The 288358-nt window shown below is 35.4% G+C and overlaps 2 pseudogenes; one reads left to right on the top strand and one right to left on the bottom strand.

The window, feature by feature from the left end:
• Positions 1-76159: 76159 nt before the first annotated feature.
• LOC114219556 (large ribosomal subunit protein eL27 pseudogene) lies at positions 76160-76491 on the bottom strand (annotated as a pseudogene).
• Positions 76492-120858: 44367 nt separating this feature from the next.
• LOC114219560 (large ribosomal subunit protein eL30 pseudogene) lies at positions 120859-121203 on the top strand (annotated as a pseudogene).
• Positions 121204-288358: the final 167155 nt, after the last annotated feature.

Here is a 288358-nt window from a genome sequence, read left to right as displayed (position 1 = left end):
AAGTGATATTTTCAGGTTTGAACTTGATCCGCAGTAAGGCAAATATAAAATGTAATTATCAATTTAGATTTTCTTTTCAAATTTGAAACAGCTAAATAAACACTCAAAGATATCCCTTCAGACTAGGTCTTCAGATTCTTGGGGCAGAACCTCTCTACAAATTTTATTGAGTTCAATTTACCAGAGTGAATAAGCATGACCACAGGATTTAATGGGAACATAGAAGTACCGGTTTTTTTTCTCCATTAAGGCCATGTGGATGGGCTCCATTGAATACTTCCCTCAGTCAAACCCTGCGAAGCATTAAAATAACAACTCAAGTCAGTTTGGGCCATTCAGTTATGTCACATAAAATTGACAAACGTCTGGACAATTGATCAAATATCTGGATGATTGAAAACATCTGTGACTAACCTGATGGAACACTTGAGCATCCTAAAAACAACCTAAAAGATATCTTTGTCTGACTCTCTAAGACAGGCGTGAGAAAATATGTAGTTGTCTTTAAGACCTTTCTTCACCTGCCTAATATTCTAAACGTGTCTCATAAGGAGATGAACTTTGTGTGTGTGTGTGTGTGTGTGTGTGTGTGTGTGTGTGTGTGTTTGCATGAGCATGTTTTACATTCCTATCATCCCTAGAGGGGTTTTGTTTATTTAGTTTCTGTGGCTGAATATTAAAACAAAAATGAAAAGAACAACTTGGAAAGATTTTTATAAAAACAATAGATTCACTCCACCCTTATTACAGCATTATTTTTACTTAGCCAGTTTTCTAAACAGTTCTGCAATAGAAGCAATAAAGAAAAGGTGTAAAAATCTAGAACCTAATAAATGATAAGAATTCAAAAAGAAAAACTTCAGTAATATTTAAAATATCAATATAAAATATACTCACATAAAAAAGTGAGATGACAAAGCCCATGAAATAAACACATAAAAAGAGAAACAGTATAATACCTTTGAGTGTCTCACATAAAACCCATCACCTCAATTACTACACTAATACACACCAAAAAGCTCACAATATAAGAATTAGCAATTGTCTTGAACTTAATTTTCCTCATGCTTATTAAAATAATTTATATTTTGTTTTCCCAAAATACTGCTTTTGTAAGTTCATTTCATTTGCCTTTTCAAATTTTTATTCACTTTTGAAGATGTTCTTTCTTGTATAAAGAAGGCCATCATATCTTCCCTATGTGGGGCATACATGAAAAGTATTCATTGGGTTTGTTGGAGACAGATAGAAATAAGCATAAATGAAGGGAGGGAATCAGAGGGGGAGATGAACCATGAAAGACTATGGACTCTGAGAAATAAACTGAGGGTTCTAGAGGGGAGAGGGTAGGGGGATGGGTTAGCCAGGCGATGGGTATTAAAGAGGCACGTATTGCATGGAGCACTGGGTGTTATATGCAAACAATGAATCATGAAACATTACATCAAAAACTAATGCTGTAATGTGTGGTGACTAACATAACATAATAAAATTAAATTAAAAAAAAGAAATAAGCATAAAATGGTCATTAGGATCCTGGGTGTGCAGCTATACTACTTACCCATTTAAATCACACACACAAAAGACATATAATCCATGTATAAAAGATTGCCTCTAATTTCTACTTGGAGAGTTCTTTCTATCAGAAAAGTTAGTTAATCTATCTGTGCCTCAGTGTGCCTCACTGACAAATGAAAATAACAATATAACAATAACCTAATAAGGTCATTTTGAAATTACATTAGGTAGTATACACAAAGCAATAGTACCTGACACTGAGAAAATGCTCAAAACCATTAGGAAGGAAAACAATTTACTGGTGTATTTCTAGTATCAGTTTTGTAAATGGGGTTCTATGAATATTTAATAAAAGAACCAGGGTGCCTAGAGCCATCTTTTTCACAGAAACAAGAATGGAAGAAAATTAGACAAAAGACCACAAGAAAGAAAATCAAAGAAATAAAGTACAGGGAAAACCGTATTGTTTTCTGTAGTGCTGAGCGGTTATTAAGGAAAAGACACTAGTCTTTGTCTTGTGCTACCCTGAACATTTTACAAACTTGTTCTTCGTGTCTTGATAGTTTTTGTCCCCCACTTTATATCATGAAACTCAAACATCATTACAAATCAACCCTTTTTCTGGCTTCATCTTCAGTGTTCCCTTCCCCTTGCCTCCCATTCAGTATTTGATAAAATAGTTCAAACTCCCCTCTCTCCATTCCTTTTGCTTAGAGAATATGACAATGTATGGATTTTTTTCCTTTATCCCACTCTCCTTTCTCCTTCCATGACTTTTTTTCTTTCTTCCACACCCCTTCTTGGACATTTTCCAAGATTTTTTACACTAGATCAATGAGATACTGTATGTGAAACACCAAACCCAGTGTCTGATATATGAAAAGTGATCAACAAATGTAAGTTCCCTTTGTTCTCTGACACTCTTTTCCCGATGATGTCATCAGCGACACTTTTCCCAGTGATGTCATAAGCCTCATCTTCCACATAGATGAGGCTTAAATTCTGTTTCCTACTGACTTCTCTCCTCAGATTCACTTCTTTGCTTCTGCCTGCTTACTAGATGAGCAGCTGTCTTAATTCTTCCTTTCCCTGCTCTTGTCCCCATACCACTACCCCCAACTTCTGTGCAAGTCCTTCAACTTTTTATGGTGTTGGTAATTTATTTTGATCATTCTCAAAATATCAGAGATGATTTTCTTTGTTCTCACCTTTAAAAGTCAGGTCTTAGAGGATCTACCTTCAAAATATCTATCACATTTGTATCCTCCTTTAAATTCTCAACATGACCTTACTAGTTCAGACTAAGCATTCAAACTTGGGCAATTTAACATCGACTGAAGAACTTCTCATTCCAAATCTATGCTTTCAATATTTTATTGTCACTGATGCTATATTAATCTTTCTATAAATGTGCCTGGAGCATTTCTTTGATTATGCCAATTCTTTTTAAAAAACGTTTTGGGGTTGCCTGGGTGGCTCAGTCGGTAAAGTGTATGCCTTCAGCTCAGGTCACGATCCCAGAGTCCTGGGATGGAGCCCCACATTGTGCTCCCTGCTCAGTGGGGAGCCTGCTTCTCCCTCTGCCTGCTAATGCTCTCTCTCTCTCTGACAAATAAATAAATAAAATCTTTAAAAAAATTTTAAACATTCTCCCAAATACAAACTTAATACCTTTTGTAATATTTATCAACTTATGTTTGTAGACTTATCTCTAATGATTTTAATTCTTACTCTGTGTTATAACAAAGCTAGATGATTAAGAGTTCCTTTCTTCTGCCATGTTCTTTCTTACCCTGTGTCCCTCCATATGAGATTTTACCCCCATAATCATTGCTGATTGGCGTTGAACTTACAATTTAAGACTCAGAGTATGTACCATTTTCTTAAGTGAGAATTCAATTCTCAGGCTTAGAGAGCAGGAAACATATATAACACAGTTTTTTGTTGTTCACAGCCTCTACCATAATGCCCTGCATCTGGTAAGTAAAACATATTTAATGAATGTACGGACATACCTGTCTTTAGGCATACACTTGTGTTATCACTATGTGCTTTAGAATAAAGCCCTTTGGGAGAAGGGGCATTGTCCTATATTTCATGTTTCATTTCTCAGCAGTTCCCGGAATATTCCAAAAACACCTAAAAAAAGGAAAATAAATTTAATTTTATTTTGATTGTTGGTTTTGAATAGAGCAGATAGTTATAGCTCATAGATTGAAATATGAAATGACAACTAGTATGATCAGAATGAACCATTTCCAGAGGCTTAATTTGAGTTATCAGAAATGCAATTTCAGCAACAAGAGTAAGAACCACTGTAACCACAACCAGATTTGAGCAAAATATGATAGGTCTTACACTCAAAAAAGCTCAGCCCTTGTGATTTAAAAAAAAAAAAAAAAAAATCTAAGCAGGCCAATAAGGGAAATGGTCAGAGAGGAGAAAAGAGTCACTTAGTGCTGTGATGAGTTCTTCAGCAGCAGTGGAAGCTGGGGTCTCTGAACTGCAGCTGGTGCTGAGGAGCTTAAATATTCATGTCAGCCTTTCAAGAAGGGATCCACTAATATCTCCCTCCCACACAAACACACAGTTTTAGAGATGAATGCAACAAAGTAGACAGGGGAAAGAAGATTTCCCTTTACTGGCACACTGAATACAAATGCTATCACTATGTTCTGATAGCAACCTAGGGAAAAGTCGCCACCTGCTCTTATCTTGGTGGTAAGAATCTTTTATGAGGTGACTGACATTTTTTTTTAGGATTAATTTTAGATTCACCAAACCTCCAGTCATATGAGCGAGGTCCTTAAAATTACCGCCTATCTCTCCATCCTTTCCTTCCACCCTCCCTTCCTCTTGTTGGTTCTATTTCTCTGAAGAACACTGACTAATACATTCTGTTGAAGTAACATCATTTATACTTGAGGAAAAGTTTCATCGCTATTTTGAAATTTTGAAATCTCTTTGCATTGCCGTCAAAATGTTGAGATGATACTGGTCAATGAAAGAACAGAAAGAAAGAAAGAGATAGAGAGCTGTTAGATCTAGGAAGAATTGCATTTTTTAAGGACCATTTAAGTAGTTCAAGTTAGTCAAATTCTGGTTGACAGTGAGAAAGGAGTTTCCATCAAATATAAAAAGAGTGATTAATACACTTCTGCCATTTGCTACTTTTTGTGAGACCAGAGTTTTTTATAGATGGGTGACTCCCAAGATTTCAGAAAGGTGATTAAAACATCTTGACTAGAAATTTGGTGAAGCTACTTAAAAAATAAGTTCTAAAATAAAAGTTATAGCCACATTTACAAATTCAACTTTCTTAGTAGAAAAAAACTGAAAATGTTTTACTTGAAAGTTATACACAAAAGTATTTAGTTTCTTTCCTAACACTTTGTATTTTTTTATAATTTATTGTAATTATATGACCGAAATAAAATGCAATTTTTTAAAAAATCAAGATCAATGTAGACTCTCTAAACCCTTCCACCCCAATTTATCCCTGTAAGCCACACAAATATTATGATTTGTGATGTGTCATAACATGAAAAATGTTGGAAGCACTGTTGAAAAGAAAAAAAAAACTGGACTTCTTTTCTAATAGCAATAAAGAATCATTAAACTTTATAGAACCAAAAGGACATTAGAGATTTGCATATAATTTTGCTCACCACATTGTACCTGGGTGGCTTTGTATTTCATAGCAGGAAGTACTTTAGATATGCTTCAGATTTCAAAAGTTTCAGATACAATTGCCTCATTGTAATGGACAAGAATAGACAAGACTAGATAGATGGAGATTCCGTGGAAGGTTGTTGCAATAATCCAGGTGAGAGATGATGTACTATGAATAAAGATAGTGATCATGGTGATAGAGAAAAGCAGGAAGCTTTGGTTTATATTTATTAATTAGAATCAATAGAATTTTTTATTGATTTGATGTGAGGAGTCATGAAGAAGGAGGAGGGAATTAAGGTTTCTGGCTTGAGTAATACAAATTGGCAACAGTCCCTGTAAAGAGCACTGTTACCTGAATTTGGTGTAGAACTACATTCAGACTAGTCCTTACCCTCTTCATCCTCAGTGCCTGATGGTGGCCATTACGTCTTGTTCTCAAAGAGTCTAAGGAACACAAAAAGACCATCAGGGTTTTTTTGTTTTGTTTTGTTTTGTTTTAAATGATTTGAGAAAGAGAGAGAGAGAGAAAACGAGCTAGGGAGAGGAACTGAGGGAGAGGGTCAGAGGGAAGGGAGAAGCAGACCCCACCGAGCAGGGAGCCCAACACGGGGACTCGATGCCAGGTCCCCAGGATCATGACCTGGGCCAAAGGTAGACGCTTAACCGACTGAGCCGCCCAGGTGCCCCAAGACTATCAGTTCTTTGACATTTTCTCCATTGATAAGAAAAAAAAAAGAATGAAATAGCTTTCACTTCCTTCACAAAGTCCCACAGATCTTCCCAGAATTCTGGATCATGTAAAGACTTTTAAACTATCTGACCTATCTTTAGGCAATTATATTATGCCTCCTGACCCAAACTTTTTTTCACTTGAGTTGAGAGCTTACTCTTTAATTATTCCTGCTAACCCCCATTACAAATTGTATCCTTATCTTTTGTTTTTATTCAGTTAAGGAAGTGGAGGGATCCACTGTACCCTTGAGTGATTTCATCTTCAGGAAAGGCAAAGATATCAGCTAGGCAATAAGAAGCAAATCAGAACACATTCAAGATGGGAGGGGCCTTGAAAATCACTCGATGCATCTCCTTTAATTTATAGGCAGGAAAACTGTGGTCCAGAGGTGAGGTACAACGGGCTGAGACCAGGGGAAGATACAGAGAAGACTATGAAGGAAGATTAGTAGAAACATAAATGTAAATGGATTAATGAGTCAGATTAATTTGTCCATCTTAAGTACAATATTTCACCAAAATTAGGATGCCGTCAGTTGTAAGGCATGGGGAAAAAACCTACCAATTAAACTATGACAAAATGCTAAGTAGCATCATTGTAAGATACATCCTTTCAGATTTGTTAGTATTAAAAATATATAGGTATCGGGTGCCTGGGTGGCTCAGATGGTTAGGCGTCTGCCTTCGGCTCAGGTCATGATCCCAGGGTCCTGGGATCGAGTCCCGCATCGGGCTCCCTTCTCCTTGAGACCCTGCTTCTCCCTCTGCCGATCTCTCTCTCTCTCTCTCTGTCTTTCATGAATAAATAAATAAAATCTTTGAAAATATATATACATAGGTGTCTTAGAATTGATGAGCTCTGAAAGCAAATCTGTAAACCCCAAATTCCTACAATAGGGAGTGGCATTTCCAACCTACTTTTAAAAGCAAGAATCTTTGAAACACTAAGATACACAATCAGAAATTATACACACGACCAGCCCCCTCTCCAGGACTTAGTCCTGCACAGCTGAATCAAGAAAGAAAGAAAGAGAGAAGGAGAAAGGGAGAGGAAGAGGGGAAAGAGAACACTGGAGAGAAGGAAGGGGGAAGGAGGGAAAGGGAGGGAAGGAGGAAGGAAAAAATTATATACAACCTAATTCTCTGAAAATTCTTATTTGTCTTGTATTATAGAGAAATGGACTAATTCTGTGTTTGGGCTCATTCAGAATTTTGTTACAAGAAAAAATTATAATAATGTGTGGTTAGTTATTAACATGCAATGACTACAAACTGACATATTTTGGAAAGGGTCACAAACCACAGAACTTCTGCCTTCTGCTTTATTTCAGAGCTTACAGCATCATTTGGGACAAGACTAAGTAACTCTGGAAACACTTATAAGGTACAAAATGCACACTTTTATTTTGTAAGCATCCCTTAGACATGAGTCATTAGATAAATTTCTTCTTCTAAGTAAATTTATCAAATTATTATTAAGTCATAAAATTTTAAGCCAAGAATGGACAAAGAAAACACATGCTCTAAATTAGAGGAAGGAGGAAATAAGAAGGTACGGGGTGTGGTGAAATGCATAAACATGTAAATGTTATCCAGCTTTCTTAAATTGGAATTTTTTTTTCTTTTGAGGTTAGATTCTTGCATAATATGTATGGAATAACTTTTTCAGTAGTATAATTAGAAATGCAATATGAAAACCTACCTTCTTGCAACACGGTATGACTTACTCCTAAGAAAAATAGCATAATATTAAAGCATATGTTTCACTTTAAGCTTCCAGATCACTTGAAATTTTTTTCCAACAGACTTCATATGGTTAGGAAAAGCATATTTCAGATTTGACATAAGAGATTATCATATGTCTACTCATCACACTGTATCTAGGTGGCTTTTGGGTTTCAAAACTGAGAAGTACTCTTCTTATATTTCAGAGTTTAAGAGCTTTTCGAAAAGCAACCTCATTGAATTCTTGAAAGAATATTTTATACAAACACTTAGAAAATTATATAGATTTTCTAAAAATTTTTATTTTAAATTTTTATGCAGTTGATTTAATTTAAATGTATTTATTAAATTAAATTTATTTATTAAAAAAATAGTTCACTCGTTTCTTCCATCCCCACCCCACCTTTTGCAACCACCAGTCTGGTTTCTGTATCTGTAAGTTTGGTTGGTTTCTTTTGTTTTTGGTTGTTGTTGTTGTTTTTAGATTCCACATATAGGGGATACTATACAGTATTTGTCTTCATCAGACTTATTTCACTTAACATAATGTCCTTAAGGTCCATCCACGTTGTCACAAATGGCAAGATTTCATTCTTTTTTATGGCTGAATAATATTCCATTGTATAATATACACCACATCTTCTTTATCCATTCATCCACCGATGAACACTTAGATTGTTTCTATATCTTGACTTCGCAAATAATGCTGCATTGAACATGGATGCATTTATCTTTTCAAATTAATGTTTTTGTTATTTTTGAATAATTATCCAGAAGTGGAATTGCTGGATAATATGGTGGCTTATTCTTCATTTCTTGAGAAAGTGTCATACTTTTTCCATACTAAATTGGCTGCACCAATTTCCAGTCCTACCAACAGTGCACAAGGGCTCCCTTTTCTCCACATTCTCACCAAAACTTGCCATTTCTTGTCTTTTGATAATAACCATTCTAATGGGTGTGGTGTGATATTTCATTGTGGTTTTGATTTGCACTACCCTGATGATTACTAATGTTGAGCATCTTTTCATGTGCCTATTGGCCATCTGTATGTCTTCTTAGGAACACTGTCTATTTAGATTTTCTATCCATTTTTAAATCAGATTATTGGGGTTTTTTGCTATTGAATTGTATGAGTTCTTTATATTTTGGATATTAACCCCTTATCAGATATATGATTTGCAATTATTTTCTCTCATTCATTAGGTTGCCTTTTTATTTTGTTGATGGTTCCCTTTGCTGCTCAGAAGTCTTTTAGTTTGATATAGCCCCACTTGTTTATTTTTACTTTTACTAGGTTTTGTTTTTGGCATCAGATCCAAAAATATCACTGCCAAGACCTACGTCAAAGGAGCTTACCACCTATATTTTCTTCTAGGACTTTTATGGTTTCAGGTCTTATATTCACATTTTTAATACATTTTGAGCTAATTTTTGAAACAGATGATGGTCCAATTTCATTCTTTTTCATGTGGCTGTCCAATTGCCCAACATCATTTATTGAGGAGACTGTCCTTTCACCATTGTATATTCTTGCCTCTGTTGTCATAAATTAATTGACCATATATACATTAATGTACACCTGGGCTTTCTATTCTGTCCCATTGATCTATGTGCCTGTTTTTATGCCAATATAGGGCTTTTTTTATTATAATGGGTTGCAATATAGTTTGACATCAGGGAGCATGATGTCTCCTGCTTTGTTCTTTTCTCTTAAAATTGCTTTGGCTATTAAGACTCTTTTGTGGTTTCATACAAATTTTAAGATTATTTGATCTATTTCTATGAGAAATAACACTGGAATTCTGCTAGGAATTGCATTAAATCTGTAGATTGCTTGGGGTGGTATGTCAGTTTAATAATATTAATTCTTCTAATCCATGACCATGGAATATGTTTCCCTTTATTTGTGTGTTCCTCATTGCCTTTCACTTGTCTTGTAATTTTCAATATACAGGTTTTTCACTTTGTTAGTTAATCTTATTCACAGGTATTTTCTTCTTGTTAAAGCAATTGTACATGAAATTGTTTTCTTAATTTCTTTTTCTGGTGGTTTTTTATTAGTATAAAGAAATGTGATAGATTTTTGTGTATTGGTTTTATATCCTGCAACTTTACTGAATTTATTAGTTCTAACAGCTTTCTGTTGGGAGTCGGTAGGGTTTTTTATATATGATATAATGTCATCTGTAAATAGTGATACTGCTACTTCTTCCTTTGCAATTTGGATAACTTTTAATTCTTTTTCTTGCCTAACTGCTCGGGATAGAATTTCCAATACTATGCTGTAAAAAAGTAGGAAAAGTGGACATCATTTTCTTGTTTCTGATTTTAGAGAAAAAGCTTTCAGCTTTTCATCATTTACTATATTAGCTCCGGGCTTGTTTTATATGGCCTTTATTATGTTGAGGTACATCATACCCATTTAATTGTGAGTTGTTACAGAAATGGATGTTGAATTTTGTCAAATACTTTTTCGGCATCTATTGAGATGATCACATGATTTTGAAACTTCATTTTGTTAATGTAGTATATTACATTGGTTAATTTGTGGACATTGAACCATTCTTGCATCCCTGAAATAAACCCTACTTGATCATGATGTATGATCCCTTTAATGTAAGGTTAAATTTGGTTTTCTGCTATTTTGTTGAGGATTTTTGCCTTTATGTTTATCAAGCTATTGGCCGGTAATTTTTGTGTGTGTGTGGCATCCTTGTTTGGTTTTGTTATCAGGGTAATGCTGGCCCCATAAAATGTGTATGGAAGAGTTCACCTCTTTTTTATTTTCAGAAGAGTTTGCGAAGGATTGGTATTAATTTTTGTTTGAATGTTTGGTAGAGTTCACTAGTAAAGCCATCTGGTCCTGGACTTTTGTTTGTTGAAAGATTTTTGATTACCGATTCAATCTCCTTGCTAGTAATTCGTTCAGATTTTTAATGTCATCATGATTCAGACTTGGTAGGTTGTATGTTTCTAGGAATTCATTTCTTTTAGGTTGTCGAATTTATTGGCATATAATTGTTTATAGTAGTCTTTTATCCTTTGTATTTCTGTGGTATCATTTATAACATCTCCTCTCATTTCTGATTTTATTTATGTGAATCCTCTCTCTTTTTTCTTGGTGAATCTAGCTAAAACTTTATCAATTTTGTTTATCTTTTCAAAGAACCAGCTCTAAGTTTCATTGATCTTTTCTATTGCCTTTTTAGTCTCTATTTCAGTTGTTTCTGCTCTAGTCTTTGTTATTTCCTTCCTTTTACTAAATTTGAGTTTCATTTGTTCTTCTCTTTCTAGTCTCCTGATATGTAAAGTTAGATTATTTAAGACTTTTCTTGTTTTTTGAGGTAGGCATTTATCACTATAAACGTCCCTCTTAGAATTGCTTTTTCTGCATCCTTCAACCTTGGTATGTTACATTTCCATTTTCATTTGTCTCAAGGTATTTTTTTTTAATTTTTCTTTTGATTTCTTCTTTGACCCATTGATTATTCAGTAGAATGTTGTTTAATCTCCACATATCTGTGAATTATCCAGTTTTCTTCATATAATTAATTTCCAGTTGCATGCCATTGTGGTTGGAAAGGATTCTTGAGATGATTTCAGTCATCTTAAATTTATTAAGAGTTGCTTTATGGCCTAACATATGACCTATCTTGGAAAATATTGGATATATCATTGCATTCTTGAGGAAAGTGTGTTATACAAATGCTCAGAAAATTACATATGTTAATAGACTCAAGATATATGTTAAGACAAGAGGTTTAATGTAAAAAAGATCAAAATGGTCACAGAAGATTTTATACTCCCAGAATTCTTACACAAATGGTGTATTGCAAACAAAACAGCCCCTAAAGAAGTATTCTACTTTCAGTTTCTTTGACTTTCAAATTTTCTTTCATTGAAGTTTCATAGATCTTGAGTTTTTTAGCCTTTTTATACTAAATCTTTATTTGACATATGCTGGTAATGTCTATTATGTTTTATTTGATCTGATATTGTAAAGTCTACATAATTGAAATATCATTCAAGAAAACTTATTACAAATCTTTATGAATTTATAGGAATGTAGAGGCCATCAAATGATAGCAGAAGTGGAGCTCTCGTTCATGCCTATAATAACACTTTTAGTCTGTGAGTTTGAGGGGGAAAATGAGGATGATATGCTTAGGGTAAGAAATACTAGACTTAACAAAAATAAGCAGAGTACTGAAACTTTGCTATTTGTTTCCCTATTTGAAAAACTTTTATTTAGGACAAGCAGAATACATTGAGACCAAAATCCCACAAACTGACTGAAGACATCAATAGTTAGCCAGAGTCCACAAAAAAAATAAGACAGGAGTGGTGCTATATGGATGTTCCCTGCAGTTCAAGAATGTCACCTGACATTTTATTTCTTTCCTCCCACTTCAGGCATCATCCTGAAATAAGTGATTTTCACAATTGCAAAGTAACTGAATCTTCAGGTAAGTTTATGCTTACTGTAATTTGCCTTTCTCTATTCAAGATTTCTTTTTATGAATATATCTATTTCTTTTAAAAAATCTTGTAAATCATCTGGTGTTTTTTTAACCTAAGCAATTTAAATTTACCATGCAGTCATTATCTTCAGACCCCAGTAACTCAATTTCATAATGAGTTTCAACTAGAGTTTTAAACACAAACTGATGCATCATGCATGATATGACTGTCCTAATGAAGGGTATGTGCATGTTTATATTTGTATATGTGTTTGTGTGTATACATAAGATTGTGTGTGTGTATCTTCAGATTTATAAAGAATTTCAAAAAATTCCTGTGTTGAATCTGCTACAATCTAATCTCACATGTGCTAATATTTTGTTGTAGTGTAAGTACTAAAAATAACACTTTAATTAATTTCTGACACACTAACCAACTTCATTTTCAGCCTAGTATAATATGGTTTCTTTTAGATACTGAGAATTTATAATAATAAGCTAAAAGGACTAGGGCAACTCTGCGGAGAATTCAGTTAAGTAACTGTTTGGAAATGACTGTGTTTTCTTTTCCCTGGTTGAGCAAGAGAAAGGGGTTCAACGGTTGCTATCCTAGGGACCTAGATGGGATTTAGGAATGGGATGGTTTCTGACTTACTTCTCTAGAGGTCATGCTGGGAACTTCCAAATCATTCATAGGTGAACAGACCAAAACTAAGCTCTACGGTGCAGACAGAATAAGACAAGTCAGAAAAATCAAAATAATCCGGGAGTGCCAGTGGTAGGAAAGTAGGCTGTGGGAGGGAGAGAGGAGCACCCTGGAGAAGTTTCTCCCAACAAGCTAATAAAGGAGTATTTTATTAAATTCTTTGATCCATGATTGTTGGTAAATGCTGTGGGTTTTAGCATATAGCCTAGGAGATGGCAATGAGAAAGTTGACGACTTGCAAAACTAGTTGGATCTCTTTTTTTTATACTATTTTTTATTATTATGTTAATCACCATACATTACATCATTAATTTTTGATGTAGTGTTCCATGATTCATTGTTTTCATATAACACCCAGTACTCCATGCAGAACGTGCCTTCTTTAATACCCAGCACCAGGCCAACCCACCCCCCTACCCCCCTCCCCTCTAGAACTCTCAGTTTGTTTCTCAGAGTCCACAGTCTCTCATGGTTCATCTCCCCCTCTGATTCCCCCCTTCATTCTTCCTCTGCTATCTTCTTCTTTTTTTTTTTCAACATATAATGTATTATTTGTTTCAGAGGTACGGGTCTATAATTCAACAGTCTTACACAATTCACAGCGTTCACCATAGCACATACCCTCCCCAATGTCTATCACCCAGGTACCCCAACCCTCCCACCCCCCCACCACTCCAGCAACCCTCAGTTCGTTTCCTGAGATTAAGAATTCCTCATATCAGTGAGGTCATATGATACTTGTCTTTCTCTGACTGACTTATTTCGCTCAGCATAATACCCTCCAGTTCCATCCACGTTGTTGCAAATGGCAAGATCTCATTCCTTTTGATGGCTGCATAATATTGCATTGTGTATGTATGTATGTATGTGTATATATATATATATATATATACATATACATACACACACCACATCTTCTTTATCCATTCATCTGTCAATGGACATCTTGGCTTGACTGATGGGACTCAAAACCAAACAGGTTTCACTTTCACATTCACAAATAAAAGTTTCTTGACTCATTCTGTCTCTTTTTTGGAGCCCTGGAGCATTTGCCAAATAACAATATTTGAATGTGTATTTACCATTGACATTTTAAGAAATTCTGGAAAACACCAAAGCAATTGGACTTCAAACAAACACTCCAACCCAAAAACGTGCTCCCAGTCTCTGATGACAGTGAGGGTTGGTTTTATGGAGATGTGAGCTAAGAGTCTTTATACCAATGTATATATATGAGAATCAAAGAGTAGTGGAGAAGGACAAGTCTGAAACATCATGTTCAGTAGTTTAATGACTTACGAGAGAGAGAACGAGTGATTATACTTAATTTATTCAGCTATTTCAATTAATTTCAAAAAAGGGGATGAGATTTTTCATGTCTATTGAAAGGGGACATGAGCTGAAAAGTTGAGGAACACATCTCCTATTTTATATAGACATCGTGCCAGTGCGGTTATTTCCTAGCCTACAGTGGTGAGTGAAGGTGGAACACAGATTGTTGCAGTGTACAGATATGATAACTGGGAGTCACAGTGAAGAAGGTGGAGCTACACTAGTCTCTTGTTTGTACTTCTTAGGTACAGTAGAGTATTGTTGGACATTGTTACACTGTTTCTCCTTTCATGTATGGGACTAACACTTCTAAAAGAATTTTTTTTAAGTAAACTCTATCCCCAACATGGGGCTCAAACTCACAACCCCAAGATCAAGAGTCCCATGCTCTACCAACTGAGCCAGCCAGGCATCCCAAAAAGAATTTCATTAAAATAAATTCAATTCCTTTACAAGCATTGAAATAAATTCAAATCTTAAGTGCAGAATTTTAACTATAAAATTCATATCGAGTACACACCGTACAGGGCCACTTCATACTCGGGGCTATGGACAATGCTCCTGAGCTTTGTCCTCATGGAGCTTAATTAAAAACACAGGATATAATGGAAATAAAGACTAAGGTCTAGACATGTACAAATGCAATACAGCAGCTTTATTCCCATGCAAAGTACATAACAGACCTGAAGCTGGAAGAAGAAATATTTGTTGAAATATAGACATACTTCTGGAATTATATATTGGTAATTAGAAGATAAAAGTGGAAATACACAGAGTTACTTCAGTGTACAGAAAAGGATATCAACAGGTTTTGCAAAAGCCTTGTAAGACATGGTTTTATACATTGTAGCTCATGAAGTTATTTTGTACATGTTTACAGAGAAATATAAAAATACTCTTAGGCCAAATGCTCATGGACATAAATGTTTGATAAATCAGGTATTAGAATTTGGGCTGGAGATATTAATGATATTTTAGTTTTTGTGAGTGATTTCAGTGACCACTTTGACAAGCTAAGGGATGATAGTAAGGAATAATCACCAATTATTACAGATTTTATGACATATAATTGGTAGTGTTTTCCAAACTTATAGCCTAAGCTATGTATCTATGAGTGATAGATAAATGCCTCACTTTTTTTTTTTATTTCAAAAGCCCTTCATATTAATGCTTTCAAGGATCCTATAGCAATAGACTCAGTAGTTAAAATTCATACCCTCTGTGTCACACTAAAAGGCAGAAAATAATTTATGGCTAGACATCCTGAATTTCAAGTCAGGTTCTTTCCAGACACATCTGTGCACCAAATGAAAATGCAAAGCATTTCATTGCATAGTACATCATTTGATTGGGGAATAAATGGAAGATTTATTCTTAATAGTTTCTTTTACTGTTTGCATTTAAATATATAACATAAAATGGAAAGGAAATTCTGGTTTGGTAGTGTCTTCATTACAATCACCAAAAGCAATGATCTATATTAAAAAAAAAAAAAAGGACAGTCATCACTCCTTCAACTAATAGTAGATAAAACATCTAAAATTTTTATCTTAAAAATAAACACTCCTACATGACTATGTTTCTTTCCCAATTAACTTTGGCTTACTCTGTATATTGACCATCCTTGCTGTTGAATAGAAATATTGCCAAACTTCTCCTATATACCCTTAATCTTTACCACTATTTAAAAAGCAGAAGAGAGGGGCACCTGGGTGGTTCAGTTAGATAAGCATCTGCCTTTGGCTCAGGCCATGATCTCAGAGTCCCAGAATCAAGCCCCACTTTGGGCTCCTTGCTCAGCAAGGAGTCTGTTTCTTCCTCTCCCTGCTTCTCCCTCTCCTTCTGCCCCTCTCCCCTGGCTCATGCTCTCTCGTGCACTTCCTCTCTCTCTCCAGTAAATAAATAAAATCTAAAACAATAAAAATGAATTAAAACACAAAAAGCAGAAGAGATTGTGGAGACAGCTTCATCTAGTAAGTTTGAAACAAATCCACCAGAAGAGAAAAACCTTAAAGTATAAGATAATTAAAGATTATATTGAATAAAGGAAAAATATTTTATTTTCTGTTTTGAAATTTAAGACAAGATGGTAAATGAGTTTTTAAAGCTTTTTATTTTGAAAAATTATAAGTCATAGGAAGTTGCAAAGAGAGTAGAGAGAAATACCATGTATCTTTCACTCAGTTTCCCCAATGCTTATAATTACATAACTATAGTATAATATGAAAACCAGAAAAATTGACATGAGTACAATATGTTTGTAGTTCTGTGACATTTAATCACATGTGTAGATTTGTGTAATGACCACCATAATCAAGATACAGAACTATGCCCTTACCACAAAGATCTCTTTCCTCTTGCTACCCTTTTATAGCACCCTTCTGCCACCATCCATAATCTCTGACAACCACTAATTTGTATTCCACCTCTATAATTTTGTCATCTCAAGAATGTTATATAAATGGAATCATAGAGTATGTGATGCTTAGGGATTGGGTTTGTTCCCCCCCTTTTTTTTCACTCAGCCGTGATGCCCTTGAGATTCATCCAAATTACAGCATTGCAAATAGTTCATTCCTTCTTATTAGAATAAATGTCCAGGACTGTCAGTGCTGGGTTGTATGATAAGTGTATGTTTCGTTTTTAAGAAAACTAAGCTGTTTTCCAGACTGGCTGTATATTCTCACCAGTAATGTGTGAGAGATCCAGTTTCTCCATACCCCAGCCTGCATTTGGTATTGTCACTATTTTTTACTTTAACTGTATTATTAGATGTGTGGTTAAAGCTCATCAAAATCTGAATTTGCATTTTCCTAATGCTAACGATTTTTAACACCTTTTCATGCATTTATTGCCATCTGTATATTTCCTCAAAAAGGCTATTTATTTTAATAGAGTCATAGGATCCCAAATGATATCACAGGATACCAAGTGATTTCTTCAAGTAGTAAGTGTATTTATTAATCAAATATGTTAAGTTTTTGACTGAGGTTCCTTTGTGACATAACCCTAGGGATTGTAGAGAATAAAATTACAGTGCATACACCATCTACAATTAATAATCATTAATTAAAGTTTAAGAAATACTTTCAAAACAACAAAAAAGTACAAATAATATAAAATACCCAAACAAAATGAATCAAAGTAAAAAATCAAAACTTCAATGTTTTTCAAATAATTTAAAAACAGTACATAAGCTTATAGTTGTAAGAGGACAAAGGAAAAGCTTATAATGATTTCTCTGAAAAAAGCATTTGTACAGAATAATATGATGATATAATGAATATATTCATAACAATCAGAGGTGAGAAAAGATAATTATTTAACCTAATTATATTTCTAAATAGGAGTATTTTTCAAGTAGCTTTCTTTATACTTGTTTTTACTTTTTATTAACAACACAAGGAAAGCTTCTGAAAGGTCTTGGGATAGTAAGAAGAGTCGACTTATCATCACAGGGGAACCAAATGTTGACATGATAGTCATTGAAGCTATATTTTGAATGCAGGTGATAATTCTCCTGAATAATTGAATTTACTTGAGTGAAAATATTCATTCAATCAATATTTTTTAAGCAACTACTATATATTTTTATTAAGCAAGTACTGTGTAAGGCTCTCAGAATTCATGGACAAATAAAATATTCCCTGATTTTAAGAGGCTTAAAATATAGTAGAGAGAAACAGAATTGTAAAAAGCTTAAGTGCACTGACATTTCCTAGAAATATTAAAAAAAAAGAAAAAAAGGAATGAGATCTTATAAGTCCATAAGATCTCTTGGATTACCATAAGATTGCCCAAGGTAGTTAACTCTCTGAACTTACAATAGAACTATACTGAATATCTATTTGATAGACTTTACTTATATGGCACTTTATTTTTTAATGTATTTTCATTTAGAAATTTTAAATTCATGGAAAATACGTATCAGAATGAGGAAAGATGAAAAGAGATGGTAGTTAACAGCAATATTTTATTCCTAATAGTTATGAGTTATATTCTGTTTATTTTTGCTCTATTAATTTCTCCAAAAGATTTGATTTTGTTCTGGCTAATGGAAATGCTACGTATATATGTGTGTACAATAAATATTTACATATTTCAATTATTTAATGACTAAATACTGTATAAATTCTAGATTATACATGTGAGCTAATATAGTCACATATTAGAATGTGAAATAATCTTCTAATAATAGAATTCATGTATTAGAATGTGAATAGTCATTTCCCATAAATTTGATGTGTTTCTCAGAGTGAAGACCCCAAGAAAGGAAAAAGTACATGCATAAAGTAATAGTACTCTCTATAGACCTGGAGGGATTTTACAGAGATAGAATGGGAAGAATTGTTCCTAATTCCACTCAGGACTGACTCCAGAGACATGAAAGAAAAGATGCTATTTGGATAGAAGATTTCTTGAATATTTCAAATTTGAAAGGGATAGATGAAGTGTGTTAAAAATATCCACCACTCTGAAAAATATCTGACATAGAGTTTTCCTTTTAAACGTCTCATGAGCAAGGAAGATGGGCTGGATTCCTTCTCAAGGTCACCCTAACCTCTCTTCTTTAAGAACAGATCTCCTTCTCCCTTACCCCCATCCTGATCAGGTGAGGTAACGCATTCAGATTGCTTTCTTAATGCTGATACCGCAATAAACAGTGCCATCTACTGACTAAAGTCTATAATTGACTACCTCTCTAAGTGTAAATATTACATATGTTTACAAGTCACGTGTTATATTATACTTATTTAAAGCTACAAGAAATAGATATATCGTCTATTTTGATCTTATTTTTGTCTTTGTTTTTGTTTTACAGATGAGAAGATTGAGATCCAAAAAGATCAATCAATTTGCCCAAAATTTTGACATCGTATTTTTCAGTGAGCACCACTGTGAACTGAACCCTGGAAATAGAAGGAAATTTAACACTTTGAAGATGGAAATTAATCTGCAAAGTTGTCCAGCCATTGGGAAAAAAAATCTGACAAATATGATTAATGACAGAAGTATGAAATCCATACAGCAAGGCAAGTTGAGAAACTGCTGATGTAAAGTTTTAGGAGAAGGAAATGCTCACATGCAGGTTTAAGTTAAAAAGAATGAATGAGGAAATACTAAGTCATGGTTATTTTGTTCCACTCTCTTTAACATCAGAGGGTTGAAACTATTTGTTGATTGTTACAGAAGCTTGATTTGTCGTCACAGATGTATGATATACAAAATCAACCCATTTGCTTTAAGATATTTCCCATTAATACCAACTTTTGGCCTAAGAACTAAAATAAGTATAGCCATACTATATGTAATCTTTAGATTTACAACAATTAGGATGAAATAAAGCCATTCCAATGACCTGCTCCCATTTCTTCATTATTAAGAATTAAACCTTGTTTGGTTTGTATTTGTGCCCAAGACATAAGTTATATCTACAACTATTAGATCACATCTAAATATTACTTTCAAATGAGCTCAGAATTGTATTCTTATGGCATTTCAGTGCAGTGTGTCTTACTCAAGCAAGGTATTTAAGTATTTATGGAATGGAATATGATGGAGAAGTATTCTACCTTCTTATTTAAGGTAGTAAGTTGACAGGCTGATTATTTTGATTATTACAATAGACCCAGGTATTTTGTTGTTGTTATTGTTTTTAGGCTCATAAAATTTTATGCAAAATGTATGAGAATATTAGAAAGTATACGCCAAATTAAGAAACCTCCTAGTGTTAACCAGGAGCAACATTAATCATTTTAGAAAATATTTCCAATCATACTCAAATTTTGTCCTGATATCTCCCACCTTTTAAACTTGGAAAAAAACTTTTAGAAGCACTGAAAACCCAATTTTGACTTTGAGACCATGTGAGCATATAGGGTTTCAGAACACGTCTTTTTCTCTCTGCTATTCATACCCCAAACACTTTTCCATGAGTCAAACACTTTCCGTGAGTTTTCTAAGGAACCAGAATCCACCAGAACTAAGATGTCAATGGCAATAACATAACAAAAACACCAGAGAAAAGTGCCTTCGTAAGTGTTGTGCTATGCTGATGGATGTACATGGCACTGAAATTGATTCAGGGACTAAAGACAGAGACCTGTGCTGAGGGCATCGTGCGAGTCTTCACAAAGATGTCCTCTTGGCACAGAGTCAGGATAGATCCCAGAGATGCTGACTGCAGCAACTGGAGCAAATCCTGAAACCACACAACCATTCAACAGAACACACAGATACTTGTTCTCTGTACATGTATATTGGGGTTTGGATAGGATTTCAAAATAGTTCACACTCAGCATCTTCTGTTTCCAAGATCTTATTTGATGACCCTTCTCGTTCCATTATTTGATGAGAAGACTTGGAAAGCATGACTCTTTCTGCTTCATTTTTCTATTCACCTCAGAATTAAGTTTAATGCTCTATTTGCCATTTATGTGGTTGCATTTATGTTCTGTTGCTTTTTTTTTTTTAACCACATACTGGCAGAAGTTTTAGACCCACTTAGATTATGTTCATCTGCAGGTGACAGATGAACTCAGAATAATCCATTATATGAACATGTTCCTGCTTCTTCCCGCTTTCTCTGTATTATGGTGAACTTCTCCAATCCTCAGGCATCCTAAACTGAGACATTACTATGTGATCAACCAATATCTGTGGGCTACTTATAAGCTGCTTCCTTTAAGTTTGGTAGTTAACAAATTGACTTTGGATTTGATCAGTTCTAAATTTAAGGGAAAGAGAGAGAGAAAGGGAGAGTAAAAGAGAGAAAAAGAAAGAGAAAGAGATTGAATCATGCATACATTTATAGAGAACAGTAACAACCAATGCAAAATACTCCCTCTGAGAAGGTAAGACATTCCACATCTTAGCTTGTTGTTTTATTTTTAAGCACAAATGGGTTGTCAAGGAATTTTAAAATTTAGAATGCAATATACAATTTTCCCTAAAAGCAAAGTATTTGCCATTTTCTAGGACATGACACCAGGGTGATAGAAGTCCATTTTCACATTTAGACAACAGCTCCCTAAAAAATAGGCAGAAGAGTTTTTCCACCATTAATACTCCAACTTTTTTTTAAATAACAGGTGAAAACTCGGTATATATTTGGAAAATCTTGCCCCTTTAGTGAAAAAATCTCATCAAAGAGTGTGCCTATGTCTTTCCAGAGAGAGTAGTAATACCAACTGTCCATTTCATGCAGATCACAATCGCTCACAGTTCTAACATCACATTGACTTAGAAAAGTCATTTTTTTCCTATTTCAAATTACTCCTAAAAGGTGATTTTTACTAAATCCAAACTCAAATATATGGAGGACTTTGTTTAACTTTACACAGGTGAAAATTCTGAGACAGATGGAATTCTTAATATGCTTGTTTTTCCTTATGGAATAACTTCGTTACCAGACAAATTCTCTGTAATCATTCAAGGTCATGCCTCAAATTTGTAAATGCAATTCATGAAGGTAATACAAAGTGAAGTTAAAATACGTACAACAATTATTTCCGGCTTGTATACAAGGTGACTAAATTTGTGACATATAATAGAATCTAGTCAGTTATCTAAGCAGCAGACAGGAATCTAAAGAGTAAATTCTCTACTTGATTTCATGTCCTTCAACTACCACTTTTCAGAAGAAATATTAAAAATTATTAAAAATTATAACGAAGAACTTGCCAATAAACATAATCAAAAAGTAGGGCTGCGGATCCATTAGTTCTAATCCCCACTGATTTGGGAAAAGAAAAATCAATGTGCTGCTTACCCACACCTCCTTTTATTAAGCACTTTTCTAAAGTGTCCCAAGGAGGAAAGAACAAGGTCTGCTGCTACTTCAACCATTCTAGTTCTTTAGAGACCAAACCACTGAACTACCCATATGCCCAGGTCCAGCCATTGTTTTGAGCAGATCTTGATAAAGATAGGTAGATATTAACAACCTCTTCCAATTCTGGCAAGTAGAGCTTGGAAGTAAGTTTCAATATACAAAATTCAGTGATCCAGTCAGGATGGTTGTGCTCCCGTGTACCACCTCCATGGTACCCCTCAAATAGATACACTGGTGTTTCCAAGTACACCTGGAATAATGAGTCAGAGACATGAAAGGGAAGCCCATTCAGAGAGAATCTGACACCATTCAGAACAGGGCATTAGTTGAAGTTTTTCTCTCCTTAGTTCTTTAGTTTTCCCATTTAAAATAGAGCCCCGTTTGAAGACCTGCCTAATTCTTGACATTTTCTCTGCCCAGGGGCTGTGTCTCCTTCATATTTCTCCCATCGCAATAGGAGGTCCTTTATAAGTAGGGTGAAAATATAATTTAGTATCTTTCTTTTGAAACTTTTGAGATTGAAAAGGAAAGATATTAATGATAACATCAGGATAATAGGCATAAAGAAGGACTGCATGAGCAAATCAAGATATATGGGCATCCTACTATAAGCCTCTAGGATTTTAGGAAAGAAATGAAAAGTCTATGGTTGGGTTCCGTACTACTTAGCAGACACCTTACCATTACTCAGAGCTCATTCCTTTGTGATTGTTCCTTGTCTTTCACTTCAAATGCTCCCTGGCAAAGAGATCATCTGCTCTATCGGGTTTTCGGCTTTGCAATTGATCTATCTTACATTTACCACACGTACACTCTCTCATACAGAGTAGGAAGACATAGTAGGAATAAATGAATAATCAAGTGATATTGCTGATTTGCCAGAGTAATATAAATTCAAACACTGACCAAGGTCTTCAGAAATAGATTATCTAAATATCTCATGCAAACGAATAAATGATTAGCATATTGTTCATTCAGAAAATCATCATCATTATCACCCCATTTTACTATGTGGGATTTGTTTCTTTGGGCTTGAGTGTATTTCAGATATAAATTTTCTACTCTAATATTTTCCATTCTAATTTTTACAAGGTAGGTTTGAAAATATTTTCCACTGTGCAATTTTTTCTTTACCGTGTTTAGTTGCCACATATCCTTTGGAGATATTTTGAACTTCTTTTAATAAGTACCTTTACCATTTTAGGAGGTTATGTTTAAAAAAAAGAAATGAAAATCAAAACCACAATGAGATACCACTTCACACCCATTAAGATGGCTATAATCAAAAAGACAGATAATAACAAGTATTGACAAGAATGTAGAGAAATTAAAAACCTCATACACTGCTGGTGGGAAAGTAAAACGTTGCATCCACTCTGGAAAACAGTCTGGTAGTCACTCAAAAAGTAAACATAGAGTTACTATTTGATCTAGCAATTCCACTCCTAAGTATATAACTAAGACAAATGAAACCAAATGGACACACAAAAACTTATACACAAATGTTCACAACAGCATTATTTCTAAGAGCCAAAAAGTAAAAATAACCCAAATGTCCATTGCCTAATGAATGGATAAATAAAATGTTGAATATACATAGAGCAGAATATTATTTGGCAATAAAAGAAAACAAAGTATTGATATATGCTACAATACTGATGAACCTTGAAAGCATTGGGTTAAGTGAAAGAAGTCAGTCACCAAAAAACACATATTGTGTGATGCCATTTATGTGAAATGTCCAGAATAAGCAAATATATACAAACAAAAAGCAGATTCATGGTTGGCTTGTGGGGAAGTTCGGGAATGACTGTGAAGGAGTGCAGATTACTTTTTGGGGTAAAGAAAATGTTCTAAAATTGATTGTGGTGATAGACGCATGACTTTGTGAATATACTAAGACCCAGTGAATTGTATACTTTAAAAGCCAGTAAATTATATACTAAAAGCCAGTGGTATAAAGTTGTTTTAAAATAAGGTAGCTAAAATATTTTGTCTTGCAGAATCATATGTCAAGGATGCATTCACAATTAAGATGTGTACCAAAAATGACATAAAATTAAATTAGGAGCGCATAGACAATTAAGCCAATTACTAATTAAATCATGAAACACACAACTCAGTAAGGGGTGATTTCTAAAAAACCCACATATAGAAAGAATGGCCCAGTTCTTAGAATTTAAAATCCCACTTGAGTAGTGATATGAAGATAAACCACCAGAACTCTGATGCATTATTATAACTGGGCAAACCCTACTAGATTTATTCTTTTTTTTTTTTTAAAGATTTTATTTATTTATTTGAGAGACAGAGAATGAGAGATAGAGAACATGAGAGGGAAGAGGGTCAGAGAGAGAAGCAGATTCCCTGCTGAGCAGGGAGCCCGACATGGGACTCGATCCCAGGACTCCAGGATCATGACCTGAGCTGAAGGCAGTCGCTTAACCAACTGAGCCACCCAGGCACCCTACTAGATTTATTCTTGTCAGAAAATCTGTCCATTAAGCCAAAAGGTAGAAATAATGGTTGAAAAATATAATAGCTGCTAATGAGTATTGACACATGCACTTAATTTTTTCTTCAATTTAAGTTAGTATTTATGAGCGCAAGATATGGGATTTAAAGCAGCTAGGATTTGAATCCTCCGTAATTTAATAGCTGTGTGACCCAAGGCATGTACTTCACCTCTCCAAACTCCAGTGTCATCATTTCTAAAATAATATGTACTTTATAAGTTGTTGTAAAATAAACAGAAATGCTCTTGGCATATAATAAGCACCAAATTTGCTGTTTTTATTACCCCTACTTATAAAAACGACTCAGGCTGTTATAGCTTGATGCATCTTTCCTCTAGCAATAGATTTCAGGCAGATGTAGGGAAGCAAGCAAATGTCTGCTAACGAGACTGAAACTTTAGTGTCCAATCGGTGATAAATGAGGATGGAAATCTAAAAAACACTCTTTAAATTGCAAATGATACAGTATCTCATCCAGTGGAAAATTATGCCAGTCACTCTGACACTGGAGAACCATGAACCAAGGCCATGAGAACATTTCACTTCTCTGTGGATTAAGTGAACATTTGTACATATGTCTCACTATTTGCTGTGTACTCTAATTTACCTTTAAATTTTAGAATGGTTCATTTTATGTTTTCTTGTACTTAGGTTTTATCTTGGCAAATACTGGTTAATTTTTTCATCCTCAAATTTTAGTGTTGGAAGAAAATCTAGAAAAATGTCCATTGTCTCCTCAGGAATAACTGATTATGATGCTTTCAAATTTCTGAGATTAATAAATAGAAACAATGTGCAAAAACATGGTGTCAATGAGTTATAAATTATTTTAATAATGATTATACTACTTTCCATTTTGCAAAACAGTTGAACTGAATATTGGCATAGAAAAATACTTATTGCTACAAAATGAAAATATCCACTTTTTTTAACATAAGCATGTTTGGAACTCCATATAGTAAGGAATATCTACTAATACAACATGGGACAGTTTCAGTATAATATAAAAGATCAAAAGTGCTAGATCTGACATCAGATTATTGGGGTTTTATTTCTGCCTCTCCTGCCTCCTAACTGTGATTTGGGGAAATTATTTATTCTGTGCCTTGGTTTTAACTGAATAATAATAATAAATGATGATGTTGATGATGATGATATACCAGCCTACCAGGGCTTCTGCAAGTGAAAACTGGTTAGAAGAAGACTTGGAATATCAGAGCTCATTAATCTGTTATCTGTTAATAATTACTTAATAATTAGTCAGATCAAGAGGGCAATAAATATCCAGATTCCCTTCCCTGAAAACATTACAACTATTTATGACTATGAATTAGAAAATGACCTTCTCTGAGGCACGCACTGCTCCACATCAGTCTTTGTAACCCCATTATCTATACTATGCCTGGCGTGTAGACCACGCATGATGAACATGTGTGGAACGATCCTCCCAAAGCCTTAGGCATGGCTGATTCCTCTCACCATTCAATCTCAGCTTCAAGTCCTTACCCCAGAGACCCCTCCTGGCACCACTCAGGTAAAAGCAATTCGTCACTTAACCACTCTCAGCTCAGTATCTACTTTACTTTCCTCACATCTCTTATCAATATTGCAAATTATCTTTTCCTTTGTTTACTTATTTACTATTTTCTATTCTTCCCACTAGAATACAAGGTTCCTGGAACTCATGAAACTAGTACATGTTTTATTTGCAATATCATCCCAGAACAGTGTTAGGAATATGCTAGTTTCTCCACAAATACCTGCCAAATGAAGGAATTTATTTTGGGGTAGAAATGAAGTGTTTGTGAAATAAGGCAATTACTTGTAAAGAGATATTTCCCATCTTCCCAGCTAACAAGATGCACTTTGGGTTTTCCAGGAGGTGGATTTTGTGTTTGGGATGTTTTTCAGGGAATCAATACCTATGGCAGTGGAGGGGGAGACAAAGGATTGACCAAGGGAGAAATGCAGCTGTGATGTGGGTTGGCAGCCCCAGCCAACTCCGCAGGTTAGCTTTCGAACTGAAATGTCTCATCCGTTTTCCCATGTTGTATTGAAACAGCCATGAATTTATACATCCGTCTCAATCAGCCCTTGTCTGTGCATCACTCACAAAAGGGTGTGACCTTGGCGAGGGGACCGTCTGCAGCTGAGAGGATCCTGGACAGGCTCAAGGCTGAACGGGAAATCTGGATGGTGCATCTTTACTTCCACCGCTCATTCTGTATTTCTCATTCTTTCTTTTAGACTTTTCACTCTATCATTCAAAAATTTTACTGTGTGTTTTCTATGTGACGCACCGTCTCAGGTTCTGGGAATTTAACAATGAACAAAACAGATCCCTTAACCTCAAGGGGCCAACATTCTAGAAAGGGAAGATAAAGAGGTATAACTTAAGAAATTGTAAGTGTTATAAAGAAAAATACTTCAGGTTAAGGTGAGGAAGTGATATTTTAGCCGACATCTGAAGGAAGTCATGGAGAAAGTCACGTTTATATTTGGACAAAGAGCATACCAGTAGAAGGAGCATCAAATGGGAAGCTCTGGTGTATTCATACAGCAGCAGGAGGGTTGTAGGGTATGAGATCAGTGAGGTAAGTGGGGATTGATTTATGAGTTGTATTCTAAAGTTCAAATTTTGGAAACTTATAGTTTTTTCAGTACTTTTCTGACTCTCTGCCCAAAAGTTAGTCTTTTATCCTGACAAGGGATACTTAGTTTGGGATTTGATGAAATTCTCCTATTTATATGTTGTTCCATGGACTTATTTGGCTGTTTACAGGCAAGGGGCAAGAAAAGTCTCTGTATCCAATGATTGTAATTTTACTTCAACAGCTGAAGTCTCCCAGATGTTTGCTGTTTTCCACTTTCCTGAGAGAGGTTTTAGATGCATCTGCTTGCTGAATTAATATTTTACATCACATTTTCCTTCTGTTGAAGGATTTCTGTTCTTTTAAGAGGTTTTTTTTTTGAATTTTTATTTACTTTTCTTTATATTCTTAGTATTGGTTATCTGAGATAGGTGTACCATCTAACCTGGTACACCCTACCCCAAAGGCTTTGTTACGATAGTAGAACTATGGCTAAACAAAATCAAAACAAAAAAGGCTATGCTATGAACTTTCATTAGGGGGGGAAATGAGGCATTCCTCCCAGTATTCTTAGAGAAACCAGGTGGCTTTATATTCATAAATATTCTACATTAACATATGTAAGTCATCATGCATCACAAAAGAGACAGGCAAACAAGATCAAATTTGTCAGAAGACAGGGTGGGATCAGGTAGCCTCGGGGCCCAGAAAAAGATAACCCACAGAATTGCAGAGTCAAACACCTAGCCCTCAATAGCTATAGCAGCACAATAAGAACAAACATGAGCCAACCTCAGTTGGGAACAGCTTCTTCAGCATCTAAGTTCACAACTGAGTATTTAATTCTCCTGATAGCTCCCAGAAGGATGGTGAATCCTCACGCTTTGCTTTCAAAATTTACACCAATGCCAATGGAAGCTTAGAATCACTTTCATTTAACCAGAGATAAGGAAAGCAAAAGAAAATGAGGGGAAATAGTACATGAGGTTGAACTTAATTAAAAACTGGGAAATAATTTCTTACCAACCAATATATTCTTCTCCCTGAAAGTTGGGAAAGTGTACACTGGAACACTGTTCTCTCCCCACCTCTCTTTCATTAAGGGAAGAACAGAAAACTTATCTTCCTTTGAGGGCAGAGTAAGCACTCTTTGATATACTCTCAAGGGCCCTGATAGGAGCTGGAGAATAGTTGGGGTTCATGTAAAGGCAACAGAGTCTTCAACAGCTGCCCTGCAAGCAGTCTACTAGCTGCTGACATTTGACATCTTATTTTTATTCTCCTTTGAGGAAGAAGAATATAGGGCTTAGAATGACACTCCACCCATCCACAGCCAAGAAATGAATGACTAGGGCCAAAAGAGCTTTGCAAGGCACTCAAATGGAATTAAAATTTCAGAGCATGTAACCAAGACAATGGGGTCTCAGAAATCTTAAATTTCTATTTCTCTAGCTTTCCTTGTGTTCCTTATTTGATTTTGCACTTGCATCTTACTCCTAAATTTTTACTTGCCTCTGATCTTCTTTGTTAGCCAAGATGCTAACAGGTTAGTGCAAATAAATGAGACCATGACATGACCTGCTGTGTTAAGAAGAACTTTATTGGAATGTAGGACCCAAAGATGATGTGAATTTGATAGATAGAAAGAGAGTAGATGTGCCGATCGGAAGAAATAAGAAGAGCATGCAGTACACAATAAATAGTTTTTGCTGGGAAACAGTGTGTGTGTGGTGGGGGTTGGGAATATGGTGAAAGAAGGGGAGGTTTAGGTGGTCTAGGGCAGAAGTAAGAAGCCTTGGTGTGGATGACATTTTATATATTTTTCTCTTTTCAACACGGATGCATTGTAATTCCCCTCCTTAGTCCCAACTGCTAAGTTCAGTCATCTTCTCCTGCTTTGAGATGAGCTGAGTTCTTATGCTAAAAGTTTTGGATGGCAGTGGAGAAATAAATGAGAATCTTCTTTCAGTCCCTGGTCTATAAAATATGAAACTCAGGCGTCATCAAGAATTCTTTGCGAACAACTGAAATGGTTCTATTAAGTAAAGATCAAGATTTTCTAGAAAGATACTGAGGACATAGCAGAGGCATAGGGACAGATGAACAAACTTTGGGAAACCTAGGAACCTGAATCTTTGGCTCTAATTTCAAGATCTCAGGGGCCATCTCTTGGAGTGCTGTGATGGGAAGACTCTGATCCAATCATTTTCCTTCTTCATTCATCTCTCCTAAGAATACAAATTTCACCTTGAAAGTGTGATCAGCCTAGCCTGAAGAACACATCAACCACTGTAGGGTAGGTTGAGGGATGGGAAGGAAGGGGGAGGGGGTCCTATGATTGCCATCCCAGCAAAATCATGTGGAATGAGAGATGGTCAGACATACATCCAAAGAAGGGATACCAAGAAGATCAAAACCAGATGAACATGTTATAATTTGAGAGCTGACAGTGCTCACGTTCTCTATCATGATAACAAAAGAAATGCGGCAGAAGAAGGGAGGTTTTGAAGCAGGGGGAGGAAAGAAGAGAAAGAGAAAATGAATAATTTGAAATGTCAGGAATTTCGAAAGATGCTTGTATTGTAGCTCAAGGTACTACTTCAAATTCCTGGCACACAACTATTTGAAACAAAAAAAGTAACAAATAATATATCTATTGTTTTTGAAAGAAAACATTGAGTATGACTTTGTGTCATGGAAAATTCTCTTGAAACTTATTTTGGTAACTCTCTTTCATTATGTAGTCTGTATCTATTTTTTCCCATTTACATGTTTTACAATCTAAACTTAATACTTAAAGTGGGTTAATGGCAAAAATAAAGATTTTTCTCCATCACGTCAGAGTTAATTGAAAGGGCCCATCTTCAGTTCTTTTCAAACAACGCATGGGATACATTTGCAAGCTCCTCATTGAAAGCCACTAGTGAACTCAAGTGCCATCAGTCACTCCACCCTGACCTAGAACTTTTTAAAAAGTTCTGTTTTTATTAGCTTTGTGCCAGTTAAAATAATGGACTCATGCAACTTTATTAAAAGAGTTGCTTTATATTAATTTAAGAAAAATTGTTAAACCTAATTTGATGTTTTCATTTAACTTTTTCCATTGTTCCTATTTTTACATGCAAAATATGTTAACACTTTGACCAGCCTTATTGCTATCTTTTCCTAAGCATTACAATCCATGGTAACAAACAGAAATGTTCATCCATAAGACACTGATTAAATAAACTATAGCTTATGCATATATGGAATACTAGGTGGAAGTTAAAAAAGGGTAGCAGCTCCACCTGTACTATCAATGGCATGATGAAAAAAGCAAGTTACACAACATACCCTATATTTTGTAACTTATATAAAAATTAAACAAAAGCAAAATTACATACATATGTATACAAATGCATTGAAGAGGGTCTAGAAGAGCATAGAAGGGTATGCATTTGGGGAGGAGACTAGATTGGACATAGGGAAAAGTGTACAATTGCTTTTTGGTATTATTTGACTTGTAATGGGAATATTTTACTAACACAATTAAAAATAAATTTAAAAATCTTAAAAGAATCATTATCTAAAGGGTTTTTAAAAAAAACTAGTGAAAACAGGGGCCCTTGGGTGGCTCAGTAGACTGAGCTCTAGATTTCGGCTCAGGTTATGACTTAGGGTTGTGAGATCAAACCCTGTGTCAGGCTCCATGCTCAGTGGGGTGTCTGCCTGAGATTCTCTCTCTCTCCCTTTCCCTCTGCCCCTCCCCCTGCTCACTCTCTCTCAAATAAATAAATAAATCTTAAAAAAAAAACCTAGTGAAAATAACATGAATAGTTATCTTCATTACTACAAATCCTCAGTTAATTCAAGCTCACTTTAATCAAAATGCACTGTTCTGTCTTCCTAAATGATAACAAGTTTTTAAAAGTCAAAGGTCAAGTCCATAATTCCAACTGTTTGACCCCTCTAGCATTGTGTATACTGCCATGATTGAGGTGCAGTGAGTGCTCTAAGAATCAATGCTCGTTTGAGTTCTACCTATTTGTGTAGTAATTGTGTCTTGTATGCCAGAAACTTGGTTACAGTTTTCATTGAGATAATACAGGCATTCTCAACAAACATACCATAAAATTCAATACAGAACTCTTACTGAGCAACTACTATGTGCTGGACACTACAATAAGTGCTTTGAATATAAATAATAATTACTCAATAGTCTTAACAAGCTATTGAGGCATGTCAGGTGTTCCCAATCCTTTCAAAATCTCAGAATCACCTTAGAATCTTTCTAACAAGAGATGCTCATTCAATTAATAAAAGAATAGGCCCCAATCATCACTTTTGTTTAAAGGCCCCCTATTGATTCTGCACATAAATATTTCATTAGCAAATAGAATATTATTATAATTCACATGCCACTTACCCTAACCTGGGACCTTGAAATACCTCTTTGAATTCTGAATATTTAAGTATCGAATCAAAAGCATTATATTGAGAACATGGTTTTAAACAAAGGCTGAGATGAAAGCTGCAGCCTATCATGTGCAAAGTGTCTTCTGGAAACAGTATGTGTTCTATGACACATGTACTACATTATTCACTGAGGTAATTGGTATTTCCTTGCTTTTATTAGTTTCAGTCTGTCCTTTCATAAAGCTCTTCCGTATTCCTTAATTTACATGGAAGATAATGTGGTCTGAGGGCCAGACCTGGAGCCAAGATATGCTATAGTTCTAATCCCAGCTCTACAGTTGACTCTCACTGTGGTCCTTGACAATTAATAATTCTAAGATTTTTACCTACAGAATGAGTCAAATTAGATAGCAGTCCTAGTAACATTTTGAGAAATGAAATGTAAAAATATGAAGACCACACATGAATGATTACATATGTTTACTTTGGGCACCATAAATCCAAAACGGCAATGGCAACTTGGAAGAACAGCTATTTCAAAAGAACTATCCAGTCTTCCTGCCAATAAGAAAAGAAAAGAAAAGGAAAGAAAAGAAAAGAAAAGAAAAGAAAAGAAAAGAAAAGAAAAGAAAAGAAAAGAAATCTTTGTTTATTAAGAAAAAAATTCTACTCCAGATGTGTATTAAAATAGAAAGGTAGAATATATGTGATTGACATTATATGATAAGAACAGTTATAAAACAGAGCAGGACACATCAAGATATCCAATAGTCTTACTTTAACTGAAATACTAATTCATTGAGTAGTTTGAGCGTTTTTAACTGCAGTGTCCTGTTTAGTTTCAGTAAAGTTTTTTAAAAAATTAGACCATGAAAATGATGTTCTTGATTTTGTAGGCAGGATAAAAACATAACTATATATGTTGATAGGCCAGTATCACATCTCTGCAGTTGTTAGACACATAGACATTGCTGTTGATCTGGTAAATAAAAATGAGGAACGAAGAAAATAGTCATCAATGTAGCTCAAATCCACCAAAAATTAAAGTTTTTATACCAAGTCAATGTGTCTTTATCACTGATTCCAAAGTAATTAAGAGACACATAAAAACTAATTCCTTTATATTATTCTAAATATTTAGCATTTTATCATCAATGTACAGAAAGGGAGAACATATTTTAAAAGTTTTCACCTAGATAATAAATGTATACTTTGTGAAATAAGGTAGTGTAAAATGTAGTTAATGTATTTGACTTTATTTAATAAAGGAATTATATTAAGAATAGTACCAAATTTTTGGGGGGGTGTTCATTTGTTAAACTGATATTAAACATTATTTTTTTAAAGATTTTATTTATTTATTTGACAGAGAGAGACACAGTGAGAGAGGGAACAGAAGCAGGGGGAGTGGGAGAGGGAGAAGCAGGCTTCCCGCGGAGCAGGGAGGCCGATGCGGGGCTCGATCCCAAGACCCTGAGATCATAACCTGAGTGGAAGGCAGACGCTTAATGACTGAGCCACCCAGGCGCCCCTAGATAAACATTATTTTAAAAATTTCAATATTTTCTTTCCTTTCATCCTTTTTTCCTTTCCCCATACTGTAACCCAAATTGCTTCAAGAACATGAAGTAGCTTTGTAAAATAATGTTTTGCTGACACAAATGACAATAATTCAAACATAGATTAAATTTCACCTTCTAATCTTAAGGGCTTTTTTTAAAAATAGAAATTTGTTTGGAAAGTAATAATTTGGTGTTTACTGAACCTCAAACATTCAGAAGGAATCTTTGATCTCTTGTTCGCTCTCATAAATCTCTCAGGAACAAACCATATTTTAGTAACATAAAAAATCAGGTCATAACCCTCCCCTTTACTGCTCAGAGAATTTTCTCTATGTTAGACCTTTTTAAAAGAGCATCTCATCTAAAACCCCGCAATATCTTCCTGGAGTTAATTATCATAATGCTTCGGTATTTAGGATAAGCAAGAATGGAAAATTAAAAGAAAAACTAAAAAAAGAAAAAGGAAAATGGCATTTTAAGAGACTTTTTGTAATTTTATTTATTCAATTCATACATAAAAATAAAAATAATTTTTATTCATCTTTGGTAATTTTTTTGAGATTGTATGAAGGATCAGCTAATTTTTATCACATCTTTCTCTGCCATGAATCTAGGTTTTTCTTTGCCAAGACAGTGAAATACAATTAAAGACTATCTCAATGTTTCCTGATAATTTTGGAGAAAAGCAAGACAAAAGCAAACAAATTCTGTCTATGTTATACAAATAAAAACAATATAATTGTATTAGTTTCTTTCTTTTGCTCTTTTAGGGTCCTTTGGGCAACTCTGTCCATTTATCTTCCTCTAAACTGAGAGACTCATGACAGAGCTCCCTGGTGTACCACAGCTGTCCAGGGTTAGTAGAGCACACAAAATACATTGAGAGAGGGAGGACCGTAACACAAGAATCATGTTTATTATGTGTCTACTTTAATTTGTCTCATTACTTTTGAGTTAACTAGATATAGGAAATCAAATTTTTTGACAAGTTTATACATTATGTTATGGTCACCACAAAGATAGCTACTATCTGTCCCACTACATTGCTATTACAATATCATTGACTGTATTCCTTATTCTCTGCTTTTTATTCCCCTGACTTACTCATTCCATAACTGGAGGCCTGTATTTCTCACTCCCCTTCACCCATTTTACCCACCCCCCTGCCGCAACCATCAGTTTGGTCTCTGTATTTATAGTTCTAATTCTGCTTTTTGTTTATTCGTTTTTTAATATTCCATTTATGAAAGGAATCATATGGTATTTGTCCTTTTCCATCTCACTTATTTCACTTAGCATAATATCCTCTAAATCCATCCATGTTGTCTCAAATGGTACGATCTCACCCTTTTCTATGACTGTGTAATATTCCATTTTTTATATATGTATATATATATATACCACACACCACATTTTCCTTCTCCATTTGTTTGCTGATGGACACTTAGGAAACTGGACTACTTTCTAATACCATACATAGAAATAAACTCAAAATGGATTAAGGACCTAAACATGAGACCTAAAACCATAAAAATCCTAGAAGACAACACAGGCAGTGATTTATCTGACATCAGCCACAGAAACATTGTTCTAGGTATGGTTCCTAAGGCAAGGGAAATGAAAGCAAAAATAAACTCTTGGAACTACCTCAAAATAAAAAGTTTTTGCACATCAAAGGAAACCATCGACAAAACAAAACGAAACAAAAAAACCTACTGAATGGGAGAAGATATTTGCAAATGACATATCTGATAAGGGGTTAGTACCAAAATATATAAATAACTTATACAACTTGACACCAAAAAATCTAAAAAATGAGCAGAGGACCTGAATAGACATTTTTCCAAAGAAGACATACAGATGGCCAACAGACACATGAAAAGATGCTCAACATCACTCATCATCAGGGAAATGCGAATCAAAACCACAATGAGATTTCACCTCATACCTGTCAGAATCGCTAAAATAAAAAAGACAAGAAATAACAAGTGTTGGCGAGGATGTAGAGAGAAAGAAACATTTGTGAACTGTTGGTGGGAATGTAAGTCGGTACAACTACTGTGGGAAACAGTGTAGAGGTTCCTCAAAAAATTAAAAATAGAAATACCATATGATCCAATAATCCTCTTCCTGGGCATTTGCCCAGGGAAAATGAAAACAGTAACTCAAAAGATTTTTTTCTTTACTCTTCAGTTGCTTTCATTAAGTAGTTAAGTAATATCACTTACTCAACTACATACTTGCATCAAATTTGAGCATTTCTCTTATGATGTTTTTGAGGAATTAAGAGCCATTAGATAAGAATTTTATTTAGACTTTCATGGTTAAAGGCAATGAAAGGTTAGTTATTCAGATAATAAATTCGAATCAATTCAAATCAACATTTGTTCTGTGAAGAAGACCATTATTCATCAAACTTTTTTAACTTTGTGTTATAATGAAGTAACACCTATGTGTACACTGTGAAAAATATTAGATTATTATAGTATTTCATTACAGGACTGTCTCAGGGGTATAGAAATAAAAAAAACTGAAATAATGATAAGGGTACACATTAAAAGTGGTATTGTTCTATTCCAGCATTTTTAAAAAATGCTATGTCTCCTGGTCTGTATCTTATCAATCGCCTTTTTTTTTATGTATCAGTGTCAGTGTGTCCATTCCAGAAAAAAAAAAAACAAAATCACATGAAAGATATATTTCCCAGGCCAGTGTATATTTGGCCCTAACTTAAAAAAATAAAATGGGGGAGGAAGTGCGTAGGTTTTGCATAAATATACAAGGAACAAATGAAACAGTTCTGTGATGAAGCAAATTGTTTGCATGTGTGCCTTTATCTTTATAGCCAAAATGGCTTACTCAGTCAAACATGTGAGCTGAATCTGGCTCTTGCTCTAGAAATTATCCCAAGCCATGTCATATTGCCGACAACAGCTCCCAACTTTGCTAGAACAATTTAACTCTGCACACTTACATGTGGCATGTAACGTGCTAGGCTCTGTTCTAGAAACTGCATGTGATGATGCCAAAGAAAGATTCTCCAGAGGGCTCACAGGGCCACAGGCATAAGTAGTTACCAAACAAAATAGAGTAAAGCATCATTTATGAAATCCATGGGGATTCAAAGATCAGAGACATTCTGCCAAACTGAAGGGGGTGAGACAATAATAACAAAGGGTTTCGTGAAAGATTCTCTCAGGAATATAGAGGATTTCAAGCGGTGGAGATAATACAGGAGAAGTAGAGAGGCAGGAAACTCAGGAAGAAGAGGTAAGGGCTGAGAATTTAACGGTAGGCCAGGGATAAGGAATAGGATTAGAGACTTGTACTTTAATTTCTCAAGCAAGACGTGAGCCAATTAAACGAGGCGCAAGCTTGGTTTGCCATGGTTGGAACTGCTCATTAACAATTAAAAATGAAAATCTCTTTCACATGACTGGATACAGCTCCTTAACTCAGTTCAACGAAGCATTCAACATCAGTGTAACTTAACGGCCTCACTTAGAACTGATTTTATTGCTTTATATACTTTTGAAACTGAATACTTTCTTTTCTATAAATGCAATATTTTAAAAGATAACCTAACTGAGCAAGCAATATTCCAATGGGTCATTACTGCTTCATTCATGAAATGCACACAAGTTACGTCTGTACTCTACTAAACAACTTCCTTATTCAGAGAGGTAAACTTCTTGGCATTTTAGGGACCCAAAAATCCCAATTTTCTCATCAGCATTTTCATTTTTCTATCAGCATTTTTGTTATCAACTAGGAATCAAAACTAATATTATTTCATATAGTATTTCATATGTGTGACTCTCCTGCTCTTAAATATATCTGGATTGTATCTGAACTTATATCTATTCCATTTACTCATGGAGGACGAGTAACTTTCACCACTATAAAAGGAAGCCACAGATTAATATGGGGCTGCCACAATAATTCACAGATTTTTAATTTAATTTTTACTATAGTTTTATAGAGTCATATTATTAATCTTATTATTTATGAAAAAACCGATGATCATTAAGGTGAAATGATTTGCCCACAAGCTAGTTGCCCACAAGCATGGCTGCCATTCAAATGCAGGCCTATTAAATTCCAAACCACATATTCTTTCCATTATATTACAGTGTCTTTCTTTTTTTAAATAATTTATTTATTTTTAAAAGATTTTATTTATTTATTTGACAGAGAGAGAGACAGCGAGAGAGGGAATACAAGCAGGAGGAGCGGGAGAGGGAGAAGCAGGCTCCCCGCTGAGCAGGGAGCCCGATGCGGGGCTCGATCCCAGGACCCTGGGACCATGACCTGAGCGGAAGGCAGACGCTTAACGACTGAGCCACCCAGGCGCCCCTATTACAGTGTCTTTCTAAAAGAAAAGAAAGACTTGTGAAATGAGACACTGTCAAATTGTAGTGTTTCATATATATATATGCATATATATATGAGATACACACACATATATATGTATATATAAATTATTTCTGGGATTCATTTATTATTGGTGTTCTGTCTATTCCTTTTAAATCAGGCATAACATTAGATTTTAAAGTATCAAACAGGCATTACCTATTTCATAAATCAAAAAAAGCAGTTCATGGACATTCCCTCATTATTATTTGTATCCTGAAATTGATAGAGCACCAACTATTTCATGTCAACAGTGATATAAACTCAGCAGTGTTCAGAATTGGAACATTCAACACTTTTTCCCAAATCTGAAATTTATTTTTCCAAGGAATTTTTCCCATAATTTAAAAACCATGTTTTGTTTAAAAGATAATAGGGCGATGTAATCCAAATATTTCTGACTCACACTCAGACTCATAAAAAAAAATTATTTGGTAACGGTTATGGTGAATAAACATATTTGGAAGACTGAAAAAAATTTTTTTATTTCTCTTGTAAATACAAGAATTAATAGAGTATAAATTAATTCAATACTTGGAACATTTAGGGTTAATTTAAAATGAAGGAAGTATAGGTAACACACATGTATAGCAGAAACATAGAAGGAAGGAAGAAAGGGAAAAAGGGAATATGGAATGAAAGAATGGAGAAAGGAAGGAAGAGAGAGAAGTGGAAGAAAAAGAGGGAAAAAGAAGGAAGAAAAGAGAGACGCTAGGAAGGAAATATTTATCTGATATTTTCATATTGCTTTTCAGTGTCAAATAGTCTTTTCACGTATATTACCTGACATTTCCTCACAGCCCTGCACCTGATATCATGAGCCTACTGTGTAGCTAAATAAAGAGATTCAGACTGTGAACTAAAGTAATTCAAAATGAGGATAGTCACCTTAAAATCTTTCTAAAACAACTTGGGGCATAAATTGTGGTGCAGCTGTGAGTTTCATCATATCTTCCTATGCAAAGTGCAGGTCTTTACCTCTCCATCACTGGTTCTCAAATTTTAGCCTGTACCAGACTAACCTGGAAGTCTTATCAAAACACAGGTTGCTGGGCCCCATCCCCAGAGTTTCTGCTACAAGAGGTCTGAGGCAAGGCCCAAGAATTTGAATTTCTCACCTTCCCAGGTGATGCTGCTGCAGCTGATCTGGGACCACCTTTGACCATTATAGCCGTCCTCTGGAGGGTTGGTTTCTGAGCATGAGACTTCTGCGTGGGAGGTCTATTAGCCGCTACTTCTCACATCATATGTGGGCTAGGACTACAAGTTAGGAAGTTAAATTTGATTTGTTTCCTTCTTCATTTGTTTCCAGGGAGAGCTCCCTTTAACATTGGCCTAAGAGGCACAGGCCAGAACATGCACAATCCAACAGCCAACATGCACCACCAACCTCCTGTTCCCTGCTCTGGCAGCCCTTCCGGCCTTCATGGGTACCCAAAAGTTGCATTTCAAGGACTCAATATCTCTCTTAACTCTCAAACTGCCTGCAATTCTTCTGAGCAAGGTTTATTCCTACATATTAAGGAGCTTTTTCCTAACATTTCCTTTGTCCAGCTGTAAAAAATTATCCACTATTTTTTTCAGTAATGGCTGAAAAGCAATGATTGACTTTTCTGTTTACTGAGCAGGGGAGCACACAGGGGTGGAAGGTGGTCTGGTAACCCTTGATGGGGAGGACAAGGCAAGTCCAGAGCCCAGGGTAGAAAAAGACAGGAGGAACAGGAGTGAGGAGACAGCCAGAGTAATATGACTATTAGTTCTGGGAGGTGTGGGAGAAGATGGCCCAGAAAGATGAGCTCTCTCTTCCACCTGCATCTTTAACCTGCTAAGATCCCAAGATGCAATAGTCAGTGAAGTGTGTTGGCAGCAAGGTAGGGAGCAGGGGGGCAGGGATGCTAACTATAGCAAGACAGCTGCAATAAACCAGATGGGTGATTTTTTTTCATATTTCAGTTTGGATATTTGGATTAACTATCAGCCAAACCCATTTCTGAAAAGACTGAGGAAAGACACAAAGACGGGTGAGACTAGCTTGCCTCATTCTGCGTCCACACCACCAGAAGAGAGCTTCCATGATCCCGCTGCTCCCTGCCCTCCCTACCACAGAGAGGGTGACTGCTGTGGCTTTCAGGGGGTCGGACCCGTTTTTTCAGGGCAAGAGAAAACTCAAGAAAAGAGTTTAGCGGATGCTCTTAAGACGTCTTTGGAAAAGTATTACCAATAGGAAATGAGAGTATTGACAACACTTTAAAGCCATTTGCACAAAAAAAACATATAACACTTCAGGACTGCATGCATATCTCTGGGTCTTGGGCTTGTTCAAGAAGTCCTGCAAGAAAGAAGCGTCAGTTTCACCTTTGAAAACCTTCTTATACTATTTTCTTAATCCGTAAAGTTTAAATACTAAAGACTCAAGTCCCTCCCAATCCAGACTAAAGCCAAGCAGCTCTTACTGGGGATCTCATTGTCATTGACTTTCCTTCACTGTCATCTATTGTTCTGAGTATTTCTCCATGAGAAATATTTAAATGAATGAAAGGAAGTGTCATGAACATTGCATCTGCAAGAAATATGTCACATATTCCTCTTTGGACATTTTGTTATTTTTCTCTGAACCGATATCCTTTCCTTTTTATGCAGGAAAGATCATTAAGCATTCCAGAGCATAAACATTTCACCTTCAAAACTTTCGGTACTTCAGTTATAATATTGTTATTATGGGACTATAAATCTAAAATGGGATTAATTTTCTTTCCAATACCTATCAGTTGCAAGTTAGGGGAAGTACTTTTATATTTCTATCCTGGGGGCCCAATCTCATGGCAAAGGAAAATTATTCTTTCTTTTGAGCAATGCCTCCAAGTTTTTTCGGCCACACATCACAGAAAGGCAATGTCATGTCATTGCATTTTTCTGAGGAGTTGAGACATATCCTCAAAGTACTTTTACCAAATGCATTAAAGTCATCAATGTGAATCCTTCCTAATGTGTTATTATTATAATTATAAGTAGTCAATGCTTTTTGGATTGTGAACCTTTGTTATAAATAATATAGTACTTGATCATCTCAATAAATCTGTAGTTATCCCACTTTGTGGGTTAAAAAAACTGAGGTTCAGGAAGATGAATGGACTTGTCTTCATCAGCTAATGAGGGGCTAATGGCAGAGGATTTTGGAGGCACTCCAGATGCCAAGGTTGGGCCTGTGCTTGTCTTCTAACAGAGCATAACTCTGAGATGCTTACCTCAATAGTCACCAGGACACAGAGGATGGGAAGTCACCTTGAGGTTGGCCTTGTTGCATAGCACCAACTTCTGGAATCCTCTCCTTTTCCTCTTCTCTCTCCCTCCACCTCCCTTCCCCCTCCTCCTCCTCCTCCTCACTAGCATCATCTTTCTCCTTCTTTTTCTAGACCAAGTCTAAATTGAACAGCTTAGCTCCTAGTTAAGAATACGTTCTTTAGGGCCCAGTGTTACAGGACATTATTGAGTGATGGATCCTCACATACACCCAGCCCATTGTGTCATGTCAGTTCTTCCTTCAGACAAGACCGGGTATGGGAACTCTTTCTGAGCTACGTGTCTGACCTGGGACAGAGTGTTTGCAAGTTCCCACTGATGAGACACAGAGAGTGTTTTATCAGTGACAGTCAAAAAAGCTGGTTCTGCTTCTTCTAGGTACAGATGCAGGAACCTAGATGTTGTTGTCAATCATTTCCATTCATAAAACTCTCTGTGCTCTAAATAAAAATGTTCAAATATTTAAGAACAAGTCCTACCCCAAAAATAGATGTGTTACAGGCTGTAACAGGAACATTTTATATAATTAACCATATAATAGCCCAGAAAGATGAGTTCCCTCTTCCCCCTGCATCCTTGACCCTCTCAGGTCCTAGGGGTGCCACAGTCAATGGAGTGCATTGGCAGCAAGGTCAAAACAGAGGGGTGAGACGCTACCACATCAAGACAGCGGAAATGATCCAGAAGGGTGATTTTTTTTTCATACTTTAGATTGGATATTTGGATTACCTATCAGCCAGAGCCACTTGTCTTTAAACAGAACATTTTGTCTCTTTCACATTTGATAAGTAAAAGCCTTAGATTTAGAGTCGTGATTTCACTGTTCCCTTCACTCATGAAATCCAGGATAGGATGAAGAAAATCATAGTATAGCCCCTTTCCAACAATCTCCTCCTCAATGTCTAACCCTATATAATCATTTAGGGAAGATGATATGAACCTAATGCAGAGATTTTTGGCAGGGGAAAAAAAATCTGCCCGCATTTTCACTGCATGACTCTGAGCTAGAAACCCCTGTGCCTTTTGCACGACAAAGGGAAGAGAGCGCATGTCCTAAAACACTACTCCAAAAGAACAGCTTAGGCAACTGGTAGGAAAGCAGTCTGAGGCAAAAGAACACCACCACCACCAAAAAATAAAGACCACCACCACCACAGGAATAAATTTCTATGTAAGACCCTTGGCTTGTGTCTGGAAAGTAAACTAAAACCATTTGAGGGTAGACCAAGTCTTAACTTCTTTTAATCTCCTGTGCTTCTATAGCTCCTTATCTAGGACGAATCTGCAATATTTGTGTTTGTTACTGTATTGGCTTTTTTTGTTTTTCTCTAGCTGACAATATAGCTCCCTTCCCTGGAGGAAACTTCCTTGTTTGTTGTTTGGAAAAGAAAAAGGTCCTTCTACATTCAGGTAGCTGGCTTATAATACACACCTCAAAGGAGAGGCAGAAAAGAAATGAAAATGTAGGGCTCTCATATTAGGACCGAGATGCCACTGAGTAGCTGGTTGGATTCCTCTTTATAATATTCTTCCTTCTTGGAACCCTATAGGCTATTATAACTTTCCTATATTATGATTTTGTATGTACTTATGTCAAGCTATGCTACTTTCCAACCTGATTATCTTGTCCTTAAGAGGAGAGATTATGCCTCATTCATGTTATACCCCTTACAGCACTTCAAAAACTACCTAGTTCCCAGTAATTGTTGAATAAATATTCATTCAGGATCTTAGCCTGGATTCCCTAGGAAACAAAAGTAGCCAGTTACAAAATATTATGTGTTAACACATTAGTGGAGAGGGAGGGCATTCCCCGGGCAGTAGGGATGCAGGAAAAGAGTGAGGCCGGAAGAAAAGAGAACAAATATAAAGTGTGCATCATCTAGCTGACCACTGCTTGATGTCAAACAGCACTAACTGATCTTACAGGACTGTCTTCACAGAGACTTGTCTGCATATGATCTACCATATCACAGGACTTTTTCAATATCTCTTATCTCTCATTGGTCAAGGTGAATGGCCTCATAGGCCATTAATCTCCCTGCACTTCCAAGTTGTTTGTGCCCAGGCTCTATGTCTGCAGCACCTCATACCTGACAGCCATAGTTAAATAGGAAGTTGACTGGTGCCCACACAGAACTAGTCACCATAACGTCAGCTAGGGAGAAATAGGTAGCCAAGGACACCGAAGACATAGAGACCAAGAGAACCTTAGGTGGGGTTGAAGAGGTATCTGATAACTGTGGTCAAAGTTGCTAGAGTTCTTAGATGAAGGACTGGCTAAAAAGCAAGATTCCATTAAACTGTTTCTGAGTTTTACTGGGATGAATGTCACTCAATCATATTTGTGCTATACTGTTAAGGTACTGCTTTGGAGCCTTATTATCACAAAATGTTCTTAATATTTAGAACATTGCCATATATACTCTATATGAACCATATATGTATGTGTGAAATGTATGTGGTTAAAAAATGGCACAACATAGTGCTAGGGTCAAGTTTATCAACTGAACACCATAGTGGAACCATACTGCCAATGATACGAATGTTCATTCTTCCTCCAGATTGTTCATCTCTGAAAAATCATGGGAATTTGTATATAAACACAGATGAGCAGGGCAGGTGGGCACATTTATTCCATAGAGGTAAATACAACTAACAAGTTATCAAGTGAGCTTCTACTCTGACCCAGACAGGTACTGAAGACAGGTACCACTTTCAAGTCGCTCACACTTTAGGAGAACAGGTATAAATCTATACAACTGAATCAGAATGTTAGAGCTTCCACATTGTGAATACAAACTCAATGGAGGAAATGGTTAACTAGGCCTTGGAAAATAAGGGAAGGTTTCAGAAAAAGGGTACATTTAAGTGAGGGGGGCTTTAAAGAATAAATAGAAATTTAATAGGAGAAAGAGAAAAGGAGAAACATTCTAGACAGAAGCAACAGAAAGAGAGAAAGGCTCCAGCCCAGTAACCATGATCCCACCTGAACAAGAAACACATACCCTTCTAGGAACTTTTCCATGAGAAAATTCTACAAAAAATAAAGCATGTATTTTGAAAGTACTTATTTAGATATTGCCTTTTCCATTTAAAAATGTCCTGCTTTAACTTAGAAAAACTTGACACTTCTGTTTTGATGAAAACAATATATTGTGTGGTGAGGAACTAGAATCCTAAAATAGGTTGCATTTTATTTTTAAGTGATTTCTGAACACCCACACAGTGTGCTGGCAGTATCTACTAAAACAGTAATAATTTATTTTGTATTAGCTTAGAAATGCCATAATATTTAAACTGTGCAACTAAATTTCTGTGGTGAGTATCAACTACCTCTGGAATATATTGTTTGTCTTTAATATACCAAATGTCAAAAATGAAGCTCAAGAAAGAAATGCAGTTTCTTTGACTGTGAACCATTCTTTGGTGCATTAACACATATCTACCATGCATCACAGTGTTTAATGTTAAATCCTGTGATGCCTGCAAATCAATACAATAACAAAAACCCAGAATATCTCTATTTTCACTGATTAACAACTTCCCTTTTTATGCAGAATGTCTCACCCATAATTTTTGTATTTTCCAGCCCATTATAAGAATGTGATAGAGAGGAGGCTATCATGAGAGCCCCTGGATCATTTCTACTACTATAAAATAAAATGCAGCAGCAGCTTGCTCTCTTAAGGGTCTCAGCCAGATGGATTGTATTAACATCCATGCACCAGGGCTCGCACTGGCTACCAGGGTGTTTCTGGATGCATTTCACAGGGGTTGCCTTTGATCTATGAAGCTATATACATTTTAAGCCAGAAACTATTTATCTTAAAATCACCCATAGTGGGCAAGATGAAATGGGGAACCACTGTGGAAGCTGCATCATAACTCAAAGCTAGCACCTTTCCAGGTCAAGTCCACCACATCGCCATTACCTGAGAAACTCAGCTGAACTTTAGTCCACTCTAGACTATGTGGCCTAATGTAGAAAATAAAGGCATAACTCTTCCATAACATTTCATGTATTCGAAGATAAAGTGAGATACTTTGGTATTTTTACTGTGCATTTTAATATCTTATATATCTTGATGAAGGTATGTCATTTTTTTAAGAGGAAACAGAACATCTTTCTTAATTCAGGATATTGTTTTTATATGCATAAGGTTTTATTATTATTGTCTTAAATCCCCCAAATTTTAAAAATTAATCTAAATAATCCATGTTTTCTTTTTATTCAGAAAAAGTATGATTGCATGCAGATAAGCAAGCAAGCAAGTGGAAAAAAGAAAGAAAGAAAGAAAGAAAGAAAGAAAGAAAGAAAGAAAGAAAGAAAGAAAGAAAGAAAGAAAGAAAGAAAGAAAAAGAAAGAAAGAAAGAAAGAAAGAAAGAAAGAAAGAAAGAAAGAAAAAGAAAGAAAGAAAGAAAGAAAGAAAGAAAGAAAGAAAGAAAGAAAGAAAGAAAGAAAAGTAAAGAAAAGAAAGGAAAGAAAAGAAAAGAAAGGAAAGAAAGAAGGAAAGAAAGAAGGAAGGAAGGAAGGAAAGAAAGAAAGAAAGAAAGAAAGAAAGAAAGAAAAGTAAAGAAAGGAAAGAAAAGAAAAGAAAGGAAAGAAAGAAGGAAAGAAAGAAGGAAGGAAGGAAGGAAAGAAAGAAAGAAAGAAAGAAAGAAAGAAAGAAAGAAAGAAAGAAAGAAAGAAAAAGAAAGAAAGAATTAAAATCACCTATCATTCCATCACCCAGCTATCCTAGCATGTTTATAACGACATTTAATTCAGCAAAGGGCTATGTACCAACCATTAACTAAATTAAAAGATGTCCCGGGTGCCTAGCCATCTCAGTTGGTAGAGCATGCAGCTCTTAATCTCAGGGTCATGAGTTCGAGTCCCATGTTGGGTGTAGAGATTGCTTAAGTAAATAAACTTTAAAAAGAAGATGTTCATTTAACTATTTATTCACAAATAAAACACAGTGCTTCACACTGAGTTAAAAAAAAAACAAAATCATAAGATTTGGAACCTGATCTGAATTAAGAGGAATCATGTCAATAATTAATTGCAATATATGTATTATAGTCTTACAACTGTATTTTTCAAGAATATTTAAAGAACAGTAGTGGCCCAGAGGATAATAATTCACTCAGCCTGGGGTGGGGGGGGTCAAATAAAATTTAAGAAAACAATGAAACTAAAAGTTAGACCTTGAAGAATGAATTGAACTGTGTCAGGCAAACATGGGTGGAAAGAAGAGGAAAAACACTAACTCTGGTACTAGAATGGCTGGGTTCAAATCCTGACTCTAGCTTGACACATACTGAGTGACCGTCTATTCGGTACTCAATATTCTGTGCCTCGGTTCTTTCATTTCTACAAAATGGAAATAATAGTATCTACTTCAAAGAGTTGCTTGGGGATTAAATAACTTGATCTGCATACAGTACTTAGAACAGCATTAGCTATTATTATAAAGATATAGGAAATACAAACATACCTCATTTTGTTGCACTTTACTGCACTTTCCGGGTACTGTGTTTCTTACGAATTCAAGGTTTGTGGCAACCCTGCATCAAGCAAACCCACTGGCACCATTTTTCCAACCCTATTGCTTGCTTAGGGTCTCTGTGTCACATTTAGGTAATTCTCGCAATAGTTCCAACTTTTTCATTGTTATTCCATTTGTTACAGTGATCTGTGATCAGTGATTATAACTCACTGAAATCTCAGATGATGGTTAGAATTTTTTAGCAATAGCGTATTTTTTATTAAGGTATGTACATTATTTTTTAGACATAATGCAAACAATAGACTACAGTATAGTATAACTATAACTTTTATATGCACTGAGAAACCAAAAAATTCATTTGACTAGCTTTCTTGTGATACTCACTTTATTGCAGTGGTCTGGAACCGAACCTGCAGTATAGCTGAGGTACGCTGTATCAGGATGTGTTTGAGGACCTGCAAGTATTTGGGTCCTTGAGTGCAGAGAAAGAGTGGGGGAGATGCAGAAAATGTGGCTGTAGAGAGAGTGGGGGGTCAAATCATGAACAAGCTTAATTACATGCCATGATAAGGAGTTTGGACTTTCTGCTATAGGCAAAGTAGAGCCAATAAAATCTTTAAGGTAGAGGAGTGATGTAATATAATCTGCATATCAGCAAAAGAATTTTAGTAGCAATGGAGAATGAATCTTTAGAAGGGAAGAGATTGGAGGTGGGGATAATAATTCACAAACAAATTGCTACAACAATCATATATTAACAGCACTAAGAAAGACCTGACTGCATTTTCCAAGTTTTTTAAAAATTTTATTCATTTATTTATTTGAAAAAGAGAGAGAGAGTCAGGGGGAGAGGGAGAAGCAGACTCTGTGCTGAGCACAGAGCCCGAGGTGGGGCTCGATTTCATGACCCTGAGATCATGACCTGAGCCCAAATCAGGAATAGGACGCTTAACTGACTGAGCCACCCACGTGCTCCTGCATTTTCCAAGTTTTTAATGAAAAGCTTAAAACGTTCAAAATTGATGTTACCAGTACAAGGGGGAAGGAGAAGACAAACAACGTAAGAAACAGACACATCAATGCCTTTTATAGTCTTCCTTTCCTATGAAATATCCCACATATCTTTGAAGTCCTATTTGCATCTCACCTTCTTCAGGTCTCCTCTGATGATTCCAGGCTTAAGGCCAGGGCTGCACCTAATTAAAAACTCCAGAGAACTGAGCAAAGATGTAGATCTAAATATATTTTGAAACTGACAGAAATAGCTTTTGATTAATTAATATCAGGAGAGTTGTAGAGGACAAATTGAAAAGGGTGAGTGGAATGCCTCTGGAAAGGAAAAGTAGGAAGGCATGGGGAGAGAAAGAAAGGTGGCATTTTAATGAAATAAGAAGACCAACTTCGGGGCGCCTGGGTGGCTCAGTCGTTAAGCATCTGCCTTCAGCTCAGGTCATGATCCCAGGGTCCTGGGATCGAGCCCCACGTCGGGCTCCCTGCTCAGCAGGAAGCCTGCTTCTCCCTCTGCCACTCCCCCAGCTTGTGTTCCCTCTCTCGCTGTCTCTCTCTGTCAAATAAATAAAATAAAATTTAAAAAAAAAAAAGAAGAAGAAGACCAACTTCACTAGAATCAGGGACTGTGGCAGGGGCTCACGGGAATAAGTATAAGAATACTTCAAACGTGAACGATTAAACTTTCAGTGTAGTATTTTCTTTCCTTAGTTCAGGAAAGCACTACTTGTTTGGGTTTGTTTTTTAGTTTTTGGTTCTCTGTGTATTTGCACATTTGTCAATCTACTTCATCTAAATAATTTTTTTACATTTTTTGGATAAAATTAAAAACTAATTTCTCTACATACTTTTTCAGTACTTTTTAAACACAGATGATGTATATAAGAAAAGTAATCCATATTTTTCTAATTCATCTCTCCTGCAAATATTGGTAGAGGTTAGAGCATTTCATATGTACAATATATGGAACTTTTTTTTATAAAACATGAATTCCCCTTCTCAGACCTAACAAATATGAACACTGATTCAAGTGCTCCAGTCTTTTCAAAACTAAATAATACTTCTCGTCTATATTAAAAGTTAACTGCAAACTTTCTCCAAAAGAAATTCTATACCAGGAAAATGTAGAAAGGAAAATCTCTGGTGAGTAGCAAAGGGTGGGAATACTGAATGGTGATATGTTTCTGAATTAGAAGTTATAATAAACCAGCTGCCCGATCTGGTATAGGGCTTTTCATGCTAAGGTTGGGTAGTGGAAAATGTTAAGGCGAAATTTTCCATTCATCTCACACACTTCACTGCTTAGAAATATGAACCACCTGTAACAGAAGCCCCAGGGGATTAACAAAAGTCATGCAGATTACCCATTAATAGCTCAAACCCCCTCCTGTTTCAAATTCAGCCCCTTTTTTCCCTCTGAACATTTCATGATCTCCTCCACTAATTATTTGGAATTCATTTGTAATAAATGCCTTATGTTCCTCTATTGAGGCATGCTTGTTCACTAACATTTCACTTTTTCTGTGTGATATGAGCAGCACAACAGAATTCCAAATAAAGAAAAGATAAACTTGTAGTTGACTTTTGTTTGTTTTAGAAAAGGAGAGGAAATAAAAGTGTTTATTTGGGCTGGGCTGAATGGTTCAGTCATTGCATTTTCTCTGGTGATTCTTCATTTTGCACTTCACTGCAGACAGGAAATACATTTTTTAATTCTTGGGGAGACTCTAACTTATCATTGGACTGAGTGTACAAAGTTTTAAATAATTTGTTTAAAGATTTCATTCTATTGTTTAGTCAACACACAACACAGTTGGATCCAGGACTTCAGCAAAGTTATTGAGCATTGGTCTTTGGATTATAGAACCATGCCATTATTTTCAGAGACCTGTATCACTGGAGTGTTGCTAAGAAATACTCAGTCTTTGTATCCATATGTTTAAACACATCAAATTTCTTTCATGTTCAGGAAATAATTTTTATAAGACACATTTCAGTCCCTACTAATAAATAAAGATCATTTTGGTTATTGCTATATCAGCTTCTAGACCAGTGGTTGTCAACTGGGGGCAATTTAGCCCCTCAGAAGATATTTGGTAATGACCAACACATTTTTGCTTGTCACAGATGGGAGAGTAGTGTGCCATTAGTGAGTATAGGCCAGGGAATCTGCTAAACATCCTGCAGTGCACTGGAAAGCTCCCTAAAGCAAAAAATCATCTGCCCCCAAATGTCAATAGTGCTGAGAATGAGAAGGGCTCTTCCAGACAAAGTCACCTGCTTCCATGTCATCACTTGTAAAAAAGAGATTATTATTTCTTGTAAGCTATTCATGCTACATAAATGTATGTGTATTTCTTTTCCTATGTTAGGACTTACGGACTATAGATTACATTGGAAATTCCTCAACATCTTTAAAGAGGCACAACTTTCGAGACCTCAGAAACGCAGAAAGCCATCTCACAGATATTGCAATGTTGCTTTCAGAATGGGCTGTAGCAGAACAGTTTATGCCCTATCTGGATGCAGGAGAGCTTTTTAAAGTGACATTGAGGAAACACATTCAGTGGATGTTGCATTTGGCATCGATCAAATCCTGGCTCAGATCCATGAGGTGAGGTACTGAAGGGATTATTGTCATAAGTTATTAAAATGACCAAGAATTAAAATAGTAATAGTATTTAGGGAAAGTAGCAATGAATCAGGGACTAAAAACCAATGGCAACTGATCCAGGCATTAGTAGATGGCAGAAATGATAAGGGTGAGTGGTATTATAATCATTATTCTACTTATATACAGTAAAATCATTATGTTTTTATAGCCATTCATCTATTTTGGGGGCAGTGTAGGTTTGCTTGCTTGTATGTGTGTTGGTTTGTATCCCCAATTACTTACTATGATAAATAAAACAGATTATTTTATTATGGTTCACCCTCATCTATCTCAGTAATGGATAAGGGAAGTAAGCTTTCTTTTTCAGTTCTATTCACTAGAGAACAAAGATGCTCTTTTGTCTGACTCCTGAACAAACCACTCAATTTCAAACTGATACTGCTCAAACTTGATCTTTGTAGTCTTCTACACTTTCCCACGGAAGTTCCTTAATTATAGATCTTGGAACGCGTGTTGGTTTTGCCAACCAAACATGTCTCTCCCCTTTCCTTCAATAACACCAGTCCCTTTGTAGGGCATGGGGTGGGGGATGCACTCCCCCACTTCTTGTGGCTCTGAGAGTCTACCAATCCCTGTATCTAGCCTGCTGGACAAAAGAGTGAATATGTGGCCCAGGAATGGCCACTGTAATTGCCAAAGGTTAGGTACCTGACCTAAGAAAAGTTAATCAGAAAATTTTTCTAGCACTTCTTTATTTTTTTTTTCTTTTGGTATGGACATACAAAAAAAGCTATGTTTCACTTTAGGAAAGAGAGAAAAGAGGGACACAAATATTCAGCATCATCACCCTGTGATGGACGCCCTTCTGCAATAGGAGAAAATGAAGCCAAAACCAAAGAATATATCTGAGTCAGCTTTGGTATCTTTTACCATTTAGGGAAATTCCCCTTTTTATCTAATTTGTCAACTCTATGGTCATAAACTTGGCAATAATATTGCCTTACTAACCTTTTAATGTCTGTAAGATCTGAAATGATGTTCATTCTCTGATTCCTGACATTGGTACTTTGTTATCTTCTCTCTCTCTTTCACTTTTCCTGATTAGTCTGGCCTGAGATGTATCAGTTTTATTGATCATCTCAAAGAACCACATTTTGTCTCATTAATTTTTATTGATTGTTTTACTGTTCCTTAAATTTTATTTTATTGATCTCTGCTATTATCTTTTTACTTCCCCCTTTCTGTTTAATTTGGGTTAAATTTTCTCATTTTTCTAGATTCTTCAGGAAGAAGCTAAGATCATTGATTTTAATCATCTTTTATCTCTAATATAAAGTTTAAAGCTATAAAGTTCCTTCCCAAACACTAATTTAGCTACATCTCACAATATTTTTTAAAATTTTCATTTAATTCAGAGTGTTTCCTCATTTCCTTTGTAATATATTCCTTGACTATGTGTTATTAACAATGTGTTGTTTAATTTACAAATATTTAGGGATTTACAATATATATTTGTTACTGATTTCTTATTTAATTCAGTGGTGATCAGAGAACATAGTTTATATGACTTGAATCTTTTAGAGTCTATTAAAACGTGTTATGGCCCAGAATATGGTTTACCTTAGTAAATGTCCTCACTTGCACTTGAAAAAAAAAATGTGTATTTTGCTGTTGTTGGGCAGATTATGTCAATTAGGTAAAATTAGTAGTGTTTTTCAGGTCTTCTCTAACCTAGCTGGTTTTCTGTCTATGTGTTCATCTATTACTGAGAAAGAGGAATTGGAATTTCCCACTGCAATTGTAGATTTATTTGTTCCTCCTTTTAGTTGTATTATTATTACTTTTATTATTTTTTTTATTTCATTTATTTTGAATGTTTTCTATTAGGTGCCTACACACTTAGGATTATTGATTTCCTCTTGATGAATGACCCTTTATGTAAAATGACTTTATCTTAGAAATATTTTTTGCTCAGAAATCTATATTGACTGATATTAAAAGAAACCCTTCAGGGGTGCTTAGCTGGCTCAGTTGGTAGAGCATGCAACTCTTGATCTCAGGGTCATGAATTCAAGCTACCCATTGGCTGTGGAGCCTATGTTAAAAAAAAAAAAAAGAATCCTTTCAGTTTTCCTTTTATCCTAAAACAAATCAAGTTTATTCTCCCATTAGCATTTTTTACTCATTGTTCCTCTGGCTGAAAGACTCTTCTCCAGGAAGTTGATATAATTGGTTTCTTCTTGCCATTGAGGTTTAAACTCAAAGGGCACCTTCCCAGAGAGGTTTCCTTGACCCTAAAAATTCCTTGCCCCAGTCGTTTTTTTTTTCCTCCTCTAGCCCATTTTATTTATTTATTTATTTCCTATGCTCAACACTTAATCACTAGCTGACATTATTTTTTAACATTTCTAGTCTCTCCTTCACTAGAATGTAGGAGGGTTTGTCTTAATCACAGCTATGTTTTTACCACTAAAAATAGTACCTAGTAAATAGTAGGCACTTAATAAGTATTTGTTGGATAAATATATGAAGAAAGGAGGAAGGGAGAAGGAAGGAAGGAAGGAAGGAAGGAAGGAAGGAAGGAAGGAAGGAAGGAAGGAAGGAAAGAAGGAAGGAATCTTAAAAATCTACTATGTTCCAGAGATGTTAGAGGTCCTGAAGAGTACACGAGTAATACAAGCTGTGTATTTGTCATCTCACATTAGATTACAAAACCTCTGAGAATGAAAATTAAGTATAAGTGCTATAATAGAGATATAGGAAAGGACTCTGGGAATATCAGAGAGGGAACAACTAATCATCACATTATATATATGTTGGGAGGAAGATCAGAAAAATCTCCATAGAGAAGGTGAAAATTGAATTGGATCTTGGGGTATTTATATAGTTTTGCCAAAAAGGGTAGGACATCCCCCCCCAAAAAAGACAATAGCCTAAGCAAATGTTGGGAGGCCAACATATTTATGCTTGATTTTGAATAATGAACTATTTGGGGAAAAAATGTTCAAATTTTCCCCTAAAATCCTTCCAATGAAAGTAAAATTATTAACATAAATTCTTAGATGTAATAATATACTGAGTAATGTGTAGAAGCTTAACAAATAATTTGCTATAAAATTATGTTTAAGATTTATGCATATTTACATATATTTAAGTCTTTTTGATGTATAATAAAAGTAATTTTCTCCTTAATTCCTGGAATTATGGAACATGATTTTGTTAAGTGTAGAGATTTTTTTTAGTTAGCTTAAATAGAATATCACTTGAAAGATATTATCACTGATGCTAATGCCTGTTAAGTTATACAACCTTAGCTTTATAGATAAATTTGCGTAGATTATTGAAGAAAGATTTTAAATGTTCTCTTATAAGAAATAAAGCAGTATTCCCCCCACACCTTTGCCTATATTTCTATGCATACCCATCACTGTGACTTGCACTTATTTCCTCTAATTTTTGTGCCAGAAATGATACATCTTAAATTGAAAAATACTGTCATGATGTGTGAAAGTACATTCCTTCTCAATGTGGTTTTACTTTCATTTGTATTCCTAAGTTATTCTAATGAAATGTGCTCTTTCTTTTTTTTAATTCCACCCTATTCAGTTTTTCCCTTTCTTTCTCATCTAAGTCGCTATATACATGGGTAGGAAAATTCTTGTGTTTTTAGAAGAAAGACTTCTTACTTCAGTTTATTATGAAATCAGAGAATTATTTCATTGATTTAATCAGTATTTCCCAAATCTCCTATCAGCTAGGTTTGGGGGATATAGTAGTGAAAAATACAATTGAAGTCTCTGCCCTCATGGAACTTCTATTTAAAAGGGGGAAGTGTTGTTTTTTTATATAAAAAAGATACTAATAAATTACAATAATTTTAACTAAATATATGAGAAGTGAATAAAATAACACCTCAAAAATAACAAAGAACTAGGAAGAGACAAATAAGTTAGGTGGGAGGGAAAGAATTTTTCTCTGAAGAGAGAATATTTGAACTGAGCCCTTGATCTAAGATAGAACCAGATGTACAAGGATATGCTAGAAGAACTTTCTAGGAAGAAGAAGTAACCTTGGCGATATGTAAGGGATGTCAAGAAAACCCAGTGTGGCCACAATATGAGAAATGGAAAGCAATGTAGCAAATACTTGAGGGATAATCAAAAGACTAATTTTTTAAGGGCATATAGTCCATAACATGCATTTAAAATTTTTGCTAGTGCAATGGGAGGCCATTGAAGAGTATTTAAAGGGAGAAATGGCATAATCTGATTTAGGATTAAAAAATCTTTATAGTTGTTCTGTAAATAATTGACTATAAGGGGCAATAGTGCCAACAGAAAGATCAGATGGGATACTACTCTAGGACCCAGGGAAGAGATGATCATCCCCCAGGACCAGAATATTGTGGAGATAAAAGGAAAGATTGAATTTGGGAAATAGATATTGGAGGTGGGACTTGCTGCTGATGGATTGGATGGAAGAATTAAACAAAGAGAAGAATTAAGGATAGACTTGGCATTGCATTAGCTGGATCCTAGGTTGGAAGCCTGGTCCTGACACTTGCCAGCTGTGAAGTCTCTGGTAAGTATCTTATCATTCTGGGACTTTGTTTCTCACCTTTAAAATAATAATGTCTGGACAATAATAATGTCCAGAACTGATAGTATTCAAAAAGGTTAAGTTGTGTTCCAGGTCTAGAGAGAGCCTCAAACTTAAAAGGTATTTAATAAATATGTTACTTTCAAGGACTTTAATAAATAGGTATTCAAAAAACTATAATTATTATGGAGTTCATTGTGACTTCTGTTAAGACATTTAATAAAATCTCTTCTGATATTTGGTGAAGGAGTGAAAAATTCCTAAACCTGGTGATAGTAATTATACATGGTCATATCTGATTGACTGTACCAAATAAGGACTGAGGACTGGACGGCTGCCATCTGGAAGGATATCTCTGTCTGCTAGCATGCCCGTGCTTGCACCCTGGCCAGGCAAGTTTTCAACATTTGGTTAACAGTTGGATGAAGAAAGAGAAGGCATGATTACCAATGTTTTAGATGATATAAGACTAGATGAGAGAGCTAATAAGAGAGATGTTGGAATCAGGACTCAAAATATGCTCAACAGGCTGACAGCATCAGCCAGAAAAAACAAGGAGAAATTTAAGAACTAAAAACATAAAGTTCTACATTTCTGGAAAAAAAAATTAACCTCATACTTACAGGATTAGCAGCAATTCATGTGAAAGGATTTGGCAGTTGGAGTTGACTGCAAGGTCAGAATGAACTTGCAGCATGACTTAGCTGTTAAAATAGTAGAGGCAACTTTAGGCTGCATTAATAGAAGTTGAGTTTGTCAAGGACAAGAGAAGGGATAGTTCTATTGTTTTCTGTTCTATCAAAACCATCTGGAGCATGTCCATTTTCTGAGGACATGATTTATTCTTTTATTACTGAAGAGCTACAGCGTCACATGTAAAATTGAGATTGTAGGAATACAAAATTATATCAAACAGAGATCCTACTCTTAAGGATGTCGCAGTGGCATAGAAGGAAGCTGACATATATATAAATAACATACAAGGGAGAAAGAGATAAATGCCTCCACGAAGATAGCAATAAAAAATAATGCAGATGTTTGGGATAAATATTGGTCACTATCACTTGTAGAAATCAAAGAAATTGGACTTCATTCTTTTGGCAGTGGGGCAGCCATTGGAAGTGTTCCTATTGGGGAATGATGTAATAAAATCTGTGCTTCAAGAAAGAAAGAAAAGAGAAACAAACACCCAGCAATTTGCACATTAGTCCATGTGATCCTCACTGTGGTGTGGCTGTGAGATTTAGTTACTTGAGGCAGAATCAGGAAAAACTGATGGAAATTGCAAGAAGACAGATTTTTATTTAACATAATGAATTTCCATCATCGTGTTGTTCAATATGAAAGAACTGCTCTACGCAAGTAACCAACCTTTTCACTGGAAGAGTTCAAGCAAAAACTCGATGACCATGTCCTAAAGCCCTGCACGAGTTGACAGAGTGATCGACCTTGGGGTTTCTTTCCAGTCCTAGAGATCTTGGAAGCCTATGCTTCCATGGCATATCAATATGCTGATTACTTAATATGATGGGCAAATTGTTTCTATATTTTGTTAGCTTCATGTCTGTTCTTTCTATTGTCCAAAAAATACCAGTATGTACTTTTAAAACTTGTTATTATTTTTCTGTGACAAAATCATATGGAGGAGTTTTTCTAACTGCTTTTGTCACATTGTTTTGTGTAAATACATTATTCATTATATGTTTTGATCAGATCACATTGATTTTATTTTTAGTTCCAATAGCCTATCTTACCAAACTTAAAATGAGCTCCAGAATTTTCATCTTAAAATAGAAATCTCAGAAGATAAAAATTATTAACTACAAGTATATGTGCTTTGAGTCAATTAATTCAACCAACGGGATAAATCTGTATCTAATATTCCTTCTACGTTAAACATACACATAGCAGAAGTATAGAAATGGTGATTTGGCTTTCTAATTGATGACTTTAATTTCAAGGACAATGATGACATATATTAATAATTTATATCACAAATTGTTGCTTTGATTTCATAACATTTTTAATAAAACAATGCTTTCTTCAATTGTTAGTTTTACATTCATCCTCAGTATGGTCCCTAAAATGCCAAAGCACAGGCAACAGCAACATGTGTCTACTACTTTTACACGAGAAAAAGTGAAAAAAAAAAAAATCAATCACCATGCTGACACAGGCAAGGAAATATCCAGGAAACAAGAAAGGGGACCGCAGCACAGGCTTGTAGTGATAAATTACGCTGTGGCCAGTGCATGTAACTAAATCAACATAGCCTGATTAATGGCTCCTCCACATAACATTGCAGAATGAAAAGAAAACTTTGCAAGTTTTCATTAGGGAGTGCTTTTAGTACCCCCAGAGGCACAGTGAGAGAAAGAACATGTATGAGAAGTTTTTTTTCTTTAAAAAATTGTTGACTACACTGGATTTAATATTTGTTAACAGAAAACGTACTCTAAGAAAATTAGACTTCTATTTGTGCTTTATTTATAAAGAAAAAAATTGCCAGCTTAAGTAAAATTTGTATTGTCTTCCAGAATCACATAGTACCAGAAAATACAATTTTGCTAGAAAATAAAAAGTATTACTGACAACACTTGTGATGTTTAAAGACATCTTCTATAGACAAATAAAAATTAGGATTAGATCATATTAGTTATTAAAAAAGGCAAACACAACTCTGAAATTGCTAGCAATTTCCTATTTATAGGAGTCACTCTGAGTTTTATTTTATTTTTTTTCCTATTTTTCAAAATTTGATTTTTAACAGTTAGCCCTCTGTTTCAGCAGCAAGACTGCCAATCCCCAAAGGTGGGAGATCCAACTACCTGTTTCCTTGTTTTTGATGACCTTGACCATTTTGAAGAGGTCAGGTATTTTTTAGAAAGTCCTTCAATTGAGTTTTTTGTTTTTTTTTTCATACTTAGACCAAGATCAGGAGGAAGAATGCAGAGGTAAAGTGGATTTTTTACCATATCATATCAAGAGTATATACTTGATATGACTTACCACCTTTGATGTTAACCTTAATTTTATAGCTGAGATAGTCTACCGAGTTTCTCCACTGTAAAGTTACTCTTTTTCTCCCTCTTTATATTGTTTTGAAAAGAAGTCACTATGTGTAGTCCACACTTAAAAGAATGAGGAGTTATGCTTTGTTGTCCAAATCATTTTAAAAATCTCACCACAAATTTCCTAGGAAGCTGCAGCAACATAATGGTAGCACCTCAGCACTAGCCATGACCTTTGACACAGAGGTAACAACACGTCAGCCAACGCTGTCATATTTGGGTACTCTCCCAGCTCCCACCCACATGGCTTCTAAGAACAGCTGTGACCTCAGGATCTGGGCCCAAAGAGACATGAATGTGCTGAATGAGTCCATAAAACAGAATAGATGCCAAAACCGTACAACTCATTAGTTATACTTTTTCAGCTTTAGTTCTTTCCTTTTGCTTAGTTTGCTAAATTTCCCCCCACTTTTAAATTAATTTCTGGTCATTCTCCCTCTTTCCACCATTCTTCTCTTATTCTGCCTTATTTCATGATTGTCTTCTTGCCAAAACTCCTTTTATAGGTCACTTATAATGACTCGGCAAAAAATTTAATATGATAAACTTAACCAGCATCATGTTGACTGTGCCTAGTCCCATATATTGATAATCACACCCCATGCCTCATAAGCTGAAGCTGAGATATTAAATTCCCTTGAGCAAAGAGTAAAACAGCAACTATTTCCATGGTGATACCATTACTTAATAATTTTAGAAAATGCACGCTTTAATTGATATAATGCTAATAAAAGGAGAGATTTTAAAAACCTTGATGACATTAGGCTTTCTTTCAAAAATTGGCATTGGACATATATTATCCCCGTGCTGTGAACCAGATGCTGAAGACAAAAAGAAATGGTTCCTGACATCAAGAAACTCGCAGACTAGGAGGCAGCATAAGCTACTCACGTGTGATAATTGAAAATTATCACCAAAACATAGTTTCTCTGAATTTACTCTGAAATTCCAATCATTACTGCAGCCCTTTTTGTAAAGGTTATATTAAAAGTGGGTTAGTACTAATTATTAGAGAATTACAAATGAAATAACAGTGCATATTTTTTAAGCCTGATACACAGTGATTTAAAAGATTGAAAATATGTAATGTTGAGTGTTGTTCAATTATGAATTGGTTGCCTATGTTCTGTGATTGTTTTTAATTAGGTTGTTCATCTTTATTTGTGGGAGCTCTTCATCTATTGGTTTATAGTTCTTTTTATCTTTCATAGATTTCAGATGTTTTCTGATGTTTACTTGTTTTTACATAACATTTTTTCTATTTGAAGAATTTTAATTTTACATGGCCAAACATTAATATTTTCCTTCAGGATTCTTCCTTTTATATTCTTTTAACATGTTTAACAAAAACATCAAGTAGAAAATATTAAGTTTAACACTATATAAACAATTTGGATCTTAATTTTATAAAAATAAAATAAGCACAAAGATAAGACGGAAGGAAATTATACTTCCCCCATTTTCCAAACTTTCTTTAGTTAACATGTATTATTCTTATAATCGGAAGAAGTTACAAACGTAACATGTTTTAACATACAGGTGTATCTCAAAAAGAAAAATGCCTGCACCCTCTAACACCATCATTTCAGTATGGAAAGGCCAATATCCTAGGAAACAGAGCTTAGGGTAGGTATATTTAAAACTAATGACAGGAGAGAGCTCAGTTCTCCTCTTGGGACAGACATCCCTTCTCTGCCAAGATCAGTAAGGTTGGCATGGTCTGGATGTAAGAGAAAGGACACTGTGAACAGCTGGGAAGTAAAAGGAACCAACAAGAAAAAATGAAATGTTGAGTAAATGCCAGATTGCTCCCTTTATTCATATTTGAATGAAGTCCTTCTGTTCAGTTAGTAACTGAAATCTGTAAATAATTTGGGAAAGGCAATAGGGATTTGGAGATTATTCCCATTTTCCTTAACAGACATTAAATGCCTCTGAGTCTATAAAATGCAGCCATTTAGACCACAGGGATCAAAGAAAATGTGAGAGTTTTAAAGCAGTCATTCAACAAAAGATTGGAGCTAGCAAAATGGGGGAAAAAAAGTACAGCAAGTCAGGAAAAAAAAAAAAAAAGATTCAAGAGAACTCTGACCAAGAACAGATTGTACCTAGGAGGCTTAGGAATTATCTGCAGACCGAGGGACACCTATGTGTACTAAGCATATGACTATTCAGCCCCAGTGGGGTAACCGTGGCAGTGAAGAGTTTGGCAATGGGACAGCAGATTAGCAGTGCTTAGGCTCTGAAGCTAGTCTCCGCGTCTCCACTCATTTGCTCACCGTGTGACCTTAAGCAAGTTGCTTAGCCTCTCCAAGCCACAATGTCCGCATTTGCAAGCTGTGGATAACACCAATGTTCGCACACAGATGACTGGGAGGAGTGTTTGAGATGATGCCTGTAAGGAGCACAGCTCAGCTCTTGCCTCACTGCCTAGACCAATGCCAGACCTGGTGGGTTCTCCATGAGTTATTGAACAAATGAACAGAAAGCACCCAACAACTAGCTAAGATAAGCTACTATTTTAGGAAGGAAAGTAGCAGGTAAATGGTACAGACATAAGTTTTACATTTGCTAAAGGGAAGGACTACTGCTCTGAGCGAGCCTAGGATGGGATATTGTAGTGGAAGAGCTAGGATTTGATGTGGCCCTTGATGAATAGGATCAATTTAAACAGATAAAGAACAAGAAAGAGAAGAAATAAAAAAAATAGGATGAGTAGAAGCATTTGAATGAGTCCACACAAATCATTTGTGCCCCAAGCAAATGGAGAGTGGCAAGAGATAAGGTGGAAAATGGTGGAAAACTTGTGTGGAGCACAGGGACCTAACACAGAATTAATAATACTCTTATCATTTACCTTTAGGTGGTAGATTCAGTGTATTTATCATTATCATTATTATTCTGCTTTATAACTTACATATATGGTATGTGTATTTATTTGTATATTAAATATTTTTTTAAAAAATTTATTTATTTATTCGAGAGAGAGAGAGCATGTGTGTGTGAATCCAGGGGAGGGCAGGAGAAGAGGGAGAGAATCTTAAGCAGACTCCGCACTGAGCACAGAGCCTGGTACAGGGCATGATCTCATAATCCTGGGATCATGACCTGAGCCAAAACCAAGAGCCAGATGCTTAACCAACTGAGCCATCCAAGAGCCCCAATTTCTATATATTCAGTATTAACATAACTGGTCAAGGGCTGGAGAGGAAGGATTGACACCTCAAACTGCCATATGGAAGATGCTTAAATTTATGTTTGATGGAAAGAATTCTTATCTCTGAGACTGCTATCTCCTCTATTTCTCTGATAATATTTTGCAACTGTCCTTGTGGACTTAAAAAGTAGCATAAATTTATTTTCAAGTAGGTTATTAATAAAGCTGCAAAAGAAGGGTATTGCTATATTTTTTTATAGTTTCCTTCATCTTAGAAATTCAAGATTTCTTCTTAACCAGTTCCTTAGCATATTTCTGGACATTATTGCTTACCACATGACTGAGTGTAATATGCAGCTCACAACTAACGTTGTCGAAAGTTAATTCAGTGCACAATAGCCTCTTCTGGTTTCCTGCCGTTTCACTGACATAATGCATTTTTGTTGGGAAACAACTTAAACTCGGCCTATCAGCATTTCCTTTTGACAATTTTAACATGTTAACTAATTAAAATGATATGATGCATAACACCTAATCTCAAAATAATTTTGCATAGAGTTTCTCCAGAAGAATTAGGAGCTTGCTTAAGATGGAATGGGGGCTCTCCTGGCCCCCCGGGGCAAGAGTTGGAGGAAGGATAAATTGTGTTGGTGGGCAGCAGGGCAGGGCGTGGGGAGGGGTGAAGGAAGTCAACAAGGTAGAGGAGTTCATGCTGAGACCAGCAGTTTTGGACAAAAGTGAAGAGAGAAACCTTTGAGTGGGCCTGGGGCCAATATTTGGGGAGGGGAAGGAAGAGTACTGGAGAGGCAGTTACAGGAAAGGCCAGACAAATTATTTAAACAAGAAACAGATTCACACTGAAGCAAAATGTGAACATTTGTGCCCTCACTAAGTGAAGGAAATTTGGATATGAGAGCTGACACAGATCCACCCTTCCCAAGTGCTGGCAAATCCACAGCAAATTGATATCAGGGCCATTAGTGCCTGGTCATTAAAACGTAACAATAACAAGAATATCAGTAAAAAAATACTAGCTATGGTTTCTTTATTGAGAGGTTTCTGTGACCAAGACTGTGCTAACTGCATTATATAAACTCCCTTCTTCTTCTAACCACCTGTATGGTGGACGTGATTATACCCACATTGTAGGTGAGGAAAGGGAGACCCAGAAAAGTAAAGTAACTTGTCCAAATTCATAGGATTAGTGAGTCCTCTGCGAAGGCAGAAGCTGCCAGGGACTCTGGAGATTTCTGTATATATTTAGGGCACTCCCTACCACATCCTATAACTTTTACAAAGTTGTCTTCGAAAATTTTGGCTCTCATGTCTCCGAAAGGAATTCTGAAAACACTTCTAACCCCTGGAACATTTATAAGTGAACAAAGTTTCCAAAGTTTAAGTAGTCATAAATGTGGTGATTTCTGATGCAGTTTAAATTATATATTTAAAAATAAAACTCCTCTGGGATGCCTGGGTGGCTCAATCTGTTGGGCGTCTGCCTTCAGTTCAGGTCGTGATCTCAGGATCCTGGGATCGAGTCCCCTGTCAGGCTCCCTGCTCGGTGGGGAGCCTGCTTCTCCCTCTCCCTCTGCTTGTGCTCTGTCAAATAAATAAAATCTTTAAAAAAAAAAAAAAATGATGTACTGTATGGTGACTAAAATAACATAATAAAATTTTAAAAAATAAAAAATAAAATTCCTTCATCACTTTAATTTATCCAGTGTAACATATATTGTAGTGTTTTAGTACCAATCATTATTCATTTTTAAAAGACATGAGCAGGGGTGTCTGGGTGGCTCAGTGGGTTAAGCATCTCTTGGTTTTGGCTCCAGTCATGATCTCAGGGTCGTGAGATCGAGCCCTGTGTCAAGCTCCGCTCAGTGTGGAGTCAGCTTGAGATTCTCCACCTCTCCAGCTTCCTTTGCCCCTCCCCGCAACTCGTGCGTGTACTCTCTCCCTTTCTCTAAAATAAATAAATAAATAAATAAATAAATAAATAAATAAATAAATAAAATACATGAGCAAATTGTTTTAAGTTACTGTCTGACTTCTTCCCTTTCTCTTTGAATTTATATTTCCATTCTATTTCCCCTACATAGTTATATCCTATTTTGATATATTGTTACCCTTAAAATCACCCTAACATACTTTGCTATAACTAATATATATAAATATATTTGAATGCTTTTTTTTTAACTTTCTGTCACTTCAGGGTCTAAGCATTAAAACAGTTTCTTCAAATAGTATTTGTATGTAATTGACCAAAACAATATAAATATACTCCAAATGTTGATAGTTATTACAATAAAAGTATATTTTGAGGAATACATTTTTTAGTAATGTGCTTGGAGCTTTATTCCAACTGGTTGATGCACTCATGAATAGATATTACTTGGTGCTTGAATGGGTAAGGACTTTGTGAAAATAGAAAAAAAAGAAGAGAAAGTATTCAGCCACTTCAGGGTGTGGCTTACCAAAGGTGTTAATCACTGTTAACTGAGTCTTACATGGCACACACTATATTAAATTAATCAAAATGTAATCTGAATAAACAAAAAAAGTGTTGAGGAGTGACAGTGGCAGAAGAATTTTGCCCGTGTTAAGAAAAAATGCCTACAAGTGGGAAAAATATTGAAGAAAATATAGAATATTATTTTATGTTACAAACTTTAACTTTTATAAATTATTAATTTAATTTGTTTTTCTTTTACTTATAGATTTAACACTGGCTCATCAGAATTAAATTTGAAACTTTTTAACTCCTCTTCCATGAAAAAGATGTAACTGAGATACACATGGTACCCTGGTAAAGAACACTTCCCAGAATGATATTTTCAACTGTTTTTTGGTCACCATGAAGTTTCTTCTTTTTTTTTTTTTTAACTCTCTGAGACAATCTTCCAAGGCAACATTAAGGATTAAGATATCTTTTTTTTAAAGTGGAAGAATGGTAGATGTGAAAGGTAGAAAGTAGAACCCATATTAATACCCTGACTAGAAATTGAGTAGCTAAAAGTCTCCATGACAGTGAATCCCTTGGAAAGTCTTTGGAGACCCCAGGAGTACTCATGCTCAAGTTGGAAGGCTGCTGACATGATATTAAACATGCTTGAAAAAAGAGTAGAAAGAACACCAACTTTAGATAATCAGTGAAATGTGGGATTGAATCCTACTGTGACTGCTCACAACTTGTACAATCTTAAGCACATTAAACTGTGTCTTAAGTTTCTAATGGTAAAAATGAAAATCATAATTTTGAGTACCTGGGATTGTTGAGAGGATAAATGAGACTGTGTATGTTAATCCCATAATGTAATGCCTACAAAAATGCACTCAAGAAATATTAATTTATTCTTAATAAGATTCTTCACTCCCTAACTAAATGGAGATAATGGTACTTACTCCACAGGATCTGTTGAGGATTTTAAAAAGATCATTTCAGTTTTGTTTTTCTTTCCAGGGTGTCAGAATTTTTTTTACCAAGAAGTTTGAATATTTAATTCAATAAATATTTATTAAGTGTTTATCACTTACCAAATACTGTTCTAGGTGTCTGAGCTGTAAAACTAAGAAAAGACACAGTTCCTGGACTCAAGTAGTTCACAACTGGCCACAGAGATGAATGCACCTACTAAATATATTATAAGGAGTTAACTAATTATTATATTTAGGATATCTTACTGACCTCTGAGAGAACAATTTCAGTAAAAAGATGAGAAAAGATATTAAATTCTAATGGTGTGAGGTATAAATGAGAAGTAAAAAAGTGGAGACAGAGTTTATGTACTGCTTTACCAAGGTATTTAAACCAAAATGGAAGAGATGAAGGTGGTTGAGCAGTGAAGGTGAATGATGTGTGGATCCCAGAGGTAGTTGGAAACAAGGGCATTAAAGCAGAATTGGAAGACATGAAGGAGGCAAAGAGGGAGAAAGGGAAAAAGTAAATTTTGGATGTTGGTACTGGATTCCTGATACCAACACACAGCTGATACCCATTTTTCGACGAAGAAACATCCTGCTTCTACCACCCTTATGCCAGATGCATCTGCAACATGACCACTCACAGTGCTGAGTTTGAAAGTAAAACTTTAATGATTAACATAAACAAATGATAAAAACAAGAAATTAGTCAAAATAATAAAATTCTCAAAGAGCTTTTTGTATTGATTTTATTTAGACTTCCCCTCCTGAATGCAATCCACAAACCAGGGTCTTACAGGTTATAATTCTTGGGATCTCCCTGCCTCTAGAAGGACTTCTTTATAGATTATAAATTCCTCACCCACAGTTCCTTATTATGTTTTCTTCTCCAAACAGGACTAAGGATATGTAATCCCCAAATCTTAACCCATGTCTTCATGATTTTCTAGAAGCATAAAAGGGTAAACTTGTTTGGGGTAGGGGTGGGAATCCTAATGAAAAACAAAGGCCTAGTGTTTTTTTTTTTTTTTATTCCATTATGTACATTATTATTCACTTACTCTGTCCTTAATGCAATGGATTTTAAGAAAGTTACTGATATGTTATGCATGAAATATAGGAAGGTTGAGGGTGTGTGACAATTTTATAGTTCCCTGTAGGAAAATAAAAGTTTATATGTTTGTAGGCATATAATTTTACCAGATGTTCAGCCATTATTTTGTTCTTTCTTTATAAGAAATTCTTTTTAAAATCTACCAAAAGTAATCATTGTCTAGCTGTTCATTTTAAATGAAACATATATGCCTGAATCTGGAATAAAAGTTAAATGAGAATTAAATGTATTTCTAAGTCAAGTTGAATAGTTTTCAAGTAACAACATACCATTTAACAATAATAACCAAAATTGGGGCACCTGGGTGGTTCAGTAGATTAAGCATCTGCCTTTTGGCTCAGGTCATGATCCCAGAGTCTTGGGATTCACCCTGGCATCCTGCTCTCTGCTGAGCAGGGAGCTTGCCTCTCCCTCCCCCCCCCCCCGCCTTGTGTGCTCTCTCTCTCTCTGTCAAATAAATAAATAAAATATATTTTAAAAATAACAATAATAACCAACATAACCTCAATTTAGATGGTGATGTCTGGATCTCAAGAAAAATGGAGATAACCTTGTCAATTGAATTCTCACTTTTGATGTTGTGCATTAGTTAAGTATGTAAGGTAAGTTAAGTGAGGGAAAATGATTTTATATTTAATAATAAAACAATAGTTTGTTATTAATTGCTGATCACTCTGTAACTTGCACTGGACTAAATATTTAATATGAACCATATTATTTAATCTTCCCAACTATCCTGTTATGATCTCTATTTTATATAATGGGAAATGGATTCTTAAAAAATAAAAGTGATTTGTGTGCAGTCAAAAGCTAGTAAGTGGCAGAACGGAATTTTGACTCTCTGCAGTCTGAACTAGAGTCCAAACTCCATCACTCTAAGCATTATTTTTTAAATGTTCATCATCCATGATGTTCACCAAAAAGCAATAATAATGATAACAACAACAAAAACATGAATGTAGCAGCAACCACTTGATGAACTGATAGTACCTATTACATGGCTTGTGTTGTGTAAGAACTCAGTAAAAACATTCTCACTGTGAGCCATAAAAACACTTTAGGTTGTATCTGCAGCCAAATGGATTAAAATCAGCCTGTTTACAAAGAGCAGCCTCAGATTTGATGTAGCCTTATTAGGTTTCAGTAAATAAAGAGGTCAGGAAGAGATCGTTTCCATATGAGCAAAGAGGATTTGTTCCCTAGGGTATGATGTTAATAGCTTTCTTGGGAGTCTATAGGGTTTTTCACAAACTTTCAATAATTTAAGGGGGAGAATGAATTAAATGCTAAAAGAATACTCAAAAATCTCCAACTCTACACAGAACCCTTGATTCACACATTCTTTGCAAAAGTACCTAGTATTTACCAAAAGAAGGTATTTGCCTAGGGTTCCAGTGACCTGAATTGGACAATTACATGCAAATTTTAGAGATTAGAAAACTAACATTCCATATTAATAGTAGAAATAGTATTCAATCCCCAAACTGACTGTGCTCATCTGCTACACCAATTCCAGCCTATGAGGCACTCAGGAGACACTTATAGAAGAAGGGACTCTCTGGGTAAGATTAAAAGACAAGTAAACAAGGAAAACCAGAACAGTGACAAGGCAGAGCAGAGCAGAGTTTAAAAAAAAATATTTCATATATATATATCATTCAGAGACTTGCAAAAGGTGTAAAAGAGTTAATGCTCACCAAACATGGTAAAATGAAAGAAATGAGTGGAGTGAGAAGTGGGGGCCTGGTCCTGAAGCGCTTTCCTTGTTGTCATATGCAGTTGCGATCTTGTCCTAGGGACAATGGGAAGCCATTGAAAGATTTCAAAGCAAATGAGCAGCATTATTAAATTTGTATTTTAGAAAGACTACTCTAAAAGCAAATAGGGTTTCCCATGGCATGTAGAGAGGAAGTGAATCATAGTGAACATTCCAGGTTACAAATATCCCTCTCTTCCCCAAATTATCTCAAATGTATTCCAATCATATTTACAGAACTGATTTTTAAATATCGTTTTTCTTCATATTCTTTTGCACTGAAAAACTGTAGTCATAAATTGTCTTCAAGATTAAAATAACGAATATGAATGCTTTTGTCCACCATTTCATGACTGACACAATCTTGTACTGAATTCTTGTACAACATGAGCCATGTAATAGAGACTATCAGTTTATCAGGGGGTTGCTGTTTCCATTCTCAATGCTCTGCCTAAGGACATGATAGAAAGATGTTATAATTGGGAAATTATATTGGAGGATGGGAAGGGGAGGGCATTAAGTTGATATATTCTGCTGCTTACTCCACCATGTAGGGATTAGATAAAGGAGAAACTAAAGATAGGAGACATATAAGGAGTCCACTGAAGAAATTCAGGTGAGAAATAATGAGGTCCTGAACCAAGGCAGAAGAGGAAATGGAGATGAAGTATTGGCAAATGTGATGAAAAGTTAAGAAGTTATATATGTGGTTCTTGGATTTCTTATTTGTGTGTCAAGGACAATATACAATATAGGAGAAAGAACAGGTGTGTGGGAGTAGAGGTCTCAAGGAGCAATGAGAAATGACCTTTGAGCAGTATATTTTCAAGTATCCTGTGCACTGTTGTGGGAGTGTAAAATGGTACAGCCACTGTGGAAAACGGTATGGTGGTTCTTCAAAAAATTAAAAACAGAATTACCATATGATCCAGCAATTCTACTTCTGAGTATATATCCAAAAGAACAACAAGCAGAGTCTTGAAGAGATATTTGTATACATGTGTTCATAGCAGCATTATTCACAATAGCTAAAACATGGAAGCAATGCCAAGTGTCCCTTGACAGAATGGATAAGTAAAATGTGATATATACACACAATGGAATATTCTTCAGCCTTAGAAAGATAGGAAATTGAAATAAGTCAGTTACAAAAAGACAAATACTGTACAATTCCACTTATATGAGTTACTTAAAATAGTCAAAATTATGAAGACAGAAAGTAAGATGGTGGTTGTTACGGGCTGTAGGGAGAGGAAAATCATAGTTGTAAAATATCTGTATGTCAAGAGTATTATAAAGTAGTAAAAAAAAATAAGAAAACATTTCCAACAAATATTGCAGACCAAGTTAAAGGTCACCTACAAATATTTAGATGTGAGACTATGGAGAATACATGGCCATAATAAATTAAAAGACAAATGTATATTATAGCACATCTCCCTGTTGAGAGAGACAGAAAAAAAGAAATACAGAGACAAAGACAGAGACAGAAAGAGATAGAGACAGAGAGACAGAGACAGGGATAGTTGTAGCTAAAGCTGAGGAAAAGCATTACAAATTTAAAAAGAAAAATCCTTATGTACAAAACTCTTAACATCTTTCTGGAGGATGTATATAAATGAGATTTCTATGTGCCAAATGAATGGTACTTATATTTTGTTTCAATATATTACAATAAGCATAAGCAAAAAAAAAAAATCTATTCTTAATGGCACTTTTGATGTGTTACAACTGTTTTAAGGGTTTTACATATATTAACCATTGAATCTTCATGACCACCTTCTAGTACAGGTCATGTGGTTATCCCATATACAGAGAGGTTTAATAACTTACCCAAAATCCTCAGCTGGTACCTGGCAGAGCCAGAACTAGAATCTAAGAAGTCTGGCTCCAGCACCTGGGCCTTAGCCACTAGACTGTACTGACTCTGTTTATGATTAAATTCATAACACAGCCTATTACTCTGTCCTAGTGAAATTATTAATCTGTTTTGTCATTCTACAACATAAAAACACATTTTAAAACAATTCATTGAACATTTTTTATTTTGCGTTTTCTGCAAAAAACAAAGCCATGGTATTTTGCCATGGGGAAAGTACATACTTAAAGCCCACCCACTCTAAGGAGATTATGTTCTATTGTATTTATACAGAGTCTACTTATTTTGTTATTTTGAAAGATTTTTCACTTCTATAACTTTCTAAGTCATGCTTCATATGAAGATAAATTATTATATTCTAGAATTGCTTCAAAGAAAGCTTTAAAAGCCATAAAAATAAAGCATTTTCCCTTATATTTGGGTTTTCCATTTCTTGACCATTTTAATATGGTATGAGTTAAAATAAAAGTACTTCACTAATATACTGAGCTTAATCAGCATAAGGCTAAAATCTTATAATCTAAGTTTTTTGTGGTAACATTTTCACTTCTTATGGTATGTCATAAAGAATTATTTTTAATAAACCTTAATGATTATATCATTCATTTACTTATTTTTAGCTATAATGAAATACTTTATTTTTAAATATTTATTTATTTATTTATTTTAGATAGAGAGAGAATGTGTGTGTGCGTGCATGTGGGGGGAGGGGGAGAGGGAGAGAGAGAATCCCAAGCAGACTCCCTGCTGAGCATGAAGCCGGAGGCAGGGCTCCATCCCAGGACCCATGAGATCATGACCTGAACCAAATCATCAGTCTGTCACTTAACCGACTGAGCCATCCGGGCAGCACCCCCCCCTTTTTTAAGATTTATTTATTGAAATAGATACTTTTTAAAAAAAGATTTCATTTGTATGAAAATATAAAATACATAAGGTATTTATCATCCAATAGCTACATATATTTGTATGGAGGAAGTGAATTATCTTTGCATAAGTTTATAAAGTTGATTTAGAAGAAATCTTTGCCTGTCCCTCTTAAGAGATTTTTTTTTTGGTAAGAAAACTATATTGTCATGAATTGTTGAAATAATGTTAAGAAAAGAGTTGAAAGAGATAAAAAAAATCAGTCCAGAAAAATACAAAATACCCAAAATAGATTCAACAGAAAGAATAGGATGTTTTGATGCAGTCTACTAAAATGCATTTTCTCTTGGGCACCTGGGTGGCTCAGTCATTAAGCGTCTGCCTTTGACTTAGGTCACGGTCCCAGGGTCCTATATTGAGCCCCACATTGGGCTCCCTGCTCCACGGGAAGCCTGCTTCTCCCTCTCCCACTCCCCCTGCTTGTGTTCCCTCTCTCGCTGTGTCTCTCTCTGTTAAATAAATAAATAAAATCTTAAAAAAAAAAAGTTTAAAATGCATTTTCTCATGGATAATAATCATTGGCTATTTAAGGGTATAATCCTAGCACCTAGGAGAGCACCTGTCAATGTTCTAGTGAGGTTCATTCATCCTTCCATCAACATTTATTTATTTGTGTGCTTATTGGGAGGTTGGGTTAGCACTAAAGAAAAAATAGATGGTATAAGCTGGGGAAAAAAGGTGCTGAGGAGGCTCAAAATAGAGGCTCAATTTAGAGGGAGAGGAAAATGATTCTGTTACCTACCCTGAAGGAAAACACCTGTAAGCCTCTGGTCTTGGGCTGTGTAATTTGCATTACCATTGAATAACTGAATTCAAGTATATTTATTGGCCCATTATTCTTATTCATGATATTGAAATCCCATAACTGCTTATGTAATAAAGTACTCACATACATTGAAAATATCGGGTACTATATATTCTTTCTTTATGATAATGCCCCCTAAATATACTATGCTTGGTCTACTTTCTAAACTTTCTTCACAAAAACAATTCATTTTTCATGTCAGTAGGGTATTCTTTCTCATTTCTCTCCCTGTGGCCTAAGCTTGCGCACAGCATGGTAATACAAGAGTAAGTATTCCAACAGGAACTATGAAGAAGACTTATCAGACTTTATGACATGACCATGGAAGTCACATAGTTTTCTTCAACGAGAGTCCAAGACCTACCCAGATTAAACGAGTAATAATGTAGACCCCTCCTCCTCAATCTTGATGGGAAGAATATCAGTATCACTCCACAAGAAGGTCTTGTGTGATAGGATATAATATAACATCACATCACAGTATAACACAATATGATATAATATCACATCTCATCACAATGTAGTGATTATAATATAATATGATATAATATATGATATACAATACAACACAATACATAATACAATTGGCCAATAATGGCCATTTGGAGAAAATACAACTTGCCACAGTACACTCTCTAGCCACAGTTTACATCCCTCCCACATGGAAAAAATACTCACTCATCCCTTTCCCAAGACCCAGAAACATCATCTTATTACAACACGCTCAAAATCCAGGGTCTTGTCAAATAAATCAAGCTGAAGCATGAATGAGGCTCAAATATAGTTCCTCAGGTACAACTCCTCAAGTACACTTCCACTCAATTAAGGATTTTTTTAAAGGTTTTAGTTGTTTTTTTTTTAAAGATTTTATTTATTTATTCATTTGAGAGAGAGAGCATGAGAGGGGGGAGGGTCAGAGGGAGAAGCAGACTCCCCACTGAGCAGGGAGCCCAATGTGGGACTCAATCCCGGGACTCCAGGATCATGACCTGAGCCAAAGGCAGTCGCTTAACCAACTGAGCCACCCAGGCGCCCTCAATTAAGGATTTTTGAAATAAAGAGACAAATTATCTACCCTACCCACACATCCAACATGTAATGGTAAGACAGGCATAAGATAATCATTAGTCACACTTCCACTCAAAAAGGTTAAAAGTCTGAGCCTCAGAGGAATCGATGACCCATAGCAATTCTGAAATTCAGCCTGCACATATTGCCAAGTCCCTGACTGGAGTTCCTACTGTCTGGGAGTTATTTACTGTGGCTCTTGACTTTGCCATCAAGGCTTTTGTATTTACCCTTTCTTTTCCATTTAATTTAGCCCACATATGCAGTAGAATAGGGTTTTAGGTCCATTTCCTGCCCATAGAAGTTAAGGAACCCAAAGCTTTCCCCTTTTGTACTATCCCTGTTCCTTTCAGCCTAAGCTAGCATAATTTAAAAAAAAAAAAAAAAAAACCTTCACAGGTTTTTGTGTGTGTATTTGTAATGGACTCCATTATAATCCACTAACAATCTCTTTGAAATAAATAATCTTTTTCAGGGATCTCTGTGAACCTGCAGGAAGAACAACATCTCTAACACTCTCAGAAGCCCTAATGTTTACCAGCAAGGGTGTACAAGGTGTTTCCTTAAGACACTTACAGGACCTTGTACCTATTTGGAAGGATCTGTGAGATAGTATCTCAAATCTTATTGGGGTCTTCACAAAGGCTTTGTCTTTACAACATGTTTTCTCTTTGATGCTTTGATTTTGATCTTTGAACAGAAGCCCATTTGCTAATTTTGGAATCATTCACTATCTGAAGACACTGAGAAATAGAAACCAGTTTTAATTTTTCTTTTAATTTACAAGACTTGGCACCTTCTTATTAAATCATTTGTTTCTTATATTTTCTTTCCTTCTAGCTCTCTATTATGGGCAACAAGGAGTCAGATAATATTTTTAATGTTCCTCCTATTACTATGATATTTTCATTTATGTTAATTTCCATAGTCTCCTTTCTTTGATTAAACAGACTTTCAAAAGTGATTCCTTTTTTCTATTTCATTTATCTTTTTGAAAGCACACATTGGTTATTGAGCAAACCTAATTTCTCTGATTTTCTAATTATTTAATGAATATTTACTTATTTATTAATGACTATTTTACTTCTAATTTACTATTATATATATTTAATTTGTTATTTTTCTAGCTGATTAAATTCTTTACCTTTGAGCAGTTAGAGTTATAAAATTTCAATTGAGAACCATGTTGGCCACATTCATTTTTATTTATTTTTAAATGGTTTATAAATAGTGTTTTTAATTTTTAAATTGTTAGTGGCAAGCTTGAACTTTTATTTTTTTATTTTTTTATTTGAGTATAGTTGACATACAATGTTACATTAGTTTCAATGACCAACTTGGTGATTTGACAGGTTTAGACATTATGCTATGTTCACCACAAGTGTAGCTACCATCTGCCGTCTTATATCACTGTTACAGTATCATTCACTGTATTCCTTATGCTGTGCCTTTTAATCCCACGATTTATTCATTCCATAATTTAATCCCATGATTTATTCATTTCATAACTGAAGGCCTCTATCTCCCTCCCTCCTTTACTTGTTTTGACCAAGACCCTACTCCCCTCCCCTCTGGCAACCACCAGTTTGTTCTCTATATTTATAGGTTTGATTCTACTTTTTGTTTATTCATTTTTTTTTAGATTCCACTTATGAATGGAATCATCTGGTATTTGTCTTTCTCACTCACACTTATTTCACTTAGTATAATACCCTCTACCCTCCATGTTGTTCTCAAATAGCAGAATCTCATCCTTATTATGGCTGCATAATATTCCATTATGTAATATGTATACATATCACATTTTTTTCATTCAAGTATTGATGGACATTTAGGTTGCTTCTATATCTCGGCTACTGTAAATAATGCTAAAATAAACAGAGAGGTGTATATATCTTTTCAAATTAGTGTTTTCATTGTCTTTGGGAAAATACCCAGTAGTGGAATTCTTTTTTTTTTTTAAAGATTTTATTTATTTATTTGACAGAGAGAGATACAGCGAGAGAGGGAACACAGGCAGGGGGAGTGGGAGAGGGAGAAGCAGGCTTCCTGTGAGCAAGGAGCCTGATGCGGGGCTCGATCCCAGGGCCCTGGGACCATGACCTGAGCCAAAGGTAGATGCTTAACAACTGAGCTACCCAGGCGCCCCCAGTAGTGGAATTCTTAATGTAGTATTTCTATTTTTAATTTTTTGAGGAAACTCCATACTGTTTTCCACAGTGTCTGTACCAATTTACATTCCCACCAACAGAGCATAAGGGTTCCCTTTTCTCTACATCATTGTCAACACTTGTTATTTCTTGTCATTTTGAATTTAGCCTTTCTAACTGGTGTAAGATGATATATCATTGTGGCTTAATTTCCATTTCCTTGATGATGAGTGATGTTGAGCATCTTTTCATGTGTCTGTTGGCCATCTGGATGTCTTCTTTGGAAAAATGTCTATTCAGGTCCTCCACCCATTTTTTAATTGGGTTGTTGGGTTTTTTGGTGTTGTATAAATTCTTTGTATATTTTGGTATTAATCCCTTATTGGATGTATCATTTGCAAATATCTTCTCCCATTTAGTAGGTTTTCTTTTTGTTTTGTTGATGGTTTCCTTTGATGTGGCAAAAGTTTTTTATTTTCATGTAGTCCCAATAGTTTATTTTTGCTTTCATCTCCCTTGCCTTAGGAACCATATCTAGAACAATGTTGCTATGGTTGATGTCAGAGAAATCACTGCCTGTGTTGTCTTCTAGGATTTTTACGGTTTCAGGTCCCATGTTTAGGTCTTTAATCTATTTTGAGTTTATTTTTGTATATGGTGCTAGAAAGTAGTCCCATTTCCTAAGTGTCCATCAGCAGACAAATGGATTTCCCTTACCTTAGAGCCCATATCTAGAAAAATTTTGCTACTTTTATCATTTTTTATTGCATTGTTGTCAGAAACTGTGATCTGTATAAAATCTTTCTTTTTCTCCTTAGAACTTTTTAAATTGTCTTTTTAGTCTAATACTTTCAAAGACTATTCTATGTGTCTTTGAAAAAAAAAGTGTATTTAATGTAGGGATCCAAAGGGGTATGTGCACCCCAATGTTTATAGCAGCAATCCACAATAGCCAAACTGTGGAAAGAGTCAAGATGTCCACTGACAGATGAATGGATAAAGAAGATGTGGTATGTATACACAATGGAATATTATGCAGCCATCAAAAGGAATGAGATCTTGCCATTTGCAATGACATGGATGGAACTGGAGGGTGTTATGCTGAGTGAAATAAGTCAATCAGAGAAAGACATATATCATATGACCTCACTGATATGAGGAATTCTTAATCTCAGGAAACAAACTGAGGGTTGCTGGAGTGGTGGGGGGGTGGGAGGGATGGGGTGGTTGGGTGATAGACATTGGGGAGGGTATGTGCCATGGTGAGCGCTGTGAATTGTGCAAGACTGTTGAATCACAGATCTGTACCTCTGAAACAAATAATGCAATATATGTTAAGAAAAAAAAAAAGATAGCAGGAGGGGAAGAATGAAGGGGAATAAATCGGAGGGGGAGACGAACCATGAGAGACAATGGACTCTGAAAAACAAACTGAGGGTTCTAGAGGTGAGGGGGGCGGGGAATGTGTTAGTCTGGTGATGGGTATTAAAGAGGGCATGTTCTGCATGGAGCACTGGGTGTTATGCACAAACAATGAATCATGGAACACTACATCAAAAACTAATGATGTAATGTATGGTGATTAACATAACAATAAAAAATTTAAAGAAAAAAAAGACAGAAGTTGTGACATTGTTAAAACACATTGTTTTTAGTAGTACTAAATGCATCTGCAGTGACTCTCATAATTAGGAAAAGCATCTCAGTTTGAGTTGAAGCATGGAATTTGTTTGCCAAATGGAAAAAAATTTTTTTCAATAAAAGATAACCCTTACAAACTAAAAAAAAAAAGTGTATTTACTATTTATTGTATATATTTATATACATACAGTATATTACATCAAACTTCTTAAGTGTACTATGCAATATCTCTTGTGTTTTGTTTTTTATTTATTATTTAGTCTATTTAGTGTGTCTTTATTAGATATTTTTCTTTTTTTAAGTTCCCCCAACATGGGGCTTGAACTCACAACCCTGAGATCAAGACCAGAGCTGAAATCAGGAGTCAGACGCTTAACCAACTGAGGCACCCAGGAGCCCCTTTACTGACTATTTTTAAATCCAATCTAAGATTTTGGTTTTTTCCAAAAGGAGAACTTATTTCTTCAAACTTGTCTGCTACCACCCTCCCTGTGATCAAATATATTAATTTTCTCTTTAAATTTACATAGTAACTTTTTTTATTATGTACCATTATTCATTTTATTTTTTTATTTTTATTTTTTTGGAATTTTTAATGACTGAAACAAAACATATCTAAAACTGCAACTTTTGGAAGAACCACTTGCTCTTGCCAGTCTTGTACCTGTCCTCAAACTTGACTTTGGCCTCTCGTCAGGCCTTGCATTTAAGAGCAAGGTCTATGAAGACATCCTTGTTGATGACAGTTTTGTCCAAGGGGATATCCACAGACTACCTTGTGGACATGTGGTGATTATAGTTATAAATTTTCACAAAAGACTTGATCTTTGACCTCTTGGTGATTTTCTTCTTGCCCATGGCAACTGTCACTTTGTGGGGACAGTGGTCAATTCCAGCCACCAGAGCATGGCTGTAGGGATGGTCTGAAGGGTTATCATCAATATTCTTCACAATACCACTTTGCATCTGGAGCAGTGTCCAGCCAGGACCAGCACCACCTTCCTGGGTTTCATGAACTTGCCCATCTTGACATCAGCCACTAGAGCCTACAGCAGAAAGGAAGAAACCACCATTACTCATTTTAACTTGACACATTCCACCGATACCTTTGCTCTGCACTGTTTCTTATTTCTTTCATCTTTTTCTCTTTTAGATTTGTATTTTCCTTTGCTGGATTATAACCTTGAGTACCTCCCTTATCCTCCAATCTAACTACTCATCTAATTCTAAATTCCTGTTTATTTCTTAGGGTAGTTTAGCTACTTATTTGCCCCATACCAAATAAGACAAGCAAATCAACAAGGGCCTTATATTATTTAACATACATGCCCATTTGAGTTCATTTCTAAACAAAGGCTTTTCTCTACTTGAGAAAAATTCAGTGGACAACACTACAGTTACATTTTTTCCTTGTTTCATTTCTTTTCAAGCAAAATTATTAAATACATCAAATAGCCAAAACAATCTTGAGAAAGAACAAAGTTGGAGGCATCATGCATCCTGATTTCAAACTATATTACAAAGCTATAGTAATTAAAACATTATGTTATTGGCATAAAAAGAGACATATAGATCAATGGAACAGAATAGAACCCAGAAATAAAGCCATGCATATATGATCAATTAATTTATGACAAAACAGCCAAGAATATACAATGGGGGTAAGGGCAGTCTCTTCAGTAAATGGTGCTGGGAAAAATTGGACAGCCACATGCAAAACAAACAAACAAAAATGAAAAGAAAAAAAAGAAATAAGAAAGAAAGTGGATCTTACACCATACACAAAAACTAACTCAGAATGGATTAAAGACTTGAACATCAGGCTTGAAACCATAAATCTCCTAGCAGAAACCAGGCAGTGAGTTGCTTGACATCATTCTTGGTGATGATTTTTTGGATCTGACTCCAAAAGCAAAGGCAATAAAAGCAAAAATAAACAAGTGAGACTACATCAAACTAAAAGACTTCTGCACAGCAAACATCAACAAAATGAAAACGCAACATTGTGAATAGGAGAAAATATTTGCAACTCATATATACAATAAGGGGTTAGTATCCAAAATATTCAAAGAACTCATATAATTCATGAGTTTTAAGTTTTAGCAAAAACTAAAAAACAAAAACAAACAAACAATTCCATTAAGCAATGGGGAGAGGATCTGAATAGGTATTTTTCCAAAGAAGATATACAAATAGCAAACAGGTACATGAAAAGGTGCTGGACATCACTAATCATCACTTAATGTAAATCAAAACCACAAAGAAATATCACTTCACACCTTTCAGAATGACTATTATCAAAAGACAAGGAAAAAAAGAAGACAAGAAATAACAAGGAAGTATTGACAAGGAAAACTCTGTGCTCACCTGCCATGAGAGGTAAGGGCTGTAAACTGGTGCAGCCAGTATGGAAAACAGTTATGGAGATTCCTTAAAAAATTAAAATAGAATGGTCATATGATTCAGCAATTTCACTTCTAGATATATATCCAAAGGAAGACAAAAACACTAACTCAAAAAGATATATGCACTCTCATTTTCTATGCAGCATTTTTAATGATAGCCAAGACATAGAAGCAAGTGTCTAATAATGCATGAATGGATAAAGACAATGTGGTATGTAAATACAATGGAATATTATTCAGCCACACAAAAGAAGAAAATCTTACCATTTGTGACAACATGGATGGACCCTGAAGGCATTATACTAAATGAAGTAAGTCAGACAGAGAAAGACAAATACCACATGATTTTATATGGTATTATGAAAAATATGTAGAGTGCATGTAAAATCTGAAAACAAACTACCAAACTCATAGATACAGAGAATAGATTGGTGGTTGTCAGAAGCATGGGGTAGGGGGTGGGCCGGATGCATGAAGTAGTCAAAAGGTACAAACTTCCAGGTATAAAATAAATGTCAGGGGGATAAAATGGGTGACTGTAGTTAATAATACTATATTATACATTTGAGAGTTGCTAAGAGAGTAGATCTTAAATGTTTTCATCACAAGAAAAAAACTAGTATGGTGAACAATGTTAACTAGACTTACTGTGATAAGCATTTTAAAATATATACAAATACTGAATTGTGTTGTACACCTGAAATTAACCTCATGTTATATGTTAATTCTATTTCAATAAAAAAAATTAAACCATAGAAGATACTGTATGGTTCTATTTCTTTGAATAATTTAAAATACACAGAAAAAATGCTAGACACATAGTAGACACTTAAATTGATAGATTTGTTAATGTGTTGCACTGAATTAAATTCTAGATAATGTCTCTTTAAAAAGCATGCAAATTTGACTTCAGCCAGTAGTATTTAAATTTCATTTGAACTTTTTCTTAAATGAAAGCCTACATTAAAAATAAATATGTAAGAGATAAAGGTGGAATTGTTCTGATTGAAGCAGAGGATCCATACCATGAATGCCCACTGTGTCTCCACCTCTTAACCCAAATACCCCTCCACCACAAGAATCATTGGAGAAGTTCTATGAATCCCCTGAGGTTTATAAACATGAGCTTAGTCTCATTATGTACCTGAATAATTCTTTGTAAGTGAAAGTCTTTGTGGCTTCTTAATTAACCGATATTTTAACGGCTCTTCTCTTTGGACTTTTATAAAGGAAAAATATGAATAATTCAATCTTTAGATTCTAAAATCAAAAGCCATCTGATAGGGGCACCTGGATGGCTCAGTCGTTAAGCATCTGCCTGCAGCTCAGGTCATGATCCCAGGGTCCTGGGATGGAGCCCCACATCGGGCTCCCTGCTCAGCGGGAAGCCTGCTTCTCCCTCTCCCTCTCCCCCTGCTTGTGTTCCCTCTCTTGCTGTGTCTCTCTCTCTCTGTCAAATAAATAAACAAAATCTTAAAAAAAAAAAGCCATCTGATAGCCCAAAAAGATTTCTCAATATCTGATGAAAAATGCACTCATCATGATCGAAATGAATCAAAATCAAAACAACAAATAAAACCAAGAAAATTCTCTTCTCATCCAGACTTCTTAGGAGTCACGTAAATAGCCAGCTATATACCCAAAGAGAAAAATCACCTTTGATTACAGTTTGGCATAATCACATGTCCCCTAATAATCTCTGCTCACTGACTCCATCACTAGGAATGTTTGTGTCCTAATCCCATGTGGATATTCATTTTCTTCAGAAGCCAAGTTATGTGTCTCTGAATCAGACACACACCCACACTTTACACTAAATTGCCATGAAGCAATTCTGTCTGCACTTACTCAGAATGTGACCTGAACAAAAAGGTATTCAGGACTTGATTATAAATAGATTCTTTTGTTAGTTAAAAATCTGATTCCTTTCCTAACAGCTAAAATGCCTTTTGGAGATTCTAAATACTTATTTTAAAAAGTCACCTAATCCCTAAAATAGTAGATTTGCCTTTTATAAATCATAAATGAAAGAATGGTCTAAAATCTAAATGTAATTATTTTATAAAACAAAGTGCTGTGGAGCTTATTTAAACCCAAACTTTAAAATATTGATTTTTTACTTTCAATAATATATAACCATTCTAAATAATACTTATTTTCTCTATTGGTATATCCACATTGTGATTTAAGTAACAGTAAGAAGAATTTTATATAGCTGTCAAATTTCTAGATTTGAAACTAGATTTTAGAGATATACTTTCTTGGTTGTTTGAATAGCCTTTATAATAAGGTATGTAAAATTTGTAAGTAAAGCTAAAATAAATTGTGAAAAATTTTAGATTATTTCTTAATAGCCAACGTAAAGCTTATGAAATACCAAGAGGTGCTTTGATATTCCATCTTCAAAATTCATTTTATGCTTCTTTTATTTTTGTATTTACATTTGGTTTAAATGTACATATGTTGAATCACAGACCTGTACCTCTGAAACAAATAATACATTATATGTTTTAAAAAAAAGAAGATAGTAGGAAGGGAGAAATGAAAGGGGGGAAATTGGAGGGGGAGACGAACCATGAGAGACTATGGACTCTGAGAAACAAACTGAGGGTTCTAGAGGGGAGGGGGGTGGGGGGATGGGTTAGCCTGGTGATGGGTATTAAAGAGGGCATGTTCTGCATGGAGCACTGGGTGTTATACGCAAACAATGAATCATGGAACACTACATCAAAAACTAATGATGTATGGTGATTAACACAACATAATAAAAAAATTTAAAAAAATAAATGTACATATGTTTCTGGGGGGAAAAAAACAGTATGTCCAAAGGAATATATAACAACATGTGATGCAGCATTTTGAACATTATTTTGACATCTCTAATAAAAATCAGGACATACTTCAAAGTATACATCAAGAACTATTACTCATAAACCCAGAGCAAATGAAATGGAAAATAATATTCTCAGCAATTTTATTTGGATTACAATTTATCCATGTTTACTCACCTCTGTACACTTAGACACACTAATACTAAAAAAAATTGTTGGCAAGAGGAGCTATGCTAAAAACTTTTCCTAAGACATTAATTCCCTCTTATTTTTTGGAATGCATAATCTTTAAATTTTACTGACATTGTAAATCAATCAAAAGTGTTTAGAATACCAATGAGTATATGCTTCAGAGTTAAGTGTATGATAATGGAAAAGATGAAAAACACTACTGCACCACTGGTATTGGAGGGAATGTTTATCTAATTACACAGTTCATCAGCTCCTGCCAACTAAAAGGGCAACAGCCAGGTGGAGCATCTTGATTTGCCATGTAGTTCTTTAGCAGGAATGTTCAAAGATATTTTATTAAATTTGAAAGACGTAAGCATCAAAGATCAGTTATTAAACCACCCAGAAAAATGTACTCTTCCAGCCTTGTTTTTGGAGCAGTAACTTCAGCCATCAAATATGAATACTTTTTTATGACGGACTGTTACTTCTCAAGGGTAAACTTCAGCTGTCATCTTCTTTGACATTTGCAATAATTCTGAGTCTTTTCCTGTATGGCATAGTTTTTTAGTAAACCCAACTCTTAAACAATTGTATAATCAGTGGCACACCCAACAGGCTACAGGTCCTCTTCACAGAGAAAACAACGAATAAAGCTCTCAAAATAAAAATAAAATAAACACAACATCTCTCCTTTATCGGGAACTGCCATTTATCAAGATCTGGGAACAATAAGGCTACCCAATAAGGTTATCCTCACAAAGAATAGTCACCTATAGATTTAATTAAGGTAAGCTTATGCAGTTCTAGAATAAAGTACCAATTTTTCTTCATTAGAGTAAACCTTAGATAGAAGTCACTAGGAAATATGCCCTGTTGTTCCAACTGTCTCCTGTTTTTGCTCATTTAGTTACCAGTTGGTCCTTTTCTTGTCCCATGTTTCCTCACCCTCCATGTTAGATTGTTCCACACTCTGTAAGAAATACCTGCCTCTGCAGATGTTCAGCATATATATTTTAAAATACAGTACCCTGTCTCAAACAAACATGTCCACATCAATAGCTGTTTGTGTTTGTACTTTTTACTGAACAAATGATAGTAATTATCGAAGCATCACGTAGTATTTCTGTCCTCATTTCACATGATGCCATGTACCTTCTATAAAATGCTACCTTCTCTGTTCCTTAGTACCACAATAGGTTTTGTGGAACACTTTGGGTAAGCAGAACAATGGAGAAGAAGGAAAATAAAACTGTTACTGAATACCTGCCACATGCCAGACTGTTATACCATATAAATATTATACTTTTGTCTGATCTAAATCTTAACTCCTTAAGGTAGATATTTTTATCCTTAAATTAAAATTAAAGACATCAAGAAAGACTTCAGGAGGCAAAGATACATGCCCAGGTCATATACTAGTTACTGATAAAGCCAAATGTGAATAATTTCTGGGCCTCAGTCTGCTTTATATTATAGTTTCTAGACTCCATGGAACCTAAAAAAATTTCCTGTCATTACTAGTGAGACCTCTGCTCTGTGGTTATTCTCTGCTTTGTACTATCACATTTCTTCCCATTCTCTTCTCCTGCCTCACCTTGTAAAGTAGTTGAGGTAGAAACAATCGCTTGTAGGTTCCATTGGAATTTTCTCGTTTGACTCTTTTATTAACAGCTGTATCCATAGAAAAGATTTAGCATTGTCTATGCCAAGGCAAGGATATTTACAATTGGTGATTCTCAAGTCATATTGTTCTAATAATGTTTAATATTGTCTTTAGGAACTCAAAGATAGGAATAGAAGGCATGTTTGTTCATTTTAAAAGTGGGCAGCCTTGAATGCTTGTTAACACACAAATGTAATAGAGATCACTGGTCAGAACTCTTATAGATTAAAAACAACTTGAAGTTTGAAGTGAACTCAATAAACTAAAAAGAGAAATAGAATTAAATTCAATAAAAGATATCTGCTCTCATGGCTTTTATTCTGCATAGTGCTGGAAGTTCTAGCCATTCAATATTGCAAGAAAAGGAAATAAAAATCAGACAACTTGGAAAGAAAGAAATAAAACAGACTGTATAGGCTGATGACATTATTTACATAGAAAATTCCAAGAACACACAAAACACCTTCTAGAACTAACAAATGAGTTGTGTGCTTGAATTTGATGAAGCCCAATTTATCACTTTTTGCTTTTAGGAACTGGTGTGACACTTAGGTAGAGGTTTTCGGAAGAAAACCTCTAGTGCAAGATTTCGAGATACAAGATAAGCACACAAAAATCAATTGTATTTCTATATAGTAGTAATAAACATGTGGATGCTAAAATTTTAAATGCATACCATTTATAATCATTTAAAAATTTAAACGCTTAAGTGTAAATCTAACAAAAAATATAGGATGTATATGTTTAAAACTAAAACCAAAGATGAAATAAAATCAAAGAAGTTTATACCTTTTGATCACCTTCATCCATTTCATCCATTGATAAAAGGATAACTTTTTCAATAAATGGTGCCAGACAAGCAGAAACAAAACCAAAACCTCTACCTATGTGTCACACCAATTCCAAAAAGCAAAAAGTGATAAATTGGTCTTCATCAAATCAAAGATATTTAATCTGTGAAATACCCTGTTAAGATTATAAAAAGCTAAGCTACCAAGTGGGGCAAAATATTTGCAAACCACATATCTAACAGGACTAATATCTGTAATATACAACGAGTCTTCAAAATCCAGCAGATAAAATATAGATAATCCAAAAAGAAATTGGACAAAAAAAATTAAACAGACATTTCACTAAAAAAGATATTTAGTGAATAAATACATTAAAAGATGTTCAGTATCATTACCCATTAGGGAAATGCAAATTAAAACTACAAAAAGATATCACTATACACTTAGCAAAATGGCTAAAATTTAAAAATAGTGGTAACACCAAATGCTGACAAATACGTGGAGAAACTGAATTACTCTACATTCCTGTTAGAAATGTCAAACAGTGCGACTACTCTGAAAAGCAGTTTGACAGGTTTTTTAAAAAAAGTTTTTAAGAACTAAATATGCAACTACTAATCAACCTAGTAATTGTACTCCTGGTTATTTATCTTAGAAATATGAAAACTCAGTGTCACACAAAAACCTGCACATGCATGTTCTTAGAAACTTAATATGTAAAAACCAACAACTTGAAACTGTCCAAATATCCTTCAACAGATTAATGGTTAAAGAAGCTATCGTACATGAAAAATGGATTACTACTCAGCTATAAAAAGAACTTTTTTAAAAATTCCAGAATAGCTAACATACGGTGTTATATTAGTTTCAGGTGTACCATATACTGATTCAGCAATTCCATATATTACTCAGTGCTCACCAAGATAAGTGTACTCTTAATCCCCTTCACCTGTTTCACCCACCCCCTCTGGTAACAATCAGTTTGTTCTCTACAGTTAAGAGGCTGTTTTTTGTTTTATCTATTTTATTCTGTTTGTTTTGTTTCTTAAATTTCATGTATGAGTGAAATCATATGGTATTTATCTTTCTCTGATTTATTTCACATAGCATTATACTCTCTAGATCCATCCATGTTGTTGCAAATGACAAGATTTCATTCTTTTTTAATGGCTGAGTAACATTCCATTGTACATATACACCACATCTTCTTTATCCATTCATCTATTGATGGACACTTGGGCTGCTCCCATAATTTGGCTTTTGTAAATAAGGCTGCAATAACCACAGGAGTTTTTCCACAGTGGCTACACCAGTTTGCATTCCTACCAACAGTGCATGAGGGTTCTTTTTTCTCCACATCCTCACCAACACTTACTGTTTCTTTTGTTTGGGATTTTAGCCATTCTAACAGGTGTGAGGTGATATCTCACTGCAGTTTTAATTTTCAGAAAAAGAACTTCTGCTATATACAAGAACCTGGATGAATACTCAGAGAATTTAATGAATGGGAAAAGCCAATTTCAAAAAAGTAACATTTATGAGACAACAAAATTGTAGATTTGGAGAGGAATTAGTGGGTACAGGGATTAAGGAACAAAAAGAGAAGTGAGTGTGGCTATAAAAGGGCAACATAAGAAATCCTTTTGATGCCATGTTTTGTATCTGGACTATATTAATGTCAATATCTTGGTTATGATATGGTACTATAGTTTTGTAGTATGCTACCATTGGAAAACACAGTAAAGAGTACGTGGGATCTCTCTCTTTTTTTAAGATTTATTGATTTATTTAAGAGAGAGAGAGAGCAAGGAGAAGGGCAGAGGGAAAGGGAGAGAAGCAGACTCTCCACTGAGCAGAGAGCCCGACACGCGGCTCCATCCCAGGACCCTGAGATTATGACCTGAGCCAAAATCAAGAGTGGGAAGCTTAACTGACTGAGCCACCGAGGCGCCCCCCCTCCCCGGGATCTCTTTGTACAACTTCTTGCGACTGCATATGAATCTATAATTATCTCAAAACAAACAGTTAAAAATATTTGAAGATTGAAGTAAATTTAATAAACTACAGAGAGAAACAATTAAATAAAATAAAGTATAAATGAATCCTTGAAAATCACAATAAGAAATTGGACCAGAAACAATTTAAAACTGTTTTTTGCATTAGTTTATTAAAAGCATTTAAAGAAGTATCATTCATTCCTGTATTTGTTCAATACTTCATTCAACTGAATATTTTCAAATATTAACTAAGAACTTTGAAGACAATGTCCTTTTCAAAACACTTAAAATTGTGTACTGCATTGATTATGTGGTTTTTCATGGACCTTAAACATTGACTTAAAATATCTCTATAACATTAGTTTATTGTATACAAACATGTAACTACAGATTAGGTTCTCATGCTTATAGTTCTCATTTAGCAAAAAAATAAGTGCTGAAATTTGTAGCAGTACCTCGCTGTAATCAGATCTAGATGATCCTAATGATCCACAATGTGCCTAACATATATATGAAAATACAAAATATTCAAATATTAAAACACAAACATAACATTTTTAGGAGTAATATGTAGACTCTTCAGGGTCCATAGACCTTGTGTGGGAAAGACTTTAGGAGTTTATATACAAATAAATAAAAACTAAAATCTAATAGGGTAATATCCAAAACCAAAATGAGTTGATTTCATAGTTTAAAAGGGATCACACAATGATGCACATACATATTCACTATGTTAAATATATAACATATTATTTTTATTATATATAATATTATATATATTTTTTTTAATCTGGTCCACAAAGAAGTGTTTGTGACAGCAAATGATGTGGGAAATATCTGACCCAAAAGTAAACTAAAAATAGAATTTAAAACCGAAAAATAAATGCAAAAAAGAAAGGCTGAACTGCACTAAACTACTTGGGTTGAAAACAGAAGATCCTGAATAGTGACTCAGTAAGTTTCTAAGGGCAGATTTTATACTTAAACAGAAGCATAGGGAGTTTAAATTTCAGTATAAAATAATGCAAGAATGATGATTATGACCTGTCATTGTGTTATAAGATTTTCTAGGTATGCTTTTAAACCTTTACAAATTGCTCACTTTAACAAAGGGTTAAGAGAGTGATTATTTCAGTTAAATTTGAAGTCAGTTAGTGTAATTTTGTATTTCCATGCATGTTAATTCATAGGATAGTACAAAAGAGGAACTTCAGTACTTCCCAAAGGAGAGTAAAAAGAGTTTGGGCACTGTGATTTTGAAGAAATCTAAGTTTAGTGAGCTCTCTCCACGAATTCATATTTAGAAACATGTGTAAATAATCTACCAAGATAGATTTTAATATGCAATTAATTTGAAGATATTTAGCAAGATATAAAACAAAAATGTCAGTGACTGAGGCACTTGTTTTCTAGTAATTGTTTAGAAACAAAGACATATCAAAATTTTTCCACTTCTTGTTTCATTTTGAATATTAGAACAAGACTTGGACATGGTTAAGAAGAAAAGCACGTGACATCAATTCTTGCAAAAGCCATCATAAAGGTTTTACTGGGTAAAGGGCTTGAATAAAAATTTCAGGTGCTGATAAACTACCTATTATCATTTTTAAAGGACTATATTTCTCTTGGACTATTCTGATGAAATATTTGTGTATTTCTTCTCAAGTTAACTTTTTAAATATCCTTCAAGTCTTTGTGGAAATTCAACCATCTCAAGAAATATTTACCTAAAAGGGAACCTTGGTGTTTGAAAATAATAAAATTTTAGTGTGAATTCTAAATGTAAATCTAAATATGTTCTTTAAAGGACAAGTAATTTGGCAATAAATACATTTGAGCAAAATATCATGAACATTCCTACTATTGGTAATCAAACTAATTTTTCCTTTACTTGAATGTGTTGATGTTCTTAATTAAGCAACCAAATGGATCTGGCCCAGTTACTTAAAGCAAGATGGAGCATACTGGGGACTATTAGGGCCGTTCAAGGCCTACTTCACATGGCTGGGGCAAGCAAGAGCAAAGGAAGAGGGTAGACATAACTACAGATGCAACATAAGGAACCAAAGTCCAATGTGATAGCCTTGGTGACCAGAAATCAAGTAATAGGTTTTGGTTCTGGCAAGTGGGCAAGACAGAGGTTGTAGTTTTTCTAAACAGGTAAGAGGTAGTAGCAATGCGGAATTTAATTGAGACAGGGGATTACATCACCTAAGTCCAAGCAGGATGTAAAATGTTGACGTCAGGAAGTCTGGCAAATGGTAACAAGAGCTTAATCACTTAGCTGAGGTTCTAGAGCTGAGGTTCTAGAGCAGACTAGTAACATCATCTGACACACATTTTAATAGGGAACTCCAGACACTGGCAAGGCCCTAGATAACAGATGATGTTGTCTTGAATCAGTGTGGTAACAATGGACACATGAGGAGTGGGTTTAATTCTGTATATTTTTTACAGTGAGGCCCACACGATGTGCTGATAAACTACAGGTGAGATATGGAAGAAAGAAAGGCAGTATATATATATATCCCTTGGGAGTCTAAGCAACATGGGAAACCATTATCATCAACTAATGTGAGCATATAATATATCATGACTTCTGAAACTTAAAGCGGGTATTTTGAAAGTTAAAGAGGATGCTATTAATAATTATTCTGAGAAAGTGAAAATGGGTATCTGGATATAATGAGTTGGAAGACTGTAGGAGGAGCTGAATTAGAGGTGAGAAGTGTTGAATATTAGGAACTAAGTTCTGGATATATTAAGTTTAATAGGCCTATGAGATAGCTTAAGGAGCAATTGCATACAGGTCACTGGATATATGTTTCTGGGTTCAGAAGGGAGTTCTGGGTAGGAGATAAAAATGTTGGTGTCATCAGTACATTGATACTATTTAATGTCGAGACTGGATAAGCAAAAAAAGGAACGTGTATAACTAAATAAGAGAAGAGACCACTGGACTGAGTCTTGAGCCACTGATATTTTGAAGACAGAAGCATGGAGGCAAGCCAAGAAAAAAAAAATGTAGGAAGAACTTTGACCCACTTCAGGATAAATCCCTGCCTTAATGTAGGTATAACCCATAAGAATTTACCTCTAACTTGTTTTTAAAAGTTAACACCTGAGGTTTTTTTTTTAATACTAAAATATTGGTTACCTTCTCAAATACATAAGAAGGTGGTGAATCTTAAACCACTTTTTGAAATCTAATCAAATTCCATTTATTCACACAGCTAAAGGAACTCCTACCTTCCATTAAACAGTATTAAAATACTCTCATAAACTTTCCGCTAATGCCTCACAAATGGATTTTTAAATAGAATACATCACAGCCTGTGTGCTGATTCAACTCAAGCTAAATATTATAATCACTAATAGAGGGCTGCCAAACCCAAGTTCCCATGGGAGGTGGTAAGAAACAAAATAAACCTTTGTAAAATTATTTGTATAAAATTCACCAGGACAATGTTGAGACAGATCACTAACCAAAGTATGGACAATATCATCATCCATCAGGCAGCTTCTTAGTAAAGCAAAAATAGAATTCTTTTGGCACAAAATCAAAGGCCATATTTTGAAATAAAAAAGATCAACAGAAGAATAATAAAGCCTTTACATTTTAAATTCCCAACTTAAAATCTCCTTCAAAAGAAATTTCTTTGTTTCTTTAACTTTTCCTTTTTTACAGTTAAGAATAAGTATTACTCCCACTAAAAATCCATCAGATTTTTATCACTTTGTCCTGTGATAGAAAGCATTTCACAACAGACAAGGGATAAGCTAAACTGAAAGTGTTTAAAACTTAGTTTTGAAGGAATTGGGAGAGATTCATTTTTCCTAAAGTCACTAGTGTCCAAATGTTTTTATAAGGTGCATAAAATAAAAAAAATTTTAAATGCTACCATTAAACTTGAGAATTTTTTATAACTAATATGAGAATAACCAAAAGTGAAAAGTTTTTCAATCTAAAACCAAACTGCATCTCTAAAATCAAATTGCTTACATTTTGTTTTAAATACCTAAAAAGACAATTTTTCCAAAATATTTTGCCATCTTCTAACTCAAAGTGACAACTATTGCCAGTATTTCCAGCTTTATCAGTAAACCCCTTTGCTCCAGTTTAAAATATTCAACCTTTTTTCGTCATCCTTTATCTAACCAAACAGTATTTTTTGAAAATACTTTTTCAGTGCAACTCTGCATAAGAAACTCTATTTAAAATACTGTGTTCTCGGGCACCTGGGTGGCTCAGTTGGTCAAGCGACTGACTGCCTTTGGCTCAGGTCATGATCCTGGAGTCCCAGAATCGAGTCCTGCATCAGATTCCCAGCTCAGCAGGGAGTCTGCCTCTCCCTCTGACCCTCTCCCCTCTCATGCTCTCTCTCTCTCAAAGAAATAAATAAAATCTTTAAAAAAAATACTATGCTTTCAAGAATCCTAGAGAACCATGTCATTAAGAACAATAGGGACAAACCCATCAAGTTTTTTCTCTTTTTAATCCCATTAGCAGTGAACAAAACATACAAAAGTCACACCCACATGGAGTTTGTATTCTGTTTGGGGAAATAAGAAACACATCAGTAAATTATAGTAGATTAGAATGACTAACTTCTGAAAAGAAAAATAAAGAGCAAGGGCTACTAAGTGTTGGGGAGGGGGAGCAATTTTAAACAGGATGGCTCTCAAAGGGGTTGATATGTCAGCTAAGATCTGAAAAAGGTGAGAGAGAAGCTGTGAGGATACCCGGGGGAGGAGATTCCAGGTAAAAAAAAAATAGCTAATCTAAAGACCCAGAGCTCTGAAGAACAGAGAGGAGACCAGAATGCCTATAGCAGAGGCAGTAAGGGAACAAGGAGGAGATGAGAAAGTAAGGGGGCAGGAGGGAGGGGCAGGGGCGCAGAACTAGCCAAACCTTGTGGCAACTTTTAAGCACTTTGGATTTTACTCTGAGTGAGATGCGCAGGCATGGAAGATTCTGAGCAAAGAATGACAAGATCTGGTTTGCTACTGACCACTATGTTGAATACAGTCTATATGGCTCAAGGGTGGAAGCCAGGATACCAGTAATCTAGGAGAGGCATGATGATAAGGGCTCAGAATATAGTGAGAGCAATAAAGGTGGTAAGAAGTGGTACAATTTTAGATCCTTCCTGAGAGTAGAGCCAACTGGATTTAACAATAACAGATGACACGGATGTGACAAAAAGAGGAAGGGTAGAACCATTAACTGAGATGGGGATGTTTGTGCGTGAAACAAACGGGAATAAGATCTGATTCAGTTGTGGACATATTAAATTTGAGATTTCTATTAAATATTCAAATTCAGGCATTGAAGGAATCTGATGTTTAGGTTAGAGAGATTGTTAAGACCATGAGGTGTCAGATCTGAAACCGTAAAACTCCTAAAAGAAAACACAGGCAGTAAACTCTCGGGCATCAACCTTAACATTTTCCTATGTATGTGTCCTCAGGCAAGAGAAACAAAAACAAATTGGAAATACACCAAAATAAAAAGGGTTTTCACGGCAAAGGAAACCATCAACAAAACAAAAATCAACCTACTGAATGGGAAAAGATATTTGCAAGCTACATATATAATATGGAGTCAATACCCAAAATATATAAAGAACTTACACAGCTCAACACCAAAAAACCCCTAAATAATCTGATTAAAGATGGGCAGAGGACCTGAACAGACACTTTTCCAAAGACATACAGATGAAAAACAGACATATGGAAAGGTGCTCAACATCACTCATCATCAGGGAAATGCAAATCAAAACTACAATGAGATATCACCTCACACCTGTCAGAATGGCAAGTATCAAAAAGACAAGAAATAACAAATGTTGGAGAGAATGCAGAGAAAAGGGAACCCTTGTGCACTGTTGGTGGGAATGTAAATTGGCACAGCCACTGTGGAAAACTGTATGGAGTTTCCTCAAAAAATAAAAAATAGAAATACCATACGATCCAGTAATTCCACTACTAGGTATTTACCCAAAGAAAATGAAAAGACTAATTTGAAAAGATATATGCACCCCTATGTTTATTACATTATTTACAGTAGTCAAGATATAGAAGCAACCTAAGTGTCCATCAATATATGAATGAATAAAGATGTGGTATATATGTACGCAGGATATTACTCAGCCATAAAAAAAGAATGAAGTCTTGTCATTTATGACAACATGGATGTACATAGAGGGTTATGTACTAAATGAGATAAGTCAGAGAAAGACAATTACCATATGATTTCACTCATATGTGGAATAAAAAAAATTCAAATGAGCAAACAACAAAACCAGAAAGATTCATAAATACAGAGGACAAACTGGTGGATGAGCAAAATTGGTAAAGGGGATAAAAAGATACAAAATTCCAGTTAAATAAATAAGTTATGGAGATAAAAAGTACAGCATAGGGAATATAGTCAATAATACTTTAATAACATTGTATGGTGACAGACACTTATTGCGGTATTTTTTAATGTATAGAATTGTTGAATCACTTTGTTGTACACCTGAAACTAATATAACATTGCGTGTCAACTACAGTAATATTTTTTTAAAAAAAGAGCATAGGGATTACAGAAGAGAACTGAGGGCTAAGCCTTGATGGTCTCTAATATTAAGAGGTCTCTGGGAAACAAAAGAAACATTTCTAGAATTTCCATTTTGTTCTTTGTCAAATGAGTGTATTCTTTTTCATTGTTAGCTATTGTTCACTCTTTATGTTTTGATACTTTATTCTGATATTTAGTCACTCTAAACATACATTTTTGTATTATCTTGCTCCTCATCTTCCTAATATCAAAAGTTCTTGATAACAGCTCTACAATGGCAGAGTCCTTCCAAAATGGGTAGGATATTTGTTTCTGCCAAATGACCCAAACAAATATTATTTTTTTTAGTGGATTTATCTTTTGGGGGATCTCAAACCTCAAATTCACGGGTAAAATAGCCCAGGATTTTTATTTTCCTCAGGGGAGGCTCCTGAGCCCAGACAGAAACATACCAGTTTCCTATGAAATTGTTCTATTTTTAAATTTGGTCTGTCAACAAAAAACCTTTGGAGAAACTAGGCTTTTCTCCCCAGTTTTATTGAGGCATGATTGACATAAATTGTATACATTCAAGGTGAACAACATAAGGTTCTTATGTGTATACACTGTGAAATGATTACCACAATCAATGTAATTAACATACTCATATACCCATCTCCTCACATAGTTATGCTTCCCCCCACCCCCACCCCCACAATGAGAACTCTCTTGGCAAACTTCAAGTATACAACACATTACTATTTTTTTCTTTTTTCCAAGATTTTATTTTTTTAATTTTTTTTCTTTAAATTTTTTTATTGTTATGTTAATCACCATACATTACATCATTAGTTTTTGATGTAGTGTTCCATGATTCTTTGTTTGTGCATAACAGCCAGTGCTCCACGCAGAACGTGCCCTCTTTAATACCCATCACCAGGCTAACCCATCCCCCCACCCCCTCCTCTCTAGAACCCTCAGTTTGTTTTTCAGAGTCCATCGTGTCTCATGGTTCGTCTCCCCCTCTGATTTCCTCCCCTTCATTCTTCCCCTCCTGCTATCTTCTTTTTTTTTTTCTTAACATATATTGCATTATTTGTTTCAGAGGTACAGATCTGTGATTCAACAGTCTTGCACAATTCACAGCGCTCACCATAGCACATACCCTCCCCAATGTCTATCACCCAGCCACCCCATTCCTCCCACCTCACCCCCACTCCAGCAACCCTCAGTTTGTTTCCTGAGATTAAGAATTCCTCATATCAGTGAGGTCATATGATACATGTCTTTCTCTGATTGACTTATTTCACTCAGCATAACACCCTCCAGTTCCATCCATGTCGTTGCAAATGGCAAGATCTCATTCCTTTTGATGGCTGCATAATATTCCATTGTGTGTGTGTGTGTGTGTGTGTGTGTGTGTGTGTGTGTGTATACACACACACACACACACACACACACCACATCTTCTTTATCCATTCATCTGTCGATGGACATCTTGGCTCTTTCCACAGTTTGGCTATTGTACAACACTTTACTATTAACTGTAGCTACTATGCTGTATATTAGGTCTCCAGAACTTACTCATCTTATACTAAAAGTTTGTACTCTTTGACCAATATCTCTCCAAATCCCCTACCCCCAGCCCATGTAACCAGAATTCTACTCTGGTTCTATGAATTTGGCTTTTTATAGATTCTACATGTAAGTGAGATCATATGGTATATGTCTCTCTTATCTAGCTTATTTCACTTGATGTATTTCCTCCAAGTTCATCCATGTTCTTGCAAATGGCATAATATCCTTCTTTTTAAAGGCTGAATATTTCATTACATATATATATGTATACAATATATACATTATATACACACACATACACCCCATATTCTTTAACCACTCACCCATTGTCACTTAGGTTGTTTCTGAATCTTGGCTGATATGGATAATGCTGCAATGAACTCTGAGATAGTGATTTTATTTCCTTTGGATGTATACCCAGAAGTGGGCTTACTGGATCATATGGTAGTTTTACTTTCTTGAGGAAGCTCCATGCTGTTTTCCATAATGCCTGTACTAATTTACATTTCCACCAACAGTATATAAAAATTCCCATTTCTTCACATCTTTGCCAAAACCTGCTGTTTTTTGACTTTTTGATAACAGCCATCCTAACACACTTGAGGTGATATTTCATTGTGGCTTTGATTTGAAGTTCCCTCATGATTCGTGATGTCGAGCACCTTTTCAGTGTCTTCTTTGGAAAAGTATCCATTCAAGTCTTTTGCCCATTTTTTAATCGGGTTATTTGGTTTTTTACTATTGAGTTGAATGAGTCCCTTTTATATTTGGATATTAATCCCTTATTGGATTGTGATTTGCAAATATTTTCTCCCATTCTATGGTTTGCCTTTTCATTTTGTTCATTGTTTCCTTTGCTGTGCAGAATTTTTTTTAGTTTCATGTATATAATCTACACCTCAGTAGATTTTTATTCAAATATCCTGTCTCCTAGGAAAATTCAAGGCCTGCTCTCCTATACTCCCATGGACATTTAATACAGTCCCCACATCAGTGGAATCTCCCACCACTCCAGGGCAACAGCAGATGACTATCTCTGAATGGTGGAGAAAAGGGGCTTCTAAGTGATTTTTAATTTCTTCTTTTCTGTATCTTTGTGTACTGTTTTTTATGATAAAAATAAATTTTTATAATTATAAGACAAAGTAAATATGAATTTGTAAGTATTCCCTGCAAATAAGATGCCAACAATATGCATGTTTTACTCTACATGACACAGAACCACCCATATGTCTGAACAAAATAAAAGATGTATTTTCTGTTTAGATAAGAGTTGGAAATATGGACATGGCTTGTCCTTTATGGTATAGAAAGTTCATTGGGGGGCGCCTGGGTGGCTCAGATGGTTAAGCATCTGCCTTCGGCTCAGGTCATGATCCCAGGGTCCTGGGATCGAGTCCCGCATCGGGCTCCCTGCTCCTTGGGAGCCTGCTTCTCCCTCTGCCTCTCTCTCTCTCTCTCTCTCTCATGAATAAATAAATAAAATCTTTAAAAAAAAAAAAGAAAGTTCATTGGGAATGTTAAACCTAAAGCATCTTTCAATTTTACCTTTCTACCCAATTGTCTGAACAATAAGCTATGTGCCAATTTTATTTCAATATGGTGCCAAATATCTTAATAACAATGGAGTATTTCTTAGTCATCTGCATCTTTGGTCTACATGACACAAACTTGCAGATTTTTAAAAAGTAGCTGTGTTGACTATATTTTCTCAGTCTGCTTGTTGAATGCAGCCATAATCTAAATTGCCTACAAAGAGTATTTCCTTTCTTCCATTCCATTTTTAAGGTGTCTGAGAAAATTTATTAGATAAAAAGATGGAAATAAAGGAAGCTGTTGTAGGAATGTTTCCACTTAAAGAGTTCTTCCTAGTCGATATATATTTCTGTGTAAAGTTGGGGGTCTTTCATCTCTGTCAAATCTTTGATCCTAACAAAAAGAAACATGCCAGATGAGGGCCATGAAAGGAATGTTTTTAGGAAGTTCTCTTTTTTGAAGATGGTTAAATGTTGATAACTTGCACCTCCATTATACCTGTCCTTGAATCTTAATATGGTTTACTTCACACTTACCAAAATGATAATACAGATAAATAAGACCTATGTAGGATGCCTGGGTGGCTCAGTTGGTTAAGCATCTGCCCTGGGCTCAGGTCATGATCCCAGGGTCCTGGGATTGAGTCCTGCATCAGGCTCCCTGCTCAGCCGGGATCTGCTTCTCCCTCTCTCTCTGTCCCTCCCTCCTACTCTCTCTCTCAAATAAGTAAAATATTTTTAAAAAATAAGACCTATGTAATAAGTTGAGTAAACTGAATATAAAATAAATTTTCAAATTGTTACATTCAGAAATGCAGCTACAGAAAAATGAGAACTTAATTCCAGAAGGGAGAAAGAGTAGAAAGGAGAAAAAGAAAAGCTTGCTGAGGCTATATTTACATAGGCAAAATAAAGTAGAAAGTTAAGATACTGTCTGGGGAAACTGGTTTCTCTGAAATGGTACATCAGCCATGCAATTCCTTCCTCCCTACCCTCCACCCTACCTCCAGGGTGCTTTCTCCTAATTATCTTTTTTGTATCAGTGACATGTTAAAGGGAATTTTCATGCAGAAATGCCCAATATCCAATTTACAGTTTCCAAAGAAACTTGAACAGAATTATGTGAGTGTTATTAATTCCCAACTACAATTTCTCTATATGTACTCAGAGAAAGGGTGTGAAAGCCATTCCTTCAGCTTCTGTCAGCAGATAAGTTCTATTCTTTTCAGAAAAGACTAGTCTGCTGGGAGTTCATTTTGGTAAATGTGTAGAAAAGTCTAGAAAAATAAGTTTAGATGGTCTTAATTCTCCCAAGATTTGTTTAAAAACTACCTTAATTTCTTGAAGCACTATAGACATGGAAGGAGGTGGTATGATTCAAACTTTTCTTCCCAGAGTTATATTCTCGAAGGGTCAGGGATGTGTATATCTACAGATGGTGTGAGAAACAGCACATCGCGTTTGCGTCTTCTCTCAGGGCTCCTCTACCAGAAAGATTAGTAAAGAAAAGTCTTTCAAAATTTCTTAAAAAGTAACATACACAAAAGTTTCCAATTGGACCTTAATTAGTACTCATCTGCTCCTGAGTTTGCTTTTCTTTGGAGTCATTATTGATAAACAGAGTTTCTTAGTAACACTAATGTAACCCTGCAATTAGGAAGTGCATGAAATATTTCCATTTTTTCCATATTTCTATTTTCCCTCTTTATGCTGTATTTTCCAGGAAAGAGACATGGCATTTGTATGTGGGGGCAAAGGGAAGATAGACAGTATTTCATGTATGCATCAGTAATTGGGTTTAGAAGTTCCTTGGTAAAAAATTGCTTTTAGTTTCCACAATAAATAAAATTATGTTGAGGGATTAAAATATGCTCCCTATTAAACTACAAAAAAGGCAAAAGTTTCTTGCCCATTTCTGATTAATGATCTCTATTGTTCTTTTATAATTTCAACAGATATACTTTAAGAAGAAAAGTGATTAGTAGTGGAAATTGTCAAGACATTTTTTTAAATGAAGCACTTTAGAAACTTACATTTCTAAAGATCTAATTTAAACATAGGAAAAAAGTTAACTGATAGAATTGACAAATTATAAGTAAATTAGTGGGAAGATACCATGCATTTGTAGAGAACTTTTTCCTAATAGGCTTAAGATTCATTAAAAATTTTTTAATAATGATTCCCTGTGAAGAAAGTAGGAGTTATGCATTCTATTTTACAGATTACAGTCCAGAATTCTAAAGCAAAGGGAGATTTAATAACTTGATAAAAGTCATTGGTAAGTTCTTTACACCATGGAAACTGACACAAGTTCTCTGGTATTCTACAGTTTTGTATTCATTAGAGTATGTATGATTAATTTTGATATGGACAAATCTTGGACTCAAACTATATTTATAGAAACAATTAATAGACTTGACCTCAAATGTTCACAAAGTAAGAAAAATAGCCTCAGTTAGACAAATATGGTAGTGGCTAGGTGGGTATGCTACTGATTTTACCAACAGACTCTTCCCCGAAATATTGCATCATCATTCTGGAACACATGCTTTTGCCCTCTTTAATTATGTGTTTGGATGGCAAGCTACTTCTGGAATTAGAGAAATAGCAGTTCAGCATGCAGCCTCTGAATTGAACTGGATGACCTTACCTTATAAAGGGAAGGCAAAAAAGGCACTGACCACAGGCCTGTCTGCTGGATCCAAAGATATGTTTGTGGGCAGCAGTGCTGGATACTCTTGAGAAATATGTGTCCTTTATAATCATCTTTTTAAAGTTCAGAAAATGGAAGAGGAAAGAAGAAATAAAAGGCATGGAGTTGATGTTGTTAATTGTTGAGAATGACCATTTTATCTTTGGAAATTCATCAAGCTAAAATCAGGGCTTGGTAATGAATGAAGATAAGAGAGGCAAGATGGCTCTCAGGAGAGATTCAGAAAATGCAGATTAGCCAGACACTCCTATTGATGTCAGCCTAATCAAGCCTGCAATTTGTCAATTATGTAAATTTTAAAATGTACTAGTTAAATACATTCAAATAGCATGCACCTGTGTCCCACGTTGAGCGAGTCTTTAATAGATTAAATTGCAACCATATTGTTTTTTATTTTGTGCCAACATAAGTGAATCCCAAAACAATGCAATAGGAAATAACTAATATGATCAAAAGTCATTAATATGGCATAGAGTTATCTTTCTTGTCAAGTTTGATATAGAGTTTCTATATTTTTCCCAAACCAGTTTCAGCCTGACTTCCCTTAGTGGTTTTGAAAATGCAAACAGAGCAAGCTGAGATGGTGTATTGCCTCCAACTCTATTCCCACAGGTGGATTTAAGTTAGTGCTACACAGTCCAAACTGTTAAAAAAATTTGCAGCTGTAATATTGCAATCTGAAGTTCATTCCAGCAATTTTAAGAGAGAGCAACATAGCAAGACTTTTTTTAAGAATGTGGATTCCTTTACTAATATTTCAGAGTTGTATGTCTAGGAGGGATCTTATATGATCATTTCATCTGATAAGGAAGCTGAGAGCAGATGGGTTGTCTGATTTGTCCAAGGACACACAGTTATTATGCAGAATTAGAGGGCCAAAAACTCTAGTTTCTTGGCTAACAGGTGTTTGTAATGGTAGCTTTGTATAGCTGCTGTTTCCCTTTTTGATGTGTTTAGTTTTCGTGATATTCTTTCCCTGTTAACTACATAAAGTTCATCATCTCAAAGTTCTCGGTGGAAAGTAAAAAGAGGACATGGACTTTGGAGATATTCGAGTGCAAAGGTTGACAGGCTTAAAACAGAGAAGTGAATTAACTAGGCTGTCTCAGAACACTTGAGATTTTGTCCTTGTTTCAGCTCTTTCTTAATAGTTGTGGACTGTATGAGTATACCTCTTAGAGTTTATTTTCTCCTTTAGAAAGTAAGAACCACAATCTTTGCCTTGTCTACCTTAATGAGTGGTCGGAAACCTGAAAATCAATCATTTCAATTAAAACATTTTATAAACTGTAAAGTGCCTGAGTGTAGGGCATCATCACAGAATACCATTCAATTTTTTGAAGATCTCCAAACTGGTTCTTAACTGATGAGAAATAGTAACACTAGTACAGAAAGAGGCTTACCATGAAGCCATTGGTTAGAAGAAGCAAATCTGACCCAAAGTGCTCTACTGCCCAGGAGTTTCAGGAATCCAAATGGTTAACATACCCAGGCAGGACCTTCAAGCAAGCATATTCTTTCACAAATGGAGAACTTTTACCCTTTTCAACCTAGAGTGAATTGTTGATTGATATAACTGTTATTATTCACTTGACCACCAATTTCCAAAGTAGTGAAGGCATTATTTCTGGTGACCTTCATCACCTGAGAGAAAAAGAGCTGGTGCTACATCTTATGCAAAAATATTGTTTGGGCCTCAAGCATTGTTACATAAGAAATATTCTTCTAATGTAAAATTTTAAAATAGCATTTATTTTATACTTTTTACAAGCTCTATACTGTTGTATAAACAATGAAAATATTTAGTGTTTAAAATCCTTTGAAGGGAATAATAATTTTCAGTTGTTATTCTACTTCAAATTATATACTTTTTCCTGATATAACTTTTTATATTATGAAGGTATTTTTCAAAGTCTGGTATGAGACTTAAATTCAGTTTATCTATGCCAGATGAGTTCTTTTTGGAGTGACAGATTAAATTAATTATAAGAAAGATGAAAGAAGAAAGGAAGGAAGGAAGGAAGGAAGGAAGGAAGGAAGGAAGAAAGGAAGAAAAAGAAAGAAAGAAAGAAAGAAAGAAAGAAAGAAAGAAAGAAAGAAAGAAAGAAAGAAAGAAAGAAAGAAAGAAAGAAAGAAAAGAAAGAAAGAAAGAAAGGGGTAGGGAGGGAGAAAGGAAAGAAGGAAGGAAGGAAGGAAGGAAGGAAGGAAGGAAGGAAGGAAGGAAAAAGAAAGAAAAGAAACTCATAGAATGAAGTATTCAATAACTTTATTTGTTCATGTGTTTTTAAATTATTTTAAATATACTTTCAATGTTTTGTAGTTTTTTGGATACAACTTATGCTGATTTATCAGTACTGTTTTAAAATCAAAATATTTAGAGAGGAAATAATATTTATATATAATGAAAATAACACTTATTATCTTTTATTCCAAAGTATCTGCACCTTCTAAAGGCATCAATATCTTCCTCATTGCCTAGTAAATATTACTGTTTATTCTATTCCTACATTATTTTCCATCTCTCAAAATGGTTTGTATCTAGTAGAGTGCAACTTATTTATAAGCTTTTACAAACTTACAATTCAAAAGAACTTTGCCTAATTTACCTAATTACTCCCATTTTATTGCTTTAGAACAGAGGCCAATAAAGTATTGCCTGAGGGTCTAATCCAGCCCTCCACTTTTTATTTGTAAATAAAGTTTTATTGGAACACAACTATGCTCATTTCTGTATATTTCGCCTATGGCTACTTTTGCTCTGCACTGGCAGAACCAAGTGGTTGTGACAGAAACTGCATGCATGGCACACAAATCCTAAAGTATTCACTATCTGTCCCTTCACAGAAAAAAGTTTGGTAATCTCTGCTTTATAGGATCATTGTCCACTCAGTCTTATTAATTGTGGGGGCCTGAGTCCTTCCTTTCCCAGCTTTTTCTTCTTCTAGATACCTAGCAAATAACATGCCCCTCAGAAATTCAACAATAAGAAATCTAAGCATATCCATGTCCACACTGCTCTTTCCTTCTCAGTGGGATTCTACATGGCACCCTGGTGATTAGAAAGTGGCTATTCATCCTTATACCACTGCACATCATTAATATTGAGTTACTGATTTATGATGTACAAAACTACCATAAAAATGTCACTATCTTCCTCTCTAGACATCTCATCTTCCATACTATTACCTCCTGAGTCAATCTTCAAGATAAGTGCCAAAGTGTCTTCTTGGTCCATTATTTAATGAGATCACCCTATTTTTAGAGTTCTGCTCTAAAACTTTTTCCTAAAATGGATCATAATCTCTTACTTCCCTTTCTCTTTCTTTTCATACACTCCTTTATATCCAAATACTCCTATATCATATTGTCCCAGTCTTTATTCCCACTCTCACCTCCATGTGTTTGTTCTCTTAGACCACACATTCTTGTCTAGAACGCACTTAGCCATGAGCCAGCTTCTACCATATGGATAAGGTCAACATCTTAGAAAGTGATAGAGCAAGATAAAAAAAACCTGGGTTCCTGGATGATCCATTGGAGCAGAGCCTCCTACCTACTGTGATTCTTCAATCTACCTTTTAACTATTATGTGAGGATGAAATAAACTCCCCTTGAGTCTGAGCCACTATATTATTGGCATATTTGTTATATCAGATTAGTCTGATCTTTAACTAATACAAAACTAATTTCATTTATTTAATCCTAGATTCCAATTAAGTCTTTTTTTTTTTTGAGTAGTTTTACCGACAATAGCAAGTTAGGTGTAGAAGTCGGAATAAGCAAATAACTCTATTGTCTTTTCCCATTTATCTCCTTAGTCCTCATGTAACTTTAAAACATAAAATTAAAATGTTTCTTCCATTTTGGATTAGTTTAAGTTTTGTTTAGAATAGCAATACATATTATATTTTTGGTAAAAATCCAGAGGTCTTCCTGTCCAGTGAAACCAATCTTTGATGCATTTTCTAAGGCAAGTGAAAGCTCTGTATCTTAATGATTTTGATTCACTAACTAGAGATCAGGGGACTCTCTGTGTCCCAATGGTTGCTTAACTTCAGACAAAAAGATGCTACTAAAATAACTTTGGTTATATTTAAGTTTAGCCACATTACATATCTTGGTGAATGTTGATAAACAAATATCCTCCAGGCTAACTATGCATTTTTTTCCATTTATTTTACACATGCTTGCTTTCACACTACACTAGCTATCATTGACTTCTTATGCCTAATTATCGAAGTGAAATGCAGAATGAGGGTGTTTACTTTTTTTACACAGTAGAGAAAAATTGACTAGGGTAGCATCAATTAAATGGTTATAAACTTTTAAATTCTGGCCAGGTATTTTTAACCTTCTGGTTTAAAAAAATATATTTATATTGAAGTATATACAGGAAAAAATCTTAACATAATTATAAAATTCTAGGAAGTATATATGTCAAACATGCAAATCTTTTGAGAAAACAGGCCCTGTCAAAAATATAAACATATTACAAAATATAAAAATAAAGCCCCTCCCACAAAGGCCCACTGATGACCTTAGAAGAAATGAAATAGTGACCAGTAGGGAGTGCAAGATCAGCATGAGCGATTTTGACAAACAGATTGAAAATCTGTAAATTAGAGTTGTTTTAATTCATCATTAAACCAATGTCCTTTAAAAAACTAATACTCCTGAAAAAGCAAACTTGTTTAAAATGCTTGGGTTTGATTTATGTTCACATTGATTTTACTTATAGGCTTTAAATTTTCCAACAGGATGACAACTGTAAGATAAATCTCATATACATCAGGGATATTTTTGGCTGACAAGTGAAAACAATATACCTTTTCAATGGCGAATAAGAATGTGATCAATCACAAGGAAGGAAACACAATTCTTCATATTCAAAGTGCTAAAGATTTTAATGCCTTCTTGGTGAAGAATATTTGGAATAAGCTGTGCCATAAATTTCAGAATCTTGTCAGCCCTTAATACCCCCATGGCATGAGGATTGCAAACTGTTTTAAGACAGGTAATGTCTGCAATAATCTGTTTCAGAAGGGGAAAAAAGAGTAAAGGAAAATGCCTTAAAAAATAATGGGGTCAAAATAATAAGAAACAGACTTAAGCTACCAGAAGTTTTCATGGGGTAGTAAAAAATGTCACGTTTTCTCTGATGGGCTCAAAAGTACCACATTTTTCAGACTTCAAACAACTTTTATGTGACTTTTTCCTAGTTTATTTCCCAACAATGAACTATATTTTTAGCTTGTTAAATATCATAGTAAAGATGTGCAGGAAATACACTTAAACCTTAAGTCTTTGTGAAGCCTCGATCAAGGAAATTGAACTCTTATTTTTTTTTTATTGAAATTAGGCACCAGCCAAATGCCAAAGTTAGGTATTCAGGAATGTTGGAGTATCACTAGTTTTAGTAAGTTGAATTTTCAGTCACATTATCATATTATGTTTCAAATAAATTTCAGTCTACTGAGATATATAAGGATCTCAAGCTTTATGTTCTCTTCTTTGAGAATTGTGCTCTTTTATTTGGGGAGGAGTATTTGTGTGTAATTGTCTTGGACTTTGATCAGAAGAAAGAAGAAAAGATAAAGTATTTATTACAGTGTGTGGGGTTTTTTTTTCCCCATATGGAAAAGGAGAAGAGAAAAAAATATATTACTGAAGGGTTTTCAGGTATTTTAGGATAAAACCTTATTTTTATTTGCATGTTTTGAGTAATTCTCCCTATGAACCCTTAAGTACTTCAAAAGTCAAAACAATTTTAATGACATTTCCCCCTAACACTGGCAAGTATGTTTAGGTCTCTGACAAAAATGTTTTCTAAATCTATTCTGAATGTCCTTCAGTGGTGTTCACAGTATCTGGGAAAGTTTCAAAATGCCTAGTGCAAAGTATGGATAAACTAATAGAAGGAAAAAAAAAAAGAAAGATTAATAAAAAATTTTGAAATGAACTTCTAGTTACAAAAATACAACTTTAAAAATCCTTAATCATTTTTATTAAACATATTTACTAAGCCACATAATCAGTTGGCATGATTAGAGAAGTAAGCTGGAAGGTGAGCTGATATAGTTACTAAAGGAAGTTTCTTTCTATCTGGGGTTATGATGTCATGGATACAGTGTTGGCCTACATTGGTTTGGGACCCTTACAGAGGAATGGATTTTTCAGATGACAACTACTCAGATAGCTTTCTCTACCTCAAAAAAATCCCCCAAAAAACAAAAATAAAAAAACCCACCCCCCCCACACACAAAAAAACAAAACAAAAATTAAATTCCAGAACTAATTAGCTAAGTTAAGGATGTAAATATAGAACATTTGTTCTATCAGGATACCTAAGAGTATTCCGTAAGTAGCAAGAGTAGGCTTCATAGAGAACCATGTTTGAGTCTTGTTTCTGTTTATGGAGTGGTGGTAGGGGAGGTGTTTGTAGGAGAGAGGAACCTTAGACAAGCGCGTTCATGCCTTCAGCACATTTTTGCTGAGAAGTTATCATGCATTCATCTATCTGAGAGAGATAAAAATTCCCACATCATAACATTATTGTGAGGGTCAAATGAAAATGCTTAGTAGAGTAGCAGGCATATACTAATAGCTTAATGTAGGGCAGTGACTATCATTATAATAAGTGCAAATAGCTAATAAAAAGCTTACCTTTGGGGATCTATTGTTCAAAAGCACATATGTAAAGAACAATGGACAAAAAGTTAGTTTACATAGAGATTAGCCATTAAGGCTTATAAGAAAAGGTTCTTAAATTCTCTCTAAATAATTGTTGCTTGCTCATATTGTATCCCCCAAATTAATATCCAATAAATAAAATAATATCTTATTTATTAAAGAATAAATTTTTAGTAGGAAAAGCATTATTGAATGTGTATACAAGTACCTATTCTTATTGCTGTAGGCCAGAGACTGTCAAACTATGGTCCATGGAAACCTGGGATCATCCAAGACACTTTAAGAAAACTACTTTCATAATAATCTTATGCTATTATTTGTCTTTTTTCAATTTGTTGACATTTGCATCGATGGTGCAAAAGCAATAGTGGGTAAAATTGCTGGTGTCTTAGCATAAATCAAGGCAATGGCATCAAACTCTAGTAGTGGCCATTATATTCTGCACCATAATCAGCAGTAAGGGGGAAAAATGCCAGTTTCATTTAAGAATATCATTAATAAAGCAGTAGAAATATTAATTTTATTAAATCTAAACCCTGCTATACACAGCTTTTCACTGTTCTCTGGGACAGATAAGGCAGTTCAGCTACATACCTAAGTATAATGATAGTCTAGAGGAAAAGCACCTGTGCAGTTGTTTGAGTTGTAAGATGACCTAGCCACATTTTTCATGGGACTGTTCATATTTGAAATAATGACTGACAGACAGGGAATGGTTAATCAAACTTGGGTGTTTGGAAGGCATGTTGTCAAATATAAATGAAGTGAGCTTGTCATTTTAAGGAAAACAAGTGAACTGTTACCAGTAATAAAGAATTTGAGCTTTCATACAAAATTTAGAATGTTGGGAAACCAGTTATGTGCCACAGCAAATTTCATGAATTCCAAATAGCAGATGTTGAAAGACTTATCTGAAATCAGTGGTAATATTAATAAATGGATTTTTTGCTATAAATAGATTTTTTTACATTATATAATGAAATGTATTAATTTTTGGAAGATGTGCATAACTCCATGAATTGAATCTTCTGATTATCAATGCATGATGTTACTACTATATACATATATATACTATATATGTATACACACACATACACACACACACACAAAAGATCTAAAGATCCATTCAAATTCAAGGTAGGTCAGCAGCTTTTAATATGAGACAATATGAAAAATTCATAGACATGGTTTCAGATTCCACACTACAACTAACTTTTGAAAAACTACCACTTGTTGAGTTTTGGGGTAGTATTAAAGCAGAATATCCACATTTATTTGAAGAAGGTTTTAAAATAAATCCTCCCTTTTCCAACTATATAATTTGTGTGAAGCTGAATTTTCTTCATAAATTCCAACCAAAACAGTATATTTCAATAGATGGAATACAAAAACAGGAATGAGAATTCAGCTGTCTTCTATAAAGCTAGACTGTATATATATATAAAAAAGAGTTTTGCAGAAATTTAAAGCAATGCCACTTCTCATTAATATTTTTTATTTGAAAATAGTTATTTTTCATAAATCTTACTTTGTTAACATGTAATAGATTTATTATTACCATTTTAACACATAACATTTGTTTTAATTTTTATATGATACATAATATTAATAGTTATAATTCACAAAAGTTCTTTGAGGTTTTCCAGTTTTTAAAAAATGCAAATTAGTCTTGAGACCAAAAGGTTTGAGAACCTCTAAAAATCAATGATCTGAGAATCCTTAAGTCAGAAAAAAAAAAAAAGAACAAGGTAAACCCCAAATAGGTTGACATAAGGTGATAACATAGATAATAAAAACAAACAGCAGAAAAATTAAATAAGGCCAAAAGATAGTTCTTTGTAAAGGTCAACAAAATTGATAAGCCCCTAGCTCAACTGTTCAACAAAAAGACGAAAGAACATAAATTACCAAAATCAAGGATGCAAGGGATTCATCACAACAGATTCTACGAACCCTAAAAGACAGGGAAATTTCATAGAACTCTAAGGCAGTATTGAGTGTCCTTTTGAAAGATATTGTGAATTTAAAGTGAAACCAGTTACCTACGTTGTGTATTTCTTTTCCAGTAATGTTCAATTACTTTGATTTACCTAGGAGTAACTGGATAATTAATCAGGGTTGTAGAGTGTCAAAACAAACAAATTGGAGACAGTGAGAGAGAGCAGGGGGGCTATGAGGGTTTGTACAACCATCCATCTCCCTAACATCATCAGAGTGAAACAATTACTAGGGACCTATCGCTTCAAATCTACTGCTAAATATGGTATGAAAGAGACACATTTTTCTGGCAGTCCTGGCCATTTGTCCATGACCTCCATGGTTTTCAGTGGAAGAAGGAAATGGTAGAGGCCCACTGCCCTGATAATTCTACCTGGCGTTTGTTTTTTTGTTTGTTTGTTTTTATTCAAGTATAATTAACAGACAGTCTTATATTAGCTTCAGGCATACACTATTCAACAATTCCATACATTTCTCAGTGCTCATCAAGATAAGTATACTCTTAATCCCCTTCACCTATTTCACCCATTCCCCTACCTACCTCCCCTCTGGTAGCCACCAGTTTGTTCTCTGTATTTAAGCAAAATTAAACTACTGGGACTACATCAAAATAAAAAGCTTTTGCACAATGAAGGAAACCATCAACAAAACAAAAAGAAAACCTACTGAATAAGATATTTGCAAATGATATCTCTGATAAGGAGTTAATATCCAAAATATATAAAGAACTTATACAACTCAATGCCAATAAGACAAATAATCCATTTAAAAATCAGCAGAGGGCCTGAATAGACATTTTTCATAGCAAACACAGATGAAAAACAGACACATGAAAACATGTTCAACATCAATAATCATCAGGGAAATGCAATTTAAAGCCACAGTGAGATATTACTTTACATCTGCTTGGCTTTTGGCTTTTGCCTCCCTCTATTTTCAGCAGTCATTCAACCATGAATACTGCTAGTTCAGGTATCTCATCCCTTAGTGGGATATTGAGAACTTCTCTCTCACCCTGCTCAAATGAAAACTTGGTTGTTATGTACTTCTTGAGCCTCACAGAGTTCTTAAATGAGAGAGTAGGCCCCTTTTTCCTGGTGACAGGAATCAATGTGACAAAATTTCAGACACCAAAGATTTGATAGAAGTTAGAACATCATGACCAACAAAGTCAATAACATTGTCCTCATGCAATTTTACTTATCTTCTAAAAGGCTCGCTGTAGGGTCATTATACTTTTGATCTGTAAGCCAGCAAGATAGCAATTCTACACAGGCTGATGATCTATCTTTAGAGCTATGTTGGCGTTCTTGGCTCTTCTAAAGTTCATCATGTGAAATGTTTCAGTATCTTTGACAATGTTATCATCCAACAAGCACATGAGCTTACTCAACACTACTGGTCTCTACTAAAATATAGTACTGGGCTCTGTTGCTCTAGACAGAAAATCTACCTCAAAAAAACATAAATCTGCATATCTAATTCATTTCTTTCATAGTGTCATTTGGTATTGGTAATTATAAGTAACCATATTTATAATAGCTAACATTGGTTGAGTGCCATCCAAAATGTATTATGTGTACTAACTCATTTAATCCTCCCAGCATTTTTATGAGATGGGTTCCTGTTTTAAAAGTAAGGCAATTGAGTCACAGATGGAGTAAGTACCCTGTTCAAGGTGAAGATAATGTGTATCAGAGCTGCAATTTGAATCCTTCCATCCTGGCTCTAAATGTTAGTTATAACCACATGATATTGCCCCAATAATTAACTGGCCTTAAATAAGACAGATGATTTTTTTTTAAGATTTTCTTTTTATTTATTTGACAGAGAGAGAGAGAGACAGCGAGAGAGGGAACACGAGCAGGGGGAGTGGGGGAGGGGAGAAGCAGGCCTCCCCGCTGAGCAGGGAGCCCGATGCGGGGCTCGATCCCACAACTGCGGGATCATGACTTGAGCCAAAGGCAGACGCTTAACGACTGAGCCACCCAGGCACCACAAGACAGATGATTTTTTTAATAGATTTTTCATCCTGTTTCTCCTAAAATTTTATTTTACATTACCTTGTATTTAAAATGTTATAGATCTGATCATTTAGCTTAAGGAAGTTATGTTTGCATGAAAAAGAACCCAGCTGGCTGACTAATGGAATTCTCTAAATCCTCCTTCCTGTATTATAGTCAGAAAAAAAAAGTAAATTTAATCCATATGAAATTGCTGTCATTTTACCTTTTTGACTAACAAAATGGCAATTTTGTGTGGTTCAACTTAATATAATGGGGAAGCTACAAGTCCACATTTAGTCTAGCTCTCTGCTTTATTTTATTATGAGAATTTTTCACCATCACTCATAATCTCTTTTATGGCTTCCCTTCTGTCGGGAACAAACACTATTTCTTGGTGAGAGAGCAAGTCAGGGCCAGAGGCATGGACTGTAACTGAGGGAGAGAATAATTTCTTACAAGATGGCACTTGGCCCATGATGTCTGAAGCCTCCTGACCTTGGCCTTATTTGCCCTATGAGCTCCTCAGTCCAAGTGCCCAGTAATGTGAGATGTGATTTGCCTCAGAAAGTAGATTCAATCCAAGCTTTTATTATTTTACTGTTTTTTCAAAAAACCCCCTCTTGATATCCAACAGCAAAAGTCAGTTTTTCTGATTGAAAAGTTAATTATAATGCTTCTGAGAATACTGTCAGACACTCAGGAATCATAATACCTACAATGTGCTAAATGCCTCAATTCTTCCACAGGATTTTTCAATGCTAAAAACAGCACTGATGCCAGTTTTCCTGGCAAAGGCACTGCGAATTGACAATCAGACGAATCCAGCTAATGTGTTTACTGAGTGTGAACAAGAAAGGTTGTCATATCCAGAAGTTCCAAAATAGTTTTCTTTCTTTAGAAAATGCCTATCTTCCCAGGACAAGCAGCAGTTCTCACGTGTTTTAGTCTGTGTCATTGACCACCGCTGAGTCAGAACAGAGGTGACTTCTGGGCTATTCCAAGTGCCATTTTCTGTACTTGACAAGTATAGCAGTCTGGATATCCTCACCACATGAGAAAATTGACACAATGGTCATTTTAAAATTTCCCCAGCAAGCCTACAGAAGGTATGAGGGTATGAGAGGTGGCACCCAGAAGATAAATGGTAGGGTCAGGGAAGAGGAACGTGGTTGTTACTGCTGACACAGACCATTCTTCTTGTCAGCAAGATATCACCAACATGTCTTTCACTGTGAGGTGATATGTTTCAGAGATACAAATAAGAGACTATAATTTCTGTCCACTTTAGAAAGAGATAAGTATGAACACCTAAAAATGACACATCAGTATGAAGCAGACTGTAGAACACTTGGTTTTAAATTTCCCTCCCCCCAAATTTCTAACAACAGTTAAAATGAGTGTCATTAGATAGGAAGATGTATAATCTTATAGGTCTTTTGGAAGCCGTTTCTATCAGCCATCACATATTAATGTATCATGCTGGAAAATTGTCTATAATCAGAGTGATGAAAAGAAAGTAGAAAACAAGCTACTAATAGCTGGGGAAAAAATATAAGAACTTTCTTCATAATAGTGAAATAATCCTGTTCTTGGCAGGAATTTAGATACCATATAATCCAATTGTCTTCCCTTTACAAATAAGGAAACTAAGCCCAGAAAAGCTAAGCAATATGTATTTTTAAAAAGCATTTCATTAAAACTCAGTACAACCTTCAATTTTCTTTTAAGAATTTTTTTTTATTTTGTTTCTGTCAAGATTACAGAATGTCTGAGCTACCAAAAATTGACTGAAAATTGAAGATTGCCTGCTCTGTATCATACTTGGAAACCAGTGAGATATATTCTGTGTGATTCTTAGGAAAAGAGAGAATATGCTTATCCTTTATGTCTCCTTCTTCAGATATCCCAATTAGCAAAGCTCTCAACAAAAAGATAGGCATTAAGATAGTTTGTTATGGGAAAATAAGTGATTCTGCAGTTAAAAGAATTAGATTCCAAACAGTTAAGGCTGTTTGTTCTGGGGTACAATTCTGCCTAAGCCCCACTTTGCTACATTATGAAATATATTTAATACTTCCTGACCTGCTACAAAGTCCTTTTTTTTTTTAAAGATTTTATTTATTTATTTGAGAGAGAGAGAGAGAATGAGAGATAGAGAGCACGAGAGGGAAGAGGGTCAGAGGGAGAAGCAGACTCCCTGCTGAACAGGGAGCCTGATGTGGGACTTGATCCCCGGACTCCAGGATCATGACCTGAGCCGAAGGCAGTCGCTTAACCAACTGAGCCACCCAGGCGCCCCTACAAAGTCCTTTGAGACCAGATTTAAGCCTTGAACTGAATTATTCCCAATTCATGACTGCGCACATTTACTTTATTTTGGTCAAATTCTATTTTATTTTTTAATGCAGATTCTGACTCAGTGGGTCTGGGCTAAGCCTGGGATTCTGCATTTCTTTTTTTTTTTAAGATTTTTACTCATTTATTTGAGAGAGTGAGAGAGAGAAAGAGAGCACGAGCGGGGTGAGGGGCAGAGGAAGAAGCAGACTCCCCACAGAGCAGGGAGCCCAATGTAGGGCTCAATCCCAGGACTCTGGGATCATGACCTGAGCCAAAGGCAGACACTTATCCAACTGAGCCACCCAGGCAGCCCCAAAATTCTATTTTAAACAGCAAAATTAAATTATACAAAGATTAAATATAAAGAATAATAATTCACAGGGTTATTTAGGACATTAGATGAGACACTATACATTAAAGCACAAAATAATACATAACAAATATGCTAAATATTTGGTATCCTTTATTCATTAATTAATGTATTCAATAAATATTGAGTATTCTATGTAAAGCACTACTCTGGTGGGCTTTTTTTTTTTTTTTTTTTTAGTAACAGAGCAATGAACTTTACCTAAATCCTATCTTGAGGATATATTACTACAAATGTCTTTAATAAGATGGAAAAGAGGTGTTATTACAAATGAACGGCCAACCTACCCTCAGTTGGAGTTTATGGAAAATAGTTCATGACAGCTGGTGTATAAGAAAAGACTAATGAGAACTATTATTTTCCCAACTGGACATAGGTCAAAATAGAAAGAGAAGGGGAGAGGGAAAAGGAAAAAAAGAGAAAGAGAGAAGGAGGAAGGGAGAGAGGAAAGAATAAATTGGCTAATGTTTTTGTAACATTTCTTTCTTATCAAATCCCTCCCAAATCACCCGCACTTCTCATCCATCTACCTCAACACATTATTGTTCTCCTTTCTATTGACTTATCACTGTGGCCTTCTTCTAGATACCATGAGTACACAAGCTATATCTGGACTCCTTCCAAGCTTGCTGTCATCACAGTGTTTTCACATAATGGGCACTCCAAAAATACTGTTATATTGATGAAGTGGTGAATGAGTGAATAAATAAATGGAATGCACTGAAAGTCAGGTTTTAATTTTTCTTGTTATCTATATAAATCTGATCATCAAATTGCTCCCTATCAGCAACAATTCCCCTGGAAAATAAGTGAGGTCTCTCCCATTGGCTGGAAGACAATTGTGTGCCCACACTGTTTAAATCATACTTGCACCATGTTCTGGTCCTTTCTGGGACAACAGTAGGATTATTAACAGTCATTTGATACAACCAAATCTCTCCAGTTAAGAAATTCCTCCCAGAACACTTCTGAGAAATTACCAACTAGCCTCTTCTTGAACACATGTGATAAAACTTGCCTTCTGTCAATGCATTACCATCCATTGCTGGTCAACTCTGATTAACAGAATACAGCTCTTCTTATATTGAGCCCAAACCTTCTTTTCTCTTTAACATAGTCTGATAGAACTAATTCTGTAGCCTTGAGCAGCATATAGCAAATCAGCTCTTCCTCCTTCAGAATATTATTTACAATTAACTATCATTTCTCATCTTAGTCTTTGCTTCTATATACTAAGCATCCCAATGCATCTAAATTCTATCTCAAATGTGACACTTATTTAAATACCAAAGGAAAAGTTGACCCCATCAATGCTGAGCTCTTAGCGGTCATAGAGGAAAGTTATTTGCTAAACTAATTTCACTGCAGAAATGTAAATAGTAACAATTCATTACATTTTTCAGTCCAAATATTTTTAAGAAATATATCTTTTTTTATTTCAGAAAACCCTATGCAGGCATGTCTGACATTATTTCAAATCATAGTGATATTACTTGAGAAAGTTTGGACTTTGAGAGTGATAAAGAAGGATAATGTCTGATTTCCAGGTTGTGTGACTGATGGAGACAGGGGTGTGTTGTGGGGTGGAGGTATATCTTTTTTATCAAATTTTTGGTAAAAAATATATTTATGTGCTCCTCAAATCTTTCCCATAGGTAGCATATTATCATGAAGCTAGATTTTATAACCTGGACTTGTGAGTCTTTTATTTATTGAAAATTGAAATAGCTAGTTGCTAAGAGATCAGTTAAATAGTCCCTTTAGACACCTACAAGCATCACTGGGGAACATGGTACAAGATAGCTAAAAATTTTACGTTATTTCCATGTGTATACTATATAGCCAGAAATAACTGGAGTCTTGGGAAACTGACTTTACTCATTGCAGAATGATCCAAATTATATTGAATTGTAAAAGTAACAATGAAACTTAGAACACTCTTTTGCTTTTACTATCGGGTAAGCATTAAAAATAGTATTTGATTAGTCTTTGAATTTTTAGTACATCATATACAAATGTTACATTTTTATAAGTTTTACCAAGGCATTTAATGTCATGAAGTCCTATTCTAATAATGGCACTCCTGTTCAGCAAAGGCATTTTTTACATGTTTGATGATTTTTTTAAAAAAACTTTGTTCTCTTAGGGAAAAGGATTTATTAAAATCTTGGATCTTCCCATAAAATTCATTATCAAATCTATTGAATTCTATGTCACTTCATTTTTTAATGCCTTTAGCATACAATTTGCTAATTTATTCTTGGGACCATGAAAAACACTGTAATCTTTGTGAATTCAGATTATTCTGACTAGACAATAAATATTTTAGGAAAGATTATCTCTTTCATCATTTGAATTGCCTTGATTTTCCATTGTCTTGTGATTTTTACCTTTATAACATCGTAATCTTGAAGACTGGCTCTGTCACTTACCAAATTGGTAACTTTGGTTAAGTTATTTAATGTACCTGAACGTGGGTATCATCTGTACAATGGGGATGAGATCAAAGGTTCTTTAGAAAAATTAAATGCAGTCATGTATGTCGATGGCTCAGCACAGTTCCTGGAGTCTCTTACACACTCAATGATAGTTTTTATTGTTTTATTAATTATTCATTTTGGTATCATATTTGATGAGATCATTGTTGTTATCCTCTTTAAAACTCTTTTTCTCAGTAATTTTGGGTATAATAAAAGGAGAAATATACTGTCAGAGTAGCATCCTGATGATTTTCATATTCATTAAAATGAGTCCAGCTATAATTCAACTATAAGAACCCCACACACCTTTCCATAGTAACTTTATAAATCATTCTTAATAACCTGTTTTGGCTTTTTAAGTATGAGAAACCTTGCTTATTCAATGCTGTCATAACCAAGACACTTCTTCATGGGCACAAGCTTGTCTAAGCTGAAGTATTACAACAATGCATACAAGACAGCCCAAATTTGGAAAAGTTTTTCAAAAGACAGCAAGGTCCCTTCAAATTACATGATCTTTAGCAAAGTTGTTATTTTAGATATGGTTAAGATACTCATCAAGATGTCACTAAGAATGTAGTTCCATATGTATTGAAACTTGTACCAGGTTTAGCCTTCAGCCTCAAATGTGATCATCTGTCTTGGTTCCTAACCTGCTAGAAAGACTAAATGATCAATAACTGAGAAAATTCCATTCAGTTCTTTTATCCAAATATGTCATTCTACCTTCCCAAGTTACAAAGGGACCTGGAGAGACTAGTCCATTTATTCAGCAAATCAACAAGTATGTGAGAGCCAGAATAAACAAAGAGCAAGAACACAGGAATGAACAAGACAGAGATCATTCTTACCTCTTGAATTTATATTCTAGCAGTAATTGAAAACCAAACACCAGCTTAAAAAAGGCAAAATTGTGGCACCTGTAATGAGTAGAATGAATGATGCAACAAACATTGAGCTGAAATAGAGAATAATGTTGAAGGGTGGTGGGGATGAATGATAATGGTAAGGAATCTCCTTCAGGTAGAAGAAATGCTGAGAATGGGATGTGAAACCCTATACTTAAGAGTTGAAAAAAAGGTCAGTCATATAGGGTCTTATGTAGAAGTTTTAGAACTTATTCTAAGTGTAACCAGAAGTCACTGAAATGTTTTATATTTGGAGTGGTGTTATTTATGTTTTGAGATCACTTTAAGATTTTCTCTATATAGGGCACCTGGGTGGCTCAGTTGGTTAAGTGACTGCCTTCGGCTCAGGTCATGATTCTGGAGTCCCGGGATCCAGCCCCACATCGGGCTCCCTGCTCGGCAGGGAGTCTGCTTCTCACTCTGACCCTCTTCCCTCTCGTTCTCTCTATCTCTCATTCTCTCTCTCTCAAATAAATAAATAAAATAAAATAAAAAAGATTTTCTCTATATAAAAACTTGTTTAAACAAAAATGCCTTTTTTGATAAATTTTATTTTTTTCATTTTGGAAATAATGACACTGCTGAGTCAGTTTGATAAATATATATTGGACTTCTGTCCTGTAACATGTCATGTGTCATTTACACATGGGTGGTGTAAAGATGAGTGAAAAATGGTCCATGTGTTTGTCTATCAGCTTATTCTAATTGTTGAACACTTACATGAGTAGCTTTTTTGCTGTCCATAAAATCATTTAAATTTCAAAACCAAATAGCATACTAGAATTATACTACTTCTTCACAGGTCCAGTACTGTAACCCCTGTGCCATTCAAAGAGGAATGTTGCTAGCATCAAAATCAAGTGTATTTTCTTTTCTAATACTCTGTCATATTCCAGTTTACTTTGTATTTTATCCATGACAGACTCATACAATATTCTTCTCCCAGAATTTCAGCTCTTTTCCCTCTTGGTGAAAAAATAATCTGTCTTCACAATATTCTAGAGTTTTCCATTATTTCAAAATCTGGTAACACACTGCATGGAAACTCTTTTTATTCTTTTTTTTTTTTTTTTCTGGAGACAGACTGTCCCTGAGCTCACCAGTCCCCTTCTCCAACCTGAATCAGCTGTGCTCTAGATTGGCTGCCCAGCTTACATGCAAACACTTCCCCTTCCCTGGTTCCTGAGTTCAATTCTTTTGGATCTTAGATCTTCCACTTTCATGGTTTTCTCCCACAACTTACTAGAATAACATCTTAAAAAATTTCTCAAGGGCGCCTGGGTGGCTCAGTTGGTTAAGCGACTGCCTTCGGCTCAGGTCATGATCCTGGAGTCCCTGGATCGAGTCAGCAGGGAGTCTGCTTCTCCCTCTGACCCTCTTCCTTCTCGTGCTTTCTATCTCTCATTCTCTCTCTCAAATAAATAAATAAAATCTTTAAAAAAAAAAAAATTTCTCAAGAAGTGCATAGACAGTAAGCCTTCTCAATCTTTTTATGTCTGAAAATATTTGTTTTTTTTTAAAGATTTTATTTATTTGAGAGAGAGAGAATGAGAGATAGCACAAGAGGGAAGAAGGTCAGAGGGAGAAGAAGACTACTTCCTCAGCAGGGAGCCCGATGCGGGACTTGATCCCGGGACTCCAGGATTATGACCTGAGCTGAAGGCAGTAGCTTAACCAACTGAGCCACCCAGGCACCCTGTCTGAAAATATTTCTATTTAGCTTTCACACTGAGTTGACAATTTTGGCTGAGTATAGAATCATAAACTCAAAATCTTTTCCCCTCAGAACTTTAGAAGCATCCCTCCACCACCCCCGCTGACTCAAGGCAGAGTTCCTCATTCTCCTTTTTTAGCCTCTATTTTCTCCTTCTATTCTTTCTCCTCATCATCTATCTGGTAAATTTCAGAATCTTGTATTTATTCTTTCTGTGTGGAATGTTCATGATGATGTAATTTTCATGTATCCTGGCCAGGCTAGGGTTAGAATTTCCAGTCAGAAGACATTCTGTTTGTTCAGCTCAGGGAAATTTCATTATATTATTTTTGGATCATTTTCTCCCTTTCACATTTTTTGTTCTCTTCTGGGACTCCTATCTAGTAAGATGTTCAGACACTGGACCTTTTGGAGTAATCCTCTATTTCTCTTATCTTTTTTTTTAATTTCCTCTTTGTTTTCTTCATATATATTGGAAGACTTCACCAATTTTGTCTTCTAGCTCTTCATTAAACCATATTTTGGCAATCTTTCTGTTTTTTAAATTTCCAGAAGCTCCTTCTGTTTTCTCTAATCATTCTTTTTTATTATTTTTCTCCTGGTTATATAAATATAACTTCTGAATTTCTCTAAAAATAAAAATTATAAATTTTAATATTCTCTTCTGTTCTCCAAATTATCTCTGCTTGCTCTGGGTCTTGTTTTGCTAATTATGATCTTTCTCTTACATGCTCCTAGTTTTACTCACATGCCTAATGATCTCTACATGTCTCTTTATTTTAAAAAATGAGTGAATAGACTAATGATTCAAAGCAGCTGAATGGCTTCCTTTGCTGCTCAATGTATACATCTATTTTTGAAAGGGAAGGAAGAAAGAGCTCTCAGTCACTAGGCAGAGCCTGTCAAAGGGGACATTTCAAATTGGAGAGTACAGATGAGAAGTCTGCCTGGAGGTTTGGGTCCCCAGATATCAACATAAACAGGGTTTTAATCTAGATACCAAAATCTACCTCAGGCAACCTCAGTGGTTCCTCAGAAAATCTGTTCAATTGCTCTAGAGAAAGCCCTTTGCTGTATTTTTTTTGCATGTGGGTAAATCCCAACTTACTGTCATTAGCACAGAGACATGGGCAGGTGGAAGGGGCAGGACCAGAAGAACAGCTCCAGGAAAATATCCTCAATGGCTCTGATTTCAACTCCACTCCTCACCCCCAAGTTTTTCACTAGAAGATTAGTTTCTTCCTCCCTTGCAGCCCTGACATAAAGTGCTCTGGACCATAGTTTTTTTGTTGTTGTTGTTGTTCTGTTTAGTCATCCCTTCATGTCCATCGGCCTTCTGCTGCCCAGAAATGTGTTCCACTTTTGCCTTGCTAAAGAGCGTATGTGATGGGAAATAATGTTGCGGCCATCTTTCGAAAATACAATCTGCCACACTAATAAATACTACAGAAATAGCTACTAGTCAATTTCAGGAGAGCATGAAATGGGGCAGGTGCTGGGTAAGGTGAGGGGTACAGACAGAAACAACTCATTTTACCTCTGTATTCCCAACTCGGGAATTGAGTTAAAACATACTTATTCAGAAGACACTTATTCAGAACATAAGGTTTCCTAATGTTTAATTTTTGTCTATGTATTTTCTACCCTTTATTATCTGCTCTTTATATTCATTAAGACATTTAAGATCTTGGGGAAAAAATGCTAGCTCCTCTATTCAATTCAACTTAAAGAATATTTACTGATATTGACTCTGTTCCAAATGTGCTCATAAATTTTACATTATCTCCTCTTCCACTCAAAAATGAGTATTCCCTGATTTAAACACACAACCATTTTGTAGCTTTTTATCTGCGTATAATATTTATGTTGTATGACTTGATGATAAGGTCTATGAAGTAAGGTCTCCCATTTTTATATGCCACCTAATGCCAAACACTTAATAAGTATTTGTTGGATTAATAAGTTTGTCTCAGAAGCTCAGAACCTAAATATTACGACTTTTAGTGAGAGAAAAATTCCTCAGGCATATTTACCTTTGTTTTACCAAAATTCTTAAAAATGTGGTTATATGATTTCTCAACCTACAGAATATAAGTGCAGTGAAATGAAAGAACTCTCCTGAACTATGAAGGGAAAAATGACTTAAGGAGCCAATCAATAAAATCATAAGACCAAAAAATTATCAAGAACAATAGCCTGAACTTGTAAATGCACAACAGTATGCATCTATTTAGAATATTCAGTGTACGACAAACAAGCAATATGAGACTTGAAATACATAACCATGGCATTATGGCATTAGGACTAAGTATGGGAATTAGGTGGTCCAAATGCTTAGGTTCAAACCCCAGCTCCTCCATTTAATGACCACATGGCTTTGCAGATGCTGTTTTTCCTATTTGAGCTTTTGTTTCCCCATATTTAAGAATAGAATAATAATGACTATGAGTCTTATAACATGGTAAAACTCAATAAATGTTATTATCATATGCTTTACTCTTCTACATAAAAATTACTTTAGCTACTTTCAATTTAAGAAAAGTGTGAATAGCAGTCTAGAAAGATTTCCATCTAAAATGAATCAAAAAGGAAAAAACATCAGGAAGTGTGAGAAGCAATTGATGTTCATATAACCCCTACCATTTTTAAGCAGCTGTTGTATTCCAGGCACTACTGTAAGAATTATGTATAAATTTCCTCATTAAAAACACTACTATCATAGCTATTTTTACCTTCCTTCTATATAAGAGAAAACTATGATTCAGAGATAATGCTCATGTATTTGTTAATCATTCAAATAACATTTTTGAGATTATACTGTCTGCCAAATGCTAGCATGAGAAGCAGAGCCTACAGACATAAATCATCTTCTAGCCACCATCATTTATTTCACAGACTTATTTAACTGAAATTAGTTATTTTCTACACTAGATAAGTGATTTATTATTTTATATAAACATCAAACATAAATTTTCAATGTGACAAACTGATGTACTTAATAGTTACTAAAACATGGCAAATCAATATTCAATAACATCTACAGATAAAAAACATGGAAAAGGGAAAAAATAAAAAGTATGAAATAAATCTAAACCTTTCAAATACAAGTGTTTTATTTTTTTTATTTATTTTTGAGAGAGTAAGATCTCAAGCAGAGGGTAGGGGCAGAGGGAGAGGGAGAGAGAGAATCTTAAGCAGGCTCCATATTCAGTGCAGAGCCCAATTCAGGGCTCGCTCTCACAACCCTGAGATCAAGACCTGAGCTGAAACCAACAGTCAGACGTTTACCCAACTAAGCCACTCATGCGCCTCTTGAATACAAGTATTTTAATATGCAGGTCAAAGCACATACAACACTGCTCAAATTATTCTGTTAAACCATGATTTTATGGCATTAAATATTTCCTAAAATAGAAAACTTGAAATCTGTCATTATCTAAAAATTTTCTTCATAATATTTCCCTAACAGGATTTAACAATGTAAATATAGCACAGTTTTTTCAGGGAAAGAATGGCCCACCCCTTTTCCTGTTCTTCCTAGATGTTCTGGGTATTTGGCTATTTGTTACCCTCTTTATCATTTTTTAAATTTGGCAACTCTGGAATCATTTAGGCAAAGGGCTAGATCTCAACGTCGTTTTAATGGGACATTTAATAAATACCATGATATATTGGCTTACTTGCATGGACTCTCAAAACGTGGTTACTTGTCAGCTCTTGAAGGTTGCTTTCATTGGGCTGAATGTTTGAGATGTGATTCAAGTGCTTTCTTCCTCTAATTCCCAGTGTGGGAGAAGTTTCCTGACTTCAGTGCTCTCTTGGCAGAAAATGATATATTCAAAAAAGAGATACTTGGTCCAGGCATTTTAAATATTTTTCCATATTCATTACTTTATCATCCAATATCCAAATCATTACTGACAATGTGGCAAAAACCACACTACCTTAGAAGATACAATCTAAGGATCTGATGCTAGCTCTGACATTTCTTAGCTTTGTAGCCTTGGCTAAGGCATTTAACCACTGGGTCTCTCAGTCTCTCCACCTGTCATTTGGGTTATAACAGATCTACCCTGCAAAGACTGAGCAAATTAAATTAAATCATGTTCATGCAAGCAATCTGCAATATTTAAGGTACATGATTATGCTGGTATAAATCAAGGACTAACCCTACAAAATGGTATCCCATTATACCCAACCCTGTCTTAGCTGAACAGGTCCCTCATTCTTTCACCATATCCTCTTCATAGTACTTCAAAAGCTTTAGAGTCATGATTCTCTTTACCAGAGATTACAGTCCAAACCTATAGTCTGTGTGCTCTCTCACCAATCCTCAGTTACCTTTTTTTGTTGCTAAAAATAGTATTTGTTTATTGCTTTACAGTTTATAAAGCTCTATACTGTTAAACTTGATTCATTCAACAATCCAGTAAGCTATCTATGGAAAAGGTTATCTTGTTATTATGGCTGTTGCACTGTAGCTTATGTACTACCTCTTTATAAAAACACTTGAAGTAACAGAAATTCTAAGCCACATTTTGTAGATAGGAAAACTGAGACTCGGAGAGGCTAATTGAAAAAAAGATATTACCTTTCTCTCTCCCGGCCATTTTGGCGGCTGGTTTTGGTTGGGGCTGTCCCACATCTAAGGCAGGAAGATGGTGGAAGCAAAGAAGATGAAAAAGTTGCTGGAGTCGATCAACTCCAGGCTCCAGCTTGTTATGAAAAGTGTAAGGATGTACTGGGGTACAAGCAGACTCTGAAAATGATCAGACATGGCAAAGCGAAACGTCATCCTCGCCAACAACTGTCCAGCCTTGAGGAAATCTGAAACAGAATACTATGCCATGTTGGCCAAAACTGGTGTCCATCGCTACAGTGGCAATAATATTGAATTGGGCACAGCATGTGGGAAATACTACAGAGTATGCACACTGGCTATCATTGATCCAGGTGATTCTGATATCATTCAAAGCATGCCAGAACAGACTGGTGAAAAGTAAATCATGCAAAATTTTTCTTTACTAAAACTGGCCACAGCTTGTTTTAAAAAAAAAAGAAAAAAAGATTATTAGTTGTAAATCCATGGGTAAATCCAGGTCTCTTCGCTATATATTCTAAGTTTTTCCTGCTAGGTAATCACCTCTCTTCTTTGTAATGGTTCTTATTGAACCATTATCCTCAACTGTATTTACTTGTCTACATTTAGCCAGCCGTTCAGTTGCTAAACTACATGTTTTAAAAATTATAATATCTCACTTATTCATTTATTTTTCCAGTCCCAGAGAAACACAATATGATATGAGATGAGATGAGAAAGCAAATAACCAATGTTTTATATTAATTAAGGTGACAAGGGCAACCAATTTGAGCATTCCCCATAAAATTATAGATAATAAGATACTGAATTAAAAATTAAGTTGCTTTCTAATACATCTTGAGACAATCTTCTGTGTCTCACCCATTATTTTGTTGGAATTACTTTAGTTCATAGAATATCAATTATGATGTTGTTCAACTCTAAGCATAGGACATAATCCAAAACTAAATGTATTTTTTCTTTTTTTAATGTAATTTTTTCTATATTACTGTGTCATTGCTTCTCTGTATTTTACTATTATTTCTATTCATGTGTAATCTTACCTCAAGTTTTCAAATGTTCATAGTATTTCAAAAACACAATCTTCTTTGAGAAGAAATAAGTCAGATTTCTATAAAAAATAGTTCTCAAGCTATGTAGCAATTATTAAATGCCAGAAATGTAGCATGCATATTTCAAGACAGTACAAAAACCAGTCAAACGTGAGGAAAAATTTTTTATCCTCACTTGTACCTTGGTGAATAAAATTCAGGTTTAAGCATTGCATCAGCTAAGTAGTAAATAAAGTTGCATCCAAAAAAGTGTAATTTTAATATTTAGTAAAATGCAAGAAAGACTGAAGACCTTAGAAATTCCTTTAATTATAAAGCTTTAACATGAAAAAAATCCTAACACTCAAGTAAATGACAAAATGTATTTAACATTATTATTAATAATAGATGAAGATGCAATAATTTACATATGTGTGAAACATTTTTCATAACTTCTCATATCAGTTCATTGTTTACTGCCTGTAATTTCTGGTACTCAAATCTTGTTGCCATTGATAATTCTTAGTATCAAAAATTTTAACTATAATACTCATAGCTACAAAGAAATCCAGAGCAAAAATATATATATATATAGAGAGAGAGAGATTTCCTTGAAAAAAACACCCAAAAGGAAATAACAGAAGATAACATTTGGACAAAATGAGAAGACCCCTCTTCCTTTATCATTTCATATAGAGAATGAAATTAGTTTGTTTCATTACTTTCTGTTTTCATCTCATTTTTTGACATACTTTTGGCATATTATATTCTTTCTCTCCTCACAATTTCCACAAAGAAAGGAAAATAATTGAAAACCCCAGCTTTCAGGATGTGGTAAATCACCACCATAAAGAATTTAAGTGATTATCACCTATTGTCCTTTCTTTTGATATTTTTTCCTTTCTCTATAGGCATGTCCTTCAACACCTAGTACATTTCCCCACACCTGCTAGGATCTCTTAGTTGGACAAATGGTAGGTGAGTCAAACAAAACCAAAACTGCAAACTCATCAGCCATTTGCTAATACATTATGTACTAAATCCGCTGATAATTAAAATGTGGGTAGAGATTTTTTTTCCCACATTTTTAAAAGAACAAATATATTACTGCCAAGTAGACATTTTGCTAACAAGGGAACTGGCTCAGAAAAGAAGGAAATTATAAAGAAATTATATCATTGGGTAGAAAATTATATGGAAAGTCAAATCTCACCAAGTGTGGTATTTTGTGGTTCTACTATAATGGAACAAGACAAAATGACTTTCAATTGAGTTTCCACTAAACATTTTATTTCTTATTACTAAGACATTGGATCTGTATATAGGAAAATGCAGAACTAGAAAACAAAGAACTAGATCAGTATCCAAATGTAACTACTGATTTGGATTATCCTCACTAATCCAAATGTGGATAAGAAAGGGAAAGCCTGAAAAACTATTTAATTGTATGACATTAAACACTGGGAGGCTCAAAAAAGACCATAAAAAAGAATATACGAATTCTTCACAATTTAAAATTTTATATCATTCATTCTATTTTAAATATTGAATCATGTCTCCTTGTTACTTAGGATTTATACCAAAATTGTTCTTTTTTCTCCATAGAGAAAAGAAAGTTTCTTTTATTTAATAAGACCTTGAATCAGGAAAGAGCCAATTCTTCCTGGCATTTCTTATTACTTGGACAAGAATATTGCTGTAAAGAGTCAAATAATAATTTCACTTTATTGATATCACCAGGTTCCCTACAGAAAATGGAATCTTCAAAGTGAAGTCTAAACCTGAAGAGACCCATTTTGGTGGAGAAGAATTTGACAAATCAAAGTTCAACCATTTGATTGCCAAGTTCAAGCTCAGTCAGGTTTCAAGTTCAGCACCCAAAGGACATCAGGAACAACAAGAGTAACTTTACCTCCACAAAGTTTATACATTTTGCATGCAAATTAGTCTTTCCCAACATTCATTCCAATGTAAATTGACTTGTTTCATGTAGGAATTGTCTTGTATACCTCCATCCATCCTGGAACCAATGGAAAAGGTCTTTGGACATGCCAAATGAGAGGAGACACAGCTCTGACATCAACGTTTTGGTGGTACTGACTTTATCCTCTGAATTCAGAAATACACAGGATTTTTCTTAATGGCAATAAATCAACCTAGATCATAAATTCCTTGCAATCTCTTTATTATAGCATACAGATTCCTGTCTGGTTTGTATGACTATAAATCGGAAAATATCCAGGATTTGTTCCTCTTGGATGTCACACTTACTTAATGTTCTCTGACACTGAAGTCAATGGCAAAGTAATAACTGCCACGATTAAGCATAAAATACCAATCCCCTACCAGCCCCAATATACACAAATATATATTACTTACTAAGTTAACCAGCCTAATGTCTTTGTTCAAATTTATGAATGGAAGAAGGTAATAAGGACAGATAAGAACTTGTTGACAAGCTTGAGTTCATGGACATGCAAATTAATTTGATATTAATCCTAATAGCATTCTTAAAATGTGAAAAGTACATTTCACATGTACTGCTGTGAAAAGTACAGACAAAATGACAATATTAAAATAATCTTTAACAAAAGAAGATATTAACACACGGTTCAAGAAGCTAAGAAATACAAAGCAGCGAGTTCAAGGTGTCTTCAAGAACTTACACAGATCCTTCTACAATAAGACCATGTTAGAAATGAGAAACTGCTGTTATGATCAGTAACAAAGACAAAAAAAGAACACACTAATCCAATTGGCTGGTGAAGAATCACACTGCTGAGTAAGAAGAGGAGAGCACCAACAGAAAGAGATGAAGGATATATGTAATACTACCATTATTATGCTGTAAGAAGGCAGGAGTGAGCTAAGTAATGACCTGTAGCCTCTCATGGGTGAAGTACCCCGCCTGGAGGTGTCTCTTCTAGACCCAAGATCGATGGCTAAGCAGATCATAAATACATATTCTATTAAGCTTGTCACAGAATATGAAGGACCTACATTTGTAGCAAAGTTGGTATAGAGACAGTTTAAGAATCCTGTTTAAGATCCATTTCTAAGTATTCTGAAGTCTTGAATATAAGTTTTATCAGCACCCTAAATTAGCAGAAAATATACTACATGTTCTTTAAAATAAAGACATTTAAAACTGGCACTATTAAATACTTCATGATACAAACTACTTATTTTTAGAGGACTTTTATTTAAGTTCAGTGTTCTTATGACAGAGGTAATGAATCCTTTTTTCTTTTTTTCATCCCATAGACTACCCTGTTGCCCAGTATCCAGGAAGAAGCACAAAGCATGCTTTGGCTGAGTTTGGGGCTCTCTAACTTGGTGAAAATTGGGGCGTTTCCTAGGGAGAAGGATAAGTGGCAATACATAATTAAATGTACGAAATTTTCTGCTTAGCAACAAATTCGTGTAAGCAAAAAAAATGTATTCAGCTTGAGTTACTCTGATGATTTCTATAGAGGCCCTTGGAAGCCTGGAAAAATCTTTTAGCCACTTAGGGATGCTAATTTACAAGGGACAAAAAAGCAATATGCTAATTTTTGTAAACAGCTATTCTTCGGACAAACATTCTGGAATACTACGAAAGGACAAGAAGAGGGAGTACATCTCCATTATTCTCAGAGGAAAAAAATCGCCTGATCCTAATATTCTAATTAAATGGGGTTCTACGGAAATTTTATTTCATTGACAGGGTTGAGATTTCTGAAAATGCTTGTTTGGCTACAAAGTCCTTGTGCCTCCTTAGTCTGACAGAGATTTAAAGTTTTCTATCTCCAAGGTAGTGTTTTCTCCATTCTAAAAATACTTTTGGTGACCTACTTCAATAGGGCTTTTTCAGAGAAAAAAAAAAAAAGCAAAACCTTAGAAATCACTTTTTCACAAACCCTAACCAGTTTAGAAATTTTACTGAAAATATCCCTGATATATGTCCCTTCTATCTCTGTTTGACACTATCAATAAGAGGGAGTTCATTACCTAAAAAAGTGGGATATTCTATTTTTGAACAGCTGTAATTGTTTTAAAGTTCTTCCTTACGCTGGGTTTCTAACTCTTCCTTTCTTAATAATTCTGCCCATTAGTCTTAGTTTTGCCATTTGAATATAATAAAATTAATGTACTCTTTATCCTAGGCAGCAATCCTCTCAATATTTAAAAACAATCATTAGGAAAAAAATGACCCAGGGGGCGGAACAAGATGGTGGAGGAGGAGGAGACCTAAATTTCATCTGGTCCCAGGAATTCAGCTAGATACGGATCAAACCATTCTGAACACCTATGAACTCAAAAGGAGATCGAAGAAAAGAATAGCAGCAACTCTCTGACAGCGACTACTTTCTGGAAGGTAGGATGTGTGGAGAAGTGAATCCTAGGCGATATTTGGGAAAATAGACGGCGGAGGAGGGGGCCACCATCAGCCAAAGCAGCAAGTGATAGAGCAGCAGAGCCCAAAATCGGAAATTTTATAAGTCTGCTCCGCTGAGGGATGTCACTCCAGTGGCTAAGCAGGGGGTGGAACCCTCGCTGGGACAGTTTGGTCTCAGGACCCTCGGGGTCACAGAACGACCAGAGATGCCTGAGTGCCGCAGATCTCCCAGGGATCGGAGCAGGGAAGCCGGCTGCAGAGACAGAGCCGAGGAGTGGCCTCTCAGCTGAGGGTTGCCATAAACCGTGATCCGTGGCACAGTCAGGCCACTGCTCCTCCAGCAGGGACCCAACAAGGGGCAGATCCGGGGAGAGTCACCTTCCTCCCCCGAGAGGAGCGGCACGGGAGCCCACTGCAGGGATCTGCTGGGTTTGGAGACTTCACACGGGGTTGGGTTCCAGAGATAGAAATGCTCGGTCACAGGCCAGGTGAGCATGGAGTGCGGCCGGAGACCGGGGAGACGGGAATGACTGACTACTTTTCTCTGGGGGCTCGCGGAGGAGTGGAGCCCCGAGTTCTCGGCTCCTCCAGGGCAGACATTGGGAGGCTGCCATTTTCACTCTCGTCCTCCAAAGCCGAAGGGAAAGCTTGCAGGGAACAAAAGCTCCCAGAAGCAAAACCAAGCAGATTACTTAACCCAGCCCTGGCAAGGACGGGACAATACTGCCTCAGGCAAAGACATCTGCGAACCATAGCAACAGGCCCCTCCACCAGAAGATCAGCAAGCACAGCCAGCCAAGACCAAGTTTACCCATCAAGGAGAACAGGAGAACTCCAGTGCTAGGGGAATACTGCACATAGAATTCACGGATTTTCCCCATGATTCTTTAGTCTTTCAAAGTTAATTTTTTTAACTTTTTTTCTTTTCTTTTCTTTTTTAATTTTTCTTTTTCCCTTTGCCAACCAACATCTTATCAATTCCTTTTTTTAAAAAAAAAAATCTTCTTTATTTTTCATTTTAGAGTCATATTCTATCCCTTCATGGTAGTTAACCTTATTTTTGGTCTATATATATATATATATATATGTTGTTCTCTCTTTAAAATTTTGGGATACAGTTTCTTCTAACAGACCAAAATATACCCTAAATCTATACTGTATAGCTTTGTTCCAGTCTCCTGCCTGATCACATTCTCTCCCTTTTTTTTTAATCCTCTTCTTTCTTTTTTCAACCTTCTTATCAATTCCTTTTATAAAATCTTATATAATTTTCATCTTTACAGTCATATTCCATCCCTTCATCGTATTTACCCTTACTGTAAAATAGAATGCATAACTCCTACTTTCTTCACAGGAAATCATTATTAAAAAATTTTTAATGAATCTTAAGCCTATTAGGAAAAAGTTCTCTACAAATGCATGGTATCTTCCCACTAATTCACCTATAATTTGTCAATTCTAGCAGTTAACTTTTTTCCTATGTTTAAATTAGATCTTTAGAAATGTAAGTTTCTAAAGTGCTTCATTTAAAAAAATGTCTTGACAATTTCTATCTGGTCTAGTGTGTCATTCAAAGCCACCATTTCCTTGTTGATTTTCTGTTTGGATGATCTGTTCCTTGATGTAAGTGAGGTGTTAAAGTCCCCTACTATTGTTGTATTACTATTGATCGTTTCTTTTATGTTTGTTATTAACTATTTTATGTATTTGGCTGCTCCCATGTTCGGTTCATCATAAATATTTACAATTGTTATATCCTCTTGTTAGATTGTCCCCTTTATTGTTATGTAGTGTCCTTCTTTGTCTCTTGTTACAGTCTGTTCTAAAGTCTATTTTGTCCAATATAAGCATTGCCATCCCACCTTTCATTTGACATCCATTTGCATGATAAACGTTTCTCCATACGCTCACTTTCAATCTGCAGGTGTCATCCAGCCTGAGAAGAGTATTTTGTAGGCAGCATATAGATGAGTCTTGCATCTGTAGCAATACAGACCTACCTCAAGAAGGAAAAAAAAATCTCAAATAAACAACATAACCTTACACCTAAAGGAGCTAGGAAAAGAAGAACAAACAAAACCTAAAACCAGCAAAAGGAAGGAAATAAAGATTAGAGCAGAAATAAACAATATAGAAACTAAAATAAATAATAGAACAGATCTATGAAACCAGGAGCTATTTCTTTGAAAAGATCAACAAAAACTGATAAACCTCTAGCATGACTCATTTTAAAAAAGAAAGATAAAGAGTGAGAGAGGAACCAAATAAACAAAAGCACTAATGAATGAGGAGAAGTAACAAACAACACTATAGAAATACAAACAATTGTAACAGAATATAATGAAAACCTCTGTGCCAACAAATTGGACAACATAGAAGAAATAGATAAATTCCTAGAAACATACAACTTACCAAAACTAAAGTAGAAGAAATAGAAAATGTGAACAGACTAATTGCCAGCTTCAAATGAAACTGAATCTAATAAAAAAAAAAAAAAAAAAAACTCCCAAAAAACAAAGTTCAGGATCAGATGGCTACACAGGTGAATACTAAAAACATTTAAAGAAGAGTTAATATCTATTCTCAAACTACTCAAAAAAAATACAAGGGGAAGGAAAATTTCCAAATTCATTCTATGAAACCAGTATTGCCCTGATACCAAAACCAGATAAAGACACCACAAAAAAAGAGAACTACAGGTCAATATTTTTCATGAATATAGATGCAAAAATCCTCAACAAAATATTAGCAAACCAAATCTCAACAAAATCAAGCAAACCCACAGCTAACATCATCCTCAATAGGGAAAAATTGAGAGTTTTTCCTGTAAGGTAAGGAATAAGACAAGGATGTCCATTCCTACCATTTTTTTCCAACACAGTCCTGGAAGTCCTAGCTACAGTTGTCTAATTGACAGCATAAAGAAATAAAAGGCATTCAAATTGGTAAGAAAGAAGTAACCCTCATATTTGCAGATGACATGATACTACATATAGAAAACCCAAAAGACTGCACCAAAAAAACTCCTAGAGCTGATAAATGAATTTGGTAAAGTTGCAGGATACAAAAATCAACATATAGAAATCTGTTGCATTCCTATAAGCTAATAATGAAACAGCAGAAAGTGAAATTAAGAAAACGATCCCATTTACAACTGTACCAAAGACAACAAAATATCTAGGAAAAAACTTAACCAAAGTGGTGAAAGACCTATACTCTGAAAACTGTAAAACAGTGATGAAAGAAATTCAAGCCAACCCAAGGAAATGGAAAGACATTCCAGGTCCATGAGTTGAATGAACAAATATTGTTAAAATGTCTATACTACCCAGAGCAATCTACAAACTTAAGGCAATACCTACCAAAATATCAACAACACTTTCACAGAACTAGAACAAACAATCCTAAAATTTTATAGAATCGTAAAGACCTTGAATAGCCAATGCAATCTTGAAAAAGAAAAAACAAAATTGGAGGTATCACAATTCCAGATTTTAAGTTATATTATAGAGTGGTAGTAATTAAAACAGTATTGTACTGGCATAAAAATAGACACATAGATTAATATAATACAATAAAAACTCTAAAATAAGCTCAAAATTATATGGCCAATTAATCTTCAACAAAGGAGGAATGAATATACAATGGGAAAAAGATAATCTCTTCAACAAATGGTGTTCAACATGAAAGAAATGATGAGATTCTAAGTCAAACAGTGGTTGAAGAGAAAGAATGATGGGGATGAAAGCATATATATATATATATATGTTAAAGCAATAAGTTATAGGATATGGAAATTGCTTAGATATAGATGGGAAAAACTAAAACATGAAATACAAAGATCCTCTATACACCTACAGTTTTGATAAAGCATTTATTTTTCTTTCAAAGTAGAAAGTGGTTTTAACTAATTTTCTAATGGGTATAATCTGTATTTTTTTAAAGTACTCAGATTACAGCAAAAATAAATAATTTATCCAGATAGTTGTCCAACAATTTCATTCCTCAATATAAAAAAATCAGCTATTGTAAAAAAAAAATAAAAATAAATTTTAAAAAATTCTGCTTTTTAAAAAGATATTGAGAAGAATGTATTTAGGAAACTAATCCAGAAATTATGGTTAGTAAACTAAATTCCAAATCTCATTTAAAATAAAAACCAACCCCAGGACCCTTACAAAAAATTTTCATTATTAACTTGATCTGAAAATAGCACTAAAATTTGGAAAAATTATAGGATTAGAGCAAATTTATAGACTAGAATTGACTTCTGGAACTGTATTGCCCATGTAAAAGCCACAGAATTAGTCCCTAAAGTAATATATTATTTAACCTGGAAGGAGCAAAGTGTTTGTGGTAAACATATTGAAAAATCTAGAAGTGAATGCTCATTTAGCAATAAGATGTACTTAAATTATTTATGCAAATAAAGGCAATTTTCTCTAGCAAGGGTGTAGAAAAAACTATGATGTTGCTGTTAAAATTCTAGAATGGGGATACCTGAGTCAGCATTTCCTTACCTTGGTCACAGTGTTGCTTTACCATGAGGGAGAGGTTGTGAAACAAAGTGCATTCTTTCCCATTTTGCTATGATGCTATGTGGATATGCTGGCACTTGTTTGTTACTCTACAGAGAATTGCATCACAAGACTTAACAGAACAAGGAGGAATGTTGAGCAAATAAAAATTCTACTTGATCTAATTTATTGTAGTTACAGTTCTGAGTGTGTATTTCTCTCCACATTTTAAGTTGAATTATTAGTCATAGGAGAAGAAAGTATACATAATTCCCTTCAAATGTTTCAGTTAATTTTCATAAAGTCATAAACCTAGAAGACACACTGGGAGTTGATCTCCCTAAATGTAGACTTTGAGACATTCTTGAACAGTGCCAGGTAAAAGAGAATCCATAGAGAAATATCATGGTAGAATAGCCTACATTCCTTTTTTACTATCCATCAACTTTCTCTTTGTCTTCTAGAGGATATTGTTTTTATATTCAGAAAAATCACAGATTTTAGATTTAATGAAGTATAAAACCCCACATTTCAAAACTAATTTTTCTTCAAACTTTTAGTTGCTTTCTTAATTTTACAATGATGTAGAATACTTATGGAGATATTCAGACTACAAGAACTGGAAGATTTGTATTATATTTCCAGTTCAGCCATTGGTCTTATATCAGATAAAAAATTTTTCCATGTTTCAACACCCTTACCTACTAAACAGATAAAATAAATTTATTTCCCCAAACAAATCCGAAAAAAATTTTTCCATTGGAAAATGTGTAAGCAACTTGTCCTTCTGAGTGTAGAAAACCAAAAATCTCCTTTCAATCCAACTCCTGTAGTTTTCTTTATATAGAACTTAAAGTAAGAGTAAATGGACTTTCCCAAATATATCTAAAATATTAGGAAAAGCATTATTTTCAGATTTCAGATTGTTCCTATTGGTAACTCCTAACAATCTTTTAAAGTGGACAGAAATGACATTACTTTCCTATTTTACAGACAAAAGGACTGAGGGTTAAGTTAAGCAATATTTCCTAAGACCACAACATTATTCTGATGATTGGCCCAGAGCTCATTCTGCTGTATTATATATTTACCAAGAAACCATATTTTTTAAATGTCATCTACCCATCAAATACTATGCTAGCTCTTTTAGGGCATACAAAGAATTCTAAGATATGGTCACCAATCTTAATAAGTATTAATGTATTAGGGAGCCAAAACATCTGAATCCAAGGAGAAACAAACATAGCAGGGGGCATATTGAAGGAAAAGTTACACAAAATGAAGTCTACCTACTATATATAGAAATTGAGAAAGGCTTTATATGACCTGGAGCATTCCAGAAATATTTCGTGGAAGAGGGTAATATTTAAAACTGATTATTTGGGCAGGCAAGTGAAGTTAGGAGGCTTTCTGGTTAAGAGAGAGGAAGTATTTGTTAAACCACAGAAACAGGACCAGGTATGTGTTTCTGAGACAATGAGACATAGTTATGCTTGAAGTAAAGCTTGTGCATGGGAGAAGGCTAAAAAAATAAGTTTGGATAGGTAGGGTAAAACAGCACCTTTGAGGCCTTGAAAGTGTTGTTGCAGTTTGTGTGTGAGGTAAATATTGAAAGAGGGTAATGTTTTGAAGTAGGTAAAAACTCTTGTGGAAGTTCTGCTTAAATTAAATTAGCCAGACTAGTCTGACAAATACATGCAATGTGTATTGGAATCAAACTGTAGGATGTTGTTGCAGTTCAGGTTTGCAGGGATTAGCCTACAATGGCAAGCCATGACAGTGAAGAAGAAGGGATATCCGTTTTTCATTAAAGAGTGGGTAAATGAGGAAAATTTAAAGAGAGTTTGGAAGGTATTACAACTGGGTCCTCAAAACAATGAAAGCAGTGTCATGGAGAATGTGGTTAATAACAATTAGTGCTAGATGTGGAGGAGACTGTGGACTGATGGGAAAAAAGTCAGAGCCATGAAAAAAGAAAGAGAGAAAAGAAAGAGAAAGAAAAAGGAAAGGAAGGAAGGAGGGAAGAAAGAAAGAAAGAAAGAAAAAGAAAGAAAGAAAGAAAGAAAGAAAGAAAGAAAGAAAGAAAGAAAGAAAGAAAGAAAGAAAGAAAGAAAGAAAGAAAGAAAGAAAGAAAGAAAGAAAGAAAGAAAGAAAGAAAGAAAGAGAAAGAAAGAAAGAAAGAAAGAAAGAAAGAAAGAAAGAGAAAAGAAAAAAAAGAAAGAGAGAGAGAGTGAGAGAGGAAGGACAACACATCCCTGGATAATCTCTAAAAAAGTTTACAATCATTTTTTCACTAACAATATGGAAGTACAAGTGAACATAAGCATAACCACTCATAGGTATACTTATAATGCCTTATGTATATAAAGCTATAGTATAAAGGGATTAGGCTATAAGTGCAGCAACATGATGAATGGGATGTTTTTGTTGCCTTGGAATTAGTGGCTAAGATCCAAGTCTAAGATCTAAAGAGATATCCTATACTAACCAACCTAAAGAGAACTTCAAATAATTGGGATCCTTCCTCCATGGGGTTATTAAGTGGTGGCTGACCCCAGTACTCTCCTTAGTAAACACCACAAGTCGTTCCCTTTACCTACATGGGCAGGGATGGAGAGAGAAGGGGAATAAAATTGTTGGAGTTGTAGGAAAGGATTATTGTTTTTCCCTCCCTTTCCCAATGCCAATTTGAGGAAAGGATAGGAGTCAAGACAATTATTCAGAGAGGAGCCTGGAAAAAAAGACAAGAGAAAGAGAAAGAAGAAAGAAAAGAGAGGAAGGAAGGAAGGAAGGAAGGAAGGAAGGAAGGAAGGAAGGAAGGAAGGGAAGGAGGAATGGAAGGAAGGCAGGAAGAAACTGGTACTTCATTCCTACTTGTGATGTGGTTTGAAGTAGGGTCCTGAGCCAATAGTCAAAAAAGAATTCTTGAGATGTTCTCAGTGCAAAAAGATGTTTTTATCAAAGCACAGAGACTGACCCTGGGCAGAAAGAGCTGCATTGGGATTGTGAGGAGCAATTGATTACATACTTTGGAGGTGGGGAAGGTAAAGACACGGAAAGTTTCCAAAAGGATTTTCATATGTTAAAGAAGACTAATAGGATCCTGTAGGCCTAGCTATTATCAAGCTAAGTGTTTCTTCCCTCTAGCAAAGCATTAAGACAGTTGGGAGTTACTCGAGGAATGTCATCCTCTGCCTGGTTCAAATATTTGTCAAAGGGCTGCAGATTATAAGGAAATTTAATTTTATCTACATTTCTTTTGCCTTTGCTCTCCACATCACTTGGACATTAGCTTATGAAATAGACTTGCTAATCTTCTTCAGTGTTGTTTTGAACAAGAGGAAAATAGAGTGGGAAAAAAGAGGATAGAAGAGAAAAAAGAGAAAGGTGTGGAAAGTCTAAACTACCACTATGAGGAACAGAAAGGAAGTAAGTGAAGTGGACCCCATGGAATCCCATAGAGCTTGCCTGTTCTAAGCCCAAAATGGCCATTTAGGTACGTCAACAGTAAGAGACTCTGCAGTAAATATTCAGGAACAATCTCTGAGAAGGGATTAGGAAGAAATCAAATCAGACTTGGTCCCTCACATCAGGGAAACTTGAAATGGGATTACCACCATCAAATTAATTAACATATCCATCACCTCACATAGTTACCTTGTGTGTGTGTGTGTGTGTGTGTGTGTGTGTGTGTGTGTGTGTGGACATTATTTAGGGGGTGGAGAGGACATTATTATTGTATGTATTAGCTAGACTAGTCTGGCTAATTAATTTAAACAGAACAAAATTCCAGGCAACATATTATGCCCTAGGTCTCTATTTAAGTAAGCCATGATTCCCATTTTGAATCTGCATGAGCCTTGTTTCTGAGTGATAACTTGGAAATTAAATTCTAATATAATAGATGGATTTAAAGTCTGACTGTCTTAAGCACACAAAGCAGTAAGAGGTTTGAACATAAAGTCCATAAGCCAGATCAGAATATGACATTACTTCCTAGTCATATCTCTTATTTGTTATTTCTGTAATACATAGCTTTTACTCTAAGCATTTACTCAACCCAACATCATTGTCCTTATAGGCAGGAGAATGTTTGGCATTTACTTGCTGTAAGATGAGAACTCTGTGCACTAAGTTCTCACAGCGGCAGTCCAGGCAGGCCTCCTCCTCTTCTTAATGTACCCTGAAAATGTTCCAATTGATTGTAAACACTTGCCAGCAAGTTCTGAAGTGCGTCCAGTTGTTTTTTCAGCTTGCTGTTAAGAGCCTTCACACCATGGCCCTGAGCTTTAATTTCTTCCATTTGAGAGAAATGGTCATCCAGTCATCTTTCAGCTCACAAGGCCTAAAGAGGTCATCTTTCATTGCAGATAACCCTGGGTTCTGGCATGTTCTTCATTAATGAAATCAATCCCCAGGAATATAAAACTGAGATAGCTCAACATGGTCTGACAGATAGTGGCCAGAAACATAAGCCAATTGACATCTGAAGAGCCTTGAGGGATTAGAATGCATTCTGTGTATCTGTTCAGCTTCCCAGCATAGGTTTTCCCCCAATACCTCCCAAGTTTCATTCTATCTTTTAGTCTGACATCCTGCTCTATAATATCTATGTGTTCAAAAAAAAAAAAAACAGAGCTATATAGAATATGATGACATAAAACACAATGCACTTAAAATCACAATCCAATGACAAGTCTTTGAAATAAGAACATAATGAGTAAGGTTTCCTTTATGTTTTCCCTAATCAATGAGACACTGTGAGTGATGAATAACTTACTGATTTAAAATTCTACTATCGTGGTACTAAGATTAAAGCTATAGTCTGATTAACCAAACACATATTTCTGGATGATAAAATTTCAAGTTTCTGTATTATAGCCTGAGAAATGACATTTTACCTCTCCATTGTGTTACCACCCCCATGTTATAACAAAGTTCTATAAACTCCATTCGCAAAGACCCAACTCTCCAGTTTAAGGACAGCTTTAAGACCCAAAATGATATTGGAAAGTATTTTCATAATGCTGGAAACTCAGGTGCAATTAAAAAGTATACTATTGAGCATTATTAATGCAAAAAGCACACACTTCATATTTATTAATGCATTTAATGATATATTTTAAATGGCTAAAACCATATGATACAAATTGCTAATTCTGACTGAGTCTAATTATGACTGAGATAAGTTATAAAGAGCATGAAGATTCCTGAAAGATTATAACAATTCTAAACAGATAAAGTAAGGTTAGCACACATCTTCATACCAATTCTCCAGTTCTAAGAAACAGAAAAGTTCCTTTGAATTCATTTCAGAGGCAAGATTAGAGTCTGTGTGATGTCAATAGGCCTCCTCCCCAGCAGTCTTTGTGTGCCTTCAATATGTCCAAGGAGATAAGTAGATCTTGTGTTCCTGACAATTAGACAGGAAGCAATAACTATGCTCTGTTTGGTATTTCAGGCAGCTCCCCTCCTACCCTGCATCTCCAGGCTTAGCTCCAAAGAGATAAGAATTTTCCCTCTGACAAGAGAACCTCTCCCACATCAGGAGTTCAAGTCTCTCCCTACAATGATTTTCTCTAGTCACAGAGCATTTTGTCCAGCGTTATGGATCTTATTTATAGTACTGGTATTTGAAAGTAAATTCCACGTGACATTAAATTGCAGTCAACTCCTCCAACAGTCTTGCTAAAATTCCATTAAGTCTTGTTTCCAAAAATTCCAGTCAGTCCATGACATTATTAGGTTTTCAAATTGTACCACCCATCTTTTTCATAATGATATTAAGCTTAATCAGCTCTCTTCTATGAACTGTAGTTAGTGATGTTTGTTTTAATCTCCCAAGAAGTTTCTTCCAGATTTTCAATGTGTTTGTCATTTTCCATAATTTAGAAATCCAACTTTGCTATTTAGGCAAGAGTACTTCAAGTTCCCCCCCACACCCCCAGGAAGGTCATGGAGTTATATAGTTTCTTGATTCTGGAAATAATTTCCCAAAACAAGCCTTTCATGTGGAATCCAGAGTTCTTGACAGAGTCATTTTCCCTCTAACTTGCCTTGTTGTTTAGATATTGTAGAAAATTAATCATTAAAGCACCTAATGTCAGTGCTAAACATGTGTCTCATGTGAACCATATACTCTAAATGTACTTTCATAATAAAAAGCTGAATGAAAAGTGGAAAATCTACTCAATCATTCAATGAGTGCCTATTGTTAGAATCAAAGTTTTAAATGTAATTTTAGAGAAATTGGGCTTGGATTTCTCTACATCAAATGATGAGTTAGAGAATTAGTCTCCTGTATAGTAGTAATCCATCTGCTGAATTTGTAAAACCAGAAAATGATAGTAAATTTGGAGGAGTATTCATGGTTGAGTAATCAATCAACCCCCATTTAAAAATATATATGAGCTGGGGCACCTGGGTGGCCCAGTCATTAAACATCTGCCTTTGGCTCAGGTCATGATCCCAGGGTCCTGGGATCGAGTCCCTCATCGGGCTCCCTGCTTGCTGGGAAGCCTGCTTCTCCCTCTCCCACTCCCCCTGCTTGTGTTCCTGTTCTCGCTGTCTCTCTCTCTGTCAAATAAATAAATAAAATCTTTAAATAAATAAATAAATAAATAAATAAATATAAATATATATGAACATATGTGAATATTTTATTTTATTTGATTTGGTCAATATTATTGAGTTATAATTTAAATAAAATATAATTCATCAATTTTAAATGTGCTATTAAGTTTTGACAAATATATGCAGTTATGCAACTACCATGATTGTGATACAGAATGTTTTCATCACCCTAAAAAATTTTCCTTGCACCCCTTTGCAGTAATCCTCTTCCCCACTACCCCAAACCCCAGCCACTGGAAATCACTGATCAACTTTCTATCACTATTGTTTTGTCTTTTCTAGAATTTTATATAAATGGAATCAAACAGTACATATTCTTGTGTCTACCATCTTTCACTCAGCATAATACATTGAGATTTCATCCATGTTTCTGCAAGTATAAGGAGTTTGTTCCGTAGCGCTGATTAGTATTCTACTAGTTTGCCTTTCCAGTTCTTCACTTCTTAAATCAGGATTAACCTAATTCCAGAAGAGCTGGTAGTAGGAGTAGTAACCCAACTATGGGAAACCCTACTCCTGCCCACAATGATATGGCCTGATGTCATAATCTCCTACAGATGAAAATACCATTGGCTTCAAATCCTTCCTGTGCTCTGGATTGACTGCAAGTGGTGTTTCCTTGGCTTAATTTCAACGGACTTCTGGCCAATGAGAGGCAAGATATTTGAGAGTAGGAAAAATAGAATAAGCCTAGTATTTCTCTCTCCACTCTGCCTTTGTCAGCTCTTCTGAAAAAAGCTACATTTCTTCTTTGGCTTCAGCTCCCACCACACAAGTCCACCATGGTTCCAGTTTCCATCAGGTCAACCCAACTCCTGGGTTCTAATAACATCAATTTATCTCATTCCTTTGTCTTTCAAGCCTAGTAGTAATGTACCCTTTTCTGCTGCCAATTTCTGGATGCTCAATGTTCTTTGTTTGGTTCTCATCTCTACCACCACCTATATAACCAATTCTCTGCATTACATTTCCTCTGCTGTGTTTCTGGTTAGATCCTGCTGTGGACTGATGTTTGTGTGTATTCTGTGTTTCTGGTTAGATCCTGCTGTGGACTGATTGTGACCTCCAAAATTCGTATGTTGAAACCCTAATCCCAATGGAATGGTAGTTGAAGGTGGGCCTTTGGAAGGTAATTAGATCATGAGAGTAGAGCCCTCATGAATGCAATTAGTGCCCTAATAAGAAGAGGGCAGAGAGCTAGCTTGTTCTTTTTTCTGCCAGGTGAGGATACAAGAAGTTGGCAATCGCAATCCAAAAGAGGGCCCTCACCAAAACCCAACCATGCTGGCACCATGATCTTGAACTTCTAGCCTCCAGAACTATGAAAAATAAATCTCTGTCGTGCTAAGTCACTTAATATATGGCATTTTGTTATAGCAGCCCAAGCTAAAACAGACCCTGATTATATTTTACAAAGTCTGAATCATGTGGTCTTATCCATCTTCACCTAACTTTTAATACAAGATTTATCCCATTTAATCCTCATACTAATACTGGAGCATAATTATTATTCCCATTTATAAATGAAGAAATGAAGCCTAGAGAAGTTATATATCTATCATACAGAAGGTCACAGTGCTAATAAGTAACAGAGGTTAAGATGCTAAAATGTTGAGAATAAATTTAAGGGGCTGATAATGGGCAATGAGAAGTGCTGAGTAAGCTAAGTGTGGTTAGCAGACAGTAGGAGAGTTTACATATCCTTGGGCAAAAATGTAAAAGTATTCTGTAATTTGTTCCATGTGAATACAAACTATTTCTAATCCTCTTTTCTGATCAGAATGGAAAGAATACTTTTCCCAGATTAATAATCACAAACAATGCATCCAAGGTTGTGTTAATCTAGCAACAAGATCACATCTGACACAGAAGCTAAACTTGGCTACACTTGGTTGAGTTTGTGGCAATCTGTTATCATCTTACAGGATCCACCAGGTTTTCTTCGGGGGCCAGACTAGTAAATAGAAATACAATGACAACCTGGATTTTTTGTCTGTAAGGTTGGTGTTAATCACTGCCATTCCCCCTCAGATACAATATTGTGATTTACTACTTGGTCAGGGGCTGGCAGGCAGAGTTAGATAATTCTATTTAATCTTTCCTACTACAATAGCTCTTATCCCAAAGACCAAAGAGTGGGGAATGTGCCAAATATAAAGCATGCCTATTCCAATTATATAACCAGAAACTGGGCAAATGACCACTTTGGAGCCAGGCCCAAGCTCCCATTATGTCCTCACTCTAACAGGGCATGGTGATGGCAACCTGGACCCTATACCTAATAGCTCTCAAAATGTTTGGGCATTCCTCTTTCCATGTTCTATAGTTACCTTACTAAATGGCCACAGGTCCCTTTGGGGAAACAACTGGGGACACATTACTAAGTACACTGCCATGGTGTTGCACTGTCCTTCCTCTAGGGGATCTGGCATCCGGCCTCTCTTTCAGTCAATGGAATCCCACTGTGAAACTGCTTGAAGGCCAGGGATCAAGCCTTTTAATTAAGGCAACTGCTCTCAATCTCTTGATCATCCATTCTTGAACTCTTTGTAGAAAAGAAACAAATTCTTGGTTATCTATTTATTTTACTGCTAGACATACCATGTTCTATTAAGCAACTCCACACTCAGAATTTCATGAGAAGATTGACTATTTCTTTCCTACTGTATCTCTTCTCCTCAGGAGAGACCAGTAGTCTTTAATTTGATATAAAGAATTTCAGAACCCTAAAACAATTCTCGTTACTAATAGTACCAACATGTTAATATTGATGAGACATCAAAGTCAGATATAAATGTTAACTTTCACATATAATCCAGTCTATAAGGTGGTCACTGTAACCATCCTGCATCAGGAAGGGCTTCCACTAAACTTAAAAGAACTGACTTTGTTTACATTTGGATATTTAAAATTGTGCCAATACCATGCTTACCTTTAAAATAGGAATAGAAAATATAAACACTACTTCAATTCCTTCCTCCATAGGTATTTTTTTTCTCTCACAACATAACTGCTGCTATTTTCTTTCCTGTCTTGTTGCATAAGAGTATAAAGAAACATAAAAGTTAGAGAGAGAATACTCTCTATACTCAACAGGGAATGACTTCACTGTTGAAATATCACTATTAGGTGGTGGAAAAGATTAAGAAAAAGAAACTGTGGTTTCACTGCAAGGTTTCTAACTATAAGTATTTGGACACATCTTATCCAGACCCAACAGAGCTGAAAGAAGGAACATTTTTATTTCTTCAAGCTTTCAAAGATACCATGGAAGAAAATAAAAAGTCCATAATTATATATTAAGGTGGCATACAATATAGGATATAAGTAAACTGGGCAAATAGTGACTTTTGACATTTTTAGACCTGAACTTGAAAGAATTCAACTGCTGTATAAAAATACTGATGATGGGGGGAAATTGTATGTATAATAATCAAAAAAGAAAATGGGTTCTTAAACATAATGTGAGCAAGGAGAGAAATGGGGTCATTTGGAAAGGTGGCAGAGAGTGAGTGATTTTAATTATAAAGAGAAAAATGGAAGAGGCAACTGTGTAGCATAAAGCAGATAGAATTGGGCGGGAAAGTGGTGTCAGTCTTGTCAGATTCCTTATGCATAGGTTCTGTGATAGCAGAAGTAAGAAGGAGAGCTATGTACACTCTAATGGAGTATGTAAATCATGCAATAAAGACATCTTACATGCTCTTTGTCTCCTCATTATTTATAATATACACAAAAGGGGAAATTACACATGTACATATACTCCTCCCCAAAGCTGTTAAGGGATTTTATTGTATCATATCATAAGTCTCAGTTTCTCTAAAATACTGCCAGTTGGACCCGAACTTGTATCGACCTTTGGAATATATTTTTTTGGATGTACAGTTTTTGGGTATCTCTAAGCCTTGGAAATTCTTTGTTTCAGGTAAACAAACAAAAAGTACAAAATATATTCATGTTATAACTCTTGTTTTCCTCTGCAATCTAAGTACGAGGACAGAACTTCATACTCTTAAATTCAGATTCAGCCCAAACCAGAACTCACCAGTTAAACAATATATATATTTGATATATATATATATATCAATTTGATATAACTGTTTCCAAACTAGAACACTAAACTTCATAATCCAAACAAACAAACAAACAACAACAACAACAACAACAAAACAGCAGATCCCAGAGAACAAAAACTGTATCAGGGCAGGTAAAGGCAAAAAATAGCCAATTCTTTGGAGGTTTGTGTAAAGGTCTACAGCCAGCTTTTATCTCTAGAAACAGGCAAAAGTGCATTGCTTTTCTCAAAGTGTTCAGAAATCTAACTGATGATTGAAATGTAAAAAAATGGAGACTCTAAGGTGGAGATGGGAAAATGAAGTCAGGCTGTAAACTGACCATCTGCCAAAAGGTGATGGAATGCACAAAAGGAAAAAAAAAAAAAGCTTTGAAATTCACCAGTAGCAACCATACAAAGAAAAAAATCCAACTTCATTCCATGAACTTTGAAAAGTGATAGCCAAGGAAAGAAATAAGATTCTGGCTAGCAGAGAAGGACTCCTAACCAGGGCCTCAAAAGCTATCCCGGGGGAAGAAGGAAAATCTGTCAAATTCTAACAAATCTCACCAATACCACATAATCTGTAGAGACATATGAAACTAGAAAAAGTCAGTAAAATCCTCAAGAGTAGGTGCCCAAATTATTAGAGACTGGGTCTTGGGCCCTTAGCAAATGCAGAAGAAACTTCAGGGCTCTCCATTTTACAGGCCTTTCTCTGAATTGAGAAAATGATATGAAACCCCAGATTATATTGCCGCAAGACTAAGGGTACAACTTCAACTAGATACGGACGGAATCTAAGAAGAGAAAACAGGGGTCAGGTCATCCAATATACACTGCATTCAGGCCTTAACAAGATCACTACTTTCCCATCCTATCCCTATCAGCAGGCTCTGAAAAAGTGCCTGGAACTCACATAACACAGCCCTAAAACTAAGATCACAGGAAAGAATAGTTCTCAAGTATGGTAAAGGCAAATTGCAACCACCCACTCTCCAAATCAGTTCCAATTTTACGTCAGTGTACAGCTGCTCTTATTTAGCATAAGCTAAATAAAAAATAACTATGGGAGCCTGCCTGGCTCAGTTGGCGGAGCATGTGACTCTTGATCTCAGGGTTATGAGTTCAAGTGTGCAGCCTACTTTAAAAAACAAATCAAAAAATAAATAAATAAATAAATAAGTGCTTACTACAGAGCCCCCAAAAGGAACCTTTAAAAAAATAAATGAAAAGTAACTACACATACACACACACTACACCAAAAGAAAATAAAGGGAAAAAAAGGGAGATTATGGCATGCAAAAGCCAGATGAAGAATTTATTTTCGGAAAACGAAATAAACAAACCCAATGAAAAGAGTATCATTCCCTACAAAAACATCATGCTGTGAAAAAAACTTAATAAATTTAATAATATAAAAGCTTAAAGCTAAGATAAATAACCAAATAAAATAAAAAGAGAAACTCCAGAGCTAAAGAAACAGAGATCTCAAACACCATTTGCAAATCAATAAATAAATTATAAACATCAAGCCAGAGACATACTGAAAAGCATGAGATTATTAAGTGCCTATAAAGGACACAAACCAACAGTTTAATCAAGTGGAGAAACTTGGTACATGTAGAAGGAAAAGGTGATCCAAGTCACAGAAATAAGTATATGTGGTGTGTCATACGCCACAAATGGCACAGAGAATATGTCCAAAGACATAATATAAAAATTTCCTAAAGTAATGAAAGAACTAAAATGGTGGATTGAAACGTTTAATAAGTTCTGGAATATAACACATATGAGCCTTTCCAGAGAACCAAAAAGTCCTATCAACCAGAAGATAAACCAAAGAAAGATCTCAATTGAAACAATGTTAAAAAAAAAAATTGTGCTGTCTGAAGGGTACTGAATCCACCTACATGCAGGAAAAAATAAAACTAAACATCAGTGACATTTATGTTATAAATAGAGAATGCTATTCTAATATTTGACAAAGTAAAAAGAATCATATAGGTAATAAAAACACTGAAGGTCAAGTAAGGAAGTTGGAAGCAATATAAGGACTTTCTTACTTTCACATAAATAAGAAGTCATATAATACTACATAAAAATTAAACTTGGAAACCAAAAGCACAGTAGAACAGATCAATGGAACTAGGAGCTGGTTCTTTGAAAGAATTAACAAGATTGATAAACCCCTGGCCAGACTGATCAAAAAGAAAAGAGAAATGACCCAAATCAACAAAATCATGAATGAAGAGGAGAGATCACAACCAACACCAAAGAAATACAAACAATTATAAGAACATATTATGAGCAACTCTATGCCAGCAAATTAGATAACCTGGAAGAAATGGGTGCATTCCTAGAGATGTATCAACTACCAAAATTGAAGCAGGAAGAAATAGAAAACCTGAACAGACCTATAACCACTAAGGAAATTGAAGCAGTCATCAAAAATCTCCCAAGAAACAAAAGCCCAGGGCCAGATGGCTTCCCAGGGGAAATCTATCAGACATTTAAAGAAGAATTAATACCTATTCTCCTAAAACTGTTCCAAAAAATAGAAATGGAAGGAAAACTTCCGAACTCATTTTATGAGACCAGCATTACCTTGATCCCAAAACCAGACAAAGACCCCATCAAAAAGGAGAATTACAGACCAATATCCTTGATGAACATGGAGGCAAAAATTCTCACCAAAATACTAGCCAATAGGATCCAACAGTACATTAAAAGGATTATTCACCACGACCAAATAGGATTTATCCCTGGGCTGCAAGGCTGGTTCAACATCCACAAATCAATCAACGTGATACAATACATTAACAAAAGAGAGAACAAGAATCATATGATCCTCTCAATAGATGCAGAAAAAGCATTTGACAAAGTACAGCATCCTTTCTTGATCAAAACTCTTCAGAGTATAGGGATAGAGGGTACATACCACAATATCATAAGAGCCATCTATGAAAAACCTACAGCGAATATCATTCTCAGTGGGGAAAAGCTGAGAGCTTTTCCCCTAAGGTCAGGAACGCGGCAGGGATGTCCACTCTCACCACTGCTATTCAACATAGTATTAGAAGTCCTAGCCACAGCAATCAGACAACAAAAAGAAATCAAAGGCATCCAAATCGGCAAAGAGGAAGTCAAACTCTCACTCTTTGCAGATGATATGATACTGTATGTGGAAAACCCAAAAGACTCCACCCCAAAACTGCTAGAAATCATACAGGAATTCAGTAAAGTAGCAGGATATAAAATCAATGCACAGAAATCAATGGCATTCCTATACACCAACAACAAGACAGAAGAGAGACAAACCAAGGAGTCGATCCCATTTACAATTGCACCCAAAACCATAAGATACCTAGGAATAAATTTAACCAAAGAGGCAAAGGATCTGTACTCAGAAAACTATAAAATACTCAGGAAAGAAATTGAAGAAGACACAAAGAAATGGAAAAACGTTCCATGCTCATGGATTGGGAGAACAAACATTGTGAAGATGTCAATGCTACCTAGAGCAATCTACACATTCAGTGCAAAATCCATCAAAATGCCATCCACTTTTTTCAAAGAAATGGAACAAATAATCCTAAAATTTGTATGGAACCAGAAGAGACCCCGAATAGCCAGAGGAGTATTGAAAAAGAAAAGCAAAGCTGGCGGCATCACAATTCCGGACTTCCAGCTCTATTACAAAGCTGTCATCATCAAGACAATATGGTACTGGCACAAAAACAGACACATAGATCAATGGAACAGAATCGAGAGCCCAGAAATGGACCCTCAACTCTATGGTCAACTAATCTTTGACAAAGCAGGAAAGAATGTCCAATGGCAAAAAGTCTCTTCAACAAATGGTGTTGGGAAAATTGGACAGCCACATGCAGAAGAATGAAACTGGACCGTTTCTTTACACCACACACAAAAATAGACTCCAAATGGTTGAAAGACCTAAACGTGAGACAGGAGTCCTTCAAAATCCTAAAGGAGAACACAGGTAGCAACCTCTTTGACCTCAGCCGCAGCAATTTCTTCCTAGAAACATCGCCAAAGGCACGGGAAGCCAGGGCAAAAATGAACTATTGGGATTTCATCAAGATAAAAAGCTTTTGCACAGCAAAAGAAACAGTCCACAAAACCAAAAGACAACCGACAGAATGGGAGAAAATATTTGCAAATGACATATCAGATAAAGGGCTAGTATCCAAAATCTATAAAGAACTTATCAAACTCAACACCCAAAGAACAAATGATCCAATCAAGAAATGGGCAGAAGACATGAACAGACATTTTTCCAAAGAAGACATCCAAATGGCCAACAGACACATGAAAAAGTGCTCAACATCGCTCGGCATCAGGGAAATCCAAATCAAAACCTCAATGAGATACCACCTCACAGCAGTCAGAATGGCTAAAATTAACAAGTCAGGAAACGACAGATGTTGGCGGGGATGTGGAGAAAGGGGAACCCTCCTACACTGTTGGTGGGAATGCAAGCTGGTGCAACCCCTCTGGAAAACAGTATGGAGGTTCCTCAAACAGTTGAAATTAGAGCTACCATTCGATCCAGCAATTGCACTACTGGGTATTTACCCCAAAGATACAAATGTAGGGACCCGAAGGGGTACGTGCACTCCAATGTTTATAGCAGCAATGTCCACAATAGTCAAACTGTGGAAAGAGCCAAGATGTCCATCGACAGATGAGTGGATAAAGAAGATGTGGTATATATACACAATGGAATATTATTGCAGCCATCAAAAGGAATGAGATCTTGCCATTTGCAACGACGTGGATGGAACTGGAGGGTGTTATGCTGAGTGAAATAAGTCAATCAGAGAAAGACATGTATCATATGACCTCACTGATATGAGGAATTCTTAATCTCAGGAAACAAACTGAGTGTTGCTGGAGTGGTTGGGGGTGGGAGGGATGGGGTGGCTGGGTGATAGACATTGGGGAGGGTATGTGCTGCGGTGAGCCCTGGGAATTCTGCAAGACTGTTGAATCACAGATCTGTACTTCTGAAACAAAAAAGAAAAAGAAGAAGATAGCAGGAGAGGAAGAATGAACGGGAGTAAGTCAGAGGGGGAGACGAACCATGAGAGATGATGGACTCTGAAAAACAAACTGAGGGTTCTAGAGGGGAGGAGGGTAGGGGGATGGGTTAGCCTGGTGATGGGTATTAAAGAGGGCACATTCTGCATGGAGCACTGGGTGTTATGCACAAACAATGAATCATGGAACACTACATCAAAAACTAATGATGTAATATATGGTGATTAACATAACAATAAAAAATTTAAAAAATTAAACTTGGAATTTTTTATCTCATATTGATGATTTTATAATCTTTTTTCTTAATATTTGTAGGATTTTTATGAACTTTTGTGGTAAAAATTATTTTTCAAACTACAAAATCCACTTAATTTTTCTTTGTGTTAAGTCATTACTTAATAGTGCTAAACTTGAATTATTGTAAAACCTCATTTTATAAAAATTATTGCTATCTGTGTGTATGTGTGTTGATGAGTATACATCTCTCTATGGGAACTGGAGTATAGCAAATTGCCTGAAATAATATTTACCTGAAGCTAATGATGGATTTTTGAGATTATAAAATTTATGGTGATATTTTATCTTCACTGTTCTATATTTTGCTTGTATTTTTCATATACCATTATTATATCAATAATGAAATCTTTTTTTTCTAGAATTTGTGAAGAATTAATGGCTAAGATAGTGACAAGTCACACACTTGGAAATATTTCGCTTTTCACAGTTTTCTTGGCTGAGACTTTGTTGAGCTAAACAATTTTATCCTAAAGGACAAAAAGCTGTTACACAGCTAAAAATAATGGGTTTTCAGAAAGGGAACTGGACAACGGAAGTGTAATAAATGTTTTTTTTTTTTTGAGTCCAGCAAAACACTTGGGAAAAGCATTGTTGACAGTCAAAGAATAATAATAAAATTTTGCATTGCATAGTGCTTTCCAACTTCAAAGTTCTCTTCAGAGAATTTTTAACTATTTCTTATTGAATACTCTGAGGATACTAGGAACAATTTTGTTTTTTATTACTGAAAAGGAGAAACGATTACAAAAACATGTCTGCTTCCCTCTAAGTTTATGAATGCTTGTTGGTTTTCTAACATTGAAGACATTGAGAGTGGAGCAGGCAAATTAGTGATTTAAGAAAAAGCTCACAATTTAAAACACGAACAATACTCAATTTTTACATGTGTGCTAGACCAGTACGTTTATATTTTAACCTAAATGTATGTCATTGATCATCCATCATTTGCAGAAGTGTATTAATGAGTTCAAATACCTACTTAGAAATATAGAAAATTAAACTAGAAGAGTCTCTGGCCCAATCTCTCTAATTTTACAGATGAGAAAACTGAAATCCTGAAGCTAAAGAGTCATATAATTTGCCAAAATTCATTTAGCTTGAGTTCAAACTCACATCTTCTCTCAGGCCTTTTTTCTTCCTATACCACCTAGCAATACTTCTCTTGAGTCCTGCTTTTGTTTGTTTTTGTTTTTTTAAAAAGGAAGAGGCCCAACTAGATCACCTTTGTGTCACATAAAGAAATAGTTGTACAAGATTTCTCTTTAAATTCTTATAAATCCAATTTCTGTATAAAAACATGGTAGATAAAAAAATTGAATATCTACACATGAGAAAACTAACTATATGATTCTTCCATGATTTACAAGGCTCCTAACACTAGGAAACCAGTTTTTCCTTTCCTACATGTTTACAGTGTTATTTAAATTTTTTTAAATTAATTTTTAGATCTGCATAGTTGCAAGATAATCTGCCACCCTCAAGTACTAGTATTCCCAGTGAAAGCAGAGGTGCTCTCCATTATGTCCCCAAGATGTAAGCAATCAATGCCACCCAAAAACGGTCATCAGATCCTTTGAACAAGCTTTCCTTCAAACAGTTATACTTTCACATAAGTGATTTTTGTTTTTCTAGAAAATTCAAAGCAATAGGAAAATAACACAGAAGCAACCGTATGATTAAGAGAAAGATGATTAGAAAGCAGAAGACTAAGATTCAAAATAATTCCTAGGTTCCTGCACAGAATTTTCCCAAAGTCCTAATTAGAAATAAAAGTCCTCATTTTACCTCATGGTGAGGAAGAGTGCTGTAAAATAATTATAACCAAAATCAAAGGATTTTGTCATGATTACACATAAATACATAGCTTACGGTCAGTGTTCCATTTAATTTTCATCAAAAAGTGGCAAAAAAATAACTAAAATGTGAAGCCTACCAAAAAAACATTTACAATCTAACTGAAGGACAAATTATACCATTTTCTCTGGATTTTTTTTTTTAATAGAAATCTTTACAAATGCATAGTGAAATAGTGAAGGCATAGGAGATGTATAATTTAGACTTTGGACAAGTAACCTTAGGAGTCCAGGTATTCTGTGCTGCTGGCTAAAGACTTGGTACAGAATATGGACATTTTTACAGAGTGCAAGCCCAGAAGATACAACCAATAACCAAAAGGTAAGCCCAGGGCAGGAGGAGCAGGACGAACATGAGATACTTTTTCTGGGACCCATACATGTTTGAATGATTTGTGCATGATATCAGACTGATCGTGGGTAGAGGCACAAGTAATAGGAAACCCACACAGAAAATAGGGAACTCGTAAGAAGGAAGCTCGGCACTTGGAAACCTGGCACTGAGGGTAGGACAGATACACATGTACCAAAGTACTAGTTGCAGAGAAAACAAAGAAAACCAAACTTTTAATTCCTCCCTGTTTCAAGACATAAACCTGAAGTGGGGCTGGAACTATAGAGAAGGATCATTAATTCCAGGGACAGAGGGTATGGAGAGCCAACAAGGACACTGTACCTAATTCAGTGTCTGGCAACAAGGTTGATGCTCCAGATTGATTTGTTGACTTTAACTGATATAAGACAACATTTGGTGTGGTCTGCTCCTTGCAAAATAGTATACATGGCAACCTCTAAAGAGAACAAAAATGTAGATGGAAAAAGAAGAAGGTAATAAAGATTTTCCTCTTTCACAGCCTAGGAACTGACTCTCTTAAATTTAAATTTCTGGAAGCTTGCTTGCTAACCTCAGTAATAGAATATCTGTACCCAAGCAGTGGAGGGTTCTAAACTTTACAGGGCCACTGAGAGCAAAAGATAAGCAATGCTATAATGCAATCCAACAAGAATCCATCATTTCTTTTAGATAATCTTTTCCCTACATCTTTGCTAGATATTCAAATATGAAATTCAGTCATATCTCAGAAGCTCCCATGAGTAAGGCTCTCTTCCTCCGTTAATTAGGTACATCAAAAACAAATGCAAAAAAGGCTAGATGTACCTCTATACACTATAGTTTCACAATACACTATACACTTTTCACTTCATACTTTTAAATTTACAGAATGAATATTCAGAATGACTTGGTTAAACTGGCATCAGTGCCAAAACCAAACCCTTCTTACATCTTCTGTCCTGAAAAGACATTATGATAATGTACCTTCTGTGACCATAAAAGCACTAAGGATAATAAAGAAAAAGACATCACATGAAAGCAACAGATACTATTTCCAATAAAAAACAGACTATTTTTAAATGATACTATGAGTATTAGGAGAAATATTTTGGTCATTTTTAGTTTATTAAAAATATAATTTAACTCAGGGTGCCTGGGTGGCTCAGTCGGCTAAGTGTCTGCCTTTGGCTTGGGTCATGACCCCAGGGTCCTGGGATCGAGACCCACATGGACATCAGGCTCTCTGCTCCATAGGGAGCCTGCTTTTCCCTCTCCACGCTCTCTGTCAAATAAATAAATAAAATCTTTAAAATATATATATATATAATCTAACTCATTATAAGACAAAAATTATCAATACTGTTATTCTGTCAAGCCTATCACCAGTCAGATTTGGGCCATTGTAACACATGGAAAACAAGAGAAGCTGACACTAAGCCAAATGTTTTAGAAGTTTTGAAAATTCACATAGCAGCAAACATTTAAATCTATAACTCATGTGAAGTTTTAGGAATTTCAATCTTTCAATTACTATAGTTCATCATGCAATCAATTTAGGTAAATTTAAGTAATATAACATAGGGGCAAAAGCACAGTTTTTGGAATAAGAGACTTGAAATGGAAGCCTCAGTCGGCCTCTTGTTAGTAACTTGGGATAAATTGTTAAACCTGTCTAAATCTGTTTCTTCTATTAAAAAATAAGAATAATATTATTTGTTACTTTGTGGAATGTCGTGAAGATTAAGTAAGATTATATATGTAAAGAAACGAGCATTGCTTGGCACAGAATAGCTACTCATTGCTCTAAAATTTCATTACCCTTATTCCTATTCTTATTAAGTGGGATAGCTCATAGGAAGCTTTCAGATGAGTATTGGAGATGTGATTCTGATCATTAGCTTTAGCAGTTAACAATTCCAGCCACTGCTCGAAGGGGCAGGCAACCACTGATCTTTACCAGAAAGCCCCTGTGGTTGGCTGAATGTTAGCTCCCCACACTACCCACATTCAAGCTAATACAAAAAGCTCCCTCTAATAAATGCTTCTAGTGTTTCTAACATGCCCACTAAGTACTGAAAGAGAAATTCAGAGGGCTTTTCCAAATCTAAACAAAATTATTGGATTTGATTCAAGCAAAAAGTCTGCCCATTCCTAAATTGTCTGAATCAATCCACAGAACACAGAGCAAAATGGTTTTTGCTTGTTTTAATTAGGAGTCTCTTTTAGATGCTGTGTCATCTAGCAACAGGAGCCTACGGAATACTTCCCTTGTTAGTCATTAAAGCTGAGACCTACAAAGCATTTGTAAAACTCAGACTCCCACTTTCAACCATCATCAATCTCTAAATTTAATAAACTTTCTAGACAGAGCCTCCATTGCCACTGTAAAGAGTGACCAGTATACACAAAATGAACCATGGTCCTTTGTCTAGCAACATATTGATTCTGATAGATGGCAAAGGCCAACACAGAAGAGACCCTTAGGGGAGTTGTTGAGAAGTAAGCAGTATTGCCTATTAAAATTAACACCATCCATCTACATGTACACCGTGAAAGGTCTGAAAAATCATGTTATTCTTTTCACATGCCCATTCCGGTGAACACATTTGTTTTAATGTAGGAGGTCTTCAGGGATCTGCATGTCTGGTCCTTTTTAACATTTCATGTGCCACACAGACAAAATGGAGTATGAGGAAGAATGACTCTTCCTTTCTGTGTTCCTAAAGGAGAATGCAAAAAACATTTATTCATATCAGCTCTTGTGTGCACAACATTTGAATTGCAAAATAGAATTATTTTCTACTTCCTTATTTATTTTCTTGAATGTAGTGTACGGAGTGGAAAGCAAGGGCAACAGAAGTCAAATAACTGACTTGCCAGTAGATAGAATTAACTTGCTTGCAGCACACCTTCACTACTAGTATAATTTACCTCTTGCCATTTCAGTGCTATTTTTACCCTACACTGTGACAGTTGACAACAATCATCATCCAGGCATCAGACTGTCCCCAACCAGGAGAAATCATTCCTCAAAGAAAGTGCAAAATTGTTTAATTCTGTTAACTCTTGCACACTAGCATAAGTAACTTTGCAGTCACGTCAAGTGACTGCCACCATCCTCGGTCCCCCTGAGCATTAATAGAAATGCAGTGTGAGCAGGTAGGAGGCCCATCCACGTGTCCTCCACTCTCAGCCTACTCCAGCCACACCATGACGAGCCACTACTCCCACTGGGTCTAGATGCTGTTCTTTACTGCTCCCATGGGAAAGGAAAGAGAAGCATCCTGCCTGGAAAGTCCACTGCTCCTGTAGCTCTTGGTCAAGGATACTGAGAACGGCTTTCTTCTGCCTGGAGACAGAGTTGAGGGATGGGGAATTCTTGACAGGGGACTAAATGGGTTGTGGGCATTTTTTCAACATGTGGGTTTCAATATATTTTACTTCAAAGGAGGAAGGATGATAATATGCAAGGTGGGGGAGGAAACAACACAAATACAGTGTTTTGTATTTGCATATAGTACCTACTGGTTTATGAGCACCACAGGTAATGCCAACTTCTATAGGTGAGATATAACCTGAGCCAATTTTTCAGAAAACACCAACATAGGTAGAAACCAATTTTGAAATAAAAGGGAAGAAAAAAAAAAGAATTAAATGCTCCAAGTGCAAAACTTTTCCAAATTTTTAATGACTATATTTTATATGACTAAGTAAAGAATATTTCCTCAATAAAAACCTTATTTTCATCAAGCTTTTGAGTAACCACTAGATTAAGTATTCTTAAAATACTCTGAGATCTGAACAAAAAATGTATTCAAAAGAAGTGTTAACTTCAGATCAAATTTATTAATAGTAAAAAACAAGGAACATTTAAATGTTCAAAGCACTGCTAAGAAAATTATGTATTCCAACATAACAGAATATGGACACACTAAAAATATTGTTCACAAAGTTTTTATTTATATGAGAAAATACCCATAACATAAAGTTAAATAGAAAAAGTAATGCAAAATAGAAAAATCAATATGTTTGATGAGACCAGAGAAAGTGGGGGGATTTGTTTTTGTTCTCTCCTAGCAGAAATGAAACTGAGAAGAAAGGGGAGGAAGGACAGTAAGAGAGACAGCCAAATAACATGAGGAAATCACCCAGGATATTTAAAGAATTCCCAATATTCCATTTTAAAATTGCATCTGCCAAAGTAAACTCTTTTTGACCCTCTTAGACCTTCACTCAGAGTTACAAGCAAAGTCCTTGTGAGAGAAGGGTATTTGGGAGGAATTCAAAGACAGATGCTGATTTTACCTATGGATGCATGCTTGTATAGATATAAAGAACTTCATATAAAAATGTGCCAGAGGCAGTAAGCTGGTGCCTGAAGTGGCCATGAGGCTTGGGAAGGAGCCCAGGCTTGAAAAAGAGCATGCGATCCAAAGTCCCATAGTGAGCAAGTGGCAGAGCAACATCTACACATTCAAAATAATGGTTGCCCTTTTTTCTACTCTGTTGCCCATCAGTGAGCTTTCCAAATCATTCTCTAATGGAAATAGTTACTTTGATAATTAGGAAAAACAGCAATAAATACTGAAGGGAAGACATTTTAGTACCCACATGGTTTAGTACCATTCAGAAGCTGTCCAAGGACACTTGGGAAACATCCGTACCTGTAGTTCAAGTGGTGACTAGCATATCATTTGGTTGGAAAGGGAGCCCAAAAGTGGGCAACCAAAGAAAAAACAATTTAGACTCCAGGAAAGAAAAGTCAGCATCAGAGAACATGGCTGAATATTTTAAAGGAGACAGGAGGGGCACCTGGGTGGCTCAGTTCCTTAAGTGATTGACTCTTGACTTTGGCTCAGGTTCTGATTTCAGGGTCGTGAGATCAAGCCCGCTGAAGAGCCATACCCACCCCTGCCCACAGAGCCACCACCCCCAGGCCCATGTAGAGCCCCAGCTCCAGCTCAGGGGGGAGTCTGCTTGAGATTCTCTCCCTTTGCTCCTCCACCGGCTGTGCTCACTCATTCTCTCTCTCAAATAAATAAATAAATCTTTAAAAAAAAATGGAACACAGGAAAATCTTAGAAAGCTAGAAGATGCTGTAGTTCATCAAATGGTATAGCCCTTTGGTAATAACAATCATGGAGTATTTACTGAGAAAGGCCCTGTGATAAATGTTCTATGTGTATTAGTTCATTTAAATTCATTGGTTCAACAAATCTGTGAGGTAAATGTTATGGTTATCACCATTTTAAATATGAGAAAACCAAGGCACAGAGTGATTAAATAACTTAGCCAATGTTACTCAGATAGTGATGTAGCCAGGATTTGAAACCAGATAGTCCAAATCCAGATCTCCAAAAACTAATAATAATAAAAAGAGCTTACTCTGTACTAGGAACTGTGTTAGGGGGTCTCACGTGAATTACCTATATAATCCACCTCTTAAAATAGGTATTACCATTACCTATATTTACAAACAGTAAAACCAGGTCATCCTGGCTTACATGGAATAGTAGCTTATTAGTTTGTACTTTATCATAACTTATGGTGCCAAGATCTTTTTATTCTCCTATTTGAATATAGACTTTTAATCCCTTGGGCAAAAGGCATACTATCATTATAAATGTTAATTATTTATGTAATCATACATTTATTCATTCAGAGGGCATTGTATAATAACCAGGTGTTAGTGTTTTCCATGACAAAACACGAAAGTAACTTTTAGGCAGGACATGTATTTCAGTATATCAACCGTGGCTTACATATACCTGCATCATTTTTGTGAACTACCTTATGTGTTCATGATTCATGGTTGCTATCAACAGTTATGGCTCAAGTGATCTCAACTGATTTAATTTTAGTTGGTATAATATAACATTCAAGTTTGGTGGAGTTGTTGAAGGTAATATGAAGAGAATGGAAAGGAAAGGAGAAATCAAAGAAAGGAGAACATTTTCAAAACTGTTACCCAAAGCAAAAGTCTAAGCTCTTGAGAGTACCTGAAGATTGTCTATGCTGCTCTTTGTTTCAGATGGCTATAGCACCCTCTGGTGAATATGCTTACATTTTACAATTTTCTCCAAAATAATATAGGTAATATGCTCCCAAATCTGTAAGGGGCTTTTAGAAGTAGCTCCTCTATTTTTTGTTTGTTTGCTTTTATAAGTAAGAATATGCCCTAATTGATTTACTTCGTCTCAGAAGCTGTTCCAACACCAAAGTGAATATTATAGAACATGCAAATTCTACTTATAGAAACAAATAAGAAAAAGGAGGACTGGGGTATTTTGGATTAATCAATTTAGTTGTGGAGCATACTAGTTTAGAAGAAGCAGAAGCCTGTAAATTTTATATACATAGTAATACACACCAACAATTTTTTTCTCATTTTTGTGTTTAAATTTCAAAATTTCACTGAAGCACATAAATATAATCATACACCTTGCTTTCCTACTTCTTTTACATCTTTACTTGGGTCACTTTCTCAGTGATATTTTTACTGATCATCTTACTTATATACATAGGCCCAACACCCTACACTCCCTATGCCCTTCTCTGCTTCATTTTCCACCAGTTAACGATGGCCAAGTAAGTTTTTGTTCTAACCAAGACATTTTTTGTGAGGGAAAAGGATGCTGTTAGTATTTACACTGGGACAAACAGGCAGGCAATGGGAATACTGCAACAGGGTCACCTCACTCATAATGTCCTATCATCTTCTAATGTACTATATATTTACTTTTTATTTCTTTTCTTTTCCCAGTAAAATGAAAGCTTCACAATGAGCAGGAGATTTACCTGTTGCTTTTTTTTTTTCCCTCATGGCTATAACTCCAGTGCCTAAAATAATGATCATAATAGGTGCTCCATAATATGGGTTGAATAAATGAGCATGTTTCTCTGCTGTGATTACTCAATATGGCTATAAATTCTTGTTCACTTACCTCTTGACAGGTAGCACTTATTTCCCCTTTCCTTGAATCTAGGCTGGCTCTCTACCTTGACCAATAGAATGTAGCACAAATGTGCTATGACAATTCCAGGTCTAGCCTTTAAGAAGACCAGCAGTTTGGGGCACCTGGGTGGCTCAGTCGGTTAAGTGTCTGACTCTTGATTTTGGCTCAGGTCATGATCTCAGGGTCGTGAAACCGAGCCCCGTGTGGGGCTCCCCGCTCAGTGAGGAGTCTGCTTGAAATTCTCTCTCTCCTTCTCCCTCAGCCCCTCCCCCTTCGCTCTCTTGCTCACACTCTCTCTCTCTGTCTCTCTCTCAAATTAATTAACTAATTAATTACATTTTTTAAAAAAAGAAGATCGGCAGTTTTTACTTCCTGACTCTGAGAACTCTTATTCTTGGCATGCTTCCTCTTGCAACCCAGCCACTAGGCTGTGAAGGGTCCAGACTACTCTGATAGACCAGTCCAGCTGAGTTTCCAGCTGATTGCCAGGATGAATGACCAAGATTTTGAATGAGTCATCTTGTCTGTTCCCATCCATTTGAATCCTCAAGTGACTACAGTCCCAGCCAACATCATATGGAATAGAATAACTGCCCAGGTAAGTCCCAGAGGAAAAAATGAAATAGTTGTCGTGTTAAGTCACTAGGTTTGGGGTGGTTTGTTATACGGCAATAAATAACAGAAACATCTGCCATATCTATGCTAGGCACTGCAAAGGACACAAAGTGAGTAGGAAAGATTGGTCTTAAGGGACTATGAGTTGAAAGGGAGAAAAAAGCTCGTTTACATGAAAAATGTTTTCTTGTCAGGTGATTACTGCCATAAAAAGCCAAAAGGAATTTAGGAATCTATAGGAAGGATGTGTTCAAGGAGAATTTGGGGAAGTAAAAACAACTACATTAAATTGGTGGACAATGGGGAACACATCAGTAGATGGAATTTGACAATTAGAGGTGGAAGGCTAGAGTTACTGGTGGAAGCAAAGCTAACAGCAGGAGCAGAGGTAAAGAAGCATGAATACCTATTCATCTAATAGCAAGAAGCTCAGTCTGGCCAGGGTGTGGGCTTTATGAAGATAAAGGAAAGCCAGAAAGGAGGATTAGAAATAGATCATGGATGAAAACAAAGAGAGAGACACCATAAGAGACTCTTAACTATAGGGAACAAACTGAGGGTTGCTGGAGGGGAGGTGGGGGGGGGAATGCAGTAACTGAGTGATGGGCATTAAGGAGGGCACTTGTTGTAATGAGCACTGGGTGTTATATGCAACTGATGAGTCACTAAATTACCTCTGAAACTAAAAAAGAAAAAAAATGAAAAACAAAACACAAAACAAACAAACAAAAAAAAACAAACACAAAAAAAAGAAAAGAAAAAAAATAGGTCATGGTGTCCTGAATGTTGTGCCAGTAGTTGGATTACTTTCACAGTCAGAAGTAATTCTTTGAGTAGCTGCACCTTCTAACTCTTTCTTTTGCACCCTCTAGAAGCCCTAATGTCATGATTGGCACCATGGTCTGAGTTGTTTGTTTTGTTTTGTTTTGTTTTGTTTATAGAGCAATGACTTCTTGAATATTTATTTATATGGAACAATTCCTGAGAATCAAGAAGTGAAAATATGTTTATGCCTATGCTTTAGTTCTCCAATTTACTTCATTATTTCTTTACAAGTTGAGTGTTTTAAAAAATAAATGCTAAACACTTAGCTAATAGACTGAATGATGACAGCTGTAGAATTTATTTAACTAAAAACCTGTTATGACCCTTGAAATTATAAAACCCACTGATCAAAACAGATGCTCAAATCTTTTTTTTTTTAAGATTTTATTTATTTATTTGACAGAGAGACACAGCGAGAAAGGGGACACAAGCAGGGGCAGACAGAGAGGGAGAAGCAGGCCTCCCCCGTGGAGCAGGAAGCTCGATGCGGGGCTCGATCCCAGGACCCTGGGATCATGACCTGAGCTGAAGGCAGACGCTTAATGACTGAGCCACCCAGGCGTCCCAGATGCTCAAATCTTGACCAAAAGTGAGTAATTAATCCAGTGCTCAAACTGGTGCAAAAAACAGAAGGAGGTGCAAATGCTGGAGCTCAGAAGTATGTCTACAGGTGAGACGCCACCACCTCCTACACCTTGGACATCATGCCTTGGGCTTGGTCCCACAGCTCCATGGCTGGACTGCTGAGAGGTGGACTTCATCCAGCCCATCTGCTAAGCGTAGAGTTCGCATTAGGGCATATGTGTTAGCCAGAGAGTAATCCTGGGAAACACCACACACTTGGATCACCTGGTCAATAAATCTCCCAGATTTTATTTTTAACATCCACTGATTTTCCATCAGTGATTATTATAAACATTATGTATAATCACTGTAACTGGAAAGTTTTTAAAATGTAAGAAAATAGGGACACCTGGGTGGCTCAGTCGGTTAAGCGACTGCCTTCGGGCTCAGGTCATGATCCTGGACTCCCGGGATCGAGTCCCGCATCCGGCTCCCCACTCGGGGAGGAACCTGCTTCTCCCTCTAACCCTCCCCCCTCTCATGTACTCTCTCTCTCTCTCATTCTCACTCTCTCAAAATAAATAAATAAATCTTTAAACAAAAAAAAAAAATAAGAAAATAAAATCACTCTAAGTTCCTCTTCCCAGAGTTAATCACTGTTAATCTTTTCTTCTTGCATTTCCTCGACAGACACATTATTATAATTGGAATATAGAAATTCATATCCTCACTCTTTCACTAAAATTTATTTCATGCCTATCCACTAATAAATGATGCTTTGAGGACAGTTTTAATATTGACATAAGATTTATCATATGAAAATACCAAAATTTCTTTAATAAATATTTCACTTGTAAATACTTACATTGTTTCCAAATTTAAATGTAGCTATTATGGAAAGGAGGACCCGTTGTGCCTTTACCCAAATGTACTTGGGATAGTGCCATCGGCTTTTACTGAAGGATTTTGTAAAAAAAAAACAATCCTTTGAAATATCGTTATAACTATTATGGAATAAATGTGCCCCCCTCATTCATATGTTAAAGCTCTAACTCCCAGGGTGTATATATTTGAAGAAAGAGCCTGAAAGGAATCGATATAGGTTATATGAGGTCTAAGGTCAGGGTCCTAATCAAATAGGGCTGGTGCCCCTATTAAAAGAGGAAGAAAGGAGGACACAGCTCTCTGTAAGCCAAAAAGAGAAACCTCACCAAGAACAAAATTGACCAACACCTTTATCTTGGACTTCCCACGGGGGACTGGGAAGAAACTGTAAGAAATAAATACTGTTGTTTAAGCCACACCAGTCCGTGGTATTTTGTTATGGCAGCCAGAGCAGACTAACATAGTTGCCATAAAGATTTGGCTGAGAACATTGTTAATTACATTGTAAAGCTCATATTAATGAAGAAAAATTTAATTTTGCAACAGGAAAATAATTTTATTATCTTATGGACATCAAACTGAACATGAATCTTCATGTTCTATTTGTTTTGCTTGCTTGAAATCTTATAGGTAAATATGTAGCTCTTTTGTCTTTGTCCCAATTTCCTCATTTATTATTTCATATTTATTTATTTATTTATTTATTTATTTATTTATTTAAGATTTTATTTATTTAATTGACAGAGGGAAGAGAGCACAAGCAAGGGCAGAGGCAGGCAGAGGGAGAAGCAGGCTCCACACTGAGCAGGGAGTCTGATACAGGGCTCAATCCCAGGACCACGGGATCATGACCTGAGCCAAAGGCAGATGCTTAACCGACTGAGCCACCCAGGCATCCCTATTATTTCATATTTAATTAGAGCATGTGTATCTTTATAATGAATATTAATCCTTTTTTGGAACAGACAGTTTGTAAATAAATAAATGAAAAGTGAAATTAAATGAACATTATTTTAGCCACTTAAGAATAATTAACACAACAGGGTAGTGATATAATGGAGCAAAGCATTATACAAACTATTGAACCAGAATCATTATATGAATTGATAGACAAATATATCACTATTATTCACATATAAATGATATGGTCAATAGTAACAGAAGTCATGGAAATTGCACATTTAGTCAGAGGCAAATCTAAGGAAATATACTTACTTTCCCAAGTCATAGCCAGACAAAGAAATGAGATTTCAAAATTCCTTGAATAAAGAAAGAAGGTTTAAAAAAAAAAAAAAGAAGGTTTAATAATTTAAGGAAAGGAAAGCATTACCTTCAGAATTTTCATTAAGAGAGAAGACTCAGAGGCAGGTAGGGTAATAACAACAGGAGTCTAAAGGAGATCCAAGCTAAATAAAGTAGATGCTATAAATATTTTCCAATTTGGTCTTCATTATAGACATAATGTGCTTTAATGTTGGATGAATAATGTAATTAATTTTTTCACATGTCTCTAAAATGGCATCATACTAATAATATGCAACTCTATGGATCACATGGCTTCCCGAATGTGCAAAACAGTTTTCTCTGAAAGCATTACTAAGTTTTAAGAGGTTCAATTAGGCAAACAATGTATGTGGTAGTTTGCTCTGTAGTTTTGAGGAAGGTTTTAGGGCTAAGTGTATGATTGCAGAGTGGGAATATTTTGGCAGGAAATGAACAGTACTTTGAGAATTTAAGCCAGTGAAAGTTAAGTGCAAAATCTGTCCAGATATCTACTGTAATTAAAAAAAAAAAAGGAAAGGGTGAAGTTTTTAAAGGAGGACAGTTCTTTAAATTTTGAAGGGAAATGTGTAACATATACAAAATGTTATATTTTCCAAGAGGTAAGATCTTCATTCAATCAATACTCCTAACTAGTATAATACCCCTTTCTTTTCTAAAAATATTTAGGGAAAAATTAACTAGAGACACCAAAAGTTTATTTATAATAGTTATGTCTGAAATTAGTGAAACAAGAGAAAGAAGAACAAGCTAGACAATATATCAAATGGCATTTCCTATCAGATCCATGTGGTACAGTGTGAAGAACATGGCTTTGAGGACCAGATGTCCTGGCTTAAAACATTCTTATTATCCATGAACTATGCAAACCTAGTCTATATACATTCATTTTTTTAATCTTCAACATTAGCCCATGTTATGACTGAGGAGACTGAAACAGAGGCTATTAATTTGTATGCGATCACAAAGCAAGTAAGTGAGTGAATTGGAATTCTGATACAAGTTACTCTAAAGTCTGTATTCTTTCTGCTTCACGAAAACAGGGTGGACTAGTTGCAAGAACTGTGGAGGATTTGAGATTTAAGCCTGTCACACTTTCATACATGCTAGCAGAAGACACGAGACTCCTGGGTCAGAGACAAAGGGCTTTATTACTCATTGCAGAGCAAATAGCATGAGCTTCATGTTTAAGTCTGTTCTCCCCTACTCCTAAACCCTATGGGGGCCATGTAGAAAGGCCCCAGTGGATGCTGGGCACACAGTGGGTTTGGTCACTTTTATAAGGCCTGAGTTTAGGAAACCCCTCAACTATAAAGGGTGAAGCTAGCTAACATTGTCATTCTTTGTCCAAGATGGAGATAATACTTGTACTATCCTGGTCAGTAATCAAATCTGCCCTTTACCTCTATAGGGGGTATGGAGATTAAGACTGTATGATATACAAACATCCTTTAAAAGATAGCTAGGGACAAAAACTGTCATAGTCATAAAAATGCCACCCCTCACCCCCACAAAAGTATCTAAGGAAACATCTAAATGAAGTAGATTGTGAGGTCCACTAGACAGTTTGACAAAGGCCCAAAGAGGTGTGATCAAGTTGTGCTTAGTTCATGTTTGCATATATTAATATTTAAATCTGATTCAAATTCAGGCCCTTGGGGTCTGGGGTCTACATCATTAGCTCATTCACAAAAGGACACAAGGCAGAGATGATTGTGAACAAGGAAAAGATATGTATCTTGGTGAAAGAGATTAGCAAAATCAAGTAAAATGTAATGGCTTCAGACAAGGAGACTATGCTTGAGGCAGAAATTCATCCTAGACAGAAAAATCTAAGCAGAAAATCAGTTGTATAAATTAAGTCCATCTGTAAGGACAAGCTCCATTCAATTTATTGAGCACTCAGGAAGTTAGTATCTCACTCCAGGGCAGGGGAGATTTGTTTCCTGACCGGAATAATAAAGATAATATCTCCCTCTGGGGCAAATATTGTGTGGTTTAGCTTGCAACACCAGATAATAGCTAGAATAATTCCAGACTTGGTAGATTTAAAAGCTTTAATACTCTTGTCACTTAGATTACAATTAGCTTGTTAGCTGGGCAGGGCTGCATTTGTTGATAAAAGAATTTCCAAGGGAAAGAGGCCAAGGGAGGCAGAAATTGACAGAGAGAAGAGATAAAGAGCAAAGTTGAGAGGTCACTTCTCAAAAAGAAGATGACCAAGTGAAATGTCAACAGAAAAAAAAAAAAGCATGTGCCTTTCTACACAAGCTAAACTGCAGCAATCTTTGTCTAGGAATTAGAAGTGAAATTTCAAGCCAACTCAAAAGCAGAGCTACTTGACAGCAGAGCCAAAGAATCAGAATTAGAATTTGCAGAGAAAATGTCCCCTCCTAGTTATTTAAAGAAAACATTATTAAAGAGTTCAGTTAAATTAGGTCCAAACTGGTTTGAAATTCAAGCTATCACCTTTTTTCATGTTAAATCCCTAGTCACTAGATAACTAAACACTTGCAAGGTTTGGGGAACGCTTCTTTAAGGCACTGTATTGTTTGGGAGAATACAATCTTTTTGCATAATTTTGACTGGTGAGCAATCTCACAGTCTGTTATATTCAAATACTATTATCATTTCTTATAAAAAGGTAATATCATCTGCCATATTCTATTGCAGTCATTTCAATAATAAAAGTTATAGTTAATGCTGATAACATCATTAATTAAAAGAAAGGTGTATATATATATATATATAAAATATACATATAAAATTCCAACAAATATCTAAATAACAAAATGACTCTGAGAATAAGCTAAGGGACATGATTTTTATCTACTTAAGAGTCACTGTATTCTCTTGGTTTAATTTAAAGTTTTGATCATAATAAACTTTTCCTAGGTCTGAGAGAGCAGGAGCAATAATCATTCATCTTCAAACTGTGTGGAATGAAGAATAATTCTCATTTAGCTTCATAAAATTGATAAAAGAAATGATAAAAGATAATTTTTGATTCAAGGAACTTTAACTTCCTCGGGTATAATAACCATGCTTGCATAGAAAAACATTTATAAAAAATGTAAAAATGAGAAATCTGATTCATTTTCTCAGTTATGATTTATTGCCTAAAAAATGAAATTATTTTACATACGCTAATATAGTTTGGAAAGGAATCTAAAACCTAAACATATTTTGTTTCCAACCTTATAGAGGAATTAAAAATGCTTCCTATAAAATATCATGTATAATGTACAGCACGGTAACTATAGTTAATAACATTATAGTTAATAGAACATATATGATCAGTAACAATGTAGATAATAATATTATATACTTGAAAGTTACTGAGAGTAGACCTTAAGCATTCTCCTAGAAAAAAAAATAGTTATCAGTGTGAGGTAATGGATGTGTTAATTATGTTGGTCTTACTAATCATTCTAATATACATATTATATATCTATATACATATATACATATATATACATACACGCAAATTATCACACTGTATACTTTAACATATACAATTATATTTGTCATTTATTCCTCAGTAAAACTGGGGCAAAAATTCTGTAATTCCTAAAAGTAATGTGATCTTTGCTTTCCAGGTTGTTTCTTGAAAAATCTTGACAGACTAAAAAGTATTTTATTATCTCAGTATTATATTTATTATTTATTCTTAACATAACTGCAGTAAGAAAGTTAATATAAGGGATAAAGAAAAAGATCTACTGAAAATATTAATATGCCACAGCTCTCAGTTTAACACAATTTAAATTATGAACTTATGGTGCCAAAAATGTAATGAGATTACCTGGGAAAATTAACTCAGGTCAAAGAAAAATATCTTTAATGATCTATAAGAAAAAGAATTTCTCTGCAACTATGTAAGGTCCTTAAATCTAAACCAAATGTTCTAAACCATCAAATCTCAAAATGCTGGAAATGTTGGACCTAGAAGTTATTACTGCTCTTCCAAGTTGTGAGAATATAAACATGTCAAGGGGAGACAAGTGCCTCTGAGGCTCTAAGTTAGAATGTTAGACTAGAACAGCCTGGTCACAGACAGATGATTCCTGGGCTTGACTTTTCCTAGCTGAAAAGATTAGAAAAGTAGGGGGGGGAAAAGAATGAAAGAAAATCCTCAAATTCAAACCTATTATTTTATTGTTAATAAAACATGATAAAGAGCTAGATTTTAGCTATAAAACTAATGAATACTTACCTCCTCTCACAAACTAAGAACTTTACCTTGAGCAGGTAACCACTAATTTTTAACATTTTAAAACATTATTAAACAATTTCATCCACCAAGTTAATAAAGAAAATGTTTATATTCAATATAGAAGAAGAAAGTCATGCAATGTGTTATAAAGGAAACTGGACTTTACCATTTAAAATCTTGATATGAAAATATCCTAGCTACCCAATACTCTAAAATCATAGGTAGAAAACCAGAACAAGGGAAGGACTATTTTTAAATTTTGCTGAACAGAAGGTCTCCAATTTTAGGGGAAAAAAAATCCAATTCTACTCTCAAAAATAGATTAAAAGCAGTAGGGTTTGAAGGTGACATAACTTACATAAGAAAACACCTTTTATCCTCAGGAGTGAGAAGTGACTGCTGTGTCAAATCCTCACCACCCACCCCGAGCTGAAGCTGGGTTCTTCACCACCTTGTAATGCTTTTCACCGGCTCTGCTGAAACCAAGCCTAGTTACCTCTGAGGGCCCTAAACCAGAATGACTGACTTCAGAGTTGGGATATTGCAGGTCATCAATTCTGGCCATGCATCTTACCTTGAATTCTTTGTTACCGCCTTTTCCTGAACTTAGACTTTTTCTCTTTTACTTTCATCACCTAACAACCTTATGCTTTCTTCACAACTTCTACACAATCAATTGCCTCTCTCCCCACTGCTCTTCTCTTGCAACCCAAATTCATGCCACAGGGCCTTCTGGAATCTGTTTGACTATAAACATTCCTCATCCCCTTCTGAAAGTGCTTTCTCTACTGTCATAAATAAACCTGTTCCTCACACAGTGCCCCTGCATCCAGTCCCCTACCCACCTTCAACTCTATGCAACAACCCATTGTTCCTTGAGTCTTCCATCCCCTGGCCACTATCATCTGCTGACCTCTAGGTAATTTCTCCAATTCCTTGGGGATTTGCTATTTGACGCATGCTCTTGTCTCCAACCTCAAGTGCTTTTGTCATCTTCAGTCTAATGATCTACCCCACCTGGTAGCATTATAATTTCTGAAACTTTTTAACTTCAGCTACCTTCAACCTACTTTCTGCATCAATCACCCCCTCCCAGAGCAAGTCCTTGTCACCCCAACAATTGTCCCATGTTTGTTTTTTTTCATTCAAACAATTCTACTTCCACCACTATTTCCTTTCCTTTCAGTTTCTCATGCCCTTGCTGACAACATCTTTTCTACCAAGAAGGACAAAGGCCATTGAGGCCTCCATTCCCTTCCAACCTATCAATCCCTTCCTATCCACTTTTCACTCCCAGGAGCCCATGGTGTCACCAGAACTGCTCTAGCCAGCATCTCCAAGTCCCTAACACCCAAATTATTCCACTAAAACTAATCAGACAAAACTCGAATTTGGAGGAATGCTACAAACCCATCTTGTTCGTAACTACACCCTGGGTGGCTAGACTCTGCTAGAGAAAACTCACATGACTCTGCAGCTTGAATCTACCATAAATTCCCATCTCCAACCCCAGCTAGGCCCTTAGCACTGCCTGGCAATCCAGTTATGACATCCCCATCAATTATTTATAGTTCCCTTATTAATAAAGCTCATTCATACTCTTCCAAGTCTAGATGCAATCTGTTAATTAAGGGGCATTTTTACCAAAACTGATGTCAAAAATATAGTTGATATGTCTTTTTTACCAGGTTTCCTGGAGGACAGAATTAGAAAGTTAACCAAATGTCAACTTCTTATACATAAAGCAGAAAGGTTTGGTTAACCCTTTAGCCACACAACAGTCACATATTTTATTGGTCTAGTTCTGCTTCCATATCTATTTTTCACACTAATCAATAATTTCTTTGAAAAAGGAACTGAATCTTATTTGTATGTATAGCTCTGTTCAATAACTACTGCAGTCTAAACATATTTAGAGAGCAGTGAAAGAGCTCTCTTAAACTCTCTAGGAGCCTAAAATTAATCTATGACTGAAAGTACAGTTTAATTTTGAAAAATCAGAAAACACTGATGTTAAGGAAATATGAAATTATGGCCTGAATACCATACTCTAATTAAGGAAGCAATTAAGTATGAGATATGGCTTAGTAATATTTTCTTCAAATATGTTTTAATATTTTGAAAGTTTTAGTATTTGAATAGGTAATTCAGTTTTAAAAATACATTAAATATCTGCAATAGACTGATAATGGCTCCCAAAGAAGTTTCCATGGTCTAATGCCTAGCCATATAAGATGTTACCTTATATGGGAAAATACATGATTCAGTTAAGGATCCTGAGAGGAGGGCGCCTGGGTGGCTCAGTTGGTTAAGCGACTGCCTTCGGCTCAGGTCACGATCCTGGAGTCCTGGGATCAAGTCCTGCATCGGGCTCCCTGCTCAGCAGGGAGTCTGCTTCTCCCTCTGACCCTCCCCCCTCTCATGCTCTCTCTCTCTCTTATTCTCTCTCTCAAATAAATAAATAAATAAAATCTTTAAAAAAAAAAAAAAGAGAGGATCCTGAGAGGAGAAACTTGTCCTGTATTATCGAGGTAGGCCCTAAATGCAATAACATATATCTTTATTAGGGAAAGTAGATAGAGTTTTGAAACAGGAATAGGAGAAGCAATGTAAAGAGGATGGCAAAGATTGAGTGATGTGGCTACAAACCAAGAAATACCAAAGATTGTTGGCAGGCACCCAGAAGCTAGAAGAAGCATGGAACAGATGCACCCTCAGAGTCTCTAAAGAGTATGGCCCTACTAAACCCTTAATTTCAGGTTTCTGGAACCAAAACTATGAGAAAATAAATTTCTACCATCTTAAGCCACCTGGTTTTTGGCAATTTGTTACAGCACCCACAGGAAACAAGTATAATATCACCATGTGTCAGGCACGATATGCGTCTCTAAAGACATGAAGATTCAAAAAATAAAAGTAGAGGGAGGCATGTTTCCTGACCACAATTAGCCCTCAGTGTCGCGAGGGAGGCCAACACAAAAATTTTAAAATCACCTTACAGTATGGTTTCCATGTTGGAAACATGCATTGCAGCTGGGAAAACACAGAGAAGAGATTTAATAAACTGATGTGGAGTTGTAACCCCATGGAGTGGCATCTGGGAATCAAAGAGTTAAAAGAGCATGCTAGCTCTAGAGAATGGCAGGTAAATTGAGGTGGATCATTGGCAATAGGGGAATTGGGTGGAGATGAAACTGAAATGGTAGATTATAAAGCAATGCATTGTTCTTTAGACAATGGGAAGTCACCGAAGGTTTACAGCAAGAAACCAACCTTCCCTGATTTCTGTTTTCAAAAGATAACTCTGAGGCATTTATGTGGAAAATTCACTTAAGTGGAATAACTCATTCCCCTGATGATGCTGAAAAATGAAGTGTTACCTAACTAAATTGGTTCCAATAGCAGGCAATGAATTTTCATTTGTTTTGGCAACATAGTTGCAAGCTAGTATGCTTAAATTCAACTTCTAGACAGGTCATTAACATTTCTTTACTCTGCCAAGATAGAATTTTCAGTACCTTCCATTCCTAAAAGACTAGGTAGATTCAAGGAGAGAACCTCAATTTATTACATGGAGGATTATTTAAAAGTATCCAAATGGGTTTTTTAAGGCAAGAATCTGGGAATTATACCCTCCCAGAAAAGATTTCTTATAACCTGATTTTTCCCCTCTAAATACTGAGTAATTTTCTCCAGAGGCTATTGAGTGGAGAATAAATTCATTATGGCATCATTGGTAAGAAATTATTGACCTAATTGAGTCCATGACTTATTCTTCAAGAAAAAAATCCCTAAGAAAGAAAGCTGTTAAGGACTTCTTAAGGGATAATAAATACTGGTCTTAAAAAATACAGGAAGTAACATAAACAAGCTGCTTCTGTTAAGCAGGGGCCAAGTTGTACCAACAACAATCTTACAGTTCTCACTGTGGAAGGAAAGAAAAGAAAAACTACTTCCTAAAGTAGCCACAACTGAATGAACAGAAGTTAGAGATAAAAATCTACATTATGTGGGTTTAACAAATAATGCAGAAAATGCCAGACCAAATACATATTCTGAAGCTGTTCTGTTCATCCAACTTAGAAGTATCTGTTATTTAAAGAGCCCACATTTTAGTACTTCAGTGCCCAAGCCAAGCATTGACCATTGACCAAGAATTACAAAAGCCATAGTCTTGAATTTTCAGCATTAGCAGCAGTCCGCAAACTATGAGACCATGACCCAAGTTATATTTCAAAGACAAACATTTTTATTTCCAATGATCAAATCAACCATAGATCTCTGGTTCACTTTTATCCTTGATCAATATAGCCCAGAGTAAAGTAAGGGGCCAATAAATATCTGAGAGTATGGGCAATGAACATAGCCAAACAAGACTTTTATTTTTGCCTAAATATTCTAGATTCACCCATTAATTGCTAACCCTGCATTTCATGTTTTATTTTTCTGACACTAGTAAGTCTTTTTTCTCTTGTTATTTAACTGACCCTGATTGTACATATGGGAAATTCAGTGACTGGAAGAGAAAATAAAATAATCATTAATGAATATATCACCATATTTTGTTTTGTGGTTTTTTTGGAGTTTTTTTTAATGTTTTATTTATTTATTCATGAGAGTCAGAGAGAGAGAGAGAGAGAGAGGCAGAGGCAGAGGGAGAAGCAGGCTACCCGCCTAGCAGGGAGCCCGATGTGGAACTCGATCCCAGGACCCTGGGATCATGACCTGAGCCGAAGGCAGACGCTTAACCATCTGAGCCACCCAGGCGTCCCTATATCACCATATTTTGTACTAGTGATAAATCTACTTGTAAAATTCATGACTCCCAGTGAATGTGTGACTGGAAAAATACTGGTCTTCAAAAAATAACATATATCTACTGCCCTCCTCTACTACATACACTATAGACTTGGTACAGAGCAGAGAAAAAAGTAGTCCTTGCTGTCTGCATCAGTAAATCTAACTTTACTGCTGAATCAAAATTTTATAGCCAAAAGAAAACATTTATGATACAACAGTAATTATTTAAGATGAAGGTGTTGATTTTATATGCATTGAAAATAATGTTGGACTTGAAAATCAATGCAACAGAATCACTACTTCTCAACAAGGGCACACACACCTAATCTTGATCATACCTCTCCTTAATTCACACAGTTGTGCTAATTCTTCTGAAATCCAGTTGTTTATTATGAACAAAGCATATTTGTACATTACTATTATGTATGGTGAGAGACATCAGATAGGTATGTCGAGGATAGAGACCACGTGGTATGCGGACAGTGGTGGGAATCTCTGGGAATCCTATGCAATGTTTCATTAATACCTATCACTATTATTGATAAATGCCTCTGTGTGTGTGTGCATGCCACATATGTGTGTAGGTATGTGTGTGCATGCACATATGTTTTGTACGCATATGTGTGCATGAAGGAGAGGGGGATGTGAATGATCCCCTAATAGTTTTACAAATATTTTCAGCTAACAAACAAATGTATGTGTGAATATGTGTGTATCTGTGTATGTGTGTGTCTGTTTTCAATTCTTTCATATTGAGATCTAAGGAGCTTATACATTAAGAATAATCTTATAAGATTATCATATCCACAGTTAGATATAAGATTGGAAAATCTTCAGGACCATCAGTTCTCAGCATCTCTATTTTGTGCTTCCAGAGTCATAGAAAGATGCTTCTGAGTTAATACTGGACTAAAAAAATCTCAAAAGAAGAACATCCAATTCAACACTGGTTGGATTAGGAAAGATTTACAAAAGAAATAAATTTTGAACTGCATTTTCAAGGTTAAAAAGGTGTTTTCCAGGAAAAGAAGAGTAAACAGATATTCTAGCCAGAGGAAAATACATGCTTAAAGGTATAGAAGCATGGAATAGCATGTAAAGTTCAGGGAATAGAAAGTAGTTTTGCAATGCAGTAGAAGTCTAGAAGTTTGGGAGAAGATGTAACCTAAGTCAAGCTCCCTAGCTCCCACACCAAGAGCTCAATCTTGGATTCTCATCTCTGCTCCCACCCTCCCTTCCTCAACATCCATTCCAAACACATTCCCCAATTCTTTATACCCAAGTGTTGACTTCCCATTCTTGTTGATCCTGTACTTTCAGCCAATATGTTGTACTAGAAAAAGCATGAGTTTGGCACTGGACAGAATTGGATTTGAATCACCACTTGCTAAATTAATAGCTGTGTGACCTTAAAAAGGTTACTTAATCTCTGAGTCTCAGTTACTTTCATGTAAAATGAAAAAGATAATGCCTTTTTTATAGTGTTATCCTGAAAATTAAATGAGAGAATACCTCTTGAGGATATATGGCATATGTTTATGAGTTTTTATTTTTTTTATTTTAAAGATTTTATTTATTTATTTGACAGAGATAGAGAGAGAGCACAAGTAGGCAGAGAGGCAGGCAGAGGGAGAGGGAGAAGCAGGCTCTCCACCGAGCAGGGAGCCCAATGCGGGATCATGACCTGAGCCGAAGGCAGTCGCTTAACCAACTGAGCCACCCAGGCACCCTGTTTATGAGTTTTTAAAGAAGCTAGCTCTCCCCTTCCACTACTTCAGGAAACTCTAGAAAAAGGCATTTTTGAAAGGCAAAAAAAAGAGGAACATCTTTCAAAAGCAGATTATCCTAGTGTGAATTCCAGCTTCTTCATATACTACTAGCTATATAGCCATGGGCTTAACTCTCTAATATTCTGTCTTCTCATTAATAAAATAAAGATAATAAATTTAATCTAGAAAGTTGTATGGATCAGATAAAATGCACCATTCCCATTGTCTGCAGTTATAGGTTCTCCCCTGAATATTCTCTCAACACCTATGAGAATACACTGACAACTGCACTTAACTTCTCCATCCAAGCCTGACCAACCTCTTCACTACTGGTAACTCTGTCACCATCTTCAACTCACACTCAACACCCTTCATTTCTAGGCAGTCTTTAGCTATTTTCACCTATTTCACCCATCCCCCCCACCTATCTCCCCTTTGGTAACCATCAGCTTGTTCTTTACAGTTAAGAGTCTTTTCTTGGTTTGTCTCTCTCTCTTTCTTTTCCTTTGCTCACTTGTTTCATTTCTTAAATGCCACATATGAGTGAGATCATATGGTATTTGCCTTTCTCTGACTTATTTCACTAAGCATTATACTCTCTAGCTCCATCCATGTTGTTGGATGGCAAATGGCAAGATTTTGTTCTTTTTATGGCTGAACAGTTTTCCATATCTATATAGATATATAGATATACGGAAGATATATATATATATATATATATATATATATACCACATCTTCTTTTTCCATTCATCTATCAATGAACTCTGGGCTGTTTCCACAGTTTGGTTACTGTAAATAATGTCACAATAAACATAGGAATGCATGTATTTTTGAATTAGTGTTTTTGTATTTTTGGGTAAAGGCAGCAGAAAGTGAAATTAAGAAAATGATCCCATTAACTGCACCAAAAACAATAAAATATCTAGGAATAAACTTAACCGAAGAGATAAAAGACCTATACTCCAAAAATTACAAAACACTGATGAAATTGAAGACAATGCAAAGAAAGGGAAAGACATTTCTCGCTCATGGGTTGGAAGAACAAATACTGTTAAAATATCTACACTACCCAAAGCCATCTACAGATTTAATGTAATACCTATCAAAATACCAGCATTTTTCACAGAACTAGAACAAACAATCCTAAAATCTTATAGAACCACAAAAGACCTTGAACAGGCAAAGCAATCTCGAAAAAGAAAAACAAAACTAGAGGTATCATAATTCCAGACTTCAAGTTACGTTACAAAGTGGTAGTAATTAAAATAGCATGGTACTGGCATAAAAGCAGACATGTAGATCAATAGAACAGAACAGAAAACCCAGAAATAAACCTATAATTATATGGTCAATTAATCTTCAACAAAGAAGGAATGAATATAAAATGGGCAAGACTGTCTCTTCAACAAATGGTATTGGGAAAACTGGACAGCCACATGTAAAAGAATGAAACTGGACCATTGCCTTTCACCATACACAAAAATAAACTCAAAATGGATCAAAATCCTACTCTTAAGGTTACAGTCTAGTGCGAGGAAAGGAAGCATCCCATGTACCAAGTGCAATATATAGTACATAATTTATTTTATTTTTATAACAACCTTGGAAATTGAGTAGTTATCAGTATCCCCATTTAAGATACACATCCAACTGGGTTTCACAGTAGTTAATAACTTGTCCAAGGTCACCAAAAAATAGAGGTGAATTATTTTCAAATAATTTTTATGGTTACTTTTGAAAATCAATTGCCTATTTCATCAGTCTGCAGCTCTTTCCTATGTAATAGCATTGCACATTTATATATGCTGTACTGAATTGCCCCCAGCTTTAAGAATTTTTCATATTTCACTAAGGAAAATATCCCATTATCTCCTGAATTTCATGGTTTAGCAACACAGCACATAGTGTCAAGCTACTCCATAATGGAAAATATTGTGTCTAGTTCCTGAAACCAATTTAGGAGTATATTCAATGTATCTATTTATAATGGTCAAAATAGCCTATGAAGCAATTTTCAACCCCATAAAATGGAATCAGAGCTCATTCCAGCCTTGGGTCCATCACACCATTAATATGTCTGAATTTTAGTAAACACTGAGAATTCCAAGACTTTAATAAAGGCCAACAAACTCTTTTGAAACCTTATGGCAATAATGAAATAATCTACTTTACAAAAGAAACAAGCTTTAATCTTATATCTGAACAACAAGAAAAGCAAATCTATGAGTTAACAACAAAGTCTTAAGATAGCATACTTAATCGCTATTGCAAAATAGAATGCTATTCTTGGCCATCAAAGTTTAAAAAGAAGATTCTATATGCTATGATTTATATTAGAAATGTTGATAAGCAGCATTTTATAGTATTGTTTTTAGACAGAATAAATTCATAAATATGGTATCAACTGAGAAATAACTAGTCATAAACCTATTTCTGAGCAGTGAGTAATTAAGAAAATCATATGAAATAAGTGAAATTATCCTCTTGCATCTTGTTTTTTCTATGAAACTTCCAAATATGGTTCCAATCAATGGGAAGATCTTTGTGAACTCTACCTTTGCAAGTTTGATTAGAATTTTTTTTTAATCCCACAAAACAACAACAAAAGTCAAATCCGTTGAATAATATATTTTTTTCTCCAAATTATTTTTCCAAATTCTCTGCCAAAGCAAACACATGGTATGTGTTAGTCAGCTGGGTCTGCATCAATTCATCAGTTGTATGAACTACTCTGATTTTGTTGCCAAACCTATTACACTAAATCCCACTGTTCTTAAAACTTAACTCCAAACATCTTTTTAAGTTTGCAGAATATTCTAAACTAGCTTAAATACACGTATTTTTAAATTACTTTTTTTGTTTTTTAGCAAATTTTGGGAATATTTCTCTTGGATAGATCCCACATTATAAGTTCTTTTGGTACCTGCTAAGAGAAAGGTAAAATACAGCCCTTTTTTCTTTTTTGGAACAAAGTATAGAGAAAGGGGAAACCTTACTTTACTTTTAAGATTTTACTTAAACATTCTCAAAGCAATAAGAGCTGTTAGCATAGTTTGACAAGAAATGTTATCAGATGATTTGAATCCAGAATTTTAACGCACAAATGTGCATTTCGTTCTTTATCCCACAGACTCATGTCACTGAAAAAGTCACTTATTTTACCATAAAACAAAATCACTCATTCACCCTATGATGATTCTAACCGTCACTCAAAGAATATTATATTTATTGCTGTCTTTGGTCTTCAATGATAAGGTTGATAGTGATGATTACTGTTTCCTTGTTTCTAAAGAAAAAAGACCTAAAAGAGAACACCAGCTCTTTCTATAAATAAGCATACATTTTTATGATAGCAATAAAAAACAGCTATCTAACAGCCATGATGTGAATATGCTATAATCTTCAAAGGTTTTATTCTCAATTTATACCACACTCTAGCCTTTAATTTTAAATTAAATTAATTTCAATTCAATAAACCTAAGATGTACCTTACCTAATTTAGATATTGTATAATTCCCAATTTAACATTTTATACCAACATCTCACTATAAGTCAACGACTGAGAATTGCAGAAGACAACATTCACAAGCTATCACAACCATATCTCCCATTGACTTGGATCTGTTCCCAACTACTATGTCTTCCCTCTGGTGAAAATGGGTGAACTCTCAGCAAGGACCAGCCTCTCCACCTGCATTCTAATCTCATCTGCTTTCTCCAATACAAGAACACTGTTTCAGCAATTCTCACTTCTCTTTCCTTCAACATCAAGTTTTTTACCTCTTCTGAATTGTTCCACCAGCATATAAAAATGTTATTCTCCCACCTGAAAAAAAATCCTCTCATCATCTCATTTCTCGTTTCTTTACCTCTAGTAAATACTCCAAACACCTCCTTCCCTTTAGAGGAAGCACCACAAAAGATTGTCTCTGCGAATTCTTAAATCCACTAACTCAAGACTGTCTCCCACCACATCACTGGAACTGCTCTCATGGAGGTCACCAATGACCTTCATGCTGATAAACCCAATGGCGGCCTTTCAGTTCTTAAATAACTTGGTCCCTCAGCAGCTTGCAACACAACTGGTCATTCCGTCTGCCTATAAACATTTTCTTTGCGTTGTTACTGCGGTCCCAGTTATCCTTCTTTACTGGCCATACTATGGTAGGTAAAAAGCACAGCTTTCAGTGTCAGGGAAATCTACGTATGAATCCTTGCTCTGCCTCTTACTAAATAAGTAATTTACCTTGGAGAAGTAATTTTTCTGAGCCCCAGGTTCCTCATTATAAAAAGGATATAATAGTACTTAGCTCTCAAAATCATTTTTATAAAAATGGGTAAGATCTTGCTATTTGTGATAACATGGATGGACCTAGAGAGTATTCCCTAATGTTAAGTGAAATAAGTCAGAAAGAGGATAAATACCATATGATTGCACTTTTATGTGGAATCTAAAAAGCAGATGAATAAACAAATAAAAAGCAGAATCAGACCTATAAATACAGAGAACAAACAGATGATTGCTAGAGAGGAGGGGCGTGGGGAATATGCAAAATGGGTGAAAGGGAGTGGGAGACACAGGCTTTCAGTTATGGAATAAATAAATCACAGGAATAATAGGTACAGCATAGGGAATATAGTCAATGGTATTGTAATAGCATTTTATGGTGATACATGGTAGTTACACTTGTGGTGGGTATAACATAATGTATAGAGTTGTTGAATCACTACGTTATGAACCTGAAACTAATGTAACACTGTATGTCAACTATACTCCAAAATTATTTTTATAAACTTTAAAGGAAAGTATAAAATTTAAACAAAATAAAATTGTCATTTTTGCAGTGATTCATATTACCATTAATAAAGAACAATATTGTCCAAATATATATGATAAATTGTAATCGCTTTAATTGACCACTAAGTTAATTATTTTTCACTAAATATTTCACTATATATAAATTTCAAAAATTATTTTTCACTAGTATCTTTTGATATTAAAAGTTTAAGAAAATTACAATATGTTTTCCTCACCAGTTTTTAATTATAAGATGTAATTTTATAAATAAAATTTTAAGTATACTTTCCATGAAGAGTTTCATGTTCAATTTTAAAATATAATTATAGTATTCAACAAAGGCATTTTAAAATAAAACATTTAGATGGTCTTTTTTATCTGATGGCCCTAAGCTGTTCATCTTACAGAAATCTCTTCCACCATTCTTATCCACAGGATATCTCCAACCACCTATCTCCATTTCCAAGGTAAAGAGATTGCACCTGACAAAACCCAATATTGGCTCCATTCCCAAATCCATAGATTTCTATTTTCCATAGATTTCTCCCAGTATCCACAATGACTATCACCAACTCAAGCTCTAGAAAAATAAAAAGAAAACAAAACTATTTTCCACAAAAATTCTGAAGCCCCCTGTCTAATCTACTCTTCTTATTAGAGAATAGGAGAAGTGAAGTACTAACATACCAAGCAGTTCAAGTTCACAAAGTTAGTTTATGAAAAAGTTGGACCTCGAATCCATTTTGGCAAATGCCCCACCCCCATTTTGTTTGGAGTTTTGGGGTTTTTTCTTTCTTTTTTTTTTTACTTTACTATATGGCCTCAATTATCTTCTCAGTTTTACTATAGAGCTACACACCTTAACTGTGTTGTTCCCTTTTCTTATCTTAACACATATATGTATAGTTCTAATAAACATTATAGTGTTGTTGAATATTGTGATTGGAACATTAAATCATTGGTATGGTAACAGCCTGGAAGAAATGCAAATGCACTTCAGTTAACTGTTTTTACTTACTTTTTAAATTGTAATGTAAAAATAAATTGGGTGTATAACAATTTGTTTGAATTTTTATTAATAATTATTTTTATGGAATATCTTATATTTGTCAGCTGATGTAACAAGAATTCATGCTCTGCATCAGATCCCAACAACAGAACATGAACTTGAGTGGAGATCTAACTCCTAAGCTCTTTTCATTTACTGCAATAACACTTGACTTGGGGGTCCTGGGTGTCTCAGTCGGTTAAGCAACTGCTTTCGGCTCAGGTCATGATCCCAGGATCCAGAAATGATTAGGTGGACATTATAAACAGCAGTAATCTCTTTCTGATTCTCAATTTTTATAATATGCAACCAAATAATATATTATTACATTTTGATATGGATAGGGTAATCCTCTGATAGCAGCATCAAAAGGTTTTTAAAGTCCTCATATTCAAAATTTTAGCAGAAACTTCAATATTTCTACTGGAATAATAACTCAGAAATGTATATTTCAGAAATGTATATATTCAGTCAGTGAGGAAGGCCTTTCAATGGGCATGCAGCTCTTAACTCAAAATGGAATGTAATATTTAATGTATTAGTATATACCTACTTAGGCAACATTGGAATAGATTAAAATAATCAGAGGAGAATCTTAATAATGGAAAATAATGTCTTAGGAGCTTAAATTTCTGAAATCTATCCTTCCTTGCCTGTATCAGAAATGTTCTACATGCTTTTGGCTCACAATTTAAGGGTGCATTAACAGAGTTCTGAGTTGTTCAGCATTTACCATGAGTCATGAATTGATTTTGCCTTTGCTTCTATCTTACCAACTGTGTGAAATGACTTTTTCATTGTATTTTAAGAATCTTATGGTCTCTTTGATGATAACTCAATAGCATTCCTATTGTTAAAACATCTTGATTTAATATTAATATTTTATATGCAAAGCTTAAGATTTTATCATTTAATGAAAATTTTATTGTATATATATTACTACTAGGTCTCTTAAAAATGGTAAATGTGCTTGCATTAGTAGAACTTTTCAATAGTGAATCAGTCACTAGAACCAATACTACCTACACAATAGATGAGACTAAATGCACACAGTACGTTTACAGCCAGAGAGTATATAGAGAAGACAGTAAATTCACTAAATCTTATGAATCACGCCATTTCCTGAAAGTTTTTGGTACACACATGAGTTATTTACATATATTTTACTTTTATGCTTTGTGGGTTATAAGACCACACAAAAAGGAAAAAAATATTATCTCACAGAATATTTTTTAGGTTATATAATATTACTTATTTAATATGGAAGAAAATTTAATTAAAATATATTTATATCTTACACTACATATATGTGTGTGTGTATATATATATACATATATATATGCAAATATAATTAAAATCCACCACATCCTGAGGTACCACCTACTTTTATGGAAAGGTAGTTATTCAACAAATATACTTAGGTTTATGTTATATTCTAGAGATGTTAGATTTCAAGGATCCTAAAAGGATGATGTATCATTTAGGCAAGAGATGGACACGTAAATGAATATATTACATTGTCTGTAAAAGACTATAAGAGTAAACATTTCTATGAAAGCAAATAAGTAGTGTCTAATTACCTGGAGAATTAAATAAATGTTAGAAGATATAAAATTGGTGCTGAGTCTTAGGGTCCAAGTAAAGGTTTGTCAAATAGTTAATATAGAATACGATTAATATAGGACATTTGAGTTTTTTTACCTTGTAACACATGATGGAGTTATGCATTCACATAGCAGAGATAATTAGATTGAGATTTTAGAATGAAAAAATCTAGAAATAGATTGGACGATAGATTTAAGGGAGTAGAGGCTGAAAGGCCAATAATTAGATGGCTACTATAAAAGAAGTTAGAATGAACTTTACTGAAAATGTATACAGCCTAAATTAAGGCAAGTCCTGTTAGGATGTAGAGAAGGAGACATATGCATTATGCACTTGAAGATATATTTTGGCAGCACAGGATGTTAAGAGAAATTCACACAGTCAAATACTGGAGAATATCCTGATACACGGTGTGTAAAAAAGAAGACTCAGAAAAGACTGAAGAGTAATGTCCAAATGAAGTGAACAGGAAAGAGTAATGTCATAGACACTAAAAAAGAACATCTAAAGTAGTTCCACATTGGTCAACAGTGTTAAATACCGTAGAATGATTGATTACATGGAATGATGTCTGGAAATGTGCCACTGGGTTTGAAAATCAGGAGGTCAGGGTGGACCAGTTGTAATATAGCAGTGGGAATAGCAGTCAGATTGTACTGGATTGAAGAATGAAGAATAGATGGAGAATTAGAATTGGGGAACAGAATGAGAATACGATTTCATAAAGTGTAGCAGTGAAAGAACAGATGGTAAAAGTATAATAGATCAGATTGAGGGAAAATTTTCTTGGGTTGTGAGTGCACAGGTAGTTTAAGAAGAAGGACCAGTGGAGGAAAAGTGACTAAAGACTTAGGACAGAGGAAAGAATTTGTGAACTGAGACCTTGATGAGGCAGGAAGTGATAATAACTCATAGTAAGAGTAATTGCTCACGCTGTGTACCAGGCAGTGCCCTTCACATTTTTAGTGTTAATTAATACAATCGGCTTCAGAACCTTATGAGATACATGTCTTCATTATATCCATCTTAGAGATGGAAAAACTGAAATATTGAACTGGCCCAAGTTGGGGAAGGAAAATTAAAGCCCAGGCAGCTGGGAATCAAAGACTGTTCTCTTAACCCACTGTGTTCCACTGTCTCTGAGGCCTTTGGAAAGAACCTGAAACATAGATTCTTCTAAAATAGAAAAGAAGGAACTCATGAGTGACATCAAAGATACATATAGAGATGGAGGGGAGGAAAAAAACAAGAAGTGGAGGGGAGAGAAACTGAGTAGGTACTTACCTGATAATTTGTATTTTCCCTATAAAGTAAAAGACAAACATCACCTGTTGATGATTAGGTATTTGGAGAAAGGGTAAAAAGTTTGAGAGACAAACAATCATTTTAACCCCATATCCCAAAATGTTGCATCCAAACAAGCACTTTTGAGATCATTGTTCTAATATCCACCTCAATGTACCAACAAATTAATGAGCAAAGTTCATTGTAGTTAACTGAAACTGTCAAGACCTGAGCAGCTGCTCAGCTACAAATTCTGTCTTGACCACTTAAAGTCTCTGAAGCAATAGAAGACCTTGGCATTACTGCTTGACTGACCCCCTGATCAGTTTACAGAACAACCTGTCTTAATTGGACTCAAAGAAACATAAATACTGGGCGTAGCAGTTTATGGTGGGTATAAAATAGGACAGTTCACTAGTAGGATTTTCCACTGAATATATATTTATAATGATATTCTAAAATGATGTATCTATTCCAGCAAACCTTGTGTTGTATAAGCATATGTCATTGATGATTATCAGAAACACACTCCTATACAACGAGAAAGTGGTTCTATATGCTGTAGCTCCATTGTAAGAGACAAACTTTTATACTGAAAAATATTTTGAGATATAGTTCTTTCTCCTTTTTTTTCCTACAAGCATAATAAGCAGTAAAACTTGGCGAAGGCTGAAATAGGTAGCTTAGGTTTTACGTTCCATATCCCTAAGTATACCAGATTATCTTCTAACACTGATTTTGTAATGTTCTGCCTTGCCTGGTTTTCAAATATTACAAAGAAATATGTTTCTACTGCTCTTCTTGGAAGATTAATTCTTCTCCTTTAATGCCATATTCAATATTTAAAACATCCACGTAAATTCTTTCTCACAGTGAAAGTTTTACTTGTTGAACTTTTTTAATTACAATATAATAGAACTTTATATCCTAAAATAAGAATATATACCCTCCACAACAGGGTAGTTATCTAATTCGTTAATATTTTACATATGTGAGTAATGAGATGACTAGCTATTCAAAAAAGAATAGTAATTCATTACCACACCCAGGAGAAATCATTCCCTCCCTAAAGAGAGAAGTGATGAAGCAAAATGATCTTTAAAAGTAAAATCACAAGTTTAAAAGATAGCAACTGGTTTTGGGGTTGTATTACATAGAGGGAAATGTGACCTATTTAGAAATTTTTTTTTACAAAAACAGATCCTCAAAAATATTAAGCTATCATTTATTCTTTAATATGGTTCATTTTTGTTTTTTTTCTTTGTTCTTGTTTTTCATTCATTTTATTCATTATTTGGCACCAGACTCAATGACCAGTTTTCTGGGACCTAGAATTGACTGAGTACATCGTACAAATGCAAATCAATATTTTATATTGGGATAGAATCCAGAAATACATAAAGAGGTGTGTGTGTGTACTCCTTATTTTATCTAAAACTTAGGAAAGTTATGGTTGTCACATTTCCAAGACAGAGTGTTCACAATAAATTTGATAAGATATAATATCTTTTAAACTGATCCTTTAAGACTAAATCTAATTTAGGGGCACGTGGGTGGCTCAGTGGTTAAGCGTCTGCCTTTGGCTCAGGTCATGATCCCAGGGTCCTGGGATGGAGCCCCACATCGGGCTCCCTGCTCAGCGGGAAGCCTGATTCTCCCTCTCCCACTCCCCCTGCTTGTGTTCCCTCTCTCACTGTGTCTCTCTCTGTCAAATAAATAAATAAAATCTTAAAAAAAAAAAAGACTAAATCTAATTTATAGATGATAATGCCCACTGGTGAATAAGCATCAGCACCAACAACCATAACACTGCCCTTATGCTTTATAAAAGGTAAATGGAACTACCTTTATTGTGAAACTATTTTGACAATATTAACTGTTAGGAAAATAGAGGAGAATTTTTTCACTAAAGTGATTTATTTGCTGTTAAAACTTGCCATGCAATAACTTGACAAAGCAGTGTGTTGGGGAAAAGGAGGGTTTATCAAATGGGATAGTTTGGCCCTGAGATCAAAGAGTAGTAAATAGAAGTAAGAGACACAACAAAAACTGCTATGAGCAAGAAAAGGACATACCACTGGTTATTTCTTCATTCAGAATTTTATTATTAAGATCTAAATAAACTTGAACATAAATTTTGGTAGGTCTTCAGGGTGAGGAGAACAGAAGACAAAGCCTAGAATCTCCCTAAGTTGGAGAACTCAATAGTGCTAATAGAAATACTAGGTAATCCATGCACATACTTTTAAATTTTCCAACAGCCACATTTTCAAAAGTAAAAACAGGTGAAAGTAATTTTAATAACATATTTACTTAACTCAAAGTTTTCAAAATATTTCAATGTGTAATCAATAGAAAAATTTATTAGTGACTACATTACAATTTTTTTGTACTAAGAAGTGAAGGTCTGGTCTGTATTTCATACTGTCAGCATGTATCAGGTCTGACCAGATACATTTCAAGTGGGTGAATAGTCACATGTGGCCAATGGATGTAGTATTTGACAGCACAAGCATAAACACTCAAATTAAAAGGCACAAATAATCAGGCTGGATTGAAAAAAAAAAAAAAGACCCAACTAAATCCTATACACAACAAATAAACTTTAAACAAATAAACTCAGCTAGAGTAAAGGTAAAAGAATAGGACTTCCACTTGTATCACATGGAATAACATCCCCCCACATGGGTAAACTTTGTGAAAAATAGTTATAAAGACACTGGACTCAAGCAGTGAAGGACAGTAAGGAGAAAAGTTCTCTGGCTCTGATGGGAAGAATCTAATGGCCCTTTATAACTATATATGAGGTGGAGTGGGGGGTAATACATTTCAGACTATTTTCTTGAAAACAATTTCTGTACTCTGAAGAACTCACTCTTTTTTTTTCCCCTCACTCTTAATTTCCAGTTTTCCACCACTAAAACATTGTCTCTCAAATTACTGGCTATTTTTTTTGAAATCATAAACACAGTTACATCACGATAATGCCTGATAAATTTTTCTGACTAGTGGCAATCCGTAAATTGCTATTAAGCAAGACGGTCCCATGATCACAACATGGTCATAAAACATTAACACTGGAACAGGTCTTAAGGAAGGGTGCAGGTAGTAGGATGAGAAAGGAGATCAGGCATTAAGAATGACTCCCACCTGAGGAAAGAAACCTTGATGATCTCTTCTAAGAATAAGTTTTATCTTCTCTAAAAAATGTTTTTAAAATGTATTATGTTGCAATGTACTGACAGCGATACTCTACAACATGAAAAAAATAAATGTACCTTAATTTTAAACATTTTATCTTAAAGTTTAAATTTCACAGTATTATCATTCATTACCTAAATTTTTCTCATGCTTAATGCTTATTATATATAAATACAAAGAAAACAAATAGGCGTGACATGCTGAAATATGAACATACAAGAAAATAAAACACAAATAAAAAAATGCAAAGTTTCAATGAATTTTGCCTTTTATACTTAAATGGCTTGTCTTATGACAAGGAATACAACACATTGGTAAGTTACATATTTCTATTTCCTCTCTATCAGTCAACAAACGAAGTACAAACATGTCAAGCCATATTCAGTAAGTATAAAACTCAGACCATTGTTTATTAAAAGTATCCAGTGGGGAGTATTTTGATAGGAAGTAAGGAAACACTTTTCAGATGGAAAGTCTAGATCTCCTTAAGGTAATTGAGACTGCCTGCATTCATCTGACGTCTCTGTGGTATCAAAGCAGAGTTTTTACTTAACCACTTGATAGCTTACATTTTCATCCAGCTCAAAACACAGGGTTCTAAGTTCTGAGTGTACACACAGAATCACAGGCAAAATTTTGCCTTTGGAACAGAAAAACAAGTAACTAGAGGCATTCATTCATTCTCCTTAATTTATTTTACTCATTAAATCAATTTTTTTAAAAAGTTTTATTCATTTATTTTAGAGAGAGCACACTCGTGAGTGGGGGGAGGGGCAGAGGGAGAGAGAATCTTTAAGCAGACTCCTCACTGAGCATGGAGCCCAGTGCGGGAATCGATCCCAGGACCCTGAGATCATGACCTGAGCCAAAAGCAAAAGTCAGACACTCAACCAACCGAGCCACCCAGGCACCCCAAATAAATCAACTTTTTGAATATTGACTACTATCTAGTTTCTCTGAAATATTTTAGGAAATACAAAGATGCATACAATAAGGCTCTTGCCTTCAGAGACCTAACCAAACAGCTGAGGAGACTAATAGATATAAAACAGAGAATAACACAACAAAGTAGTAAATTAAGTTCACTTAGTAGAATTTAAGTGAATTCTTATTTGAGGATAAAAACCAAATGTCATATAAAATTTTACCATTGATTTCAGAGAGGTATTACTTTCTAGATTAGAAAAGCTGTTAATGTTTTACTCTTATGATGAACTGATGGTCTCTCAGTGACAAGGTATGTTTCATCAAGTAGTCTTTTTCTCCTATGAGATGAATCTGTCTGAATCTTCAACCTATATAATGATGACTTTTTGTTTTTCTTTTTTTAAAAAGATTTTATTTATTCATTTGAGAGAGAGAGAGGGGGCACTGGGAGAGACGGACAAACATCAGACTCTACGCTAAGCACAGAGCCTGACACAGGGCTCGATCCCATGACCCTGAGATCATGACCTGAGCTGAAAGCAAGAGTTGCAGGCTCAACTGACTGAGCCACCCAGGCACCCCTGAGGCATGTCTTTCAATCATTGTGGGCTTTTTGCCTTAAATTCTGTAATTAGTATCATATTTCTTGATCAGTATAAAAATATCACTGAATGACTTCAGGCATGTTGAATTTTTTATCACCCTCTTCCAAATCAGATTAAAAAGGAAAAAAAAATTCAAATAAATCTTTTATCACTTCAAGGTTTCTATTTAATATAATAAATTACATTCCACATCTTGCTATTAAAATGGTTTTCTCAAGTTTTTTTAAACTCAATTCATGGATCCTCAAGCCATTTTAGAAAGGATGCAGGATTTAAACAAACATAAATAAAAATAAGCTCATTTCAAATAGAGAATCTATAGAATAATAAATTTTAATCTTTCTTTACCATTGAGAGAAATAAAAGAACTAATATCTCCAGTTTTCAAAGGAAGGGAAGACCACACAATAAGATGGAGCTCTAATATTTGGACAGATGTTGAAGAATATGACCCCAAGACAGCAAAGTCTGGTGACATGTGACTGGTGATTGTGAGAATGTTGTCACACACACACGGACACACACTTACTTTCTGTGCATAACTGAAACTGATTCGTTATAAACAACATCAACAGCTCTGCATAATTACTTTGAAAGTGAAAAGAAGTCCAAAACCACTGAATGAGAGAGAGAAAGAGAGAATTAGCTGTCTGATCCCAAAAGCATCCATCTTCTGACCCCACTGCAAATAGCATACTATTTGGGCTAAAATACATGAAGGATTTTGAAAATGTGTATCATTAAAGAAAACCAAAATGTGTTCTTATTAAATTATTTGAGGGTTAACATTCCAAGATATCCCATTTCTCTCATATTACAAGTGTCTTTATAAAAACAAAAAAGAAGATACATGCAAGTCATATTTGGGGTTTGAGGGAACCCCAAATTCTTTGCAAACCACTATGAAACTTCAAATCAAAGCACAATCAGCCAAGCTAGGAACAAAGACACATCTCTAAAAGAGCCACTATTGTCAAAATCCCTCAGATGTATCTTGAAAATCAAGTCAAAGGAGACTAAAATAAAGAAAAAGATGCAAAAAAAAAAAAAATGATTAAAATTAAGATCCAGCTCCTGGGCGCCTGGGTGGTTCAGTTGGTTAAGCGACTGCCTTCATCTCAGGTCATGATCCCGGGGTCCTGGGATGGCGCCCTCCATCAGGCTCCCTGCTCAGCGGGAAGCCTGCTTCTCCCTCTTCCACTCTCTTTGCTTGTGTTCCCTCTCTCACTGTGTCTCTCTCTGTCAAATAAATAAATAAAGTCTTTAAAAAAATAAAATAAAATAAAATAAATAAAAAAGATCCAGCTCTTGAGATGATCTTTGGCAAGCAACAAAAATCCTTTTTTAAAAAATCAAACCAGAATTTGAGCAGCCTAATCATTAGAATACTTTAGTTCACTCTGGAAAAAAAAAATATCTTGCCCAGCAACTGTGTAACAGGAGGGTATGATGATTTAAAGATACCAGAAATTAGTTAAAATGATGGTGAGAGAAAAAAAAAGGGATGATGATGATGATGATGATTTTATAATAAATTGGTTACATAAGCCAGTGAACATGAATTCCTTTAATAAAAAATTGAAATAGAGCAGAAAGAGATCAGCAGGCCAAACAGAAACCCACTAAAAAGACATCTGCAATTGTCTTTAAAATCTCTTACAGGCAAGAAAAAGAGAAACCTACTCCTATTTTCTGGGCAATAAAACATAGAAAGTTTCATCTGAAATAAGTGGGGGGGGGGGACAGAATATTTAAGATAGTTCCCATCCTAATTGTCTTTAAGTATCCTCTGTTATTATAGGAAAACCTGAAATCATTAGTGGTTGGCCTACATATATAAACACCCAATAACACCTGAAATTATCCCACTAATTGAGCTAGCCCCCAATCTAGGTATAGAAAATTACATTACTTTCTCATTTTACAAAGAGAAATTCAAGGATTAAATTTCAAGCACCAGTAATTTTAGCAAATTTCATAAGGAACTAAAATATTTGTGTAAAATAAGATAAGACCTTGAAAACAATAAAGGATTTGTATCATTTCAGTTGCTTAAAATATTAAAATGGGGGGGCAGGATGCTTTGTTTCTTATTTAGCTTTAAAGGTTCTAAAGATAATTTTGAAACTATCCCTTCACCTGAAAGTTAAGAGCTCACTTTTAGTACTTAAATTGTTTTACCACAAAATATAAGACAGGATATAGTTTCAGTAGTTTAAAATATGAGACTGGAGAAGCTTACCAGTGATAAGTAAAATGTTATATTTTATTAAGTAGGGGGAATATTGCTAAATAGAAAATGTTTATTTGGTGCCTGAATAAGACAAGGGTGAAAAAAACTTATCTTTTAACTTCCAAACCTTAGCATTCTAATAAGGAAGACAGAATTTTATATATAGCATGAACCAACAACCCTAACTGACCTTTCACCTGGCCTGCCAAGGTGTTTTTTCTCCTCAGCTAATTATTCACAACCATTTTTAACTACCTCTACTCTAAATGAATCTTCAGTGTTTCCTCAAAACCCATCCCAGATCTCTCATTTCATTATAAGCAAATGATTGTGTCTCTTACATAGTAAAGAAAATGCACACCATTGGACAGGGACTCCAACCCCCCGCAGGGAATCTATATACATGCTCGTACCTTTTCCACCCTTCCCTCCTGGACTATTGATATAAGGAAGGTGCTTCTCTTCTCTTCTAAGGTCACTACCTAACCTGTGCACCAGAGCCCATCCTCTGCTGCTTTACCAGGAACTGTCTCTTAGGTACTTACTGTATTCTCCATTTGCCCCACTTTTCCATCAGTGTTATAAACAGTATCAAAGTTCTCTTGCCTTTAAAACCTTCCCTCAATTCCCCTCTAGCTACTGTCCTATTTCCCTTCACAGCCAAATTTCTAAAGAGTGTGGCTTTTTATTTATGACTTCCCTTTCCTCACCACTTCCTTTACTTTCTTTGGTCTGGGTTCTATTCCCAACCACACCCTCATATCGCACTTTAACTAGTCATCAGTGTACACCACACTGCTAAACACAGCTTTTACTTTTCAGTTTTCATTGTGCTTAAGCTTTAGCAGTAAAAGCCAAAACAGTTGAACCTTTAGCTTTCATGATACTTTATGTCTTGGTTTTTCTCCCACCTCCCTGCACTCTGGTTTTTCGGGACCCTCCATCAAGTCGTTCTTTCTTGCCCAGGCTTCCAATACTGGAGTTCTTTAAGAGAAGACTTCAGCCCTCTTCTTCTTTAAGTCCATAGAGGGGATTACTTTGTCTTTCATAATAATAAATTTCTAATAGTAAATGGGATAAAGGAATTAATTTTTTTACAGATGAAAACATTGAGGCTCAGAGAAGTACAGTGATTTATTCAGGCATTCAGGAAAACACTTCCTCCCTAATTTAGTCAGAGTTTATTTTGATTCATTGTCTAGTCTTCTCTCCACTATATTATTTCCTAATGTCCGACAAAATGAAGGAATTTCTCAGAATCACCTCAATTATATAAGCACATTAAAGTTTAGGGTTATGAAAAAGTATTCGGTCAATGCAAATATCTCTTTCTGAGAACTTCAGAGACCGATATATGCGCAAAGCTAGGTCAACCATGTGTTTAACAAATATAAATGAAACATGACCCAGAAAAGCGGCCTATGCCACCATCATGCAACATTCATAATTTTATGAAGATCAAATCATGTATATCAGAAGTGCAATTGTACCCATATTGAGAAATGCAAATAAATACACTGCCTCAATTTCTAGAGCTACTAATCTTCCTATCTCCTCTAGGTACTAAGAAACATTGGAATTGTTGATTAACAAAATCTCTCTCTTCTACACTGAATAGTTTCCTTCAGTTCAAATACTCCATCTCTTTAAAATTTAACTCCATATTTGCTCTGGTTTAAATAGTTCTTTCAGATGGCTTAGTGTTCCTAGGGAAATGCTTAGTCTTGGAGAATTGCCTCACCCTCCTCCCTTCATATGTCATCTGACTGAGTGAGGGAATGTGCACCATCCACACAATGGTCTGGGATAGGCCCTGATGTAACAAGAACAGACCTTGGACTCCTGCCTGGTTTCTGCAGGGGTGAGGCCACTTGAGTCTGCTCCCTGAATGCGTGACAGTGATCTGGCTTTTGGAAGTTCTTTGATGGGACTACAGCTCCCCCCAGTCTTCTTAGAGACCCCATATATCTGCATGGATGTTTCTACAAACCCCTACCCTGCCCTTGAGTGTCGATCTGAGGGTGAGAGGTCAGCAGTCAGGAGAGGAACAAAACAAAAGAACTGCCATCCAGCCTCTGCCAGCTCTGCAACCCTCTCTCTCCTCAATCCACTAGGGCCTAAAGAAAGGGACCTCTCTCTGTCTTTTATCTCTTTGTTCCCCTATCACCCCCCACACACACACACACCGCCAGGACTTCCCTCTCACATCCCTTCTCAGATTACAGATTCATGATTCAACCCCAGGACTCAACACAGGGGAAAAACCCAATAAAGGAGTATGCAATGGAGGCATAAAAAAAAAAAATCTTGTGCGCCCATTACAGACATACAAGCATTTGAGTATGTCACCTCGCTAGGTAGAGTCCAGGAATGAGATAGATCACATTCTGCCAGTGCTACTCTCAAAAGACAACTTCTCCACCCAGCTTGTGTTTAGAGGCAAAGGAAAGACATTATTTGGAGTTTTCTTAGAAATGCCTGAGTTTTTAGCCCTGGGCTCCTGTCAGTAATCAAAATCATTTAAGTTCAGTCAAAGTTAAATAAAATCTAACTGAGCAAACAAAAACAAATAAAAGGAGAGGTGGATCACCCCACCCCTACCATCATTCCATTCTGGCACATAGAACATGATCGTGTGTGGTAAGAACATACATGGGAGACATCCCTCCTTTCACTATTCAGGATAAAATGATTAAACAGTATCAGATCTTTGCTCCCAAGTTGACTCTGCTGCAGCCTGAAGCTTCCATATGTTGTTCTTATACAGATAAGTTCCATCTGGTAGTTTTTGTTATATATTTTAAACATAACTTCACTAATTTCATATTTAATAACTAAAAACTAAAAATTATTTGACATAGGCAGATATCCTTACAAACTCAAATTGAGTTAGAGGAAGGCCCGATACGTCTAAAAAACAGTATACTATTTTCCTTTCACGTAATTAAATCCCATCTCTTCTAACATTCTTTTCCCTGCACATGAATTCATTGGCCAAAGAGTAACTATTTTTTCACAGTTAATTTGGTGAGGCTTCTGAGAATAAAAAAAAAAAGGCAAAATATAAACAGAAAGTCAAGTTTTATATCACAAAGTCAAATCATACAAAGAGAACAAAAATCAGATAAACTATTAGAAACTTTATTTGAAGCAAACAAGGTTTACATGGGTGAAAGGCAGGGAGAAAGAAGAAAGAAAAGTTCAGACAGTTATGAGCTTGTATCTTAACATAATCTCACCGACATAATACTGAGTCTTTATCTAATTAAACATCTACAGTACACAACTTGAAAGAAAGCCTTAACCTTTGAATAATGGAATATGTTTTCTAAGATGTTCTGGTCTATTGAAAGGAGAAAAGCCACGCTGTGCTCATCCTTAACCATAAAAGGCAGTTGAAGGGGAATCTGACTTCAGGATCAATTATCAACATCTCTAACTATTATTTTGTTTGCTACTTTTTTAGTTTTTCCTTTGGGGAAAGACTTTTAAAGTATTTCAAGGAGGTAGTTATTCTCATATATCCTGCATAAAATTAAGACAGTTACATAATGCAAATTAGCTAAGGCAGCCCTTACAAAATACCATAGACTGAATGGCTTAAACAGCTGAAATTTGTTCTCTCACAGCTCTAGAGGCTGGAAATTCCAAGATCGAGGTCCAGCATGATTTAGTTTCTGGTGAGAGTTCCCTCCAGGCTTCAGATGGCTACCTTCTCACTATGTTCTCACATGGCAGGAGAAAAAGAAAGAGAGAGACAGAGAGAGAGTAAGAGAGAGAGAGACTCTTCCTCCTCTAAGGCCACAGTCCTATCAGATTAGGGCCCCATCCTTATTAATTGGTTTAACCTTAATTATCTCCTAAAGACTCCATCTCTAGATAAGTCACATTAGGGCTTAGGGTTTCCACATATGAATTTCAGTGAAGGGACACAATTTGATAACATTAAGCAATCACATTTCTTGGAAATAATCTTTTGGATTATACAATACTATTTTCTACTGATACTTCTTGATCCTAGTAAAAATTAAATAAATAAATTAGTGTCTCAATTGAAAATGATGAAGGCTGGAATCATGCAGTCTTGCTGTTGTCCCCAAGGTTGAGAAGCAAATGTTAGCTATTTTCTAAGCTGGAGGGATTTGTTCTCAAATGTTTGAGACCATGATCGTTAGTTAACAGGTCATTTTTAGTAAAATTATAAGGTCTGCACCTCTGAAAGTTGAATGTCAAAATATGTGTTTTCTTTACTTCTGCTGTGTTTGTAATCCAAGGTTTAAATTTCTTAAAAACCCCCACTGAGTTTATCTTGACATTTTACTTAACAACAGGAGTCACTTTTCCTCACCATAAAGTCCACTGGGCTTATGGAGGTGCCAGCAATCATCAAAGCCAGAGTCAAGCAATGAACTGGCAAAAAGCATGTTATGAAATTCTTTTGTCAAATCCTCTAATAAAACAAGAGCAATAAAAATGAATTCATGTTTCTTTTTGCCCTTATTCTTACTTTGACTTTTACATTCTTCTTTTGATCCTTATATCTATGACTGAACAATATCAGATTTGACTTTAGGACTTAGAAACTATTTTCTAAAATATCTGAAACAAAAAGCAGATTATCTTCCTGTTGTGGTTTGATATCTACTTGCTGAGAGCAACAGATGTCAGAAAATAATGTACCTGGCCTTTCTGCCTTCTGCATGCCAAGCCCTGAACAAATTTATATAACAAACTGAATTTCCCGATGAAAAAATTATTTCCTTCGCATATTTGAGGATGCAGGTGAAAAGTTTAAAGCACATTGTAGGATATCAAATATTTTACCAGTTAACAACTCCTTTTTGATTGAGAACCTGATCAGATAAAAGTTAAATTTTAAACAATATTTACGAAAATACCATTTGCTATTTTAAATGCTGTTACTGACTATCCATAAAAATGGAAAACAAGTATAAAATGCTTAAACTAAATCCCAAAATTAGCCAACAACATTCTTTCTGTTTTGTTTTTGGCTGATTCTTTTTTAATTTTTTTTTTTTTAATTTTTTGGGGCACCTGGGTGGCTCAGTTATTAAGCATCTGCCTTCCACTCAGGCTCAGGTCATGATCCCAGGGTCCTGGGATCAAGCCCTGCATCAGGCTTCTTGCTCAGTGGGGGAGGTCTGCTTCTCCCTCTCCCTCTGCCCCTCCTCCCTGCTTATGTTCTCTCAGATAAATAAACAAATCTTTAAAAAAAAATAAAAATATTTTTTTAATTTTTAAAAATAAACTTTAATTCCAGTGTGGTTAACATACAGTTTCTATTAGCTTTAGGTTTACAATATAGTGATTCAACAATTCCATAAATTGCTCAGTCTTCAAGATAAGTGCACTTTTAAGTTTTACCCTATATTTTATTTGTATTTTTTTAAAGATTTTATTTTTAAGTAATCTCTATACCCAATATGGGGCTCAAACTTACAACCCCAAGACCAAAAGTCACACACTCCTCTGACAGAACTAGCCAGGCACCCCTAACCTATATTTTAAAATCTGAAAAAAAATATATCAGAATATCAGATTTAGTTTTTTATTTTCCTGCAGCCACACATTCTGAAGATATACCAAGTGCTGTCACTGTCAAACAGAAAGAGAAGAAAATGGGTTTAGATAATCAGTTCTATCTAACTCCTGTGGCTATCTCAGCCATCTGACAAAACATGGTAAATAGGAAGAGTAAAAAGGGAAAGGCATAAAAGAAATCAGAAAGTAAAAACTATCTTCATGGAAAAAAATCCAAAGTCAACCTGTTGTTTCACCATTGATGGGTTGAGTGTTTTTTCCATGAGGTCTCTTTAGTTGGTTTTATTTTGTTTCTGGTATCTACATATATTAAAGATGGTCCCTCTGTATTAGCCCCTATGTTTATTTCTTCACAGCAAGTTAAGACCACTAACCCAAGTGCACCAGCCCCAAACTCAAATTCTTACACATCCAGACAATTGTTTTAAACATAGCCCAGATAAGTATATTTTCAGCAATTTAGAGCGTGTTTGGCATCCCCCACAAAACAGCACTCAACATCTGAGAGCCAAAGGTAAGACAAACCTCATGGCTATAAAACACCACAAACTACTGTTGTTTTTCTGAGTTCTCCAACCCAGAGACTCCCCACCCTGCTCACTTGTTCTCTTCCCCTTCCAGATGGTGGCCCATCTGTGCTACTGTCTCTGGAAGGTCTTCTGCTGTCCAAGTTTGTTAAACATTATTGTCATCTCACAGTCCTGTCTATTCCTTGATCAGCCCCCAAATCCTCAAACTCATCACAGCTTCCTTAACTATGTCATAGATTTATGGCAATTTGAAAAACAAGATTATGGTTGTATCTGGCTTACAATAAACAAAGGAAATGGCAGTGTAAAAACCAGGTGGCAATATGTGTGATCTAGTAAGTTGTAAGTCCACATTTAATGAATCATAACTGAAAAAACATATCATAGATTGTGCAAAAAAAATACATAGTTCAAAGTATAATTATAAGCAGTTTAACTTGATAAATCAATTGAAAGCAAATGAAAGAGAAATTAGATTATATGACAATTATATTTATTTTAGTATACATTTTGAAAAATTGGAGAGATTTTCTATTTCTCTGTAATAGAATAACAACAAAAAAACTACAGATTAGGGTTTGGAAAAATTTTTCTTTGAAGGTTTAGATAGTAAATAATTTAGGCTTTCTGCAAGTCACATTTGGGCTTGGTCTCCTACTCATTTGCTGCTTCCTTTATCTCCTATTCTTCTCCCCCTTTTCTTCCTCCCCCTTTTCTTGCTCCTGTTCTTCCTCCTACTTCTCCTCTTCCTCCTCCTTGCTTTTCTTTGTTAGCAACCTTTTAAAAATGTAAAAGCTATTCTTAGCTCACTGGTCATATAAAAACAGCAACATTTTAGATGAGGCACATAGCGATCTTTGCCAACCTCTGGACAAACAAAGCTGGTATCTTTACTGTTTTCCAATATACCATAATCTTCACTCATTTTCTCTTCTCATGCTTTTGAGTTTGCTATTATCTGTCACCTGGACCGCCCATCCCTCTTTCTTCACTAATTCAAGTCACACATCCTTTAAGGCAAAATTTACATTCTTACTCCAAGAAACTTATCTGACCAACATAAAATAAAACTAATACTTTTGTGATGAATATAACCATAGAAATCTATGAAATACCACATTATCCATTATTTGCGTTCATATTTCCAGACACCAATATCCAGCTGCCTCATGTACAACTTCTCGATAGGTTCATTGGTCATGTTTCAATATTGTAACTCTTTTAAGATCATGCCTACTATATAGTCTTTAAATATCAAATTAAGTGAATCATATTGCATTATTTTTCTGTTAAGATTAATTCTACTAAATTAATATATTTGTTCTAATTGTTGGCTTCAAAACAGCTATAAACTGAAGGAGGTCTTGTGTCAGCTTAGGTTTCAGAAAACCACAAGAGAATGTTGCTACCATCTTAACAACAAGAAAAAGTCACATAATCTAAAAATCAAACTTTTTCTTTAGTCCATAGGAGAGGTGAGGTTGCAAGGCAAGCAAATACACTAAATCCCAAAGAGTGACAAACTCTCTGAAGAGGAAGAGTACACATAAAATTTCACCTTTGTCAAGGCATAAGAGGATGAGGTAATTATCACAAAGTAGGTAAGAATAAATCACATTAAATTTGAAAAAGTCTGAGAATTGGCTGTTATATAAGTTTGGAAAAACTGAAATCCCTAAAAAGAAGTATATTTTGCACTCATAAGCTTTTTTCCATGAGCCTATCCCATGAAAACTTAAGGGCAGGGCAGGAAACTGGAAAGAACTTCCCTGAGTAGCACAGACAAGTGGGTGAAGAATAGATATAAAACTTATATGTACTTTTTCAGGTCCTTCTCTTATCAAAGGATGAAAAACATTAAGTTCCTGGAATAAAGGCAGAAAGTGTCACCGCTCCTAGGATTCAGGTAAAAATCCTGTTTCTGGGAGTATGGTAGTGGCACAACCCCATCTGCTTCTGGGTAATAAATAAGAACCCCTCCTGTCTCCAAGAGGATAGCCAATAGTGGATAGCCACATCCACTATTCCTGAGGGATGGGCAGAAAGGGAAGAGGCAAAAATTTCTGCTCCTGAAAGAGAAGCAGATAAATCTCTTGGACTTAAGATCCTACACTGATACAAAGCAGAGGTCTGCTACTGGTGAAAAAGCAGGAAATACTCTCCCAACCAAGATTCTCAAAATATACAAGGCAGGGTTTGGCAGTCATGAGGAAGAAGGCCAGGTCTGTGAGAACTCTACCCCCAAGGCCCAGGAGCAGAGAATTTACCTAAAAATGAGTCTAGACCAGGATAATAGAGCACCCCCCTCTCCTAACATGAGCAGCAATCAATAGCAATCTATTTCTGGGACAGGGGTAAAAATATGCACAGAGATCCCCTCTATAGTGCAGGCATGGAGGGACTGCTGAAAGCTGAAGGCAGAGGGGGGACACTGAAAGAAACCCCAGCACTCCAGGCTCCACTCCTAGCACAAGATAACAACAGCCCACCGCTACAGGAATCCAAAGCCTGTGGTGTAATAAAGATTAAAATACCAACAATCAAGCCAAAATCCAGCTCAAGTACTGACAAAATTAACTCAACCCTCCATACTAACAACTTGACAGAAGAAATGTGCTAATTTCTGAGATTAAATAATTTCTACTTCAGTTTTTACTATTCTTCAGTACACAATATCTGGCATTCGGTCAAAAATTATGAGACATGCAAAAAAGCAAAGGAAAAAACTGTCAAAAGATAAACCAATCAATAAAATTAGACTCAAAGATGTTCCATATGGTGGCACTATCAAATAGCAACATTATAAGTATAATTAATATGTTAGCAGATCATCTAGAAAGGTGAATTATATATAAAAACAGATAGGAAATTTCCATAGTGATATGGAAACTATAAAATAAGAGTCAAATAGAAAGACCATAAATTTTAAAAGCACAATATCAGAGAGGGAGAATTCCTTTGACATGTTTATCAACACACTGGACACAGCTATAAAAAAAAAAAATCAGTGAACTTGAATATAGGTCAATAGAAATTATCCAAGCCAAAATAGAGAAAAGAGAAATCAAATAGAATATCAAGAGGTAAAAGACAATATTAAATGCAATACTATAAATGTGAGTCCCAGAAAAAAAAAACTGTATAAAAGAAATATTTGAAGACAACCAGAATTACAAAGAACAAAGATAAAAATCACAAGAGTTCTCATCAGACAATACAAACGAAAGACAATGGAATGACATTTTTAGCATACTTGATAGAAAAAAAAATTCTTCTCAAAACAGCATATCCAGTAAAAAATATATATTTTTTAAAATACAAGATAAAAATTTTTAGAAAAAAAAGTCATTGCCAGTAGACCTTCACTACAAGAAATGTTAAAGGAAATTCTTCATTCAGCAGAAGCGTGAAACCAGATGAAAATTTGAATTTTTACAAAGAAAAGAAAGTGCCAGAAACAGTAAAAATGAAGGCAAACATAAAGTTTTTTTCTTACCTTTGATGACTTTAAAAGATAAAAGACTGTCCAAGCCAAAAATAGTAATAATGTACTGTGGGATTTATAGTATATGAGGAAGTAAAATGTATAATAATGATAACATAAAACATAAAATAGAGGAATGGAATAAACTATATTTGAAGGTAAATTACAATAAATTAAGATATAAATGGCAAATGTTACCTATACTGAATGCTTAAAAAAAAAAGTAGAGCTAATAAGCCAATAAAGGAGATAAAATGAAATCATCAAAAATAATCAATTGGTCCAAAAAAGAGCAGTGAAAGAAGAGAAACAAATCGACGGGACAATAGCAAGCAAATAGCAAGATGGTACATAAATAGCAGTCCTATTATTAAACTAATAGTTATATTAAACGCAAATAGTCTAAACACTTCAATTAAATGGCAGGCATTATCAAATTGGATGAAAAAGAAATAGCCAACTGTAAATTGTCTACAAGAAACCTCTTTGACAACAGACAAATAAGTTAAAAGTAAAAGGAAGGGAAAATATGTATTATTCAACACTGATCAAAACAAAGTTGTAATTATTATCAAAATAAACATCAGAATAAGTAAAAATTAGGAAGGAAAAAGGACACTACATAGTGGTATAGAAGTGAAATTTGGTTCAAATTACTTACTTTATTCTCAAATATAGGTTTTCTTTAAAATTATGATCAAAACATTGAGAGGCAAAACAGAATTGACAGGATTTTTATAATGAAAGCTAATTGTCAAAAAAGTTGGACTGTCTAATAAGACTCATCTTTATGGGGATGGAAATTTATTTTAAATATTCCTTAGCCAACTAAATATACAGGGTTAAAGTTGCTTACTTCCTCTTGGAAAATAAACCTTCATAAAATTTTCATAATGTTTCAACTACTCCATTTTTTTTCCCACACATAGATTATTTTAAGATCTGGATTCTCCAAAGAGAAACAAAAAGCTGTCCAACTTTAAACAAGTTATTTAATAAATTCTAAAATTTATGAAGTCCATTTGGCTCTAAGAAATAATATCCAATTTAAATTCCAAATCACAGTTTATAGAGTTATTTTTAGCTTCTAAAATTACTTTTCTTTAAAATATGCCTATTATATATAGACTTCATTCTGGTTTATAAAAAACAAAAGCTATATTAATAAACACAGCTTATGATTTGATACATTTTATTACTGGAAAATAATCTAATCTTAGCTAAAGATCACTTATTCTTGGTTCAAATATTATGGCACTTAAGAATGAAGGATTTTCATTACATACTAATGGACATAATTTTTTTCTGGCAATATAAATTTCCTTTTTGACATTTTAAATAATTTCTAGAACTTAGTGTTTAATTCAAAGTAATAGATTACTACAAGTGGTTAAAAATTATTATAGCCTTTATTAATGACAGATGTTTTAGACCATACAAAACTGTGTGTTTCAATTTGACCTTCTTATGAATTAAGTAATATATTCCCCATTCTCGGATTCTTACTACTTGACACATTAATAAATACAGTTGTAAGAATTGCAGGACTCTATCATGCTCCATGTAGTGAGCATCTGTGATATAAATACACACAGTCTACTTTTTATAATTAATAACTAATGGGTTATTATTACCAGCCAACATTTGTTAAACTTTGCTTGTAAACAAGATGATTTATCATCAGATTCTCTAGCTGCAAAAGCTTTTAAAATAGCAAGCTTCAGGAGATGGAAAAAGAAAAATACAAGATACATTAATCCAACCTTTCTAAAGGGCACAGTGTGCACTGCAAATCAGAACTAGATTGTTCATTAAAGTCTTCTGCAAGAAGCAGCAAAGAAAGAAGCATAATGATTAAATTAACTAAGACCAGAAAAGACTGTGTAAATCAGAGAAGAATTTGAATTTAAAAATGTATTTGTAGGGCGCCTGGGTGGCTCAGTTGGTTAAGCGACTGCCTTCGGCTCAGGTCATGATCCTGGAGTCCCGGGATCGAGTCCCGCATCGGGCTCCCTGCTCAGCGGGGAGTCTGCTTCTCCCTCTGACCCTCTCCCCTCTCATGCTCTCTCTCTATCTCATTCTCTCTCTCAAATAAATAAATAAAATCTTTAAAAAAATATTTTAAAAAAAGTGTATTTGTAAATAATATTAAACTTGAAATGATTAAGATTTTGCTCTCATTATTAATTCAATCTAAATCCACCTCCAAAATGCCAGTTACTTCTATTTCCAAGAATGACAGTGTTGATGTTTTCTTACAACCTCAACTCTAGTTGAAGTTATGTGCTGATTGACTTTTCCATTCTTGACCTTCTGTATTCATCTAGTCTATCAATATAAGAAAAATTCAACAACTATACACTGAATGTTGAACATATTTTCAGCATCATTCAGTTTTAGAGTGGTATAAGACCATTTAAAGCTATGGAACCAGAACACTCTAACTGATCAATTTTACCCTTCCTCAGTTCAGATAAGCTTTATGGCCTTTTGTTTTTGAAAGATGTTCAATGTACCCTCCTACACTGTTGGTGGGAAAGCAAGCCGGTGCAGCCACTCTGGAAAACAGTATGGAAGTTCCTCAAAAAGTTGAAAATAGAGCTACCCTACAACCCAGCAATTGCACTACTGGGTATTTACCTCAAAGATACAAATGTAGTGATTTGAAGGGGCACATGCACCCCAATATTTAGAGCAGCAATGTCCACAATAGCCAAACTATGGAAAGAGCTTAGATGTCCATCAACAGATGAATGGATAAAGAAGATGTGATACACACACACACACACACACACACACACACACACACACACACACACAAAATGGAATATTATGCAGCCATCAAAAAAATGAAATCTTGCCATTTGCAATGATGTGGATGGAACTAGAGGGTATCATGCTGGGCGGAATCAATGAAATAGAAACCAAAAGAACAGTAGAATAGATCAGCAAAACTAGGAGCTGGTTCTTTGAAAGAATTAATAAGATTGATAAACCCCTGGCCAGACTTACCAAAACGAAAAGAGAAAGGACCCAAATAAATAAAATCATGAATGAAAGAGGAGAGATCACAACCAACACCAAAGAAATACAAACAATTATAGGAACATATTATGAGCAACTATATGCCAGCAAATGAGATAATCTGGAAGAAAGAGATGCATTCCTAGAGATGTATCAACTATCAAAACTGAACCAGGAAGAAATAGAAAACCTGAACAGACCCCTAACCACTAAAGAAATTGAAGCAGTCATCAAAAATCTCCCAACAAACAAGAGCCCAAGGACAGACGGCTTCCCAGGGGAATTCTATCAAACATTTAAAGAAGAATTAATACTTAATCTTCTGAAACTGTTACAAAGAATAAAAATGGAAGGAAAACTTGAAAACTCATTTTAGGAGACCAGAATTACCTTGATGCCAAAACCAGACAAAGACCCCATCAAAAAGGAGAATTACACACCATTATCCCTGATGAACATGGATGCAAAAATTCTCACCAAAATACTAGCCAATAGGATCCAACAGTACATTAAAAGGATTATTCACCATGACCAAGTAGGATTTATCCCTGGGCTGCAAGGTTGGTTCAACATCCGCAAATCATCAATGTAATACAATACATTAATAAAAGAAAGAACAAGGACCATATGATCCTCTCAATAGATGCAGAAAAAGCATTTGACAAAGTACAGCATCCTTTCTTGATTAAAACTCTTCACAGTTTAGGGATAGAGGGTACATACCCCAATATCATAAAAGCCATCTGTGAAAAACCCACAGAAATATCATTCTCAATGGGGAAAAATGGAGAGCTTCTCCACTAAGGTCAGTAACACAGCAGGGATGTCCATTATCACCACTGCTATTCAACATAGTACTGGAAGTCCTAGCCACAACAATCAGAAAACAAAAAGAAATAAAAGGCATCCAAATCGGCAAAGAAGAAGTCAAACTCTGTTTGCAGATGATATGATACTTTATGTGGAAAACCCAAAAGACTCCATCCCAAAACTGCTAGATCTCATACAGGAATTCAGTAAAGTGGCAGGATATAAAATCAATGCACAGAAATCAGTTGCATTTCTATATACCAACAAGACAAAAGAAAGAGAAATTAAGGAGTCGATCCCATCCCATTTACAATTGCACCCAAAACCATAAGATACCTAGGAATAAACCTAACCAAAGAAGCAAAGAATCTATATTCAGAAAACTATACAATACTCATGAAAGAAATTGAGGAAGACACATAGAAATGGAAAAACGTTCCATGCTCATGGATTGGAAGAATAAATATTGTGAAAATGTCTATGCTACCTAGAGCAATCTACACATTTAATGCAACCCCTATCAAAAGACCATCCACTTTTTTCAAAGAAATGGAACAAATAATCCTAAAATTTGTATGGAACCAGAAAAGACCCCGAATAGCCAGAGGAATGTTGAAAAAGAAAAGCAAAGCTGGTGGCATCACAATTCCAGATTTCCAGCTCTATTACAAAGCTGTCATCATCAAGACAGTATGCGACTGGCACAAAACAGACACAGTGATCAATGGAACAGAATAGAGAGCCCAGAAATGGACCCTCAACTCTATGGTCAACTCATCTTTGACAAAGCAGGAAAGAATGTCCAGTGGAAAAAAAACAGTCTCTTCAACAAATGGTGTTGGGAAAATTGGACAGCCACATGCAGAAGAATGAAACTGGACCATTTCCTTACACCACACACACAAAAATAGACTCAAAATGGATGAAAGACCTCATTGTGAGACAGGAATCCATCAAAATCCTAGAGGAGAACACAGGCAGCAACCTCTTCTACCTCAGCTGTAGCAATTTCTTCCTAGACACATTGCCAAAGGCAAGAGAAGCAAGGGCAAAAATGAACTATTGGGACTTCATCAAGATAAAAAGCTTTTGCACAGCAAAGGAAACAGTCAATAAAACCAAAGACAACCGACAGAATGTGAGAAGATATTTGAAATGACATATCAGATAAAGGGCTAGTATCCAAAATCTATAAAGAACTTATCAAACTCAACACCCAAAGAACAAATGATCCAATCAAGAAATGGGCAGAAGACATGAACAGACATTTCTGCAAAGACATCCAAATGGCCGACAGACAGATGAAAAGGTGTTCAACATCACTCAGTATCAGGGAAATTCAAATCAAAACCTCAATGAGATACCACATCACACCAGTGAGAATGGCTAAAATCAACAAGTCAGGAAATGACAGATGTTGCTGAGGATGCGGAGAAAGGGGAACCCTCCTACACTGTTGGTAGGAATGCAAGCTGGTGCAGCCACTCTGGAAAACAGTATGGAGGATCCTCAAAAAGTTGAAAATAGAGCTACCCAGCAATTGCACTACCAGGTATTTACCCCAAATACACAAATGTAGTGATCTGAAGGGGCACATGCACCCCAATGTTTATAGCAGCCTTGTCCACAATAGCCAAACTATGGAAAGAGCCTAGATGTCCATCAACAGATGAATGGATAAAGAAGATGTGGTATATATACACAATGGAATATTATGCAGCCATCAAAAAATAAAAAAAAACAACAAAATCTTGCCATTTGCAACAATGTGGATGTAACTAAATGGTATTATGCTAAGCAAAAAAAATCAAAGAAAGACAAGTATCATATGATCTCACTGATACGAGGAATTTGAGAAACAAGGCAGAGGATCATAGGGGAAGGGAGGAAAAATTGAAACAAGATGAAACAAGAGAGGGAGACAAACCATAAGAGACTCTTAATCTCAGGAAACAAACTGAGGGTTGCTGGAGTGGTGGGAAGTGGGAGGGATGGGGTGGCTGGGGATGGACACTGGGGAGGGTATGTTGTATGGTGAGTGCTGTGAATTGTGTAAGACTGATGAATCACAGACCTGTAACTCGGAAACACATACTACATTATATGTCAAAAAAAAGAAGAAGAAGATAGAAGGAAGGGAAAAATGAAGGGGTGGAAATCGGAGCGGGAGACAAACCATGAGAGACTATGGACTCTGAGAAACAAAGTGAGGGTTTTAGAGGGGAGGGGGTGGCGGGATGGATTAGCCCAGTGATGGGTATTAAGGAGGGCACATATTGCATGGAGTACTGGGTGTTATACACAAACAAGGAATCATGGAACACTACATCAAAAACTAATGATGTAATGTATGGTGATTAACATAACATAATAAAATTTAAAAAAATTTTACAAGGATTGAGGAAGTGTCCAGAATCAAAGGTTCACCTGTCTTTAAAACTTGGCTAATTAACAAGCCAGGATCTAGGACAATGTCATATTTATACATCTAGGATTAGATTACCCAAGAAGCAATCAATTATTGTATAATAAATGAAAAATGTATTATATTAAAGGTAGAAATGATAGAAAAAGGTTAATTGATATATGTTGGGCTCTTTTACACAGATTATCTCACCTAACCCTCACCTAACCCCTTTCCCAGAAAAGAAGTATTGTCCCATTTTTACAGAGAAGAAAACAAAGAAAATTAAGTTATGTGACCAAAGTCTCACAACTAAGACTGCGACAGGATAAATATTCAAACCCAGATCCATCTGACATAAAACCTCATATTTCCATTATCCCATGTAGTTCCTAGATGAAAATATATATATAGAAACTCTTCCTATAGCCTATGATAAAACTCTACAGACTGGCATAATGTAAGATATGAGTCAGAAAGGTCTATTTTGGTTGTTTGATCAACCACATGGATTGGATGTATCTGCCAGGGAATACTTAATGGATCTTTAAAGTAGCTTAAGTAATTTACCAAAAATGCCTTTTCCATCTATGTAAACACCTTGTAAAAAATATTTTTTTGAAGTTGATAAGGGGGGACACCTGGGTGGCTCAGTGGGTTAGGCATCCAACTCTTGATTTCGGCTCAGGTCATGATCTCAGGTCGTGGGATAGAGCCTGGAATAGGGCTCCATATTCAACACAGAGTCTGCTTATCCATCTCCCTCTGCTCCTCCCCCCACTTGCTCTCTCTCTCTCACAAATAAGTAAATAATGTCTTTAAAAACTTGATAAGGGAACCATGTTTTTTATTTGGTTGTTTTAAATAAACACAATGCATTAATATAAAAGCTAAATCAACATCTTGTAATAAGCACAAAAGCTAAAAGCTGCATAGTAGATGCAGGTTTTATTGTCTGTTTCTACTGACTAGGGAAGGGAAGTTGAAAATTAAGTAGGAAAGGTCAATAGGCACGAACCTTTATTAAAGACCTGCAACATGCCAGGTACTCTGAAATTATCTCATTAATCTTCACAAAAATTCTCTTTCTTATGAGGAAATAAATGTTTATATGCTTAATACAAAGGTACACTCACAATCTGGTATCCTACAGTCTGAATCTCGGCCAGATACATCTTTAGGATACTTTAACTGCTTGCCAAATTTAAAAAACAGAGGATTGAACACAGAAAATATATATCCACCTTTTCTGAGAAATCAAAATATCTAATAATACTGAGCATGGAAACAAGTGATATCCAGTTTGGATAAGGCACAGACACTCCAGGTCACCAAATTCCCATCCTACCAATTTCACTCATTTCAGTTTTGCCAAGTCACTGTAGGCATGGCATTTAGATTTGTGATCTGGCTTTGAGTAAATTGTCCAAGAATATATTTCTAGTAAAGCACAAGGTTTAAAATAAAAACCACGTCTGTTTCTCTCCAAAGACTATACCTCATTTTTGGCTCCTGGTAAAGTCTTCATGTGTATAGAGAATATACATTGAATTTTCCACAATGATTCTGATTTTCTCCTACCTTTTAAAAATCACTGCTGATAGCAGCATTTTCCTGAATATCAAACTTTTATCTTAGCCATTTCTATTTTTAGCTCAATTATTCACTTTTCCCATATATTCAAGTCAAAATAAATTTGGAGAATCATAAGTTAATATCAATATTGTTCTACCTCACTTAGGTATGCCTTATAATTCTATAAAAAGTGCAAGTAACACTGAAAGCTTTATTTAATTCAATGAAAGCTGTAAATAATACACTTTATATATCACTTTATGTATCAGTAAAATGAACCAAATCTTTATAGTGTTTAAACTTTTTATTAAAACTAACTCGCTTAGTGTTCTGTGTTGCCCCCAAGCACTTTTATGATTTAAGAGAACTTCAAAGGAACCCACAGTTAATATCTAAATATTACTGACATAATGGAGAAATAATTCAACATATACATTTAACATTGAGCGTTAAGAATGTAAGTGCAAAGAGCATGATATTCAGACAGTCATAGGCATAGAGATGAGCTCTTCAGCTTTAAGAGGGTAGGCTTCTCAAGATGGGCAATTTAAACGAGTTTATTCCATAGCCTAGAAACCCCTACATTATCATTGAGGCGTTCTGAAAGAGGTGGTGCCAGTATGATCCATAGCATTTTTTTTTCAGTATATCTGCAAAGTTTATTTGGCTACTATTTAAATACAGATGAGCCATGAAAACTAATGAATTACCTTGGCTGGCATTAAGTCTTCCATACCTTCTATGAGCACACTACTATTAAAACTGGTCCCAGATGGCTAGCTTTGCATTTCTTCATTTTCATGCTGGAAAAACTATGTCTTCTTGTTCTTAAATAAATTAAAACCATCTTACCATTGGAAAAGCTACTAGTTTACAAAACAAATAAAATATAATCAAATAACATTTTCATGAGGAATAATCATAAAATATTACTGTTGACCTCACAAAGAGACAAATCTCCCCATGCTGAAATATAATTACAGGCACTAAGTAGAAATACTGACCTTTCAAATCTGTTTTAGAAAAATCAAAGAATATAGGTTCAAGTAAAAAAAAATCTCCACAGTAAAATTAGGTTAATGAATTTTAAATTATTTTAGAAAGTCATATAAGCCTAGACTATTTTAATTAAATTTTAATATTAATATTTTAATACACAACCATAAAGTTATACTTCAAATGCTTTTCATTTATATACGTTTTCAACAACAGATCATTAGTTTCATCAAAGTTAAAATGTATATGAATTTTTTTAATAATGTTTGGGGCTTATGGGACACCTGGGTAGCTCAGTCAGTTGAGCACCCGACTTTTAGTTTTGGCTCAGGTCATGATCTCATGGGTTGTAGGATCAATCCCCCACATTAGGATCCAGGCTCCACGGTGGGGGGTCTGCTTGAAGATTCTCTCCCTCTGCCCTTCTCCCCACTCTCTAAATAAATAAATAAATCTAAAAAATATATATAATGTTTTGAGGAAAATCACACTATCAATTAGAGTTGGATGGAACCTCTTAACCTTTTAGAATGCTCTATAGTTCCAGGATTAAGAGTGCCTTGATAAAGTAGAAACTTCTTTAAATTTCTTGCTCTTTTATTTCCTGTAGGTAGCCCTCAGTTTAAATCTTCCTACATCTTCCTTAACAGAGTCTACCTATAATAACCAGAAATTATGTAAAAACAGTGACTTAATAACATAACCAAAATATTTTCTTTTTAAAAAAAAAAATATTTATTTATTTGTCAGAGAGAGAGAGAGAGAGTACAAGCAGGGGGAGCAACAGAGGGAGAGGGAGAGGAAGAAGCAGGCTCCCGGCAGAGCAGGGAGCCCAATGCAAGGCTCGAGCCCAAGATCCTGGGATCATGACCTGAGCAGAAGGCAGATGCATAACCCACTGAGCCACCCAGGCACCCCAAAATATTTTCTTATGTAAATTTTATATACAACTAATCAGTGTTCTGAAAAGTAGACTAAAAGTTCATTTGTTTTTATTTTTAGATGATATTTTAAATTTTTTTCTACCTATCCTACTAGAAATATTTATATAATGTTGAATAGCTGGAATTACATGTTTTCTGAGTTTGTTTCACTGCAATACTATGAGTAAGATAGATTAAAACTGCTTTAAGGGGTGCCTAGGTGACTGAGTTGATTGAGCATGTGACTCTTTGTTTCAGTTCAGGTCATGGTCTCCCAGGGGTGGGATCAAGCTCCAGTACTCAGTGCAGAGTGTGCTTCAGATTCTTTCTCCCTCTGCTTCTCCCTCCCCCTCTGTCCCTCCCCACTTGCACTCTCCCTCTCTCTCCCTATTAAATAATCTTTTAAAAAATAAAATAAGTAAATAAATAAAACTGCTTTAATTGATATACTTAATTTTTATATAGATCTATAGCTAAGCATTAATAACTTCTCAGTTTACCTATCAAATTGACTTTCAAAATAAAATTATCTTTATAACATAATTTCCATTTTTAAGTAACTTAGTAAAATGTAAAACAAATGTACTTATTTAAAAGGGGCGCCTGGGTGGCTCAGTCAGTAAGCATCTGCCTTCGGCTCAGGTCATGATCTCAGGGTCCTAGGATTGAGCCCCGCATTGGGCTCCCTGCTCAGTGGGAAGCCTGCTTCTCCCTCTCCCACTCCCCCTGCTTGTGTTCCCTCTCTCGCTGTGTCTCTCTCTGTCAAATAAATAAATAAAATCCCTTTAAAAATATGTCTTTCTCAATTTCTCAATAAAATACATGTTTCTCAATTAATGATAAAGTCATCACACTTCTAAATTCTTCCTTCTCTTGATAAATGGTTGATGCTCATTCATGGATGAATTACAGAGAAGGAAATGCCAACATCATTCTCTTGCAAGGACTGAAATTTTAATTCTTTGGGTTAACAGAATGGTGGTACTAGTGATGTTGAAAACATAATACCAATAAATTCCAGCTCCCAGATTGTCATAATAATAAATCAAAAGTTATTTTTAAAATACTGGAAGCATGGGTACCTCACAAATTATTCAGATGTCATAGTCAGACCTGATAATGTATGTCTTAAACACATAAGTGCAAAATTCTTGGACCAATGAACTACTATAACCTATTATATAGGCTACAGATTACTGAATGAATAAACAACAGAAGATTCCAAAAACTGGTTGCACTCTTAGATCACAATATGGAAAGAGTTCAAAAGACCCCCTTGAAGTTTCCTAATAACTAAAGTAAGAAATGAATGTCCCATTAATGACTAATTAAATTGTTATAACTGTAATAAATCTGAGAATCTGGAAAAAATGCATGGCTGTCTTAGAGATAACAATTTTGTCTAAAATGTTTGAAAATGTGTGACTCTGAATTGGTACACACAAGAATAGAATGGCTTTTGTTTTCTTTTTCATTTTTAAGTAGAATCCAAAAGTAGTCTGAGAGCAATCAAAGGTCTTGGTGAGAAACATGAATGTTGAAATGGAGGAAACGTGGATTAGATTGCCCAGTTCTACCCCTCACAAGTTCTGTGCTTTGGGGTAAATTAGTCATCCTTACTAGATTTGGTTCAATGGAAGTAACATGAAATCATTTGATAATTATTGAATATATGTCTTTAAAGAACACCATTCTAGTGCTAGAAGGTCAGCGATGAACAAGACAGACAAGATCCATGATATCATGGGGCTTACATTGTTATTAGGGGAGGGAAAACAAAAATTGTTGTCAGGGGATGGAAAACAATAACAAGTAAGCAAATTAAAAAGATAATTTTATGTATTTATATTGTAGGTAGCAAGAAATAAAAGTAAATGATATCAGAGAGCCTGGGTCCTTCTTTAGATGAGATGTTATGAAAGGCCTCTCTGAGAAGGAGAAATCTGAGGTGAAACAGGAGGAAAACCCTCCTACACAAAGATCAGAAGACAGAACGGTCCAAATAGAGGATATATTCATTTCATTAGACATCTATCAGTAACTCTAACCAAAAGGAAAAATATTTAGCAATGATTCCTATAACATAATTCCTACATGGGACACCTTCGAACATAAAAATCACATAGTATATAATTTGCATCTATTATTCTCATCATTTTGTGATAGATTATTAAGGACTATGGCATATAATATTGATGGCATTCTTGAAATTCTGGCTATTGATCCCAGAAAACAATGTATAGGTAAAAAATCCATATGACGAGAAGAGCAAAGATTGAACAGGCCAAGAGGAATAAAGGAAGAAATGGTTCTAGATCAGAGGAGAGATAGGGAAAAGGATTTTAGGAATTGTGGTCCAAAGTACACATATGAGATAGAATCCAGTCCATGTTTACCTACTAACTCACTCTATGTGAAAAGAAGGAACAAAAGTAAGAGGGGTGGTATAACCTAATAGAGCTAGATAGTTTTGGTATATTGTATAATTTATCCCTTACTACAATCCTATTTGAACTACTTATCTCTCCACTTAGCAATTAAGCTTGCATGATTATATGAGCTTAGGAAACTCATTTTCTTAACAAGATTGACTAGGTGATCGCAAAGGTTCCCATATAATTCTAAAAGTCCATGATTCTGATAATAGGAAAAGAAAATTATCTGTGTAAGTACATACTATGGATATAAAGGTCTTAAAAAATAATTGGCCATATGACTTGTCAATCCTTATAAAGAGAGACTTCAAGAATATTTGGCAAGGAATTGCAGTCTTAAAAACATAAAATTCAGTTTCTTGGGAGGTGGATGAAGAATGGAATATTCAGACAGAGACGACCTGGAAAGAGGCCCTAGGGATTTGGGGGGAAATCTGAATAGCCATCCAAACTAATCAAGTTTTATCCAAACCAAATATCCAGGACTTTTGAAGTTTGCCAGTTACTAATCAAAACCCCACTAAATGCTTAGTATCTCAGACAGTTTTAAATGACATCAAACCAACTATCATGTAATATAATGAGTAAAGCCAAATCTGGATTTTGTCTTAGAGCTACACAGACACACAAAAATTTGTATAAAGTAGCGCTAGTAATATAAAAAATTTAAGATACTTTTAATTATTCATACGTTATTTGACTCTTAAAAGGCACCCCAGTGATTTTTAAAAAGGGGTTAAGAAAACCAGCTTTCCATAAAAAAAATGAATTATAATAATAGCTGGAAAATTAATAGTTAAGTAAAGACTTTGCAAGTATTGTTTTAGACTCTACTGCAAACACTGAAAAAAATTAAAATTTACTAATGAGGAATAAATTGCCCAAGGTTCTTATATTATGTTGCTGCACTAGGTGGACAAATTTTGAACCTAAAATAAATTAATAGTACTACTTTTATCTTAATGCATTTCATTCTCCTTTAAAATTATAACAATATTTTGTCACACAGAAGCTGTGATATCAATCAGTTTTCTACAGTTACAGTATAAACCAATTTGTTGGCCAATTTTCTTGAAAAATCTCAACAAAATGATGAGAGTATTACAATATAATCTTCACATATTTTATTGATTTAATTTGACATGAAATACATTACCATAAAATACTATTACTGTCATTTTTTTCTACTTTTAATGAACTCATTTCTTTTCCTTAAAACAAAATTAAGGAAATGTCAGAATGGAAAAACATTCAATTTTGCTAAAGAAAAAAAATTTACTCTTACTGAAACACATGTTCTCTTTTTCCCCAATGCAAGTTCCATATGTACATTATGTTAAAATGAGAAAAAAAGAAAAAGAGAGTCTATGCATTTGTGTGCATGTGTAAACTTATCTAGAAAGGCAAAGGAAAAAGCATTGAGAATTCAGAGAAGATGGTGGTCATGTTGCTGTCTTCTTTATGAAAGGGCAAGCACCAGGGCATGGAAGATGGCAGAACTCAGATGACACCACTAACAGGACTCCCAGTCACTTGCTATTATATTTTTACATTTGAATTCTCTACACAGTATTCAGCCAATATTTTCTTGTTTATTTAATTATTACTGATTTGTTGGTTGCTCAATTTCTATCTGATTCCACAGAATATAAAATTGATGACAGCAAAAACCTTAACTCTCTTATTCATCATGTATCATCCTCAAGTGGTTGGAAAATAATTGGCCTTTAATCTGGCAATGAGTGAATGCATATACTGAATATCAACAAAATTGGGAACCACAAAACTTAAAATATGTGAGAAGCAAAATGAATAAACTAAACCTTGGTCACACCAAAAAAAAATATATTAAATAAGGGAACAAAAAATAATGGCAAAAATAAAATGAGATAGAAAAAATATAAGCAAGTATTTTAGCTATTTCAATAAATATAAAAAGGTTGCTTTCTCCTACCGAAAGATAAAACTTTATTTTATCAGCTTTTTGTTATTTTCAAAAACTACATCCAAAACAGTGACAATGAAAGATTGAAAATAAAAGAATGAGTAAATATGAAAAATGAGATTAGATATTTAATATTACATATTAATGATTAAATCATTAATATCAGTTAAAGTGAAATAACTGCTAATGACATTGAAATAGAAAAGGGAGACATTGTAACATATTGGCAAATGATCCAATCCAACAAGGGGACACCTGGGTAGCTCAGTCAGATAAGCATCCCTCCGGCTCAGGTCATGATCTCAGGGTCCTGGGATAGAGCCCCGCATCAAGCTCCATGCTCTGCAAAGAGCCTGCTTCTCTCTCTCCCTCTGCCTGCCGCTCTGTACTTGTGCTCTCTATCTCTCTGTCAAATAAATAAATAAAATCTTAAAAAAAAAAGAAGAAGGAGACAGAATGGGGGTACCTGGGTGGCCTCAGTCAGTCAAGCGTCTGCCTTCGGTTCAGGTCATGATCCCAAGGTCCTGGGATAAAGTCTCACATTGGGCTCTTTGCTCAGCAGAGAGCCTGCTTCTCTCTCTGCCTGCCCCTCCCCCTGCTTGTGTTCTTTCTCTCTGTCTGACAAATAAATAAATAAAATCTTAAAAAAAAAGAACAGTAACAGACCTTTCAGCAACAAACAACATGAATTTTTTTTCAAAATTAAGAACTCCCGGTATAAAAAGATTAACTTGGATAAAATATAATTATAGAAAAAGATTTTATTACATCTTTTTCAGATTTTTTCATTGTGAGTTGTCAAAATATAAGGATACAGGTTAGTCAATTAATTAAATCAACTGAATATATATACATACATAAAGCAGTATATCAGAAATAGAGAACATATATTCTTATGTTCATAGAATTTAAAAATATACATCAATTTTATAACATCATATTTTTAGAATTCTAAAATTTAAAAAAGGATGTAGTTCAGAGGTCTCCTTCTTTAAATATAATCCAATAAAAATTTATATTAAGAATAAAAAATTCATAAACTGAAAAAAATTTCCATGACTACAAGAGAAAAAAGGGAATTACAAATTATTACAAAAATTAATTAGAAACATCACACTAAGTCATATGGCACACAGCTAGAATAGGACTCAGATGATAATTTATAGGTGAAATGTATTTATTATCAAATAAAAATAACTTAATATACACTTTGAGAAAAAGGTAAAAACAGTATATAATAAACCAAAACAAAAAAGAAACAGCATTAATAAAAAGAGAGTTGAAATTATTGAAAGAGAAAAGAAGTAGAAAAGACAAAGGGAACTGACAAGAAAAACTAGAAAATCTCAGGAAACTAAAAATCATGTAAGATATTGTAAATACAAAAGCCTATTATAATTTTTAACAGTTCAGATAGTTTTTATGGCTGTATTTTATCCCAGTTTTAAAAAACAAATACTTCTCTTGTATTAAGCTACTCTATAGAGAAAGAAAATTTCTTGAATCTATTTTAAGGCAGCAAATGTTGATTCTAAAATCCAATTAAAGGTAATCCAAGAGGAAAGATGAGGAAGAAGAAAGAGGAAGAGAGGAAGGGAGGAACGGAGGAAGGGAGGGAGGGACTGAAAAATGGAGGAAGCAAGGGAGAGGGATGCTGGCATAAGAATAAACATATTCATTTTTTTAAAACTGTCAAACTGCTACCAAAGGAGCTTCATCATTTCACATTGCCACCAACAATTCATGAAAATTCCAATTTCTCCACATCCCCATCAACACCTGTTATTGTCCATTTTTAAAAATTATAGCTATGAATGCCAAGTAATATCTTATTGTGGTTTTGATTTGCATTAATAAATGACTACTGACTTTGAGCACCTCTTTATGTTCTTACTGAACATTTTGTATCTCCTTTAGAGAAAAACCCTTTTCATTTTTTTAATTGAATTGTCTTTGTAGTGTTGAGTCATAAGAATTCTTTATATATTCTGAATACTTGTCACAAATGATAAAGCTCAGTTTACCTATTTTGTTGTTGTTGCTTATGCTTTTGGTATCATATCTAAAAAAATTGTTGCCTAATCCAAGTCCACAGGTATTTATGCCTGTGTTTTCATCTAACAATTTAATTGTTGTGGCTCTCACATTTAGGTCTGTGAGGCATATTGAGTTAACTTTTGTATATGGTATAACACAGGAATCCAAATTCATTCCTTTACAAGTGGATATCCAGTTGTCCCTACAGTTTGTGAAAAAACACTATTCTTTCTCCATTAAGTTAACTCAGCACCTTTGTCAAAAGCAACTGGCTATAAATGTAAGGTTTCTTTCTGGACTCTGGATTCTACTCCATTAATCAGTATGTCTATACTTATGCTGGCACCATACTCTTTTAATTACTGTAGTTTACAGTAGGTTTTGAAATTGGAATTGTGAGTCCTCCAACTTCATTTTTCTTCTTCAAGATTGTTTTGGCTATTTTGGGTCTTGGATTTCCATATGGGTTTCAGGATCACTTTGTCAATTTCTGTAACAAGGGCAGCTGGAATTTTGATAGAGTATATTGAATCTTTGGATCATTTGGGTATTGCCATTTTAACAATATGAAGTCTTCTGATTTATAAACATGGGGTGTCTTTTCATTTATTTAAGTCGTATTTAATTCCTTTCAATGATGTTTAGTAGTTTTCAGTTTCTAAGTCTTTTACTTCTTTTATTAAATGTATTCTTAAAGACTTTATTCTTTTTTGATACTACTATAGATGTTGTTTTTAAAATTTTATTTTTAGATTTTTCACTGTTAGAATATAGAAATACAATTGATTTTTGTATATTGATTTTGTATCCTGAAACCTTGCCCCACTCATTTGTTACCTCTAGTAAGTGCACTTGTGTTTGTGCGTATTCCTTAGAATGTTCTATACACAAGATTATGTCATTTACAAATTGAGATGCTTTTATTTCCTCCTTTCCAATTCAGATGACTTTTCTTTTTCTTGCCTAATTAGCTAGAACTTCTAGTATAATGTTTAATAGAAGTGGTGAGAATTGAAATCCTCATCTCATTCCTGATCTTAATGTGAAAGCTTTCAGTCTTTAATGAAATCTGGTATTAGCTTTGAATTTTCCACAGATGCACTTTATCAGAGTGAGAAACTTTTCTTCTACTTCTAGTTTGTTGAGTTTTTTTAATAAAGGGTGTTGGGTTTTGTTAAATTCTCCCTCTGCATATACTGAGATTATCGTGTGTTTTTTTGTCCTGTGTTAGATTAATATGATGTATTATAATGATTCATTTTATTAAGCCAATCTTGCATTCCTGGGCTAAATCCCACTTGGTCATCATGTATAATCTTTTTCTTATGTTACTAGATTCAGTTTGTGAGTATTTTCTTGAGGATTTTTGCATCTATATTCATAGGGGATATTTGTAGATTTTTCTTCCTTGTTATGTCTTTGTCTCGTTTTGATGTGGGAGTAATACTGGTCTCATAGAATGAGTTGGGAAGTGTTACCTCCTCTTCTATTTTTTTGAAATGTTTGTGAGGATTGGTGTTAATTTCTTTCTAAGTGATTGACACAATTAACCAATGAAGCCATCTGTGCCTGTACCTTTCTTGTGAGAATTTTTTTTAACTAAATTCAATCTCTTTACTTGCTACAGGTCTACTCAGATTTTCTATTTCTTCTTGAATTAGTTTCAGTAGTTTATGTCTTTCTAGGAATTTGTCCATTTCAATTAGATTATCTCATTTGTTGGCATACAAACGTTCATAATATTCCCTTAGACTCCTTTCTATTTCTGTAAGGTCAATAGCAGTATTTTCTCTTTATATCCGATTAGAGTAATCTGAGTCATCCTCCTATTCCTTGGTCACTCTAGCTAAAAGTTTGTCAGCTTCACTGACCTTTTCAAAGAACCAAGTTTGCTTTTGTTGATTCTCTCCTTTATTTTTCTATTCTGTATTTCATTTCTTTCTTCTCTGTTATTATTTTCCTCCTTCTGCTTCATTTGGTTTAGTTTGTTCTTCTTTTTCTGGTGTCTTAAAATGGAATGCTAGGTTAATGATTTTAGATCATTTTTTTATAGGCAATTATAGCTATACATTTCCCTCTAAGCACTGTTTTGCTGCATCACATATGTTTGGTACGTTGTAGAACTATTCTTATGAGCCATAAATTTTTGTCCTTCTCAGAGGTAGTTATCAAGTAATAAAGATTCAAAGGGGTCTATGTTAAAACTAACACCAATACTGACACTTAATAAGCTTAATATTGTCACTTGAGAAATCTGCGGATTTAAAATTGGCCAATATTCAATTATCCAGATTAATATTCCATTCACATGAAACTGACTATAGCAAAATAGGCTATACAGAGTCCTGAATACAGAGAAAAAGTTAGGGAAAAGAGTTTGACAGATATCTCCACTTCCAGAGTCAGCTAAAACTTTTTTTGATCCTTCATTCTGTTTTGGAATTTTAAGATGGATTAGACAATGTTAAGTACTGTGACGGAACAATGTGATAAAGGTAGACATTTTTTCTCATTTTATGTCTCTACTTTCCTCACAGATCCCTTTACTTCACTGCCTTCTGTCCTGGCTCATATCACCAGGGGAAATAGTATAGTATGTAAAGCATAAAACATGTGACTTGTGTTCCAAAAGGTATTTGTATTCATCTTCTCAGAAAAAAAGATGACTCTTGAAAGGTCCAGTTGTTTTTTCAAAATATCTAGGAAAACCCTGACAAGATATACTAAAAACAAAGCAATCAAATTTGCAGGTGCCAAGAATGCTTTATTTCAAAGTATTTGTTTACTTTTACTACTGAAAACTGGGCCTTTCTCTAAATCACAATTTTATTAGCTGCAAGTCAAGGTGGCAGTTTTGAAACACTGGGAAATTTACTTATAAGAATATGCTAAGAGCCACATGGGTCATTGTCTTTGTCTTTAATTGAAAAAAGGAAAACCTTACCAGTCATTTTTTGATTCATCATTCCCACTAGACTTCTGAGACTTTCTCTTGAATATCCTCTTTATGGCTTGGAACCACTCTTATTTTCTATTGTGGCTTGACTTCTTTTGAGGTTTAACATTTTTAATGGGCTTTGTCTTTTTCTTTATTCTTGCTTGGCCAAGATTTATCTATTATTTTGTAGGAATTCACTTGGTTTTCATTCTCTCTAAATAGCCTCTTTTATATACTAAGAGATTTGATCAATTACAATATCAGTTTCAAAATTTATGAAACTTGGAATTTTTTCTTGTTTAGTTTTTTATTTCTAGCAACTGGCTCTTCTTCTAAGTTTTAGTAATCTATAAATCAGGAGAAAAATGTATACTTTCATTTCTCTCATTGAGTCCAATTTGGCTCTCAGAACCAGTCCTCTTTCCCACAGGAGTCAAACTCAGACTTTTCATTTCCTTTACTTCATTCCTTGACCCAATTCAAAACAAAAATGTAGTCTTTCCAGTGTTATGAACATATTTTACCTAATACTTGACCTCAAGATAATATAAAGAAGCAAAATGGGACACAAGGGCTATAATCTTGCACTGGAATTTAAGTTTCTATTGATTAGACCTTTATACCCTCTTCGATTATTATGTCTAACCCTAAACCCATTGACAGTCTTTACCTAGATTCCCTTACAATATATGTCTGGAAATTACAAATAGTAGAAGCCAAATAATCCTGATTTTTTTTTTAAGAGTAAGGGACACCTGTATTTTAACTCCTAAATCATGCATTGTTCAATGTTCTTATTATCTGTCTCAAAGAAAGAAATCAAAATAAATTAGTTTATAAATTAATCCTCTGCTTCTGTTAAGTCCAGTTAACAGAGCTAAAGACAGGCAAAGTAATGAAGCATTATTTTTTTTAAAGATTTTACTTATTTACTTTAAAAAGAGAGAGAGTGAACAAGTGGGAGGAGAGGCAGAGGGAAAGGGAGAGGCAGAGGCTCCACACTGAGTGTGCAGCCTGACGTGGGGCTCTATCTCACAACCCTGAGATCGTAACCTGAGCTGAAAACAAGAGTCTGATGCTCAACCCACTGAGCTGCCCAGGTGCCCCAAGAAATGAAGCATTATTAAAAACTATTTCTCTAATTTGCAAGATACACCAAATATTCAAAGGCTTTCTCTTACTACCTCCCAAATAACTAAAATTCTTTTTCTTGTGCCATATTCAGACCTTCATACTTATACTGAAATGTCAGCAATTCTAAATCATGAAAAATTGAAACAGAACTTTCAAAAAAAAAGAAACCTTAGAGATCCAATCAAACACTTTTCAATGAATAAACGGAGGTAGAAGGCCAAAGTCTTGTCAAGATCATACATAGTTAATAGCAGATATTTGATGCAAACATAAGTTGCTAAAATCCTACCAGTGTTCTCTCTCACCAAGCTTCCTATTGTACAACAAAGTGTCTCTTAATCTTAGATTATGTTTCACACATAAGAAAACATGAAGACATAATGAGGAAAATAACTCTAAGTGAAACTCTTCGCTATTAGATCACAGGTTTTATGCATTTTGCTAGGATGAAAATACTCAACAAAAATAAGAAATATAATACTCTTAAAATTGCAGTTATTTCTAACTATAAGTAAAATATGTTTTAAAGACTCTTAAACCTTGTTTCTTAATATTTAACAGTCTCTTTTCAAAACTGACTAAACTTAAAACTATGTAGGTCCACCTCCTACTTCTTTGCCTGTGTCTGTTCTTTTGAAATACAAGCTATAAAATCTTTCCCATTAACCTAAAATAGAACAACTCAAATATGGTTTAGTGTTAACTATACCTCCATCATTATGCACTATCTATAGTGTTCATGTGTTATATAGTAAGTATGCATCTTTATTTTCAAGTCAATAATTCTCCATCGGCAGGCTTGTTTCCATTAAAAGGGAAAATATCTATTATTCTGGGGCTTATACTGAGGAAAAACACATTTTAGAAAAATTATTTTTCCCCAGAACAGTCCCACAATTTTGCCAGGCTACTACTTTGGCTTAAACGTAGAACCACAGAATTAAAGTCTAATGTTTATAGTTCTTTCATTTTATTTCTCTGGACTGCCCAGAATCCTTTCTAATCATTTCAGCTATGGCAATTTTACCAGCTGTGATAATGTCTGCTCCAACATTCAGGCTTTATGTGTGCAGTTATGTTATTCCACTGGCTTGGCATATTTCTGCCATATCAAGTCTGAGTTCTTTTAGCCTTGTGGTCATTAACTTGAAGTACTACTTCTTGCTGAAATGTTGGTTCTGTCCAAACGGTCCACTATAAGCTTCCTGCTCTATGCTTTATCATTCTCCTTTGTCAGAGAGAAAATTTTAAATATGAAAAAAAACCAAATCTCCATTTGCCTTTGCCTTCTAACCTTATATCTAAGAGAAAGCATAAATATGATTCCATAATATTAACTAGTATTTATTATAAATATATACATTTTTAAATATCCTAAAAAAAACCTATAAATAATTAAAAGCATTTGTATAATTCTAAATCAAAAATAAGGTAAAAGCTCTTCCAGAATAATATTTGTCAAGCCAAGAGGCTCAAAGTACCTTGGATTCAACTTAGGAAATAAGACAAAAATCAATTTACCAGCAAAAAAGCTATAGGAGCGGGATGCCTGGGTGGCTCAGTCGGTTAAGCGGCTGCCTTTGGCTCAGGTCATGGTCCCAGGGTCCTGGGATCAAGTCCCACATCGGGCTCCTTGCTCAGCAGGGAGCCTGCTTCTCCCTCTGCCTCTGCCTCTCCCCCTGCTTGTGCTCTGTCTCTCTCTGACAAATAAATAAAATCTTTAAAAAAATAAAAAATAAAATAAAATCCACATAGTTTAAAAAAAAAAAGCTATAGGACCTTAATAAAGACCTTAAGACATTCAAAATACTAAGAGCAACTGCTGTTCAAGATTAGCTTGAGTTCAAAAAAAATATATTTCACAAGCTACCAGAGCCTACTACTTCATTTGGCAGAATTCATAAATGTACTGTCATGCTTGTCACTGTAGACAAATTGTAGAATGACAGTGACGAAGGAGACTGGAGGGTCTGAAAATGGATGACTGAAGATTTCCCAGGCTGCTACTCCCTTACTCTTCTCATGAGATTCAAAGTGGCAAAATTTCCCTGACTGATACCAGGGTGTCATTTTCAAATGCCACTATGCCCCACTGCATCTGATATCTTTCCTGGTAATAGAAATCTGGGGGCCTAGCCCAATGAACACTAGAAAGACGTGAGATTAGACTACAATGCTGAGTGCCTCGGAGACATACACTTGGCAGGAAGCTCAAAATCCAGGAGCTTTACAGAAAGGCCATTCTGGAATGTTACACAGATTCAAAATATTTCTGAGGCTCCTGGTCAAATTATGGGAAATTAAACATTGTCAAGATGATAATCACAATAATTCAAATCTGTAAAACACCCTTGAATGCAATCATTAATAAAACAACAGTGAAATAAAATGCTTCTAGTATTTTCTAGAAATCATCTATTACCAAATGAAGAAATATATTCATATCGCACTAAATGATCAATAATAACTATGCAGTAGTTTCTCTTAATCTGCCTCAACTCTTCTGAATTTGTACAAGAAGAATATTTCAGAATCAAAATGATTTTTAATGACTGAGCAGCTAAACAAGCTTTAACAAAGTCCCTTCAGGACTAATTAGGTGATATCAACACTCCATCCTCCCTAATGAGGCATTTGTTGTCTTAGAACTATTTAACTTCCTAAACTTAAAAGCCACATAGATCTGTCACAGTTCATCCACTTAACCGAAATAAAATTTTAAATTTTGCCTTTAAAGTGTTAGGAAAAATCCCCAGCATTAAAAATTCAGTGTCAGTGTAAGTTAACAGGGAGCTATATGAAAGAACCTAAAACAGATCTCCAAATCACAGAAGAATAGCCCACGAAGATTTGAGGGAATGTTTTAATAATTCATCTTTCTATTGTGTACCTTTTTTAATTATTCAGCTCCAAAAATCCAAGTCCATTTCTAAACCACATTCATTTGACTATGTGTTCTTCAGTCTGTTTTTACAAAGTGATCAAAGTCCATATAATTTTTTAAATGATTAGATAACACATGTGGAAAGATGTGGTCACTTGTAATCCATCCTGTGCCTGAATAATACTGACCACCTGGAAATGAATCAAAGTTTGGGTTACTAGTGCTCTATTCTCATCATAACTGATCAAATTGGTAGTGTGCTCATTTTCACCCTGAAACAAGTAATATGAAATCAAAGAACCATGTTAAGAAATAAATATTTGTTTTTAATTCCTTATTAGAAAATGCTAAAATTTTATAACAGATATGAACATTTCATTTTAAGAGCTAAAGCAATATCTACATGTGAGATGTGTTATGAAAGATTTTCAATTTTTTTCTCTGTAACATTTGTGTGGATAAGACAAAACAATTAGGTCATCTTTGAAGAAAAATAATTGAAAATATCCTATGCTCACTCAGGCCTCTACTCTGAAGGCTTAGATAAACCTTGAATGCTTTTTAAGATCATGTCATAATGCTATACATTGACTTGGTATCATTTAAATTTAAAATTTTGAGGAATTCATCTTTCATACACTTCTACTTTCCTTTCTCCCTCACCAAAATTATCATTAAGAATAAACCAATCTGTGCTTTCAAGAAAATAAGGAAATACTTATAGAAACTGTTCTCAGATACATAGGTTAGTCAGGAAAATCCCTTCTACAAACCAAGTTTTCAAACTTTTAAAGGTCACAAAACTTTATCATGTGCCTTATTTTTACAGTATCTCCATCTGAAAAGTAAAGATGTATATATCCATTGCATCAAAATCAATTAAAACAATTATTTAGCATTTAAAGTTGTTAAAGATTATGTGCAACAGATATTTTTATCTCATATGGTTTGTGATCTTTAGTCTTGTGTGCAAAAATGTCCAATTGTTACCAGTTGTCTTTGCATACCAGGATCGCATAAAGTGTTTCATTTAATTTAAATTGCAGAAAATGTTTTCAAAGCCTATGTTTTCTGTGCCTCTTTAGACTACATATGCAGAATACTAAATTAAAATACTATGTCCTTCTCCTTAGAGGAGAATATTACTTGGTATCTAAATAAAGTTCAACATAGGAAATAAAAGTTGATTGTGTGTTAGCCATGTAAAAATTTAGAAATCAATATTAGAAGTTTTTACTTTTGGGCGCCTGAGTGGCTCAGTCAGTTAAGCACCTGCCTTCGGCTTAGATCATGATCCCAGCATCCTGAGATAGAGTCCCGCATGGGGCCTCAATGCTCAGCTTCTCCCTCTCCCTCAGCCCCTCCCTTCTGCTCATGTGCACTCTCTCTATCGTGTTCTCTCTCTCAAACAAATAAATAAAATCTTTTTAAAAAAGTGTTTACTTTTGGAAACCTAAAAACAATAATGGCAGCAATGAAGGTATAGGATAGTGGTGGTTTATTTTGATATTTAGGTGCTAACTGGTAAAATGTGGAGATAATGTACCAGGGATGAGCAGCCAGGAATACTTCTTCGTGGTTCACCTTGCATGGAGCAAGACACCCATAAGTATGAGAAGACAATGTAGATTGTACCATAAAATAGATAAAGGAAAACTTAAACACTGAGCGGCAATGGATAAATCTAGTAAATAATACCATCACTATTAATACGGTAGCACTTTTTAGCCCCAATTCATAGTCATTTCTACCCTATATTCATTATATAATAGTGAAAATAAATAGAACTCGTCTGAGTCTTCAGGATGAGGAGTGGGTTACAACTGTCTCAATAAGTTTGAAGCAGTATAAATTGGCAGGTCCCAAAAGACGCTCAGAAAATAAGAACTTGGTTTTGATTTTTTAAAACAAAAAAGTACAAAATAAAGCACAGGCAAGACTCGGGGAGCAATTCAGATACAGAACTTTCTGAGAACCCTTAAAACAATATGATACCCCAAGAGGGATCATATACTCATGGCTGAGGCCTCTACGGTAAGATATGTCAGGATGCTGACTCAGAAAATCTACTAATAGTTTTTCCATGTTAACATTTATCTACAAGAGTTTTACATAACTTTTCTCTTTAAGGAGTAATATGAGAGGCTCCTGGGTGGTTCAGCTGGATAAGCATCCGATTCTTGATTTTGGCTCAGGTCATGATCTCAGGGTCTTGGGATCAGAGCCCTATACTGCTCCAGCTCAGCAGGGAGTCTGCATGTCTCCCTGTCCCTATGCCCCTCCCCCTGCTTGCACTCACTCTCTCTTTCTCAATAAATAATCTTCAAAAAAAAAAGAGCAATATGATAGCAGTAACCCTAACTTAAATTAAACCATACTATAAAGCTACCATAATTAGAAGAGTTTCATGTTGATGCAAAGACAGAAATAATCAATAAAACATAAAAGATACAATAAATACTTAATTTTAATAATACATTAAATAATACAAAGAGGTAAAAAAACAAGGAAAGAAAAAAACTTTCAGTAAATGGCTCTAAGATAATTATTTTTTTTAAAGATTTTATTTATTTATTTGACAGAGAGAGATAGCGAGAGCAGGAACACAAGCAGGGGTAGTGGGAGGGGGAGAAGCAGGCTTCCTGCCGAGCAGGGAGCCCGATGTGGGACTCGATCCGAGGATCCTGGGATCATGACCTGAGCCGAAGGCAGACGCTTAACGACTGAGCCACCCAGGCGCCCCGATAATTAACTATTTGGGAGAAAATTATTTTAGATCATGCTCTCATATCATAAACCAAAAAAAAAATTTCAAGTGATAAAAAATATGTTAAAATAAAATAGAAGAAAATAGTGACATTTTACCAATCCCAGAACAGGAAGGACACTCTTAAGTTTAAATCAGTAAGAGAAATGAAAAAGGAGCAATATACATGACTAAGGAAAAGTCAAATTTCAGTGCATAAGGTATAGCAAAAACAAAAGTAAAGTAAATTAATTCTTTGAAACGACTGAAATATTGTCTTCAAACACAGAGCAAATTAGGCATTCTTCCAGAAACTGATAGCTTTTCACATCCCCAAATTTATTCTCTGGTGCCTGGGAGGTAAAAGTTCTATTTCCCTATTTGTGACTTCCAACTCTTTCTGCTGATAAAGAATGTACAAATCAAAACAGTAATTTAGAGATATAATTCAATTAAGTACTAGCATAATAAAATCTCTTTAGAAAAATACTTTATAAGCAACTCTTTTAGCTTATATAATTTTCATTCAAAACTATTAAAATACAAATTGTGCAAGTAGCAATAACTATTGTTAACAGTTCATATCTCCAAGTCAGGAGTCTTGGAACTCTCAGTAGGAATCATTTTAGTTTTCATTTCTCTTCCTTAGGGAAGAACACCTTTTGCATTCTATATTTTGTATATATATTTTGTGTTTATATGTACATATAGATGTGTTGTGTAAATAAAATATATATATGGGTGATGAACTTTTAAAGAGATTTTTTTTAAAGATTTTATTTATTTATTTATTTATTTATTTATTTATTTATTTATTTATTTGAGAGAGAGAGCGAGAGCACATGAGAGGGGGGAGGGTCAGAGGGAGAAGAAGACTCCCTGCCGAGCAGGGAGCCCGATGCGGGACTTGATCCCGGGACTCCGGGATCATGACCTGAGCCAAAGGCAGTCGCTTAACCAACTGAGCCACCCAGATGCCTCTAAAGAGATGTTTTTTTAAAAACATACTTTTTCAACTAAAAAAGGGATTTTATACATTAGGAAAAAGTTGTTCTTTTTGTCTGAACGTTTGCCACATTAAGATCAAATTAAGGGTGTCCACCTGACATTGTTTTATAAAGGTACATTGATTTAAGGATACTAGACTAGAAGCAGTCAAAATAATCTTCATAATAAATGATGCTTTGCTTTACTTTTATCTGAGTTTTAAGTCCAGCACATGGATTAGATTTCAGAATTATGATTAGCAATAGTTCTAGAAATCCATGGATCTAAAATAAGAACAACCACTAATCAAGCATACAACTAAGTATGTGTCAGGTACTGTGCATAAGAGTTAACTGCATTTTAATTTAATCTTTACCATAATCTTATGCGTCATGGACTCTCATTGTTAGCATTTTAGAGATAAAGAAACTGAAGCTTAGCAGAGGTAAGTAATTTGCCCAAGGTCACATAGGTGATGCTAAAAATGACACTAAAAATTGTGACACTAAATCTAATCCCAGAACCCAAGTACTTAATTACTATTTTATTCCAGACATTCTCACTCACTACTGATTGACCTAAAATAGCAGAAGGCCAGTTTTTTATGAAAATTAAATTTAAAACAGCTCCCCTGATGCCAAACAGTAAAACAGAAAGGACAAATGCAGTGCATTTTCAATAAGTTTTTAAAATTATATTCAATCAATTGATACATGTGCAAATATGTAAATAAGGGCATAAATTTGTAGATTTAGTCTATGTTGAGGATCAAATTACAGAAGATATTTTGAAAACCATTCAAATGCAGGAAAGTTACTGATCACTTGGGTTTTGTGATTATTCCATTATTCAATCACTAGGAAATTTTCTATGAATATATGATGCTTAAGTATTAAGAATTACTTTTTAACTTTTTTTACACACTCATTTTTTTTAAGACTTATATTTATTTATTTGGCAGAATGAGAGAGAGAGAGAGAGAGAGAGCATAAGCAGGGGGAGAAGCAGGCTTCCCACTGAGCAAGGAGCCCAATGCGAGGCTCGGTCCTAGGACCTCAGGATCATGACCTGAGCCGAAGGCAGACGCGTAACCGACTGAGCCACCCAGGCATCCCTACACAGAAATATTTTTTAATCCTAATACAAGCTTGAGGTAAATTCTACTATTATACATATTTTACATATAGGAAAAATAAGACTCTTTTTAACTTTGATTCATAGGACTTTGATCTTAAACTAAGAAATCCCATATGCAATTTCCAGCATAGCATACCATGGTATCTCATATGATAACTTGATATAGGTAACAAAGAGCAGGATTTAAGCCCTTTAGAAATAAAGATTTGTTTTTACTCACGAAAACAAAATTCTTATTTTAATAAACAGCAAAGAAGAGTGATCCCAAACACAAAGAATTTAAAAACCACTGTGTATCAGAATTATCCCTACACATTTATTATCTGATACCAGCATGTTTTTTCAGCAGTTACAACCCCTTTCTGTTAGAATTCGTATTTTTGGATGAATGATCAATTGTTTCATGTTGATTTCCCCCAGCAAGCTATAGATTCACCCCAGCTGAAAAAATTTTCTAAACTCTGAGCAAAGGCTCCATAGGAGATAGCAGGATATGATCTTTCAAACACAAACAGTATAACTCTGTAGGAATCTACTCAGGAATTTGTGAAAGGAACTTTGCGAGAGAGGTAAGTTAGTAGCATTTATGACTCCTTGCAAATCTGACCCAAAAAAGTGGCTGAAGTCCACATATAATGACTATACTTAAGTCTCACAGAGGACTTCCAATATACTAAGTTTATTTAATTTACAAAACCTCTCCTAGATTAAATACATATTACTAGCTATGCTAAAAAAAAAAAAAAAATTAAGCCAAAAACAGAACAAGTTATTCAGGGGGCCACCCTGTGTTAGTGCCAAGCTGGGTATACACCTTCTATTCTTCTAACCTAAAGTTGATAATGCTTAGCGTATCCTAGGCAAATACTGATAACACACAGATTTTCTCCAACAGACTGGATTTATTCCCTGGCATCTTTCCAAAAGGGATTGTTGCTGAATGTGTAGGAATTTGAACAGAGTGGAAAATGTAAGAAACAATTTGACATATGTTTGCATAATTATCATCCCCTCGGAGAAGTCTCGTGAAAATAAGACCAAAATTTATTTCCTTCAGCCTTGTCAAATTCCTCAAGGACTATAAACAGTTGCTCCCTAAACTACCAGAAAATTCAAGTTGAAGTAGATCTTGCATCCCGAACATGACTCAAGAGGGCTCTACACCAAGATGATATCAGTATCAGGACTCCATTGCTCTCCATTTATAACAATTATGCTATGAAGTAAGTAAACAATCATACTCCCCTCTCACAAATACCTCTTTCATTTTCCCTCAGCCAAATCCTCTTCATTTATTCCTTTAATTTATCATAAAAGCATATCCTCTATTACAAAATGAAACTTCATTACATAAATGGGTTTACATGCTGTGGCAGAGACTTTTAATTATCCCCTAATGTTCTTTCTCCCTTCCTTTTAGGAACAACTTGTCCTCAAGATGTGGTCACTTGGGGCGCCTGGGTGGCTCAGTCATTAAGCGTCTGCCTTCGGCTCAGGTCATGATCCCAGGGTCCTGGGATCGAGCCCCGCATCGGGCTCCCTGCTCCATGGGAAGCCTGCTTCTCCCTCTCCCACTCCCCCTGCTTGTGTTCCCTCTCTCACTGTGTCTCTCTCTGTCAAATAAATAAAATCTTTAAAGAAAAAAAAAAAAACGAAAGATGTGGTCACTTAACTAGAGACTACATTTCTCAACATTCCTTACAGCTATGTATAACCATGTGATTGGTTTCTTGCAAATAGCATCTGAACAGGAGTAATGTGTGCAACTTCAGCCTAAAGAGAAAACAACTTGAGGCATCTGGGTGGCTCAGTAGGTTAAGCATCTGACTATTGGTTATAGCTCAGGTCATGATCTCAGCGTTGTGAGACTGAACCCCGTGTGGGGGGCTCCAAGCTCAGCGCAGAGTCTACTTGAGATTCTCTACTTTTCCCTCTGCCCCTTCCCCCACTCCCACATTCTCTCTCTCCCTCTCTCTCTAAAATAAATAAAATCTTTAAAAAGTGAGATAAAGAAAGAAAATAATTTACCTTCCACTTCTCTATCCCATTTCTCACAGTCTAGAGATGAAACAGTGGTGAGCCTGTGCCCACCAAGCAATCAAGGATAGCCTCAGGGAATAGAAAAATATAGAAAGAACCTGGGTTCCTAAATGAGTCAGAAACCTCCCTATGGTCAGTTACATTAAATATCTATCTTGTTTGAGCCACTGTGTTTTGGGATTTGTCATTGCCTCTTGCCTATATGCCAAAATTACAGACAATTATTCAAATTAGAATTTTCTCCTTTTTCCTACTACTTTCAATGCTGAAACATTGCTGCTGGTTACAGTTTTGCCCAGATATGTAGCAAATGACTATTATGGGGTCAGTGTGATTCCTCTTTTTGGACAAGAAAAAGCTACTTTGTGGTATATACCTGAGCCACTAGGCTTAAACAACCTTGGTGCATACAGACTGCAACCCATTAGCTATATGACATTTTTTTTTTTTAATTTCAGTATACCATCAACATTATTTGAAGTTTTTCTTCACTGTTCTCGTTACTGAAACCGAAGTTTGGCTGCCCAATGCTCAAAAGGTCAATACTCAAGAGATGAGTTTTGATTGGAAAGGAATTTGAGCTTTATTCAGGATGCCAGTCATCTGGAGAAAAGGTAGACTCTTATCCAAAAGCCAACTCCAAGGTTTCTGCCTGGCCCAAAGATTTTTAAAGGGTTTAGGGCAGTTAACCAATTAAGGGAGTACAGTAGTCTGTAACATTTCTTGATTATGTGCAGACTTGATGGTGCCAGCTACAGATGTTATCACAGTGCTAAGGTTGTGCAAGGGGGTCTGGTTCCCTGGTGCGGGGTCAGGGGTAAGGTGCATTGTGCAAAAGGATTAGGGTTCCTTGATGCCCGAGGGGTGGTGCTGGAGAATCTGGTGACATGCAGAGGTGCTCTGTTGCTCTGTTCTTTGTGGGAAAGAATGCATGATCTATAGATATACAAAGAAAGGTTTACTCAATCACGAGGGCTAAGGGTGCTTGCTAAAGTTTAAAGACTAAAGGTTGGCCAGGGGGGCAGAGGCAGCTTCATTCTTGCACTGAATCTTATTTCTGCCATTTTGATTATCATCATAAAACATTTGTATGTCTTCTTATTACCCATTCTTTGCATGCATCTGTCTGACCAAGAGCAATCTGGCAGTAATATTATTTCACTGATAGTCACCAAATTTCCCGACATGTGCTAGATCTCCCAAGCTCTCCCACTGAACTAATGCTGACTATATATAAGACCTACAGTGGCAATGTTGCTACAGGTGTCAATCCAAGTTACGGTAAACCCCGGGACACACATATTTCTATCACTGATGTAAGCTTTGTTGATAAGGTTCTTCAGCCTGGAATTATTGCAAACAAAGAGATCACTCTTCTCTTTAGTTCTTTAATCCTTTAAAAAAAAAAAAAGGCAAATGTTAAAGTCTCAATGAGATAATGCACAATTGCATCAAAAAATTTTATGTAATATTATCTGTGCTTTCCAACCTTTCTTACAACCACGAAAGAAAAGCCCTTCCCTTCATCTTTAGCCTCACAAATCAGAGTATTTTCAAAGGGAAAAGAACCTTAAGGACTAACTTTTCCAGGAGTTTTTCAACTGTGTTCCTGGTACCCTACAATTCCAGAAAAGTAGCTTACCTGAAGTGGGGTAGGGGAAGAGTCTTGAGTGGGAAGCCCGAGGATCTCCACATATCCCCACCCACACACACACTGCCTTGAAATGAGGCAGGTTTTCTTTCACCTTTTAATATGCTGGGTTCAGTTTGAGATTTCGTCTTTAAAACAAGCCTCCTGTCTCCAAAATGACAAAACTACTTCCAGGTTTACATAAGGAAAATGTGGGGCAAAGGTGGGTGGATGTGTGCAGATAGGCAGTGAAGATTAAATAGATCACTGTCTTGACGTCAATCTCGGGTGGGGTTTTGCTGGCCCAGGGCAGTCCTTGTTCCTTGAGAGGGGTAGTTTCAGTTCCCATCAGGGGAGATTTTGCCCTCAAGGTCTTCCACCTGAGCACTGGGACAAGCTGAAAAGAAAAATCGCTAGAAAGTTTCAGGTCAAAATGGAGGAAGCCAAAGTCCTCTTTCAATCTTAGTCTTTGGACATCTGGTCCAGAATTTTTATACCCAAGTTAGAGCTTATTTAAGAAAATGTGGGGCGCCTGGGTGGCTCAGTTGGTTAAGCAACTGCCTTCGGCTCAGGTCATGATCCTGGAGTCCTGGGATCGAGTCCCGCATCGGGCTCCCTGCTCAGCAGGGAGTCTGCTTCTCCCTCTGACCCTCTTCCCTCTCGTACTCTCTATCTCTCATTCTCTGTCTCTCTCAAATATATAAATAAAATCTTTAAGAAAATGTGGCCACCCAACCACATACAGTTAAACCACACAGCTACTCTGGGGCTCATGTGACTATAGAAGCTTCAACATCAACTTCAAATTTCTCTATAATTTCTATTTGGCTTATAGTTCAGAATAGTGCTAGATATCTTAATTTCTGTATCCAATAATTAAGATATTGGTATTAACATTTTTCTATTTGAGAAAAAGCAACTTTTTAATTAAAAAGGAAATTATGACAAAAAATAAAAATCTTTAAAGAAAGGAAATTTTGATGTTGCAGAATACACAGGACTGTAAATTAGGAAACATGATTTCAAATACTGTTCTGCCAACGAAATAAATAGCTTTGTGCCCTTTCTTTGCCAGTCATATCATCTTGACATGCCTCAAGCTTCTTAGTTTTTAATGAGGTTAGTCTATATAACTACAGACTTTCTTCCAGATCTAAAAATCTAGGATTCTCTTTTCCAGGTGAATCCTGTTCATCTCCAGATCAAAAAATAAAACAAGTAACTATTCATTGTATATCTCTGTGCACAATGTATGTCTGTATACATTAGCAATGTATGCCTGCAAATCAAAGGAATCAAGCTTTTCATTTTATGGCTCTACTTTACGTTTTTCCCACTTTTTAAAATAAACTGGAATTTACATAGAATAAATTCACCTTTTTAAGTGTACAGTTCTGTGAGTTTTGACAAATATAGAGTTACATAATCACCACCAAAATCAAGATATATAACAATTCCATCATGCCAAAAAATTCCCACACACCTTTATAGTCAACCCCACACCATCCCTATACTGTAGCAACTATTGCTGTTTTCTGTCACTGTAGTTTCACCTTTGCTTCTTTATGTATTTTTTTAATCTTCAGCCTGCTTACTTACTTACTTTTATCTATAGCTCTGGAAAGTTAAATACACACTGCACCTACCCTGATGGTTGCCTTATATCTTGTTTAATTTTAACATCTCCATGATGCAGGCAACACTGCACCTATTTTATATATGAGAAAACTGAGCCTCACAAAAAGAAGTAACTTCCCAGAGTCACACAGCTAGTCAACAATGGGGCCTAGATCCCTAATGACCACAGCACCTCAATACAGCTCCTAGTTCAGCCTACCTCCAGACTTCCTTTATGTGAGAGCAGAATTAACTTTTATTTCTTTGAGCCTGTGTTATTTTGAGTTTCCTATTACATGAAGCCAAATCTAACCTCATTTCTTTTGGATCCTCTTTTTTGGAACACTTTCTTCTCAGGACACATGACACTTATCTCTACAGCAAGCTTACGAGACCCAGGGAAATGTAGTTTAATTCATGCCGTTACATTTTTGGAGCCCTGATTGTTGTCATAGGTTCTGTCATGCATATTGTCCAGAGGGTTTCAACACACCAATATTTCAAGTCTACGTCCTTGGGAAAGCCTCTGGGAGTAGGGAAAGCAAGTGGATTCCAAGGACATGCACATTCCAGTGACAGGGCAGGAGGTGATGAGCCTCCAACTGCCAAGATCTATCTCACGTCAACTGACAGTCATGTCCTCTCCCAACAAGAATGCACTTTGTCCTGTGACGTGTGGCAACAATCAGGGCTCCAAAAATATAATACCATGAATCATATTTTCATTTTCAATTTGCCAGATGAATGCCAATTCTCCAATTCAACTTGTGCTACATATTTTTTAAACTGCTAAATCTTGATTTTAGCATGCATATTAAAAGTACACTTTATGCCATACTCATATTCATAGAAGTAGGTTTGCCTTAGCAAAGGCAACCCTGATGTTCAAATAGGACAAATCTACTTCATACTCATAGAAGGAAGACTTCCTCTTTTAATCCCTTCAGAATATCATGTATAGTGGAACACCACTCCCTGAACCAGTTTTCTTATTCTTCAGGCTCTTGACATAAGAAAAATAATGTCTACCATAAGAAAGAAGCCTAGAATGGCCTATAAGTTAAAAAAAAAAAAAAAAGATACTTATGTAGGGAAGAACTAAAGCCTGCATTTTAAAAATGTACTTTCACAAGTGCATTTATGTTAAACAATCCGATGAAAATTCATAAATATTTACTTCACATTGCCATCTGCATACATATTTTTATATAAGATAGAGAAAGAATGGGATTAAAACATCAAACCATTAAAAGAACATATACAAGCAAGTTACTTGAATGAAGAGATTAAACATAAGGGAAATTGCTAGTTTTTAGTGTTGAATCACTAAAGGAAGGGAAAATAATGTTATCTGGTATTATTGGATGATAACATAACTAATCTTGTAGAAATGTAAAGGAAGTCATAGTACATACATATGTCTGGGAAGAAAATTTTCTCTACCCTCTGTATAAGAAGAATTGTGTTTTTTGTGACCAGTGGCTTTGTTTTTAGCTTATGGAATTCCTGACTATTGGACCTGATTACATTTTCCTCTTTTCTTTTTTGGCTGGTAAAACTTAGGGACGTATTTATGTACCCCTTCCAATAAGCAGATATAAATTCATGACCTATGTTTTATGTTCTAACATCATTCTAGAGGTCATCTTTTCTTCCTAATCTTATTTTCCTTTTGCTTATGTTAAATCACTCATTTTTTTTAAAATGCAGGTATTTCTTAAATTGTGGAAGAACACAAATTCTAAATTAATTAATTAGTAAATTATGCTAATATTGGTATTTTTAGTTTCCCACTTAAGACACCTAATACGAGTATTCAAATAGAATGTGAGTGATAATTATATTATCATCTTAACTCTATGAGATTAATAACCAATAATCAAATTTTGATAATAATCAAAAGGATGATTATAGGGTCCTTGGCTGTCAGTGGTGTAAATTCTATTTAACTCACAGGGAAATAAAGACATGATAAAGCAAATAAGTCTAATGGTTCAAAAATCAGAAACTTGATATTAATGCATGTTACCGACTCCAAGTTCAGACTAACATATCAGTTGGTCAACAGAATGAAAGTCAGCTTTATTATTTTAGAAGTGTATATTTAAACATAACCCTATAAATGGGTTTCAGTTAGTTCAATTTCTTTTTGTTTTAACTTTCTCCCCCAGTTTTATTTAGAAACAACTGAAATAATTGCATAAGTTTAAGACATACAATGTGATGGTATGATTTCCATATATTATGAAATGATTACCACAACAGGTTCAGCTAACATCCGTCTTCTCATACAGATAAAATAAAAAGAAAGGGAGAACATTTTTTTCTTCTAATGATGACTCTTAGGATTCATTCTCTTAACTTTCCTATGTATCACACAGTAGTGTGAGCTGCAGTCGTCATATTGTACATTACAGCCGTAGTACTTATTTATCTTATAACTGGTAGCTTGTACCTTTTGACCACCTTTCTCTAATCTTTCCTCCCCCACCCTCTGCCTCTGGGAACCACAAGTCTGATCTCTTTCTATGAGTTTGGTAAGGTTTGCAGAGGGTTTGGGAGGTTGTTTTATTTTTAAAATTTTACATACAGGTGAGTTCATACAGTATTTGTCTTTCTCTGGCTTATTTTACTTAGCATAATGCCTTCAAGATCCATCCATGTTGTCACAAATGGTAGGATTTTCTCATTTTTATGTCTGAATAATATTCCATTGTATATACATACCACAACTCCTTTATCCGTTCATCCATTGATGGACACTTAAATTATTTCCATGTCTTAGCTTTTGTAAATGATCCTGCTATGAACATGGGGGTGCATATCTTTTAAAGTTAGCGTTTTTGTTTCCTTTGGATATATTCCCAGAAGTGGAATTGCTAGATCATATGGTAGTTCTATTTTAAAATTTTTAAGGATCCCCCATACTGTTTTCCATAGTGGTTGTACCAATTTACAATCCTACAAACAGTGCACAAGGGTTCCCTTTGCACCACACTCATACCAGTATTTGCTATCACTTGTCTTTTTGATGATGGCCATTTAACAGGCATGAGGTGATATCTCATTGTAGTTTTACTTTGCATTTCCCTAATGACCAGTGATGTTGAACATCTTTTCCTGTACCCATCATATATCTTCTTCGGAAAAATGTCTATTCAGGCACTTTGCCCATTTTTAATTTGGGTTATTTGTTTTTTTGCTATTGAGTTGTACAAGTTCTCCATATATCTTAGATATTAACCCCTATCAGATATGTGGTTTAGAATTATTTTTCCCATTCCATAGGTTTTCTTTTCACTTTATGATTTCTTTTGATGAAACCATCTTTTTAGTTTAATGTAGCCCCACTTATTTAATTTGTTGCTTGTGCTTTAGATGTCCTATCCAAAAAATCATTACTAAGACCCATGTCAAGGAGCTTTACTCTTATGCTTTCTTCTAGGAGTTTCATGGTTTCAGGCCTTACATTTAAGTCTTTAATCCATTCTGAGTTTTTGTGTGTCATATAAGATATGGGTCCATTTTCATTCTCTTATATGCAAATATCCAATTATCCAGCATCATTTATTAAAAAGACTGTCATTTCTCCATTGAGTATTCTTGGTTCCAGTTCAATTTGTTTTTACAGATGAACTCAAATTAGGAGAAAAATACATCTGCTATAACATTTGTGTGGATATATGAATCATTATAACAATATTTTACATAGAACAAAATAAATCAAAATGCTTAATGCTGATACAGTTTTCACTGACAGTATAGAAGCAAAGAAGAGGGAAAATATTTTTTCTTTTTAGAATCCTCTGCTTTTGGGGCACCTGGCTGGCTCAGGAGGTAGAGCTTGCAACTCTTGATGTCAGGGTCATGAGTTCAAGCCCCATGCTGGGTGCAGAGCCTAGTTCATTAAAAAATATATATATATATATTTTTAAAAAGAACTACTTAGAACCTTTGCCTTTGTGTCAGGCCCCTAGGCAATCTTGCTCTAAAGCTTTCTGTCTTACGTGCAAACATTCAATATCATTAAACTGAAACAGTTTAACTGGGGACGTTCCAAGTATACCTCTTCTAGATCAATTATTACATGTTAGTTGTTTTAAGTGCCTCCTCTCACTTTCAAAGATGTCCTGATGTGAATGACAAATTATGTGGTCACTCAAAATATGATGGATTTCAGTAGTTCTCAAAAATGGTAGATAACATAAGACCTTTACTCCCAAATGATCATGATTCTGTCTCTGGGAGAAAATTAATGATGCAAAAAGAGAGAAGGATCACTCTCTGAATACTGTGATGACAACTGCTGAATGTTTTTATAAACTGTCAATTTAATTATCTAGGCTTAGAGCATATTTAAGAACTTCTGTAAAAGTACCTGAAAATAATTCCATTAAAATTTAACATTTGTTAACTCCCTACTTCTAAGTATGCCAAGCACTGTACTAAACACTTTACTTACATAATCTCATTTATTCCTCAACAGCCTTGTATATATTATTACTACTAACCCTACTTTATAGATCAGAAAATTGAAGCTTACAGAGGATAAGCAATTTATCCAAGGTTACATAGATAGTAGGCTGCAGAGCCTGGGTTCAGACCTAAAATTAACACTTGGGCCAGAGGTCTCCACAAATAACTAAACATATCTCACAAATACTTATTATCCTCTTGAGTGGTTTTATAACATCAGGAAAGCCTTGTCTCACCTGTCTCCAACATCTCTACCACAAACACCTACAATTAATCCCAGAAATTTTATCTTGAGAAAGTCATTCCCTCTGGCTTTATTTACCTAGGTGGTGGTCATTTGGGGTTGCCATCCTTTGTTTATTTTTCTCTTCACCTATATGAACAGTCTTTGATTTAAATTTATAGATTCGTGTGGTTCTGATGAAACTGACTCCACCTTCCAGTCTAGGAATGAAGCATACAACCTAATACACCTAATTTTGTGCACTCTTTCCTTTAACCATAAGGATTGGCCCAAAGATGGACAAGTGACAAAACCTGAAAGCCTCAATATTTATAGTAGAATACTGGAACACAGACTCATTTTCATTCTAGGCATGAACAAAAACATATAGTCCTGGGAGCTGCTAGTATCCATTTAGGGGTCTTAATGATAGAAGTAACACCAAAGAATGCAGAGCAGAGAAATGGAAAGAAACTAAGTGCAAGGCAGCATTTGATAATCTATCAGATCAACCTTCACCTGTCTTTGGCATTTTAGTTATATGAGTAATTCAATTGCTTAAGCCAATTTGAATTAGGCTATTACTTGCAACTGAGCTAACCTAAATTAATACACAAGGGATAACTTTAGCAAAATGGGCCTTTGGGGTGGCCAGGTCTCTTAGAAGGAGTAATGTTTGGAGAGGTGAGATACAAAACATCCCAATTTTACCAAGGGCTGGAAAAATTACAATACTTTATAGGTCACTGTGACTTCCCCCCATATAGTCAGTTACCTACAAAATTATTTTTAAAAGCTAAATTTCTCTATTTCCTTTTAGCTTATAAAGGCTTGCTCCATATCTTATGTCATTCTATTCTCATAACAATGATAAAAGATAGGTATTCAATTCCTGTTTTATAGATTTTAAAAACTGAGGTGATTTTTCCAAGATAATAAATCTATCAAGTGGCTAAAAACAAGGATTCAAAATCAACTCTCCTGAATCAAATTCTTTTATTTCTGCTACCACAAGCAGAACTGAATTTCACCTACACATAAAATTGAATGATGGACCTTGGTTCTCTAAGACAGCTGAGAACAGGGGTGCCTGGGTGGCTCAGTCATTAAGCATCTGCCTTAGGCTCAGGTCATGATCTCAGGGTCCTGGGATTGAGCCCCGCATCAGGCTCCCTGCTCACAGGAAGCCTGCTTTTCCCTCTCCCACTCCCCCTGTTTGTGTTCCCTCTCTCGTTGTGTCTCTCTCTGTCAAATAAATAAATAAAATCTTAAAAAAAAAAAAACAGCTGAGAACAATGGCAAGTGCTACCAGTGTACTATAGTTCTTGCAGTGTTTCTTGAGGATACAAAACATAAAGGATGCTTATGAAAGAAATATGTCCTCAACTAACTATATCCTACCTTTAATACCCATTAATAGCCTTAGATTCTGCCCTTGAATCGTCTGAGTGGAATGTGTCTCATTTTCCCCTTGTTAATTCATCTCATAAATAGCTTCTTCACATCCAGAAAGACCTCTTTGATAGTCTGTGGTTTTTGCCACTCCCTGCCATTAAATGAAAACAGCCCAATTTTCTAAATAATCATACCAACGTTTTAAAAAATAATAACATTTTATGCTTTTCAACAATGCTTTGATAAAGGTATCATTATTATGATTAATTTATAGATGAGGAGGTGCTTAGATAGGTTAAGTAAATTTCCCAAGGCCACACATTTACTAAATGACAAAGCTGAGATGCTATCCCAGATCTGTTGGATTTCAAAGACAGTGCTCTTCAACAGCTATGCTACAATAACACCCCCTGCCTCAATCCATTTTTTCCCAACCCATATTTTGTTAGAATTCCATTCTTCAAGTGTTGGAAGACAGAATGTCCACTGTCCAGTTCAACACCTCCCATACCACATCCCCATCATGAAATCATGACAACTCTAGTTTCTAATATTTCTATTCTTCTCTGCCAAACCCAAACTTTTTTCTCATGACCTACCCTGAGATTTGTAACAAGTGATAACAGGTAATCCGATAACTTAATCATTGCTAATGTGTTGATATTTAGCGTGTAATGTCTTCTCAGTAAAAATAATATTCTAACCATTTAAAGTAAATGTTACAATATGGTAACTATAAAGGGACACTGTAAATACTATAAACATGTCAGTGGGGCTGGAGAGTCAGCAGAAGGGCAGTATTCTAGGTCAGCTTCATCCTGACATCTGTAAAAACTACTGCATAAGTCTCTCAGTCCATTGCTATGTAAGACAACTATAGTTACTGTTCATCCATCATTAACTATATGTATGAGAATTGCTCAAGTAGAATAGAGACAAAAACCTTCAGTGTATTCCCCCCAAAATATAAGAATAGCAGTATGTTTGCATTGGCTGAAACAAAGAGCTCAGCTGTCTGCTTTCACCTCACTGAACCACATACCTGCAGAAAATCAACTGTGGGATATTTTACATTATTTGTTGACTTTGTGAGAAAGTAAGCATGGCTAAGTGAAGAAAGTCTATAAGATTAAACATTTGAATCAATGGTCAATAAAATTCAGATTCTATACTACAGAATAATGTTATAAATCATTTTTAGATTTCACCTGTTTGGCAAAAATTTCATTCAGACCATAATATGTTTAGTGTCCTATACTCATATTCCAAAAACAGTTTTATTCCTCAGAGGCAATCTCCCCATTTCTGTCACTGCTTCTCAAATCACTAAGCCAAGAGACCATACCTTAGAGCTATAAGAACACAGATGCCCAAGCAAATGGAAGAAAAGCAAAGATTATTCCATTTATTTTAGTGCCATGACTAAGCCATTTTGGCCTGTAGCTTGATTTTCACTGGCTTTTTAATGAGATTTGCATCTCTGCCCATTTGTGCTAGAGCTTATTTTCATGAGAATGTCATTTCTCATATTCACTTGTCTGCAAGCATTTTCTGCAGAGATGGGTACGGCACTACCCAGAGGGAAGTTGTCAAATCACTCCAGTAGACAGGTGCCATCAATAAGAAGGCCGATGTCCAAATCAAATTTTTGGCAAAAGGTGGCAAAAGAGTGTCCGGAAGTCTGATTTTACACATCAGAATAGGAATGATACTGCTGTTTGGAAACTCTTCGATTTTTCTATACAGTTTGACACTCTTCTAAGTCAAGATATCTTCCAAAAATCCACAACCAAGTGCATACCTTCTATACACTCTAGTGGATTGGGACTCAGGATGCAGCTGAGGTATTACCTAGCCTTTAGAACTTATTTAATTCCTGTTATATCAGGGTGGACCAGAGGTTAACATCTCCTCTCAAAAGTCAGGAGAATATACAGTATTTAAAAAGACATCAAATAATACTGTTGGCATTTTACTTCATTCAAAATAATGTTCCGGTGTTAATTCGATAATGCCTCTAAGGTTGTTTAGATCATTTAGGGCTACTCTACATATATACAGGGCTTGTGGCAACAGTTGTTGAATGTTTTGCCTACTTGCCCTATGGTGTTCAGGTAACTGTTCCCTAAGAAACATCTTTCTTCTCTAATACTCAGTAATGCCTTTGATTCTTATGTTATTTCCCTGACCATGGCCAAAAAGAGATATCCTGAGTGTAAGGATACTTTAATATTTCTTTTAAAGATTTTATTTATTCACTTGCCAGAGAAGGCGAGGGGAGAGTATAAGCAGGGGGAGCGGCAGGCAGAAGGAGAAGCAGGTTCCCTGCCGAGTAAGGAGCCTGATGCGGGACTCGAACCCAGGACCCTGAGATCATGCCCCAAGCCAAAGGCAGATGCTCAACCATCTGAGCCACCCAGGTGCCCCTGTAATGGATATTTAAACTATCATTGAGTCTTGTCAGTTCTGCCTTTTGTCCCTCTTGACCCTCCATTTCTCTAAATCGCTACCATCCTCATCAAAGCTAAAGGATCTCTCACCCATATTTCTGCAATATCATCATAACTGATCCCCTTTCTCCTGATCACGCTCAATTCCATCTACCTCTCACTCTGCAAATGATTTTTTAAGATGTCATGTTTCCTCCCCATTAAGTTTAACTTCCCATTTTCTTAGGATAAAGTTAAACAATCTTAATGAGAACTACAAAGCACAAGAAGAGGATCAAGGCTGTCTACCGCCTCTGCATTATCAACTTTTTCTGCTTTTCCAATCTTTCTGCTCCTCATACTCATCACGGCCCCCTTGCCTCCAGAACCTTGAAATACTGATCTCTACCTACTTTTAAGCCTAGTTACCCCATCATCCAGCATCCCTCCAGCACTGTGTTGGTTCACTTCTACTCCTGCAGTCTCAGCTTTAACTCCACCTCCCAGGGAGTTTTTCTATGACCACTGGTTCCATGTCACATCCCGATGATGCATTCTGATTGTACTCTGTATTTCACCTTTCTTAATACTCTTTAACAGTTGAAATGATTTGTTATCTATATTTCCTACTAGGTGCTAAGTTCTGTGATATCAAGAATGCTGTCTGCACCATGCTTGACAAGGTATATACTCAGGACTGAGCACATAAAGGGAATCCAAAAAATACTTGTTGAATGAATTAATGAAGGTAATAAAACTCTGATTCCTGTTCTAACAAGAAAAGTCTTCAAGAAAAAATTGCCAAATACTAGGATAAGTGCCTACCCAGTTGTCACCGTTTCGAGAAAAAGACTCTGATTCCTATTAAATTTGTAGAACTCAATGTGCTATTTATAAATGGAATGAATGTACAATCAAAAGAGCATCCTGAAGCCAGTTATGCATTCTGCATGGAAAAAATTTATCTAAATACACATAAATATTTATGTATATAATAATATACCTTCCCTCTTACAATGTGTGCTCCATGCTGATTGCTTAAAGAAAAAAAAAGTTTAGAGAGGGAAAGGTAAAACTGTGTGTCTATGTGTGTGATGCATGTACACATGCACATGTGTGCACGTACACATATATGGTTAAATTAAGTATATACATGTTTCCATTTCTAACTTACCTAATTTGTTTGGGATTATTCTCCTCTTTGCTTTTTTTTATCACCTCTCATCCCTTCACTGTGGATTTTTCCATCAACTTTACTAAATATCTTAGCAGAATTCATTTGTTTATTTAGTGACAGGTACATTCAAATTTAAAATTTCCCAGAGCTGAGCCCCAAACAATATGTTCCTCAGAGATTTTACTTGATAAAACAAGAGCAGGTTCAGTTTAAAGATAGTAGGCAGGGAATGCCTGGGTGGCTCAGTCATTAAGCGTCTGCCTTCGGCTCAGGTCATGATCCCAGGGTCCTGGGATCGAGCCCCGCATCGGGCTCCTTGCTCCACAGGAAGCCTGCTTCTCCCTCTCCGACTCCCCCTGCTTGTGTTCCCTCTCTCGCTGTGTCTCTCTCTGTCAAATAAATAAAATCTTTGAAAAAATAAAAAATAAAATAAAGATAGTAGGCAGAACATCAAAGAGATGAATGGAGAAATAACAAGGCTTATGAACCAAGAGTTTCTAAAATATACCTGGATTTCTTTTTTTATTTTTAATTTTTTTTATTTTATTATGTTATGTTAATCACCATACATTACATCATTAGTTTTTGATGTAGTGTTCCATGATTCATTGTTTACGTATAACACCTAGTGCTCCATTCAGTACATACCCTCTTTAATACCCATGATCAGGCTAACCCATCCCCCTACTCCCCTCCCCTCTAGAACCTTCAGTTTGTTTCTCAGAGTCCATAATCTCTCATGCTTTGTCTGCCCCTCTGATTTCCCCCTCTTCATTTTTCCCTTCCTACTATCTTCTTTTTTTTTTTTAACATATAATGTACTATTTGTTTCAGAGGTACAGGTCTATGATTCAACAGTCTTACACAATTAACAGCGCTCACCATAGCATATACCCTCCCCAATGTCTATCACCCAGCCAGCCCATCCTTCCCACCCCCCACCACTCCAGGAACCCTCAGTTGGTTTCCTGAGATTAAGAATTCCTCATATCAGTGAGGTCATATGATACATGTCTTTCTCTGATTGACTTATTTCACTCAGCATTAATACCCTCCAGTTCCATCCACGTCGTTGCAAAAGGCAAGATTTCATTCCTTCTGATGGCTGCATAATATTCCATTGTGTGTGTCTGTGTGTGTGTGTGTGTGTGTGTATACACACATATATATACATATATACCACATCTTCTTTATCCATTCATCTGTCAATGGACATCTTGGCTCTTTCCATAGTTTGGCTATTGTGAACATTGCTGCTATAAACATTGGGGTGCACGTACCCCTTCAGATCACTACATTTGTATCTTTGGAGTAAATACCCAGTAGTGCAATTGCTGAGTCATAGGGTAGCTCTATTTTCAACTCTTTGAGGAACCTCCATACTGTTCTCCAGAGTGGCTGCACCAGCTTGCATTCCCACCAACAGTGTAGGAGGGTTCCCCTTTCTCCGCATCCCCGCCAACATCTGTCATTTCCTGACTTGTTAATTTTAGCCATTCTGACTGCCGTGAAGTGGTATCTCATTGAGGTTTTGATTTGGATTTCCTGATGCCAAGCAATGTTGAGCACTTTTTCATGTGTCTGTTGGCCATTTGGATGTCTTCTTTGGGAAAATGTCTGTTCATGTCTTCTGCCCATTTCTTGATTGGATCATTTGTTCTTTGGGTGTTGAGTTTGATAAGTTCTTTATAGATTTTGGATACTAGCCCTTTATCTGATATGTCATTTGCAATATTTTCTCCCACTCTGTCGGTTGTCTTTTGGTTTTGTTGACTGTTTCTTTTGCTGTGCTTTTTATCTTGATGAAGTCCCAACAGTTTGTTTTTGCCCTTCCTTCCCTTGCCTTTGGCGATGTTTCAGGAAGAAGGTGCTGCGGCTGAGGTCAAAGAGGTTGCTGCCTGTGTTCTCCTTTAGAATTTTGATGGACTCCTGGCTCACGTTGAGGTCTTTCAACCATTTTGAGTCTATTTTTGTGTGTGGTGTAAAGAAATGGTCCAGTTTCGTTCTTCTGCATGTGGCTGTCCAATTTTCCCAACACCACTGGTTGCAGAGACTGTCGTTTTTCCATTGGAGAATCCTTCCTCCTTTGTCGAAAATTAGATGACCATAGAGTTCAGGGTCCATTTCTGGGCTCTCTATTCTGTTCCATTGATCTCTGTGTCTGTTTTTGTGCCAGTTGCATACTGTCTTGATGATGACAGCTTTGTAAAAGAGCTTGAAGTCCGGAATTGTGATGCCACCAGTTTTGCTTTTCTTTTTCAACATTCCTCTGGCTATTCAGGGTCTTTTCTGGTTCCATAGGAATTTTGGGATTATTTGTTCCATTTCTTTGAAAAAAGTGGATGGAATTTTGATAGGGATTGCATTAAATGTGCCGAATGCTCTAGGTAGCATAGACATCTTCACAATATTTGTTCTTCCAATCCATGAGCATGGAACGTTTTTCCATTTCTATGTGTCTTCCTCAATTTCTTTCAAGAGTATTTTATAGTTTTCTGAGTACAGATCCTTTGCTTCTTTGGTTAGATTTACTCTTAGGTATCTTATGCTTTTGGGTGCAATTGTAAATGGGATCGACTCCTTAATTTCTCTTTCTTCTGCCTTGTTGTTGGTGTATAGGAATGCCACTGATTTCTGTGCATTGATTTTATATCCTGCCACTTTACTGAATTCCTGTATGAGTTCTAGCAGTTTTGGGGTGGAGTCTTTTGGGTTTTCCACATAATGTATTATATCATCTGCAAAGAGTGGGAGTTTTGAGTTCTTCTTTGCCGATTCAGATGCATTTTATCTCTTTTTGTTGTCTGATTGCTGTGGCTAGGACTTCTAATACTATGTTGAATAGCAGTGGTGATACTGAACATCCCTGCCATGTTCCTGACGTTAGCATAAAAGCTCTCAGTTTTTCCCCATTGAGAATGATATTCACTGTGGGTTTTTCATAGATGGCTTTTATGATATTGAGGTATGTACCCTCTATCCCTATACTCTGAAGAGTTTTGATCAAGAAAGGATGTTGTACTTTGTCAAATGCTTTTTCTGCATCTATTGAGAGGATCATATGGTTCTTGTTCTTTCTTTTATTAATGTATTGTATCACATTGATTGATTTGCGGATGTTGAACCAATCCTGCAGCCCAGGGATAAATCCCACTTGGTCGTGGTGAATAATCCTTTTAATGTACTGTTGGATCCTATTGGCTAGTATTTTGGTGAGAATTTTTGCATCCATGTTCATCAAGGATACTGGTCTGTAATTCTTTTTTTTGATGGAGTCCTTGTCCGGTTTGGGGATCAAGGTAATGGTGGCCTCATAAAACGAGTTTGGAAGTTTTCCTTCCATTTCTATTTTTTGGAACAGTTTCAGAATAATACGTATTAATTCTTCTTTAAATGTTTGGTAGAATTCCCCTGGGAAACCATCTGGCCCTGGGCTTTTGTTTGCTGGGAGAGTTTTGATGACTGCTTCAATTTCCTTAGTGGTTATAGGTCTGTTCAGGTTTTCTATTTCTTCCTGGTTCAGTTTCGGTAGTTGATACATCTCTAGGAATGCATCTCTTTCTTCCAGATTATCTAATTTGCTGGCATATAGGTGCTCATAATATGTTCTTATAATTGTTTGTATTTTTTGGTGTTGGTTGTGATGTCTCCTCTTTCATTCATGATTTTATTTATTTGGGTCCTTTCTCTTTTCGTTTTGGTAAGTCTGGCCAGGGGTTTATCAATCTTATTAATTCTTTCAAAGAACAAGCTCCTAGTTTTGCTGATCTATTCTACTGTTCTTTTGGTTTCTATTTCATTGATTTCTGCTCTGATCTTTATTATTTCTCTTCTCCTGCTGGGTTTAGGCTTTATTTGCTGTTCCCTCTCCAGCTCCTTTAGGTGTAGGGTTAGGTTGTGTATTTGAGACCTTTCTTGTTTCCTGAGGAAGGTTTGTATTGCTATACACCTTCCTCTTAGGACTGCCTTTGCTGCATCCCAAATATTTTGTACAGTTGTGTTTTCATTTTCATTGGTTTCCATGAATTTTTTAAATTCTTCTTTAGTTTCCTGGTTCACCCCTTCATTCTTTAGTAGGATACTCTTTAGCCTCCATGTATTTGAGTTCTGACTTTCCTCTTGTGATTGAGTTCTAGTTTCAAACCATTGTGGTCTGACAATCTGCAGGAAATGATCCCAATCTTTTGGTACCAGTTGAGACCTGATTTCTGACCTAGGATGTGATCTATTCTGGAGAATATTCCATGGGCAGTAGAGAAGAATGTGTATTCTGTTGCTTTGGGATGGAATGTTCTGAATATATCTGTGAAGTCCATTTGGTCCAGTGTGTCATTTAAAGTCTTTATTTCCTTATTAATCTTTTGCTTAGATGATCTGTCCTGAATTTCAGTGAGGGGGGTGTTAAAACCCCTACTATCATTGTATTGTTGTCGATGTGTTTCTTTGCTTTTATTAATTGCCTTATATAATTGGCTGCTCCCATGTTAGGGGCATAGATATTTACAATTGTTAGATCTTGTTGGATAGACCCTTTAAGTAGGATATAGTGTCCTTCCTCATCTCTTATTATAGTCTTTGGTTTAAAATCTAATTTGTCTGATATAAGGATTGCCACCCCAGCTTTTTTTTTTTGGTGTCCATTAGCATGGTAAATGGTTTTCCACCCCCTCAGTTTCAATCTGGAGGTGTCTTTGGGTCTAAAATGAGTGTCTTGCAGACAGCATATCGACAGGTCTTGTTTTTTTATCCATCTGATACCCTGTGTCTTTTGATTGGGGCATTTAGCCCATTTACATTCAGGGTAACTATTCAAAGATATGAATTTAGTGCCATTGTATTGCCTGTAAGGTGACTGTTCCTGTATATTGTCTGTGTTCCTTTCTGGTCTATGTTATTTTTAGGCTGTTTGCTTAGAGGATCCCTTTCAATATTTCTTGTAGGGCTGGTTTTGTGTTTGCAAATTCCTTTAGTTTTTGTTTGTCCTGGAAGCTTTTTATCTCTCCTTCCATTTTTAATGACAGCCTATCTGGATCTAGTATTCTTGGCTGCATATTTTTCTCATTTAGTGCTCTGAATATATCATGCCAATCCTTTTTGGCCTGCCAGGTCTCTGTGGATAGGTCTGTTGCCAATCTAATGTTTCTACCATTGTAGGTTACAGACCTCTTGTCCCGAGCTGCTTTCAGGATCTTCTCTTTGTCTCTGAAACTCATAAGTTTTACTATTAGATGTTGGGGTGTTGACCTATTTTTATTGATTTTGAGGGGGTTCTCTGTTCCTCTTGGATTCTGATGCCTGTTTCCTTCCTCACATTAGGGAAGTTCTCTGCTATTATTTGCTCCAATATACCTTCTGCCCCTCTCTCTCTTTCTTCTTCTTCTGGGATCCCAATTATTCTAACGCTGTTTCGTCTTATGGTATCAATTATCTCTCGAATTCTGCCCTTGTGATCCAGTAATTGTTTATCTCTCTTTTTCTCAGCTTCTTTTTTTTTCCATCATTTGGTTTTCTATATCACTAATTCTCTCTTCTGCCTCATTTATCCTAGCGGTTAGAGCCTCCATTTTTGATTGCGCCTCATTAATAACCTTTTTTATTTCGACTTGGTTAGATTTTAGTTCTTTTATTTCTCCAGAAAGGGTTTCTCTATTATCTTCCATGCTTTTTTCAGCCCAGCTAGTATCTTTAATATTGTCATTCTGAACTCTAGTTCCAACATCTTACTAATGTCTGTATTGAGTAGGTCCCTGGCAGTCAGTACTGCCTCTTGTTCTTTTTTTTAAGGTGATTTTTTCCATCTTGTCATTTTGTCCAGAGGAGAACAGATGAATGAGAGAACAAAAAGCTAACAGGGTAACAACGACCCCAGAAAAATATACACTAAACAAATCAGAAGAGACCTGAAACCAGGGGAAAAGAAAGGAAAATAAAGAAAAAAGAAAAGGAAAAGATAAAAAAATATATATATGATCAAATATGATCAGGCTGGTGCATAGATCAGTGCCACACACTAGATTTTGGGTGTATTTTGGTCTGTTAGAAAAAAGTGCCTCCCAAAATTTTAAAGAAAGAAAAACTTATATATGTACAAAAATAAGGGTAATTATGATGAAGGGATGGAATATGACTGTAAAGATGAAAATTATAAAAGATTTCATTAAAGGAATTGATAAGAAGTTGGTTGAAAAAAGAAAGAAGAGGAATTAAAAAAAAAAACGAGGGTGAGAGAATGTGATCAAGAAGGAGGCTAGAACAAAGCCATACACTAGAGATTTAGGGTATATTTTGGTCTGTTTGAAGAAACTGTATCCCAAAATTTTAAAGAGAGAACAACATATATATCCCAAAAATAAGGTTAACTACTATGAAAGGCTAGAATATGACTCTTCCAGAAAGTGGTCGCTTTTCTGTTCAGAGAGTTGCTGCTATTCTTTTCTTTGATCTCCTGTTGAGTTCATAGGTGTTCAGAATGGTTTGATCCCTATCTAGCTGAATTCCTGGGACCAGACAAAATTTAGGTCTCCTACTCCTCTGCCATCTTGTTCCTCCCCTCCTAAAATATACCTGATTTCTTAAATATGTTTTTGCTCTACACATTATTTAGAGAAATACATGCAATGGCACATTTTCATTTTTGTCTTGGGCTCTAATTTTCATTATGAAAATATTGCCTCATAAAATCAAAGAGAATGATTCAATGAATCTTATATACCCATCAACCAGATTCAATAATTATCACAATTTTGCTACACTTGTTTCATTTTTGTTTTCCATGTATTCTCAGACATTGTATCATTTCTATTTTACACAATTCAGTATTCAACTCTAATATATATGTAATATACTTAATATATACTAAGAATATATAAATATATAAATCTATGATCACACCACCATTCTCACAACAAACAAAAACAGCAATAATTCCTTGATATCATCTCTTTAAAGTTGATTTTTTTTTTAATCAGGATCCAAAAAACACCCACATTACATTTGGTTGTCATTTTTCTCAAATCTATTTTAATCCAGAGAGGTCCCCCTTCCAGTTTTTATTCATATGTTTGACTTATTACAGAAAACAGGTCTTTTTTCCCATGGAATGCCTGACATACTGGACTTGCCTGAACACTTAACTTGTTTTTCTATCCTTATAATTTGTTTTTAAAATGAAATATACCTTGGGGCACCTGGGTGGCTCAGATGGTTAAGCGTCTGCCTTCAGCTCAGGTCATGATCCCAGGGTCCTGGGATTGAGCCCCACATCAGGCTCCCTGCTCGGCGGGGAGTCTGCTTCTCCCCCTGCTCATGCTCTCTCCCTGTATCTCTGTGTCTTGAATGAATAAATAAATAAAAATCTTTAAAAAAATGAAATATACCTCAACAAAGACTTATTTGCCAAAGAGATGTCCAAAGATTCCAAAATAATATACTATACTTGTACTATACTTTGACTTTCCCAAGTTATTTATTTGTATGTACTCAAAGAGTATTATTGTTTGTATTTTGATCCTACTTATTTCAATATTGGTTCAGGAACTGAGGTGAGCCTGATTCTTCAGAATAAAGCCATCATGGTCAGACTACAAATCTTGGAGAGGTGGGGACAAGAAAAAAATAGGTACTGACAGACTGCAATGTAACAGAAACAAAAAAACAATCAGGCTATCAAGTAAGACAGTCTTGGTATCCTAATCCTGTCTTTGCAACTGACTGATTATGCAATCCCAAATGAACTGTCTAACCTATTTGTGTCTCAATTTCCTTATCTGTAAAACAAAAATGGGGGTAATCCTATTTACCTTATAGGATCATTGTGAGGGTTAAATGAAATAGAATGTGTAATGTGTTTGTATGTTGCCTAGTATATAAAGGGCAGTGTTTTCAAGATACTAGAAATTTAACTGAGACAAAAAAATAAAGCATATCATGGATTAGTCTACTTTATGTACAGTGCTTTTTTCCTCAATCTGTTAAGAACATCCCTAAGATGAAGCTATTTTTATTTCATTTTTCTAATATTACCATATTTTTTTGATTTTGTCATTATTGACAGTTTACACTGTCAAGAGAATGAGAAGACAAGCCACAGACTGGGAGAAAATATTCACAAAAGACATATCTAATGAAGGAATGTTATCCAAGAACGCTTAAAACTCAACAATAAGAAAATGAACAACCCAATTAAAAAACAAGCAAAAGATTTCAATAGACACCTTGCTAAAGAAGGTATTAAGATAGCAAATAAGCATATTAAAGGATGTTCAACATGTCATTAGAAAATTGAAAATTGGGGTGCCTGGGTGGTTCAGTCATTAAGCATCTGCCTCCAGCTCAGGTCATGATCCCAGGGTCCTGCCTCGCACTGGGCTCCCTGCTCAGCAGGGGAGTCTAGTTTCTCCCTCTCCCTTCCCCCACTCAGACTCTCTTGCTTGCTCTCCCTCTCTAAAATAAACAAATAAAATCTTAAAAAATAAAAAATAAACATATTCTTACCATATAACAGCAATCATACTCTTTGACATTAACCCAAATGAGCTGAAAATTTATGTTCACAAAAAAACCTGCACACAGATATTTATAGCAGCTTTATTCATAACTGACAAAGCTTAGAAGCAACCAAGATGTCCTTCAGTCGGTAAATGGACAAATAAACTGTAGTGCATCCAGATAATGGAATATTACTCAGCCCTAAAAATAAATGACCTATCAAGCCATGAAAAAACCTGGAGGAAATTTAAATGCATATTGCTAACTGAAAAAAAAAAAGCCAATCTGAAAAGGCTACCTACTCTGTGATTTCAAATATATGACATTCTGGAAAAAACAAAACTATGAAGATAAGTAAAAGGATCAATGATTGCAAGGAGTTGGGGAGGGGAGAAGGACAAACATGCAAAACATAGAGGATTTTTAGGGCAGTGAAACTATTCTATGGGATACTATAATGGTGGCCCATTGCATGTACAAAATAAAGAGTGAACTGTAATATAAACTATGGAATTTGGATGATGATGTCTCAATGTCGGTTCAACAATTGTAACAAATGTTCCCCTCTGATATGAGATGTTGGTAGAGTTAGAGAGGCTGAGCTCATGTGGGGCCAGAGCTTATATGGGATATCTCTGTACTTTCCATTCAATTTTGCTGTGAACCTAAAACTGCTCTAAGAAATAAAGGGGAAAATAAAAGTTTGTTGTCATCATTGCCATCAACCTTCTGCCAATCCCATCACTTTACATAAGCACAATTTATTTTCCTATTTTTAATTCTTTCCACTTATTACCATTTGACAAATATTTACTTCTGTGTATGTGTGATGTGTGTGTATATGTGTTTTCTTATTACCGCATCATCCTTCTAGAATATAAGCTTTATAAGAGTAGCCACTCTAGGGGCGCCTGGGTGGCTCAGTCGTTAAGCGTCTGCCCTCGGCTCAGGTCACAATCCCAGGGTCCTGGGATCCAGCCCCGCATCAGGCTCCCTGCTCCGTGGGAAGCCTGCTTCTCCCTCTCCCACTTCCCCTGCTTGTGTTCCCTCTCTCGCTGTCTCTCTCTCTCTGTCAAATAAATAAAATCTTTAAAAAAAATTAAATTTTAAATTAAAAAAAAAAGAGTAGCCACTCTATAAGAGTAGCCCAATTTTGACCACTGTGAGTCAATAATAAATATTATTGAATGAATAAGTTGTCCTTGTTTCTTGTAGCTATTTTTTAAAATATCAATCATAGGGGTGCCTGGATGGCTCAGTCTGTTAAGCGTCTGCCTCTGGCTCAGGTCATGATCCCAGGATCCTGGGATCCAGCCCCGCATCACATGAGGCTCCCTGCTCAGTGGGGCGCCTGCTTCTCCCTCTCCCTTTGCCCCTCCCGCCCCCTGCTCATGAACATGCACTCTCTCTCAAATAATAAAATCTTTAAAAAATCATTAAAAAATAAATAAATAAAATACCATAACTTAAAGTCTGGATATGTGATATCTCCAGTTTTGCTTTTCTTTTTCAAGGCTGCTTTGGCTATTCAGGGTCTTTTGTGATGCCATACAAATTTTAGGATTATTTGTTCTAGTTCTGTGAAAAATGCTTTTGATATTTTGATAGGGATTGCATTAAATGTGTAGATTGCTTTGGGAGGATAGGTTAAGTAGGTGATGGGGATTAAGGAGTGCACTTGTGATGAGCACCAGGTGTTGTATGGAGGTGTTGAATTATTATATTATACACCTGAAACTAATATTACACTGTATATTAATTAACTGGAATTTAAATAAAAACTTAAAAAATCAACCGTAGAAAGACCTTAGAAATGAGTAGATTTTGAATGATTTTATAGTCTAATTACCCAAAATGTTTCCTGTCTGGATGCCACTAGTTCCTACTAAGGGTTTCTCTTTAAAAATATGGATTCCACCTCACACGAAGGTTTTAAAGACTATATTTTTTCCACTTTGCAAGAAGGACCTAGGTAATAATAGAAAGTGATTGGAGTAAAATAAAAACTATAACAAAGGTGGTAAGGAAGAATTTTTAAAAAGTCACCTACTTTTTTTAAATTTTATTTATTTATTTATTTGAGGAAGAGTGCATACAAACGGGGGTGGGAGGCCACAGAGGAAGAGGGAAAAGCAGAATCCCTGCTGAGTGGGGAGCCCATGTTCAGTGAGGTTTATCCGAATGGGTACAGGGAATGGACTTTTCACCTGTATATGTGGATATAATTCAGCTCTTTGTTCAGCTACCAGGAAAAATAATTTTATAAAGTTTTGTAGGAATTTATGGATTTTTCCATACTCAATGACTTTTAATACTTTTAAGTATCTTTGAGAATTAGGAACAGGATGCCTAAAGATTAACTTCTTTCAAACACTATTCAAGACAGATCTCTGATTTGATTTTCCCCTGTATCTTGAATGTTAAACATTTTTTTGATTCTGACTTTCAATACAAAAACAAAATTAGCAGCAAGTGTGCACTCTGAGGAAAATGAAATAAGATTGCTTCCAGCAGCACCGTCAGCTGAATGCTTTTTAATGTAATGAATTTTTATCCACCTGGAGAACTTTGGCAATGCAATAATATTCAAAATTTACTTGAATCTGGGGATAGCATGATCACCAAATTACTTTTATATTGCTGTACCCAAATGAAATACTATTAATCTTAAATTATAATAGCAAAAATCTTAATGGTATTATTAAATTAACTATCAAAAAACCCATAATCTCAGACTTTATGCTGTTATGACAGAACTTTTAAATTATATCTCATGTATATGTAACTCACATAGAGTGGAACAATCATGCACTTTAGAATGAACTTATATTAACTTCTAGAGCCAACTCTTACTGGTATGGTCAAGTTACTTGACCTCTGTTAAGTCTTAATTTCCTTATAAAATAAGGCTATTAACACCTATTTTATAAAATTATTTTATAAGCAGGATCAAGTATTAAAAATGCCTGAGAAGCTTCAAGCACATAATAAGTGCTCAATAATTAATAGTGGGAGAGAAATTAGCTACGGTCCAAGTCAAGGGTTGTATCCATTGGGCAAATCATTGTTATTTCTTCCAAGGTTTGTGTAAACTGAACATAAAATGGGCTACTAGTCTGGATAGGGCAAGGATAATGGTATGACATATTGAGTCACTATTTTAGGATCTTGTTCAATGCCTTCATGAGGATTTGGATTAACTCACTTTATCATGTCAGCATAAAATTGGCCTTTATCAGCTCTGCTCCCATTCATCCCAACTGATGGACAGGAAAATAATGACAGCTTATTCCTACTCCGAATGTCATACTCCATCATGGGACAGTGACTCAAAAAAGGTCAGGAGAGCCACAATTTTATTCATGCCTTTTTTTTTTTCTAAAAAATCAAAGCATTATGGTTCTGCTGATTAGCAAATGAATAATCTTAAAATAGTATTACATCCTCTGCCCCTTGACAGTACCCTGGATTTAATGATTTGCTTCCAAAGCACAGAATATTAAAAGGAAGGGAAAGTAATTTTACCATGGAGAAACCTGAAAAACACTACTTCTACCAGGTGATCAATGTCAATACCTATAGTGGTAAGTCCTGTTGATAGCATATACCTCCTTATATGGGGTATGGGATATGTCGAGAATGGCACTCAACTCTGGTATTCTTCCCTAAAACTCATAACCCCAGTCTAATCATGAGAAAATATTAGACAAACCCAAATTGAGGGACATTCTACAAAATGACCAATATTCTTCAAAATTGTGAAGATCATGAAAATTAAGGAAAGATCTCACAACCCAGAACAGACTATGGAGACATGTTGAATAAACGCAATTTCTATTCCAAGATAGAATCCTAGAATAGCAAAAAGCATTAGTGAGAAAAACCAGTTAAATCTGAATAAAATCTATACCAATGTTGGTTTCTCAGTTGTGACAAATGTACCACAGTTATATAAAATAGTAACAATAGGGGAACACAGATAATGAATATATGAGAACTCTCTGTACTATCTTTGCAACTTTTTTACAAATTAAAGTTATTCCAGAATAAAAAATTTAGTAAACAATAAAAAAATAAGTCATAAAACAGAATTAAAGATAAACAAGATAAAGTACATCTAAGCATCTACAGTCTTCATTTTATCTTTTAATCAAAATAAAAGACTTGAAATATATCGAGTATTAAATTATCTACCATCTATCTATATCACCTACATTATGAATCAATTATTTGAATAATCGCAATGATTTGGGTCCAATTCAAAATATAGAGACATCTGCTCATTTTCTGCACTCAAAGCTCTCGTAAGTTTTTCGAAAGGTTCTAAAACTCAAAGAAGCCTTTGGAAGAGGAGAAAGAGCAGAAGTAAGAAGAGGAAGAGGAGAAATGACATTCGTGGAATGTAGCATATGGGATAGAACTGTGTTCATGATTTTATCTGACTATCTCATCAGATCCTCATTATTATCCTCATATTCACAGTCAAGCAAAAAGAGGTTATGATCTTGTCCAAATTCACACTGCTAACAGTCAGGAGTATCTAACTATAGAGCCAAAACAAGGGTGCACAGTATTATACTGCCGTCTTGTAAACCAAAAAGTTTTAAAGGCCACTTGAGCCACGGATGGGGATGACAGAGTTCTAGCAACTATTTTAAAAACAAGGAAAAAGAAAAAAATTTAAACAATGCCAAGAAGGCAATGAAAAAACTTAACGAATTATTCACTCATTTTTTTTAAAGGTGCTTAATTTACATTCAGTGAATTACCTAAGCCATGGAAATATCTGGCTTTATGCATACCTCTATGCTGCTTTTGATTGCTGTTCTTCTAAAACATATATATTTAGAATTTAAAACAATGTAAAAGCCACAAAGGAAGTCTGTTTCAATCTTGAAGCCTGGGTCAATTTATTTTTATTTTTTTTAAAGATTTTATTTATTTGAGAGAGAGAGAATGAGAGATAGAGAGCACAAGAGGGAAGAGGGTCAGAGGGAGAAGCAGACGTCCTTCCGAGCAGGGAGCCCGATGTGGGACTCGATCCCGGGACTCCAGGATCATGACCTGAGCCGAAGGCAGTTGCTTAACCAACTGAGCCACCCAGGTACCTGAAGCCTGGGTCAATTTAATCCTGGTGACTCAAATGGCAAGCCTCGATTAGAACTCAGATTTCTGGACTTCTTATTAATTACTCCCACCCTTGGAAATTTCTAATATTCATGAAACTTAGGCTAGAAATCATGGAAACAGCAACAGTAGTGTAATAACAGCTAAAGAAAATGAGTGCATTTGGGAAGCCTTATCAAAAGTGGAAAATGTTCTTTCCTTTCATCAACTCAGGGGATTCTAGCAAACTGTGCCAACTTACATATTTTCACCATAATTATTTTTCAGTGGGGATTACTGCATCTCCCATTGACTAAACTGTTGGGCATGCTTACAAGATTGTGAAATCAAGACCTATTTCTGTTGCTCAAGTTTACAATCAAAGGAATAAAAGCAAAAATAAGTTTCATTACACAGGACTGGCAAATTCAGGAGATCTGAGACCTACCCATTATGAAAACCTAGAGGGAAGATTTTGCTGCAAAGAAGGAAGGGATGGCAATGAGATGGATATTGGTATTTGGGCTTCAAATGTCTGGAGCCATTCCTATATTATGAATACTGACAGCCACTCCGGCCCATTCTTTTACAGAAATGCATTCTGCCTTTTGGAAGGAAAATACAATGATCTTCAGCTCACTGAATTAATCACAGCACACTCTCAACCCAGGAGCACTCATAATAATGTTATCATCAGAGACAACATGGAGCTTTGGAAATAATGAGTTCCCTGATACAGCGCCATGAAACTGATAAGTTCTCTGTGCCATATAAACACATCCAAAGCGACCTGGCCAAATCATCCCTCATGCTGCATTCTGTCCCTCTCAAAATAAGGGAATTACTGCTGTTTTTGAAGTGACTCTTCAATCTTTATAGTAAGTTTAAGAGACAGAAAAGTCTGCTGCCAGGAATGAGTTCTTCGGTGTGTGTGCAGCCATCATCAACTTGAATGCTGAACACATATGGAATCCACATAGACTGAACTACCTTATTCATTACCATATTTGAATGGGAAAGTGGTTGCAAAGTTCTTCACACAGAGCTTACTACATAATAAAAATCCAACAAATCTTGGCTATTATTTGATTATTGTTAGTTTTTCACAGCCCTCCCTCTGACATTAACCCTTGAAAGAAACACATTTGTGAAATCATAAGGAGAGACAACTAAATCTTGAGAAGTCTATCAGCTTACAAGCCAAACTAGCAGAATAAAGTGGGGGAGGGATTTTTTTTAAATAATAAGGAAAGGGGCGCCTGGGTGGCTCAGTCGGTTAAGCGGCTGCCTTCAGCTCAGGTCATGATCTTGGGGTCCTGGGATCGAGCCCCGCATCGGGCTCCCTGTTCGGCGGGGAGCCTGCTTCTCCCTGTCCCTCTGCCTGCCTCTCTGACTACTTGTTCTCTCTCTGTATCTCTCTGCCAAATAAATAAATAAAATCTTTTAAAAAAATAAAATAATAAGGAAAAAGGAATCTAGGATTTCACAACCTCTCTTCCTGATTCATTTTAGTGTTTAATAACCCTGTCAGGAAATTTCTCAATTACTCTAACCTAACTACCTCATACTGCAATTTAAGTTTATTTCCCCATGTTCTGGCTTCAGTGGAGATAGAGAACAGATGGTTGCTATCCTTTGCATAATAATAACTTTTAGAATGTTTTATGGGTTCAAAGACTTAGTAAATCTTTCCTTATTTTCTTCACCTCAACAAATAAGTCTAGTGCATTAAACACCATCAGTAGCACTATGTTTGAATGCAGCAAACAACTGGTAAATATCAAGGAAATCATTTCCATCATTATTAACGTGCACAAAACATCCTCAAATTTGTCTATTTTGAGCAGGAATCTGTATACACCACACATCAGCAGGACAGCAAGTGCTTTCTTTGAAAATCTCTTTGAAGAGGAGATTTCTAGGAACTAAATACAAATCAAATCAAGAAAATTCTTAAGTAACCAACAGAATAACTTCTGCAAAAAAATGAAAATGGTAAGGATCAGTTTTGCCATACTTTTTACTCATGTTCGATTTAAGAGGAATCTGAATAGCATTAGACTAATTTACCTGGGCTAATATTAATTTCAGAACAAATTATAGAGATTTTTATTTTAAAGAAACAAAAGAAAATTCTGGATAAGAAATAACACACATCACCAAAGAAACTTTGATAAGACTGATAAGCAGACATCTGTTAACTTAGCTAACAAGATTTGAGAACACATCACAGGCTGAGTAGATAAAAACAAATTTTTACTAAAAAGTATCGTGTCTGAAACATGGACGGTTAGTGCATTTTTGCATATATTTTAAAAGTGAAAGAAAGATTTCTGGCATCAAAAGGACAGTTTACTTATCTGCATGTTCAGGAACTGAATTTTGTCATTTTGATTGTCATTTTATGTTTCTCTTTCCTGTGTGTTTCTTTTCCCCCATTGAATTTGTTTTGGACAGCCTCCCTTTCTTTCACTTTCAAACATTTCTAAAAACTTTTGAGTTTTAAAAATCTATTCCATTATTAAAATCACATTCTATCACTGTTAACCAATCCCTTATATTTTGGAAATTATAAGAACTCAATCTAAAAAGTGTGAATAGCTTTTTGTCTCCTTCAGGCTCTGGGATAAAGTGTTGATACTTTACAAGTGATCTCATTTTCACAAGAATCAGACAAACATGTACACAGAACTGAGCATCACCTATTTTCCTGACTTGTTTTTCTACAGGTTTATATTTACCCAAATCCAACATGCCGTTTCTTAGGAAATATTCCATTAAATTTCAGCCTATTTTCAGGAAAACTTAATCCACTTGTATGATTCTGCTGTGGATCATCTTACAAAGTAACTTAAAAATCAAATTTAATTTGGAGTTATTTAAATTTAATGGGAGTTAAATTTAAATGGGAGTTAAATTTTCTAAAACATAAATATATCCTCTCTCATTTAAATAAATGTCCAACTCACATGTGTGAGAGATTTGTTATTAAGAACCCACAGCACCAACATATCCATGTTTTTGGTAACAGAGAATGTCAACTTCTTTTTCCTAATTCCTGCATATTTTGCTCTTTGAGTTGTCCTATAACCATACTACGCAAAAGTAGAGTTTCCCTTCATCAGTGGAAATAGGCAAACTATGTCAAAATCCTATTTTATTTTAGATAAAGAATTAAAAATTAACTCTAAAGGAGTCTTATTTTTTTTTTTAAGATTTTGTTTATTTACTTGACAGAGAGAGATACACAGCGAAAGAGAGAACAAAAGCAGGGGGAGTGGGAGAGGGAGAAGCAGGCTTCCCACAGAGCAGGGAGTCCGATGTGGGGCTCGATCCCAGGACCCTGGGTTCATAACCTGAGCCGAAGGCAGACGTCCAACGAATGAGCCACCCAGGCGCCACCAAGTAGTTTTCTTTTAAATCCCACATTACAGTAGACCTTTCTTTTGACTATCTTCATGATACACTGAAATATAAAAACCATGGATTTAATTTTTTTAAATTACTTTGTAAAATTAGTTTTTTAATCTCTCCCCTGGAAAAACCTAGATTCCGTACGGGTGAGAAACATGTCTCTCTTATTCACTAGAATATTGCTGCATAAAGCAAATATTTATCGTATGAATTCATGAATTTCAAGTTTCTGACATGCAGTTAAAATTGGGAATAGTCTTCTATGGCTCTAACAAATAGCCTTTAAAATTTCTGATCTATTACACTAAAACCAAATTCCTCTGGACCACTGACACTCACTATTTCAGCTCTGTTGTTGAACACAGTGCCAGTAAGTATAGAGAAAGTAAGGATAGTTTTCTCTGGTTCATTAAACACTTCTATAAATGACAGAAACTGACTATCCTGATAGCCTCTTTTATTTTAAACAATTAAAAATAGTTGCATGACAGTTCTATTATAGAACAGAGTTAGTCCATTAAGCATTTTACTATAAAATGACTTTGTGGTGCTAATCATATCCCTGGAGATGGTTATATAAAGAAACCTCTTCAATAAATTAACAGAAAACAGATGCTTCTCTTGCCCTTACATGTCAGAATTGTAAAGGCATTCTATTATATAAATTGTGCATCAATTTATGTTCATTGTATCCATGACAGTGTAAAACTAATTATGGGGTAAATCCCTGGAGTTCTTTAGCTTTCATCTTCCCTTTAGGACCAATTACATAAAGAAAATGAGTTCCCATAAATATTTTTGGCTCATCTCATCCTGCATTTGGTTTTAGTGAACATGAATATTTACTTTACTTGGACTTGTCAACTTTTGAACACGGTGTCCTGCTTCCAAAAATATTTATTAGGATTCTGGCCCACTGACCAAAAAAAACAGATGTCAGAAATCAGGCCGGGTAATACAGTTATGCCAAAACTTACCTGACTGTCCGTCAGAGGACAACTCATGCAGGGTAATATCCACAAAGTGTTTCTCTCTGTTTCTTTAAACTCAAACAGTACTGCAAAAGTTCCAAATATCTGGTGGGCCAGAGACCCAATGTTCTAATTCTACTGAAACGTATTCATGGGCCATCCTTTCTCATCAATACCAGTCAATCAATCCAAAGAGAGATGTTGATCACATGGAGTTGCCATAATTATAGCAATCTTAATAGTTCTATGATATTTAACATAAAAATAAGGAACATTCAAGATATTTAAGTAAATTTGTTTAAAGGGCAATAGGGGGATGGATGACATTTTTCCTTGACAATTCTAATAAAGCCTTTGAAAGCAAGGCAATCCGAATCATCCGTGGCTTTGATTGTTTAATACACAGTAAAAGGCTTCACTAGCCTCTCCAGTGAATGATTTGACAAAATAAAACTCTCTATTTGAACAACATTACATGGTATATTAGGCAGAAAATGCCAAGAGCAGTAGGCAATCATCACATGTGGGATTCGTGAAGCAAATTTACTGGAACTGTTAGTAAATTTACTGGATCATCGCTTTTGGAATTCCACATAAATCATGCTGGTCACTGTATTTAGAAAAATGGTGTAACCCTAAATGCAACATCAAAGGATGATTAACAGAATGCTCCCGGATATTGCTTTTGCTGAGAATGCCCTGCTTTTGCTTCAGCTTTTCCTTTCAGATCTAGACAAATGTGATTCAATCCTTATTTAAATAAAAGGCGTGGCACAGCTTTTCAAAATCAGTTACAGAAAATTGCTTTTGGAAAGTCAAATAGAGAATATACCTTCACTTGCATCCGTTTGTACATAGCCACCACAGATTGCAGTCCTACATCTAGTTTCAATCTACTTTTCAGCCAAAAGTGCCTATGAATAGCAAATACCCAACAGCAGGAAGTTGCTGCCATCTACAGGCTTCCTAGAACTTTATCCTAACTATATGAACATTTTTCTGAAATCAAAGGACCAAGAAGAGCCTCTCTGGTAAACAGATTTGATACATGAGCCTATAATTCCCTAAAAAAGAATAAATGAGAAAGCTCCCTGTTTGAATCCTTCTGGATGCTCTCTGAAATTTCTTTATATTAGTTGGACTTTATCTTTTAAACCAGGATACATTTAATTTTTTTAAAGTATTTAAAACCTAAAATAATTTCAGTAAATTAACTTTCTTATACCAAGTAACATATAAACAGCAATAAATATTTCTGATTACTTTATCTATATTTTCACAGCAGTCTTAATCATCATCCAATTAATTGTTTTCCTCTTATAGCCACCTAATTAGTAACTTATAAATTAATATTAAATGTTGTGTGGCAAAATGATTAACAGAATCTGTACTCAGAGGACTCAAATTCTTACTCTACAACTTATCACTAGAATGACACTGAACAAGTAACTTGGCAACCCTGTGCCCCAGTTTCTTCATCATTAAAGTGGAAAGAATACATAAGCCATAAGAGTATTGTAACATATTTTTTAAAACTGCAGTAAGGACATCAATAACAGTCATGGGCATTTAGTTCATTAAATGTTAGCCTTATCATAGTAAAAGTTACATATGCAAAAGTAAGGAACAGAATTTATTACTTTATTATCTCTCTGTGTATATGTAAATTTGTGTATTTTATATATGCAGGTAGTATGTACATTCCCATATGTCAACATAGTAGGTAAAGCCAGTTATTCCAATGATTCTCAAACCTGAATGAGCATTGGAATCTCCTTGGGAGCTGTTAAAAATTATAAACGTCCCAACTTCATTCCTAGAGATTATGGTGTTAATTTTTTCAAAGCTCCCCAAGTGATTTAATTGTGTGGCCAAAGTTGAGAACCAGTGTTATATATTCGGTCGTGTGTTTTATTATATAACATAATGAAAATTAAAATATGGATGAATTCTTTCAACCATGCTCATGATCTGAAAATTTGTTATTCATCAACGGTATAGCAACTTTTATCATGCCATATATACTCCCTTTCAGTTATGTCTATGTTGAAAATATTTACTTATAAAATAAATCATTTTTGTAGTTATTAGCAGACTTTGACAGCAGATTGAAAAAAATAAATCCTATTTGTTTTTACCTACGAGCAACACCACCATTGACAAGTCTATAATTAAAGTATACCCAATCATTTGGTTGAGGCACTTAAATTTGTTAGTTTGTCATTTAAAAAACTGAGAGATTTCTATAAGCCTGATTCTTTAGTAAGTTAACCTGGGCAAAACTGGAGTGAAGACTAAAAAATTCCGTATTTATAATCTGATAACATAGGAGACATGAAAAATGAAAGCGAAGAGGTCATTATAGACCAAAGAGGTTAACATTTTACATTTCTATAAGTATATTTTGAATTTGAATTGATCATAAGATAATATTTCAGAGACTGTGTCTTATCTTGATTAGGTAGCAAGGAATCAACACAAATGTTTATTAATTTTTTAAAAAATAACTGCAGGTTTAAATTTCTTTAGTCACTGCCTCATACCATAATAATTACTCAGAATATAAAGATTTTATGTATTATAACTGCATATCTTAGTTCTAACAACTTCAGCATGGATAAAATGATACTCTTATCTACAGTATGAATATGCAAACATAGCACCAAATAAGTATCTTTCACTAGTAACCTTAAAGTGAAAATTTTTAGCCAATGATTTCGTATTTGCAATGCAGTGCTCACCAACAAATACTGGCATATTTTTAGAGTGTAAACAGATGCCTCCCTACTTCCTCCTAGAGTATCCATCCTCATATGGTCTATTTAGTCTAGTTGACACATAATTCAGATACAAAAATTATAAAAATAAAACTATTTCACTAAAGTAGCAAATAAAACAGCACAGGGAGAAAAGTAGGCTTCTCAACTGTGAGCAACCTATAACATGGCATAATTACTTACATTTTGTGTGAATTTAATGCACTAAACACATATACACATACAAATAAGAGTAGTAAGTACCATAGAACAGGTCTATAATCTAAACTAGATGGACAACAGAGGGAGAATTTGCCCTAATAATAAATAATAATAATAATAATAAAAACAACCTACCTCTGTTCTTTACAGCTTAATGCTACAAACTGTAAAAAAGCTAAAATCAAAAACAACTGACTCAAAATGAGTAAGTCTCAAAACTCATTATGTCTAATAATATTATAAATATTTACAAATAATAAAGATGAAATAGCTATAATTTTGACTATTTGTATATAAAGCCATATGATGACAGAAATTAGGCAGAGTTTTGGTGTGAAAATGATAGATTTCTAGGGATTCAGTCATGATAAAGACCACCTAGTCCAGTACTTCCCAACCTTTTAAAGATATAACCATTTTCAAGAAATAATAATGACAGCTAATAATTGTGGATATATGTATTGGAGACTTATCACATGCTACATACTGTTGTGTGCATGTTATAAGGTAGCTATTATTATTTCTCAGCCTTTTAAAGGAAGAATATGAGGAACAGGGAGGTTGAGTAACTTGCTTGATTTCCTGGCCTAGCCAGAATCCAAACCCAAGAAGTCAGCTTCAAAGTCCAGACTGGCATTCGCTATAAGATATGGCAGTAATAACCAAAAATATGTCCTCTTCCAATATTTCAACTTTAAAAATAGGTTTTAATTTTTCCAAGTATTTTATAAGATTTAATATGCCTTTGGAAACAATTACACATGTGCAAGATTCTGATACTCCTCCCTTACTCTCCAGGATGAAAATCATGGCTCTTGTCCTACCTTCCTATATTACAGATTCATGCCTTTAGGAATATTTCTTAAACACCTTTTTGGGTGATGAACCAAATACAATCTTCTACTCGATGATAGTTTCAAAAATAATTGTACAAATGAGTAAAAAGTGTTAAATTTAATAAAAGAAGGGTAAATATCTGATGATTCAAAAAACTATCAGAAGGCTTCCTGATAGAAGTAGTATATAGCCTAAATTCTAAAAAATAGGTAGGGTTTAGATAAATTTAAATGGTTAAGTAAGATGTTTAAAGTATAAGAAAATTATGAGCAGGAGGGCAGAGATAAAAAAAAGTACATGCTGTCAAGTACATAAATAAAATCTTTAAAAAAAAAGTGCATGATGAACAGGAAACAAAGAGTCCAATTTGCCAGAAACAAAGAGTATATTAACGCATATAGGAATAGATAATGTTGAAGGTAGAGGAAGGAGGTTCTGGAAAGTTAGACAATTCTGTAAACAAGGGTGTAATATACTAGAGCTTGGTTTTAGACAGGTAAATCTGGTGGCAATGTATAAAATAAATTGGCATGCTGATGAGAAACACCTGGCAAGAGAACTATAAGAACGGCAGTGGAAATGCAGCAAATGGGAGGAATGAGAATTACATATTATATAAATAGAATCCATACATTTTGAGGAACAAGTGAGCTAGACAAGTCTAAGAGAACACAAGTTCATGAGACAAATGACTGTGAAGATGAAGGGGCATCAACAAAATTAGTAAACACAGGGGAACATCAGATATGGGAAGGTAGACCATAATTTCAGTTTGAAAAGCTGAATCTGAAAGGTCAGAACAGCCAGGGAAAGATATCTAGCACACATTTTTTAAATGTTGCATTAAAATTCAAGAGCAAAACCTGGGTTGGGGACACAAATATAAGTGTTATCTTATATTGGTTATCTTATATTGTTATCTTATATATATTGTTGTAAAATTAGATGTAAGAGGATACTGAGGCAGGGTAAACACAGAAGAATAAAGAATTATAGCAGGCCCTTGGGAAACACCTACATTGAAAAGGACAAAACAAGGAGTAAAAAAGACAAAAGTAGTCATCAAGGAGGGCAGAAATTCAGGTAAGTTGTAATTAGGAAATTAAGGGTGGGTATGAGATACGTAGTAGACAATACCAAATGTTACAAGTAGGTCAAAGGTGGTAAAGCCTGAGGAAGTACATTGGATTTGTTAATAGGCCAATGACATCCTTCAAAAACGCATTTGTGGTAAGCAGAATAATGGCTCCTAAAAGTTGTCCATATCTAAATCCCTGGAACTTGTGAAAATGTTACCTCACATGGCAAAAGAGACTTTGCAGATGTGATTAAGGATTTTGAGATGGGAAGATTATCCTGCATTACCCAGGCAGGCCTATATGGAATTACCAGGTCCTTACAAGTAAAAGAGGGAAGCAGGAAAGCGAGAAAGAGATGTGATGATGGAAGCAAAGTTTGGCGCGATGGGATCGCTCACTCTGGGAGCTGGAGGAGTGACACACAAGAAAGGAATGCAAGTGGCCTCTAGAAACTGGAAAGGCAAGGAAACTTCTTCTCCCCCAAGAACCTCCAGAAGGAGCTAGCCCTACGAACATCTTCATTTTAGCCCCATGAGACCATTTCATATTTCTGACCTCCAAAACTGTAAGATAATAAATGTGTGTGATTGTAAGCCCCCAAGTTTGTAGTAATTTGCTATGAAAGAAATAAGAAACTAATACTTTGAGTTAAGGGGCTAAATTAGTTGCTACTCTTCACATCAACACTTGAGCTCTAGAGTTAAAAAGCCCCAAATTAAATCCCAACAGTACAAATTATTTGACTTTTCCATGCTTCAGTTTCCTTGTTTGTATTAAAGTAATAATAGTACCTACCTCACAGAGTTGTTGGGAATATATGAATACATAAAGCAGATGACACATGTAAAATATTCAGATTAGTGTCCAGCACACAGCATAATAAATGTTAATTACTGTTATGTCATATAATGAAGGATTAAGGAATATCCTAGGCAGTGTAAAGCAGTAAGACAATGAAACCTAGAGAAAGTGGAGACCTGTGGAAACTTGAGGTCATAAGACTGCTTTGAACTGATTCAAGTTATATTCCCAGTTGTGCTGGCCCCTGGTCCAATAGTGTTTTTCAACTATACACATTATTTGTGGCAGAGACTACTATCTGACCCTTTCACTTTAGTGAGAGAACCCCTGCATTTTTCCTGGAACAGGGTCACACAACTAGAGACTATTTCTCATATCCTTCCTTACAGAGAAATGTCTCCATGTGACTACATTCATTCAGTGGGATATAGATAGAACTGAAATATGCCAGCTGTGGGTCAATCCTCTAAAAGGAAGATACCTGATCTCTACTTTCTCCTTCCCTTGTCTTAAGCTAGGACATGGACAAAGAGCTAGTAAAGGAGCTCTAGTCATGTCAGAATAGACATAATTCTAAGGACAGTGGACAAAAAAATGAAAATCAGCTTCCTAGATGACCTCATCGAACAGGGCTAACTACTGCCTTGGACCATCTACCTACTTCTGGACTAATTATATAAGACAGAATCGACTTCTCTTTTGTTCTAAGCTACTTAATCCATCCTCTATACACTTATACTGTTCCTATAAATAAATGAAATAGAAGAGAAAAAGGGAATGTAGAGCAAAATTAGAGGAACCTGAGGCTTCAGAATGATAAATCTAATCATTACTCTAGAAAAAGATTGGAAATCTCTTTTTTGAAGAGTTAATAAAAATAGTAATAACTTTAATTGCAAGCATATTATGTTCTAGAAACCAGGCTAACTTTTTTTCATGCATTGTCCCATTTAAGCTCTATTATATTTCTATAAGGGTAGTCCTAATGTATCCCCATTTTCAGGTAAGAAATTTTAGTCAAAGATATTAACTAAATTGCCGAAGGTCACATAAGTAGAAAGTGACTTTAACCAAGGCTGGCCTAATTCTACAACCCTAGATCTTAATCATTATATATCCTGCCATTTATGTAGGAAGACTAAACAATAATTTAGCATTTGGGGGTAATTTGGTACTAAGATTTTCCATCATATACACTTTTATATTACATCCAAGCAGTCATGATTTTTTTTATTTCTACTAGAAAACATATTTTACATAATGACTTCTTCTTTTACCAAAACATTATGGGTATCTGGACATATTTTTTTTTTTTGCTTTAAAATATTTTATTGGAATCCTTTTGATAAAAACAAGTATTTATGTTAAAGAAGTCTAACTGATCTAAAAATACTTAAGCATCTCAAAATTTCTAGGCAGTTGCTGCCTGTCCAGTTGACAGCTGCTCACACAGGTTAATGCAGGAAAGCTAGATGGAAGCTCCTAGGATCACACCAGATAGGAGATATCCTCTGCATTAACAAAACCCATAGTAGCCAAGGAGAAAGGACGCAGCTCTTCACTTCTCATCACAGCCTATAGGCTCAAGTGGCAGGAGCCGTTACCTAGGCATCACAGATTATCTCTCCACAGCATCTCTCCCAGAAGGCGAACTCCAAACTTCAGCCCTTTAGCTACCAGATCGGTGCCTAATCTGAAAGGGCACCACCCTAGCTAGGCTCCCAGAATAATCGTGCTCACCGTTATCCAACAGTAACACACCGGCGGGCTCTTAAGACACCCTCGGGGCGCTGCGGACCAGCGTGCGAGGACCAGGGGCCTACACGCAGGAAGCGGTGCAAACACAGCGCAGGACGCCGGGGCCTCCCCTGGTTTAGGGGAGGGAGCCGCAGGAGCCCCCACGGGCACCGCAGCATTCCCACAGCGCGAGCCAACCAGACCTGCGCACAAAGAGCTGGACATATTTTTAATTGGAAATGTAAATTTGAGCTACACATTTTATGTGCACACACATACATAAATACATCAAAATTTCCAAGGAGTGGAGTGGGGCTGGCTGGCTTGAATTGTAAACAGAATGTGAGGGAACATCTGTATAGGATTTAAAACCTAAGGTGGTAATCTGTTGCATGTTCAAAGGAGTCAATATTAAGCAAATTATAATTTCAAATTATTATATATTCTTCAAATAGACATTCTTCAATCAGTTACTAAAGATTATTTCTGGAACTTGAAGCCTATCTCCTAATTACATGTTTTTTGATCTTGAATGAGACTTCTCAAAAAAATAGATTGTAGTTTGTTTAAAGACTACCCAGAAATTTCAGTCCTTTTTCTAAAGCTTATTATTTCCTCTGAGGATAATACATATATTTGGGCATGAGTAAATACCACTAATTTGAGATCTGATTTCTAGACCAGCAGTCAGTTCAGGAAAGGACAGCAAAACCTGATCATGAATATACTATTGACATTTAGGTCACTATTTAGGAATATAAAAATTCTGCCATTAAAACCATCTCATCAAAACCATATAATACATTACAAATGGGCTGTATATTTAGTGCTTAGTACTAGATTTAATAGGACTCAAGTCTAGGCCCAGTGAAAGAGTTATTAGAACACAGATAATTTCAGGTTTATAATCAAAGCTTTGTTATTGCAATAGACTGAATATTTGTGTGCCCCGAAATTCATATGATCAAACCCAATCTTCAATATGATGATATTAGGATGTGGGACCTTTGGGAAGTGATTAGATCACGAGGGAAGAGCATTCATGAATGGGATTAATGGCCTCATAAAAAAGAATCCAGAGAACTCCCTTGCCCCTCTACCATGTGAGGACACGATGAGAAGACAGCCATCTAAGAACTAGGAAGCAAAAGCACAGGCACTGCCATCATGAAACTCTCAGTTCATTGGCAGAGAGGGTAATTTCTAATCAAAATGCTATGAATAAATGTTAAATCAGAGCTATGATAGGTTTTATGATGGAAATATACATACCATTATGATAGTTTAAAACATGAAGACATGATATAGCCCATAATATTAGACCAAACTTCTCTAAGCAAGAAATGTATCAGCTGTATCTTAAAAAATTAAAGGAAGTTACCAGAGGGGAGAAGAGTGTGCATGTGGTAGGACTGTATGGGAGAAGAAGAGAACATTCAAGAAACTAAAAGAAAACCAGTGTGGAGCTTGGGACAAGACGAGGTTGGAGTGGGAGGCAGAGCCAGAATTGGCAGGGCTTTATACACCATGCTAATGATTTTAATCACTGTCTTGAGAATAACAGGAAGCCAATGAAAGGTTTTAACCAAGGAATGACAGGGTAACAAAACAATTTTCTGGCTGCACCATAAAATTTAAAGGGGAACAAGAATGGATAATGGAGGGGCGCCTGGGTGGCTCAGATGGTTAAGCGTCTGCCTTCGGCTCAGGTCATGATCCCAGGGTCCTGGGATCGAGTCCCGCATTGGGCTCCCTGCTGGGTGGGGAGCCTGCTTCTCCCTCTGCCTCTCTCTCTCTCTCTCTCTCTGACTCCCATGAATAAATAAATAAAACATTAAAAAAAAAAAGAATGGATAATGGAAGCGTAGTCTGAAAGTGTGTCAGTTCAGGTCCTCCAAGAAGCAGATGCCAAGATGGACTTAGAAACACAAGGAATTTATTGAGGGTAATGCATGTGGGGGGGGGGGGGGGGTAGGAAACAGAAGGAGCTGGAATACCCAGAGAAAGATTTCAGACTGCAATATAAGTCTGAAACCTGGGAAACAGAAATGTCAGCAAGAAGGACTGAGTAGGAAGAAACTTACACTGCTAAGCTGCTTTGACAAAGTCTCACTCAGCCCAACCAGGAGCTTCAGGGCAAAGGCTCCTCAAAGAGGAGTTCCACACTGGTCATAACAGACCAAGTCCAACCACCCCTTCTGTGATTAGTCATTGGCCAGGGCTGCTAGAGGTCAATCCTGGAGACAACAGCAGTTAATTGTACTTTTTATGGTTGGTTCTCTCTTAAAGTGAGATCTGAGGAGTGCCTCTGTCACAGTAAGGAGTTGACTTAAAAATCCTGGTAAGAGATGAGGTAGGTGGTGGTGAAAATAGAGGTGAGGCAAAAAATGATGTACTCAAGAAATATTTAAAAGGAATGGAAATGAGTGTGAAAGAAAGGGCAGCATTAAGAAAGCTCTTATATATCAGAGAAAGACAATTATCATATGATTTCACTCATATGTAGAATTTAAGAAACAAAACAGAGGATCATAGGGGAAGGGAGGGAAAAATAAAATAAGACAAAATCAGAGAGAGAGATAAACCATTAAAAGACTCTTAACTATAGAAAACAAACTGAGGGTTGCTGGAGGGGAGGGGTGTGGGGGGATGGGGTAACTGGGTGATGGATATTAGGGAGGGCACATGATGTAATGAGCACTGGGTGTTATATACAACTGATGAATCACTGAACTCTACCTCTGAAACTAATAATACACTATATGTTAATTAGTTGAATTTAAATAAAATTAGATTAAATTTTTTAAAAAAGAAAGCTCTTGGATTTCTGGTTTGCACAACTTGGCAAATGATACTTGATTCTCGGATACACAGAACCCTGAAAAATGGTCAAGGTGCCTGTGTTAGTTAGTTAGTTAGTTATGGTGGGGATGCTAAGGAAAGATCATGAATTTGATTTTGAATATGCTGGAATGAGATGCTTTGAGGCATTCGAGCAAAGATGGTTGGCATATTAAGTCATAGGCAGATATAAGATTGATGAGGATCAAAGTACAAGAGTAAAAACAAGAAAAGAACTAAAATGAAGCCTAGAAAAAAGTTATAAATTGATGGACAGAGGAGGAGAAACACAGGGGAAAAAAGCAAATAAAGTCAAATAAATGTGAATGACTATTAGGAGTTTTGCTTAAAATAAAGCATTTAAAAGAATATGTCATTGGGAATATAAAGAGGGAGAAAGGTCAAAGAAATGGCACTTCAACTAAGTAAAGATAAACCGATTTCAAGAGCAAAACTGCCAAAAATAAAAAACTGTCCAGGCCTTTTCTGGAAAGTAAAGGGACAAAAAGCCTTCTCAGTTTGTAGGAAGAATAGGAACTCAAGTTTCCAGTGGCAAAATGCTAACTAGCTGCTCACAAGTGAAGAGTTTTGCCAAGGAAATGCAGATATGACTTTTCTTTCTTTTTTTAATTCTTTCAACGATTCAATGAGAAAGTCTGGGTGGAGGCATTGAGACACCCAGATAGTCCCAAAGCCAAAGAGATAAATAAATGTGACCTAGAAAATGTGACAGCAAGTTAGGATTCAGCGCACCTCCTAAACCAAGGAAACATCCCTTGAGATTTCCAGAACTTGAGGCAAATTATATTCTGAGGAGGGAAATATGTTAAACTTGATTGCAACACCTGCCCCTTTGAAGAAATTCTGTTGGGTTAATAGCAGTATAGCATGATGACCACTAAAGCAGTCATGTCAAACATGCTTTTTACTTAGTTATGTTATGTGTGAAATGAAGCTGATAAAAGATTCTCATCCTTTATTTTAATATGCAAGTATAAATGTGTCTGTTGTATTTAAAACTGGGTTTCTAGCCATAAATATTCCTTGCTGGTAAGCATTTTTTTTTCAAAAGTGTTTACCTCAAAGCTTGTAGACATGTTTTAGACCATCTCAACAGGTGCTGAAATGCATCAACTTGGAATTATATGACTCATAAAAGGTTATATAACTAGTCATTTAATGAGTTATTATATAACATTAATTGTAACCAATTTTAATATGGCTGATTTAACTGCTAACCAGTAGTCATGGTGTCCATAGTATAGTCATAGTATCCAAGACTTTAGTCAGCATGTAAACCTGGTCCACCAAACTGAAACTGAGAATCAACTCCCTACATCTCTCCAGAGAGTGTTGAGCTGGCTGCAGACCACCACAAACTGACCATAAAGTGACACCAATACAATGTAAAGCATCATGAACAGAGGTCACAAGACACACTGGCTAGCAGTGAACTGAGGCCAAGGCAGAAAGAGAGACTGACCAATCCTTGGACCAGAAGGGCAAGCTGTCCACCCCATTTCCCTTTCTTGCTCACAGTTTCAGCTTAGCTTATGAAAAGGAATAAATAAATCAAAGTTGTGACTGCTAAGTGATGCTCATGGCCAATTTCTCTTCATGCTGCCTCCCCACTGACATCTGGAGCCCAGGTCTTTTTGTTGACCTTAAAATGTTGTTTCTCAGAAAAATGCATTAGGCTGAAGAAAGGGAGTGGGATTGGTGGGCGGTAGGGAAAGGGAAAAGAGGGAGAGAGAGAGAGCCCCATATTGAACTTGTTCCCCCAACATAAATAAAGCCTTGTTCTTCATCATCTCAGGGAAAGGGAAGTCATGCAAAATGCAAAGAAAAACAAACAAAAACAATTGTCTTGATGACCTATTGGCTATCTGAGGATCTTTAAAAAAGTAACTGTGACTATATGTGATTTCATTTCAAGGGCTAACTTCAGTACTAACATTCTACCACCACCACTACTCCTTCCTATTAATATGTCTGCCACTAAATGTATACTGTACATCTGATCAAGTTATAAGGGAAGGTTAGAAGTATTAAATTCTGGCATTAAATTGTATTTTGTCACCAGCAGTTGGCTTAGTCCTTTTTCCACAGTTGTCATAGAATAACCTTCTTGCTTAAATTCCCACTCAGTATTTACCATGGATCCCTGAAATTCTAATTATAGTATTTGTGAAAATACAGCTACAATTCTTGTTAAAGAATAACCTTAAAGGTATACTTTCCAATTGTTTTAAATATCTCTGTGAGTTGCAATGAGGTTTTATTATAAAGTGTGGAAAGATAATATTACTTCACTAAAATAAGAGAACACAAGTCAATTGCCTGAGAAAGTTCTAAATAAGTAAGTTAATTCCTTTGTGAATAAAACAGAAGTCACAGAAATAATAATAATGTGACAAGCTGGAAGAGCCCAGGAATATATTTCTAACATTGTTTTAATGGTGTAAAGCGATTCAGTGGGAAAAACTAAATGGATTTAAAAAATTATTTCAAATACTTTAAAAGTATTTTGTAGGACCTTAATTTTAAGTGTTTATGAAAAGAGAGAATAAACTCCTCTAGATTCAAAGGAATATAAGGAGAAAGGAAGGGAAGGGAAGGGAAGGGAAGAGAAGGGAAGGGAAGGAAGGAAAAAGAAAAGGAAAAGGAAAGGGATGCAGAAGGGGAACCAGTAAAATCTAAATTATTATGATTATTATTCAGAGAAAAATATTAACTTCCTAAACTGAATTCTTGTAACTTATAAACTGATTAAAGGAACTACTAAGGCTTTCTATATTACAAAACACTGAGATCCTCTAAACTATCTTTCAGGCTTTGGGCAATAGCCACACCAGGTAATATAATAAAATATGCGTTTTCATGTAAGACTTCTCTATATTAGATGTTGAATTCTACTGAGATAATAGAGAACATTTAAATCAATTTTTAATGACAAAAAAACTACCTCTATCTGAATGACCTCCAGATCTTGAGAAAATCTTATTTTATGGAACAGACATGTCATCAAAATGTTATTCATAAATCTTTTATTTTTCTAATAGAATCATATTTCTCCACTAGTTTATAATTTCTAACATGCTTTGTCTTTATCCCAAGTCATTCTTCACTTGGCAGAAATGTGTAACAATTTGGCTTTTAGTTTTTCTGTCAAGAACCTGTCCTATAGTAAATGATTTATAATTTTAGAACAAAAGAATAGATACGACTTTTTTAAAGAAAAGAACTTTTGTGGTGAATATTTTTATGACACAAAGATTCATGTACCAGAATGGCAGTTGCCAAGAATACTCATCTTACTTTCCAAAGTATATTAGCTAGACTGGGGTAGCCAATGCTACAATAGCAAATAAACCCCAAGTATCGCTGGCCTAATGTTCCCAAGTTTGGGGATTTTTTATCATCTCCTGATATTAGTTAGGGAATCCTTAAAAGTATCTTTCATGTGATAACTCAGGGATTCAGGCTCTTTCCATCTCAACTCATGGCTTCCAGGATTGCTGCGGCAGTAGAGAACATAGCTAGAAGTCCTAAAGAATTATTCCTGGTCAGGCCTATAATTTGCATGCATCATTTCTGCCCTTCATCAGAATTAGACATCTGGTCTCCATCTAACTGCAAGGAAGCAGACAGATATTTGGTAAGGTATTACTCTTTCAGCCACCATTTTTCAGGTTTTATTATTTGCAGATGCACTTCAAAAAGAATGCAGCACAATGGAATTCATGCTCTAATAGGTTTCTATTAAGTTTCTATGCATGCATGTTTGAATAGACAGAATTTTACTAAACCACACCCTGCCTGCCTGAACAGAAAAATCTCCATCTATAAGTTCTAATCTTCCCTCACAATTCTATTAATTAGAAACTTTCTCTCCTCTTCCATCTCTTTTTCTTTCCCTTCCATTAGCTGTTGCCCAGGAGCAGCTTCCCATATCCATTCTCATTTAACCACAAGGCTAGTCCAAGGTGTAATCCAAGGTAGAAGTTAAATGCAATAGAAGTTAAAATGCAGGTGACACAGAAGAGGAAGATGGAAATCATTAGCCTACACTCAACTGTCAATTGCCCATTGCTACCACTAAGACTTCTAACCTAATGCTGATTTGGGGGACAAGACAGCCTCCCTCCCAACCTCTCAATCTCCCTGGTTGCAACAAAGGGAAAGAAAAGCAAGAAACAGAAGTTTTAGGTCCTGAGAGAAGAGAGAGTGTTTTCTGCTTTATAACGGTACCAGGGAAAAAGGAAACAAGACTCAAGAAATAAATGGCTTTATGGTACACATAAGCAGAAACACAGTCTTTCAAACAATCCCTATGTTCCAAGTTTGGCAATGAAGTGACAGAAAGCTCCCAGAACTAAAAGAGCCATACTTCTGGGAACACAGGATGTCATATCTGGAAAAGATAAAGTCACTACTGACATACACACACACACACACACCCCTGAGTAAGACCCCAGAATTCCTGGCATAAACCAGAGAGAGTTAGAGGAAACACCAGGAGGGATAGAAATGACCTAATTCCAGCCCCAACCCATTGCAACAGCAGAGATGAATGAAATGCAAAATGCAAAATTTTCATAGACAATAAAGAGTTAAAATCTGTGTTGGTAAACTGGTCCATATCTACTACAGTTACATGTAATTCTTTTAAAATATTTGTATACACGGGACGCCTGGGTGGCTCAGTTGTTAAGTGTCCACCTTCGGCTCAGGTCATGATCTCAGGGTCCTAGGATCAAGCCCCGCTGAGTGGGGAGCCTGCTTCTCCCTCTCCCACTCCCCCTGCTTGTGTTCCCCCTCTCGCTGTGTCTCTCTCTGTCAAATAAATAAATAAAATCTTTTAAAAAAATAATAAAATAAAATATCTGTATACATGTATATTATAACAAGAAAGGATAAGTAAAGATAAAACATGCTAACTTCTAGGGATTATGAATAAATTTTATTGTTAAAATGTCTTCTAACATGGTTTTAATATACTAGCCGTGCACACTTACTCTAATTACAGATGACAGATGGTTGTAAAGCTCTCAAAGTAGTAAGACAATTTAGAGAAATTCAATAAAATATATGAAAATGTATTGGCCAATACTTAATAGCTAAATTACAGATAAATACCTAATAGCAAATACAATTTTCTTATATAGATCTGACTGTACCCATTCTAGCAAAATTTCCAATAAAACAATATAACCGTTTGAAAATGGTAACAAACAATATAACTGTTAGGTTAAAGCTAGATATGAGCAGTGAAAGGAACACCCAAAGGCAGAGTCTCAAGTCCCTGAAGAGGAATGATACAGAAATAAGCTGGAGGCAAGGATGGTGATAAATAAGCTACACATTAAAAGCCCAGAGACACAACATCCAGATCTTGCAGCTTCCAAGACCTTGGGGCTGACAAATCAAGAGCCACAGGTGCAGAGCATGCACTCTCCTTCCTCTTCCATCTCTGCCCCATAGTAACCTCTAACCTCATAATGCATTTGCATTGTGGTTATAGCCCCTCTGATATAGTAAGGCAGCTGGTACATTGACATTGTGGTACATTGACATTGACATTCTGGTACAAACCTTGCAAAGTCAAAAAGTCCTCCTCCCCACCTGTGGGAGGAGTTCCCCAAATGACTGGAAGCAGCCTCCATTAGAGACCACCCAACTGTACATCATAGCTCCTCCCAGCCCAGAGAGACTGAAATAAATATCCAACCCCTAAACAATCTAGGGTCAGTTCTACCTTGCAGGACCTGCCCACTCTCCCACCTTGTGACTGTACTTTCCCTTTAACAAACCGTTTTGTGCTTACTACTTTCCTACCAGCCACCTTTTTTTTTTTTCACATCCATGAAAATACTTTTATTAGTGGAGAGCCCGTTTCCCATATTTGTATAAATATAATGGTGCTTGTATAGTTTCTCATTTCTTTTTTTTTATTTTTTTATTGTTATGTTAATCACCACATATTACATCATTAGTTTTTGATGTAGTGTTCCATGATTCATTGTTTGTGCATAACACCCAGTGCTCCATGCAGAATGTGCCCTCTTGAATACCCATCACCAGGCTAACCCATCCCCCTACCCTCCTCCCCTCTAGAACCCTCAGTTTGTTTTTCAGAGTCCATCGTCTCTCATGGTTTGTCTCCCCCTCTGACTTACTCCCCTTCATTCTTCCCCTCCTGCTATCTTCTTTTCTTTTTTCTTAACATATGTTGCATTATTTGTTGCAGAAGTACAGATCTGTGATTCAACAGTCTTGCACAATTCACGGCGCTCACCATAGCACATACCCTCCCCAATGTCTATCACCCAGCCAGCCCATCCCTCCCACCCCCAACCACTCCAGCAACACTCAGTTTGTTTCCTGAGATTAAGAATTCCTCATATCAGTGAGGTCATATGATACATGTCTTTCTCTGATTGACTTATTTCACTCAGCATAACACCCTCCAGTTCCATCCACATCGTTGCAAATGGCAAGATCTCATTCCTTTTGATGGCTGCATAATATTCCATTGTGTATATATACCACATCTTCTTTATCCATTCATCTGTCAATGGACATCCACAGTTTGGCTATTGTGGACATTGCTGCTATAAACATTGGGGTGCACGTACCCCTTAGGATCCCTACATTTGTATCTTTGTTCCTACCAGCCACCTTTATTTAAGTCTGCATCCCCACACAAATCTTCTCCTGGGGAATCCAAAAACAAAAACCTCCATTCACACAATACAGACTCTCCGACCAATAACATACCCTTCTGAGAGTTGACACCACTATTAAATTTTAAAAGCTAACTTCCTAATGCTATTTAAATTCATGCTGATTTTCCCTTTTCTCTAATATCTACCTGTCTTATGTCATAATTGATTCATGGCTGAATTACGAAAACAAAGATTTAAACATTTTGTTAACTGTCTAAAATTGTTGATTTTATTCTTAAGGCATGCTTATATTTTGATCAACTCTAAAGCATTTGACTATTACTAAATATTATCTACTGGTGAAACAAGCAATAGTCAGTCTAGTAAGCAAACAACATCATGAGTACTGGGGCCGACAGAAAATTAGCAATGAACTGAGAATGGGTCCTTGACAAATAGCAACAGTAACTTTTTTTTTAATCAGTAAGGAAAACTACTTTATCCTTTGTTTTGGTGAACAGGGGAGAAAAAGTAAGGCAAGTGTGTATAGCTAGTTGGAGTAGGAATTTAGGTTCATGATGGAAGAACTCTGAGAAACCAACGACAAGTGTTGATTCTTTCATGAGTATCTTCTACAAGGGTCCTCTGGACTTCTCATTAAAGGTTGCTTCCGGAAGATATGCTGAAACCTCAAAGTGCTTTTTTCTACTAAAAATGAAGGATTTTGCTGCCTGTCATAAATAATTTTGTTGCAACATTTCATTTTGTAAACAAGTAAAATGTGGCTCCTTGCTATCATTTAGTGAGGTAATGGTAGCTACTAAAAGATGAAGACACCTTGTAATTTGAATTGCTTCCAACTGAACAGTCATCATCTGGACATATGCTATGCAAATGCTACTCTTCTTCCTGAACCACTCTGCATTTAACACCATTAGTTTTACCTCTCAGATTTTGACACTGAAACCAAAACAAACAAAAAATAAAGCTTTCAAATAAAAATTATGCAATTAAACTACAAATAAGATAAGTTATTCTGCCTAACCAAATAAAATAATAGTTTTTCATTATGGTTCATATTTGCCTGTACTTCTGTAAATTCCAAGGCAAATGTAATCTTTTAAGGTAGAAAGAAATGTCTTCATACTACAAGAAATTATAATAAATCATAAAAAATTATTCAATTTATCAAACATACTGATTGGTTACAAGCATGGGCTTTGGAGTATTATGGTCTCAGACTTGCCTCCTGGTCCTATTACATTTTTTATGGCCCTAGACAAAGTACTGGATCTCATTAGCCTCAGTTCCTCCTATGTAAGATGGGAAGAACAGTAGCTAATTCATTAAGTAATTATGAAGTTTAAGGAAATAATAGTCTTAAAACACTCATCATAGTGCCTGGAATAGACTAAGCACAAAAAAAAGTGATTGCCTATTAGTATTATAATGTATACTATTCACGGTATCAAAAATCAAATAAAGGAAGATCATTGTAAGCTTTGAAAGTTCAGGCTTAGCAAAACCCCCTATCCTAAGAAGCTTTGAAGAAAAGGACACAAGAAATGGTTTGATAGCATGTATAGCAGAAAAATTCCTTTTCAGCATTGTGTTCTTATTTTACGTATTTTAGGGAAGAAATAGTTGTGCTTTGCAATTATATCAAAACTGCTCTATTTGTTCAAAACTGCTTTTAAAATGTCAATCCTACAAAAGCAAGCAGAAACTAGAAAGACAACGGCCCATTATAGAAGAGAAGCAAAATAAGAGAAATCCACATTTGACTGGATTGTTCTCTTAAGGACACTCCCTGTTTGTTCTGTGCATGGATGTTTGCACTCAAGTAGAAAGTAATAGTCTTACTTTGCTGAGGAGTGATAGGTCAAAGTTCAGGGTTGATTGAGCATATGGAAATTGAAAGAAAAATCCTAGACATGAGGAAACCACAGAGGGGTCAGGCTTACACTCTGCATAAAAATACCTGTTAAATATTTGGATGAGTTCTAAATTTTAGAGTATAACTTGAGATTTCAAGGATTCAAATGGAAGACTAACATTGTTTAGCATGGATTTCAGTAGGTTGTCTACTTCTGGGAAGCCAAGTTTGGAGTTCAAATCCAACCAGCTGAAAAGAGATTAGCTTTCCATCAAAACTCAAGAAGTATGTCAGCTTTACAAATAATGACTATATCCCAAAACTATGGGCTACATCCTCAGGTTAAAAATAAAATAAAATAAAAACAAACCACCCTAACAAAGCCTAAACAAATCCTCCATAGATATAAGTGATTTGCCAGTGATTTAAATGCCTTTTAAAATTCAACACTGTTCAAAGCAAAAGAACAGAATCAACTGTCCACAACATATTACCAATAATGTTTAGTATTAGGTATGCAAAGAAGCAGGCAACATTGACCCATAATCAAAACAAAGTATCGGGGCGCCTGGGTGGCTCAGTCGTTAAGCGTCTGCCTTCGGCTCAGGTCATGATCCCAGGGTCCTGGGATCGAGCCCCGCATCGGGCTCCCTGCTTGACGGGAAGCCTGCCTCTCCCTCTCTACTCTCCCTGCTTGTGCTCCCTCTCTCACTGTCTCTCTCTCTCTGTCAAATAAATAAATAAGATCTTTAAAAAAAAAAAAAAAAACACAAAGTATCAACAGAGGCACAGCCACGAACAACCCAAATGTCAGAATTAGTAAACAAGAGGGGAGCCTGGGTGGCTCAGTCAGTCGGGCGTCCAACTCTTGGTTTCAGCTCAGGTCATGATCTCAGGATCATGGGGCTCCATACTCCGTGTGGAGTCTGTTTCAGATTCTCTCACTCTCCCTCCCCCTCTGCCCCTCTCCCCACTCATGCACTCTCTCTCTCTCTCTCTCGCTCTCAAAATAAAATCCTTAAAAAAATTAGTAAATAAGAACTATATATTATAAATATGTTAAGGAAATTGTATGACAAGATGGATGTAATGACCCAAGTTATGAGGAATTTCAAGAGAGAATTTTCAACTCTAACCAAAAAAACTGGAATTCTGGAACTGAAAAATACAATATATACAATCAAAAATTTACTGGTTTAATAGTAGATTGAATTCTGCAAAAGTAAGGAACTGTGAATGTAAAGAGAAATCAATAATACAGAGAAAAACAGTAAAAATAAACAATGAATCAATGAACTATAAGACTATTAAGCTGTATAACACAAGTGCCATTGGAGTCCCAGAGGGAGAAAAAGGCAGAATAGTATCTGAAGAAATAATAACCAAGTTTTTCCAAGTTTAAAAGAAAGAACCCACAGACTCAATAAGCTCATAAATCCCAGGCAAATAGTTTTTTTCTTAAATCTACTTCTTATGTGATAACAGAAAGAAGAAGTACTTATATGATCATCAAACTAGTGAAAAATAAAGGTAAAAAAGAGTAATCTTAAAGGCCAAGGGAAAAAAATACATTATATAAACAGAAACATTGATAAGAATAGCAAGTAACTTCTAGTAAGAATAATAATAATAACTGAAGCCAGAAGATAATGGAACAACATTTTTAAAGGTCTGAAATGGAGAAGAAAAACATAGCTGTCAATATGGGATTCTGTATCTGGTGAAATGTCTTTCAAAAAATAAACACAAAATAAAGTCTTTTTATATACATAAAATTTGACAAAGTTTGTTGCCAGCAGATCTAAGAAATGCTAAAAGAAGTTCCTCAGGCTAAACAGAAATGATGCCTAGTGGAAATTCAAGCAGTGAGTAAAAATGGTAAATATGTGGGTAAACATAAAAGGCAACTTTTTCTCTTCTTAATTTCTTAAAAGACAATATACTATTTAAATACTAAATAGTTTGGGGAGCCTGGGTGGCTCAGTTAAGCATCTGCCTTCGGCTCAGGTCATGATCCCAGGGTCCAGGGATGGAGCCCCACATCCAGCTCCCTGTTCAGCGGGAAGCCTGCTTCTCCCTCTGCCTCTGCTGCTCCCCCTGCTTGTGTTCTCTCTCTCTGTCAAATAAATAAATAAAATCTTAAATGAACGAATGAATGAATAATAAATAAATAAATAAATAATACTCTGCTTAAAGTAAAGAAAGCTGTGAGACAACCTTACTCCCATGCTAATAGGAAAAAAAAAAAGATAATCTACAAAAATTTTCTTGAACCCATCAGAGACCTCAGTAACAAGGCAACCAACTGAACTGAATTTCAAAGTGTGACAAGTCTCTTCAAAAGAGATGAACTATTTCATCTTTGGCAGAGCACGAAAGGAAGAGGCAGCCGCCAAAAAAGTAGACAAGAATAAATCAGCTAACACTTTAACAAATTCCTACAGGCCAAATGTGGGCATGTAACAGTTCAGAATAATTTAGAGCCTTAGAAAGAGGGTTGTTCATACTCACAAACTCTTTTCCATGGGCCTCTACTAGGTAGTCATAAGAAAGATTCTAGTCAGGGCAGAAGACCAGGGAGCATCACACCCATCAAAGGAGACATTCTGTGGGTGGTGGTCAGTCACTATTGAGGCACAAGCACAAAACACTGCTGCTTCCATCCTCCTGCATGAGCCAAAACCTTAAGACACTGGGTAAGAGGTAGCAAAACTTCTTGTCACCACAACCCAGGCACATATCATTGCTTCTAAGCAGTTGAGGAATTCTTATCTCCCACCCCAAAGAATGCAGCAAAAATTGAATGCTTCTAGAAGAAGAATAGAAGCAAAAGCTACTTCTATGGAAGCGGCAGAGTATCTTCTGAGTCTAGTATCCTGTGCTGATACAAGGGTTTGCTTCCACTGAGAAAGAGGAGGAAAACTCTATCCTGCCCAAGACCCCTCCCCACAAAGATACAATACATAGTTTGGCTGCCACTGTAAGGAGGCAAAGCAATGCTCAGAAGTCCCCATTCTTAAGATTCAGAGACTTTCTGCCTAAGACTGCCTAAGACTGAAGCTGGACAAGAAGACCAAGTATAAGGACTGTTCAAATCCCAGGGTTGAGGAAGAACACTGAGATAAACTACGTGCTACCTCAGCTTCCATAATAAGCACAAGATAATGACAGGCCATCACTGAAGAATCTTAAGCCTAAGATGTAATAAGGATAATGATAACAACAACAACAAAACTTAAACCCAGGGCAACTACTAATTATATTAACTAAACTCCCACAATAATAAACTGGCAGAAAAAATACATACATTCTAAAGCATTAGTATTACTTCTCTCAGCTTCTACTGTTCTTCACACAATGGCTGCTATTCAGTGGAAAATTATGAGTTCATCAGCGTTCTCCAAATAGAAACAATAGGACATATGTGTGTATTTATAGAAAGAGATTTGTTCTAAAGAATTAGTTCACATGATTATGGGGGCTGGTGTGTACAAAATCTGCAGGGCAGCCCAGCAGCCTGGAGACCATGAAAGAGCTGATGCTACAGTTCAAATCTGAAGGCCATGAGGCTGAAGACTCAAAGATGAGTCGATGTCACAGTTCAAGTCTGAAGGCTGTCTACTGGCAGAACTCCCTCTTGCCAAAGAAAGGTCAGTCTTTATTCTATTGAAGGCTTCAACTAATTGGACAAAGCCCACCACATTGTGGAGAGCAATCTGTTTACCCAAAGCCCACAAATTTATTTATTTTTTATTTAATTTCAAGTTAGTTAACATACAGTGCAGCACTGGTTTCAGGAGCAGAATCCTGAATTCATCATCCACATACAATACCCCATGCTCATCCCAACAAGTGCCTTCCTTAATGCTCATCACCCATTTAGCCCATTCCCCCATCCACCGCCCCTCCAGCAACCCTCAGTTTGTTCTCTATATTTAAGAGTTTCTTATGGTTTGTCTCCCTCTCTGTTTTTATCTTATTTTATTTTCCCTTCCTTTCCCCTATGTTCATCTATTTTGATTCTTAAATTCCACATGAGTGAAATCATATGATATTTGTCCTTCTCTGACTGACTTATTTAGTTTAGCATAATATATTCTAGTTCCATCCACACTGTTGCAAATGGCAAGATTTCATTATTTTTGATTGTCAAGTAATATTCCACGTATATATGAGTACTAAGATGTTATTAAGAATCAGAATTTGCTTTTTAGTAAAAGAAAAAAATAATAATAAGCACTAACAAGAGATAAAACAATCAACAGAACCAGAGGACAAAAAGCAAATTATTAACATCATAAATTTAAAAAATGACATCACTACAGATTCTGAAGACATCAAGATGATAAGGAAATATTATGAACAACTTTATGTCTATAATTTTGATAATACCATAGGGAGGTACTAAGTCACATAGCAATCATGAAGATGTATACTTCCCTTATGGTGATGAGGAGGAGGATGTTGTGTAATTTTTAACAATAGAATATGGACATCCAGGAATCCCACTTCTGTTAAAAAACACCATGACAAATGAATATGTATATATGAAGGTTACATTATTTTTAATTGTAAAAACATTAGAAACCACCTGAATATTCATAATAGAGGAATGGCTGAATATATTTTAGCACAACCTTACAATGCAATATTTTGCAAATTAAAAAAAATAGTGCTACAGCTATTTACCTGATATATTAAGTTAGAAAAATGTAAAAAAGAATAAACTGTTTTGTGTATGTACATGTTTTTATGAGCATGAAGAAAAATTTAAAGAATACACTCTATTAATATCAATTACTTCAAGGGGTAATAATGATAGGAGTGGTTTGGTAGAAGATGATAATGAATATGCTCCTTATATGTGTTTAGATGTTTTATTTTTTAAAAGCACATATTACTTTTGTAATTAATTTTGAGATGAATTTTTAAAATAACACTGTGTAAGTCTGCCAAGAAAAAAAAGTAAAATATATGAGCTTTTCAGAAAAATTAATTCTAAAAAAAAAAAAGCTTGGGAAATAAAAATCTAAATATTCCACTCTTGGAAAAGGGGTTAAATCACCAAATTGCAGCATGCCTGGAAAAGAATGTTGAATTTACACTGTATAAATGCAGTCCAAAGCTACAGTGAAAAACGTACAAGGCCACCAAAAGTGGGAGAAAAGGTAGAGAGGTGCTTGCATTTTTGAGACACTGAGTACAGATAAGGCTGAAGAAAAGATGGGCTTCAAGATATAACTGGAAAAAGCCATACCTTAACTGTCAAATCTCTGGCCAACAGGACTCTAAAAAAGTCAAACTCACAGAAACATAGAGTAGAATGGTGGTTGCCAGAGGCTAGGGAGTGGGAGGAGAAATGAGATGTTGGTCAAAGGTTACAAACTTCCAGTTATAAAATGAATAGTTCTAGGGATTGAATGTACAATATGGTAACAACAGTTAACAATACTGTATTATATTCTCGAAAGTTGCTAAGAGAGATCATAAATGTTCTTACTGCCCCCCCCCCCCCGCAAAAAAGATAATTATGTAACATGATAGAGATGTTAACTAATCTTATTGTGGTAATCATTTCATAATGGACCCATGTAACAAATTATCATGTTGTACACCTTAAACTTATATGATGTTACATGTCAATTATATCTCAATAAAACTGGGGATGGGGAAGCAAAGAACAAATGAAGGCATTCTGAAGGGCAAGAGTTACTTTCAGTATGATCCAGCAAAAGTTAAACACTGAAATTATTGAAGAGTAACACTGCCAGAGACTTGTATAGACACCTAGAAAAGCAGAGATGAAAGACAGAGAAATTCTCTGAATTCTTGATTTCCAATCCCACATTCTAGTTCATTCTTGAGTCCCAGCTTTCTATTTTTGGATAATACAGGATACTATGTATCCTTTTAATAAATTCTCCTTTTTGCTTAAGCTTATTTCCAATGGTTTCCTATTTCTTGCAAACTGTATTGTTTTGCATACTTTTTTCTCCTGAGAGTTGTGATTTTGCCTATCCATATTATAATCATCTTAACCTACTGGTATCTCAAGTTTGCACAAGAAACCTCTGAGACATTTCCATCATCCTAGTCATGAATTCGTCACATACTCAAACCTAGCATTGAAAAATGCTTTAAATATGAAAGAACAATAATAAGGAACAGAACAGTTGGTATCATGACAATGTTAATGTCAACTTTTAAACTTTATTTTCACATAAATCTTATCTCAGCTAATTTGAATTAGAAAGGCTTAATCTTCTGAAAACTATAACAATCTTAAATCTTTCAATTCCCAGTCCAACAACTGTTAATTATCAGTGTGATGGTCAAACAGCAAGTTGATTTAAAATAATATTTTCTTCTACAATTCTATATACATAGTATGGTTGGCTATGTTTGGGAGCACTGTGACCACACATTTTCCAAAATAATTCAACTCAACAAAAAATACTTGGACACTTATTATGTGCCTAGTTTTGTACTAAATTAGGAATAACAAAATTTAAAAGATAGATACTTGCCTTTGAAGAACTTATATAACATTTAGTGAAATACAGAGAAACAGAAATACATACATTAGCTAATTCATTATTCCTTACTTAAAGGCAAATGAGCTTTGAAATGGTATATTAATTTCTCCCACTTTATTCTCAGTTGGTGGCACTAAGGTCTCCTATATATCTGTCAATCCATTATATTTTATAACACTACATTGAAATAATCCATGTGAAACTTTTCCTCATAAACTATAAACACTTCTACACCAATGTATCTTCATCTTGCTTACATTATGAGTATGCAATAGACCCTGAATAAATGCTCACTGAAGTGGAATAAAATTGATGCTGCTTATACTAACCCAAATTACAAAAAGAAGACTCTAAGAAGAGTAGCAAACAGTTGACACGTTTCCCTATTGCCCCTGCATGCTTGGAATACCCTTCCTATGTCTGAGGAATTTCCCACTATTTAAGCCCTGCCTTGCCATAGTAGAAAATCTCCCACATGGCTTTGCGCATTGTTCCTGGACATTTAGCCTTGAATCTGGTTCTTTAGATCTCCCATGGTCCTGTGAGCTCCATTACCCTATCAAACACCTTTTATATTTAATTCACTCAGACTCCCTTTCAGTTGCTTGCAGTTAAGAACATTAACTGATGTGGTTAAACAAAAGAAAGCAATTCTAAGTGTCACTGACAGATTAAAAACTGATACTTTTCTGCATATGTGAGAAATGGGTAATCCTCGTTATCAGAAGGACAACACTGAGAAGAAACTCACTTCATAGAGAATGGACCAGGATAAGTTAGAACCAACACTCAAAGCTCCATTCCCTGAAATTCTGAATCCTGAGAAGATCAGACAAGTCAATGTGAAGAAATCAGCCTTCCAATCACTCCAGGCTCGTGCAGGGAAAAACTTTATGGCTTATTTTTCTTACTTCAACCACTATTCCCAAAATGTGCTTATACACAGGAACTCAATAGCAAAATTATGCAAGGACAGAAACAATAACATTTCTGAGGATCTATGAAGCCAAACATATCCTATGTGTGCTGGGTTTTTATTTAAATAATGTGGTGCACGTTTTGTTTTCTCAGCTGCAGTCTATTGTAATGGAGTAATCTGACTCTGTTTATAAGTGATTCTAAAGACCACTGGAGTGAATCCACCAGCCCTTGCCAATGATGAGGGACAATAATCTTCTGACCAGTGGTTTCTCAAGTCTAGTTGCACAGTGGTATATGCTGGGGGAGATTTTAAAAACACTCAAGCCTAGGTCTCAGTACCAAAGATTCCAACTTCACCTGTGTATCAGGATTTTTCTATTTTCCCAGGTGCTTCTAATGTGAGCCAATGTTCAGAACCACAGTTCTAGACCCTGGCCACTCCACAGACCAACTGCTCGTGGACCTATTTTTTAATTTGCTGCTTATAGTAAAACGTGAGAAGAGAGAAACAAATTGATGGAAGAACAGTTAAACTGAAAGGAACTAGGACTTGATGATTTGGGGAAGTCTCAGCCTGTCCTGATGATGAAAGCTACTAAAATAAAGACCTTGTTTCTCAAAGTGTAGCACAGAAAAAGAGCTAAGTGTATGGCCGAGTATGTGGCCTTTGCTCAAATCTTGGAAAGATCAAAAGGTCAAGATATTGACATTACTTCATACACCTTCTCCATCAAATCAGAGAGCTTCTAGGAAGCTTAAAGGGTGCTATGTCCCTCAGCCATTTCAAAAGAAGCCAAACATAGAGAAAGGATTATCTCAAAATAATCTGTGGACTTGAGATCTGTTTAATGGGATGAATTACTACACCACAGGAGACCCACAAGATTCTTGAGAAATACTGCCAGCATAGACTGAAAGAGAAAAGAGATTACAAAATGAAAGAAGACTGTTAGAGCCCTGAAATTCTACTGGCAGAAAGTGGGTCAAGGGCCCAGAGAACGGAACTGAGAGCTCAGGGGAAGAGCCGAAAGCCACAGAGAATTATTCCCACACTTTGAAACCTAAAGGAGTCTGCCTAAATGAATTTCAAAACTTTTTGAACCAGTGACTCCCTTTTGTTTTCTTTTTCTCCCCATTTTGAGCCATAATGTCTGTAACTCTTACCTTCTTGATGCCTCACCATTTTATTTAGATTAAATGTTTATTTAGTATTGCAGATCCACAGATAATAAGAATTATGCCCAGGAGCCTCATCTGTACTAATTTAGATGCTTTAAATGATATGACTTTGAATTTTGAGATGATGTTGTATTGGAATGAGACTTACGAGGAGCGTGAATTTGATTAATATATTTTACACATGGAACAGTTATAAATCTTCATGGGGCCAGAGGGTGGACTGGGATCGATAGAATGATATGGTCTTCCAGAGACATCCTGTCCTAATCCCCAGAATGTGTGAATAATGATGATGTATCATTCCCATGATTACACAATCCTGTACAGCTGACCTCAAGATAGGAGATCACACAAGCCTGAAATGTAATCTAATCTAATCACAAAAGAACTTTTCTAGCCAGTGGCAGAAGGGCAAGTCAAGAGAAGGATTCGACATGTCACTGTTGACTTTAAAGATGAAATGTACATGAGCCAAGAAATGCAAATGACCTCTGGAAGCTGAGAACCACCTCCAGCCAGCAGCCAGCAAGATAACAAGGACCTCAGTCCTACTACCACAAGGAACAGAACGTTAACCATTCTGTTAACAGCCTGATTGATCCTGGAAGCAGACTGCTTCCCCTTCAGAGCCACCAGATGAAAGCCTCAGCTAACTGCCCCCTTAATTTCAGTCTTGTGAGAGTAGAGTACCCAGCTGAGCTCACATTTTTGCCTTCAATAACTGTGAAATAATAAATGTTTTAAAGCTCTACATTTGTGGTAAACTGCTACAAAGCAATAGAAAATGAGTATGTTGGAAAAAACAAAAACCTTTGCAAAGACTTTGTCCTCTTTTAAAGTACCATCAAAAATCATCTTGCTATTATTTTAATGAAGTAACAGATGTATTTTCCTGTGATTACAGAAATAATTTGTATTGGAATTGGAAATAATTTGAATGTGGATTTAGAAATGAATCTTAATGAATTCCTTTTCACATTGAAACTTTAAGTATAAAAACACAAACTGAGAAGGAATGAACAGGGTTAATGAAGAAGAGATTTTGATTCTTAAAGCTTTAATTAATTTAACAAATGTTTTTTGAACATCTACCATGGACCTGACTCTTTATGTGCCTTAGCAATGTAAAATAGATCAGACATAATTGCTATCCTCAAGAAGCCCTTGAACGATAACCCTAATAATAACGACCAGCACTTACTGAATACAGTTTAGGTGCCAGGTGTACTAAGATTTTATCTGTATTCCCCTGTCAACAAACAAGTAAGTCCACGATAAAGGTCAAGTTAGAAGAACATACTACGCAACACTTATGATACAAAAGAAATTAACAAACATTGCCCATGAAGAAGACTGAGAAGTTTAAGGTGTTAAAGACCAAAGACTCACAAGACAAATAAGGCAAAGATGAGCATTCAAAGCAGAGAAAATAGTGTATATTAAGTCTTGAGGGATTGAAACAGTGAGGTTTATTTGGGAAAGTTATAGGCACACTAGTTGAGCATGAGAAAAGAAGGCAACATTGGAGAGACAGGCGGAGGTCAGTTAATGGAAGAACCTGTATGTTTAGCTAAGAACTACAGACTTGTGCTAACTGTCCCAAAAATACTGTCACTTTGGTTGAAGGAATAGACTCTTCTCTTTGCCACCTACGTCCGCGTTCTTATATTCAAGAAGGCTGACCTTGAAGAAAATACATAACAAAAAAAATAGGTTATTTTTTAAACCCTAGTGAAAAACTACTCTGTGAGTTTCACCTGGTCTCACCCACTTATTTTAACCACTGGTAATAGTGAGAACCAGAGATGTTACACTATCTGCTTAAGTCCCATGACTAGAAAGATGCTTAGTAAGAGTCTGTGCTCGACTCTTCTGACTCACACTCCAGGAATCTTTCCACTATGCCTTAAGATATTTTTGTAATTTTCACTTAATAATGTTTGAAAACTGAAGAAGTTTTTGTCTTTCAAAGATCTGGAATATTAGTTTAAAAATAAGTAAATCATGACAGACTCTGGACTCCGGGAAATAAACTGAGGGTTACAGAGGAGAGGAGGGTGGGGAGGATGCAGGAGCCAGGTGATGGATATTGAGGAGCGCACGTGTTGTGATGAGCACTGGATGTTATATACAGCTAATGAATAATTGAACGCTATATCAAAAACTAATGATGTACTATATGTTGGCTAACTGAACATAATAAAAAAAGTAAATCATTTGAGGCAAATGCTCAGAATGAGTTGTACAGTTTTGTAAGTCTAATATAATGCATATAACTAAAGTAGCTGGCTCTCAGTTACTCAAAAGATGGAAGAAATAAAATAGATGAGAAAGGAGAGTATGAAAAACACTAATTTCAGTCTTTGAAATTCAAGCCTTTTCGTTGGCAATAACCTAGCCATACCAGAGTCCTCTACACGGCCAGAGTACCTTAAGGTCCTGGACTGTGCAAAGATGACTGACATTAATCTTCCTCACAAAATCTTAGAAAATTTTATTCTCCTCATAGTAAGAACATCATGCTCAGGAACACCATGGAAGCAGATTGGACTCTTCTCAAGCCTGACATAGCAGAACACTGGCATCCAGATTTTCATAGATGAGTGTCTGACCACAATTAAAATCTCTTCTGTAACTCTTTTTCATCTACGCACACACACCCTTTCCCATTATTATATTAATTCACATTCATAGTTATAATCTATATTCTTTGACAAATGGGTTTTCCAGTGCTTCCTTTTTGGTTTTCCTATCTTTTTTAAAAATATATCATTTACTAAAATAAATCAGTCATAGTCTTGAACCATTCCAGATTCCCTGGTACCCTCCCCAATAATAACATCAACCGTAGAGGATAAAAATCCAATACCCAGTATCCTCACATCAAGATTCTCAGGGGCTCAGGTTTTGTATCAAGAAAAAAAGTGTGTGCATTTTTTTCACTTTCCTGTATCTATCACAATAGTTATAACCAGACAGAAGACAGAGAAGGCCAACAAGTTATCTTCATAAAAGAAGTTTTTCTCACCCCCAAAGCTATCTAAAGTGAAGAAAGATATTGATTATTTAAACAAGACTTTTTTAAGACTAGGGAAGTTTACTTCTTTATTCAGGTAATTCTTGGGTTTAGAAAAAGACAAAGAGGGTGAAAAAAATAACTCCGTGGCAATAAATTCAAAATTGTGAACAAAATGCTTTATAAAACTTAAATAGTTGTAGCTATCAAAGCTGCCCATTGTGGGCAATTATATTAGTGTTCAAAATATTTGCAGCCTCTCTTTATGATACTCTATCCCTAAAGGAGGATTGTATATTCCCAGTCTGTTTAAATCAGGTATGGCCATTAGACTTCCTGTGGTCAAAGAAATGGAAGCAGATGTGTCTCCTCCTCCAGAGAGAAACTTTAGCAGCCATGACACTGTTCACCATGAAACTCTTTCCTTCAGCCATGTAAACGGTAGTGCTATAGAGGCAGAGGTGAGGTAAACAGAGCCATGACTGGCCCATAAGGGAAAAGAAGTATGAAGGTATGAGCCACACATAAACCTTTCTGTGAAAGCCACTGAAGTGTTAAGGTCATTTATTATTACAGTCTAACCTGGCCTATCTGAAAATAAGAGTAAATTTCCTGTTTGCCTAAAGCAAAGATATCACTAAATAGTCAACATTAGAAGTATGTTCCCTGGGATAAAGCTAAGGATGCCCACTATCAACAATATGATATAATATTGTATCAGAGGTCCTAGCTAGCTCTGTAAGACAAGAGTAAAAAGATGAGAGAGAGAGAGAGATAAATAGATACAGACAGATATGA

This window comes from Eumetopias jubatus, unplaced genomic scaffold (assembly GCF_037043125.1).
Source record: "Eumetopias jubatus isolate StellerSeaLion01/CBP00866 unplaced genomic scaffold, mEumJub1_p1.0 scaffold_6, whole genome shotgun sequence".
In the NCBI taxonomy this organism is placed as follows: Eukaryota; Metazoa; Chordata; class Mammalia; order Carnivora; family Otariidae; genus Eumetopias; species Eumetopias jubatus.
This window is presented reverse-complemented; position numbering and strand designations above follow the sequence as displayed.